The sequence below is a fragment of the Eretmochelys imbricata genome, chromosome 9, assembly GCF_965152235.1.
Source record: "Eretmochelys imbricata isolate rEreImb1 chromosome 9, rEreImb1.hap1, whole genome shotgun sequence".
Lineage (NCBI taxonomy): Eukaryota > Metazoa > Chordata > Testudines > Cheloniidae > Eretmochelys > Eretmochelys imbricata.
This window is the reverse complement of record NC_135580.1, coordinates 75,571,265-75,859,622: the sequence shown is the minus strand read 5'-3', so window position 1 is coordinate 75,859,622 and position 288,358 is coordinate 75,571,265. Positions and strand designations below refer to the sequence as shown.

The following is a 288,358-nucleotide window of genomic DNA, read 5'->3' as shown; positions in this document are numbered from 1 at the left end:
ATAGAGCAACTACTTCAGCTTCATGTCAATGTGGAGCCCCATACACAACAGGTATTCTCTGCACCCTTCCCTCCCCCTTCCCCCTTATCTGTGAAGCAAAAGAGAGAAGCATTAGTACTACAGAGATCCAGGCCCTCTGAATCCCTCTCACAGAGAAAAGCTTGCTGTAGAATTGCTAAATACCTCACTCATGAAATCTGGATTTAATACTTCAATTGCAACACTTATGGTTAAGCATTATTCCCATATTAACTTGTTAACAGGCTTATGTGTAGTAATCTAAGCAGAGATATTAATTATCAGGAAATAATTACAGTGTGCTTCCTTTAAAGTAAAAATGATAAGACATGATAACTCCTCTTTTGCTAAGAGACCAAAAAAATCACAATCTCACTCCAGGGGAGTTCATCTGAATCCTGAATGGACCCTTTGTGAGCTGTGAGAAGCTACTTGGTAAACATAGCTAGTCGAGAGCTATTGCTGTAAATCAGAGGTTCTCAAACTGTGGTCCATGGACCACCAGTGGTCCATGAGCTCCGTTTAGGTGGTCCGGGGATAGTTCCCTCTAAGGTGCGCGCCTGGGCGGCCACACACAAGAGAATGAAGGGCCAGCCACCTAATTCGTGGAGCCGCGCAGGCCTGGCTCCACTAATTAGGTGCCTGGACGCTGGAGAAGACGCACATGTAAGGTTAGGTGGTGGCCTTGGGGGGAACAGGAGGTAGGTGGCAGTGGGATGAGAAGAGGTGGTGGTGGGAATTTGGGATGTGCAGGGCTGCAGCAGCCAGAGAAAGAGATGACTTTCTCCAGCTCCAGGGCTGCGGCTGCCAGGGAGATACAGCCCTCCTTCCCAGCCCCAGCTCTGTGGCTGCTGTGGCGGGGGAGAAAGGACACATCCATCGCATTAGAAAAGTAAAATTACTGACATGAAAATATGAGTTGTGTGCTCTTATTTGTAGAACAAAAAAAGTTTATTACGTTTTTTTTATACAGCACTTTTATCCAAAGCACTTTACAATAGTTAGCTTATGGTGCAAACACCATTTGGAAAGATCATTAAGTGGTCCACTGAGACCCTCAGCAATTTTCAAGTGATCCACGGGAAAAAAAAGTTTGAGAACCACTGCTGTAAATGATTGGGAATATATTGTTCAAGTGTTTAAAGGATGAGTCAAAATAAAGTGGCAGAGTTACTCAGGCGCAGGGCAAGTTTTCCCTGATACGCATTGTCCTAGGAAATAATCAGTGTGAGTCAATTCTGGTTTCAAAGATGAAAAAAATCTTGGATTTACTGAACCAGATTGTTGGAAAAATCAACACGAAGGGGCAAAATCTTCTGCAGTATGGTTGAAGCTCCAAGAATCATGCTGTAAATGCCACAAGGAACTCTGCATCCTTCCCTCCCACATGACAGGGTGCAGAAGTTGTGGGCAGAAAGTTCAGTGAAGAAACCAAGTAGGGTCTGAGGCTTGACCAAAAACAACCACCAATTAAACAACTTCTATTCTTGCAGCTACAGGGCCCCTTCTCCTCAGGGACCATGGCTCTCCCAGGAGCTGTGCAGCCATCGGCTGTTCACTCCCTAAGGGGGGCAGAAGGCATGGAAGAGAAATGAATACCTCTTCGAGCACCACCAATTCCAATTGGATTTCCACAATGAAGTCTGCCTGGCCTCTGGCTCTCCCTTCCTGTCCAAGACCTAGAATAGCCTACCCTAATTACACACACGCTTCATTAGATTTTGCCCATGTGAAGGGTGGAAAGCAAGATACATATTAAAAATTATTGGCAATGAACTGATAATGGATTCAGCGAAGCCATCTCATGCAAGAGTTTTTCTTGCGCTTACCCTTGAAATTTGATATTTTTGTTACTGAGTTATAAGATCTCTTGTATGTTTTCAGCAATTGTTATCCTACCAGAAGCAAGCCTGTCAAATAGAACATTAACAGGCTATTCCTATGTGTGGCATAAATACTGTATTGACACTCCAACTTCTCTCTCCAGTTTTTATGTATTTGGAAAGTACCCACAGGGAGAAAGTGGAAGTCATTAATTGAATCCCGTTCCTGGCCCATTTCTTATCTATATATTTCCCTGGAATAACTACGAGCCCAGCCTCATGTGGAAGCAATGCTGTGCATTGCTGTAACACTAGATATTATAACACCCATCTCAGGTTTTTCAAAGCATTAAAATCAATGGCAAAACTTCCATTAACTTCCATAGAGCAGGATTTCACCACTGGGGCAGATCCTCAGTTGATGTAAATGCCCAAAGCCCCAGATCAAAAATTTAAAAGCTGAAAACTTGTCCTGTAATTTTTAATGTCAGTTTCCATTGTCAAAGGCTGGAGCTGAGAACATCATACATTTTAAACCCATATAAATGCCACATAAATATTTGGCAGTAGCTAAAATAAGATACTCAGGAAGTATAGATAAAGATAAGTAGAATTTATGATAATACTAGCCCAGTTAGGCAGCAGTTATTACTGTTCACTATCATTAGGCTAAATCACTTTCCTCGGAGACATTCAAATAAAGTAACCATCATGATTCAGCAATTAGGCAGAGTACACTGTAATAACATTTACATGTAGATGGCACCTGCCATGCCAAAGCACTTTACACGTTATTAGAGATGACAAATATCACAAAAATAGGCTAGTGACTAGTCACATTAATTTAAAAATGAATTGCCGTGGCTGAGATCACACACCATACATTACAGTTGTGAATGCTAGTTGAAAACAAAGTTTTAAAGTTGCATGTTTGAGGATTCATTCTAGAACTGGCATACTTTATATGGTAGGATGCTGCTTGACACAGCTAGGGGACAAGGTTCCCTTACACATTCTGCTGGTCTTCAGCTATATAATAACTCCATTTGAAATATATACTTATTGCATTCTAACAGTGTGTGTTTCCTCCTCCTTGAGAGCCCCTGGACCTGACATGCATGTGAATCATCAGAATATCTGCACTAGCTAGGACAAAAATATATAAAATATAAACTCTCATCCTCAGGGTAGAAAAGAACCACTAACTGCCTGAGATTAGGAAGAAACAATTGCATAATTTCCCATTATGGGGCTTGCATCTTCCACTGAGGCATCTGATACAAGGCATTGGGAAGCCCACCAGTGGATATGTGGATAATGTTCTGACAGATCACAAGTAATTTGGTCACTGCAACCTGGAAGTGGTTATTGATATTCCTTGTGAATCAGGAAACCAGACACTCGATCTGCCATGGGGATATATTTGAACTAAGGTCCCAAAGTAGATACACCTAAACCTACTTTCTACTTGAAAAAAAGATTCCTCACCTCCCTTCTCCCAACCCCTGGAGCTAAGATACTCTCCGGTATAGTTTATTGGAATACATCATTTAATTTGTGATTATGCACACTTCAGTCATAACTTGTGATCCAAAGGTCCTTTGTGGCAATGGGAGTTTTTTCACTAATTTCATTGGCCAGTGGATCAGGCCCTTAATAAGACAAACACAAAAAATACTGTTTTCTGTTTTGTGATCATCTATGACCTAGTAATGGAATGTGTTAATTTTAAGACTCAGAAAGGCACTTCCATTGAAAGTACTGGGCCTGTTACAACTCCATTGACTTGAATAGACTTACAACAGGGATGAATTTAGCCTTGGGATATAGGTTGTGGCAAAATGTTGATTAATGTCCTATCTCAGGACAATGGTAATAGTGGATAGAGCAGTGGATGGGGACTCAGGAGACCTGTATTCTATTCCTGGGTCAGTCCCTGGTCTGCTGAGTCACCTTGGGCGAGTCAAGTCACCTTGAGCAAGCCTCAGTTTCCTCATCTGTAAAATGGGGATAATGAAGCTTACATAATTTGTTAAATGCTTTGACAAACACTATACAAGAGCTAGGTGGTATTATTATACTGTCACTATAAATCTATTACAGGCATTCATATGGGATGCATGATCTTCCACATCTCACCATTTTCTGTTTCCCTGAAAGTATATATTTCTCTGAATTCATTGCTGGTTGCCTCTCAGGATTTAAGCTAGTTAAATTAAAATCATGAAACTGAATCCGTGGATAGTAGTGAAAATATATGGTTATGGGAAACGGACTTGGCCCCTTCCTCAAAAACCTATTCAAATCCACCCAAATGACAAAAACATCAAGTTTGACATTGCTGTCTATGAATCAACTATAGCAAAGGAGAATAGTTAAAAAGTAACTCTGGCAACATGACTACTAGGTCTTTACTGTCACACACGTGGACTTTACCCCAAACAGGTTTGATGAATGTAGATCTGCCCACCAGCCAGCTGGCTGATAACTAAGGATAAGCTTATAAAAGAGGGTGAGTATTACAAACTTCATGCCTTATTTGCATCTCTCAAAAGAGCACATGTGGACTCTTACTTTCCACCTGGGCCTGGTTTCTCTGAGCTGATGTCTATATTTTCCAGACACCAAATTATTATTATTACAAGACTCCGTACCTCTTAGTTGTTGTAGTTTTTTATGTAAAACACTCCAGCCGTCTGATACTACAATTTCATTACTTTCATTACTAGTGAAAATGCTGAAAAGCCTTTGAATATAATGGAAAAGCCATAACTAAGATAATTGTATTGGACTTGAACTGATTCATAACTACAGGGATGAAAGGCAGTACTCAGTACGTACTGAGCTCTCCACCGTCAGGGTACCACTGGCATTGTTTTATGCAACGCAACTTCCCACATGTGCTGGTGACCTTTGCTTTGACTAGGTGCAGACTCTAGTATAAAAATATCCATTGTGGTCCTGAGGTCAAATATTAAGTTACAAACAGATTGGCAGATCAGGAGAAGAGATTTGCTTCTGTGGAATAAGTTGGGAAGGCGTTTACCAATATGTTCTCCTTGGAGAATTAACTTGCTAACTCAGGTAGCAAAGTCTAAATCTTGTATCTCTCTGCACACACAAAGTATCTGAGAGGATATTTAAGGGGTCTTTGGTTTTGAACAATGGCTCCTATGATCTGCACTATAGCCTGATGACACACCTCCTACTCTGCTCTAGCTTTCCATGGAGACTGTAGGAACATAGGCCCCCATTAGGCCTGAGTGAGCTATAGGTTTAAATTAAGTTGGGATTTTAGCATGAGTGATAGGCCCAAAACATATGTTTAAAAAGAATGAACTCAAGAGAAAGGAAAGTTGTTTGTGTTAAATTTGAAATGACTCTAGAAATACCAGTGATATCTTATTTAAGGTTTGGGCGAGCAATAAAGAAAACATGGTTAACTGGGCATCAGTTGTAGTTTATAATTGGTTAGAAATCCTTAGCCCAGTAGTTGGGAAAAAATGGCAAAGGAATATAGAGAAAAAATCTTGGAGAGCCGAGTGCAGCCCTAAACTGCTTCAGTCAACGTTAGCTAACGTCCAATAACTAGCAAGGATATCACTTGTTCGTTATAGTATAAAAAGCCAGGCTTTCTAGGGGTTGTCAGAATTTTTTCTTACCCCTCTGGAGCCATGTCATGATGGGAAGGTGTCTCCTGGGCCTGCTCCGGTTCTCAGTATTCAGCCAATGCTTGTAACTGTATAGTTGCAAGAATATATGGGTGTATATGCTTATAATGATATTTTGGATGTAACCAACACTAAGTGTCTAACAAAGAAATGCTTGTGTGGAAGTTTAGTCACGATAAAACCTTAATCAACTTATTAGGGAAATTATTTCCAACAGAGACTAAATACAGGACATAAGCAGAAATGTGCATTATGGAAATCTAAGTGGGAGAGAATACCCAGTTAATTCATTCTGTAGTTCTCATGGCTATAATGATAGCAGTTTTTCTTGCAGGGGAGTGGTTGTCATTCTGACCACCAAGGTGAATTATTTATATTATCATAGCAGCTAGGAGCCGGAGGACCCCTGGTGCTAGGCGCTGTACAAACACAGAACAACAAGGCAGTCCCTGCCCCAAATATGTTATAACATTTTAATAAGAGGCAGACTACAGACATATTTCTTTGGTCAACCAAATGTGCTATCACAGACCCCCAGAACCATACTGGTCTCCAAGATTCAGCCTAAATTTTTTTTTTTTTTTACTAAATAAGATATTGACTAGACCAGTCTGTCACTTCATTGTATCCAGCAGAAAAAGCATTTAAGGCCCTGATCCTGCAAACATTTATACTTAGGCTTAATTTAAACCATGCAAGTAGTCCCACTGGCTTCAAACATATACTTCAAGGACAGAGCTTTCAAGGCATTTAGGAACCTAAAGATACAAATAGGTGACACACAGAATTTTCAGAAGCACCTAAGTGCCTAACTCCCACTGATATCAACTGAATAGTCCGTGTGAGCTAACATAACCTGATGAGCAGACCTGATCACAGTAAAATGAATATAAAGGGCCCAAATCTCATTTACAGTCTCTTTACACCTTTTTAGCAGTGTAAAGTGGCCTTAATGTGGGCGTAAGTGTGAATTATATAGACTATAAGCAGCTAAGCGGTATAAAGGAGCTTTAGTGTACCTGAGAATCAGATCCTAACACTACAGTTCTTTTTTATTCTGTTTTTAAAATTTTGTACAAGCCATGAACATTACTGGTAGATGCAATGTCTAAATCTAAAGACAGAAATTGAACAAAATCCTTTATTACTCTTTCCAGACATAATTAACTAGAAAGAAGATGCAAAGCCAGACGAGCAATAATGCAACATGCTAGCACAAGGGGGCTCCTACTTTTAGAGTTTAGGTCTGTCCCTTACTCTTAGGCTGGCAGAAGCTGAACATACTCTGGAGGCAAAGTGATCCAGAGTGGGGAAGGAGGAGCAACTAATTCTCTATTAACCTCAAGTCAACAGATGGCATTGATGAGCTACAGCAGGAAGGATGGTCCAGTTCAGGATTTATGTTAATAATATGAGGGGAGGAGAAAAGGAACTAAGCAACAGGACCATGAAAGAAGCCTTCTCCACGTGGATGAGAACAGGAGACTGTGAAAAGGAGGAGTAAGTCCTGGATCTTTTACACTCTCTGTCAGGGCAGCTTCAACTGCTATTTCTCAGAAGATAACCTTAATGAGACCACAGTAAACAAAAACTAACAGTCCCTTTGGTCCCACTTTCTAACCATTCATCTAGGGATTAGGGGAAAAGACTAGACTAGAAAGTAACTGCCTTTAGCTTCTGTCAAAGCCCTATTCATAGATCCCAGGGCCAGAAGGGACCATTGTGATCATCTAGTCTATATCGCACTGTATAGCACAGGCCATAGAATTTCCCCAAAATAATTCCTGCAACAGATCTTTTAGAGAAACCATCCAATCTTAATTTTAAAATTGCCAGGGATGGAGAATACACCACAACTCTTGGTAAATTGTTCCAGTAGTTAACTATCCTCACTGTTAACAATGTACACCTTATTTCCAGTCTGAATTTGTCCAGCATCAACTTCCAGCCATTGGGTCGTGTTATATCTTTCTCTGCTAGGCTGAGGATCCCATTATTAAATACTTTTTCCCCCGTAGATACTTTTAGGCTCTAATCAAGTCACCCCTTAACCTTCTCTTTGCTAAGCTAAGGCTACGCCTACACTACAGTTTATCAGGTTTCAGAGTAGCAGCCGTGTTAGTCCGTATTCGCAAAAAGAAAAGGAGTACTTTTGGCACCTTAGAGACTAACCAATTCATTTGAGCATAAGCTTTCATGAGCTACAGCTCACTTCATCGGATGCATGCAGTGGAAAATACAGTGGGGAGATTTATATACACAGAGAACATGAAATAATGGGTGTTATCATACACACTATAAGGAGAGTGATCACTTAAGATGAGCTAATACCAGCAGGAGAGTGGGGGCGGGGGAAGGGAGGGGGAAGAAAACCTTTTGTAGTGATAATCAAGGTGGGCCATTTGCAGCAGTTGACAAGAATGTCTGAGGAACGGGGGGCGGGGGGGGGGAATAAACATGGGGAAATAGTTTATATCTACAGTTTATGTCGACATAACTTACGTTGCTCAGGGGTACAAATAAATCACCCCCGAGTGACATAAGTTACACTGACATAAGCACCGGTGTGGACCTTGTTACATTGGCAGGAGAGCTTCTCCCACCAACATAGCTAGCGTTACTCGCAGGGGCTGGAGTAGTTAAGCTGATGGGAGACAGCACTCCTGTTGCCTTAAAGAAGCTACATTAGCGAGCTTGCAGCTGCGCCACTGTAAACTCTGTAGTGTAGCCGTGCCCTGAATAGACTGAGCTCCTAAGACATGTTTTCTAATCCTTTAATCATTCTCATGGCTCTTCTCTGAACCCTCTCCAGTTTATCAACATATTTCTTGAATTACAAGCACCAGAACTGGACACAGTATTCCAGCAACAGTCACACCAGTGTCAAATGCAGAGGTGAAATAACCTCTCTACTCCTACTCAAGAGTCCCCTGTTTATGCTTCCCAGGACTGTATTAGCTCTTTTCACCACAGCGTCACAATGGGAGCTCACGTTCAGCTGATTATCCACCATGATCCCCAAATTTTTTCAGAGTCATTACTTCCCAGGATGGTACCCCTCTACATTCTTTGATCCTGGATGTATATGTTTAGCCACATTAAAAACAGATTGATTACTTACACCCTACTTACCAAGCAATCCAGATCACTCTGTATCAGTTACCTGTCCTCTTCATTATATACCACCTCCCCCAAATTCTGTCTCATCTACAAACTTCCTTGGTGATGATTTCATGTTTCTTGCAGATTAGTGCCTTCTCTCATAGATCAGGAAGGATCTCAGGGAATATCTCTTGGACATTCTTCTTCATCACACTACTGAGTTCCCTGAAGTCATCTGTTATCTGTGAGATATCCCATGATGCAATGTCACTAGTGTTGATAAGAACCATCACTAATGGTCCTTGCCGGGCATCTTCAGAAGCATATCTAATCTTAGAGTGACGTCTCAAGTCTAGGTTCTGGAAAGACAGCACTCCATCGTGTTTTCTACTTGTCCCTTGAAGAATGTTCATTCAGTTCTCCCGAGTATTGAATCCACAACAAAAATCATGTCTCCCTGGACAATTGTAGATCTTTGTAGACAAGATTGATTTTCTTACAGATTGGACCAAGCTGCCATCCACAGGTGTGTTACATATATGTCTCTGTTCCCTTGGACAATCTGGATCTTGACAAGTATCTTCCATAGTTTCCATATTGAAAACCTGGTATCAATTGGAAGGTTCTTTGAACTTTTTCAATCCTGAGGCAACATTACCACTTTGGAGACAAAAGAATGGCTTTTTCTGTCATGTCTTGTCTCCCTTACTTCCCATATGAAAAGTATTCTTGTGGAACACAATCACGTACCGTGTTGGTGTTATCTTCCAGAGTGGAGACAGGATTTTCACCCACAAGAGTAAACATTTGAATGAAAGAACAACTTAACTGGATGCAAACTCACTGCCAGGGCTCTGTCTACACTTCAAATGCTACAACAGCACAGCTGCAACACCGCAGCTGCACTGCTTCAGTGTAGACACTCACTACAGCAGTGGGAGGGGTTCTTCTGTCACTGTACATAATCAACCTCCCCAAGAGGCAGTAGCGAGGTTGATGAAGAATTGACGAATTCTTCAATCGACCTAACACTGTTTTCATAGATCAGCATAGATGTGTCTCCAGAGATGTGGGTATTTCATGCTCCCAAGAGTTGTAGCCATGCCAGTGTGACTTTTCAGTGTACACCAGCCCAAATGACAGTTTATCCCACAAGCTATGCAATCGTTCATTACCATTCATTGGAATGTACAGGTGTTACCGTAAGAAAGACTCCCTAACTTTTTCTTGAGTGCAATAGAAACGTGATGAGAATTCCAAGTTAAACTAAACAATCAAATACTGTATAAGCTCTGGAAACAAACAAGCCCTGTTTCCTATCTCTAGTTTACGCAAAGTCCAATCAGAAGAAAATTCCAATGCTTGGCATTTTCATGGCAATATCCCAGACTCTTGCTCTAGTTTGGGTCTATAGCCATACAGATATCAGCAGTGCCCCCTACTCTTAGGCCTCACAATTTACACAATACATCACAATTACAATAGGACAGTTGTTGCTCTAAGATATCTTGATATTCTTATTTCCAGTCTCCAGTATACTGTACTTTTTATTGTAGGCTTTCCAGCAGTCTGCATATGTTCTCTTACTTAAATAGAGTCCAAAAAGCCACACATGGGATAGATATGTCAAATTTTTAAAAGATTTAACCTTGTTTAATCATTGTGGGAACACAACTCACATTCAGTGTGTTAAACTGCCACTTTGAGGACACAAAACCATTTTTTTCAGAGATCTGTAAATTCACCCCAATGCTTAGATTCAGATTCTGGTGTGCCTAGTGCAAGTAAGACTGTTGAGAGGAGAAAGAATACTAAAGATCCAGCTACAGTTTTATGATGACTCACTAGAAGGCAGTAGAGGAGCAAATTTCACCATGTGACTTGTTCAGAAAGCCCCAGGTGGAAAGCCAAAGTAACAAGTTTTGTGAGTTAAGGAACTTCTTAATAAACCCAGTTCCCCTCCTGCTTCATCCTGATAATAAGGGCAAAACCTTCAAAAACTAACAGTACAAAAATATGTAGAGGGTAAACCCTTGTCTGCATCAGAAGAGGCGAACAGGGATATTTCTAAGCATAGGTATTTTCTTTGCTCCTTTAAGGTAACATTCTTCAAAAGGATCCACAAAGGAGAAGTGAACATGGACAGGTGGTCACACAGCTGACAAGTGGCCAGACAGAAAGGCTTCTTGTTCCAAAGGTCAATGTCTTTCTTTTCTTTTTGTATGTCTTTTTTATTTTATTTATTTATTTATTTCCATCTTGGATCTGTTTGCCAAGGCAACAGCCAGAAACAGCTTATCATGTTGCTAAGGCAACTTTTCATCGTTCCTGTGCTGAGCAGGAATAAGTCTCATCTTCAGAGTTGCTTGAAACAGCCTTTTGGATCAAACAGAATGAAGCACACACACACCCCTCTCTTTGGCCTTTGATTAACAATTCTCAATCCCCCAAGGCTCTTATAATATAAACAATTTATACCATCTGTAGAATGAAATTTCCATTATGGCCACGCTCAGTCAGGATACTCGTGAGAAAGGGAACATGTATCACTTAATATTTATACAGATATTTGTGAACACCAACATCTTTATAGAAAGGAAATTCATTCAAGCAACTACAGTGCCCCAAAACTTAGCCATCTGGAGTATCAGTTATGGATAAGAATCAAGCTGGAAAGTCTCTACTCATTTATATTAGTTTATTTTGGGAAAGTGTGATGGAAGCAATGGGAGCCAAGTGTACCTTGAAGTAAAGAAAATGAAGTAGAATGCAAATATTCTGATGGAGAATACATGGAGCTATGACAAAAAATTTTTTATTAATATGGTGCATATAAAGTGTGTTTTTAAGGTTTTATTCATAGAACATACTTGGATCTAGAATGAATTCACAAAATAACAACATCAATCCTAATCAGTGCTCAGAGTATAAGGTAAATACAGGAAATTTTAGGCATGTTGTATACCATTGCTATGGAGACCATAAAGAGGCCATTGTGGACCACAGTCTTGGAATTTCCAGAAAACACCTTAGAAAATCAAAACACTTGTGAACCTCAATGTGTCTCCAGAGTGATGGATCTAGTCTCTGAGGTGACAAGTTCTTAAGAATGGTATTGTCCAGTGCTCAGATCTGTCTTACGAGACACTCTTGGGGGGCTCTGGCCTAAGTCTAAGAGTCGCTAATGGTTCCAGGTGTCTCAATTTTTGCCCATCTTGAGATACTTTAAAGGGACAGGATTTTCAGAAACTTATGGGTGTCAGAAAGTGATGCCATCTGAAAAAAAATCAAGACCCTTTAAGGTGTCTCAGGTTGGACACCCAGAAACTGTGGAACCCAAAATTGTTAGTCACTTTGAAAGTGTGGTTCTCTCTACCCTCTAAGGAAGACTTAGAAAGGTAGAGGTGTTTGCCTTTCTCTGGAGAAGACAGTGTGTAAGAAAGCAACCTCCTAAGATCCTCAAACATATAGACTCATCTGAGAAACTCAGAAAGACTGCTCAGCTTGCTCAGTCAAGATTATTTTCTATATTTGCATGTAAATGTTTGATTTCAAGATTATTTTCTTTATTTGCATGTAAATATTTGGATTTCTCTCCGAGAAGTTTAAACACAAATGTCCAAAACAAGCCTCATTTTGTCATCTGATTTGATTTGCATAGAGTACTCAGCTTAGTACGTCGGTATTAAGGGCATGATCCAAAGCCCACGGCAGTCTCTCCCCTGACTGAGTTGATCCGGTCCTAAATGTGTTTTTAGAAGTGTCAAAAAAAAAAAAATCTCTTCTCCATTACAAAACTTTGCTAAGACAATGTCACTTATTTTACAGAACTAAAGCTATTATTATTAAATAGCAGTCAGTATGGATGCAAGAAACATACCTTTTTCCATGACTAGATGACCCTTGCAGTTCCTTCTCACCCTGATTCTATGTTGCTTCTACACTGCATTATACATACTACATTAGGTGTGCATGGCATGAAGGAGAAAGAAGAGGAGATACAGTTAGGGTGAGAGATTGAAGTTCAGATAGCCAGAGAGGGGATCTCTCTTCTATTTGTGGGGGGAAACTACCAAGTTTGTTAAACTATTCCTACACAGTATTTAGTTAAAAACCCCTATATGCTGGTTTCAGTGCTCAGCATAAACTATTACTTCCCCCTGTATTCTTGACTTTTCTTTCTACCATCCATAGGAACATCTACTGGTAGTACAATTTGATTGCTTCCTTTATAACAGATCAGTGAACATGACACCCAGTGATCCATGGTGCACAGTGGTTTAATGTTTTCTAGGTGATCACTCTCCTCTTCTTTAGTAGCATTTCTCACTAGTATTTAATTAAGATTTTGTATCCACAATTTGATTGGAGATTGAGCATATTTCTCTGAATATAGGACAATTTAAAGCTTTTTAGGGTCTATTTCCAAGGAATATAGGGAATTTTAGTGCTTAGAAAGTGACAACACTGTCTGGAGTCGTGCATTGTACATGCAAGTGCTATTCAAGCTTCCCCACGTTACTTGGCAAATGCCTGTTTGTCCTGAGCTGCAGCGCCATGTCACTTTCAGTTCTGGGTCTCTCTTGAACATACCTTTCTAGCCCTAATTAATGGTGCCAGATGTGATGGTTTTGCTATATAGACAGTGAGAACTGTGCAAAACAATTGCAGCAAACCCTCAGCACATTTGAAATTAACCTGTGTTTGAAGCTTGGTGTGTCCCTGCAACCAAGGAAGAATTCTCACACAGCTACAGAAAGTATGGACCTCCTGAAAGCAGGGAAGTGGCCACCCAGCCTTAGGAGAAAGACATGAAGGGTAGGCCACCAAGCTTCCTAAAGACAACTATGATAAGTAGGAGGTGCTGGGGCTTGTTTAAAGAGGGGGCAACTGGAGAGGAATAGAAAGGGGCCCCTGTGGTGGAAGACTGATGGGAGCTTCCACTGCAGATTGGTCAAACTCAAACCTCCAAGCAAACCAGAGCCCCAATTCAGGAAAGTTTTGAAGCACATGCTTCAGTCCTTCCTGTTCAGATAAACACTCAGGCACATACTGAATGCACTCAGCTTGCACTGAGTTCCATGGCAGTTGGCATCATTCAGCACATTGCAGGATTGGCCCCTTAAAGATGACCAGAGTGGCACATTTATTTTCAACAGACAGACATTCTACATTGTCAGAATTAAAATACCCAGGAACTTCAGTTTCCTCAGCATTTGAAAGAGTAAAAAATACCCTTGAAGATGTTTACAATAAATCAGTTTAGGAAAGATTTATAATCATACAAAAGAACAACATAGAAAGGGATAAAGATTTAGTGTTCAAATTATGTTATGCAAATTTTCATATAGAGTCTCTGAAAAGAAACTATATTAACTGTTTAGCTGCAGTAAGTTATTTAGAAGAATTTATTTTCCCATGAAGATTTTCCCTATCTGATGATTACACTGCACTGGAATTATTTGCTTCTCTAAACGTCAAGACAAGATTTTTATAATCTCGGAAAATAAATTTCCTATTGCGTTTCTGCAGCCAAAAGGCTGTGTAAATGAAGCACAGTTCACGCTGTCACAAGTTTATGTACCGCTTAATCAAACCCTTTTAATGAGTTTTTCTAAAGGTTCACTAGAGGAGCCCATATTGTGTGTGTCCATTTTCTAAATAGGTTAATTTATATATAAAAGCATTTTTACAGCAATAAGCTGTGGAAAGTATTCAATAGTCTTACTCATCCATGGCTACTATTTCCCTTCTGATAGGTAGCATACAATATTTGGTATATTTTATTTATTACTATGAACGGTGCCTGAACATTCAGGTTGAGCTGAGGAATTGTTCATTTTCTTCACATAAAAGTTAATATCACAATTTTTAAAATATTTGTGAAGCCTTCATGTTCTATGGGGTTTTGAGTGACTTGTCAGCATAGCCCGCAGTCACTATTATTCAGTCAAGTGGCTGAACAAACACACATTTTGCAAACCTTTTTATTAAAATTAGCAGAGAGCTCATGTAATCACGTTCTCAGCTCTAATACCAACACCAGATGAACACCCAAGAACATTTTCCAGGCCTTACACTTGAGCAAATACTATTTCTAGAGGACCAAACAGTTATTGTGTTCTCCTTTTAACCATTTATTGTTGTGCTGTCTGGAGTTTACCTCTTGGGGTAAGCCAATATTTCACACTTGGTAAGGCTTCTCCCTTGATGACTGTGGGGAATTTACGATCTTAAATTTTTTTATAGTTATAGAGCAAACATTACCTTATAACATGGGACACAGATATTATAAGTAGAATTAATACATGATGCAAGCCTACAAGCCTTCCATAAAATCTAAACATATTGTTATAACTAATATCTATTTTGATAATGCTAACACACAGGACTGGTTTCCAGCTATGTATTTGTAAGTGTTCAGTGAGGCCCAGGGACCTCAGCATGAGCTGGTCTGCCAGCGTTACAGGTATGACCTTAGTGTTTATGGTATATGTTTAAAACCATAACAGCAGAGAAACTCCCAGTACTTCAGACTTCTTAGCAGGATCACAGAAAAAACACTCCATTGAAAGTATTCTCAGAGCGTGTGTAAATGTAACATACAAAACGTATTGGTCAATGTACAAAAGTGGTATGTTCAATGGTGGGACTTGACTTGACAGATCTTGTTCTGCTCCACTGACTTCACTTGGAGCAGAATTGGCCCCAAGGTATGCAATAGGCTCAGGATAAAAAGTCAACAGTTATAGGACTTTAATAATCTAGCATTTGCTGGCTTGTGGCAAATAAAAGTAGAATCTTTGGTTTAATTCCTGTTAGGTGTCCAAATCACAACCCCTTCATGATGCTTGGCACAAGCTGACACTTTACTGGCAGTCTCAGCAGAAAGGCCAAGATCTACACGGGCATGAACACAGAAATACCCTGTCACATTCATTGTGTAGTCCCTGCAGGTCAGAGCCAGTGTTCCTTGGTAGGGCAGTGTGGGAATGTTTGCACAGCCAGTTTCTTTGAGCTACCCCTTCTGTGGATAAAGAATTTCAGCTTCCAGGTCTGAAAATCTAGCACTTTTCCAGAGCACAAGAGGGCTGCCTCAGAGCCCAATGTAGCCAATGGGAATCCTCCATGGACTTTGGATCAGGCCCTAAATTCATATGAAATATTTTTTAAAAAATAATTTACAAAATTAATCAAGTTAAAGAAGTAAAAACATTTTTGCCCCATGAGACAAGTGCAGGCCCCAAGGCCCTACAGGGGTTATGGGTTTTTAGAAAGCCGAACACTGCTGAGCTGAGGTCAAGATGACACCTTGTAATGTCAGAGCTAGTAGTTTTGAAACTGTTTGTAGGGCAGAACGACTAACTTCTGGGTAAAAAGAACAGTGCCCTATAGTGAAAGGTTGGTGTTCGTATGAGAGAGAGGTCTATTAAAGCCGCCTCATCTAGGGTGTAAATTTGGGAGGTAAGAGAGTACAAATTTGCCTAAACCCCTGGAAGGGACATTTTATTGGAAAAGATATAACATTAAGGCCCGAGATCCATTGACTTCAAATGAAAATACTCAATTAAGCGTATGCTCAAGGGCTTTGCGAGACTGGAATAGTCAATATGTGCTGCATACAGTGTCCAAGGTTATGATGCATTATCTTGCTGTCGTGTCCTTAGTGCAACAAATGCAGAGATAACAACAAAACCAGAATAGGAGAGCAACAGACAGCACTGACTGCTGTGATGGTCAATGCTACACACACTTCACTTCCTGCTAAGGATCCAGATTCTCTCTTTCAAGCTTGTGGTTTGTCTAGATCTGAGTGGTCATTTGGATTGTCAGCTCTGTGGCAGGGACTGCCTTCCCTTCTGTACGTGCAGTGTCTAGCGCACCCCGCCCTGATCGGGCACTGCCAGAACACAAATAAATGAGGCACAGCACACTACACTAGCATTTGCTTTTCAAATTCTTTCGAACTCCATCACATTAAACACAGATTGCCCTTGATTTTAAGAAGATTAACAATGCATTTCTTTGACTATGTCTACACTGCAGCTTATGTCCACATCGCCTTTCCTCTTACGCCCCTGCTCCTGGCGTAGTTCTGGACACATTTTCAAACCTCAGTCGAATTGGGACAAATGCTTGTGTAACACTCACAGACCCTGGTTGTCGGCAGGCAGGATTGAACCTGGGACCTCTCGAGCTTAGTGCATGAGCCCTCTACTGCATGAACGAAAAGCCATAGGCCCTTAGCTAAGGCTGTAGAGCAGACTCATTAATCTCTCTTTAAGTGGTCGGTGCCACTAGGTGGGACAGAGCATCACACTCCAGCGGTGTGGGTTACGCTTGCGTCACCTATGAACTGTCTTTGACAGAAATGGACTAAATTTGTGAATGAACACATTTCCCCCTCCCCCGCACAGTTTCCTGTTTTGAGGCAGCTCATTACATTGCTGAGTGGTTCCAGAGGGGCATATGTGCAGGTATAGCAGTGTAGAGATTATTTTTAAGGAACAGGAATGCCCCAGCAAAAATCTGTCCTTTTCTAGTAAAAATCCACTTTCAAGGAGGTTTTTCCATTTGCATTTCCTGGTTGCCGTTTTGAATTCCATATGGTGGGGGGAGCCAGGCTGCTGGTATACAAACTGCCATTAGTGGATACATGTTGCTACCCAAGGTATCTAATTACTTCCACATTGGTTCATAGAATGGAAATCACTTCCATTCCTATATTAATGAACTTAATGGAGCCAGAAAGTTATGAGGCTCTGGGGCAGTTCCTGTCCCTTCCCTATCGGTGGCAGGCTGTTCTTCAGGGAGAGCATCAAACAGCTCCTCCACGTCCAGCCCCAGGATATGCTGTGGCTGTTCCTGCAGCAGAGACTCCTGTGGGACCAGTTTCAGTAACAGAGTCATTTCACTGGCTTCAGTCTGCACTTACTGCTGGCTCCCATCACTGGATTCTGGGGCCACCAGGGTGCCATCCCAGCTGACCAGGTCATCAAGCAGCACCATTGGCTCCATGCTGGGCAGCATCCAGCAACCAACCAAATGTCTCATAAAACAGGCATGATGTTGGTGAGTTTCTCAAGATGTGGTTCTGGTCCCTGGTTTTCCTGTAATCCCTTAACCCCCTCCATCCACTGGTCAAGTATATTTGCAATACCACCAGCTTCTTTGCTATCTGATGGTATGTGCGATCATTCCTGGTACTCTTACTGAAGTCCGCTGTTTTTCTGCCCTTGGACCACAGACTTACCAAAGTCTGGCTGTGCTCCTGTGACGAGGAAGTAGTGTGCTTTGCAAAAGGCTTGTGCTGATCAGTCTCTATTACACATCACAGAAGGCTCCCTGAGGAGGTATTTGTAGCTCAGTGGTCAGAAGACAATGGGAGGGTTAACACTGACTCACTAAGCTGCTGCAATATCCCAAGGGGGGCAGGGGGAGGTTGCTTCTGTTTTCACTTGAGATGACTGGATAACTCTCCAGACAGAGAGAGAGGACAAAGGAAGTTGGCCCAGGGGCTTGTGGGATACTTTTGTCAGATTCCCAGAACCGGAGCTTGGGGACTGTGGCTACACTGCAAAGCAATAGAGCTGAAACCTGGCTTGACTTGGGCTCAGACCCTCCATACTCACAGGGTCCTAGGACCCTGGGTCCAAGCCCAAGTCTCAGAGATATGCGACATTGAAGTGGGGTTTGGGCTCAAGCCCAAGTCTGAGCCCAGGCTCACATTGCAGTGCAGACGTACCCAGCAAGGTGTCGCTCACCCTACCTTGCTCCAGACTGCCTCATTTGTAGACTGCTCATATGCTTCCCTCAGAGTCCCCTGACCTGCTTGCAGGTTTTAACAGTTTTCAGTACACCACTGGCTCGGTGGCATGGGGACGTTTCCATTGCTACTGATTCAAGAAGGCACTTAGACATGAGTTTGAACCAACTTCCCAACAATCCCAGGTTTCATGGGACTGTCCTGCTTTGACTCCAAAAACCTCCTGCCCCAGTTGAAGTGACCATTTTGCACATTCAGGGCCACTGGGGAGGTGGGGGGAGGGGCCAATTTGCCCTAGGCCTCCTATTTGAGAGCTCCCCCACCCTCCCCCTAACCAAATTGCATTGCAACCTGGAGCACAGGGTTGCAATGCCACTCAGGTTTGGCCCATCCATTTCCAGAAGGGCAGCTGGCCCAGATTTGAGTGGTGTTGCAACCCATTTGAAACATTGGAGACACGTTAACATACACGTGCGCTTCCTGAATAGGGGTGCTTTCCTGAACTGGGGTTATAGATCTGTTCTATTCTAGAAGAGTAATTCAATCTGCTGCCACCGAATGAAGAAATTTACTGATATTGTTTACTTTGAGGGAAATGTCACATTAGAGATGTATATTTGTTGCAGTTATAGTGGTAAAATCACTGGCTGTGGATGATCATGTCTAAATGTTATGTTTTTTTAGGGTTTGCTAGATTTTTAAAAAGAGCCCTTTAATTCCCTAACTGTTCGTTTGCCTGTAGTGGGCTTTTGCCGAAGTTCTGACAGCTTGCTTTTTCAAGATAATCTGTTCAGATGGATTATCACCAGGAAGGCCAGATAATAATATAAGACTACAGATGTAAACACAGAATCCAGGTGGTGCTGCTATCTAACGTCAGGAGCGGTAGCTTAGAGGGATCAGTTTGCAGCAGAATGATGGATCTAACAAGGAATTCAGGAGGTTGCTTAGCTTCCCCCTCCCCCTTCCTTAGCTAAGGCTGATGGTGCAGAGACAGAGGTGCGGTGATAAGACGCATCTACAATTTCCTCTCTACATAAGACAGTGCCCTTTATGTTTTCAAGAAGAGACAAAAGGAAGTGCTTAGGCTCAAACAATCATTTCCAAAAGCTTTTCAATGGAAAACAAATTCATTCTGAGTAAGGTATCAATTACAACTCTGTAAATACAGTAGGGGCATTGGGCTAAGAGGTAGAGATTCTCTTCCCCCAGGCTTTGGAGCAGACAGAGGCGAACACATTGGCAGGGCAGAGGGAGGAAGATGCATGACAGCTGGCTGTCTAGTACCTGTTTATGGCTAGAGGACTTCAGAACCCCGGCCCCCCCATAAACATTTACATTCACTTGAAACACTTAAAAGAAACAGGAGAGAACAGATTTCCCTCCTCCGGCACCATTCGCCTTCTAACAGAACATTGCGGCTTTGACATGCATGGTGAATTGTGAGTTCATCTGGAAGGCTCAGAATAACTCAGCAGCATTTTCAGATGGTGAAGATCTATCCATGGCTTTTAGAAATGTACAAGGTACCAAATCGCTACTTTGAGGGGAAGAAATATTTTGCAGCGGTGTCATGTCACTTCTCCCCTCTTATTTCACTGAGACCAGTTTTGTTAAACCCATTGGAGGGCAAGCAGTGATCCCTTGCTGCAATGCCTTGGTGATCTTTCATCCCTCCTTCAATTCCCCAAAATGAATAGGGTTCAACCACCTGAACCCAGCTGTTTGTACTGATTTGCTAACAACAGAGACTGGGCAAGGCATATATCAGCACAGGCACAATTAGAGAAGAAAAGGGTACATCTGTAGAGGAAGAAAATTCTTATACTAAATTAACCGTGGGGGAGCTCCACTATTACCATTACTGCCTGACAACTAGCATTCTGCTTGGCAAAGTCTACACCATGCAGGAGATATAGCACCTACCTCCAGGAAATGACAAATTAATCCATAAACACCAACACACAATTCAGACACACAAAGCACCAGAACTCAGGCTAGAAAGTGGCTTCACTGCACAGAGTGCAGCAGCATTTAAAAACAATTGGCAGGCTGCAGGGAAGTCTTCACAATGCTCCTAGCCGATGGCAGCGAGAGGAGAGATTTGAAATCTAAGGAAGACGCTTCCTTGCGCCAGGACAGTCAGGGCATTGCGATCATAGTGGGCCACACTGCAGAAGAACAGATTTCAGAGTAACAGCCGTGTTAGTCTGTATTCGCAAAAAGAAAAGGAGTACTTGTGGCACCTTAGAGACTAACCAATTTATCTGAGCATAAGCTTTCGTGAGCTACAGCTCACTTCATCGGATGCATACTGTGGAAACTGCAGAAGACATTATATACACAGAGACCATGAAACAATACCTCCTCTCACCCCACTCTCCTGCTGGTAATAGCTTATCTAAAGTGACCACTCTCCTTACAATGTGTATGATAATCAAGGTGGGCCATTTCCAGCACAAATCCAAGTTTAACCAGAACATCGGGGGGGGGGGGGGGGAGATAGGAAAAAACAAGGGGAAATAGGCTACCTTGCATAATGACTTAGCCACTCCCAGTCTCTATTTAAGCCTAAATTAATAGTATCCAATTTGCAAATGAATTCCAATTCAGCAGTTTCTCGCTGGAGTCTGGATTTGAAGTTTTTTTGTTTTAAGATAGCGACCTTCATGTCTGTAATTGCGTGACCAGAGAGATTGAAGTGTTCTCCGACTGGTTTACGAATGTTATAATTCTTGACATCTGATTTGTGTCCATTTATTCTTTTACGTAGAGACTGTCCAGTTTGACCAATGTATATGGCAGAGGGGCATTGCTGGCACATGATGGCATATATCACATTGGTGGATGTGCAGGTGAACGAGCCTCTGATAGTGTGGCTGATGTTATTAGGCCCTGTGATGGTGTCCCTTGAATAGATATGTGGGCACAGTTGGTAACGGGCTTTGTTGCAAGGATAGGTTCCTGGGTTAGTGGTTCTGTTGTGTGGTATGTGGTTGTTGGTGAGTATTTGCTTCAGGTTGGGGGGCTGTCTGTAGGCAAGGACTGGCCTGTCTCCCAAGATTTGTGAGAGTGTTGGGTCATCCTTCAGGATAGGTTGTAGATCCTTAATAATGCGTTGGAGGGGTTTTAGTTGGGGGCTGAAGGTGACGGCTAGTGGCGTTCTGTTATTTTCTTTGTTAGGCCTGTCCTGTAGTAGGTGACTTCTGGGAACTCTTCTGGCTCTATCAATCTGTTTCTTCCCTTCCGCAGGTGGGTATTGTAGTTGTAAGAATGCTTGGATAAGCTATTACCAGCAGGACAGTGAGTTTGTGTGTGTGGTTTTTGGAAAAAAAAAAAAAAGGGAGGGGGGGGTGAGAAAACCTGGATTTGTGCTGGAAATGGCCCACCTTGATTATCATACACATTGTAAGGAGAGTGGTCACTTTAGATAAGCTATTACCAGCAGGAGAGTGGGGTGAGAGGAGGTATTGTTTCATGGTCTCTGTGTATATAATGTCTTCATCGGATGCATACTGTGGAAACTGCAGAAGTGAGCTGTAGCTCACAAAAGCTTATGCTCAAATAAATTGGTTAGTCTCTAAGGTGCCACAAGTACTGCAGAAGAAAGCACACATGCCTTTAGGAGCTCTTGCTTCTTTACCTGCTACAAAAATTTTACAATTTTATAGCTCTTTGCACCAACACCAATGGCCCAAAATGCTTCAGAGAAGCTGCACTTGAAGATAAAAGGAGGCAGGGACATTATGCCTTCAGAGAAGATTCTAGAAATTCAAAAGCTGACAGTCATCCTCCTGTCCCACCACTCATCTCACTGGACTTTGCCACACCTGAAGAGCCACACCTCTCTGGTCTATCTTTTATTCCACGTTTCATGGAAACATTACTCTGCCCACCTTCAAGGCTCTACAGAATTCTACTACTGCTTCTACCCAACTCTTTTTCTGCCTACTGTCCCGCAGTACATACCTGCCATGCTGTGCACCCTTTTTAAGCCATTTGGAGCAATTTTTGCCCCGTCTCTTTTTAGTGCCTTCTGTAAAGCCTGCTTCTTTAAGGAAACCTGCCTAAATTGATCTCCAATGTGTTTGATTTGTTAGCACCATATGATGTATAATACCTGTGTTTTGTAAAGGGGTTCCACTCACCACAGATGCACCCTCCTAGTGGCTGGGTCTGGGAATTAACTGTTACCCCATCTGGCACCCTCTTCTGTCAGTCACTCATGCTATAGCCCTTCTCTCACGCCGTGACTCACAGGGCTCCCTCGTTGGGTCTCAGGTCATTAAATAGTCACTTTGCCTTCCAGAGTAACAAAATCCTATCAGACAAGCAGTCCATATGCCATCTGAGGCAGTCTTCTCCTGCAGGTCCTGTGCTGCTTTCCCAGTGGCTAGTAAGGAAACCTGGGCCCACTCACTACTCTGGGTTTCAGCCCAGGGACACTATGACTAATCTACGAGGCCTGCTCAGTTGCAGACCCGAGAGCTATTTCCCTGGGCTCCTTCCTATTCCACCTCTCTATCTCCTTGCATATCTCTGCCTTCACTCCCAGAGCTTTGACTTCCTCTTGTAAAACTCTCCCCCTAGGTCATCTCCTTGCCCCCTGGCCTTTCAGGAGCAACTACAACCCTTCAGTCTAGAAACCCCTGCTTCCTGCTCTCACTTTCTGGCTTTATAATACTAGTCCAGGTCCTCCCACAGCTGGGCTTCGTCAGCAATTAATGTTTATCAAGCCCTGGCTTCCCTCCAGGTGTAGCATATAAGATTAGCTGGCTCCTTCTGGCCCACAATAACCCATTCAGGGCTTGTGGGGGTGAGCACACCACCATGTTTCTGATTTAGGTTAGGGCCTCCTCAGGAAAGGCCCTTTGGTTTATAGTGCTCTATAGACACCTCCAAAACCTTATGGTGTTCCATATACATTAAATACTCTAATTGTATCATGAGGGAATCCAGGCAGCCCCAGTTCAGCAGAGAAGTGGTTATTTCATGCACATACAAAAAGTGTGCAGTCCCAAAAATCAAATGCCCTTTCAAAACTCATGAAAACTATACCACAAATAAATAAATTCCTCTCGTAAGGAAAACCCATCCAAGCAAGGCCACTCAAGACTTGCCCCCTACACAGGCAAATGCTTCTAGCAACCGCCTACCTATAAAATCCCTGCTACCTCTGATTCTCCCTCAGCTTTCCAAGTGATGCTTTTATAGTTAACAAGCAGAACCCAGACAACCTGCAGATGAATCAAGCCCTTTTATTACTTTATCCACTTGGGCCTAACAAGACCCTTTATGAAAGCTGACCTAGCTGCTCTTACTCACAGGTGGCTACTCTGCCACTTTAATATACTGGAGAAGAGAGCATTGGAATTGATAGGCACAGGAGCTAAAAACAAAACAAGCCTATGTTTATAGAACCAAAGGAACAAACCAGGCATTCTAATTCATGTTAATATGGAAACATCCACCACTATTGCTTGCAATATTGCCACTATGTGTTACAAATTCATGGCCCAATATGGCTCGCAGTGGAGTTTGCCAGTGACTTCAATGGGAACAAGATCAGGCCTTTGCTACTTAAAAATAACCCTGTTTATCCCTGAATAAACACTGAGGTGGGCTAAATATGAACCAGCTTCTAGCACCCACCACACAGGAAAACATACTGGGCCTGAGGGCTTGACGATACATAAACTTGCACCAGTTCAGCTACAAGAGTTGTTTTTAAACCAATTTAGTTAGATTAGTGTAAGTTTGTGTGTCGTCAAGGCTGGGATCTCCATTGCCTTGCACCTTGTGTAATCCTTTACTCCTGTGAAAAGTGGCCATTAAACATGACCAATTTAGAATGGTAGCCTTTTAATTCAGATATAAATGACTATGCAAGGTGCAACACAGTGGAGAATCAGGGTCATTGTCTAAGCTATTGATCTAAACAGTATCCTACTAGCGAGCCCTCCTATAGCATGTACACTGCATTTGTAATAAATATAAAGCTATATGTGGTGTATACATTACATTGAGTCTAATATAACGATCAAATTGCATTCATACCTGTTATTCCACAGGTTATCTATCCAGGCCAATGTTGCATATCCTAGTAAAATACCTATTCAGAAATCATGGTTCTCTTCAGAGTCCCTTAATAATTAGCCTGTTTCAGTTAAAAGTGTTCAGTTCATGCAATGGACTTACTTGATTTCTTACTTATAAATACTTACTTATTTGACCCTAAACTAAAAAAGGGACTTTGCCTGTGTGGGGCTGATTCCATAGCCCACACAGTTGGAGATAGCATACTGTTCTCAGTCCCATTTGACTCAGTTTCACTAATCCCTACCTTCCAGATTTAATATAGAAATAGCAAGCCACATTTTGCAATTTTTTGCAGTCCATCAAGTTGATGATCTTTCCTTGGACACTGAGCAACCCATGATGCTTCAGAGGAAGATCAAAGTACCTAGAATGCTCTTCGCCAGTTGTGCAATGCTGTATTGCATAATAAAAATATTACTGGTCATAAAAGATTTCAGCCATAGTATAAGGCTCCATGTGAATGGCACAGTGCACCCTACAGGCTGACTGCAGAGTTAGGAAGGCTTTCTTTTTATTTGCATAAAATGTATTTTCCATGAGTTTTATGGAGTGATCCCTTGTTCTCTGATTATGGGGAAATAGGAAGGTAAAAGTGTTAAACGAAATCATCATTTTTTCACTGTACCCTGCATAATCTTAGATATCTCAACCAAGCAGTCCTGAGCCTCTCCCCTTTAAAATCAACAACAAAAAACCCACTGACTTCAATATGTAGGGCCTGGCCCTACATCATAGGCTTTCTTCAAGCTCCAAATTCAAGTCATTCTAGTATGTATGTATGACCTCAGCCAAAAAGCTACATTCGTTTGAAATGTGACAGCCTTTAAAATGGCTCCACCATGGTACTTCATCTGCTCATCCTTCTACTCTCCTACATCTCTTATCTGCAGCAATGGAACAAGAAAACCTGGGAAATTTTACAACACTTTTCCAAGCTCTTTTAGGGTATTAGGAACCACATGGAGAGATTAGAGCTCTTGTGTTTACAGGATGAAGTACGAGCTCAAACAGAATTAATCATTTTGACTTTTCGTGTTTATTGCTGCTTCCCTTATTGCTCCCCATTCCTTACCGCGACAGTTACTTACCTGGTCCCAAGACTATAATACATAAGGGGTGATAGGAAGCATTGATTAAGATCTCATTCACCTTTTAAAATTCTTATTTCTGTGGAGCATAGATGAAGGCTCCAGCCGTTGCAGCTCTGCCAGCATATGCTTATTACTGATCTTTCCATTATATTTCAATAAGTAGCGTCCCCACTTGTTCAACCAACAGAATCAAGCCAACAGACAGATTTTGCCCTCAGGGGCACATACACAATTTCCACTTAACTCAATGGCATATCTGAAGAAAAAACATACCCCCATGTGTTTTCTGAATTTTCACCCTGTAGTATTGGCTCTATAATTATGTTCAGTTAATGGAATAAAGTAGTCCTTTAGCTTCCTCCACCCCCGTCTGGGTTCCCTCCCCACTCTGTACTCTGGGGTACAGATGTGGGGACCCGCATGAAAGACCCTCTAAGCTTATTTCTACCAGCTTAGATTAAAAACTTCCCCAAGGACTTCCTTGTCCTTGGATGGTACTGCTGCCACCACCAAGTGAGTTAGACAAAGATTCAGCAAAAGGACCACTTGGAGTTCCTGTTTCCCCAAAATATCCCCCCAAACCCCTACACCTCCTTTCCTGGGGAGGCTTGAGAATCATATACGAACCGAATAGGTACACGAGGTGAGCACAGACCAGACCCTTGGGTTTTTAGGACACTAAAAACCAATCAGGTTCTTAAAAGCAGAACTTTATTATAAAGAAAAAAGTAAAAGAAGCACCTCTGTAAAATCAGGATGGAAGGTAGTTTTAGAGGGTAATATTTAAAATACAGAGGATTCCCCTGTAGGCAAAACTTCAAAGTTACAAAAAACAAGAATAAACCTCCATCTCAGCATAGGGAAAATTCACAAGCTAAAACAAAAGACAATCTAACGTATTTCCTTACTATTACTTACAATTTGTAATCTTAGATGCTTATTTCAGGTAGGGTTCTAGGATATGTGTTTTTCCTGCCCTGGTCTCTCTCTGTCCCAGAGAGAGCAACAAAGAGAGCACAAAACAAAACCTCCCCCCACAAATTTGAAAGGATCTTCTTCCCTTATTGGTCCTTTTGGTCAGATGCCAACCAGGTTATTTGAGCTTCTTAACCCCTTACAGGTAAAGGAGGGATTTTATGCTACCCTTGCCTGTATGTTTATGACAACCCCCATGAATATGGATAACAGGTTAGAAATAGAACTTGGTCTGAAGTTAAATGGTCATTTTGTTTGTGTGTGTGTGGGTGTGTGTGGTAGAAGCTTGACATCACTAAAAATCCTCTTCTGTTTTTCAAAATTCCAGGCTATCCTGAAAGAAATTTACAGAGTTCAGTCATTTATATGAACCAAGCTGTTGAATGCGTGTTGCTTCCCTAGGAGCCAGGCTTTGATTTGAGAAGGCTAGGTTTGTTTATAAATTTGAATTGTGTATTTTTAAATACCTGTTAAAGCACCTTGGGGAAGGCTCTCTTTAAAAATAAATGCCATTAAAGTGAATACATAGTTTAGCATTCATGGTCAGCTATCGAGCCATCTGTAAGAACAAGCAGATACTGGGATGTCAAAGCAGGCTTGTGAAAGAGTGAACTCCCCCCTAGAGTGCCTCCTCATGGCTGGGCATGGCATAACTACTCTCTCCTATCTAGTGCCCCTCCCCCTCATAAACGGTTGTTCCGGTCCTGCAGCTGCTCATCTGTTCTTGTGACTCAGCCCTCTGGCCAGGTCATGTTTAAGTCCACTCCTTCCAGGGTAACAAAGGCCAGGAGAAAACAGCCCAACATCCTCACAAAAGGTCTTTGGGCCACATGATCCTCACACCCTTCTCTCAGAGCTTCCAGTTGTTCCTGGTGGCTTGTAGGGGAATCCAGGCCAACCCTCTACTCCTGGGTTCCACTCCAGGGACATGAAGATAGACCAGTCACTGTTCCCTGCACCAAATTCCTTGCTGCCACCTGGATGTCTTCCTATCCAGACTTTCTCAGGTCTTCTCCTCTAGAATGATCCTTCTTTCATGGCCAGGGTCCTCCCCTGGAATCCCCTAACAGATTTCCAAATCATAAACCACTTCCCCCCTCCTTGGACTTGACCTTACTTCCCTCTCAACCTTCCCCTTCTCTGCTCCACAACTGAAGGTCTGCCAGGGGACTCTTCCTGAGGTCCATTTCCTCCCCTATGTCAGAGCTTCCCACTAGAGCCTGCTCTACTCCAGGGGCTACTCTGTGTCTCCCCAAGCCACACTTCTCCAGTCAGGCAAGGATCCCAGGGCTTACTCTCCCCCTTGGGCTTCTTCCTTGATGACCCTCCCGGTTTCCCTATTCTGTAATCCCAGAGAGTGTCTGCAGATTCCCTCTCCCTGAGAGGCTAGGAGAGTTTTTTTAATGTTATGATACTCTCACTAAGGATGTACTATGAGACGTTTAAAGTATCTAACTTCTTCATAAAGGACCTGTTCTTTCCTGGGAACAGTGCCTGCATTTCCATATCAGGTGATCAACTGTTTCTTTCACCTTACCTGTGTAACATGACCCATCTTTGTGCCTATTCAGGAAATATAAATTATTATTCAAACCACAATGATCACTTAGTATAAATAGGAGTATTTCACTGATCTTTTCATAACTTTGGAGTAGCGCATTATCCTCCATTTTGGGGCATACTTCAAAGACTTTTCTTCCTCTATTCTCCTTGGTCCATAATTCTTGCCCTTCCTTTTTTAATCCTTTCTAACTGAACTTTTAAATTCCTGCTTATTCAAAGGAGTCTTTATATCATTTTCTCAATTTTTAAAGCATTTTTTGCTTCCTCATCCACCATTTCTTTGCCAGGTATCCCAACATGTGTCCATGCTAGTAATATGTTCACACTTGAGCATATTAACTCTGTAGTCAAAAACAATATTTCATTCATTAAATCATGCCTGCATTCTGAGGTACCCCTTTTTATTGCCAGTATACCTGCTAATGAATCCAAAAATATAACAGCTGCAGTAGGATGTACATCCCTTATCCAATTTAATGCTAACATTAGTCCCACCAATTCAGCTGTCATAATGGCTACAAAATTAGATATTTTTTTAGATTTCTTAACTCCAATCTCAGGGATTCAAAATGCTGCTCCCACTCTACATGGTTTTTCCATCTTTAGACCCATCGCTATATATTTGCCTATGACGACTCCAGTTACCATATACAAACTCATAACCTTTATCTACCATACAGGATGACTTTTCTTTATTATATAATTCTAAATCTACACCTGGAAAAACATTGTTCCAGGTGTAATTTACTGCCCCATAACTATAAATTGTCACATCTTCTAGCACTTCCTTTTCACTTAACTCTTTTGCCCCCATTTTAACTATAAGATCACAAAGAAGTTTATTTTGTCGGGCTATGTTTCAACTTAATTCCCAGCCTTCCTCATACATTTCTCCAGTATTCTTAGCTGTACTCTTTGCCTTCCGTTTGATATCTTGGGCTAAAGTTAACATTTTCATTCTTAAATGGATAGGCATTCCTGCAGTAGCTACTCACCTTACACACAGTGGCATTGTAAGAAATGCACCCCACCCAGGCAATTTGTAATGACTGAGTTTGAACTGACTAATTGTTGAAACTCCACTAGGCACACAGAACTAAAGTCTTGCCACCTAGAATCTTATTAACACTTTATATAGCATCATCAGCACTTTCTTCTCAGCTCCCCGCAATTAATCCCACCAATGCTTTGAAGTATAGCCCCTTTCCTCTCTGGACTTCCTCTGTTTATAGTGCTCTCTTAACCCTCTCCAGTTGAGCTTCATCCTCATTTAAGCCTGGCTCACCTTCCAGCTGCAGCCTGACATGTTAACTAGCCTCTCAGGCCCACATTAACCCTTTCAGAGCCTTTGTGTGGGGTACATGCTCCATCACAAAGGTGAATGAACACTACAACTGTGGGAAGTTTATGAACAGTAGCAATGGGTGGGATCAAACTCAATACTTTTACATGGGATTTATACTTTGGCCAGGGTGATGATTTTACATCAGTAAGTACCAGTTCAAATCCAGTCAAAGTCAATGAAAAGGGTTCCTCTGACTTCAATAGCAGTTTGACAGGCCCTGAGGACAGGAGAGATAAGAAGGATATATATAGATTCATAGATTCATAGATATTTAGGTCAGAAGGGACCATTATGATCATCTAGTCTGACCTCCTGCACAACGCAGGCCACAGAATTTCACCCACCACTCCTACAAAAAACCCTCACACCTATATCTGTGCTATTGAAGTCCTCAAATTGTAGTTTAAAGACCTCAAGGAGCAGAGAATCCTCCAGCAAGTGACCCGTGGCCCATGCTACAGAGGAAGGCGAAAAACCTCCAGGGCCTCTTCCAATCTGCCCTGGAGGAAAATTCCTTCCCGACCCCAAATATGGCGATCAGCTAAACCCTGAGCATATGGGCAAGATTCATCAGCCAGATACTACAGATATATGAACATGTAGAGGGTGATTTGATCAATTCATCCTAAATGAAGGGGTTATTGACAGCAAAAGAAATTACTAACACTGTTTTGACATTCATGGGCTTCTTGGAAGGACCCTGGAAGGCCAGGCACCAGGACATGGCCTACAGCACAGCCTACATCTCATGGGCGTTGTGAGACTGCATTGGTTAATGTTTGCAAAGTGCTATGAGGACAAAACGCTCCCTGTAAGCGTTCAGGGTGATTTTGTGACAGTGAAAAGGAAAAGGTGCAGTGCTGAGTGGAGACAGAGTCCCTGCCTAGCTGAAGTGTGAGGGGGTTGGTGTGAGGGCTGGAAATGAGGAAACAGATAGAGGGAAGATGTCACATGGCGATAGGCTTGTTCACATAACACAGCTTAACAGGAAAGGCTGGGGGGTTTATCATTATAGGAAGAGACAGATGACTGTTCATCTCAGTGCAGTCTGACCATTGCAACTCAATGCAAGTCATCTCCCTAGTTAAAGCTAAGAATTATTTTCATAACAAGTCTAGGAGTCTGACGATTTTACAAGAGATCTGTATTGTGCTCACGGAACACTTTGAGCTGAGCTCTGACAATATTATACAATCCTAGGGACTAAAGATAAAGCACTGTAAAAGTTTTAATATTGAAAAGGTCTCTGGTCTAATCTCCATATGAATGACATTTAATATGAATGGCAATTGGACTCAGAGTGCATGATGTTTTTCATCTTGTACAGATGGGTCTATCCTTTATCATTGCCTGGTGTTTAATACAATAAAATTATAAAGTTAAATACAATCAGTTTTTCATTTATCTCATTTGATTTTTATACAACGCATTTTTATAATGTTGGTGTTATTGTTATGCTGCCTTATGTAATGTTTATTTGATTTCTGTAGCAGTTTTTTATCACTGACATTTGCACTTCTTTGAGAGCAGTCATAAATATTATTTGACTGAACTGTCTGTGCTTTGTGCTAATCATAAGACAGCTGAACAAAGTTGCAGTGGAATGTGGAAGTTCAGAGGACAGCACTGCTAAAAACAACTCACAGGAAAAATACAAGGACTTGATTTAAAAAAAAATTCTCAGTATACAAAAGGAAATGGGTTTACACAGTGGAAATTAGGACTATGGTTTTGGAAAAGGTTATTACTTCAATGAGAAGCAGTGTGATCCAGCAGGTAGGGCACTGGGCTAGGAATCAGGCAAACCTGGGTTTTAGTCCCAGCTGTTGTGTGAACTTGAGTAGATCACTTCACCTATTTCCCCTCCATCCCTTTGTATGCCTTGCCTAAAAGGAAAAACAAATCAGTTTAATCTAATGTAGAACACAAATACTAAAATGCCTTAAACATAAGTATGGTGACAGCATTAAGGTTTTTTGGGTGCCCTTCCTGTGCATTTTTATATCTGAATATATTTGGATTTCTTTTAAGTTTAACCTAATGCTGAATCCTGGGTTTATGATAAGTATTTTGGGAATAATTAAAATTTCAGTGTAATGTATTTCATCCTAAATTAGTGATGTATACTCTCGACCTTAACCCCATCATGCCTGGACTATTCATAAAAGCAAACAAATTCCATATGCAATTCCAACCTTCACTCAGAAGGAGAAAGGCAAAATCCCTACTCTGCCAAAGCTGACTGCCCACAATTCAAGTTTATTTACTTTTTTAAAATTAATTTGCAGCACAAAGCGATCAGTATTGGTCTGAAGTAAATATTTCATAAAAGGCAAGAAAGCATCAGGGAGATCTGCTTAGTACAACACCATTTTGCAAGCAGCTGAACTGAATGACAGGGATAGCCACTCTGATATGGACGGCTTCTCATCACTTTTCTGTTTCCTTAATATTATCCTTTTAACATAAATCAGAGCCTTCTTAGGCATTGTTAACGATGGTGCTGTCCTGTATAGACAAAATATCAGATTGCCAGTCACAGTCTATCAAATACACAAAATCTTCTTTGTTACTACTGATATTGTCCTACAATATTTATGGGTAATTTCGCATTCATAAAACATATGAAAAGCCTAGTGCATCCAACCTTTTTTGTCACCATCTTATGTGTTTGTGCCTCAGCTTTATGGGATGTATTTAAAAGCTACTCCTACCCATTTTGAGGTTGCTTGTGAAATTTCTTTTCCTTTTCTAACTCATTTTACCAAAAAGGAATTATTCTTTTGTGTCTCAAGAATGGAACCAGCTGTGTGTTTGTTCAATCTCCTCTACTATTACAGCAGCTTTTAGCCTTAGTATGATGTAATACATTGTCTTCATAAATTAAAGAGCTTAGAAGTAACTGGAGGACTGTTGCATCAGATTTGTCTTGAACTGATCAGCTTTGTATTAAAAAAAGCTAAGCTTGAATTTTTAGAGCTTCAGAGATTCCCAGGCCAGAAGGAACCATAGTGATCACCTAGTCTGACCTCTATAACACAGGCCAAAGAACTTCCCCAAAATAATTCCTAGAGCATAGCTTTAAGAAAAATGTCTAGTCTTCATTTAAAAGTGGTCAGTGATGGAGAATCGAACATGACCCTTGTTCAATTTTTCCCATGGCTAATTACTCACCATTAAAAATTTATGCCTTATTTTTAGTCTGAATTTGTCTAGCTTCAACTTCCAGCCATTGGACTGTGTTATACCTTCTGCTGCTAGATTGAAGAGCCCATGATTAAATATTTGTTCCCCATATAGATGTTTGTAGTCCATGACCAAATCACCCTTTAACCTTCTGTCTGTTAAACTAACTAGATCGAGCTCCTTGAGTCTAACATTTTAAGGCATTTTTTCTAACCCTTTAATCATGCTCACGGCTCTTCACTGAACCCTCTCCAACGTATCCACATCCTTCTTGAACTGTGGACATCAAAACCAGACACAGGATTCCTACACAGGTCAATACCAGTGCCAAATATAGAGGTAAACTACCTCACTACTCCCACTCAAGAGTCCCCCATTTATTCATCCCAGGATCACATTAGCTTCTTTGGCCACAGCAGTATTCTGGGAGTTCATATTCAGCTGATTATCCACCACAAACCCCAAACCTTTTTCAGTCAATGCTTCCCAAATTAGAGTCCTACATCCTGTAAGTATGGTCTATAGTCTTTGTTCCTAGGTGTATACTTTTACAGTTAGCTATGTTAAAAATGCATATTGGTTGTCTGCACCCAGTTTATCAAGTGATCCCGATTGCTCTGAACCACTGACTTTTCTTCATGAGTTACCACGCCCCCCCCCCCCCCCAATTTTTGTCATTGGCAGACTTCATCAGTGATGATTTTATGTTTTCTTCCAGGTCTTTGATATGGTTTTGATGCACCTTGGTCTGTGAACTCTTCACATGCTGCTTATTGACCACTTCCTGCTCCACCCTCAGAGCAAACGCCCTCAGTGTGCCCACAGCTGTACCCTCTTTACTGATTTCTTTTCATTTCACTTACATTTTTAGTTGTATGAATTACAGGCTCCAGGGGTCTAGATGCTTTTTCATCTAACTTTTCGGTTGGGCATAGTTGGTTGCAGGATTTTTTAAATCATTTTTTGGGTAGCGGATTCAAAAAGCTGACAACTGCTGCTCTAGACATGTTGCCCCCCAATACTACACAGCTGATCTTCCTTGTGGCCAGAGGTCATGTGGGCTCCTCAGTAGAGGGAGCTGGTTCAGCCCATGGTTCCAACTGGTAGGGAGTTTGTGGTGACGCTCATGTCACCAGCACCAGTCCTGGGAGCAGCTCCTCCACAGCTGTGAACTGGTTTGAAGGGGTCTTCTTGATAACCCAAAGAGCATTGGCTATGGTTTCCCAGAATGCAAAGCCCTGGGGACTGGGGCAAACTGTAAATAACCTGTGGTGTTTAGGAAAACTTTCCCCTCTCAGTGACCAGTGTTCAGCTCTAATGGTTAGTTTGCACAGGCTTGTATTTTCAAGATTATCTTTGCAAGGAAAAGGACTAGAAACCTCCTTTGTCTTAGAAATGAAAGCTGAGGTTCTAGGCCTCCCAATTTAGTAGGGGGACACACCGTTGGGTTCTGAGGCTTTGCAAAGGCCAGTTCTGCTCAGGAATTTCTGTCATAATTAGCTTTATATCCTTTGTCCCTAACCTTTTCCTGGTTCTGTCTGAATGCCTGTCTGCTATTCGTGGATAAATAACAATTCTCTACAGCTGAACTTGCTAATGGAAAAGGCCTTCTTTATTGTCCTGGACAGCTTTGGTTAAGCTGACTCAACAATTTCCACTGTTTGATCAGTTTCTTTAATATAGAGTAAGTCTACTCATCTGTTAAATCTTCTGAGCCCTTTTGATCTATAACCTGAGTTCTGACTTATATGTGCATTCTACCACTAATGCACCTTCCTTCTCTCCCATTAATATCACCTTAATTATGCTTTTGGAATGTTGCTATCACCTTGAGCCATGCCTTTGTTAAAGCTAGACTAGATTCCTATTGAAAACAGCTGGGCAGACATCTATATGTTTTACTGACCTATAGCTGGCTGAAAGTAGATGGTAGGGAAAGGGAGGTTGCTGAACCACACAGGAACATCAGTGCTTTTGTGATTTAAAAAAATTAATTAATTAACACTTTATTCTTCCCTGAAATGACGTGATTATGAACCCTAATAATAGAGCCCTAGCCTGGGACTCAGGAAACCTGGAGCTTATTCCCAGTTGTGCCACTGGCCTGCTAGAGAATTTACTTCACATCTCTGATTCTGATGTCCTTTGGAAAGTGCTTTGCTAGCTGCAGGTGAAAAGTGCTATACAAGAACTGAGTGCTATTTTGATTGACTTTATGCTACTGAATGAAAACCAGAAATAAAAACTTACTGGAAACAATAATGAAACTGCCCAGATTAGTTTCATTGTCTAAGCTGAATGAAATACAAAAAGTGAACAAAGAGCAGGAAGGTCATGGTTGAACAAAGCATTTGAGCATGTGTTAAAAGTTAAGTGCTTTGCTAGATTGGGGCCTAAATTAGATTTTACATAGCCCATCTAGGCAATGTACACTCACTGTACTTATTCTGTTGGTGTGAGGTATGACCCTTATTACTAGTTTCCATTGTTGTGTGGCATTGGTCTGTGCTCTGAAATTCCATTTCCCGGCACATTGAATAGATTACTTTCTTTAGCCAATTTGAATTCAGAAATATTTAAAACAGGGCACTGCCGATAGATGCTATTTCCTTGCTGTCAACAGCTTTGAAATTATAAAGCGTCCGGAGACATTAGCCATTAGAACAGGAGCATTGTATAAATAGACCTGCTGTTGTAAGGCAGAAAGGGATGAAATGATCAACTATAACATCCCTTAATGTTGTTCTATGACATTTTAAATGTAAATAAACATTTGATTTCTGTTTGTTACTTTTTGTTTGATTTCTTCTACGGGAAATCCCCTCGGAGCAGGTTGGACAAATAGAAAAGGAAATGAAAAGGGAAAGAGAGAACATTTCTTCATAAAGGTTATTGACAAACCCCAACTGTTATTCCCATCTTCATCTGATCATGCAGACATGGAACTGAAATGAAATGCTTCACATTACTCCAAGTCTCATTTCATGGCCAGAGAATATCTGCAGGATAGAAAAAAAATAGAAAAAAGGAAAACCGGTGCAACACAGAGAGCAAAAGCAAAAGCCATCTTAAAGACTCACAGGGCTAGAGTCTGTTCTGTGCCTCCTGAGAGAGGTAGCACAGGAAAGGGAAGGGTGGGGCATACACCGTCTATGCGTTACCTGGATTTTGGGTTGCAGCAGGAGCCAAAATGGCTCCTGGTGTAAGGCAGAGCAGCCCTGGGATCTGCTTTATCTTATGGCAGATTTGCCTGGGCTGCCTATGGGATGGTCTACAGCCCTATAAGATGGTCATAATGCACAATGCCCCCTTTCATCCCTGATCCACACACAACTCTGCTTCCAGCATGCCTCTTATGCTGAGAGTCTACAGAGCGGGGAAACAGCTTACGTCAGCCTCATACTGCTCTTTCACTGGAGTGGCCTACCAGGGTTGGGATAGGGACAGAAACTGACTGGCCCATGTACATTGTAGCAAGTTATCTGGCCCATGCACACTGTAGCAAGTCATTAGGCAAGAACAAAGATCTAGTAACTCACTGTTCTAACAGTCACCCTTGGAATTTACAAGACGTATTGCAGTGCACATTAACATTTTTGGAGAACAATGAGAAAGGAACTACTCAGTCACATATTGCAAAAGTCAATGGTACCAAAACTGTTCTCTGTATGGGACTACTCACAGGCTTAAAATTAAACACATGCATAAATCTTAGGAGTTAAGATTTCAGCTATACAACTGAGCAGCCTGATCTATTCCCTGCCGAAGGCCATGATCCATACAGGCACAGCCATGCAGTTGGACTCCTGCACCTACATGGAACTCTTTCAAATGAGGGCACAGTCACCAGCTTCTAGCAAAGCTCCTTATGCTTCAGGGCCTAAGTTATATTCTGACTGATGGGGGTTGGGAAAAAACTTACCCCATGGGCACATTAGTCCATAATTGTCCATTATAGAGTTTCTTGCACATTCCTCTGATGAAGCTGATTTTGGCCACTGTCAGCAATGGGATAATGTACTAGATGAGCCATTGGTCTGATACGGTATGGAAATTCCCATGTGCTGAGAGAACAGAGAATCAAAATCCACTGAAATCCCAGCCTCCCAAACAGCTCTGCACATCACGTTTGTTAAGTAGATGCAGAGCCCATCCAGCTCCTCAGGCCAGAGCATCCTCAAGACCACAGCCTGAAATGAAAATAACATACATCAGGACAAGAGGTCAATGTGATTCTTCATGCAACTTGGCCTGATGGTTTGGCCGTTGCCCATCCCCCGGCTCCTTCCTTTCTCCCCCTCCCCACAGAGTGTTAAATGAACATTATGGTTGCAAAGTCAATCATCACCACATTTACGGTTACCCGTGCAACCTTGAGCCCCGCAGCTCTATTGCACATATGTATTATGATACTGTCTTTAATTACATAATTACATACTATATTTTCCACAGGACCCCATCCTCATTCAGTGCACAGAATGGATGGTGCTCACTTAGTTAGTAGCTATTCAGTATTTTGTTTTCCCCTCACTGTTCAATGTGTGGCCCCCAGACCTTATTTACTACATTAAACCTGCTCGGAAGACAGAATTATTAATTTCGTCATGGGCTTTTCTATAGTACTCAGCAGTAAACTGAATGCAGCACCAATGTTATTTAATTTATCTTGAACATCCCTGTGAGATGAGGGGGATGTTGTTATACCCATTATGCAGATGAGGAACTGAGGCGCTAAGAGATTAAAGTCAAAAGTATCCACTAATTTTGGGCGCCAACTTTGAGACACCTAAGACCTGTTTTTGTTGTAGTTGTGAGAGCTCAGGACTTCTGCAAATCAGATCCCTGATCTCAAGGTGGGCACTCAGAAAATGAGGAACATACACTTATGGGCCAATTTTGACCAATAATATGAGCAGTTTGGTTTAAGTGACTGGCCAGCATCACATGAGAACTCTGTCGCAGAGACAGGGTTGGAATCCGTTTCTCCAGGGTGACATTCAACTGCCTCAACCATGAAACCATCCTTTCTCTTCCTGCAATCCCCTGCCTCATTCACTACACGCCTCCCAACTTCTGCAACAAATGAGCCAAGGGTCCTACAGACCACAGCCTCTTTCACTACACAGGTCCCTCCCTGGGTACTGAACGAAGCGGAGTCCTATGGAAAAAAATAGTATGTGATCATGTAATTCAAAATAGTATCATTATACATATGCACAAGGAGGCCACAGACGACAAGGTTGCACAGGCAAGCCTTAATTCTGTTATTTCCTAAATTTGGACTCCTTGACTTTTCAAACTTAATAATGTTCTTTTATAATTTTTTGTATGTAATTCCCTAGGTTTTTAAAAAAAGGAAACTGAAAATGCAGAATTCTATCATGTGGCATCATATTAGCACCCATGTGGTTCATTAGCAAGGTTAGATCCACAACACCGATCTCCGTGAATTGAACTAAAGGAGCAACTGATAGAAGTAGTAGATTGTCATCCTCTATGTACTCTAGTGGACACAAACTTTTCTGCTCATTCTACCAAGTTTAACCCCTTATGCCCTATCATCTCAAACCTGTCCCGCACCCAATCCCAATCCTGTCTCATTCCCATCACTGGCTCCTCATCCCAATCCCATTCTCCTCAATTAGCCAGTCCCAGTCTCCACTCCTCTGGTTTCTCATCCACTCCCAGTCTCCTTACCCAGCTATTTCTAGTGTCTTTAACACAATCGCCCTGGCTGCTTGGCCAGACATTTCCGGTCCCTCCCTCCTCCAGCACCAACAGTTCCTTATCTGGACTTTCTTTCTCCTCTGAAGGCTAGTTCAGTGCTAGAGCTTCTCACAGCAAAGGATGCCAGACTTTTTTAAGGTGGGCAAAATAAATTATCTTTCCCTAGTCTTGTTTTCAGAAATGGCTGAACCATTTGGGCAGAAATTTTACAAAATAAATAATAAGCCTGAGACAAACAACTGACATGTAGAATTTCAGCTCATATGGGTAAAGTCTGGCAAAGTTACATTACATATAAATAAAACTCCCACCTCTCTAAATCCTCTACATCTTCGAGTCAGTTTGTAGGGTTTTAGCTGTGTGAATCTCGTTAAAGTAACTGAGAGCAGCACCGCTAAATCCATGTGCAACCCTTTGAAAAATGATCCCTGTGTTTGCAAGATAACAGTTCTGTTTGACCTGTATTTTATACCAATTCATTAAAAGAGAGTACAGCATTTAATTGGTGACATCTTATTTACCACAAAACTGCCTCTGTGCTCATCACCTCAAATTTCCTTTAAAGTCACCATGTAATTATCTGGAAAAAAAATCCTGTTAAATTAAGAGTTTTGTTTAAAAAAATAAACCTGAAATTGAAATAAAAATATCACCCGCATTACTGCAAATCAGGAATTAAAGGTTAATATTCATTTAGCTCTCACAAGCAGAGTTTGGAAGTTTTATACACAGAACAGTTCTGAAATAAAAATAATTTAAAGACCTGTTATGTTATGTATTGAAATCAACCAAACTATAAATTCCAATCAGTAATTACCTTGAGATAATATAATAAAGCAAGTGAAGTTTTGAATCAATCATAAAGCAAATTACTTTTAGACCAATGGCACAGGAAACAATGATGTTGTTTTACTAACAAATAGATGCAAAAAAATTCTGTACAGGAAAGTTACCCATATTAATAAATGAACTAAAAAAATAAGGCCCAGTCCTTCACTGACATAAATGGGCATAGTGCAAGTAAACCCAGTGGGTCTATGCCAGTTTATGCTAGTTGAAGATCCTGCCCCGAGAAGCTGATTGAAGAGGTTAAAAGTATATCGGTGCAGGAAATGGTTTCCTGGCCCAGGAAAATTTTGTGTATCCCAAATCAGGCCAAAAAGTAAAAAGCTCAACTTTTTTCCAATCAAATGTATGAAAAAAAAATTAACTGGGGTCAATTGAAATTTTCCTTTCCGTTACTTTAAAAGGTTTTGTTTCAGTGCTGACCGTTTTTATTTGTTTTCTACTATAATTAGCTTCAATTTTTACACACGACATTGTTTTGAACCAGAAAACAGGAAATTTTCACTTAGAAAATGCCAAAGTGGAATGTTTTCACAATTACGACATTTTCAGGACTTTTTATCCAAAAAATGTGTTGAAACCGACCCTTTCCTGCAAAAAGGTTTTGTTTCAGTGAATCGTCATTTCCAACAACAAAAATTTCATCAAAAATGTCCCAACCAACTCTGGTTAGGAGGCTCACAGCTGTAATCAAACTGAACTAAGTTCTCTTCCTCCATTGCAGTAGCCTTCAAGTCATCGCAAGATAAGCTGTTCAATGTGCAATCAGCTGATGAATTTGGACTTTCACCAACTGGAAGTACTGTTGAATGTCTGTATATGTGTTACAGACAAGCCTGATCATATCCAGCTGGATTGGAAATCAATTTACCCAGTTCTTTGGTGGAGGAAGCTTGAGGAGACTGAGTTTCTTGCACTGCTTGAAGATTTCATTTTTTAAGTTCTTCTCTAGCTGAATAGTATTCTACTGTATTGGTCTTTCTTGGTTGGAGTCCATTTTGCAGTGGCCTGTGTGGCCCATCTCCATTTACACTTTGCACACGGGAGGCTGCTTTAACTCATTTCTCCCCTCCCCATCATTACTAGAGCACAGCAACTGAAAAACAATCAGGGGTCTGGGGAGAAGATGAGAGAGAGAACAAACCACGTGACAGATGTTGGTCATGTCACTTATAATGCCATGCTGGAAGGAGCTCAGACGCAATGGTGATGAGGGTGGGGTAAGAACCTATAAAAAATGAATAGACTAGAAAAAGCTAAATATTACCTATACAAAAGACTCACATATGCATGTGTATGTACATACACAAAGAAATTCACCAACTCTCCTGGAGATTATTCATGATAAAAATGTTTGATCACAGTGTGTATGGGCCGGTTCAATAATTAAGACAAAACAGTAACATTGTCCAAAAATGGAGACCAAATTAATTCTACTTTCCATTATTCTTCACTCTCCAACAGAACAAATAAAACACACATCTCACAATGAAAAGAACAGAAATGAAAGGCATGTCCACACTTCGAGCTGTGATTCTCAGCTCCTATGCTAGCTCTGATCAAGCTAGAGTGCTAAAAATAGAATGTAGCAGTGATGGCATGAGCAGCAGGAGGGGCTAGCCACCCTCAGTATGACAGGAGGCATTAGCTGCCCTGAATATGTACCCATCAGAAACAGTAGGCACGTATTCGGGACAGCTGGCCTCTCCCACCTCTTGCACTGCTGTGACTACGCTCTATTTTTAGTGCACTAACTTGATCAGAGCTAGCACAGGTATGTCCACTCCAGGTGGAAATTACACTCCCTAAGCTCAAAGTGTACAACTACCCTCAGTCTTTCACTAAAATCCATGAGGGCAAATCTCACTGCAGGACTAAGAAAGAGAAACCCAATCAAGAAAAAGACTGACCAAAGTAAATGTGTCTTACCCTGAAAATGGCAAGAGATCACTCGTGATAGCCGGCCAATAGGAATAAATTCCATAGTAGAGCCTCCCATCCAAAGAGTGCTCTAGTACTAGCCCTCACAATTTCCATGCTGGGGATCAACTGCTGAACTATTCCTACTGATCCCAGCTATTGCAATGCAGGAGGGACTTCCTCTAAGATTGCCAGGATCTTGACCCTTTAAGTATTTATAAATTATTTAATGCCACCTTATATGGCACCCAGAAGGGAATTGGGAACAAGTGCAAAGAGTACAGAGCAGTGATAGAATGTGCTTTTGGCAGTGTGGCCTAGCAGACAGAGCACTAGACTGGGACTCAGAAGATCTCTGATCTATTCCCAGCTCTGCCCCTGACCTGTTGGGTGACCTTGGGCAAGACACTGTAACTTCTTTGTGGTTCAGTTTCCCCATCTGTAAAATGGGGATAAGGATACTGACATCCTTCATTGGAGAGCATTGAGATCTACTGATAACTAGCTGTAATACAGTGCTTTTCATTATTATTATCCTACTTGCAAGCTAATTAGTGCAAAAGTGGCTATATGCCTTCTGAGCAGTTTATGATGATATATGCTGTAGAGCCATTTGCAGTAGCCTAACCTGGATTTGACAAAGGTTTGGAAAACTATGTCTAGGGCTGTGTCTGAGATGAAATGTCACCAACTCTCAGTTGGCCAAAGAAGGAAAACCCACTTTTCAACCATCTCTGCTACAAAGGGACCCAAAAGCAGAAATCAATTCAATGAGATACCACTTTGGCCGCAGTTGGAGAGTACAGGCACAACTCCTGGCAACAAACAGCATCAACTCAGACTTATCTGGACTGAGCCTATGCTAGCTGGATTTCATCCAGGTTCCTATCTTGGCCAGATACCAGCAAATCAAAGAAACAGCAATACCTTCTTTCAGCATGAAATACTGAGGCATAGAGCAATATCCTTAGTATATTGATGGCCCTGTCAAACTGTCTCCCAATCCTCTTTAGCAGCCTCATATGCACATTCAATAAGAGGAGTGATAGTGGAATGCTGTGGGAACTCACAGCAGAGACCTTCTTGGGAAGATGAGCAATCGCCCATCATAGCCCACTGGTATCGTTCCAAAAGGGAGGAAAAACAAACACTATAATGGGACCCCATCCACCCCACCCACCACATTCTCAATAACCTTCTGCTAAAAAAGGAAGAACAGAGACTGAGGGAGGGAGCAGAAATAAGTGGTGAAGTCATTAGAATGTTTTTTCTTCAGCAAGGTCAGGTCCACAGTATGCCCAAAGTGTGGTTATAGTCAGAAGAGTGATTGTGTAAAAATGGCAGCTTCGTAATCCAAATATCTGCACCATGTGTACATTTACAGTTCTCTTGGTGACAAAGAGAAGTTTTGTTGGGTGTTGCTGGGTTTTGTTCGTTTGACTGTGGGTTTCTCTCTCTTAACTCCTGGGATGCTACAGAGACAACACAGCTGTGAGAGAACAATTTAGATTCTATTTGGACTCACATCAGCAACAGAACTGTTTTCTCACATTCTAACTGTGGAATATCTATTACTGGTGAGGATTCACAAGCCAGAAAGAACACAGCTTGACTACAAGTCCCAGGGTGAGTCTGCTGGGCGGAAAATTAAAAAAAAAAAAAAATCTGTGTGGTTGTAAATTGAACAGATTTGTTCTGGAGTCACCAACAGACAACAGTCATGGAATCCCATTTTAAAAGTCACTCTTCAGATTACAACTGTAAAGGCATCATCTTACAACTTGCCTTCAGTACCAGATCCCATTGAAAATGGCCCCGAGCACTCCACACTAACTTCCAGCTTGGATCCATATGCCAGGTAGTTCAATGGACCCTCCCCACTAACACATTAAAAAACCTCCATTTGTGACACTAGATGAAACTCATCCAGAAAAGTCAACATATTGTCTCCTTCCTGGTCTGACGCACAACAGTGGAACTAGAAAGTCTGCCCTGGGTCCAGCTGATCCCTCTGTGAAATGGTTGAAAAACTTCTAACAATGAGAAATATTTGAAGATGGAATGGGGTGGAGAGGTATTAATCTGATGGCTAGACACTCAGAACAATCTAAACAGAGCCATGCAGCAGGAGATAGAGAGAAGATTCATAAAGTCTTCCACCCACACTGAGCGATATCAGATAACCTCTTTTCTCCCACCTCACATTCCCCCATCATAAACAGACCTAATATAGGGCTAATCATATTTTGACTTATAAAAGCAACCAACTTAATTACCTCCTGGGTTCAATAACTAGATTCAAAATTTGATAGGAACCCAATGTAAGATGGAAGTTGAAATGCATTTGTTGAATGTATTTCCAATACTGTTAAGAAGTCAGTGGGAGCTGAAAGCACTAATCGGGCATGCAAAGCAGCTTGTCCACAGTTCTCTCAACTGAATTTCTTCTCATAAGACCAAATAAAATGGGGGTTGTTGTTTAGCTCACTATAACAAATAGCTGTAGAGAGATAAAAGTTACACAATTTCTCACTTGTTTAGAAGCCAAATGTTCTATGAATAGATTCAGAAAAATCTAATACCAGGGAATACACCATAAATCCAAACCTCAATCAAATTAATTTCAACTCTTCATAAATTTTGAAGTAACTGCTTTCCAAGAAATAATTTATCCATCCACAAGAATATCACAACAATGTTTTTATTAGGGCTAATACAAGAGAATATCATCTCAAAGATGGGAGAGTTAGTCTAGACACAACACAAGAAAATGCCCAATACATAAATGGATGTTCCTCCAAAAATTCCTGAGAATCTTAACGTGGCCCCTATTTTACTGAAATGTCACTATTTAGACAGTCCATCAAAAATCCCCATTATACTATTTACATATGCAGTGTTTATGGAAAACTATTGTTAGAGTTTCAGATACATGTGCTGTTCACTTCAACTTTGCCTATGTGGCTTCTAACATGTATTTTCAATTAAGACACCACCACATAATTCAGTTATTCCTTTGAAAACTGATTTATTGCATATAAACTCCCCTTAGAATGTTATAACAGACTGTAAGCAGTGTTGTTGTGGCCATGTTGGTCCCAGGATATGAGAAAGGCATGGTAGGTGAGGTAATATCTATCTATCTCTCCTTCTGTTGGTAAGAGAGAAGTTTTTGAGCTCACAAAGAGCTCTCTTGCAGGTCTGGGAAAGAGTGTCACAGCTACATAGGTTTCAGAGTAGCAGCCGTGTTAGTCTGTATCCGCAAAAAGAACAGGAGTCCTTGTGGCACCTTAGAGACTAACCAATTTATTTGAGCATAAGTTTTCGTGAGCTACAGCTCACTTCATCAGATGCATTCAGTGGAAAACAGCTACATAGAAAGTGGAACAGCTTGTTTAGCATAAGTAGTTAACACATATTTCAAGGGACCATTCAAGGTGAAATAGCCCATTAATACCCCTCCAGTCATGGGGGGAGAAGGGCAGAAAAAAACAACTACTTATACTAAACAATCTGTTCCACCGTCTCTTTAGCTGTGACACTCTGAGTACCTTTCCCAGAGCTGAAGAAGAGCTCTGTGTAAGCTCAAAAGCTGGTCTCTCTCACCCACAGAAGTTGATCCAATAAAAGATATTAGCTCACCCGCCTTGGCCTTGTCTACACTACCACTTTACAGTGCTGAAACTTTCTCGCTTAGGGGTGTGAAAAAACACACCCCTGAGCGATGCAAAAACACACCCCTGAGCGATGCAAATTTCAGCACTCTAAAATGGCAGTGTAGATAGTGCACCAGTGCTGGGAGCTACTCCCCTCGGGGGGGGGGGGGGGTTTACAGCACTGAGAGAGCTCTCTCCCACCGCTGGTGCAGTGACTACACCCGCATCAGTGCTTTAAAGTTGGTAGTGAAGACATACCTCTTGTCTCTCTCTAACAACATTAGACTGCATTCTTATGAAGATGACTAGATTAGATTAGATCAGATCCTTAGGAAAATAGCCTTGAGAGTTTTTGCCAATGCGCTCACATGCATTACTTTTGCACTATACTGAATCAATAGGTACATAAAACTTGAATTTTGAGCTGTAATATTGGTAGCCTGAATGGTCACTGAGCACTAAATGGACAATTGCAAAATTACTGGTAACGTAATAACAGCTGGTTTTGGTTCTTTTAATCTTGAAAGTTTCATGGAAACAGAAAGTGAATCAAATGAAAGAACCAAATCTGAAATTGTGCCTGATGGCAGCTCCACCAGAAAACTATAAAAACGGAATTGCAAAGGATTAAAAACCATTGTTGCATTTAATCCTTTCCCCTCATTTCAAACCCCACACACATACATGTGAAGGAAAGCACAGCCCTGTAACAGGAGTTTGAAAGAAAAACTACTTACGTAAACATCAACACACTTCATTCATACTGTAGGTATTTCCAGCCACTGGGAGAGCGATGGCACCAGGACTGGAAGCATTTTGCAATTCTAAACACTTGTTTGTTTTACAACGAAACACGACAAACACTGAGTCAATCCCATATTAAAATCCAAGTAATAAAAACTTGACAAAGTGCAGAGATTAAGGTTTTAAACCTGGGTGGAGGAGCATTATAATCAACCTGGGAAACAGCTGTTGTGTTTCTTTGTGTGCTTTATAATGACCGATGATACAATGCAAGTTTTAGCAGGGGCTTTTTCATGCAAACTTGTATTTAAAAAAAAAGTTATATTTGATCAGAAACTCAAATATGCCTTTCTTATTAACATATATTAAATGTTTTAAGGACACTGTTGAAGATAGAACATGACATCAGCAAAGAACAGTGGAAACATGAGCTTGATTGCCAGTGTCCTAACAAAACACTCAGTAAAATCCTTCCTCATATGAAAGACACAATAAAACCTGCCTTCAAATCCATTCAAATCATGGGAGACTCCCTTCCAATGAGTCTGTGGGGCTAATCCACACTCACTGCCCTCAAAGAGCCCTGCTGCTGCCAAGCTCCATGTAAGTAGCCATCCCCTTCCCTTGCAGAGTCCATGTCCATCTCACTTCACTGTGCTGGCTACGCATGATAAGCACGTGCAACAGGCCCAGAGGCCCAGCACCGCTGACAGTGCTGCCGAGATCCGCGACTGGCGCTCGTACTTCAGGGCTTTCTTCACCTCCTCGTTGGACTGGGACACGTAATCAAGCGTATGCAGGACGTTGTACTCAATGTTGTTGATGACCTCGTGCTGCTCAGAAACCAGCACCTCCAAGTGCAGGAAAAGCGAGTGCAGCTCACTGATCTGGACCTCTAGGTCCAACAGTTGTTGGTGGCGTACTTGGGCCATGGCCAAGTGCTGCTTGGCCTTGAGCACTTCCAGGTCCTGGCCCACAATCTGAGGAGCAACAGGGCTTTCCACTAGGTGATTGATGTCCTCTTCACATAAGCTCAAGCCCGCCAGCTCGGTTTGCCTCATGATCTGCTCCTTCAGCTTCTCCACGTACTCCATCTCCTTGGCATAATGGTGAGTGATGATGTCTCGGTACCGGCTGATTAGGACAGAGAGCTGGCTCTGGTGGATGCGGTATCCTGCCAGCCACTGTTTGCTGTCTCGGGCCAGTGTGTCTTGAATCCCATAGAGCTGAGGCTGGATGACTTTAGCCTGACTAGTGAAGGAGGCTTTAATGTTACTTAGCTCTTTCTTTTCTTCATAAACGCTCTCCTCGGTGGTGCAGCACAGCACCCGCTGCTGCTTCTTGTGGATGCTCTCCGATAACTCCTCCAGTTTACTCAGGCCCAGTGAGAGATCCGACACTTCCTGGAATATCTTGCTTATGGGATTGGTCTCATCCTCCTTGAAAACCGGGTTATCAAATGAGAGAGTATCATCAATATCCAAAGAGTCCTCATCTTCATTAACTCGGATCCTCAATTCCTCCAGCCTGTCCTTCATCTTCAGCTCCAGCTGCTGGCAACATCTGTGGCAGAGGGACACAAAATGCACACATCAACTCTGTAAAGAAGTCAGAGAGAGTTAGGATCTTTTGCGTCAGTGAAGCTGTTAAAATCTTCCCTCCCAGAGCTAGAGCAAATATTGACCAAGGCAATAGGCTTACCCAGAGTTTACTCTGCATCACATGGCTAACTAATACCGGCTAGGTTAGATTGCATGCCAACAGTGGGCGGCACACTTCACTGCTATACAGAAACTGCAGGAACCAACTTTGTAAGAACAATCAAAGGGAAACGTTAAGGAAAGAGAAGAGTGTATGGTCAGCTAACCTGATAACAAGGTGACAGAATGCTAGTTCTGAAAAAAACACAGGGCTCTGATCAGATACCAGAAAAACCAGAATTCACATAAATGCCATCATACAAAACTCTTTGACTTTCAAAGTATAGGATCAAATAATGATGTGGCTGCTGGGATTGTCTGGAATCTGATTGTTCTGGAATTAGCAATCCGAATATGTTTGTCAAGAAAAAATCATCACTAAAAGTCTGATTCCCTCCAGTCATAAATAACTGTATTATGCCATGGGGTCATGTTTAAGAGAAGCAAGAAAAAGCAGTGGAGAAGCATACCAATCTATTGAGGGATAGGGAGACACCCCTCAGAGACAGCTATACTAACTAGCACTAGGTCAAGGGAGGAATTCTTCCATCAGCCTAACTACAGCCTCTCTGGGAGGTTAATTACCTACACCGATGGGAGAACACCTCCTGTTGGCATAGGTAATGTCTACACTGAAGAACTACAGGGGCGCAGCTGCAGCTGCACCCCTGTAAGGTTTTAAATGTAGACATACCCTAAGGTTGCACTTCCTCTATAAAGCCTACCCTGGAGGACTTCATTCAGTCTTGATGCACTAAGAGTTAAGACTAGTGCAGAGAGTTAGTTAGATGCCTCTTTTGCTTTTCCACAGAGTACATTCTATCCATGTCATTTTAGCAAAGTTCACCTGACATCATTGCCTATTGACTTCTCCTGTTACATTTTCTTGTGCCATAAAGTCATGTGACAGGAGTTAATTCCCTCTTTCTGTAAATATTCTTTAAACGGTGTGTTACTTATCGCAGTTAAAGTACTTAAGAGTACCCAGAACAACAACAATGAACAGTTGTGCGTTTCAGAGATCACCAAGTCCCAGGCCAGAACTTTGGCAGCACTCCAGACTCTAAGAGCGCTAACTCAAACTTAGAGCATCAGTTTTTTCTTTAGTGCATGGATAATTTTCTGTGTTTCATTCTATGGGTTATGGTAAAGCTCAGAGTTTATGATTGTTGGTTTCAGTGACACCAGTGAACTGGTTTCAGAGTAGCAGCCGTGTTAGTCTGTATTCGCAAAAAGAAAAGGAGTACTTGTGGCACCTTAGAGACTAAAAAATTTATTTGAGCATAAGCTTTCGTTAGCTACAGCTCACTTCATTGGATGGTATCAGTTTAACTGTCATTTAACAGGCTCATAGTAAGTCACAAAATGAAATCATAACTTTGCATTTCTATATTGCCTGTCATCAGAGGATGTTAGGGCAGTTTACAAATATTAATTAATTAAAGTCCTGATCCAAAGCCCACTGATGTCAACTACTATTCAAAACACCCCTGGAAAAATATGCAAATGGTATTAGACTTACTTAAAAGATGGATAAACTGAGACGCAGCAAAGTTAAATGACTTACCCAGCGAGTACTGCAGATCAAGAGTCCTGGCTCTCATTCACCTCTCTAACCACCTACAATCTCTCTCTCTCTCTCTGCCAAATCCTTGACTTTCTGCTGAGCTAGAATGCTATGGGCCACAGTCTGATCTCATTTACACCTGTGCAAACCTGAATTAGCTCCATTGCAATCAGTTACATCTATTTTACACTAGTGTGGCTGAGAGCAGAATTTGGCCCTGTAAATCTAGCAACCCAATGAGAAAAATAAAACCCTTTATCACCAGTCTTGGCAACTCTAGTTCAACTCTACTTGAACGCTATTTTTTGCGTCATTGTGGTACTTGTGCTGATATTTCCTGTTTTCTATGAAGGATAAATACATATTTAATATATGCTGAAAGGGGCAATTTAAACTTTTGGTAAGATGCACCATTACTCCTGATAGCAATAGCAAAAAAAATATATATATTTTTAATCACAATAAAAATTAAGGTTAGGACTATTTAACTTTTGACAGGTATCCTAATATTTCTATATGGCTATGATTGACCAGAGATGACTGTTAAAAAAGATAAAGGCATGAATGCACTGAAATGAAGAACCTGACCCCTTCAAACTAACTGTAATGAGTAATAAAAGTCCATTTATAAACCACATTCATATAATAACCCATCTGAGAGCTATCAATGTGCCTTGAAAAACAGCTCTCAATAATGATATAATTGGAGGGAGGGAAATGACCATATTTCATGACAAACTTTTATTGAAAAGATCAGATTTAGGAAAAATCGCTTGTTTCCTCTACCATTGAAAAAGACTGAAAGCATTTTAAAAAAGGAGAAATGTTGATGGGATGATAACTGGTAATTATCGGAAATTTCAGAGGATAAGCGCAGAGATTCCAGGTGAAATGGAAGCCCCAGCTCTTTTTAATTCCATGTGTAAATCATTGTGTCTGATCATACAGATTTTATGTGACTAGTTCATTTCTGCTGTAATATCACTGAAGTAACAATAACAAGTATGATTTTGCATATTGCAGGTGTGCTCACAATGTGCTAGCACTTTCCAGACATAGGAACACATATTTCCTACCCCTTATATAACACTTTTCATCCACAGGTCTCAAAGCACCTTGCAAAATATTAGTATACCAATTGCTGAAATAAGGAAACTGAGTCACAGAGCGATTAAGGTCTCAATCCTGCAAGGTACTAAGCATTTTAGTCCCAACCCAGCAAAGTATTTATGCATGTGCTTAACATTAAGCACATGACTAGTCCTTCAGTGGTTTGCTTTGTTGGATTGGAGCCAAAGTACTAGGCAGGCACCTTGCAGAATCAAGCCCTCATTGACTTGCCCACATTCACATAGATACAGAGCCAGCAAAGCACTTTAAGCACATGATTAATTTTAAACACAACTAGTCCCACTAACTTCAACTGGATGACTCACATGCTTAAAGTTAAGCATGTGCTGAAGTATTTTGCTAGATTGGACCACAGTGAGCCATAAACAGATCTGAGAGTAGAAACCAACACGGTCCATCCATCCCCAATCAATGTCTCATCCACTGGACCTCTCTGCCTTCCTAGACTAACTGGGTTACACCTGGGATGAACTTGAGTCCTTGTGTTATGTGCACTAAGTTTCTTACTGTCCACATTCATTGCCCACTTCACCCATTCCTGTGGGACTTAGAAGAACCACTGCCCATTTCCTGGCAGGGGTAAATTTTGCAAGTTTCCTTGCAGTTTTTGTTTAGAGAAAAGACTTCTCCACTCTCCTAGCCATTAGGAGCAGTACCAGGATTGCAACTAGGGTTCATTTTTTGAATCATTCCTTTAAATATATGTCAGTGTATTCTTAATATCACAGACACAGCAAAACACACAGATCAAAAAACAGCAACATGCATCCACACATATTTTAGTCATCTATGAGTGCTGGAGGGGAGCTCGAGTTGTCCACTCCAGAAATGGAATCAGCTCCAAGCTACCCCCAGAGTTAGTTAGCAGGTGGTTCGGACACTAGATTCCTGGCTGGGTCCATCTGTAATTAACATATGTAAGTGAGCACATTTAGTTACAGTTTTACTTGCTTGTAGCGGGTCATGTTAAAAACCAAAAATAACATTCATGGAAATCTAGGGGCACTGGTATCTCTGACTATGCATGTCGGAGCTCAGGTGGCACAGCCCAGACAAATCACCTTTGCGTCTTCCAAATCCCTAATCAGCCCCCAGCACAATTTAGAGCAACCTCAGGAATGGCTGTCAGTTATGATGGCCTGAATGGCTGCAGGCCAGAGTGCTCCAGCAATGTACATTCCCACCATTGGGCAAGATTCTATATCAGAAATTGTGAGGGGTTCCTTTGTTTGCCCTATACAACCACCTCTTCTCCCCACATACACACACTTCAGAGAGATCTGTCTGGATTTGGGCTTCTGTATGGTCTGGGGCAGTATAAGTAGGAAGGGTCTGGAATGCAACTTAGAATCAGGACCACCCATTCATATTCTGCTTTCGATTACAATGGTGAAAATCCAGAACAAATCCATATGCTCTCCATTCCAGTGGAGTCATTCAGATTTAACAGGGTGCCGAACTTGACCCATAAACTACATTCTTAGAGGCATCCTATATATTTATATTAAAGCAAGCAAACAAAATAATATATTTTACTTTTACACACACACACACACCTACCTGCTTTCAAGACTCCGATCAGCTGTGCAAGTGACTTGATCCTCTCTCTTTGTTGTACTTTAGAGCAACCTGACTCTAGTGAATGCAAATGCTTTGCCCAGACTGATTTGCATTGCTCTCTTCTTTCCCTTTCACTTTTGTTAAAACTTTATTTTCTGCTCCCTCCAATCCCATGCTTTTCCTTCTCCTTTCCCCCAACTCTTCCCAGGGCTGATACTGACATTTTGTTAGTAAGCTAATCATTCCCTGTGCACAGCATCTATCACCCATCTAGATGTATATATCTCAGCTCCTTATGCTTTAACTTTAAAAGACGGATAAGCCCTGTTTTATTAATGCTACTGAGGCTTTGTGCTCAGCTTCCAACACTTTCTGATTGGCCAAGCACTTGGAAATGTAAGAGACTTTTAGTGTAAAGGTCACAGTGTGTTTATTTTAAAGATGGAAAGGTTCTTTTTGGAATAGATGTTTTCCTTTTTACCTCAAGAGCTCCTTTTGTTGCAGACCAGCCAGCTTTCTGGTCTTGTAACAAAATCTGTAATAGTTACCTTTTTAAGTTTCCCCAATATGCATTTAATATAGACCTCAGTTTAATATATCAAATACCAAACAATTATTAAAAGGGCTGCTTGCCATCTTTTTGACTAAGGTTCATATTTAGTGCCCATTTAATCTCTGACAAGTCCTCTATTCTGCTGGTAGAGAAATGGATGCAGCAATCTACGAAGTCTTTTCCTTCCCTAGTTACTCTGACCCTGCATGCTGTGCCATCCATTGAAAAGTAACACGGATTTGTAAAAATGAGTGATGGGATGTACTCGGCCTTTGTGGCCCGCTGCTAGAGGCCCCGCAGTCCTACCACGTCATGCCCCAGGAAAGCAGAAGCGAAGGTGGGTCCTCCAGGCCTGCTTAGAGAGGCTGCATAGACACAGCCAATCAGGGCCCAGCAGGTTCAGATAAAAGGAGCTAAACGATCTGAGCAGGGCAGTTCCTGGCTGGACAAGAGGAGCAAGGAAGGGTGTTTGTTGCTGATTGTGGGAGTGCCAGACGAGAATCAGAAGATAGGTTCTGATCATACTTATGCTCAGTGAGGAGAAAGAGAATTTGAGAGCTTCAGTACTGAGGTCAGAGTGAAGAAAAATGGGGCTACATGGGAAAAGGCCCAGGGAATAGCAGCAGCAAACTGAAGGAAGCAGTATGTGGCTGCTGTGTGCAAGGTTGCTGGGCTGGAACCCAAAGTAGTGGGTGGACCTGGGTCCCCCACCTACCTACCAGCCAAGTGGCCTGAACCCATAGAAGGACTAGGCTCTGTTTGGAAACCCAAGTGAAGAGCAGGAATTAAAGGGGTCTGGAGACAGGGTTGAAGATCCTGGTGAAGGCAGACAGTGTGTTGAATTCTTTGCTACCCCAGGAGGGGTTCAGCCATTTTTGACTGAATGACTTGGCTGGAGTGCTGAGCCACTGACAGGGCCAGCTCTACAGTTTTTGCCGCCCCAAGCAGTGAAAAAAAAACCTGCTGCCGCGGATGGCAAAAGGAAGAAGCCGCCGCCGATTTGCCGCCGTGGCGGGCGGCACAGAGAAGCTGCCGCCGAATTGCCGCCACAGCCAGAGGAACTGCCGCCCCTTCGAAGTGCTGCCCCAAGCAGCTGCTTGGAACGCTGGTGCCTGGAGCCGGCCCTGGCCATTGAAAACCCACCTAGTAAAGTCAACAAGCTACAAGGTGTGCCTGGAGCAGGTGAGCTTGCAGCATCACACCCAGCCAACAGGAGGCACTCATGAGCGAGTGTCCCCATCACAGAACACTTAAGGGCTTTTGTGACACACTCGTTTATTTTCAGTGGGGATTCCCATAAACACTCCTGAATTTTCCTTTGAATCTCTGCTATTCCAATAACTCAAACTCCCATCTTTGACTCTCCCCTTTCCTTCCCTCCTCACATCCAAGCTCTTGCCAAAACTATTTGTTTCTCCCTCAGTAATACCTTTCTAAAAGACTCCCCTTTCCCCCCATCTCTGCTACCAAAACCTTGGTTCATACCATGATTCTAGCTTGCCTATGCTACTGTAATCTCCTCCATTCCAGTTCCCCGCTTCACCCTTCAACCTCCAGCAGCTAAAATCCTACCCTGCTGCTCTGATCATGCTTAAATTCCTTTGTGGACACTCTCTCTTTTCACATATATTTTGAACTCCATGAGTGAAGTCCTGACCCCAATGAAGGCCCTGGCAAAATTCCCCCTGACTTCAATAAGGACGGGTTTACACCTCATTTTGAAACACTGCACCACTCTATCCCTGTTTGTAGCTCATCTCATCTCTCCCCTGCATTCTGCCTACTTTTCTCATCTAGTTTCTTCCTTTGTCTTCTCTTCCCATTCTCCCTTCTGTGCTTGTATGTACTGAACGCTATATACATGATGCATTACAACCACCAGCTTTCCAGATACAACTGAGATCAGATGATTCCAAAATATTTCCTTACCTACAGATGGTCTGAACTAGTGAGATAAGCCATTTCAGTATCTCATTTGTGGTATTAATATATGATGTCATATCATGACCGGGGCTTGGGCAGCCAGGCAGAGTGGTCAGAGCAATGGTATAAGAATGGCCATACTGGTCAGACCAATGGTCCATCTAAACCCAGTGTCCTGCCACATGCTTCAGAGGAAATGAACAAAACAGGGCAATTATTGAGCGATCCATCCTCTGTTGTCCAGTCCCAGCTTCTGGCAATCAGAGGTTTAGGGACACCCAGAGCATGAGGTTGCATCCCTAACTATCTTGACTCTGGCAATGATGGACCTATCCCCTATTAACTTAACTAATTCTTTTTTGAACCTAGTTATACTTTTGTCTTTCAAAACATCCCCTGACAATGAGTTCCACAGGTTGACTGTGCATTGTATGAAGAAGTAAGTCCTTATGTAATACTTCATTATTCATTTTCTCCATATCATCCATGATTTTATACACCTCCATCATAACCCTCCAGAGTCATCTCTCATCTAAATTGAACAGTCCAAGTCTTTTTAATCTCTTATATGAAAGCTGTTCCATTTCCCTAGTCATCTTTGTTGCCTTTTCTGTGATTATTTTCTAATTCTAGTATCTCTCTTTTGACATGAGGTGACCAGAACTGCATGCAGTATTCAAAGTGTGGATGTACCATGGCTTTATATAGTGACATGCTTATATTTTCTGTCTTATTTTCTATCCCTGTCCTAATAACTCCTAACATTGTTAGCCTTTTTTGACTGGCACTGTACACTGAGCAGATGTTTTCAGAAAACAACCCATGATGACTCTAAGGTGGTCAGGCCTAATGGCCAGAGCAGTGGTGTCAGAAGCCTGCACCAAAGGTCAGAGCTGGAGTCAGGAACCAGGAATCAGTGCCAAGGGTTGGAGCTGGGGCCAGGAGTCCAAGAAGTAGATCCATCATTATGGCTGATGGAGGAGTCCATTTTGTTGCACAGACACTTCCTGGAACACCTCCTTAAGTAGAGTGCCTGGACCAATCAGGGGCCATGAGCGAAGCTGTCATTCATCTTCCAAGGCAGTACTTCCTGGGGTATCTATCTCCACAGGGTCTATGTGGTAATTACATGCAGCCCTACCTTGGCTGCCAGGAAGTGGCGCGGAGGCATCAGCCATCCTTACCCTACAGATCCAGCTTCCAGTCCCATCACCACAGAACCTAACATCATGAAAGATTCACTTCAGACTATAGTATCAGAGCACCATTCAGTCAGAATTGCCACATCATACTCTTTGTGAAGGATGTATGTGGGAAAGGTATCATCACATTGCTTTGGAAGTAGTTTGGAGGTTTAGCACCATCAGCACTGGGCTAAATGTCAGCCCATTCGCACTGAAGCCGCTTGTGTATCACTCATCTAGATGTCCTACGCACTGTGGCCTTATGAATTAAACACAGGCTTAGGAACCAGCATACCTAGGCTCCAACCTTGGTTTGGACAGTGCTTTTACTTGTGATATTGGGCAAGTTACTTAACTTCTCTGTATTTTAAGCATACACCCTTAGTAAAATGGAGGATAATGCTTACCCACCTGTGTAAAGAGCTTTGAGATCTACAAATGAAAAAGCTCTCTATAAAGTATAAACTATTAAGTTAGCTCTCAAACAATTGCCCTTGAGTCAGTTCTGACGACCTCAAATAGTGCTACAGGGAAAGGTGAGAAGGCTTAAATAAAGGGAAAATGCATTTTTTGAGCCATTTCTGTCTAAGGTCCTATCACTTTGCTTTTCCTATTTGTCTCTGGCCTTCCTTACTGCCTTCCCACAAATTATCCTTACTGGTGTTTTCCCTTTAAGTGACTTTCACAGCTGATCACTGGAGGCATACGCCCCTTGACTGGCATCCTCATCTGCATAAATTATGGGGTTAACATAAATAAATCAGCAGTGCTACTCACTTGATTGATGTGGTTTTCCATCTCGGACATGGTCACAGCAGTAAATGCTGGAGGACACTGGCACTCCCTGAATGTTTTCTTTTAGCTATCCTCACTTCATTGGCAGGTTTTACAACATCTCTTCCTTCTTTGACACTTAACTAAAATTTTGTTAAAAAATTTTAAAAAAAATAATCAGGAGAGGCAGATTGTAGCAAGCTCTTAACTATTAATCCAAAAAGTAACTCCCAGAGCTCCAAATAATTAAAGTTGAAATGAGTCATCTGCTCTGGGAAAGGCAGAGAACAAATCATTTACAGATGCAGCGCTGCTCTGTTGGAGACATGCTGACATGATTGAGATCACTGGAAAACCTGATGGGCTGGAAAAATATTGCTCCCTGGAACCTTGGGAATCCAGAAAGGGGTTAAAATCCAAGAAAAAGAAGTAGGGACTGGGTAAGACAGGCACTGCCTAAAAGTATTGAGAACAATTCCCAGTAAATGCACCAAAACTTTTGTATGGAGTTTTCTTAAAGTTTACATGGATTTTACATTTAGTGTCTATGGGAGAGTATAAATGACTGCAGGCTGGCTCCTGAAGGCAAGCTTTGAATGCCTTGTAATCTACAGGGCATGCTCATTTTGACATGCCTGTGTACTGTATGCATATGCATGTCAGATATGCTGAAAGGTTGCAGGGAGGCACTACCTGAAATGAAGACTCTCTCTCTTGCTATAGAGAGAGACATTTTAGCTATCTCCATCTGTAGTTGGGTAGGGGGGGGCAATGCATGATGATATAATGTGATATAAAGGTTTGATTAGCACAAGTTTGGAATAGCAGCATCATTCACGAATTGTGAAGCTGCAAATGAGCAATACATGTCATCCCAAATGACTGACAAAAAACGTGAGGCAGATCTCTCACTGTGGGGAGGGTAAGAGCATAGACCTCGGCACAGGAATGACTTTCACCCCCAATGAAATGGAGTGGGAGTAGAAGCAGCGGTCATAATCCACTGGCAAAGAGGGGAGAGAAGTCTTCAGAAAAGGCAATAGAGCAGGTTTGCATCACCAGCACAGCTTTGTCATCACTGGGCACTTCTCAGTCTGGGAGCTTTGGATGCAGCCGGTCACAGAGAACTGCCACAAAGAAATTTATGGCTAATTTGTGAATGGAACAACCACTCAACCCGAGCATTTTTTAAGGCTACAGGATGCAGTGTCTGCACAGAGGTGGATTCTGATGACGCAGCTGTTGGGAAAGGTCTGGGCAGGAAACCTCATTAGGTGGTTATTGCAAATACACGAAAAGGCTGCCATGGAGCCCATTCCTCCTGAGAAGATGAGGGAGGAGCTGGAAATGCTTATGGGAAATGCTGGTGGCTAAAATTAAGTGGTTTAGAAGGATAAGATTCACAGCAAGCATTTAGATTTTTTCATCCTTATGTTACAGTAGCAACTACAGGCCTCAGTCAGGTTACCAAAGACAATGCTCAGATGTCTTCTGGTGGGAAAGGGAAAGAAGTTGTTTCTGCAAGGACAGAGGCCATGCAGGCATTTGTAAGGTTGGGGAAATTCCCATGTGTTATCCTCCTATTGCTCACCAAGAACAAGCATCAGCAACAGTAAATACACCACCTACAAGAAGACTGTCATCGTTGAGATGTCTCTTCTAGCTATGGCAGATATGGTAATTTCCTGCAATACCTTGTGAGATCTTACCTTGTTAAGTTTCATTGTATCATTGTGGGCCAGGTATTTATGTAATTCCTCAGGGGAGGATGACTACAACCCACCAAGAAGTAAGAACAGCTTGTGGGGGGGGAGAGGGGGGGGAATTAGGCAGATTTCCTCAGGCTGTCACAGCTCTAGAGAGGGTCTACCATTTGGCTACACTCGTATATACTTCTTCAATCTAGAGTCTCCAGAAACCAACAAACACAAGAAAGGACTTTTGGATAAACAGCCTGAGTTTCAACTAACTCAGGGCCTTCTTTCTGATCCACCAAACAGACAGGGGGCCCCCTAATCCCTCCTGATAAGAGTTGGAAAGACTTTGGTCTACAGGAGCCCCATAAAACTGATGAGTGACTGTTGCTAAGCTTTTAGCATGTATATGGGAACTCATTGTTCTCTCTGTAATGCTTTCACCTTAAGACTAAATATGCTTGCTTAGAAAGAGCTGTGTGGTATAACTGAGGGGGGCAATTAGTAGGGATGTAAAATGTTAAACAGTTAAATGGTTAACCGATAAGTATTAGTCTTATTGTTAATATATTGCAGTTAGCTTTTAAAACAAATTGGCAGCAGCCCTGACCCCACTATGTAGGGCCAGACGGCAGCCCTGACCTGGGGTCAGACGGCAGCCCTGACCTGGACCCAACTTTGTAGAGCCAGGCAGCAGCTCCAGATCCTGACCCATGCCCTGAGAGACCAGGGGGCAGCAGCCCGGACCCTGACCCCCCGCTGTGTGGGGCTGGGTGGCAGCCCCTGACCTCTGCCGGGCAGGGCTGGGCAGCAGCCCCCGACCCCAACACCTGCTGGGCGGGGCCACGCGGCAGCCCCTGACTCAGACCTTTGTGTGGGGCCAGGCAGCAGCCCAGACCCCAACCCCCACTCATAAGACTGTCTGTTTTTTATTGTTAGTAAAGACACTTGACAAAGATATATATATGTGGACTAGATTGTGAACTTGTTAACAAACAAACAGTTAATGAATATGATTAATAGTTTAAACTGGTACTTTTAAAAATGATATTTACACCCCTAGTTCATAGCCTGTGAGGAGAAACAAAAGTGCAGATGCTGGCCTGTCTAGGCAGTCTCAGCCCTGGTCTACACTGGTGGGGGGGATTGATCTAAGTTACGCAACTTCAGCTATGTGAATAATGTAGCTGAAGTCGACGTACTTAGATCGACTTACCGGGGTGTCTCCACTGCGGTGAGTCGACTGCTGCCGCTCCCCCATCGACTCTGCCTACGCCTCTCACGGCGCTGGAGTACAGGAGTGGACGGGAGAGCACTCGGGATTTGATTTATCTCGTCCAGACTATCTATCCCCGCTGGATCAATCGCTGCCCGCCGATCTGGCGGGTAGTGAAGACATACCCTGTTTTGTGGGGAATAATAGAGTGTATGCAGGGAACTGTGCAGCCTGAAAAACCCCCAGTCAGGAGGAGATAGATGTGGATCTCCTCCAAGATAGGTGATGGCTGAGGAGCCAGGGCCTAGAGTAGGTACCTTGGCTGGACCGTGGAGGGGGAAAACAGGTGCAGTTGCCCTGAGCTGTAACACCAGCAATCCCACATGGGTCACTTGCTTGCAACATCATATGAGGGCTAAGCAGCAAATGGCTGATGCATTGGCTCTCGTCACCCATGGTAAAAGGGTGAGGTACAACATAATTATAAAACTTAAAGGGCAATTTCATCATAGGATACCTTATATATTTTTAAATGTTACGTTTAGTGATCCCCCAATATGGGGTTTAAAATTTAGTTTAGTTTAACGTTTGTTTATTTATATTCTAATTTCCTTCCTCAGTGTCCCCCTTCCCAGCTCTGATGCCATTGAGCCTTGCCTTGTGTCCCTGTTCCCATTCCCGCCCTTAGCAAAACATAATTTAAATTCCACCACCCCCATTCCCTGTTCCCATTCCCCCCTTACTTCCTGATTGACTGCAAACTATATTGTAAAACTTGAGTTTTGCTAAGCCATACCGTAACCAATTATTTTACTGAAATGTAACGAACCAATGCTAACATATTGTAACATGATTATTTAACCAATTATATCCCACCACCTTAATTAGTTTACACCCAGCAAAATTAATTATACAGCAGACAGAAACAATCACAGAACCAGACAGAGATTACACAGACAAACAATAGGGAAATGGGGACTACAGTAATAAAACAACAAAAAAAATAAGGATTTTACATTTCAGTTATCAATAAGTGAATTCTTGCCAGACAGGATGCTATCAAACTATGTTTCCTTTACATCTTCTAGGCTCTTCCCTTTCTCTGGAGGTGATGGGCATTATTAGTACAGGATTGTATTTCTAACAGCCCAATAGCGCCTTATTTCAATGTAACTAGTTTGAAATGTAAGGATGTAACCATACACTTCCCAGTTTATGGCTGCCTCTGCTGCTTACCCAATGCCTTAGCCTAAGAACAGGGCCTCAGACTGTCACAGTGAGAGAAGGCCCTTATACCAACTGACAGTGATTTTGATTCTTTCTTTTATACCTCTATAACTAGCTAAGTGATAAGAATACACCTACATTCTTAAAGTATAGGCCTTTGCAGACAGGCCTGGATATATGTATCCTAACAAGCATAAAATAGATGTAATATCAAAATAAAAAACACAGGGGGCTACTGTCAGGGTTGTATTAGTCACAGACATGTTGCATTCATAATAAACCTCAATTTCTATCTTCAATGGAGCTGCAAAGAATTTTTATTCTTTTCACCAGAGTGCTACAGAATCTAGGGACCTGGTGAACTTGGGTGCAGTTTGCAACAGAGTATACAGGGCTTTAACGACTGTAAATAAATAGCTGTACAGGAGTGTCCACATTTTCATACTGGTGTAGCTAAAGGGTAGGCTTTTGAATCAAAGTGGTCTGCACCCACTGAACTCACCTCTGGAAGGGAAAAATATCAGGCGACTTTGGTTAGCCAGTAGGTGGCTAAATATTGAATTAGGCTCTTGACTTTTCGGAAGCTTTATTTGAAAATGGTGGACTTAGCTTTTAACACATTATTTTTCCCCCTTTTCCTCCCTTTGCCAAAATGGGGGAAGTCCATTGGTTTCAGTTGCAGAGCGTGCTATGCAGTTTTCCATGGCCATGGTATATAGTGCAGAAGCTGCCTTTTCAGAATACTATTGGAGGGAGCAGGATTAAAGCCTTAATTGTGAGAGAGGAGAGATTTTAACAACGTACAAGCTATGGATAAATTATATGAAGTCTGTTTCATAGATTTCAAAGCCAGAAGGCACCATGATGATCATCTAGTCGCCTTTGGGCACTGGATTTCAGACTGTAACTCCCACATCATACCCACGGATTCAACTGAAATGTGCTCAAATAAAATAAAATAAAAACCCAAACAAATTAACGCCATGGATCAAAGTTATTTCTGCAAAACCTTAAGATTTTCCAAGCACCTGAGAATCCTAATCAAATCCTTTCACCACTGATAATTTACAGCAACGTAAATGAGTATGACAGCTGGTGTGGGTTGACTAAGAGAGGATTGGCTCTAAAAGGAGCACTATTTCTTCCTATTATGGCTATTTGACAGATATGCTAGTTATTTTTCAGTACATGTGAAATACGGGTTTAATCTTGCTCTCTGTGACCCACAAGAAAAAAGCATCTCTGGTTTTGGAACCTGGAGTACAGACGTTGCAAATGAAGAGACGCACAAAAGAAGGGAATTTTCATTTGACTGGGAGTTCTTGTCTGACAAGTGTCAAATAAATCATGAGACTAAACACAGAAAAAGCCTGAATGTACTTCCAATGATCTATTGCAGAAATATCACAGGATATATTTATTTTGAAAGGCAGCTGAATGGTAAGTGTGAGGTTATCACAGACATTCAGTTAATGAAGGATATCTTTAATAAGTATTTTCGAGAATTAAACCATCCACCTATGACTGATAGAATCGAAGGACTGGTAAGCTTTCATTCAATATGTGCCTAAAATAAGCCATGTGACCGGTTCTCTAATTTGTCCTATTCATATTTGATAGAAAGTGGAATTAATGTTAAAATGAATTATATGAGTCATGTACTCGAATAGCCAGAGTCTGACAATTAACACCCCCATTCAGGAAAATTAACCCGAAAAAACATTGTGGTTGGCAGGGTACAAAGGGTACATTCGGCCCTTGCAGGGTGCTGGGGGTAATAAGATGCAAACATGGAACAAGAAAACCAGGAACTGAACTCTATTCCAAAGCAGTGAGCCCAATCCTGAATGGATCTGGGATCCAGCCAATGGGCATGGCTTGAGAGACATGAGGGGACACCACTTTGGGGGCACTGGGCTTGTCTGGCATGACAATTGTCACAGCCCTGGGGTTAACTGCACCTCTGCCCACAGGCGTCGACTCCATGGGAAAAAAATGGTGGGTACTTAGCACCCACTGGCATCCCCCCTATCGGGGCCTTCCCCACCCCTTAGTGGTTCCCACCCATCTGCGTCCCTGCCGATCAGCGCCTCCCCCACTCCCCAGCGCCCACCATGATCAGCTGTTCGGTGGCATGCAGGAGGCGCTGGGGTGCAGGGAGTAAGAACGAGGGTGGGACACTCTGGGGGGGGTGCAGAATGGGGCAGGAAGAGATGGGGCAGGGACAGAGTGGGAAGAGTCAGGGCAGGGGTGGGGACTTGGGAGAAGGGGTGGAGTGGGGGCAGGGCCTGGGGCAGAGCCAGGGGAAGCATCCCTGGCACATTAGAAAGTCGGCACCTATGCCTCTGCCTCCTTCATGGCCTCTTCGAAGGCACCTCCCTTAGAACTCAGGTGTCTAGCTGCCACCTTTCTCAGGCAGGAACCCACATTCCTCTCCCTCCAGCTGAGAATTTTAGGGCTGCTATCCCCCTGCAGTTCACTGTATTATTTATCCCTGAAGGTCTGACTTTCATTCAGTATCCTCACTTCTGCTCTCTCTCATGGACAATGACAGAGTTAACCAGAGCACAGCCAACTTTCATAAAGCACAGTACATTTGTTTAGGATAAAAGCATCACAGGGAAAACATTTATAACCCAACAAACCATCTTTATGCATGCTAAACTTATCAGGTATTAGCCATCATCAGCATGGGCTCCTAGGAGGCATGCACACAAGTTTCTCAGTTCCAGAGTGAGTCTGTTCATAAGCCAGATCAGGCTGACTCTTTCTACAGTTTGGAGGGTTTTATTTCCCAGGCCTCATAAACCAAGATCAGTCAATGCTACTTCCCACAGTGGGCAGGCCATTCATTCGGTTATAAGCAATACCGTCCTCTTTTCCTAATGTTTGTCCCCTCTCCAGTACGAGACAAAACTGGATGTGGTTTTGTCCGGTATCACAAATAGGGGATGCTGTTTTGAAGAGTCTTCTGACCCGACCCCACTGAAGTGCACGGTGCCTGCAAGGTCACACCAGCAGGGGCAGGATCACAACATTCCCAAAAGTAACGGAATCTCTGGTATTCCGGGTTGCGGCAGCGGCCACCCTATTCCCCTGGTGGCAAAGCTACAGAGAGCTGGATATCTGCATAACCAGCACTGGAGATTTGTATTAATTACCCACCCCACAGTGATTCTAGATTGCACAGAAAACCCACTCAGTGAGTCAGGAACTTAAAGGTACATGTAACACCTACGGATACAGGATACAGATATTGACAATTCCACGTACCCGTCATGTCTGGCACATCTCAATATAACAGTGTGACCAAACTCACCATCTTGGAGCACCCCAAACAGGAAGACCTGGCATTGCAGCACTCTGCCTCAGTTTCCCCACAACGGTCTTTTACCTACTCCAGTCATATAGTCCGAGCCACTTTACAGAATTCCAAGCCTCTCAGGATAACAAGTCCAACAAAAGCACAAAACAAAAGAATCTTCAGCTCAGCTGGCCTCAGTATCCAGGACTCTTCTTCAGAGGTGGACCCTAGCTGGGATAGCCTGTCTCAATGTCCAACAACAGGTACCTGGCCTCTGGTCCACTCAACAATCCAGCCCCACCCTCCTGAAAAGGGCTCTGGCAGGCCACCATCATCATACAATCCTTGCTCCCTTGCCCCCCCCCCCCCCCCCCGGTAGGAGCAGTCTGTGCATTCTCCTCCCCCCAGCTGCTGGGCTTCCCTCTTCTTAACTCCACTAACCAGCACAGGTGTAGCAGTGTGGGGCTAACTGAACAAGGCTGACTAGCCCCAGGCATCTGGGCCTTTAAAGAGGCAGGCCACCATTTTACAAAAGCCTCTGAAGTGCCCATTCCTCCTCACATTTGTCACAACAACCAGGAACACCAAAGGAGTATAAAGAATATAACGGGGCTGAGAGACAAGAAAAGGAGAGAAGGGGAGAAACCAAACACTGCCTTGCTGACAGGCTGACCTGCCCCTAGGGTAAGGGAAGAGAACAGCAGCATTTTATAAAAGCATGTGGATTTTTTTTTTAATTCATTGTAACTAAACTTAACTCTGACCCCTAGCCTGTCTAGAGGACAGGGGCGTTCAGACTAGATGTCTTACATGGCCCATTCGTTTGGTTTTAATCTGATCTTCTCCATCTGTGGTGAATAAGAATGGTTTTTAATTCAGCATTTGGATCAGAGTGTTGTTTAGGAATGTTACTCAAGCCACCTCAGAAAGGTGGAATAACCCTCAAAAGTTGGAGGAGATGAAGCTGGGAGAGTATCTGGAGCCCAGCTCACTGGAGATTCCTGATCAAAAGGCCATGGAGAATGGAGTCCTTTCCCCATAAGGGGTTTTGTTTGGGGGACTGTAACCTGAAAGATGCTGGGGAAATACCCAGTGATGAGTTGAAGGAGTATGAGGTGACAAGCAAGATAGTCAAGTGCCCAAAATATGAATATCGTGTGAACCTTTCTCCAAGTAAATGACACCAGTAGGCAGGTGTCTACATCACAAAGCAGTCACCAGCCCAAGAGTGCCAGTGAATCAATGCATACAGAAACTGTCAGATACTGACCTCTTGGTCAGACCTGAGGCACAGTGATGGAAGACAATGGAAGAAGATGGCCTACTGCTGCCAGTGCCTGCTCTGTGGATAAGAAAGGTCAGACATATAGCAACACACTCAACCCTAAAGAGGAATCATATTTAACATTACAAAGGATTAAAAGTAGTTTGATATTCTGGCAAGAGCAAAATATTTAGACAAGCTAATTTAATGAGCCAGAGTACAGGGTACCAGAATATGAAACCAATGTGCCCCTAAATCAGCTTTTTGGTAGCTTAAAATGGCCTGCCTTAGATACCACTATACTGGATTGTTTTCCAATTGCTTATTCTTTTATCAAACAATGTGTGTTTTACTTTACAATCATTTAACGGGAGCAGGCTTGATGCACCATGACATGAACTTCAAATTTAAGAAAGATCACATGTAGTGTTACATGCTCACGCTGAGTAGTACTTTACTCAACAAGTATTAACATTGAAATCAATGGGGACAACTCCTGGAGAAAGTTACTACTCAGTGTGAGTAAGGGTGGCAGGATCTGGCCCTCAGAGATTTGGGTATGTACAAGAGGGCTTTCCCCTCCACACCGTACTATGTAACACAAGTAAGTCACTGTCTGAACATCTGCAGATGTGATTGCAATGCAGAAACAATATAAAAAAAATGAAAATTGCTACAAAAATATATTATACAAAGGATGGAAATAAACATAAGAAACCATGAAAATGAGATGGGAATGACAAGCTGGGAAATGAAGAGAGTCGATTAGAAGTACATTTTACAAAGTGCAGGCTAGTATGTTTCAATGCATTAGCAGATTCATGCGGGAGTTTTTCTTGTACTATGAGTCAGCTTTATTATCTACTTCCTCAGTACTGGCAAGACAGAATCCAAGAGACAATGACTCCATTCTGATGTAGTTCTCTAGAGCAAGGCTTCCGACACAGGCCATTGTGGTATTCAATGAATGTGAACAGCTGGTGCTCTCTCTTTTAGATTCAGAACATATTGTGGAATTAGGAAGGTCTCTTTTAGAGTAGAAAGTATATTAGGCACAAAAGTTTGTTAAAATTACCCTTGTAGCTTGATATTTTAACTGAAGGGCGCAGAGAGCTTCTGAAGAGCTCTATGTAAGCTCTAAAGCCTGTCTCTCTCACCAACAGAAGTTGGTCCAATAAAAGATATTACCTCACCCACCTTGTGTCTTTAATATCCTGGGACCAACATGGCTACAACACCTCATACATGGATGCAGAGATGTCATTTTTAGTGCACATCATTCTGTTTATGTTGTACAGGTAGGACTTTCAGAACAGGCAGTAAAGTTGTTACATGTTTAGATTCTTACATTGTCCCCTGTATGTTGACAGGACTTCAATGATCTCAACACAAACAGGAATATGCTTAAGTTAGGTATATGAGGTCTGTTTGTTAGGTATAGCGAAAGGGGAGGACCCTAGGGGGAGGATCAAAGATGGCAGTTATTGATGGTCACCTTGGAGAGAGAAAAATCAAGAACTTCAAGAGAGGCAGTGCCAGGAATAATTAACAGCTTCAGTACAAAGGTCTCTAAGTCATGGAGAAGGTTGCAGTCTCCCTCCCCAAACAGTGCCACAGAAGAGCAGGCAAGGATCATCATGCACACAGACAACCTGAATATTCCAAAACCCTCTTAAAGGTTTAGGGCTAGATTGTTCCTTTAGGTGCAGTGTTGAGACTCAGGCAGCTGTAACTGGTGGTCTGATACCATCCCAATCTCCTGCACTGAGCAGAGCTCTGGCCAGAGAGAGAATCTGGCCCAAAGTTTTCAAAAGTTATTTAATATTTGAACATCACAGTATTCGCCTTTCAGTCCTCAAACTATCTAGTCCTAGTGATCTTGAGTACTGAAATTGGACAGTATAGATGGCACACCCAACCAAAAGCCGTATTTGATCTCAGTATTTGACAAGAGGACATCACTGAGCATTGCAAAGATGCAGCAACTTGCTTGGCAACTTACAGTGGCTGCCATTAACAGTCACTGTTGATAAGCTGTTAACAAATAGTGCTCACTAATAAACAGTAGTTCTTTCCTGTTTTTACGTGTATGGAGAAGCTTGGTATCTCAGATACTGCTGTTTACTTTTTAGTAGTGACTACTGTACGAGCACAATTAAAACTTTTCAAACATTAATTAAGGCAGTCAAGTATTTTTCAGGGATATCAATGTCCAGAAAGCCCCTCTCTCCCACCACTGCATTGTTTGTGATTCTAAAGTATTCCATTGTATAATCTCTCAGGACTTATTGAGATTTACAGCTTAAAATATTGGGCCTGATAAATATGAACTGATTTAAGAGGGGCCTCAAACAAATCTCTTTGGATTGAAGTGGGGGAATACAGTACATTTTGGAAGTAAGTTTTAAATAAGTACAAAGAGGGCAAAAATCTGACTTTGAAAACAACGGAAAGCATGAGCCAATACATTGTTATTGTTACTCCTTTTGACCCAAATATCCAATAATCAGGGTCTTGCAGATTGTTTCTGTTAGGAGGTGAAATTGATGATCTAGTCTGATGCAATCCTGTTTATTTATAAAGAATGGACATAAAATCCTATTTCCTTGTACATAGGGGGAATCAAACAACAGAAGGCAGTTTCTTTGCTCACAGTTCCAAGCCTCTTTCCAAACAGTACTCCACCCAAAAGCTCTGTCTCTCTCAGCTATTTCTCAGGGTCACTTATAAATGCTTCTCTGGCTGCATCTGAGGCTTCCTTGCTGTCTTGTCTGTCTGTTTTGGTGTTATTTTTGCTGCTTCTTTCTCACACACACACACAGAGGTCCCCCAGTTTTTTATTCAGCCAGCTGTCAAACCTTTCCATGCACATAGCTCAACTCCTACTCCAGCCTTTCATGTGGTCTGTGTTCTGGGCAGTGGCTTCTATTCCATTAAGGAGCTTTATTGATTTTTACATTTACCCTGAGAGGAAGGTAACTGTTATACGCACTATCTTCAACAAGATTTCACTAAACCCCCTACATAACGTCATTCTAATAGTACAGATATAACACTAAAAGTCAAAACTACCAATTCATTCATTTGTAGCAGTTGACTTTCTCCCCCACATGACAAGCATCTTCAGGCAAAAATTAAACATCCTTCCAAAGGCTAGCCTGGTGGCAGAGCCTGTCTACCTCATGGCTGGGTCCTGTAACTTCTTTGTTTAAACTTTGGTAGCATTCTGGAACTTACCACACTCTCGAGTGACACTGAGAAGACAAAGAGCATAGCAGATTCCTTCCCTCCCTTCCTCCCATGACAACAATGGCTCTTGTGGGGCACAAGGGAGAAATATTGCACACCCTGGCATGCATCTCAGCAGAAAGCCATAGAGCTTGTGTTCCAGAAGCACTGGGACACAAGAGAGAGGCTTCTGGACCTGTAATGTCCCAGGAAGGAGCAGTGCGCACTACGTAAGTGTGAGGAAAAGGCCACAGACATTGCAAAACAAATCACTGATCCGTTCCCACTGCTGTTTTGATTATAAAAAACAGCACTTTTTTATTATCTCATCATAAAATCATAACTGCAGCCTCTTCCTTAGAGGAAAAAAGGCACAATTGTCTCTTGATCATTTGGGTTAGTCTCCAGGAATCAGGGAACCAGATATAGTATATTTCAAACACAAAAAAATTTGTTTTAAAAACTGTTAAGTTTTATAAGTGACAGCAATGCATTCAACTGTCCCATCACATACAAACCCAAGCCCTTCACAGCAAGGTAATGAATAGTTAAGGATATCGTAAGTCTCACGCATATCCATATAAGCATTCTCCTCAATTATAAAGAAATGTTTATTTAATCTCAACAGAACCCTCTTACCAGACACCACCCCAAAATACTATTTTTTATCAGTAATTTCAAAATATCAAACTCAATAAAAAACTTTCCTGACAAAGAAACATCAACATTATATATGCACACAATGATTAGCCTCAAAAACAAGTCCCCAGGCATAATTTTACCATAAATCAACTGTTATACACTTTCCCATTAAACTACATATGCATTGTTCCCCTTCAACAGCCATTATAAATATTTAATCAAAAACCACTATAGTCAGTTGATAAATATAGCCACTGGTGTTTCCCACTTAACCATCTTCAAAAGAAAATGTTTAAATGTGGAAATCAAGAGAACAGAACTATTACATCAAAAGGCAACATAGTGAGATGCAGCTACTAAGCAAGACCAATGATGATATATCTGCTTATCCAGTATGCTGGAAGAGTTCAATGGATGATGGCTTTGAGCCTGAACTTATGTGCCCTGCTTACCCACTGCTGTCATTTCCTCTTCCAAGTACAGCCACAGTTCTTCTGTTCTGTCTCGGGGCTGAAAGGCTTTGAGACTGACATGATTCCACTGCAGTCTGTCCGACTGACCACCATCAAATAATCCATTTCTTGTCTTTTTACTTTAATTATACAGGAGTGAGCAGTAATTGAAAGAAAAAATCCTGCACTTTTAACGCTCATTACTCTAGCATGTCTGCATGCATCTGAAGAAGTGAGTTTTTTACCCATGAAAGCTTATGCTCAAATAAATCTGTTAGTCTTTAAGGTGCCACCGGACTTCTCATTGTTTTTGTGGATACAGACTAACACGGCTACCCCCTGATACTGGATTACTCTAGCTGTGGCCCTATGCAGAAATGAATGGCTGCTGGGATGTGAACATCCTTTGCACACAGCTCTTCAACAAAAATGATTAAAGCAATGATTAAAGCCACAAAACTGGCTGATGAAAACTGGTGAAAGGTCTAGAAAACATAATCTATACAAAAAAATTGAAAAAAAATGGGTTTGTTTAGTCTGGAGTAGAGGAGACTGAGTAGGGACATGACAACAGTTTTCAAGTACATAAAAGGTGGTTATACAAGGAGGAGGGTGAAAAATTGTTCTTATTAACCTCTCAGGATAGGACAAGAAGCAACGAGTTTAAATTGCAGCAAGGGAGGTTTAGGATGGACATTAGGAAAAACTTCCTAACTGTCAAGATAGTAAAGCAGAAACTCCATTTACCAGATAGGGCAACTAGAGACCTCTCAGGTTGGCCAAGGGCTGAATGTAGCAGCTTTAGGAGCAGGAGTTGTTCCTGCCCTGCTATTGTCCAAAGCAGAAATGAGTGGGCAGGCTCTCTGCACCCCAGAAAACCTTGTTATTTAGGAAGCAGGGAGCCTATTTGCCTCCCTCCAAGGAGTCGGATGAAGGAGTGGTCAATGAGCTTCCAGCTAAGCCAGCTCTCTACACTATATCTGAGTACTTTGAAAATATTACTTAAAGATGAAAAACACAAAGATGGATGCAGCACCATGTAACTGATAGTCACAGACAATTAAAAGCTTGAGTTAACTTAGCACTGGCATCGTACGAAGGGTACTTCAACAAAAACAGTCCAAAAATATCTGAGCATTTATCATCAATTTATTTAATGGATCATTTTGCTTCACAAATTGTAGCTTCTGTAGAGTGCCAGAAGAATCTCCCCTCTGCTCCTTCTTGCCTGAACCAGGCTGTTCCTTTTAATTTGTTCTTTTGAAAGCATCGTCTTCCGTAAAAGCTTCACTAAACACAAACCACCTGTGCAAAAATCAAGAGGAACACAAGTTAATATCTGTTTCCCACTTCCTCCATCTATTAAATCAGGATAATAGTATGTACCCGTCTCACTGGTGCTGTGGAAGGATTAATTAATTAAAGTTTGCAAAGCCCAGACAGATGTTAACAGCTGTGCTGTGTTAATAAGAGCTAGTTTTCTTACTTTCTCCACAAAGTGCCTCTGGAGATACTGGATATATTACTTAGTTTTACGCAAGAGGATCTGATTGTTAACAGGAGGGAACAGGTACAGCCATGTGATCATTTAAATAGCTTACACACAAAAGTAATTATTCCCTACTGCAGTTCACATTGATTGACAGTCTAGTGGATGTGCTACCATTGCTATTTTTAAAGTGAGTGCTTGTGAATGAGAGAGCCCTCGCACGTGGCCAAGCTATTACTAAAAAGCACTGCGCGGGTGACTGCACATCACACTGACTGATTTCTTAGGACATGCCCTGGCACTGAGTCATCCCACAGAGTCAGTTTTGCAACATGGCAACATTCAAGATTGATTTAATCAAAATGACTCTCATAGAATCATAGAATATCAGGGTTGGAAGGGACCTCAGGAGGTCATCTAGTCCAACCCCCTGCTCAAAGCAGGACCAATCCCCAACTAAATCATCCCAGCCAGGGCTTTGTCAAGCCTGACCTTAAAAACCCCTGAGAAAGGAGATTCCACCACCTCCCTAGGTAACCCATTCCAGTGCTTCACCACCCTTCTAGTGAATTTTTTTTTCCTAATATCCAACCAAAACCTCCCCCACTGCAACTTGAGACCATTACTCCTTGTTCTGTCATCTGGTACCACTGAGAACAGTCTAGATCCATCCTCTTTGGAACCCCCTTTCAGGTAGTTGAAAGCAGCTATCAAATCCCCCCTCATTCTTCTCTTCTGAAGACTAAATAATCCCAGTTCCCTCAGCCTCTCCTCATAAATCATGTACTCCTGCCCCCAAATCATTTTTGTTGCCCTCCGCTGGACTCTTTCCAATTTTTCCACATCCTTCTTGTAGTGTGGGGCCCAAAACTGGTCACAGTACTCCAGATGAGGCCTCACCAATGCCGAATAGAGGGGAACGATCACGTCCCTCGATCTGCTGGCTATGCCCCTACTTATACAGCCCAAAATGCCATTAGCCTTCTTGGCAACAAGGGCACACTGTTGACTCATATCCAGCTTCTTGTCCACCATAACCCCTGGGTCCTTTTCTGCAGAACTACTGCCTAGCCACTCAGTCCCTAATCTGTAGCAGTGCATGGGATTCTTCCGTCCTAAGTGCAGGACTCTGCACTTGTCCTTGTTGAACCTCATCAGATTTCTTTTGGCCCAATCCTCTACTTTGTCTAGGTCCCTCTGTATCCTATCCCTACCCTCCGGTGTATCTACCTCTCCTCCCAGTTTAGTGTAATTTGAAAACTGGCTGAGGGTGCAACCCACGCCATCCTCCAGATCATTAATAAAGATACTGAACAAAACCAGCCCCAGGACCAACTCTTGGGGCACTCTGCTTGATATCAGCTGCCAATTATACATGGAGCCATTGATCACTACCCGTTGAGCCCAACAATCTAGGCAGCTTTCTATCCACCTTATAGTCCATTCATCCAGCCCATACTTCTTTAACTTGCTGGCAAGAATACTGTGGAGACCGCATCAAACGCTTTGCTAAAGTCAAGGAATAACATGTCCACTGCTTTCCCCTCATCCACAGAGCCAGTTATCTCATCCTGGAAGGCAATTAGATTAGACAGGCATGACTTGCCCTTGGTGAATCCATGCTGACTGTTCCTGATCACTTTTCTCTCCTCAAAGTGCTTCAAAATTGATTCCTTGAGGACATGCTCCATGATTTTTCCAGGGACTGAGGTGAGGTGGACTGGCCTGTGTGGGATTCTCATCCCCTGTGTGAGATTAGCGATCAGTTTCCTAGAGAAAAGCATTACCCAACAAGATGGGAAAGCTCTCAGCAATGGAGCTCCCAATACATATAGATACACGCATCAGGCCGCACCAATTGTACCAAGGCCTAGCTCTCCTCCTGATCTTTAAGCTTTCCCAGTGTTCTCCCTGCACCATTGAAACTCCTTTTGGGGAGCAGACCTGCAGTTGCCCCCAAGGTGACCATGCCACTATCCTTATTCCTTGCTCTCTCCAGGTTACACGATGGACTTTAGGTTTCTTTAGGGCAGAGGTCATGAATTCATTCATTCTGAGAAGTATCTAATGCAACATTGGGCACAGTTAAAAATAAATAGTAATAATTAAGAGCCTTTCTTGAAAATCCAGCCATTTATTTCAGTGCCTAAATGGGAGAGTACTTGTGGCACCTTAGAGACTAACAAATTTATTTGAGCATAAGCTTTTGTGAGCTACAGCTCACTTCATCGGATGCATGCAGTGGAAAATACAGTGGGGAGATTTATGTACACAGAGAACATGAAACAATGGGTGTTACCATACACACTGTAACAAGAGTGATCAGGTATTACCAACTATTACCAGCTATTGCCAACAGGAGAGCGGGGGGGGAACCTTTTATAGTGATAACCAAGGTGGCCATTTCCAGCAGTTGACAAGAATGTGTGAGGAACGGGGGGGGGGGGGGGGAAAGGAGGGGGGAAGAGGAATAAACATGGGGAAATAGTTTTACTTTGTGTAATGACACATCCACTCCCAGTCTTTTTTTAAGCCTAAATTAATTGTATCCAGTTTGCAAATTAATTCCAATTCAGCAGTCTCTCATTGGAGTCCATTTTTGAAGTTTTTTTGTTGAAGTATTGCCACTTTTAGGTGTGTAATCGAGTGTCCAAAGAGACTGAAGTGTTCTCCGACTGGTTTTTGAATGTTATAATTCTTGACGTCTGATTTATGTCCATTTATTCTTTTACGTAGAGACCGTCCGGTTTGGCCAATGTACATGGCAGAGGGGCATTGCTGGCACATGATGGCATATATCACATTGGTAGATGTGCAGGTGAACGAGCCTCTGATAGTGTGGCTGATGTGATTAGGCCCTATGATATAGGCTCTGTGTCCCCTGAATAGATATGTGGACAGAGTTGGTAACGGGCTTTGTTGCAAGGATAGGTTCCTGGGTTAGTGGTTTTGTTGTGTGATGTGTAGCTGCTGGTGAGTATTTGCTTCAGGTTGGGGGGCTGTCTGTAAGCAAGGACTGGCCTGTCTCCCAAGATCTGTGAGAGTGATGAGTCGTCCTTCAGGATAGGTTGTAAATCCTTGATGATGCATCGGAGAGGTTTTAGTTGGGGGCTGAAGGTGATGGCTAGTGGCGTTCTTTTATTTTCTTTGTTGGGCCTGTCCTGTAGTAGGTAACTTCTGGGTACTCTTCTGGCTCTGTCAATCTGTTTCTTCACTTCAGCAGGTGGGTATTGTAGTTGTAAGAACGCTTGATAGAGATCTTGTCTCTGTCTGAGGGGTTGGAGCAAATGCAATTGTATCTTAGAGCTTGGCTGTAGACAATGGATCATGTGGTGTGGTCTAGATGAAAGCTGGAGGCATGTAGGTAAGCATAGTGGTCAGTAGGTTTCCGGTATAGGGTGCTGTTTATGTGACCATCGCTTATTAGAACCGTAGTGTCCAGGAAGTGGATTTCTCGTGTGGACTGGTCCAGGCTGAGGTTGATGTTGGGATGGAAATTGTTGAAATCATGGTGGAATTCCTCAAGGGCTTCTTTTCCATGGGTCCAGATGTTGAAGATGTCATCAATGTAGCACAAATAGAGTAGGGGCATTAGGGGACGAGAGCTGAGGAAGCATTGTTCTAAGTCAGCCATAAAAATGTTGGCACACTGTGGGGCTATGCAGGTACCCATAGCAGCGCCGCTGATTTGAAGGTATACATTGTCCCCAAATGTGAAATAGTTATGGATGAGGACAAAGTCACAAAGTTCAGCCACCAGGTTTGCCATGACATTATTGGGGATACTGTTCCTGACAGCTTGTAGTCCATCTTTGTGTGGAATAGGAGAGGAGCTCTTTTGAAAACCTGGTGCTTTATCTCTGGCAGGTGCCCAATAGCAACTGCCCCATAACATATCAATCACCAATTCCAATTGCTTTACAGTATGAATGTGTTTTGCAGCAAATGAAAGTTGAGGAGAGTGTAATCATAACAAGGCCCAGACTACACTGGAAGCATAGCTAGACTGGATCTCATAATTACAAGGTATTGGCTAAAGCAAGATGGCACCTTGGCAGGAAGGTTTGTATCTCTACAGCTACTGGCCATTTCCCTCAGACCTGGTCTACAATAGGGTTTCTTGACAAAAATATTCCTGCCATTGCAAACACAGATTCAGCTTAACTAGTGATAACAGCGATGAAAGCCCTAATGTAGATGAGGCTAGTAGAGAGGAAGGATAGTGCAGTGGTTAGAGCACTAGCCTGAGACTCTGGAGACCTGGGCTCATTTCTCAGCTGAACTACGGACCTTCCTGTGTCACCTTGGGCAAGTCATTAGTCTCTCTCTCTCTCTGTCTGTCTCCATTCACCATCTGTAAAATGGGGACAATAGCACAGGGGTGTGGTGAGGATAAATACTAAAGACTGGGAGGAACTTAGGTGCTACAGAGATGAGATCAATATAAATATCTGAGATAGACAGACAGACATCTCCCCTCATCCACCAGTGTACATTACTGTTATTGTTTATTTGCATTGCAGTAGTGCCTAAGAGCCCTAGTCATGGACCAGAACTCCACTGTACTAAGCACTGTACAAAGAGAACAAAAAGATGGTCCATGACCCAGACAGTCTAAGTAAAAAACTTTAACATTAGACCTGCTGTTAGCAGGGCTAGACACTGTGGGGTTAAATGCTACCACGGCCTATTTTGACACTAATTCTTTGGCAAAATTCTAATGATATGGACACAGCCACAGTCCCAGAATCTCTCCGGTCTCCATGTCAGCCCTTTTGATATTTTCAGTGGATCCCCCTGTAGCTGTAAAACATTTCATTTATATTCCCTCTGGGGCATTTTGTTTGAGTGTGAGGTTACAGGTCATTGTTGCCCTTTTTAGTCTGAGTGGTTAGACAGTCTGGGTTGCTTGCATTAGGAGGAGAAATTGGTGATGGAGTCAGGTATTTCTCTGGTCCAATCCCGTTTATTTACAGAGAATCTACACAAAGTCCTGTTTCCCTGAACACAGTTGGAACAAACAACCAGCAGGCAGTTTCCTTGCTCAGAAATCAAAGTCTGCCTTTCCAGCAAATCCTGTGCCCAAAAGAAACTCAGCCTCTTGACTTCCTCCCAAGACCATGCTCACAGCTGCTTTCTCCTAGCTTTCTGCTTCTCCCAGGCACAGACACGCATGAGTGTAATCAATCAGTCCCGCAGCACCTGCAATTAGTCCCCAAGAAAGCCCATTAACCCACACAGCATGGCTTCTGCTCAGGCCTTGCCTTGCTGCTCATTGTCTTGGGTGGTGGCTTTCTATTGTTTCAGCTACCACTGCACAAAGAGTCATTCAGTTTTCTTCCATTTAGCCTGAATTAAAGGTGGTTGACTTCAACTAAGTTTGCAATTGCTCTATAAATCAAAGGCATGCTTGATGACAGCCATTAACACCTTCCAGCGTAACATGTAGTTCATTAAGTTCATGCACCACAAAAAGGTGTAGCCTACTCCTATTTTGCACCAAAATACATCAAAATAATTTTGGGCCTTTTCAATGGACTCTTGACAGAGTCAAAATTTTTCAGTTGAAAATTTCAACAAAAAATTATTTTTTCATTTTCATAATTTGTGGGGCAGGGGAGGGAGGAGGAATTCTGCCCAGCTCTAATAAAAAGATTTCCAACTATCTTGTTACTTAGGGATTTTCTTTTCCCTAAATAACACAAACTCTTTCTGCACAAAGAATATGGCCCGAAGTGTTTACATATAAAACAAAATATCTGTCATCTTTAGTAAGTCCCTGTGATGGATTAGTGTATCATTGCATCTCTGTCATCAAACTACCAACTCCATTTTGTTCTGTGAATGCCATTTTGACTGTAGACGGCACTGTACCTTCACTGTTGTCTTTTAACCTCTGCCTTGAGCTGAAAACACCAGGAGGTGTCAGGAGAAATCTCTGCACCCATCAAACAGAAGATCAATAAGACATGAGGTGGTCACCATCCAGAGGATCCCATTCTACCAGGTATAACCAAGCAATGGGTCACATGAAAGGTACTTGAATCAGCTCAGGGTGATGAACACCTGACAGAGGGAACTGTAATTTATAAAAAGGACTCACTCTAGGAAGGCATGGGGAGTAGACCAGGCCCTGAACAGACAAGGTAGGGCAGGAGGAGACAAGGAATCTTGGACCTCCTGAAGAGACAGTAACCAAATCCCAAAAGGCTCTTGGAAAGGTCAGGAAACTGAGGCAGGGGCTTGCATGCAGGTTTTGTTTTTCTGCAGATCTCTATATCTCTTTTGCTATTCATAAATCATGTGTGTTTAGAAATTCCTTTGCAGAGTCTTTGTTACTTGTTTTCATTATCACATAGTCCCCATGAGGGAAACAGTAAACCAGAGGTAACCATTGTTACTGAGGAGGTTTGGGAGAGCAGGCCACAGTGTTTTCAAGTAGGCAAGTCATTCATCCAGTTTTAACCCAAATAGTCCTCTTTTTGGGTGGTTTGTCCCCTGTCCGATACTGAGGCAAAACCAGAGGTGACTTTGTCCTATATCAGGCATGGGACGCCATTTTGAAAAGCACCCCATGCTGTGCTGCTCTGCTTCCACTGGTGTGACCTCACATTCACCATGCATAAGAAATCACGCTCTTCAAAATAGCATCCTTCATGTGGCGTACCTCGTACACACAAGGTCATGCAGGCGGGGGCAAGGACATGCCAGCAGGGATGAGCCCTCGCCATTCCCAAAAGTACCGGCACATCCAATATTCTGGGAACGCGTGGGTGGCCACCCTACCCAACTGCCACTTAATGAAAGTCGCTGGATGAGCCTTAAAAAGTCATTAGAATAGCACAAAAAAAACCACCACAACTCCAGAGAGCCTGTACAAATAATCATGCACTGAGTCTCTGTCTGTTCAGTGGCAGAAGCAGCCACCAGGTGCTTCTCTGCCTTCCAGTTTAATGCATGCCACAGCGAGAGGGAATGGAGCAGCAATGGTCAGTTACCTGCAGCTCACCACCCCCACAACACAGCTTGGGGTCTATTCTCCTTGCACCATTCCCAAAGAGAAAGAGGAAATCCACAACTGGAGTGATCACATAACAGTTCCTGCCAAATGCCCCCCTCTTCCTCTCCCGACCCCACCCCCTCCTGCCAAAGTCTAAGCTGCTTTCATCACGCTATAAAGCTTGCTCAGGCTCTGACATGTGCAGAGCACTGTGTGCATTAAAAATAAAAAGCCTTGTTGGACATAATTATAAAACAAGAGGTGAGCGGGGCAGAGCTGGAGTCATTAAAATAAAGGATCTTCAATTGCAAACAGAGGTTTTTCCCTCCCCATCACCTCCTTTTACACAGCCTGTCAGCCACCCACCTCCACAAAGAATGAATTAAATGGAAATTAACTTCCTGCGGCCACTAAAGCAGGCTGACTTTTTTTGCCTTACATCTGCCATATGTTCAGCATCTCCAGCGCAGGAGATCACGCTGCAGCTCAGCACCAATCACTGAAGGCAACAAGTTGAAGTGGAAATCCTGTGCCCATTGGCATTATTTTTTTAATTTTTAGCCATGTATGCAAAGCACAGCCCAGGCAAGATTTCTGTCTCTGAGCAACTTGCAAAATGTATTGCAAGCTGCAATCTTCCCATCTTGAGAGGAGTTGGAAGGGGGAAGGAGGAGGCGAGAGGTCAAGAGATAGGGAGGAGCTGCTAATCCGCTATTCATTTGATCTTGCACAAGGGGGAGTTTTTGAGATTTCCCTCTCCCCTTCCCCGTGTACAGTCTGACAGGCATGAAGAGGTTCTGGCAAACCACTCTTAACTCTCAGCAAGAAAAAATCTCTGCATACATGGGCTATTAAACAAACACACACACACACATACATGCGCGCACTTTCATGCTGCAAAGAATTCACCTGTACCTGGGTCTCGGGATCATCCTGGGACTAGCCACTGGGGGAGGAAGGGGAGTCCTGTGCTGGCTGAAGTGCTATGCTTTCTTGCTGCTTAAAAGTACTCAACTGCCACACAATGAAGTTTTCAGGAGCAGCAAACAGGTTGAGATTAAAGAGGAAATTCAGTAAACAGAGTAGCCATCAAAGGGCTTTTTGAACACTCCACCTCGCACCCAATCTGGTGCCCTGCAGTGTACAAGTGCCTTCAACAACAAGACTGTTCTAGAAAAGTCCAAACTCAACCCCTCCCCGAGCCCTGGCAGGCATGTCTCTGACTCTTTTCATTCCATATTTAAGATTATAGAAAGTTACCAGAATGTCACCAGACTAGATTACAAGTCACAGTTTAGTGACTTGGGTCAGAGTTCAAGGCCAGAAGTCACCACAAGATCATCTAGTCTGGCCTCCTGTATATCCCAGGCCACCACCCAGCACCCACATACTAAACCCCACAACCGAAATGAGACCAAAGCGTTACAGCCCACAGGAGACTACGCTATTGTGTCCCACAGGGGGAGAATAGGAGGGACCGAGGTGCTTGAGGCCCCTGCAATGGCAGGGAAATGATTAAGGTACAGCCAGATAATCTTGGCAAGTGACCCACACCCACATGCTGGGGAGGAAGGCGAAAAATCCCCACAATCACTGCCAATCTGACCCGGAGAAAAATTCTTTTGCAACACCGCACATGACGATCAGTTAGACCCTGAGCATGTGAGTGAGAACCAGCCAGCCAAGCACTTCAGAGACAGAATGCTCGGTGCCACCTCAAAGCCCTGGCCCACCCTACCCCAGTGTCCCATCTCCAGCTGTGGCCTTCTCTAATACTTCAGAGGAAGGAGATCTTAAAAAACTTCCCAGAATACATTACATGGGGAATCCTTTCCTGAATCCCAGTCAATGACCTCCTGAAACCCTGAAGCATGTGCTTTAGGAATATGAGTCATAAAACGGAAGTGAACCCTGAGGCTGTTGAGCCCTGCTCCCTACCACCACAAGCAAAGCTTGAAATATCTCCAGCAGACCTAAAAAGTTTCTAGATCTTCTTTGCCTTGTTCTGTCAGAGTTGGCAGCTTTTGTTCTTTGTCTCCAAGTGTTCTTGTCAAGTGTGTCTTCCAAGCTGACATACCAACCTCCTTCATGTGCTCCTTCAGCATTTCAAACCACTTTTTTCAGGTCTTCCTCATGTTCTTTGTCCCATGACTAATAGCTCTTGTACTATCTAGCCAATATATCCCACTTCTCATTGTCGCATCACCCTGCCAGCTCAGTCAATACTCCCTCAAGCTTTTTGATGATGGGTCTACCTATAACCTGGTTTGTACTGTTTCATTGCGTAGCCCATCAGTTCTCATCTCACCCAGCATCCACCTGAGTATTCTCATTTCAGCAGTGTGAAGTAGTAGCACTCCTGTCTTATGGTCTTATACACTTTGCTCTTGCTTGACATATTCTTATCGCAGAGAATATGCAACTCCCTCCACTTACACTAGGCACTCTTCAAGTGGCTCCTAACATCCACTCTACATTCCCTTCATGGCTCAGCACTGAACTAAGGTATTCAAACAGTTACATGGACTTTAACTCTCTTCCAGCTAATTTTACTGTCTTCTCATTGTCCCTCTCAGTGAAGCATTGCGTGTACTTTGTCTTTTGTCGACTGATTTATAAACCATTTTGGGGGGAAATCTGGGACTGGGAGTCTGTTGGGGTCACCTGGCAGAAGTAACCAAGGCTGATAAAAGACTGAGTGTAACTCAACTGTGGCTGGCAGGCTGCAGTTACACACAGACACTCAGGGTGTGGCTTGCATGCTGGAAGGCTGTCTGTGAGTGGCCCAGGTGGGAGCTACTGCAGCACGGCATTGTAAGGCACCCAAGGTTGCAGGATAGGGATGATCCAGACCCTCACTGGTCTGGATTGCACCCTGGTATGTCTCAGTCAGTAAACTACTACATTCGTGCACATCTCCTTTACACCTGAAGATGGGGCCAATGTTCTCTTCCTCCACTCATTGGCCATTTTTCCAGTAAGGAGAATTAAGTTGAAAAATTTGTCATCACCCTTCCCTTATGGCCTAATGCTTTACATGCCTCAATTGGTTACCCACTCCAGTCTCACCACCCTCCCCCATTCCATCAGATTTAGTGCTCCTTACGTTTCCACCATGGTGATAAGTCTTGTGAAGTTGTTGCTTGCACATACTCCCCTCAATGGCTTCTTCACATTCTCTTCATTGAACAGTGTCTCATAGAACAGCTGTCACCCAATGATTTCATTGTCTTCCACCCGTACTCTTCTGTTTTCATCTTTGACACACTTCAGCACTCCCAAGTCCTTTGAGCTTCGTTGCCTACTCCTGGCTAACCTATATAATTCTTTTTTTCCCATCTTTCATCAGTAGTCCTGTGTACAAGGCTTAAAATGCCTGACCTTCAGCTTCCGCAACCACTCTTTTCTTTACCCACTTCCCCAGCTTGTAATCCTTATAACTTTCCACCATTCTTACTTCTGCCATTGCTTAAACCTTTCCTCCTCCACCGCTTCCTGCAAATCACTGGACCTGTTGGCACCCCCTCGTGTATGCAATCAAGTGCTCCTCCCTCTTTACAAAGTATGTATTGTCAACAATCAGGCCATTGTCACTGGCTAATTCCAAGGCATCTCTCCCCATTCATTTCTTGTTTCCAAGCCTCATCCTCTGTGACAGTCATCGTAGCCTTCATTGTGTTCTCCCACACATTCATTGAGATCAGCTCCAACAATCAAGTACTCATCTTGTAGTAATTCACTTTATCATTTGGTCCAGTGCTATCTGGAATTCCTCCTTCTCCTCACTCATACAACCAGCCTACAGCATGCATCTGCATCCAACATTAAATATTTGTTCTCTGCTCTATGCTATTCTGACTTTCATCAGCTCATCACTCTTTCTTTGGATTTCCACTACCTTATCTTGTATTATTTCTTCTACCACTAAACCTATTCCATTGCTCCTTGCTAATGAACCATGATACATTATCTTCTAACCCTCCCTGTTCATGGATTTTGACCACTTCCATTTTGTCTCTTGTATACAGACAATGTACCCTCTCTTTTTTAACGTCTTGGCTACATCTCTTGGTTTCCCAGTCACTGTTCACACAGATCAGGGAAGACAAACGTATTTCCTGGACTCAGCCATGTGTCCAAAATTCAGTAGCCTTTTCCCATGTTCCACAGCCATCCAGCGAAGTGGTCGTGCGTCACTTCCGGGGAATGTCCTAGCATTGTACTAATATATTCCCTGAAGACGAAGACCCTTAGAGTACATGTAACTTTTACAAAAAAGTTGGCCAGGCTTGACATTCTTAATTTGAAGTTGGAGTCCCTTCTTCAAGGCAAACTGCCTACAATAGCTAACAAGCCCTGGAGCAATCTAGAGTACCAGACACCCACATTTCACCCCATCACACACACTTTCAGTTAAGAACACGTCTACCACAAAAAGGGAAGTGGCAGATATTTAGCTGTCAGAGGCTACATATTGCATGAGGCATTTTCTAGGGAGTGAGAGCTCGTCCTCAAACCTACCTCAACCATGACAGCTCTTTAGGAGGCACCTAAAAGTTACTAGATCTAGCAGCAAAAATAGCTAAATTGGCAACACTGCAAGAGCTGCATATTATATGGATTGTATTTTTCAGGTAGTGGTTGTATTACCCAGAATCAATATTTCTTCCCTCATATATATATCTATTTCTGGTACCATTGACCCAAAGGCTACTATTATACTATGTTAGGGTGTAGCTGCTATATGTAAGTTAGGACTTCCAGGGGTGGCAACTTTACTTAGATCTTAAAACAGGTTACAAGCACTTGCAAGCATTTTGGAGGACAGGATTAGAATTCAAAATGACCTTGACAAATTGGAGAACTGGTCTGAAATGAAGAAGAAGATATCCAGTAAAGACAAGTGCAAAGTACTACAGTGAGGAAGGAAAAGTCAAACACACAACTTCAAAATGGGGAATAACTGGCTAGGTGGTAGTACTGCTGAAAAGGATCTGAGGGATCCAGTAGATCACAAATTGAATATGAGCCAACAATGTGATGGAGTTGCTAAAAAGACTATCATCATTCCAGAGTGTATTAACAGGAATGTTGTATATAAGACACAGGAGGTAACTGTCCTGCTCTACCTGGCACTGGTGAGGCCTCAGCTGATGTACTGTGTCCAATTCTGGACGCCACCCTTAAGGAAAGATGAGGATATATTGGAGAGAGTCCAGAGGAGAGAACAAAAATGATCCAAGGTTTAGAAAACCTGACCTATGGGAAAAGGTTTTAAAAACTGAGCATGCTTAATCTTGAGAAAAGAAGACTGAGAGGAGACCTGATAACAGTCTTCAAATATGTTAAAGGCTGTTATAAAGAGGATGGTGATCCATGGTTCTCCGTGTCCACACAAAGTAATGGGCTTAATCTGCAGCAAGGGAGATTTAGGTCAGATATTTGGAACAAATTTCCAACTGTAAGAGTAGTTAAGCTCTGGAATGGGCTGCCAAGAGAGGTTGTGGAATCCCTGCATTTGGATGTTTTTAAGATCAGGTTCAACAAACATTCACCAGGAATGGTCTAGGTCTATCAGGTGCAGGGGGTTGGACCTGATGATGTGTCAAGGTCCCTTCCATCCCTACATTTCTATGAAAGGAGGGATCATTCTTCTCATTTTACAGATGGGGAAACTGAGGCACAGTGCAATGACTTGACCTGCCCAAGGTCAACCAGCATGCTAGTAGCAGAACTGGTAGTAGAACTCCATTCTCCTGAGCCTTTGTCCAGTGCTCTACCCACTAAACCACACTGCCTCCCTAGATTAAAAAAAAATCAAATATTGTGTGAAATAATTAATCAGAATGAAAAACAAACAACCTGATCACTTTCCTTTGTTACTCTAGCTGGGAAAAAAAAACCTTCTGGAAAAAAAACAATATTCTAACGATTGAAGAGGTTTTTGATTGTGCCTAAGAGGAAATTGTATTTTATGGTCACAACTAAGACCGGTTGTTTGTAACTGCAAACTATAGGAAAAGCCAGGGCAAAAAAGGCCACCACCAGAAAGGGTACAGGAAAAAAAAAAATCATGAGGGCACATTCTTTTTGAGAAAAATATACAGCACTTTGCGGGGGAGAAATGGATTTATAATTGAAACCTATAACTTTCCCCTGGACTCCTCTTTGCTGGTCAGGTATAGAGAAGAGTTTGCAGCTCATGTAAACATCTTGCTCAGCCGCAGGCAGACATGGTCATGGCAAACATGAAGCTTCAAATACTAGAAGCCTAATTAATTTGACTTATTAAAAATAGAATGAAAATGAGTGACAAAACTGGTAGCAAACATGAGGGCTGAGCTCTGTTAAAAGTGTTTTTTATGAGATGCATCTAAAAAAAGACCCTGTTTGTTTTACCTCAGGTACACAATGAGTTTCCCTGAATCATTATGATCAACCAGTTACATAAATGAAAGCAAGGAGCCTGGCAAAGCTCTGTTGTTGCTGACAACATACTGAATGTAACGGAAGTAGGACAAGCTGGTTGTAATATTCTTGATTAATAGAAACAGCAACATCAGTGAAGAGTGAGGGATAGATTTCGAAAACACAGGTTTAATATTTGCAGTAGGTACGTACACAATGATAAGTGCAAAGAGAGGTGGATCCTATAAAGGAGGGTTGCTAGCCTAGGAGTCTCCACTCCCTGATCTGTAAAGGCAGCACTGAAGCTCTGGAGTGGGATGACCATCAGGAAACCTGGAGTTCAGAAAACAAGAGGAAAAGCACTTCACAGGACTCAGTCAGCTCAGGAAGCCCTCCATAGTTCATTTGGGGATTGATCCTGCTGTCCTCATGCACATAAAGCTGACTTCAGGAGGTATTTATGGTGCATGAGAAACGCAGGGTTGGGGCCACAGGAAGCTCCTCAAACAAAGTGGCAGCCTGGTAATGGCATATTATCAAGTAATACGCTTCCCCAGCGATGCTCTAGACTTGGGCAGAGAATTACTAGTTCAGATTTTGGGGAGGATGTTAGATAGTGACCACACAGGCAAATTGATTCCTGGTTCAACTCCATTGGATTCCCCATGAGGCTGCTCAAATGGGTAAAAGTTATTCACTTGCTCAAGTATTTTCAGGATCAGGGCCTATATCAAGACTAGAACAGCAGGAGGAAAGTGCAATAGGAAGAGGGTAAGTGAGAAAAATATAATTGCCTGGTCACTTGAAAGGTTAAGGCAAAAATATCTTGAGACTAACAAAGAAGGGCTATTTACCTCCCTCCCCTCTCAGCCCTTATTGGATCCAACTGAATGAAGGTGCTGTTCTAAATGTACAATATCATGGGAAGAGAGAAAGTTAACAAAGAAAACAGCATCTTGTTATGGAATTTCTTTTTAAACCTGTCCCAAGGTGCCCCCCGGTTGGTTACTGCAGCATACCCTGGAGGACCAGGGTTTGGGCTATGAGTTAACCCCTCCAAGGGTTCCGGAATATAACCCTGTCTAATATCTAAACTGTTTATAATAGCATGCTTTGTCCCACCAGTTACTTCCATAACCGAAGGGCAAGAGATCTGTGCAGTGGCTCTGCAGGTTCAAATTCTGCTGATGACCCTCATGGGAATGAAAAAATATACACACACCTATATATAAAGTTAGTATAAGGGTCATGGAGTAATTGTTGGGGTGATTTTGTATTGCAGAACATTATATTTAGTAATGAATTTGGATACCATTATTGTTTGGTGACAGGTTTGGTCACAGAGACCCCCTTGGGACTGTCACCTGATGTGCTGAAATTACCTCTCAGCCAGTTTTCCCTGATGGCTTGGGAATCCAGAACCCTGCCTTGTTGAGCCAGACATGCTAGTCTGCTGCAACACAGACCCAGGTCTGAACCACGCCCTCAAAGCTGCAGGCTTTAACTGAAAACCACTCAGCAGGTTACCTATCTTCAGCATCCAGTCACGGAGCTCCCAATGGGATCCAAACCCCGCAAAAATCCATTTTACTCTGTATAAAGCTTATACAGGGTAAACTCATAAATTGTCTGCCCTCTATAAACTGATAGAGAGATATCCACAGCTGTTTGCTCCCCCAGGTATTAATCACTTACTCTGGGTTTAATAATAAACAAAAGTGATTTTATTAAGTAGAAAAAATAGGATTTAAATGGTTTCAAGTAATAACAGACAGAACAAAGTTAGTTACCAAGCAAAATAAAACAAAACACGCAAGTCTAAGCCTAATACATTAAGAGACTGAATACAGGTAAATCTCACCCTCAGAGATGTTCAAATAAGCTTCTTTCACAGACTAGACTCCTTCTTAGTCTGAGCCCAATCCTTTCCCCTGGTACAGTTCTTGTTAGTTCCCGCTCAGGTGGTAACTAGGGGACTTCTCATGACTGGCAGCCTCCTTTGTTCTGTTTCACCCCCTTTTATAGCTTTGGCACAAGGCAGGAATCTTTTGTCTCTCTGGATCCCCACCCCTCCTTCTAAATGGAAAAGCACCAGGTTTTAGATGGATTCCAGTACCAGGTGACATGGTCACATGTCCTCGGAAACCCCAAGCCTCCATTCTTTCTGGCCTGACTCACATGAACACTGGAAGGCTTACGAGTAAACAGAGCCATTTACAACCGATTGTCCTGGTTAATGGGAGCCATCAAGATTCTAAACAACCATTAATGGCCCACACTTTGCATAGTTACAATAGGACTTCAGAGTAATACTTCATATTTCTAGCTTCAGCTACAAGAATGAGACATTCAAACAAATAGGATGAACACACTCAGTAGATTGTAAGCTTTGTAATGATACCGTACAAGAGACCTTTTGCATGAAGCATATTCCAGTTACATTATATTTACACTCAAGCATATTTCCATAAACATATGGAGTGCCACGTCCCAGTTTGTTTTATTGTTTCATTTGTACTGTTCACACTTTGAGCTATGGAGCCTTTCATCCTTACAGTTGTCCGTTTGAATCCAGTCCAACTCAGCAGAGACTCAAAGTTGCTCCAACCTAGAGGATGCCCAGTGGTCCCTATCCAAGAGGAGGTTAATGGGTCCCAATTCCAGCTGGCATGTTGCAAATCCTCACTATACGTAGCCCTAGGTTGTAAGTTCCCACTGTGCAGGTTTGTACAGTGCCTGGCACAATACAGACCCCATCTCCATTGGGTGCTCTGTCTATAAGAGCTCCTGCAATGAGGACCAAAATTGCCTTACTCACTATACGTTTGTGAGGGTTGGCAACTCTGCAATTGTCACACAAATATTGGGAGTAAGCGGGGGAGCTAAAAAAATCAGAAGACATCCAACCGCCCCGCCCCCTCCCCCAGATTTAATTGTTCTTGATTTCTTTTTCTGGGGGTGGGTGCGGGGGTTGGACTTCTGATTTTTCAACTTTTGTGGTTGTTTATTCGGTGTTACTGGATGGGCTAAAGCTGATGGTTCTTTAAAGCGTCCTAGGATGGTGCTAGGCCACATTGCAATAATTATTTTACCCTGATAGTGCCCAGTAGCTTTGTCTGAAAATCCCATGTATACCACTCTTCCACTTGTAAAAATAAGTGTTACATGAGGATTGGCACATGCACAAGCATTGAAAATGTGGCCCTTAATATTAATCTGTCTTGTGTGCTCATGTACTACTAGAATCAGGGCTTAAATTCAGCTGGAGCTATCCAGAGCGGAGAGCTCCAGGAAATATTTTCAACCCCTCTAGAGTTTTCATAGCATGTTGGGGCAGGGAGGGGTGTGGGGGCCTCTGGGAAATACTCTGAGAATTTTAAGCCCTGACTAGAATAATCTCATTAGAATTTGCTACATCACTGAAATCATGCAGCAAATAAGTGTAGATTTCTCTAGTCCTTTTCTATTATCTAAATGATGCCATTCCACAGCATATGTCCATTGCCAAATTTAATTTCTTTGCACATCAAACAGTGATCTCAACCGTTTTTAGCTTGGCTCATGGTCAATATACATGGAAAGGATATTTTACAGTAGGAATTTTAATTTTGCCTCTTTAGCAGACTTAAGAATCTTAATATTGCATTTCTGAAAATATTGGCCCAAGTTAATCCCTTGAGTTGAGCTGTACCAGTAATGAAACTTATCCATATATATCTTCCTGCCATTTCAATTTTAAATTATTCAAGCAGACTCTGAATCTAGCTAATACTGGTGGGTTGTTAAAGGAGACACTCAGGCTGTGCACAACTTTAAAGTATATTGCACTTAAAATACAAAATCATTCCTCTGTCATTAGTTTTCCTTGCCCTCTTACTAAATATTAGAAATATATTACTGTTTAAATAAGAGCTTTCTCCTGTGCAGCTAGGATTCTCCTCCTTGCAAGTCTTGATTGTGGTATCACAAATTCAGTACTGTGACTTCTCTGCAGGATAATTTCCTTGGTGACACACTAAAAACATAGGATTTTACAGCTTCAGTGTGGAAGCTGGGTCATTAGGGAGAATGATCTTAAGTCAGAAAAGTGCCATTGTCAAAGTCTTATGGGAAATGCACGCTGGAGTGTGGGGCTAAGTACCCAGACAGAAATAATCAATCGCTCTGTATGGCAGGGACAGGGCCCATCTTTTTGCTCTGTGTGTGTGTGTGTGTGTGTACGTACAACATGGAGCACAGTAGAGCCTTGGTCCATGATTGCCGTTCTTAGACGCTACAGTAATATAAATAAATGTAAGCAGTGTCAGGATGAGCTCCACCCTGACATCTGGTGGTGAGGTGTGGCAAGTTGTGGAAAAGAACTTCAGGAGCTGATCTCATTTACATAGGCACACCCACCCTGCCTAGAATGAGGCCATAGCTGCCCAAATGGTCACTTTGGCTGCTGTGGGATCCCCGGTGTCTCTGTTATTGGGGCAGGAAGAATAAATTATTACCCTGATTATGGGAACTGTGCTTGGAACTGTACTTGGCCTTTTGTTATGATGGAGAGATTCACCATCAACTAAGTAGCACTCGCTAGGCAAGGGTCATGGGTTCCAAAACTCTGTGAATTGAGAGAAGTGGGGGACAAGTATTAATACTTGGTGGCATGGGCCCCTTGGTGAGGGCCTTACATGCTAATTGCACTTCCTTCTCTCTCCCCTGTGGAATATCAGAGCTAATTTTGATTCCATTAGGAGTCTAGTTACAGGCTGCTGAGCTCACTTTGGGCTAATGGTGCACCAGCACTGAGGCTCCCCTACTACGAGCTGAACTGACTAAGAGCTGAAATCACTGGGCGTTGTGTTAAGTAGTGGGGGAGCCTGAAGATATATTGTGGATCAATTTGCGGGATGGCTGGAGTGCCTTGTGGACAGGCTGGTGGAGCAGTTCATAGGACGGCAGGAGCTGCTGGTGGGATGCGGAGGAGTTCGTGGGATGGCGGGAGCTGCTTGTGGGCCGCAGCTGAGCGAAGCAGTTCTTGGGGCGGCAAGTGGAGTGGAGCGGAGCGAAGTGGCAGTCAGTTTCAGACCATGTAAGGTGCCTCTTACCTTCACCCCCATCTCCACCCAGGTTGGGAGGTAAAGCTCTGTAGATAAACTTTTGAACTCTGGGGCTGCCCTGACCAGGGACAGAGACTTTTGGGTCATTGGACTTTTGGGATTTTGAGTGATTTGGGGTTGCTGGACTCAAGAACCAAAGGGAAAGGGCATGCCCCAATTTGCTTGGGGTGGATTTTTTGCTCATGGGTTGTGTTATGAATCCTGTTGGTGGTGTTTCCCCAACATAATGCCACATTGTTTCACTCTGTTATTAAAAGGCTTTTGCTACACTCAGACTATGTGCTTGCGAGAGGGGAAGTATTGCCTCTTGGAGGCACCCAGCGGGGGTGGTATATATTTGTCCCAGGTCACTGGGTGGGGGCTCGAGCCGGTTTGCATTGTGTTATTGGAATGGATCCCCTAGATATTGAACCCGGCTCTTGTTGCTGCCAACTCTGACGGGCAGAAGGGTTACATTAAGAAGGTGTAAGTAAGGCAGGGCTGGGCAAGGGAACTCTTCTCTATGTTCTAGAACTCATGCCCCCTTCAGCTCCTTCCAATGCCAGTACCACAGGCTCATGGCTCTGCGGGCAGGGCCCCAGGAAGGAGAGAGATAGAGCTTGTTTTCCGCTCTACCTTGGAATCTACAGCTTTTCAAGTTTACCTAAGGATCACCCTCTCAGGGCATCGTTACCTCTCAATGGCAGACCAGAACATGGGGCCACATGCTGCAGACTGCAAAATGGCCTGGTATTTGGTATCTAGTATTTGAAAGTTGCACTCTGCTAAGAGCAGCTATGAGCATTTCCCTTGAAGATTTGTTTAAATATCAAGGGTATTTATGTACATACAGGAACCACATTAGAGTCTAGAGAGTAGAGTAACTAGCCTTGCCTGGGAATAAACTTCAGCATTCACATATCTACTGCTAGGTCAAGATCCTTAAGGGGCAGGAGTTGCATCCAGCTTTGGTCCTTAGAACAGCCCCAGGCAGTTACTGATGTCTTTAGGATTCAGTCTCTTCACCACAGTCAAGCTACACATAAGTGGTGAAGAATGCTGCTGTGACAATTTCATGTCTGCTACTAATTGTCATCTTTGCCTTTGATGCAACCTTTTCACATGAAACCTTTACATTCCCCACTCATTCTCTCCAGGAAAAGTGTGTTGTCAGGCATCTTTAACTTTTATAGGCATATAATCAAAAGCTTATAATCATCTCGGAATGTGACTCAGAGTTGTGCATATAATTTGTTGCCAACTCTTTACAGTAGCAACAAAGGGAGGCTATTATATGATAACTTAATAACAGGCATCTTTATGCTCTCTCTGAAATACAAACAGCAATTACATTTGCACTGCACAATAGGATTTGTTGTACTAGCGTCTTGGGAGAAAATACGGAAATACCCTATTGCCCTAACCTTCAGGGCTCATCATAATCCAGTATATTCACAGCAAGAAATACTGATATTTTCTGTATAAGAGTGGAGTCCAAATAGGACCTCTCTCTGGGCCAAATCTGGCAACATGTGACTGTATGAAAAAAGTCTCTAGAAAACATGTGCCACCACCTTATTCCGAGTACATAAATGGGCACTTTCTTAGCAAACTATAATAATCAAAACAACACATTCAAGAGTCATCTCTTTTCTTAATGTTTTCCTCGGTAGATTTTCCTTCATCTTTTTATAAAAAGAAGGGAAGTGGGAAAAACAAACTTGCGATAGGTTATTGGGATTCTCTGACTTTTCCCCATTTTAGTTTCATTCCATCAGACCTTTTCAATTTTCATTCTTTTTCCTTTATGCTTATAATATTTTCATCCCTTCTGTCCTTCCCTCTTATTCTCTGAGTTGCCAAACTCCAAACAAAACAAATTAAGGGTTGAAGTTCTTTCTCTTTTACCACTTTCCTTTCTGCTCACTCCACGGTTTCTTCATCACATCACTTCTTCCCTATTATAAAGTTCCCCTCTGTCTCTCTCTCTCTCTCTTTTCTTCCCTTCATCCCTCTGTCATGGGGTGCAGCACTCACTGCTGGCCTGGAGTCTCCTCCTGGTCACTCTGGCGATTAATTCTTGAGGTTGACGGCTCTGTCTGCAGTTTGCACACTAACACACTCTCCCCCCCTCTAGTCTGCAGCCCTTCTCTCAGCCCCAGGAACTGCAGTGTCTTCTTTGTGAGTCAGCCCTCTAGCCAGATCACTCAGCGTTCGCCCTTCCGGGGTAGCAAAATCGCTTCTCCCTAGCAGTTCTAGGAAGTCTTCCCTTCCCTGCCTTGGTGCCACTCCCTCAGTGGCTGGTAGGAGAACCCAACCCCACCCTCTACTCTGGGTTCCAGTCCAGGGACCCACAGCTCAGCAATTCTGGGCTTTGCCCTCTCAACCCTTACTGCTCCTTCCCTGGACTGCTTCCTAGCACACCTCCTTCCCTTTCTCTCTCTGGGTGTACCAGCCCCAAACCCTCCTCCTTCTCCCTAGGGAGTGACTGCTGCCTGCTTTCCTGAAGCCTTCCCCAGAAGCCCCCGTCTGTTGCCAGCTACCTGTCTTTATACATGCCCCACCTGTTCCTGCACAGCTGAACCTGTTTTTAATTAGTTCCCTGCTCTCTAGTTCTTCCTACAGGTGCAGCCTGTGGAGTTGATAGGACTGAAAGGGGTTAAGGTGGCCGGGCAGGCCAGTGTGGTCACCCCATCCCACAACTCTTCCCATCACTCCAGTAATTTTGCCCTCAACTTTCCATTCCCCTTACAGCACAGAAAGCCAGCTGCTCATTCCTTATTTTGGGTCTTGGGAACTTCCGTGGTCCTCCAGCACCATAAAAATGTGCTAACGCAAGCTATACAGATGTTGGTGCTCTGAAGTTAGCTTGTCTGAGCTGGCCCTTTGATTCCAGACACCCACACAATCCCTGCAGAGCCAAAGAGAATAGTCTTTAAAATCGTTTTGCAATTCCATTACTCCCATGTAAGGAAGAGAATCCCACACAGGTATCCATGTTCATGAATAGTGTACAACAGTCAGGAGGTCAGAGCAGGTGGTTTGTGGGAGATGCTTAGAAGGTGGATAAGAACTTTATACAAAACCTGTAACAAAATTACAGGTGAGAGACTAAGAATGAGGACACCATCTGCTCCTCCCATTGGTATAGTTCTTGGAGAAGGGCTTCAACGTGCCAGATAATCTTGGATTTATTAGTCTATTGGCCATCCTGCAGAAATCCAAGACCAGCTGGAGGAGTCAAATGGAGTCCATCAGCATTTCCATTAGAATCAGTTTTTACCCTCATAATTCCATGCCCCTTGGAAAGACCATGTGCTCTGCCAACTAGGTAATTCACAGTATTTTGCTTTAAATTGTTACTGGTACAATGCTAAAAATCTTCTTCTTCCAAAAGCACTTGGGCAAACTAAAACCACTGTCGGAAACTCTGCTCACTTTGTTCCTCAAAATAACATCACCCTAAAATGTGAAATTCACCCTGTGGCTGGCAGCCAACACAAAGCTATCTTCATCATATAACACCATGTTGTGGCTGCATGAGAGGGTAGGGGAAGTTGGGAGCCCTGCCTTCCTGCTCTCTGAGATTGAAATAACTGTCCCAGGGTGTGGTCTATAATGTAGCCTCCCGACCTATTTGTGCTTTGTAGTTGTGGGTGAATTTAATCTCCCCAAGTCCTTTCATGCTTCCCCTCCGGAAGCCAAGTAACTCAAGCTTTACACCACAAATGTCATTCTAAATAAGCAATTTGCAAATTAATGGTATTAGAAAGTGCTAGATTGTCCCCTCCATTCCCATAAACAAGAGGTGACCCAGACCTAACGTTTCTGAGCGGGGTCAGCTCCACAGCATTGTTTCCTTTCTCTGACCTGACAGATGCCACTAGCGAAATGCTCCACAGGGAACAAGCTGTTCAGCATTACTCTCCACTCCTAAAAGAGGGAGAAATGCTGGTTAAGGTTGTAAGCTGCTAAGGGAGGAGGGGGGTCCAGTACCATGAGACCTGCCACTGTGGAAAACTTCCACAGCGGTGACTTGGAGGAAGCAGTTGCCATTAATACCTGGGCAGAAAATGCTGCTAGGAAGCATGGATGTCCATGGTATTCTGTGCCAGGGTCTGCTCCTCTCCTGCTGACAAAAATTCAAAGGGCACTCCAGGCATGGGAACTGATTGTATTTCCTTTCCCCCCCTCCTGGCTTATCTGGTATGGCCCAAAGATCTTAAATAAGGAATGTGGGAGCTTTCCATCAACCAGTCAACTGATGTTCCAATGATTACTATAGTATAAAAAGCATAATTTTCCCTAACTTCAGTGTAGAATTATCCAGAACTAAATCAAAAGGTGAATTTTCGGTATGCTTAGTTAAAGCTCTAACTAGTTCACTTGTCTTTATAATGTCTAAACTGTTTAATAAGTAATGCAAAATCAAAGTAAGATTTATGGTTTTTTATTAAGACAATCCCACAGCTGGAAAAATGAAACATCCTAAATTACATAAGTGACTTCAAAAAAACGCTAGAAAAAAATCTTTACAAATTTACATTTTTACAATACAAAAACTAACAGCTCGTTGCATATAAATATTACATTTGGTCTGCCATCAAGTGGCATTAAAAATCCCTGAAGTATTCATTTAAAGGGACCTGAGATAGCGGATGTGAAGATATGGGCATAAATATCCCCTTGAAAAAATCAATACAGGAACTAGACATATCAGTTCAAATCAGTTTTGTGCATTTTTGGTGGAGTATTTTAAACTGTCAAGAACACCGAAATGTGCGAGGCTAGACAGCACCATTTCATTGTTCCAAGCCCCTCAACTGTAAAAACTGATATTTCTAAATGAAGTCTGCTGTAATGATTCTTATGTAAAGAATGAATAACTTATATTAATATTCCTAGGGAAAATTTAAAAAATCAGCCTTAGATATAGGAGTATGTTGGGTGAATGCCACTTACTGAGAAAGCATTTTGAAAACCTAAGTGGGGTATCTGTCGGTCAAAAAAAAACCTGTAAAACCACTATGAATGGTAACACCATATAGCACAGAAACACCAAATTTATCTTCCATTCAAACAGACCCTTTCGCTCTCTAACACTTCAAGCGCTCTCCCTCTTGCACTACCCTTACCTTCACAAATGTTTAATGCACCCAGAAACTGGGAAGGTATGCACTATCTTCTTATTTATAAGAGACTCGGAAATTGTTCTAATATGCCTGGAAGTTTAAATATTTTATGATGAAATCACAAAGCATAACTGTCCTTATCTATCTAGGAGCATTAGTTTGTTTGCATTTTCAGCATCAAATGCTGAACTTAAAAGTTCCCATTTAAACACTCTTATCAGATTTGAGGTACCCACATCCATGCATATATATGTAATAGCACCATTTTCGTACTAGAGTTAAGGCTGTGACAGCAATTCCACTGGAAATCTAATTTTTCAGGGATTCATAGCAGTTGCAGAAATTTGCTGTGGCCTGAAACATAACATAGTAAAAACGTACAAGCTTCCAACAGGTCTTTGTGTTTCTATCACTAAAAACCAAAATTTTGCAGGCTATTACTTACTTACATAAAAGAGGTTTTTTAAAAAAAAATGTGTAAACATTCGATATACTAATATTTGAAAATTAACTACCGCACATGTGCAGTAATTTTCTAGAATACATACTTGTAAGAACACGACAGCTTCCTACATTACTAAATATAAATTTATCCATAGATTGTTAACTGCTCCTTCAGTCTATCAAGTAAATAATTAGCATTTTATAAAACTTGCCATGACAGTTTAAAAAAAAAACAAAACAAAACCAAACACACCAAGAAATGTAAACACAAAAATACACTTTAAAAACATTAAAGTAGTGATACAGACCAACAATAGGAGGATACACTGAGTTAAGGCTGATAACATCCTTAACCTAAAACTGGTTTGTTTACTCTGTCATCCTCTGCACAGGTTAAGGGTGAATTATTAGTCTTGAGTGAGTCATTAAATGCATTTTCTCATTTTAATACTGCATGATTTGGAATGTTCATCGAACACATTATATAGACATCTAGGAGCCATATTTTCAAATATTTACCAATATTCATCTCACTTTTAGTAGTCAGCTCCTCAAAAACATTGTCAGAAGCAATACATTTTAATTTTTCTTTCCTTAATTTTTAATTACTGTACATGGATATTTTACCCATCACACACCTGACTTCAATTATATTCAGTATTTATATACTATACAGTTTTCATATTTATGTGCAGAAGAAATAGCTAGGTCTACATTTATTTTTTAATCATAAGGGAAGTTGATTAAAACAAACAGTATAAAGAACTCAAACTCAAATCACTCACAAGTTGGTTTCCTAACTGTAAAAATTTTTGCCTCCTCTTACTTTTACATATCACAATTCTTGTATTATAAATATGACAGATAATTTTCCGACATGGCTTGTTTTTCAGGTGAATTACTCCTCTCATACTTTAAGAAAACATACCATCGTCTCTCTCCTTTTTAATCTTTGCTTTGCAGTTTGTGAAGTTGTTAGGTTTGAAAGTGAGGGATTATTGCAGACTTGAAGCAGATATAAATACAGATAGGTCTGAGTTAACTTCCCCACCCAGTTCAGTTAATAAACTTTACTTTTGTCCTAGCAAGACCTTGCTATTGTAGGGCTCAAGCCTGCACAGACTATAGCTATGAGCAATTTTACTTGCATAAGAAGGCCCATTGCTTTCTTCTTGAATAAGTCTTCGCAGAATTGAGCCCTTGGCCCTGAACATCTACTAGTGGAAATGGTCCATTCAGCATATTGCTGCATTTTATAGGGTTTGTTTGTTTTTAAAAAGAGTACAAGTGGGCACAAGTATGACACCAGAAAGGATGTGATATTGAGACAGAAGAGGGATACTTCACTGGGAAGCTTGAGTACACCTCATGCTCTGTAAGTATGACAACAGCTAAAAAGGCATGAATCCTCTTGACACTGACACAAAACGAAAAAAGGGAGTGAAACGTAAATCAGATACTACAATGATGCATGCTGTGTAAGAACCTGAATCAAGTAGTATAGGTTTCTTTCAGCTGAAAGCACTCATGACAACCCAAGATTTACTCCCTTTTCAAAAACACACACACACTAAAGGCAATAGAGAAAACACTTTTCAGATTAATTGCCTCATGCTATTCAGCTATTTTCAGCATTTCAGAATACTTCATGTACCATAAGAGATCTCCCCTACCCCGCGCCCCCAAACTAAACAGATAGATAAGCTAAACCTTCAAAATATACCATGCTGATTGGTGTTTGTGATGCTGAGTTGTAACTGAATATTCCAAAATGCAGGTGAAATTGTATGCTAATCCCACTATCTCAGACACTGGAAAAGAAATACATGAGCTTTACAGGTGTTACATTAACTCACGTTCAGATAAAGAAAACGTGATAATTCAGATAATAGCATGAAACAATTTATATGGGAGGTCAGGTGAGACCTACATTTTTAATTCAAATGGTCAGAACTGGCCTGTACCTTTACCTCAGAGTGTGCAAACAGTACTTGCTCTGATTTGAGTGTTTACACTGGTGTAAATGAAGACCTAAAGTGCAGGACAATGGAGAATCAGGCCCAAGAACTTTCTACATTTCTATTCATTTACTACTAACACTTCTGGAAGGTTTCTTAATAAGCAAAATTTGGCAAGAAAAAAAGCTTGACTTGAATTTACAGGCAAGTGACTTTAGGTGGACAGGTGAGAAAGAACCTACCGTATTCCTAATAGCCCAGCAAGAGTGTCAGAGTTTAAGGGTCAGCTGTTCCTGCCGACACAATTCAGGGAAATACTATGGAGTGCAGGAGCAGCAGCATAGGCTGGCTCTTAGGAGAGGACAGAGAAACAAAGAACGGAAGGAAAAAGGGAGGAAACAAAGCCACAAAACCAGAAGGGGATGGAGCAGAGACACGCAAAATAAGGGGAGGCAAAATGGAAGTCTGGGACTGGGTTGAAGGCCTCGTGACAACATAGCAGTGTTCAGGGCGAAGCTTGGGCCTGTGTGCCCTGTGCCTGCAGGAGCTGGGCATGCTGCAGAGGTAGTAAGTTGGTATTCAAAACACACAATAATCAAGCACACTCTCAAACATTGAGGCCCCTCCTGTTGAAAGTGTGTGTGGGGGTGAGGGGGGAATCAAAGGAACCCTCCAACACGCACAAATCAAATGTAGCTGCTGGCTGGTGGCTCTATTTGCAGTCCTGTTTCCTAAGGCTGGTAATGGGATGCCCTCAAACTGCAGACACTAGGGAGTGAGACCATTCCAAACTTCTATAAACATTCATACCCATTTCTGGAGAAAGCCTGGTACTTGAATATTACCTAAATATCAGCAATCTACAGCCTGACTAGGGACTTGGTTAACCATTAGTATCTTAAATATATGATCAAAACACCTTCATAAACAAGTATTAAAGAGTGGACCCAAACAGAAGTTACTTTTGGTTAAAACTGTATGAATAAAGACATTGCTGACTATTCTGCAATGAAGTCGGAGTGGACAGAGCTCTGTGCCTGCATGGAACCCCATTGACTTCAATGAGGCATTAAATGGGCACAGAAGTTTTGGATTGAGGTCTGAAGGACTGGGTTGCAACCCTTTTGGTGCAAGGGCTATTCTTGTTTCATTGCTCCTGCTGCAGCTATCAGGGTAAAATCAAGTGTCATGCAGCTTTAATTAAGTGGCTTCTAATTGAATTTAACACCCGAGTAAAAGAAAAACTGTCCAACTTACTACAGTTATAATTAATCCACAGAATGAGGCTGAGAAAGAAATCAAATGTCTAAATTGGAAAAAAAAAAAATCCAGATACAAAATCAAGTAAAAATAACATTCAAAATATAAGTTATTTCTTTCATGCTTATAAAAAGGTTTTCATGCACAAAATAAAATAAAATTAAAAAAATTCTCAGATTCTTTACAAAAAGCAATAGCTCTGTTGTTCTAGCACACCCTGCTGTCTGGCTCTTAATCAAACAACACATTTTAGATTAATACTTACACCACAGCAAAGTGCTGTTTTACTGTTATCTTCACAGTACTTCATTACATATAAAAGATACATTTAAGAACATATTTAATCTTATTCTAATTGTTGCTAAAAATACATTTAAACTTAGGAAATCATGATTTTTTTCAGGAATCCATGTTTTTCCTCCTCCTCCCCTCCCCCCCCAAATAAATTAATAATTACAGTTTTAGCCAGCCAGAAATATATGAATAGCATTTCTTCAGAATCTCAGGACTTTAGCATAGGAATCTTAGTATTCATATTGGTTAAAAAGAACTTTGATCTAAAATGTGTATGATTATGTCTAAGAACTTACATATCCATGCTTTTCCTGGTTACATGGACATGAGGACCAATAACTCTAGGGAAGAATACAGAATGTATTCAGAAGAAAATGTAAGATGATAGGACAGGCATTTGTATTTTAAAGCCCAACACAGAGCTAGGAGATCCTCTGTATCCATTTCTTTGTTAAATGGAGCATCTGAGTCATGCCCAGAAATTAGTTTTGGCATAATCAGGACGACGACTGTAACAAAAAGTTTGAGAGATTTTTACTGTACCATAAATTCAGATCATTACTATATACTACTTAGACTGCTTTCTTCTCCCCACTCCCAAGCCTGATGACCCGCAAAGCATTTGTTCCAGTTACCTTGCACGTGACTAGAACTGTTGCAAAGAGAGATCAGCCTGATAATATTTGTCATAAAAAAAGGCCAGAAACAAATCTATATATGCGTGAGAATATACACTTCACTGTCCCCCCCGCGTACCCCCCCCCCCCCGCAGGTTTTCCAGAATTATTGACCAACTTTTAAAAGATGCACACTGAGGAAGAAATTTCAGAATTTCATCCCTCACTTATTTCGATTTCCAAACCTCCTCTCTCATCCCTTTTTCTCGTGTAATCAATGATTCACTATCTCAACTCAGCTAGAGATGTCAGCTAGGTGTCTCTTCCTTGCTCTAACATGACAGAGTCCCACAAATCTTTTAACTGGACCCTACAAAGTAGAAGGCTGCAACTCTCATTCTCACTCCACAAGAACAAGCATGTTCCAATTAATTAAACACAGTCAGTCATTCAGCCTGAGGAGCAAGATACAGAGTAATCTCCTAACCCTACATTTCCCTCATAGCATTGCATACTGTATTATTACTGCCAGAATGAGTGCAAGTTATTATTTTTCAATGCAACATTTACAAGGCAAGAGTACAGTACAATGTGAATTCTCTTCTGGAAGCTTGAGCTACAAGGACTCTTGTCAATGATATGAATGGAAACTTATCAGTAATGATACAAAAATATGAGTAGCCACTAGAGACACGATAGCTCAATTTAGGTTTCTTTGAAAGTTTCAATAATCAAATTAAAAACAGAAACAGACTTTCATTGAATAAGTGACACCAGAAATATGTGAGAGCCCACTGGCTGTTTGCCCAACAAATTACCATCTGCTAAAAGCATATTAGGCTTGTGAAAGCTTTGATAGCTACACTAAGGTTTGTTTCAGAGCGTCAATATGATAAAGAAATGGTTTCTTCACAATTTGAGCAATTCCATCCCTGCTGTACTCATTCTTGCCTCTTCTTCTATAAGCACTGCAGAATAACATCTATTTTCTTTTAAGTTTCCAGTAGTTGTAAACAGAGGTAGCTGAGCTACTATTAAGACATGTAATGCTGTGAAGAGGAGAAACCTTTCAAATGTTGAAATTAACCCTTTGCTGCACAATCTCTATTAATGCTATAAAAATATGAGAGGACAAAAAGAAAATAGATGCAAGTAACTTTTGCATTTGGCACCTTCTGTCTAGATATTCATACTTCTCAAGTATTCTCTTTTTAATAAAGTTAATGCACACATTAGGACACACCACATCAAAGGTTTGCTACATATTTACAAGGCACCAACCCTTTTCTCACTTTTTACATGAATTACGAACCAACAGAACGCATTTCAACCCCCCCTAAACTGTAGTATAAACATACTTCAGTTCAGCACAATTCATGAAAGTTTGGCCTGGGAAGATTAAAATAATCCAGATCCTTCTTACAATATAGAAATGGTAAACATTTTATAGCTGCCTTTAGGATTGGTGTATTGTGCAAAAGTTATAATTATTACTGTGTATAAGGATTTATGACAAACCATATAAAAACTCTGTAAGAAGGTGCTATTTCTATAATACAAAAAAACAAAACAAGGGAGAGATTTCATAATCATGATTCAAAATGTCATGCTATTATTGAGAAGCTGGAAGCTCCTTGAAACAAAATGAACTTGTAGTGCGTGGGGAAGAATTTCTGTAATTTAAGGACTAATAAGTAAGGCTTTTTTTGACCAATGAAGTGTGGCAATCTGAAGTCTTAAAACAAATGTATACTGGCATAATGGAAAAGCACCACTGTAGAAAGTGAGTGGAGTCCCCCCACAACTTGCTTGGTAGATTTTCTGGTAAAATCCCTGCAGTAGAAGGCCATTGAAGTTCATTTGAAATTTTTCCAAGATTTTTATCTGTCAATAATTCCATCCCATGAGATGGCTGACCCTGGCTTTTTCTGTCATTTTCCGCACCCTGCCCGATCTGGAAGTACCAAGATTCAGAGGATCCTCGGTGTGCACAAAGTTGTCATTATCTGAATCATCATTATATAAAACAGTTCTCCTGCCCTCGTTCCTTGTTTTAATTCGTGGTGGCCTACTGAATCGTCCTCCAAACATATTCTCACCAAATCGGCCTCCAAACAGATTCTCAAATTCATCCTCTGCCATTCGTGCACGTTTGGCTCTGGTTGCTCCTCGTGAAGCTCCTCTACCTCCTCTGCCTCTTCTTCCTCCCCTGCCTCCTCTTCTTCCTCTGCTGCAGCCTCCTCTTCCTCCTCTGCTACCTCTTCCCCCTCTGCTCCATCTACCCCATCTGCCCCATCTACCTCTCCTCCCTGTCCCTCTGCCCTGCCAATTTCTTTTCCCACTAGAAATTTTCCTTTTAATTTTTCTTTTGGGTTTAGTTTGCACAACTTTACTGTAGTCATGATCTCCATCAATGTAATCCTGATCTGTTCTAGAGGTTGATTCAGAATCTGAATCAGAGCCACATCTGCTTTCAGAGCTTGAACTGGATCCTGACTCCCCACTTTCTGATGAAGATAAACCAGGTTTTTCTTTTAATTCTCTCTTTTTCTCCTCTTCCTCTAGGTGTTCCTCCTCTTCTGAGGCACTTACTAACTTTCGCTTGACTGCTATCCGAGGCTCTCTGCTATCTCCATTTGTAAGTGGTCCATCAAGAGACTGATCTAAACAAACACAAAAAAACAATCACTTGTTAACAGTGTGATAACAAAGTTAAATCTGAACTGCAGCAGTTCAAGGGAAAAATTCTTTTCAAATATAAAAAGGATTTTCTATCAAAATTTACATTTCTCTCAAATAGTTTGTGCTATCAGCCCTCATCAAACATCTGTTCTCTAAGGCCCCAATCAGCATTTCAATACATACTTACTATTACGCATGTGCGGAGTCCAAATGAAATCAATGGGATTACTAAGTACTGAAAGCTCAGCACATGCTTTAGTGCCTTTGCTGTGTTCGGGCTTAAAATATTTCTCCTTTCACAGTTAACATATACTGCTTGTGAAAGTTGAAAAATCACATTCATCCTGGAAAAGTGAAGCCCTACCCCATAACAAACACCACATTTTTGTAAGTGCACCTTAACATGATAGCAATTTGATTTACAAAAATATTCATATGTTGAGAAAGGTGTGTGTACCCTTTGACAGTTTCACAAGAGTGAAACACTTATACCTGTTCTATCACAGCTTTGTGAACCACTGTGTAACTCCAGATAAAAAACAAAAGCCATGAGCTAGTCAGGACATTTCTGTTCAACTTTTAAAATATTTTCCCCCTTCTCTTCAGCTTTAATATGCCAAATAAAATGTTAGCGGTTTCCTAAAAGTCTTTGGGAAACTCCTAACTTTCTTTGAGAACTATCAACTTTTCCCATCTTGGTAACATTTTAGGGGCATTGGTTGAATCTTTGGAGAATATTTATCCCATAGTTTAGATAACAGATTTCAGAATTGTAAAAAATGTGTCCAGAAACATGACAAAGCATTAGGGAAATAAGCTCAATTTAATATAGCACTCAGGTGGAGAGATCACAAGTACATTTAAGCTGTTTGAAACAGCAGGGCTTAAGCTTAAGTAACTGTTTCAGCAGCAGGGTTCACTCTAGGGTTGCCAGATGTCCAGTTTTTTACCGGAAAGTCCAGTCAAAAAGGGGACCTGGCAGTGTCTAGTCAGCATAGCTGACTGGACACTAAAAGTCCGGTTACCAGAGTAATCGTGATCAGCCTCCACACCAAGATGGCAGGAAGAGCAGCAACTGCTCAGCTGCTAATGGGGAGAACTGGCTGACTCCTGGACCCAGGTACTGGCCCCATCGCTGCTCGAGGGGAGATCCAGTCTGCCCCCCTCACCCGTACTGCTGTGCCCTCATTTTCTTGCCCTGGACCCTCGCTCTGGGGACAGACCCCACCCCACTGTGCCCCGAGTTCCCCACCCCCATCACACACACACACACCCCGCCCCGCCGCTGCCAGTTAATGGTTCCCCCAATTCCACCGCCCCCTCTCTGCCAGTTAGTGCCCCCACCCACAGCATGCTCCATCAATTCCAGTTAGTCATCCCCCCATGCCTCCTCAATGCCACTTACTGCTCCATCCACACCCCCAGAACCCCCTCAATAACACTTACTGCTCTCCCTAAAATTCAGCATTCCCCCTCAATGCCAGTTAGTGCTCCTACAGTACCAGCACCCCGCAATGCCAATTACTGCACACCCACATACTTGGGAAGTAGGGCAAGGCTACTTTTCTGTGAGTTATCAAGAGTGTCGATTAATACATTTCTATTCAAACAATATTCGGAGATGGCTATTCTAGCGACAGTTTTTAAAATAAGTTTGATTTAAAATACAATACTTTCTTAAACAGCCGAAAATCACTTCCCAGCTTTTCAAAGAACTATTTAGACACCTAAAAAGACTTAATTTCTACAAAAACAAATCTTAGTGTGCATAATACACCAGAAGCCATAAAATTTGTAACAAATTTAGAGATTCTAAAACAGAAAAAAAGATGATTATGAGTATGGAAAATGGGCCGAGTAGTTAGCAGCATCTGGCAAATGGTTTGCTGCATTTTATAGTAGAATTACATATGCTGCCAGGTTTGTTTGGCATGATCTTGAGATATTATGTTTTAGCAAGGCATTCTTGTCTGGATAGCTGAAACTTGCCTTTTCTAAGTTTGTGGAACTTCTCATTCACCCTCGCCCTTAGAAAAAACTCAAATTCCTGTAACGTTTGGTATCTAACAACACATAGAAAAGAGGTGGGATAGGCTTTTAACCAAGTTATAGGAAAATTTTTAAACATTTTTTTGGATGTTAATGGCGGTGGTACATCTCTCTTAATGTAGATGCACTTAAATGTGTTTAACCCTCATTTAAATGAGTTTAATTTAATTTAGTAGTTTACTAGTACGTGCTAAACAAGGATTAAATGGGTTGAAGTGCATCTACATTAGGGGGTATCATCTATTTAACTACACAGACTTCCACATTAATTTAGTTAAGATTATATTAGAAAAGTTGTATAGACAAGCCCTAAGTATTAGGCCACAATTCCAAATACATGCACACTGGGTAAATGTCAATATGTATTTGTATAATACCACACTGAATCAGTTCATTAAGTTTGCTTCATTTGAGTTTGCAATCAGGTTTCTCTTTTAAAAATAAAAAAAGTCCCTGAAAAAGCGTGTGGGGAAAGCCTACCTACAGAATAGGTGACATATTTAATGAATGCTCCTAAGGATAGAGGTTTTTTCTACATGATTTTTCTGTGGAGAACTTTGTTGTAGAAAGACATCCAGTATAAGAAAAAGGTTTTCCAAAAGGCAAAGAACAAACACTTCTTCTAAACCTGTCAAGCTGTTCTAAGTCTCAAAAATCAGCACCATCTTGCTCAATCACACCAGCTTCCTGGGAGAGGAGAGCGAGCAGGGGAGGAGGGGTGCCCTGGGGGAAGAGGCAGGGCAGGGGTGTCTGGTTTTCAGCAATTAGAAAGTTGGTGAACATAGTCCTCATGGAGATTGAGGAGCACACTGGAGAACTGTAGATTTATACCACATATTGCAACGCAATAAGTGTTTGTCTACAGTAGTCCATAGATACCAGAAGCAGATTTCTTTTATAGTAAAACTAGTCATCCAAAGAAAGTATATAATTTCCAACCTTGTTTAACTGGTGTGGATTTACTCCTGACTAGTCTATTTTTCCCTGGATCAATGTTATTTCCACTTCGGTTCTGTGTATTTAACCCGGATGAGGATGGTTGGCCCTCTGTTTCTTCACCAATGGCTGAACCCAGAGCCTCCTCGGTAGTATCTGAAACTTAAAACAGGACATAATAAACTCAGATGATTTCCTTAATCTCTCCTTATACCGACGTGCTAGGGCACTGTGCAAACAATCAGATTTCACAGGTCCAAAATGGCTCAGTCTTTTCTTTAATTAATGCAGAGGAAACAAATTTTTGATACATCCCTCAAGTTTTTGTAAGTTACTAGTGTATCTAGTTTGCATGTAACCTATGCCAAACATACTTATATAACCAAAATCTTTAATTATACAGCAATTAGATACTAGCCTTTGATAGATTAATACAACGAGCTTGTTTAAGATCAGCAATAAATACCCCTCAGCTTTTCTTCGTACTGCGGTTATTAGGAAGCAGCAGTGGAAATACTTCAGTCACTCCTGTTTTCAGACTTTGGCTTGGCCATGTACACCATTTTTTATTCTACTTACCATGAGATGAAACTGAAGAGCTAGTCCTAGTCAAAGGCAGTGAGGTATTCTGGTTGATTTTAGGTTGCATCTTCACTTGTTTCTGTTTCCCTTTAGGGCTGAAGATATGAAACACCCCAAAAATAGACAAATGTTAACACAAAAGGATTTGAAAAGCAAAAAAAACACACGACACTGTTACCAGATCATCAGTGTAATTCTGATGTTTAAATGTAACAGGGAGCATCTGATCTTTTGTCTCAAAGGTTACATAGCTGTAATAATCAAATACATAACAAAGCAAAAATATTGGTGAATTTATTAAAGGAATACAACTGTTCAAGAACAAGATTTTTATCTGTGTTATAGAAATTAATATGGCTTTTATACAGCTCCTTTCACACTTTTATACAGCACCCCTCCCCTTGTTAGGATTACGTATGAGCCTCAACATTTAAACTCACAATCTGGTCACCCACAGGAGAGACTGTACTATAAAATAAGCCATATTGTTACTTCCTTCTCATCCGAACATTAATTTCCCCCAAAAACAGAGAATTTCAAAATAAGCAGATAGTGAGTTTCATTATTAAGTTACCTGGATGCTCTGCTACTAGATGGTGAACTACTACTGCTCCTTAGTCGTTTTCGGTATCGTGGTTTATTTCTCTTTTGACACTGCATGGCCAACTTGTATTCAGAGATGATGTTTTTAATATGATTTTCAAATAAGGCAGATAGTCTAAGCGTCATGCTGTAGATCTGGAGAAAGAAGTTATGGCCAGATTTACTGATTGCTCTAACTGTGGAGATCAATTCCATGCAAAACTTCACAGAAATATATCAACCTCCAATATTCCAAAAGCAAAATCCATACCGACAGACAACTGCGAAAATCATAACACGTGTCCTAGTATAAAGAAGTCATCTGTATTCTAGCTATAGAAATCAATAATGAAGTACTTCAGAGTTTATGGTCTTAAAATATAATTAATTTTATTTATTGTACAAACCAAATAGATGACAAACTAGACAAACAAGGAATGAGGTACCCCTAATAAGAAAGGATTAAAACAATTCATTAAACCCCCTGAAGTCTCACGTGAAGTTAAACATCACCCCCTCCCCCCCCCCCTTTTTTTTTTTTGCATGAAGTCAAGTTTAGCCTATTTAACTAAAGGCTAGATTTTTGATTAGCCCCAATATAGCTGAGAGAAAAGCCTGGTAAGTTCAGTGTAAGTACAGCCAAGGCATCTCACCCTCTGCACATCCAAATTAGTGCTGCCTGGCTCATGCCTCTGGCACGAAAAGGGAAGGGCAGGGACTGCACATCTGATGCTCCCCTACTGTGAGTGAGCGGACAGGAAGGGGATGAGAGTGGGAGGAGCCACAGCTTTACCTCCATATACAGTAGCTAGCAGATTGTATCCAGGTGTATGGAAGTGGTGGGAAGCTTTACCCCAAAAAAGGGTGAGGTAATTTCCTCCACACCAGAACAAGAGGAGAACACTTTAACACTCTGAGGGTTTGTCTACATTGGGAAGTTAGTGCACGTTAAGGTAGAGTATGAATTCAAAGTGCACTAGATATTCCATACTACTCCCCGTGTAGACACTTACACTGCAATCCAAGTGTGCCCTTGGGAGGTTTAGCTTAATGCTTTTTCAAAGTGCATTAAGCTAATGCACACAAGGGCACTATACTTATAGCACTAGCTACTGTAGGCTTTTTCTCTGTGTAGACCACCCTGAGTCACAGCCCATTCCACATGCTCAGTGCGGGACAGTGCACCTATCTGCCACCCAATACTCAGAGCTCAGCCTAACAGCCCAGTCTAGCTCCAAACAGGTTTCATTCTTAATACCTGATGCACATTCCATTTCCTGCATGGCAGTGGTACCTGAAATGGTAACCAGCATTCTTTCAAAATATGTTAAATGGTGGCATTAAATGAGTGTGCTAGGACAAGGGCATTACTTTTTAATATGCATTATTTTCCTGCATTACTAAAGATCATGCCTACATTGGTTTTGCTTGGCTTCTGGAATCACAGTAGCATTATTGAGTTTCAGCTCTCGCATATATTACCAGAATAAAAACAGCTCCAACTTTAGACAATGTCAACAGATGAATTAAAAGTAGTTTTAGTAACTACACCCGCCAGTCTGGGTGACTTTACAACAACGACATTCCAAATAGAAATAGCATAAACACTATTATTTTTAGCCCTGCAGTGCGAGCCCAAGTCAGTTGATACAGGTTCTCCAACTCACTGACATGGGTTTTTCCTGCAGTGTAGATATACCTATAGTATCTAGGCCAGTAGTTCTCAACGCATGGCCCACTTGCGGCCCAATCAGCATGCCGCTGCAGCCCATGTGACATCCTAAGAGCCATACAGGTAGTATATATAGGGTGTGGATGCGGCCCACATACCACAGAGAGCTGCATATGCGGCCCACAATGGTAAACAGGTTGAGAACCACTGATCTAGACTATAACTACAGTATTTCTGAATGTTGTGCCTGAAAGTTCTCAAGAAACTGAGACAGTCACCTGCATGTTCTGGGAGGGCTTTGCAAAGGGAATTTATTATCCTAGGTCCTTAAAATGATAAAGACTGTTCATTTATATTTAAAAATATCATGTTACGATCTCCATCTGCACATTCCAAGTGCCATTCATTCCTTATATGAAAGTGTGATTGAAGATCTTAGAAGAAATGGCCTGAGATGTCACGTATCCATGTTTTTATTGCTTACCCGTGACTTTTTATTAGGTGTGTAAGCTTTAGAGTTGCAGAATATTAAGCGAACATCCTTGTAAAATTCCAGAGGATTGGTGTAATTTCCTGCTTCCAAAGTTTCTTTCACAGTGCTGAAATCCATTGGAGTGTCTACAATATCTCGATAGTCCTACAGAAATAATGTATGTAATATTAACAACTAGGTAAAGTTATCACTAGCTGCCATGAACTGGTTAAGCAAACATTACATGTGCTTTGCTTCATGTCCCTGTACAGTCCAATCTCTCTCAAATTTATCCTAACCCACAAAATAATCAAACTGTTCCACAAACTCTGTTTTAGGCTAAATCTTCTAGCTACAAGACTCATATTTACAGATTCCAAGGGGCTTTGCTGGCACTCAAGGGTTCACATTTCATCAGAGGTGAAAATGAGTTTAAATGGGCTAATTTATGTTCCTCTATTCAATCACACTAACAGAATGTGTCTGGCAGTCTCTGCTCAAGAGATCGTGAGATGTAGGAACAACAGGAGGGTTTGAGGTGCACTGACTGAGCTCTCTGAAGACGGTGGCTATTTCCTGCCAGCCCTATTCCTGCTCAATCCAGGGCTACAGGTCCCTCATTTTCTCAGAGGGAATTAATTTAGCACTCATGAAAGAAGACAGACTGTGACTGACAAAGAGGAGCTCAGTAATGTATCCAGCAGCATGAAGAATATATGAATTCTTAAAAGACTGAAATATTATAAGAATGGTTTTTTTTTAAATTACAGAAAGTAGAAATATATTTACAGGATAGGAGAAGAGATCAACTGGCTGTCTAAAAGGCTCGGAGTCCTCACGTTCATATATTAGGCTTAACAACTGCTTGCACTGTTCTTTCCAAGCACCAGGGCTTGCTTTGAAGGGCTGCCTTTTTATTGGTCGTCTTACCTGAAGATTTTAAGGGAACAAAATAAAAGCTGTATTTTAAGAACTTTTAAAGTATACAGGTTTTTGTATCTACTGGTCTTGGCTTTAAAATTACTATCAATGTGCTCAGACAATGGTTCAAAATTGAAGTCCATAACTAAAAACATGCAACAAAAGTTGAGTGGTATAACAATACGGACTATGCAATTTACTGAAGAATGCATTTTCTCTTTTAATAATATAAAAATATCCAACTCAATATCCATACAACATTTTAGATGCAAGAGTTGTGGTTCAGAGCTTTATATATTTCGGAAAGGCCGCAATGCCTTATTGGATTAAGGAAAAGTTGCTCATTAATTACCATGGAAAAATAATTGCTTGTTGAACGCTAAACTTAGCTATTACATGTAATATATGCAGCCTTCCTTGGCCATTAATTTAGTAATAGTATGTATTTATAAAGTAAACAAATTCAATATTTTTCTGTCTGAAGGAGCACAAGCAGCTTGTATATTGTTGGTTAATGCTCTTGTACAGATATCCAAAGCATCGGGACAGTAACAGCCACTAAGCAATCAACAAATTATTTCTATAGTAATATAAGGTCCTGATCCTGCCAACACTTACACATGTGCTTAAACTTAATATGTACAAGCAGTCTTACTGCTGTGTAAAGTTAAGTCTTTGCAGGATCAGGCCGTAAGTGAGGGACTTTAATTCTGTGGACCAACCCAAAGCCTAGAGCATAAACTGGACGCAGATAAGTTATTTACTCACTCTTCTTTTCCCACATGAAGTTCCAGGCCCATCTGAATCTACATCTACTTCTGCTACCTAAAGGAAATGGTAATGATTACGCTCAAACAAGTGTTAGCATGAAAACACAGAACAAAACCAAACTATTACTGTGAGAATAAATGTGTTGGGTAAAATTACTGCAATAAAAAAAAAAGATTTAAGCAAAACTAGAGTTTTTTTTTTTACTAGAACTTCCACCTTTTATATTTTAGTATCTTTAAACAGAAAAGCTGCTTCAACTCCCTGAGTTTGTTTCTGATGTGTGTGCACATATATAAATATACCTACACAGAGATATATAAAAAAATTAAAATGGATGGATGAGGTAGAGTCCTGTAAGACCCCAAAGAGAATATACAATGTATGTTCAGTGCTCTTTGATAAACACCCATTTTTTAATGGTCTGTGTGTATAAAAACATCTTCTGTATTTTCCACAGTATGCATCCGATGAAGTGAGCTGTGGCTCACGAAAGCTTATGCTCAAATAAATTGGTTAGTCTCTAAGGTGCCACAAGTACTCTTTTTCTATTCATTTAGTTATATACAGGTTAATTTTAAAACAGAACAAGAAATAGCACAGGACCACAAAGAAGAAAAACACCTTACTTGACAGGTAAAATGCAAGAGCTATTGTACTACAAAAATATGCAACAAAACATATTTTATTAAAATTATTTATCCCACATTTGTGAGGAAGGAGAAAATGCAGAGATGTTTTGTGCTTTTTACATTACTAATATCAACGAACATGTCTAGCACAATACACTTACGCTGGGCTTTTTCAATGAAGCTAAACATTTAAACACTAAGGTCCTGATTGCCAGTCCCCTTCTTTCCACCAAAAAACCTATGGGAGGAAGCTCACAGGGTGGAAAACTCCATGATGATCCCTTGTGGAGATTCTCACATTGTTCTGCTGGGGAGAGGTAGGGTTTGCTGCCCTGAGCAATAAGCCACAATGTTTGCCAAGTAAATGTGGATCCCAGGGTATCTGCAGGAGGCCAGCAGCATCCGTGTAGACAAGTGGCTCTGGCACCGGTCCCAGTGATTCCACTGAGCAGCATTACTGTCAGGGACTCACCCTAATTGCAGCACCAGGGACCCCCCTCAAAGGAAAATCCTCATTGCAGAGAGGGCTTCATGGAAAGCTAATACAGGCCTATGCTGCGTTATCTTTTCTGGATGAACTGTGTGGTGCCAGAGGGTGGGGTAAACTGCATTTCCCCGAACATGCTCACGCTTAGAGGGGTCTGGAAAAAGGGAAGAGGATATGGCAACAATGCCAGACACTGCTGATCACAAAACCACATGGGAAGTACGATTCACACAGACCTAGGAGGTACAGTCCTCCCACATGAGTCAAGTGGATTTGTGAAGGGAAGCTTCAGGATTTTAAGTTACAGGAGCCCTTCATTTTATTTAAAAAACAAACAAACATGCATTTATTCAGAGAGACAAAGTGGGAGTGGTAATATCTTTTGTTGGAACAACTTCCGTTGGTGAGAGAGAGAAATTTTCAAGCTTACACAGAGCTCTTCTTTAAGTCTGGGCTATAACACCACTGCATGTATTTATTTATACAGCCTACAAAGGGTTAAACTACCTTCAACACGTTTATAAAATAGCAGCATTTTACAATATTAAAATCTTAGTGATGTCACACAATAGTGCTCAATGAACACCAGAATCAAGGGGGAGGGAATCTTTCTGGTTAGGAGTTTCTCTCAAACCCATTGAGGACAGGGTAGGAAACTGCAGGGTTTGTCTTACACATTTTCATGTGTGCAAGAATGGCCGAGAGAGCCAGTTAGCCCTCTTCCAGCCTCCGCCTATGCCAGTTTCTCTAGTTTCTCTTTATAAGGACTTGGCTTGTTTAATGGCAGTCTCAGCCATCCCCCTCCTTCATCATTTTCCTTCAGGAAGCTGCAGTATTTCTACTTCTTGGTGGAGTAGTGGGACCATTTGCTGGTCGCGTGGCCTGAGGTCACTGACAGGTGAAAGAGACACCAAAGCTTAAAGGGCATTAAGTGCTACTGCAAGGTCACACTACTATAGGTGTTCATGAAATCATGAAAATTAGAAGGGAAATAAAGACCCCTAAAAGCCAGTCTTGGCATCTAATTAAAGGAGGAACTGATTTTCATATTTTGGTATCAATTCTGAATGGCACAGACCCTGAACCTGCAAGGTACACTGCCGACTTAAGTCAATGTCGCATTGTGCGGACACTGTGGTGCTCCCACACAGAGCCCTTTGCAGGATCAGATCTTTATTACAGTAATTACTTGGATCAAGGGGCCCACAGATGTCAACTAGGGAGACTTTCCATTGGCTTCAATGAGGTTTGGAGCAGATGCTTAAACAGCGTGATTTTATTTTTTTTCTGGGGTGGGGGGGAGGGGGAAGATTTGTTAAAGGAAAAAAAGATTTGCCACAACAGTGATTAGGACAAAAGTAACAACCACTCCTTTCTTACCCTCCAACACAATCGTTCCACTGTATTCTATGAATGATGTGTAATGTTTATTCATTTGGTACAGATGTTCATCCAGCAATCAGTTTTCATTCAAAGATTTGAATAATAGATATATTGGGGAGAGGGGGTTGGAGAGGGTAGATGCAAATGATCATCATAAATGTGTCCCACTGTCAATGGCTCATACACCAGAGCCTGAAAGAACTAAAGGCAAAACTAGGAAGTTGTAGCTATTGGCAGTCACCACATCACAATGGAAAATGCTACACTGTAATATTCTTGAAAACTGCATTTTTTAAATAGATAAAAAAGGACAACAGTGTTACAACTTTGCAGCAGTTTCTGTTTATCAGTCATCTTTAAAAGGCAAAACCAAGAAATGAAAAAAAACTAAAGTCTCAATACACAAAATCCACTATGGTGCCACTTGGAAGGTGGACAGATTGCAGAGAGATGACTGTCCACATGGTTTCTTTGGAGTGAATAATATAATATTGTTACCTCATGCATTTCCCCCCCCACTCTCAGCATTTCCTCTCCATATGAGAGTGAAACTCAGTCACTCAGGGAAGACTCAGATGGCTAGCCAGCCTCAAAGAATCAATCTTACTAAATGCGGAGAGTTTATCGTCCAAGACCATGCCACACTAGTTACATAACAACTATTCTTCTATCAAACCCCAAAGCGATTACACGTAAAAAAAAACCCATAAAAATCTTTAAACTCTGTCCATCTACTGAATAAAAAAAGAGCTAAGTATGCTTCTGATGATCATGCTTACTGCTCTTACCTCCTCCTCTTCATCAGTACTGCTTAGATCTTCTGCTTTCACTTTATTATATACATCCAATATATCAGTACAACTCTGATCCCTGCAGAGCAACAGGACAAGTCAAAATACATTTCAGAACTGGTTTAGAAACCCAGAAATGCTGGCATAAGGAAATACAAAGTACTCACCCAATATAGCGAAGTAAGACATCCGTTACAATTTTGGCTGCTTTAACTATAGGACTTTCCGGCTCATTGAAAGTCCTAGCATTATGCTCAATGTATCGAACCTCCCACATCAATGCTGAGATTCTCCTGAGTGAAGGGTGGGGAACAGGAAAGAAAAATGTTACTTTCCTTTGGTGCCATAAAACTTAGTTAGAAAAGAGGTAGTCCTTGCAAGCCCAGCACCAAGACACAAAGCTTCTGTTCAGATGGCCTGGATGTCTGGCATTTGCCAGGTTGGCGGTGGCAGGCTCCATAGCCTATTACCTGGTAAGGGAACTCACATGCCAATCAACAATGAAAGGAATTGCCCCAGCTAGAAACAAATGCAGTGAAGGAACTTGGCTGAGTGGTCCCAATGGTAAACGTTGGGCCTCCAAGGGAAAGGAGATGGGGCTAATAAAGGTATTATTTGCTGCTGCCCCAAAATCAGCTCAAAAAGTTGAGATGCTACTAGATGAAGGCGAGATTATTGAACTCCCCCTAAGTTTGCTGCACTGGAAAGAAAATCTCAGGCGCAAGAGCGAGAAGAGGCGTGATCAAGCAAATCTGAACGGCTGCCGATATTTGCAGGATGGAAGACACAAGGCAGATGTCTCAGATCAGGAAAGAGAGCAAGGTCCAGAAATCTGGTTTTGTTTTTGCAACATGACCAAAAAAAAATAAAAAAAAAATCAAGACCTATTCTTTGAAGATGGGGTATGGAGTCTAAATCTTATGCTGTAGACCTGCTGAGGACACGGATTATAGGAAGTGGCAATATTCACTGAAGTTATTTGTTAAGTTGCAATACATTCAGCTCACCAGATGATTCTAGTGCAGCGGTTCTCAAACTATGGGTCAGGACCCCAAAGTGGGTCATGACCGCATTTTAATGGGGTCACCAGGGCTGGCTCAGATTTACTGTGACCCAGGACCAAAGCCTGAGGGCTTCAGCTCTGGGCATCAGGACTCAGTTTACAGGCCCCCTGCCTGGGGCTGAAGTCCTTGGGCTTCAACTTTGGCACCCCCCACTCAGGCTTCAGTCCCCCCTTCCTGGGGTCGCGTAGTAATTTTTATTGTCCGAAGGGGGTCACAATGCAATTAAGCTTGAGAACCCCTGTTCTAGTTGGATACATGATAAAATACACAGGAATTTAAACATTAGATACAAATCAAACTGACCTATAAAATCTGTTTTCAAGTCTCCTCCTGATTGTGGTGAGGTCAGTTGGGTAAGCAACTACAGTGCAATACATGGGATAGGCACTAAGGTCCACTGGAACAGCAAAGGGGTTAGAAATATCTAGAAACAAAAAGATCAGAATCAGTTAGACTCCACAGATGACAACCCTGGCCGTATGGTAATAACAGAATTAGATCCCTTATAAAAAGAAAAATCCAGCAATCGTTGGCCCAACAGTAAATATGTCTACAGTCATTTTGCTCAGTGAGCCATTCTGAATGCCCACGGGATGCAAATGAATTTCCCCTTGCATGAACTACTATATTTAAAAATGCATTTTTTGTTAAAAGCTGCATTTGAGATTTCCATGCCGGTAGCTGTTGCTGAAAACTGCCATCTCATATAAACCTTGAAGTATGGATGTCCAACATCAGAAATTGTAAATAGGATTCCTTCCTTGTTTAACAGCATTTAAATAAAATAGTTTCATACCAACACTAGTTAAAACTAATTATATTTTGTTCATTAGGCACTGAGTTTAGCTCCCTTGCTATCATTAGACATGAATGGGAGCAGGATCAAGCCCTACAATGATGAAAGTGTACCTGCAAAGGGTACCTAGAGGAATAAGAGGCTATATCCAAAGTTTTTTGTTAAGTAAATTTCCCCCCGCAAAGAGTCATTTGACATCATGCTGATTTTCTTGATGCTCCTGTAATTTATTTCATGCCAACATACCAAGGGTCAGAAGATAATCAATTCCCTTAATAACTCGTTCACATTCTTCATCTCTGGAATGGGCCCCCCATTCTCCTTCTTGGGGTTTATACAGCAGAGATGTCAGTTCCTCTGGGGACACGGGAACTCCAGCACCAACCTCGTCTGGATAAGCAGCTAAAAGAAATGGGAAGGATTCAGAAACAGTAAGCCATTAATGCCATGCTGGTATAATTGTACTGACATGGAAATAATAATTAATTCAAAAGCATATTTACTTCCTTCTGGAACTGGTTCCATGTCCCATGGACTCATCTTTTCTCTTTCGTTGTTGTCCCAGCTATTTAAAACAAATGAAAACCATATTACATACATGCAAATATTTAATTTTTACCTATTTTCATTGATGCATGTAGGGTGTAAAATTTCTTCCAAAAGAGACTTGAAATAAAATGGCAGTGTGATCTTCCCAGAAGTATATTATAGATTGGCCAGAGTCACAAGTGGATCTCAGCTTCCCTTATGATTGGGGTATTTCGATCCAGGGTTTTTCTTCAAGCCCATCTCTAATACATAGAGTACTGGTCAAATCTCAGCAATGTATCTGCCTTAGCAATGACAACAATTAATAAAACCTAATGTTTGGGAAGATTGTTTTTACAGCAGTCAATAACTATTACCACTAGGGAAAAAAGTCAAAACATTTTTGTAACCACTAACCACAGATTATTTTTGTAACCAGTGACTGATAAATTAGTATTTTTAACAAATGCTTTTGTCAGATGATATCTACCAGAAAAGGCTGTAATATAATAGCTACAGATCACTTTTGAGAATCCCAGTAGTGCTCCAGAACACCACAATATTTTGGTTACTACTACTAAATGAACAATGATACACAAGGAAGAAATCTGCACAGCCTCTGTAACAGAAAATGGTGCTTCTCCAATTTGGTAGCACACTTTGAGCAAGTCAACAAGAGAGTGGATAATGGAAAAATGGTTGATTTTATTTACTTGGACTTTTAAACAAATCCTTTGACTAAACAGGAGGCTATTAAGAAACTATTTTGTCATGGGATAAGGCACAGTCCTGCCATACACTAGCAACTGGCTACCACCACAAAAACAACACTCCCCCCCCCGACATTCCAAAAAAGCCACCATAGGGACAAATCCTTGTTTTTCAACGTGACAAAATGTTAACAGTAGGATGGCCCAAAGAACCACACTAGGATGGCTATTTTACACATATATTTAGCAATGATCTGAAAAAGCGGGGAAACAATGAGGTTACACAAATTGCAGATGACTCAAAATGATGTTAGTTAAAACTAAAGAAGACTGAGAAACACTAGAAGGATCCAACAGAACCAGGCCAATGGATAGCACAAGGTTAAATGAAATTCAGTGTTGACAAATGCAAGGTAATGCACATTGAAGGACAAATCTGAACTATTCACACACATTGCTGGGTTTCAAATTAACTGTAACTATTCAGGTTAAAAGCCTGAGTTGTCACAGAATTCAACAATGTGCATGTGCAGCAAACAAAACGTTTCGCATAAATGAATGGAATAGACAATAATACTGTCAGTATTATCATGCCATAATACAAATCAATAGAATGCCCTCACCTGGAATATTGGCTCAGTTCTGGTCACCCCATCTCAAAAGAGATGACAGAAAAAGAAGGGGTCCAGAGACAGGTGATGAAAATTATTAGATGCAAGGAAAGACTTCCATATAAGAAGCAATTACAAAGACTGGGACTTGTTAGAAAGGAGACTAATAAAAAGGAGACATAGATGTATGCAAAATAACAAATAGTATACAGAGGGAATCTAATAAAAACTAATAAAAAGAAACTTTTTAAAAGACAACACATAATTCAACTGTGGAACTCACTGTCACATTATTCAGAAAGGGAATTCTACACTTTTGTAGACAATGAGAATGTCACGGTTACATTAGATAGGATTAATTTTTTTAAAACATTTAAAGCCTCATGCTCCAGCACATAAAAGACAACCATTGGCCAGAATAAAAATGAAACCTCCCCTATGAGCAGGTTATTTCATTACTCCCACTACATGGTTACTTGCACCTTCTTCTAAAGTATTTGGTGCCACTGTCAGAAATAGGATACTGGACGAGAAAGATCTGGTAAGGCAATTCCAATGTAACAAGAACCAGGAACACAGTGGTAGTTGTCTGGGGCTCTAATTCACATCAAATTGCACTAAAATCCCAAAATTATAGTTTTGGGAGTCGGTAGGTCACAAAGAAAGGGGATCTGTTTGTTCATCTGAATTTTTTTCCCTTGATGCACACATGTAAGTTACATATAAATATGCAGAGGAGAAGAGACACATAACTGCTTAGATATATCAAATATACTGCAACTACAGTAATCCTTACTGAACGCTGTAGCACTGGAAGGAACTATCAGGATATTCTGCCTGGAAAGGCTGCTGACTCTCCACCGTTCCAAACCACCAAGCATCATCTATTATACTGCGAAACCTATCCCCTGTAATTAAATTTTTTTTTAAAAAAAGTTAAATTTAGCAATGGAGTAATGCACATAATAATTTATCTATTTCTTACGTAACAGCTAAAACACCTTACTTATATAATAAAGTAAATAATTTATAGGATTCTGTATGTCTACCGCATTCACCACAGCAGCATACAGAGGCCAAAAAAGACCAAAGAAGGGCATCTTTACATTTCTGGAGATTGACAGCAGATTTCCCCTAGCTTATCTGAGCATTCTAGCTTTATAATATAACAGTCATGATCAGAAATCATTAATATGCAAATTGTAGAAGTGACAGACTATGATTTTTTTAAGTTTAAATGCTAGAAAATAAAACATAAGGTGTTTACATCAAGAGTGTGTTAGAATGCTCTCAAAGAGAGGACTGCACTTGAAAAATAATCAGTACATTTAAAAGTGAACAACCAATGACTTACAAGTGCCTCTTTCATTAAAACTGGGCAAATATTTACATTTTAGATTTAGAATAAAGACAATGAATTGCATCCTGTCCAATACTGGTATTCAGCATGCCAAACACACGGATGTGGTAAAATGGTACTTACCAATCTGCCAGTTCCTTTCTTTGGCTTCATTATAAAACTGATGCAGCACAAGGAAATCAATAACATCTGGCATATCATGGTACCTATAAAATAGCAGAAAACAATATTACTTCTAAACAAGACACTGCTCTCACAGCCATTGTTCTCATGTAATCCCATAGGCAATCTTTTTAGTCTTCAACTACCATTTCTTGTTCATTGCAGGAATGACAACTGCTTACACGAAGCCTTCAGCTGCAAGGAGATCAGAAAAAGGGGATTCTAGACGATTTGTAAGAATATTTGTTTTTTTGGAGAAATGATTCAGTCAGCTACTCACTTAATGGAAAAAGATTCTCCTGTCATTTTGCCTGAGATTGGATCTAGAAATGCAAGCTTCAAGCAGCAGAGTGTAGGAGGTCCGACTTCATATTTAATTCCTACAGTCTTCACAAGTTCTTGTTCCTAATTATCAAAACACAGTGTGGGTCAATATTTATATTATTATTTTATCTCATTAAAAGCAGCATATTCACTCAGATATATGCACAAAGAAAGGTATGTATTTATAAGATTACTTCCTCCTTCCAGCCTAGATACGTCTATCAATCATATGCTTCATTCCTAAAAATCCAAGAGCATAGCGGTCTCTCTAGCAAAGAAGGATGAGAGGGTACATGATACTCCTCCCCTCTAACATATTCCAGTAGGCTGGCCATAATTTGGTTAACTGCACTGGAAAGTGTATTGGGGATGGTGCATTTGTTCTTCCAGAAGCAGTAGTGGCCCCAGGGGGGCATCTCTGGCCAACGCCACAACCTCAAAACCTTTGCACATCAGGAGGCAGCACTAGGGGAAGCAAAGTATGGTCTTTTTAAAAAGAAGATTTAGCATGAGCTAAATGAATGCCTCTGGAAGTGCTAGGACTTGAGGGGCAATACCTGTAGGCATTATGCCTCTATAAGGCTACGTCTGCACCTGGGATTAGGGGTGTGAGTCCCACCTCACGCAGACATGCTTATGCTAGCTCTCATCCAATGGGCATGTCAAAACCAGAAGTAGTGTTGTGGTGGCACAGGCTAACTGCTCCCGCGCGTAAACCCACCTGGATCCCATGGGTATGTTCTTGGGGCTGCTAGCTCATACCACCATGGGTACAATATTATTGTTAGTGCACTAGCTCAATGATAACCAGAACAAGTATGCCTATTTGAGCTAGGAATCACACCCTAGTCCCAAGTGTGGATGTAACTTAAGGGGAGTAGTTCTTTCCCATCCCTTTCAAATTGAAGAGGCCTTGGAAGACGCATAGTTGGCCCTAAACAGCCACCACTAATACAAATTTATATATATAGTTGGGATCCCTATTTGTTACTCTCAGGTTCTGAAACAATGAGCAGTATCTGTATGTTCATTCATTCTAAGAATGCTGAAGTGATTGTATTAACGACTTGAGAGTTGCTAGTTCTGTATGAGTTAGAATGCAAGAAAAGGTAATATTTCAAATTAGAGTTGTCTAACTTTTGTTAGTGAAGAATACCATTCTACGTAAACATCTTCCTTCAACTTGAATCTCCTACTGAGTTCCTACCATCAGTGATTGATTGATTGATTGATTGATGTAGGTCATAAAAAAAATCTGTAAAGTTTGGTTTGCAAAGCAAAACTTTTTAAACAGCATTTTTCTTTTATTTGTTCACATTTGACTTTAATGCAGAAGTTAATAACATGATTCACAGATCGTGGAAGTTTTTTGTTTTGTTTTTTTAAGTTGACTTACCCTGAGTTCTATTTTGTTCCATGGTTGTTTTTGCATGTTAACATTGTAAATTTTTGCCTTCCTTACTGCCCGTACATAAGCTTCATGGCCTTGCCTAAAATATATAATCTTAAAGAAAAGAAAAGAGAATGTGTAGATTTCATTTTAGTCATACAGCTGATCCATGGGGTTATTTTTTTTTTTTTTTTTTTTTTACAAAAAAATATATCTACAAACAAGGATCATCCTAAATTCTATAGGATATTTCCATAAGGATTATTTTGTTGGAAAACACTCTTATTCTTCCTTCTGAGCAGCATGTTATTTATGTGTAGGCATCTGAAGCATCTTTATTGGCCTAGTTGAGGCAATTTCATCTGCTGTCAATGGGAACACGCACAACATTACCTCATCTCCCATTTGTGGGACAAAGGGTGAACGACGTGGTATGGTATCCAAGATCCACTGGGGTGCAAACCATTCTTCACTGGGTTCACCTTCCATCGAAAGTAATCCACTTGGTTTCTTAAACAAATTACATTACTTTTAGGGAACAAGCTGTAATTACTATTGGCAAGGCATGTGAGCAACTCATTATATAGAACAAAGCTGATTAAATATTATGAGCAAAGAAAATCGTGATATGCCAAGTCTCCAAGAAGATCAAGTGATCACCCATTATCATCAGTATAATGGCAGACTAAGGAAAGAATTAATTTCTTAAGATATATATAACAGGCCTAACAGCATGTTAAACAGCTGCTTCGACAAAAACCAAACGTTCTTCAAGAGAAGCATATAATACAAAAATTAAAAATATGGAACTAACATAACTCCTTTAATGTCACAGTCCTTCCACTAACCCTTTGTAGTTCTATTTGGAACATAATTCAAAGTCAATAGGCTCACTTCAGGTGTGAATCTGACCCTTTACATTTGCCCTTTGAGATGAAGTTATACAAAAGGAAAGACGTAAGGGGTGCTAATCACTTGTTTTTTTCTTTTCCATCCTCTTCACCCCAAGATATACATAAAAGTAAAATAGACAGCTGAAAAATTTGACACCTTAAGGACTAAATCCCTCAGCTGTTCCAGAACATCCCTTGGCACAGCTGAGGTGAAACAAAAAGTGGCTCCAAGTCACCTTTGTGGCAAAGATCCTCAGGCTGGCTGGGAGTTGAACTGGCCCCTGGTGCAAGTTAAAGCATATTAATGGCTGCTCTGACTTACTTCTCATTTGTGGTGACTCCAAGTGACATCACACCAGTGGGGACTGCTGGAGCACAGTGAGTTCTGGCCCTACCTCTCCAATCCTCAAAACACTACATCCCTCCTCCTACGCATAGAGCATACTATGTTGGCTTTGCACTAGCCAGGGAAATCCTCAGACGAAAAAGGACCTTCATGTGGCCCTGGTTCTGGCCACACTTATTCAGAAAACACAAAATAACTTGGTCTGTAGTGAGTAAATATAAAGGTCTCTCTCACTAACCTACCTCTTTTATAAAAGTCTGTTCTTTTCATCATCCTAATTATAAATCACTAAAATATCAAAATTACCACTACACAACAATAGCATAACAAAGTTACATATCCAGAATCCTATTCTGTTTTATTTTAAAGTGAATTGTGACTACTGTGTTATCAGTCGTCTTTCATGTATTCTTGTTTATGAAAAAATTTAACTTGAAGACAACCATTGATGAAAGATTTATAGCCGTAAAGCCAAAAAGCCATTAAAAAAGAAAAGCTAACCTTTTTTCTAGTCTGTTTGGGTTTCCTTCGTTTCTCTTCCAATCCTTTAGCTTCCTTTAGATTTTCATCTTCAGAGCTGCTACAGATCTTCCGAGTCGCCTGTCTGGTTTGTCTCTTTGGAGGCTGGAGATTAATTCCAGCATCTGCTGTCCAGTCAGAATATTCACTTGAAGAATCACTGTAAATATTACAAAGTAAAAAGCTAAGAAACAAGATGTCAAGAAAACCATAACTCTGACTTTCACACAATACAGTCCTCGCCCTCATCCTGCAAGCTGCTCCATGTAGATGGGTTCCTGTGACTGTGAGGACAGCTAGCAGGATTAGAACTATATTCACATGAAGTCTATAGAAAGCCTAAATGGTGCATAATTTAGACATTCAGCATACTATTTCAGTTGAAAATTCATATACAAGCCAGAATTATATTTAATATTTGCATCATAGTAATGATTCCACTCATTCACAGAAGGCTGTAGGGACATATTTTATTGCCCTCGTGTTTTCACAACAATTCTTAATGGATTTATTCCTGGAATTTGTCAAAGTTTTAGTCTATATTAGTGGAGTCTTTAAATGTATACTGCTGACTTCCATAACATCACAGTAACGGACATACACTTTCTGATTTAATATGACCTTTCGTCCCTCCAAACACAGAAGGACAGTATTTTTTAAAAAATTCTAAAAATTATGCACAAAGGTATTTTGACAAATTCATTACAAAGAGCAGAACAGATCTGGCCACTTTAGCACAAAGCAGTCATTCTGTGTCAATGCTATTACTTCACTACTCAAATAATCAACTAACATTTGTGTTTTAGGTAACTGACTCACAAATATGAAAACGCTTCATTTTGCTGATCTACTTCATACTAGCTCCTAATCTTGCGCAGAAAACACAAAAAAACTGTATAGCGGATAAGAAAAAAAGAAGAAAGTCTTCAGACTAAAAAACATTTGGAAGTATAGGTCTTTCACATTGCTTTAACAGAAGGTAAGTGGTTTTGTAAACACTTTTATAATTACTTGGTCAATTTCACTATTATACTTCCTAATTAAAGAGACAAATATTCTGTCCAGAGTGCTGGAGCCTGTAAACTTCAATGGTGAGCAGTGCAGAGCACAAACATCTACTAAACAAGGTGAGAGTCTCCTCCTTACCTTAATCTCTCACAGAAGTAACAGATTTACTTATTTTATAGTGAAATATTTACTTATTTTATGGTGAAATAAGTCCTAGATACTTATTTCCATATTGTAGTCATGGCTCCAGAAATACCAACCGTCACGGTACGGCTTTCTAAGACTACATAAATCACAAGACAAAGAAGAAATATTTAGGAGGGTAGGAAAAGCTACCTGGAACTGCTTTCACTTTGCCATACAGCCACAGCGTCGTCTACAGAGGCATCACTTGTACCAACTGTTTCATCTTCCTGCATTAAAAACAAAAGAATCATGTTGTTATTCCTGCTGCCACATTTTCACCAAATATTTTCTCTTTCATATTATATATGCAGTAGTATCTCAGAGTTACAAACACCAGAGTTATGAACTGACCAGTCAACCACACACCTCATTTGGAACCAGAAATATGCAATCAGGCAGCAGCAGAGACAAAGAAAATAAAAACACCACAAATACAGTACTATGTTAAACAGAAACTACTAAAAAAAGAGAAAGTATAAAAAAAGATTTGACAGTAAGGAAACGGTTTCTGTGTTTGTTTAATTTAAATTAAGATGGTTAAAAGCAGCATTCTTCTTCTGCATAGTAAAGTTTCAAAGCTGTATTAAATCAATGTTCAGTTGTAAACTTTTGAAAGAACAACCCATAATGTGTTGTTCAGAGTTAAGAATGTTTCAGAGTTATGAATAACCTCCACTCCCGAAGTTCTCCTGTATTTGCCTGAAAATATCACGATGCAAACACCCGGATGACACGAGTTACACAACATGCCTCTCCTCACAAACCACTGCACCTTTGATAGTAGCATGAGCTACTAAGGCGTGGGACAACACCCGCCCTCGAGGCATTCTAGAACCAAAATTTTATATATATAAATAAATTTTATATATTTTTTATATATATATAAAAAATTCCACACCCCCTATAAAAATGTCCTTTAGGTCCTTTCAACCTCAGAAAACCTGACCCAAAATCCACAGGAAAGGGAAAGGCTGGATGTGGTCAGTGCACATCTGCTGACCCCAAATATATTCAGAGAATTCCAGTTACTGGTACATGACCATCATTTCTCCCTCACAAAGTTGCCTCTGCAGAACAGGTGGAAGAAGAAAAGCCTGATTTTGGGGGAGGTGATGCACATAGTCTTTAATGGTTCTTGCTGCTACTGAAGGTTTTTCGTCTGCAGGGCAAAGAGCTCCTCCAGTGGAGAGCTGCAAAGGCAGATGCATGAGGAAGAACTTCGCATCATCAAATGTTAAAACAATAAAAAAGTACTTAAAATGTTTCTTAAAAGCTTAAAAGGTATTAATTTCTAATATCTGAAACATATATCCATTAATACACAAGTATGGCCTTAATCAATCTAATAGTAAGCTTTTTCTTCTTGTCAGAATTCTGATAACTATGGTGAGCTTTTAACTGAGCATTTAATTCACATGTATTTTAGTGTTAAGTTACAGAGCAGGAGAAAGCAGTGAATATATACAATATGTATAATGTGTCTTATTTTACATGCTCCCCTTTCCTTGCTGAGAGGAAAAGTTACATTTAATCTGTGAAACTTCCAATCCTTACTCTCGCCAATATCAACCACTAACACCAATACAGGATCTTTAAAAGTTGCTGTACAGATGTACACAAAACCAACCTACTTAGTGACATCTACAGTACATGTGCAATTTGAAGTCTACTATTTGCATGAAACACCAGAATAGCAAATGTTAGAAAGCAATGTCCTGGCCAGTTAAATTAACCTAACAACATTTCAAGACTTCCTAGCAGATGATGTCCATAAAACAATCCATTTTAACTAGATTTGAATACTTTTATATTTATATTTCTGCCAATTTAGGCACTGAAATAAAATGGTACATCTCCTTCCCAGACTGATTTAATAAAATAATGGCATGAATCCTAAAAACAACTGAATCAAATCCTTCTTCATAAAGGAAGAGGAAATCCTGAGTCTTAATGATAACACCTTTTTGAGAACATCTGTCATCAAACCACACAACCAAGGAACATATTGAAACAATTACTTGAGGTGTCATACCTCGGAGGAGCTTTCAGATTCTTCCTTTGTACGTGCATTTTGACTTGCTCCCTGCTGATTGTGTTCAATGGTGGAGCGTGTTTGGTAGGCATGCTGGCGTTTACGTTGGTTTCTTCTCAAAGATCGTCCACTGCCAGGTTGATAATCACTCTTTTGTTACGGGAGAAAAAAGACAAAGATTAGATTTTTTAACAGTTAAATATATCTATATACACTACAAAAACATGCCATATTAAAAGGACTGGATGCTGTCCAACTCTCAACAGAAAACCAGAAAATATGGAGTTCGGGCTGAAATGCCATCCCTAACTTACTCTGGCTTGGCTATATTGCTCATATTGCCCATTGTTTTAAGAAGCGATTTGATCCTGAAAAATTGGTTATGCAAAAATACCACTTTCTTGCTGAACAGCTGTTCCCTGTGGTCTTGACTACAAAAAAGAAATGTACTATTCTAAGGACTGTGTGATTCCTCTAGCACACTTGTAAAATACATGTATAAAAATGCCACAAATCAAACTGTGAGATTAGACTCGCTTTCAACAAGTCTCTAAATACTGTTTCAGTCAACACCATTTCAGTACTAGTGTGGATGTAGCTTGCTAGCATAAAAGCACAAAAGGTTCACATAACCTTCCCACTACTGTTCAAGAAGAGAAAGCCTGCCCTCTATTACACCTGTCTAGTTCCAAAGTAAAACACAGGATTGGACATATGATTTTATTGATTACTCAGCAGCAGCAACAAAGCCAGCTTGATTTTCAGATCTCCGGTTGAGTTTTCAGAACTGGCACTTGGAAAAAGAACCTCATCTCTTTTACTTGTAACAAACATGAACAATGTGTGTTTTTTAACAAAGTAAAAGGTCTCCATCACTGAAAGCCCTTTTGGGCAGGAACAGTCTTTTTATTCTGTATTTGTACAGCGACTAGCACAGTGAACTTCTAGGCACTATGCTAATCCAAATAATAAATAATAATAATAATAATGGAGAGGAGGAAGACGAAGACTGAAGTTCCCTGAAAAGGGATCTTATCAGTTGCAATACTTACATACAATGGGTGAAATCCATGCCCACTGAAACCAATGGGAGTTTTTTCAATGACTTCAGTGGGGACAGGATTTATGCAATACAGACGTATTAAAAATGGTGTTTTGTATTTTAATTAATGGCACTTTTTAAAAAGCCCTTACAGCAGCGTGTGTGAATCAGTCTTTGAACGATATCAGTATCATCTGGTGGGTGTACAAAACAGATCTTTGATGTGGTATCTTAAACTGGCTGTGTAATATGAACTGATAGAACAGTGCTGTTGCAATTTAGGGGCCTCTGTGCCTGAACACGGGGACTTCACATAGACCCCGGGGTTCATGACAGCAGTTGCAGAACAGAGAGACGTTATATGAACCCTTTTTAAAAAATGAGTAAAGTAGTTACACATATACAGCACTTAATTTGTCAAGCAGTCAGACATTTAAACTATTTTTCAATTTAAAATCTAACATTTGGTCCTCAAATAAAGTCTGTGCATAACAAAAAATGTATTGCATTCCTGAGAGTCCGAAAATATGTTAGGCCCTCATCCTGCAAAAAGAACCATGCGGGAACAGAGCTCCACTAAAGAATAGAAGGCTCCATGTGGATGCAGCATTTGCACATATATTGCAAGCTGTAGGATCAAGATCTTGGTACCAACATTTTTTTAAATTTAAGATGAACCTTTACTCACTTAAAGGTACTTCACGGTTTCTCTCCCCCGCCCCCGACAATGGTTTACACCTAACAGCAAATTGTTCTGCAGCACAGAATAACTTCAAAATGGAGCTACATATAGGAAAATTAGAAAGATTAAGTAGCAAGGATATTAAAACATCTAGAAAAATTTCTGTTGGACTTTTTTTTTTTTTGCACAATGCTTAAAATGGTCTCCATTCTTATTTTCCCTTTTCTTCTAATGAAAACTACTCACCCTTTGCAAGGTGTGGGATGGTTTTCTCCTCTTTTCAACAGTGTAAAGATTAACTTCCATATCACCTTTGGCAGCTCGGCATTCTTCCTGAACCCTAAAAACATACGGCAGACATTCATCTTATTCACTAAATCATTAAACAGACTGACAATCTAGTTACTAAATGTGTTTAAAACAGTATTTGCTTCCTTGCTACCAGCTAAGTTGGCATAAGTCCTGCTAGCAACCAGAGATTGTTTTATGTTTGTTTTTAAACAAAGCAAAAAACTCTTTTGATATCATTAGTCATTTCCCTATAAAAGGGGAGCTTGCTGGACGTTTGATAATAGCTCAAGAAATATTTCACTGAGCATGATGATCTATTAAAATTTTAAAAAGCTGCACTAGGAAAAAAAAACCTTTCAAGAAAGAGAACAGTCAAAATAAAACTGGCCCCAAAAAGGTAAGAATAGGATATCTGAACCAGCAAAGGAGGAGTTAAATAACCATAAAGGTAAGAAATTACCATTCTCCAAATTCCCAAGCAGAATATAACCCTAATTATTAACTCTAAGTCTGAAGAAAATACAGTACTGAAAAATCAATTTCTTAAAAAAAAAAAATTGTAAATAATCTCTCTTATTTTTGAAAGAGGTATCATTGAAACAGTACATGACTTATTCTTCCTCCCCCAAGCATGCTTTGGAACATTATACATGCACACCCAGGAAACAATAGACTCCCAAAAGTTATAATATGATCTTTAGTAGTATACGCAGTTCATAATGTTTGTACAATTGATTTCATATGGACAGCACATATTGGATTCATAAAGAAATACAAACATACTAACTCAATATATTTTAGTATTCTTGTACTGCAAAGGAATGGAGATGATTCCAACAGAAATTCAGTATCAATGGCTTCATCTTACCTGCTAACCCCTGGATGCAGCTCATTCACCACTACTCTTCTGCTCCAGGCCATGAGATCTCTCTCTGTGGCCATCTGACTGCGAGGAGCATTGAGATGCATTTGCCGGACCCCCTCAATCTGACCGCTACGTCTGAGACCAACATTTGGTGGGGAGTCCAAACCTGGACTTCTAAGAGCTAAAATACAAAAATGAAGATCTCTTTCCCTTTCATTTCCACAACTATTTTAATAAAAATTTATGCATAAAAATTTAGACCTAGACAGAGAGTTTCTTCTCAGCCCTCTGCAAGTGGCGGAGCATAATTGCACTGGTTCAGGGGAGGGCAGTTTTATCACAGTTACTGATCAACTGAAAATCAGTTACTAACATGAGGTGAGGGGTTTTGACACTTTCGATGAATACCTAGGAATACCTACTTCTATATGTTGCTGGACTGTTACCAACCACTTTGCACACTCATAAAAAAAGTGATCAGTCTGTGCTGTGACTTCCTATGGTACCTGGAGTTTTCAAGGAGATTTCTCAACAAAGTAATGACTAGGTCAACATAAGATGCGTAAGTAAAGTTTTAATAAGTACGAGGGGCCAAAGTCCCATTGATTTTCAACAGGACTTTTACTTAGGAGCTTTTGAAAATGTCATGCTACAAAAGCAGATGAGATTACTGTAGGCTCCAACACATTCACTTGCACTGTTTCTGTAACCTACCCTGTTGTGCCTTTTTTGGGTTCAAAAAAGAACTAGATAAATTCATGGACAATAGTTCCATCAATGGCTATTAGCCAGGATGGGCAGGCATGGTGTCCCTAGCCTCTGTTTGCCAGAAGCTGGGAATGGGCGACCGGGAATGGAGCACTTGATGATTACCTGTTCTGTTAATCCCCTCTGAAGCACCTGGCATTGGCCACTGTCGAAAGACAGGATACCGGGCTATATGGACTTTTGGTCTGACCCAGTATGGCCATTCTTATATTCTTAGACACAACTCTGTCCCTGAGCTGCTCTCAAGGCAGCACAGCTACATACTGTCCTTTACCCAGAGCCAGACGAAGTCTGAATCTTTCCTTTAGTCAGTCAAGTGGGGATAAAAAGATCCTGGGCAGTACTAGTACCACAGCTATTCCTGTCTTTGGTTTACGTGGCCATTTAGAATTGAAATTATCTAATTTCCATATGCACAAATATGGTGCACATGCAAAGTAGACTCATAATTATGCAAAGCTGTATGAAAATCTGGTTCTTAAAAGTGTCAATTAGGCTTAAATGTAAACACCTCACTGATGTGAATACAGGCAGTTCATGTGTCCCACAGCTAGTGTTTAAAGTAGGCTGCAAACTCTGGAAGACAATGGGGCATCAGTTTACACTCCGTTCATGTTTGGAAGGTTATCTTAACCATATGGTCTAGACTTTTTTTTTTTTTTTTTTTTAAATGAAAGCTTGCACTGTGCAAAATTTAAAAATCGGTCACAAGGGACAGATAAGAACCTCAAGCAGGCTGGACTGAACCGGGTGTTTGGAACCACTGTATTAGATCAAAATGAAATTAGGTGTTCTGTTGATAATCCTTTCCTATCACTACTTTGGTTTAAGGAAAGGCAGTTCTAAGCATACTGCTCCCATGGATCTGTATCAGTAGCAGGTAGTTTAAACATAAGCAAGTCACTCACTCATTTAAAACCTAAAACCAGATTACTAGCAAATATACAGTAAACTTTTTAAGAGCTTTGGATACTATGAATAAACTGATTTATGACTAGCTGACTCACAGCACAAGTCCACAGCATCTGTTACAACAGACAGTAAGCTGCTTTGTGATCAGCTGGTCAGATCTGATTGGGTTTGATTGTAGCTTTTAATCATGGTCTCTAACAGAACAATGGGACAGGAGAACAAATTCAAGCTTTAAAATGAAACAGTGGGACAAAGCAGGTATGTTTAATTTATGAACACTGATGCATATAGGCAGCAGCAAGAGAGCATTAGCCTTTCGCAGCACTGTGCTCTAATAACTTCGTCTTCTTACTAATTATACGCTGTTATGGTGACATTAAGATAGGAAAAGTTAGAAAGGATCATCCCTGCAGCGAATAAATGATAATAAGGTAAGATAGTGAAAGTTTATTTTTAGAAAAAGTTTGTAAGAGAATTATGGTCTAATTGTCTTAAGCAATCAGGCACTACCCAGCTAGAACATCAAGTGCTCTCAGTTGCACCTCACACTCAATTCTTCTACTAAGTCATCACCTGCCCTCCAAAGACCTCCAGATGAGTTACTAATGCTTAAATCAGCGATTCTCAAACTGGGTCTCATGTTAATGGGGTCACCTGGGCTGGCGTTATACTTGCTGGGGCCCAACGCCAAAGCCCGACCCCCATCACCTGGGGCCAAAGCCAAGGGTTTCAGGCCAGGGCAGTGGGGCTTGGGCTTCGGCCCTCCCGCCTGGGGTCGTGTAGTAATTTTTGTTGTCAGAAGGGGCATCACGGTGCAATTAAGTTTGAAAACCCCTGGCTTACATGAATGGGGAAAGACAGGGAAAGAAAGCACATACAAGACATAATCATGATAGAACTGGGAGAATAATTGATATTTTGGTTCAAGTCAGCAAACTGAAAAATCAGAGAAAATATTTTGTAAAGGTTAGGCATTTGTCAAAAAACCAAAAAAGTCCATTTTCAGGGGGAGAGGAGGAACAGATTGTGAGGAACTGTGTGTGGTGTCCCTTGATAACCTTTAGCCAGTAGTTAATGCACTTGTCTAGGATTGGGAGACTCACGTTTGAATCCCCAGTCTGAAGCAGGGATCTGAATTCATGTCTCTCCCCTTCCTTGTAACAATCCTAACCACCAAGCTATAGGCTATTCTGCTCTGAATCTCTCTGGTTGAAGCTGTTCCACTTTGCATAAATATTCACTCAGCCAGAGAGAGAATGCCTCCATAGCCTGGTGATTAAGGCACTCATCTGTGAGGTAGGAGATGTGGATTCAATCAATTCTCTGAATCAGACAGAGAGAAGATCTGAATCTGGATGGACACAGGCAAACATACATGCTTTTCAGAAGTTGGCCCTGAAAAGCATTTCCCCAGCTGAAACTACTGGGTCAAATCTGCAAAAACATTGGCATTCTCAGTGCAGCCAGTCCAGGCACCTGGTCACAGTAGTTCAGAGTGCTTTCCTAGCAATCTGACTAAATGACTAATCAAGACATGGGGGGAATACTTACCACCATTAATAGAGTGCGATCTACTGTATGGAGGGTTTGGGATAGCTTCTCCTTCATTCATTCGCCTCAGATCTTGTTCTCTCTGCAGCTCCCTAATCATTCCATCCAGAATACTCTCATCCTGGTCATTGGTTTGCTGCCCAATCACCTGTTCAATCACTTCACCGTCACCTTAGTGAGAGCAAAGCACCAGTTTTACTAACAACCCAAACACACTCAAACTCCGCACCAAGTGCTTTCCTGCCTTCAATTCACATACATCATATAATTTTGCATTTTATTTGTATTGAGCCAAGTTGACTCTTCTATTGTAAGATACATTGCTTGCCACCTATTTCAACAAGGTGGTAGACTACAACAAAGATTTCCATGAGATACCTAGCTCCTCCTCTGAATACTTTCTCATTAAGTTCAGTTCTAGTGGTTTCTCATTCCACTCATGCTACAGATTTTAAAAACTATTTTATCATTCATATGGATTGCAGCAAGAGCCAAAGACTACCAGTTTGTATGAAAGCATATACTCATAAAAGAACCAAGAGAAGTCTTCTTGCTATCTGGTTTTTATACCTCGTTATTCTGCTACCCAAATTTCTCTTGCCATATAGGGAACTACCTATCTATGCAGAGTCCAAAAAGATTCTCCCCACCAGTTGCAAGTATTAAGCTGAAAGCCACATCTAGCAGTAGAGAAAACAAATACTGTACTAATGTTTCATTTGGTGTTAACGGTCAGATTTTTTACAGAGATCCTCCTGTAGCAAAGTTTATATTACAAAGAACAAAAAATTGATTCCAAAACCAAAACCCCTCTTCCTTTTCAAAGATTAATTTACTTTATAACTACTGTATTAACAAAATACAGGGCCCTATTCTGCCAGTCTTGTATACAGCTCCACTGAAATTAATGGATTTGCTGACTATACAGAATAAGGCTCACTACTGTTTGAGTGCTACAGATTCTCTGCAATAACCCAAATCCTGTCTCTGGTTTTAAGACAGGCCAATCAGTACACTTCCATTGCTTCATTCATGTTGTAATTCATCCCTCACATATTAACACTGGACTGAAGATCACAGTCTAGCTGAAGAAGAGTGATAATAGATCATTCCCTCTGGTGTTGCCCTAGTTAATTAGCATCCATATACTTTTCAGTAAGTTTGTTAAACAAGAACTTTAGAAACATACCATTAGCCACATATCCCAGTTGAGGAATAAGTTGTTCATCCTTACAATTTTCCCGTCCTGGTACAAGACGCTGGTATCTTGTGGGATGTGGATTTCCATCCACATCCACCAGGAATGGGGGAGGCATGAGATGTGGAGCCTGTTGGGTCTGTTCATCCAGCACATAGTTATTAGCATCACGGATCAGTGGCCGATAATCCGTATGGAAGAACATCTGATCTGGAATCTATATGAAGGACAATTTAATAAAAGGTGAGCGTTCACTAACAGCAGTCTGCTTTGGAATGGTTTCTGCACCCACAGAACACAACTCCTATGCAGGGGATCTGCAGAGCCAAATACATGATGAAGAACACAAATGCGTTCTATACCCAAGGCTTGAAAATTCTGATGCCATGCATCAAACTTCAGCAGCAGGATATGCCAAGCAAGGCAGAAAGAGAATAGGAGAAAGTGCCTTGTACCCCTTTCTAATGATTCTCCTTGGACAGCTTAAAGAATGACATTGCTGGATTCTGGAAGTAAATGTGCAGTCCTCCGCTCGCCATAATGAAAAACAGATGGAGAAATAAAAAAAAATTAACCATGTAAGTAGATAGGGAAGAGAGTGAGAATGGAGGTAGTCAGGTGCCAACAAGGCGCTCAGAAGACCAAGTTTTACATTTCCTGTAAACTAAACATAATTCTATTATAGGCTAAAAAAAACACCCCAAAGCCACTACTGGTCCCACCACTACTCATATCCCAGAAGGTATCTGAAAAGGCCTCATTTCATTTTTATTATGGCAGAGCAGCAGTTCTGCTCTATTTAAGGTTCAGAGTCACTGTTTGAAAGGCGACTATTTTAAGTGCACTAAAATCCACATGCTGACTCAGAATGTCTTGAAATCCACTTGCTGTGGACCCTCATGAGTGTGGGGTCCAAATTCAGACTCATGTGTGCAAAGGGTTCCTGAGATACAGCCCCCCAAAAATGGTGTTTACAAAAATCACTTGGTGGTTCTAACTCTTTTTGCCCACATATGGGTCTCAAACTATAGCTCTGATCCTCCCCAAACTGGTATCACGCTTAGGAATTTATCTAGTGCTTCGACCCACTGCCTCTTTGAAGAAGCACATTTCAAAAGCTATTAAGGATAAAGTTTAAAACTCCAGGTCAGCATGAGTGAAACTGACATACCAAAGAGAACAAAATGCAGCCAGACCAAGGCACTGGTGAAGCCAGGGGGCTTGCAGACAGTTATTACAGATGCTGGGAGGAGACATGCTGTGGTCACGGAACCTGAGCTACACTCATGTACTGCAAGGGCAAACCCTACCCTTGACAGCTTCCAAGTTCCTTGCTCTCAGCCTGCATTCTGCAAAGGCTCCTTTTGGAACTTTGGCACTGAGACCAACATGTCTAGTTTACAGAGCTCTAAAATCCACAAGGAGACACTGATTCTACTGTAGAAGCATTGTCAAGGAAATTAGTGTTAATTAAACACAGGAAAGATGAAAGACTCTAGTAAGCAGTTAGGATAATGCACTCATGCCTGAACCTTCTGAACAATGGGACAAAGTGGGATCAAAGAAAAGTTGCTCATAACATTTTCTGATTCTTATAACTATTTTGGTGCACAGCTAAGGAATACAGGGGGGATCAGAGCCAAATGGGGGAATGCAGGGCTGTGTTAGAGCAGTGCACAAGGTGCGGGGAATGGGAGGTGGTGTGGGGAATGCCCCTTTGCCAATCTTCATCCTTTCGTGCTGTGCTCTTCCACACCTACTGAGGAGCCAGCACACCTTGATAACAACCTTTATTAGCATAAGGGAACATCCTAACACTATGTTTTTGAAAATCAGGTTCAGTGGTTAGAGCTTTGACTAAGAACTAGGGTTCCAAAAAAGTAGTTTTTCTACGATCCCTCAAGGAATAAAAGGATCATCCTCAATAGGACCTTTCCTTTCTGAGAGCTCAGAGCAATAAGGACATACTTCGGAGGAAGGGAACTGGAGCCATCTGTGCCCTCCCTCCCCAGCTCCCTGTGACTGCTCAACTAGGTGAAAGGAGGGGGCTCCAAGGCTAACCAATAAGGGGGAAGGAATCCAGAACTCACCACCTTCCAGATGCTGCCTCCAGCAGTGGAAGGGGCTCCTCCTGTCCCTTCCTGCCTCCAACTTGCACGTCACTCCTCGCAGCCATGCCCACATCCCTCCCCACAGCCTTTCCTAGCTTACCAGGACCATGGACTGAGCGGCAAGGCAGAGGGAGGAGCAGGTGGATATGTGGAGAGGCCTTGGAGGAGCAGGTGCGGGGGGTGGTCAGAGATGGGTATGATGAAGAGAATGTTAGAGGAGTTGGAGCAGCGTAAGAGCAGCAGAGAGGAATCTGAGCAGTGATGGAAAATATGGGGGTGCTGGACTCGTGTAGGGAAGAATGGGGTGCAAAGGAAGGCGTGTCAGACGTCTGAGCAGTGGGGGATGTTGAGGGCTTCAGCTCTGTGCCACCAAAATCCCCCACATACATGCCCCCATATTTGTCCCCTTACTTCAAAAAAGTCCCCAATGACTTCATGCTAGTCCCTGAACTTGCCTGCATCCTCTCCCCAGCTCTTCGGTCTCTGGGTCCCATGCCAAAATCTGCCTCATCACAGGGATGGACTGAGGAGGGAGAACAGGGTTGTGCTGGACAAGCAGAGAGGCCAGAGACAAGGTTATGATGGGGGAGCGAAGGGACTAACATGAAGCCAATGCATTCTGCGGTCAGAGTAATCATTGCCAAGAAGCCAGAGGCAATGGAAGGGGAGTGCTGGGCTGTGGCACATGGGGAAGCAGAAAAATTATTTTTAGAAAACCAAGAACATTAAATGTCCAAGAATTTCGTTCCCTCAGAGTTAAGGTTATGCAGTGGTGCTTCATGCCCTTCCAGGATGGAGAGAATGGCTACACTGAAACTTCCGAAAATCAGGACATACAGAGTTAAGATACATGCTCAATTCACAATGCAAGCTTAACTCTGCCCACTTTGAATGGCTGTCCAATGTGCTGATAGCTAAGGATATGATTTAGTCATGGATATTCTTAGTATAAATCATGGACAGGTCACAGACAAACAAAAATTCACTGCCGGTTACCTGTCCATGACTTACATTATAAATACCCTTGACTAAATCGGGGGGGGGGGGGGGGGGGGGGGGGGGAGAGAGACCGGTGACATCACCACTTCCACCAGCTTCATCCCAGACATCACCTGGGATGTGAGAACAGATGCGTGCACACTCACTCTCCGTGGAAGAGCACGTCCTTCTCCTTCCCTTTCCTGTCCCTTTCCTTTTGCCTTCGGAGTCTACCAAGACTGTATATTTTGCAACACACCTGTAAGCCTGTGATCAGAAAGACAGCTAACTGTAATTCCCTAAACACCTGATCCTGGTACAAGTTTGCCAGGTCTCAGATTGGCTGATATCACGTACTGTGCTTATGTTTCTTCAGCAGTGAGGTTACAAGTGAGTCTCAACACTAGAGACAGAAGCATTTTCTAATTTTTGCTGTTCTTCTCCCCCCTGCCTTGTGTGAGCTTTTCTTGTTTTGTCTTCTAGGAAATGGGATTAGATTTTAAGAATAAAAACAATAATGAGACCTCCAGCCCATCTCAACTAAAAATTCTCTTTTCCCCAATAGGACAGTTATCACCATCTTTAATATCATCTAAAAAACTGTCATGCTTTGTGTGTATAAAAAGATCTTCTACACTTCCACAGTATGCATCTGATGAAGGGAGCTGTAGCTCACAAAAGCTTATGCTCAAATAAATTGGTTAGTCTCTAAGGTGCCACAAGTACTCCTTTTCTTTTTGCGAATACAGACTAACATGGCTGTTACTCTGAAACCTGTCAAGACAAGGGAATTTCCCTCTTAAAACTCTCTCTCCAGCTAAAGAGAAAAAGATTATCATTAAAATGAAAGCCTTACCTAATACTTAGGGCCCTTCCAAATTCACGGCCATGAAAAACGCATCGCAGACTGTGAAATCTGGTCTCCCCCTGGTCTTTTGTGTGCTTTTACACTATACTATACAATACAGATTTCACAGGGGAGACCAGCGTTTCTCAAATTGGGGTCCTAACCCAAAAGGGAGTTGCAGGGGTGTCAAGGTTATATAGGGGGGTCACAGTCAGTGTTCCCTCTAGTTTTTCCAGCCCATGTGCAGAATGATTTTTGTAGACACATCACCTTCATATTGGTGCACATAACAAAATTTATGGGGTGGGGCCGACAGGTTCAGAGTGTGGGATGGGCCTCAGGGCTGGGGCAGAGAGTTAGGGTGCAGGGGGTGAGGGCTCCGGCTGGGAGCGTGGGCTCTGGGGTGGGGGCGGGGATGAGCGGTTTGGGGTGCAGGAGGATGCTCCAGGGCTACGGTGGGGAGAGATTACCCCCCCTCCCCCGCTCTCTCTCCCCGCAGCAGCTCCTGGGCTGGGCGGGGGGAGAGGCACATCTCCCCACCACAGCAGCTCCAGGCCTGGGGCCGCAGGATAGGTGCCCCTCCCACAGCAGGTCAGGCAGGAGCTGGGTTTGAGCCAGGGGAGGGGAGTCCTGGCCACTGCAGTTCTGGGCCACTCCAACTGGATTTGGGGCAGGGTAGGGATGCCCCGGCCACCCTGGGCTGCAGCAGAATTGGGGCCTGGGGAGGGACACTCATGTTGGACAGCTTCATGGCCACATTAATACCTTTGTCTCTTGGGGTCCATTTATTCCATATAAATTAATACAAAACCACCGTAGGACGAAGTCTAACATCTTCTCTTTGCTTAGGCTAAACTCGAGTTTAGGCTGGGTTTAGCAAAGAGGAGTTACCTACACCTGACCTATACTCAAACACTGAGCCTAACGCCACACAGTCCACCCCAGACTACTTTAGCCTTGCCCTGAGGATTACATCTGAGACATTGCCTTCAGGTATCCCTCACTAAGCTGTGGAGACCAAAAATCACATATGCCACCAAATGGCAGACAATCCCCCTGGCAAGAAGAGTCCTGTGCACTGCTATGGACACAAACTACAGAACTCAGCAATGAAATCAGCCATACTTGATTTCTCAAGGTACACGTGAACCTTTCCTCCTACCACAGGGAGAGCTTTTCCAACCTGCTCCAATTGATCCCTGTTCCATTCAATACAGGTACATAAAATAGTGAATGCAGCTGAAGTGCATGCAGATAAATGCCGCAATATCTACTTGGAACACAGCACAAACAATGGTACATTCTTGTAGTCGTTTTTCATGTCTACTTATGGGGCCACCCTACTGAACCATTCCCAGTAGCAACTACCAGCTCCAGAGGGCAGAATTAAGATTAAATTTCAGGAGTGCCTGTACTTTACACCTCCGTATTTCCTAATTTTCAGAGGTCTAAGAAAAGAAATCTGGAGCATTTACTATATATGAGTTAATCTCATCACTTTCTTTGATACAGAAAGGGGCAGCACTGAACAATAATTATATAGTTAATTTTCTGTTCAGTTTGCACTTGGAAGAAAGGATTTTATTGGGTCTCACGGAACATAACACCAACTGACCTCCTATGTTGGCAAAAAGAACTTGTGTAAAATTTGAAAGAATAGCAGTGACACATTTTGATCAAATAAAACCCTTCTCTCTTCCTTAAGAGGCCTACAGACCTTCCTTGGTGTTTTTATTGCTTTTTCACAAAGTGACACTTTTCCTTGCCACATTAAGTTAACATGTAGTGCAGGCTTGCATATATTTTCTTTTTTCAAGTCACATTCTCTCCAGGTTTGCCAAACATCCTCTATTCCCACTACCAAAAGATTTACTGTGGGATATTTAAACATATGCAGCTTTTGCTTTAGATAACCAGTGACTGCCACGTAATTCAAGCACCATTTAGAGCTCATCATGAGAGAAATACCATAAACAACACTTCCCAAACAAAACCAGCCCAAAAAGCAGAAAAAAGTCTAAGATTCAGTCAACCCACCTTTTCATAATATTTATTGCATCCAAAACCAAATAATAGCAGATGCCCATGTGAGTCTGTGCAGGCAAAATGCTGTCCATCTGGTGAGAATTTGCAATCAAAAACAGCACCATGGCCTTGGCCTTCAATCTGTAACGTACAAACACAGCATACCCATTTTAAATCATTTATTTTCTACACTAGCTTCAATATGATGATTTAACCTGCCCTACTTCAGATTCTTCAAATATCATTATATAACTGCATACACATTCTGTTTATAGGTCCCAGTTTAATATAAGATCCATCTCACACTAATGAAATGGAATTTCACTAATTCCCCCTCCCCATTTAGCTATTTTTTAACATTTACAATTCTCAGTTAAGTTTTAAATTAGTGTCCCATCTTTCCTAAACCTTAATGCCAACACCCTTAAGCTCCATTGTGAAAAAGTTGGTCAAAAACATTCCACTGATTTTCAGAGATGTAAACATGATAGTTTACCAAATGGCTTGGTATTATTCTTAAAATAATTCTTCCTTCCTAAAGCCTAGTTTCATACAAGTGTGAAAATATTCCCTGACAATTCTTACCATGTTAAAGTAATTGCGAATTTTTGTTCCTTTATCAAGGTCCCAAATGAAAATGTTCCCATCATGACCTGCAGAAAGCATGATCCTTTGGTCAAATGGATGTGCTTCTAAAACAAAAACTTCATCATCATGGCCCTGTGATGAAAGCAAAGTAGGAAAGGAAAGTAATGTTTCTGTATAACAGCTCAATGCGCAACTAAATATTTATTTTGAGGTCAGTGATATGTAATGTTATCAGATTAGAACTGTATCACTCTTCAGTCACTGTTCTAAGGACTTTTAGCTCCGTTTAATATCTTCCACGATCTCATAGCCCAGATTCCTAGCTGGGAAAAGGTGAGGTGGAGGCCAACAAAGAGGACTGCTGCAGCTCCCTGATTTTGGAACTACTTTAATACAAGCTGGCTATGGCCCTAAGAGGCCCTTATGTCAGCCAACAATTGCTGGAGAGCAACAGCACCATGATAATTTACTCTTTCCCCATAACACACACTCCTTAAACCAGGACTCAGGAGAAGCATACAGCTGACCTACTTCAGGAGTAAGGCATTACTTAGTGCATGGAAGGATGGCAGACTCTAGCCCTTAATCTTGTTCTAGTCGCAGAAGTACAGAATTTTGCAATACACACTGGAATTTTACTCACAGATAAACTATGAAGAAGCTGTCCCGTGGTCGAGTTCCATACTTTCAAAAGGAAGTTGTTGACCGCAGTGATGACAGTGGAATCATATCGATCCCAAGCCACCATAGTAACCTTCAGTTTAGTTACTTTGTCCTCTCCAGATACCAAGTTGTTACTGTGGAAATTCATAATTGAAAAGTACATCATACCTCAGTAACAATACAGCAAAACCTCTCGGTAGCAATTCAATTGGAAATTAGTGGGAGATTGGCTGTCACCACTATACTGTATACTATTGGGTATAACAGGATAGTGAAATTTGATTGAATCTGAAAATAAATAATGGTTCATGCAATTCAAGAATATATTTTGTTGTGGTGGAAGCAGGATACAGGAAATATTAAATACATTTGACATTAACCTTAATCCTTCACTTCTCTATGTGAGTAAACCAGCTCTATTATTAAACATTTACATTGCAGCAGCACTTACAGGCTGCGACCAGGTTCAGCTCCATTGTGTTAGGTACTGTACAAACATATTATGAATGACAGACCTTGCCCCAAGGAAGGAGGTAGGAAGAATTTCTCTCTCTTTAGTCCTAAAATAAATTTTTGTTTTGAAACTGTGGAAATTTGTGAGATGCATGCACATCCAAGCAATTTATAAACACTTGGAATTCATAATCATATTTACAAAACTATGGAAAATTTGGTTTATATTGAAAGATTTTCCACTCTCTTTGAAACACAGTAGTTTCAGCTCCTGTTCTATGTAACAGATCATTCTTTTGCCTAGAAAATTAATCATTTCCCCTTTTTTCCAGTAGGCACTTTTTCTTTTCTTTTCTTTTCTTTTTTTTTAAACATCCACCACTGTTATGTGCTATAGTAAAATCCATCACAAGTACCTACTGGTTAAATAAATCTAAATTACAGTTAGATGGCCACCTTAGAGATGTTTAGTGCTACACATGTAACTTTTGAGAGAGACACATATTTTCTGCAACAGCACATGGAAATGAACGGAATTGTCCAGCAGGTCTTTCCCATCTCTATTTTCTATGCCTGTGTTTGTTCTAATACTGGGCCACTTACTGAAGTCATTTGAACAACATGCCAAAACAAACAAACAAACAAAAAAAACACCCAGAAAACAAAACAAAACAAAAAGCACCCTAAAAAATTAAAAACCCAACCAGCATATCAAATCTTACATCATGTTGCATCTCCAACAGGAAAAAAAATAATGTTAAAAAACACTATGAAAACATTCAGATAAAAGTCTTATAACCATATTCAAAGAAGCAAAAAAGAAATCCCAAAATATATTTTAAAAGGGACATAATATGGAAAAAAATAAAAGAACAAAGTTCAGACCTTTTCAGCATTTTTCTGCTCACTGCCATTTGTTTTCAACTAGATAAGACTATTTCCAGAATGACCTCACACCCTTTTACCGAAAACATTAATTCACTAGCATTCTAACTGTAATTGCAGAAAATCTTCACTGTACATTAATGACGGGGTGATCCATGGAAAATTACTGAATTCATATGATTCAACACCGAAATGAATCACAACATGTACTTTGTTTATATTTATCAATTCTTAGTTTAGTTTTAATTTTTATTATAATACTTCATAGTATATAATAAATATAATATGGCATCTTTTGTAAAAAATAAAGAAATCCTTGGAATTTAAGGCCACACTACAGCAACTACAATTGAATCTTCACTGATAGGTGGGAGAGACCACACTTTTTTTGTGCATATTATAAAATGTGGAGCTCAAACTGCACACAAGTGAGGTTCCACTACAGCTTCTTTCCACGAGAGAGACTATTCAACATTCTAGTTTCTTATGTAAAATAGGAAGAATGTGCCATCCATGGGAGTGATGAAACTGCTGAGTAGATATGTTAACATAGATTAATTTCAAGGTTAATTAAAATGTTCAAAAGAACTGTGTCATTTAATGGACAAGGACACAGCACTTTTAATACACACCAAACTACGTGCATTGAGATTAATTCAGAATATAAGAGAATACATTTTTCAAATTAGTTGATGGAAAGGTTTTGTTCTTACACATAGATGATGGCACAGTATAAATTAGTGTTTTGTTTTCTTTTACCCTGTCATTTTAGTAGCCATATCCAGGACTATACTCTTCCATTCCTGCTGCTGGTATTGCCATATTCTTGCTGTTCCATCTCTGCTCCCACTGACAAATCTTAAACTGTAGACAAATGTGGAAAAAATAAGTCATGTAATTTGTCAGCATCAAAGCCAGAGAATATTTAATCTTTCTTTCTATTTTGTTTGCACATCTCTGTTCCAGAGTGTAATGAGAAAACAATGAGTTTATATTTTTTCTATTAGATATTGTACACAAGATTAATTACAGTTACAACGAGCAGATGGACTTGGAGTGAATTCAATGTTGTATTTCATATAAGCTGCACTCTCTCTTTTTAATGACATCAGCAAATCTCTTGAAACAGTTTGAAACGGCAGCAGAAAAGAAAATATACGGCCAGGTTCTACTATAAATTACACTGTATTAACATTTGTACAGATTATCCCCAAATCTGCAAATTAATCGTCCTGTTTGTGAAGATGAATGTACATAGCTTTATTTTTCAAACTATGTTAGGTTAAAAAGTTAAATATTTAATAAAAATCACACACACCTACATAAAAGTGTCATGGCCAGGAATGGAACAATATTTAGGGCTTTTTTAATCATAGAGGAATTCCCCAAGTATTGTACATTTAATTCAAGGGTGCCCAGCAACATTTTTTACTCTTAAAAAAAAAAAAAAAATCACCTGAAGCTTTCAATGTAAAAACCCAAGCCTGCACAATTCTACTCTAATAAGTGATGGTTTCTTTTTTTTTTTTAAATTTCATTCTTACTGTAATGGAAAAAGAGGGGGGGGAACCCTATAAATACACTTATGCTAGGTTCTTGCTTTATTTTGACTTTATTTTCTTTCAAGGACTTATTTCATTACTCCTGTAATCTAAATAGGGGGTTGTGGATTTTATATTAAAAGCATCAATATAACAGGCTGAGTGGGGAATTTTCAAGTGTCTGAGTGACTTAGGACTTTCAATGTGACTTGTACGCCTACATCACTTAGGCCAGATCTGCATTAGGAGCACTTTGCTAATATAACTATAGCAGCTCACTACACAGGCAAAGCACTTCTACCGTCTACACAGCTTATACTGGCAAAAAGAGCACACTATAAACTATAGGAGGAGCTTTTTGCTGACACAGCTACCTTGGTCAGAAATCACACCTTTTCATACCCCTGGCTGACAGAGCTATGCCAGCAAAGATTTGTAGTGCAGAGCTGGCCTTAGGAACTTTTGAAAATTCTACCATGGGCCTTTTGGTTTTATTCTCTAATTCTAACCCTAACAGGTAGGGACAACGTATATATTAGTTTTCTGCAGAGTGCCAGCCACATTGTCAGAGGACAGCAAACAAATGTGAATAAGACACACCAAAGGAATGATAGCCAAGACATTAAGGCTTTAGATCCTGGTCCTGCAAAAGTGGAACCAGTAAAAGGCTGGGGGTTTAGAGAGCAGATGCTGCATATGTACATTAACTACTTTACTTATTGTAATATGGATCCACAATAGAGTACACAGGGTAATATTCTTACTAAAAATCAGTACGGTCATTCATAATAATTCATGCCAGACCCCCAAGAAGTATTTCAGTTTAGGAAATATTAAGACTGCTCCACAATATTAAACTCTATTAATATAGTTCCTCCACACAATGACACTTGGGGAAAAAAGCGTACATAAACCACCAAAAAAAACGCGGAGAGAATACTAAGCAATACATGGAGAATCTGTATTCTTGTGAAAAGAATTGGACTGTAGTACTCTCTGCTGCTGATTACAAGGAGAACAATTAACTGAAAGCTTATTTTAGGCAAGTTTCTGAAATGGGAGGAATGAAATATGCTTTTGTTTTAAATGAATTGTTATCTATTTTATAAACAGATGTAATCTGACATTTGTACATGAAGATAAACTGCGTCTCCCACTCCTCTTGAGGAGTGGTCCTCTGCTTTATCCTTTACATACAAACCAACACAAATCACAGAGCCAAAAACATGGGGGACGGGGAGTTTCCTGGCTACTCCTACACAGTATTCAGAGTGCTAGCCGTGTTAGTCTGTAGCAGCAAAAACAATGAGGAGTCCTTGTGGCACCTTAGAGACTAACAAATTTATTTGGGCAAAAGCTTTCATGGGCTAGAACCCACTTCATCAGATGCATGGAGTGGAAAATACAGTCGCAGGTATAAATACACAGCACCTAAACACGTAGGAGTTGCCTTACCAAGTGGGTCAGTCTAACGAGACAATTCAATTAACAGTAGGATACCAAGGGAGAAAAAATTACTTTAGAAGTGGTAATGAGAGTGGCCCATTTCAAACAGTTGACAACAAGGTGTGAGTAACCATCATGCCATCATGTGCCAGCAATGCCCCTTTGCCATGCACATTGGCCAAACCGGACAGTCTCTACGCAAAACAATAAATGGACACAAATCTGACATCAGGAATTACAACATTCAAAAACCGGTAGGAGACCGCTTCAGTCTCCTTGGTCACTCAATAACAGACCTAAAAGTGGCAATTCTTCAATAAAAAAAAACTTCAAAAACAGATTCCAAAGTGAAACTGCAGAACTGGAATTAATTTGCAAACTGGACACCATTAAATTAGGCCTGAATAAAGACTGGGAGTGGTTGGGTCATTACAAAACCTAATTTCCTGTGTACTAATTTCCCCCTACTGTTACTCACACCTTCTTGTCAACTGTTTGAAATTGGCCACTCTCATTACCACTTCAAAAGTAATTTTTTCTCCCTTGGTATCCTACTGTTAATTGAATTGTCTCATTAGAACGACCTCTTACTTGGTAAGGCAACTCCCATCTGTTTATGTGCTGTGTATTTATACCTGTGACTGTATTTTCCACTCCATGCATCTGATGAAGTGGGTTCTAGCCCACGAAAGCTTATGCCCAAATAAATGTGTTAGTCTCTAAAGTGCCACAAGGACTCCTCACTGTTTTTCCCTACACAGTATGTCTGTCCCTACAGAACCTCCCAAAAGTTGAGATCAGCTAAGGTGAACAGCACATACATCTGAATACATGGAGACAGGAGGCAACATGTTTGTAACTAAAAACGTGCTTCTCTTGCATGATTTTCAGAACTCTGTTTTGCTGAACCTCAGGGCACGGGAAAGGACTATTTGCTTACTCAAGCCATTGCCCAAGATAGGCCTGACAGAAGAAATCAAATGTCAAAGAATTAGGTCAGATAGTTAGTAGGAGTTGCTGTTCTTGTCTTGCAGTAGTTTTATGCTGTTTGGAAAGCGTTTTAAAATATGCCAACTATTTGCTTTAAAAAAAAAAAAAACTAATGGAAATACCCCCAGAAGCCTATGTAATCGGGGGATATTTTTCTATTAAATCAGATATAAAAATAAAATAGCTCTCTTAATCCCAATATCTCTCTTACAGAAGTGAAATCAGTACATGATGGGGACAGGACAAAAAGGGAGCCTTAGTTCTTAATGTCCTTGCTTTTGTTAAATATGAAATGCTAAATTAAGAAAAAATTAGAGTCTAAATTAAATTAATTGCCTTCCACACCACCTTTAAAAAACAAAGGGAAGAAAGGGGAAATAAAACTGCCTTTTCATTCAGTATCACATTGGGTTCGTGCGTCTTTTTGGCCAGCTGCACTGTTGATTGCATCACTACGATGTTGATCCAAGCACATTTCTTTTGAAATCAAAGAATTTTGCATTGTGCCTAAATGCAAAGAAAGGATTGTGCAAGGGGGGAGGGGGGGTGTAGGGGGAGGGAGGGAGAGGACACAAGTAGTCTCCTCTTTTGTGTCTCAGTGTAGGAAATGGGAAAAATACAGCTCGTCTGAATTCAGGGACTACACTAACAAAGTACTACTGCCAGTGGTAGCTTCTCCAAATAGGGGCTGTGGTCATGGCCTCACCTCTTCTGAAACTAGCCATCAAAGCTGGCTGACTGTTGCAAGGGTGGTACAGTAACCACTCTCCCTGTGCTCTCTGGAGTTCCAGGAAGCATTGAGCCTGCTTTCTGTAAGAAACATGGTTGCTCTAAGGGTATTAGTTTGCACTAAAGCAAACAAAACCCCCACAACTTGCATATTTTTTAAAACTCGCTCTAATGTGACTAAAGCCACAGAGCTGACTTGATGCTATGTTTTAACCTGATGCAATTTCCAGCTGAAAAGTTATTAATGTTAGGAGAGATACAGAAACCTAGGCTTACTGGCACAGTTGATCCTACTAGAATTAAAAAATACAGATATGTCACTCAATGTGAACTTAATCCCACAAGGCATGGAACATCTCCCATGAGATGCTTAGAACCCTCAATTCCTGTTAAACTCAATGAAGACTGAGGGTGCTAAGCACTTTGCAGCATCACAGCCCTCTAAAGCATGACATTAAGTTTACTTGCTGGGTAACCTGTGTATCCATAATAATTCTACCATTTTTGTTAATCTTTCATTTAGGGCCAGATTCCAATACCCTTAGTCGTGTGGAACAGTACCACAGTCCATGAGTATGATGTTCATCTTAGAAAAGAGATGACTAAGGGGGGTGGGGGGCAATGTGATAGAGATTTATAAAATCATGCATGATGTGGAGAAAGTGAACAGGGAAGTGTTATTTACCCCTTCACAAAATACAAGAACCAGGCGTCACCCAATGAAATTAACAGGCAGCAGGTTTAAAACAAACAAATCTTCACACAACGCACAATCAACCTGTGGAATTATTTGCCAGGGGATGTGGTGAAGGCCAAAAGTTCAACTGGGTTTAAAAAAAAAAAGAGAGAGAGAGAGAAATGGATAAGTTTATGAAGGATAGGTCCATTAATGGCTATTAGCCAAGCTGGTCAGGGGCACAATCCCTTCTTCTGGGTATCCCTAAACTTCAGACTGCCAAAAGCTGGAACTGGACAACAGGGGATGGATCATTTGATAATTGCCCTGTTCTATTCATTCCTTCTGAAGCATCTAGCACTGGCCGCTGTCAGAAGACAGGATACTGCACTAGATGGTCTGTTGTTCTGACCCAGCACGCGCATCCTTATTGTCTTATGTAATCCCACTGTACTCAATAACGCTACTTGCGGAGTACAAGTCTACTAAACAGAAATAAGGATACCGAATTTAGCACCTGATTCGTTTTTTCAAAAAGAACATACTATTTTTAGTGGTTTACTCCTGGGGGAATTCTGTGCCACCACACAAAGCAGAATTTTCACAGAAATAATGTTCTGTGCAGAATTTCATTTTCCCCCGCAGAATCGGTGATGCATAACTGCTGGCCACTACTAGGGGCCACTGGACCCAGAAGAGCCAGGCTCTCCAGGTTGCAGTGAGCGGAGCACCCGGCCTAGCAGGAATGAAGGCCCTGCGGCTCTGGCTGCCGGGCTTGATCCTCATATGCCTGGGGACAGGAGAGGGCCTCGGAGACCCAGCTCTGGCAAAGGGTGAGGAAGGGCAGGGCTGCACCATGTCCCCTGGCAGGACAATAATGAAGCTGTGCAGAGCGGAGCCTGCAGCTGGGCTCAGGAGGGGGAGGGGTGCGTGTGCAGGCCTCTGGGCTGGGGAGCCCCACGCAGCCCCCTCCAGCATCCCCCAAATACCCTCTCCCAGTACACAGACCCCTCCCACACCCCCAACTACACCCTCCAGCATCCCCCAGCCATACCCCCCGCTCCCAACTCCCCATCCCCCAGGAAGCTTCCTTTATTTGGGAACTTGAAATACAGTAACCCTATAAGAGCAGGGTAAAAAAATGAGAATTGACTAAAAGACTGAAGTTTTCCCCCAAGATGTGCCCCGCTGGCATGTGACACAGCCAGACAGAGGCTCCAAACAAAAGAATAAAGAGAAACAGGACTTGGGCAGCCGTAGAGATTTCTTTAATTCTCTACTCCTGGGGGAATCTTTTTTGTTGTCTATATTGTTGCAGACATACTTGCTGACAGGTATTTTGAAACAAATTACCAAAATAACTGAAACTGACATTATTATATTGTGTTATGACAAAATATGCAGAATTTTAAAATACTGTGTGCAGAATTTTTAATTTTTTGATGCAGAATTCCCCAGGAGTAGTGGTTACACTTAGAGACATGGAATCCAGACTCAGCTCTGCCACTGGTTCACTATATATCATTGGATGAGTCAATTAAAATGAGAGGACCCTGTGTAAAGTATTACTACTGTTTTAAAACAAAAGACTCTCACAAAAAGTTGTTTGGAAAATTAAATACAACATGTCTTACAGGAAAAAGCCCAGAATACATGCTTACCTGTCACCATTGTTACAGAACTGAACTGCAACTACTTTGTCCTAAAAACAAACAAACAAACAGAGCAGAAAGCATTTTATAAATCTGGAATTCTTTTTAGATTTTTTAAACTAGTCAAATTTGATCTTTCCACACACTTCTTATAGAATTTCAGAATACAGAAGTAAAAATATTTGGAGTTAAATTTCCAGAAACAAATATTACTAGACATTATGATCTATACCACAAGTAAGTAGTAGTTAGTTATTGTACTGCCCTTGGAGCAGCCTGGGAAGAAAACTGGCTTAGGAAATCACAATCTCACTACTAGACTCCCCCACCTCTTCTTGTGAGGGGGTGTGCTGCAACAGATGTATATTTGTCACAGCAAACACTCCCAGATGTGTTGATATAGCTATACTGCCATGAGCATGAGCTGGAATCAAGGCTGGGAGCCGGTATGTTTTATGAACTCAGCATAACTGGGGAATTCCTAGGACCAAAGAGCCTTTCTCAGCTACAGAGGCCCAGTGAGTACCAACTCCCATGGAAGTTGGGGAAGGCTGTATTTGAGTTCAAAACCATCATGGTTGCTGGTGTTTTTGGACCAATTTTTTCAGGATCTGAGATCAATTTATTCGTCAAATTTCAACCATATTCCCATTTTTGAATTGTTCAGATATAGACATATTACTACAAATTTCTTCACTATTCATATTTTTGATTAATATTTCATGCAAACAAGTGTCAGCTCATGGATTGCTCACATAGCATGCTGGCCATGTGCCTTTCTTATTCACTATTCCTGACTGCTTATTTTAGTCAGGAATGGTTTTGATTCTGGTCCCTGACTGGATTACTATAATTAAAAGAAAAATAATAATGAAGATTTATCCTGAACAAGTCCCTGATGTTTCATCCTTTCAGGAACATGCTGACAGCAGTTTGTAGAGTTAGCAGGAGCAAGGTTGAGGCTTTAAAGCAGCCAGCAGTAACCATATAGAGAACATGTGACATTAACATGTGCTGTCCAACCACTAAGCACACTACCAGTGCTCAATATCAAACAGGTATTGAGAAATGTTCTAATGCTGGGTTTAGCAATTTCCATTTTTCCTATCAGTCTTCATCAAAATTAATTTGAGAAATTCATTAGTTATAAACAAAAGCCACTAAGACTCATAACTTCGTTAAAGACAGACTGATATATAAAAAACATTTTTCAAAAAATGCTGTTTGTTAAAACATGAAATAAAAAAGGATTCTCATTAACCTTCTTTTTCTTTCAAAATGAAACCACACTTGTATGCTCTGTTGGATTTCACACCCTAAAACCAGAACACTTGTTCTCTCTCATTACAGGTGTTTCTGATCTATATCAATATTAAAGTCAGATACTTAAAAGTAAAATGTAGGGGTGGGGGTGGGGGTGTAGTCAGGTAGTTGAGGCACAAGCGTAGGGGGTCCAGGTTTGGTTTTCTGCTTTGCCACTGACCTCCCGTGTGAACTTGGACAGGTCACTTTGCCTTTCTGTGCCTCAGTTCCCCATCTGTAAGATGGGAATTATAGAATCATAGAACAGAATCGCAGGACCAGAACAGACCTCGACAGATCTTCTAATCCAGTCCCCGGCAGGACTAAGTATTATCATCCCTGGCTGCGGTTTGTCCAATAGCACTTCCCTACCTCATAAATTTGTTGTAAAGATAAATACATTAAAGACTGTCAGATGCTCAGATACTAAGGTACTTATATGGCCCCACATCACCAAAGATGGACAGAAAATTAGTCCAACAGAATATACAAGACAAAACCTAAATACCCAGGGTGAGTTAAAAATGGAAAGAGATTTAATTTCTCTTTCAGCTCTTACCGTATGGGACTCTAACTCAGCAATTTTCTCTGGCGATTCCGAGCCCAAATAATATATTCTTATCACATGGTCAGTGCTACCTGTTGCAATGAACATGCCACCTGAGAAAGACAGTATTTTCTGTGAGAAGAAAAGCCACTAAAGGAACTAAAAACTTTGTGAGCACGGTGTTACTGCTAGAGGAGCATAATTCACAGTTTTAAATTGAAGATTTTCAGTGGAATTAAACTTGTTCATAAACATTTAATCTTGGTTTAAATGTTTCCCTGATCTGCACCTTCTGAGACGATTACGCTTCAACCTATCTCCTTACTGCTAAAGAAGGGTTGAAATTACTGGAACTGTTACTGAACAAACAAGGGTAACGTTTCAAAATACGGCATTCAGTTACTGCGAGTTTACCGCAGTTCTATCAGCCAGATCAATACACAGAAATAAAAGGCAAAGAATGGCTTGCAAATCTCTAGGCCCAAATTCAGCAAAGCACTTAGGACTTAGGCAAATTCTTACTGAAGTGACTTCACATTCTTTGTTGACAGCATGAACTATTTTCCTGTAATAATTGTTCTCGGATGACAATATCACAGAGTCATTATTCAGTACGGGATGCCTGACTTGTGACAGTGAAAGTGCTTTAGTGATTTTGAAATCCTAACTTTCATGGGGGGAAATGGCATGGTTAGTGTGGACCTGAAACAGGCTAGCAATTTCAGATGAAGATAATTACAGGTAAATGATTTCGTTTCACTCTGTAGGTAAGTACCACAGTAAGATATCCTCTCTCTTGCAGATTACAAGGCTGGAACAAAACAGGGAAACAGACTATATCTCTTCAAAGACAGTGTAACACAAAAACATACATTACCACAAAAAATGGCCCTGTGACTAAAGTATTATTGAACCAAGTCCCTGACACTTTGCGATTAGTTTGGTTACTTATAATCTACAATATCATCTATGTTACATGACAAACTATTACATACAAAAAACGTCAAAAGAACATTATTCAGGATGCAAAGTCAAGGACTCAAAAGTTAGGAAATGCCCAAATTAAGGAAGCCTGTACAACTTTAATTCAGCCCTTTGTGCATCTACATGATGACACAGTCTAATTACCTAAATCATATACTTCCCCTCCCAGATTTGGCCTAATTTGGGCAGATTTTCACAGGATAGCAAAAGGAACAGCTCTGACACAGAGACCACACCTCCTGCTAAATTTCAAGTCTGTGCTCCAAAGCATGGAGGGGCAGGAGAAAGCTTTTCAACAAAAAAGGGCTAGTCTACACTAGCAGCACTTTAACGTGCCTTGTGTGGTCACGGCGCAGCGCTGGGAGAGAGCTCTCCCAGCGCTCTAGAAAAACCACCTCCATGAGGGGCGCAGCTCCCAGCGCTGGGGCACACTTAACACTGGCGCTTTACAGTGCTGAAACTTGCTGCGCTCAAGAGGGTGTTTTTTCACGCCCCTGAGCGAGAAAGTTGCAGCACTGTTACTTGCCAGTGCAGGCAAGCCCAAAGTCACCAGAATTTTTTTACATGGGCAAAATACTGTATTTTTCCCCAGTTTCATTCTCAGAAACAGATTAACTATTTTGGCTGAAATTTAAAAACACCCAAGGACAGAAAATTTAAAGTTTAGCAAAGTTATAAGAAACAGAAAAATAAAACAGGATGTTATAATGGGAAGTGTCAGACTACCATAATAGTAGGCAGTGCTCCCAGCTCTGCCTAGGATATCGATCATAGGGAACACACATGATCTTTTCAATATCAAATTGTTATCTATCCAATTTTAAGTTTATAGAATGCAACTTTAACTCTTTAAAAGTATAAAGATTTTAAAAAGGGAACGGAAGGTAAAAAAAAAATATATACAGATTTTCTTTTGAACCACAAAAAGTTGGACAAAGCCATGAACACAACAGCAGCAAGAAATATAGGCTGAGAACAACATGACTTCCCAGTTTGGAAACATATTTTATTTAAAAAAAAAAAAAATTAGAAAATCCTGGACCCTAATCCAGGAATGAGTTAGAGATTGACTCAGTTTTAAAACACTACCAATGTCACAGACAGGATCTAAATAGTAATTCCTTTACATTATACTGCAATAAAAAGTTTAATATTAAGATAAATTTAAAAGGAAATGGAGCTTCCTTTCTACCAGTCACCATGCTGAAGCAAAGTTTCCTCTGAAGTCAATAGGAGTTATGTCTAAATATGGACTTCGTGATTTGAGCATACAAAAAATTAATGCTTCCCAGTTATATATGTCCCCACTTTCCACATGAGGGCAAAACTAACCTAATCATCTTTCCTACTGAAGAATTAGCCAATTTAAATGTACAAACTGCCATTGAAAATTTAATTCAAATCACTTTGTTTCCAAAAAAAAATCTTAAATCATTAGCAAACTTTCTTCTATAGAATATCAATGTATTCCCAGATATATTGTCTTTATTATTTTTCAGTAGCTATAGAGGACCAGAGATTGTTTTAAAGCTGAACTTCTTTTTTTTTTTTATATGTACATACATACATATATACACATACAAAGTAAAACTGAAGTGCTATTTCTTGACTTCTATACATACCAGAGCTGAAAGATGAACAAGATATCTGAACTCCAGGCCTGGATCTCTCAGCAAATTTCACGGGGCGATCCCTAAATGCAAGAAAATAACATGACAATTTTAATTTTATGACCTTATCTTCATGTCCCCTAAGAAGAGCAGTATCAGAGTAACTCAGTGGTTAAAGTTAAGGTCAGTGTTTTCATTTTAAGTTCTTTTATTACAGAATTTGGAACTTGAAGTTTGCCATCAGATACATACACTTAAAATCAGTTTAATAAAAAAGTAACCCGTGCTTTCTACTTTTGAGAGTTAAAAAGATCTTTTAACCTATTTAAACTTGTTTATATTCAAAAAGCCAAACACTTAAAATAGAAACTGACAAGCCATCATCCTGAAGCACAGAGGTGGGCAAACTACAGCCCGCGGGACTGTCCTGCCAGGCCCTTAAGCTCCCAGCCGGGGAGGCTAGCCCCCCCCTTCCCCCGCAGCCTCAGCTCGCTGTGCCGCCAATGCTTTGGGTGGCGGGGCTGCGAGCTCCTGCCGGCAGCGCAGCAGCATGGCTGGCTCCGGCCGGAGCGGCACAGCTGCCAGACATGCTGCTCTGAGCGGCATGGTAAGGGGGTGGGGACCGGGGCTGTTGGATAAGAGGCAGGGGGTTCCGGGGGGCAGTCAGGGGACAGGGAGTTGGGGGCAGTTGGATGGGGCAGAGGTTAGGGGAGGGAGGAGGCGGTCAGGGGACGGTGGGGGGGTTGGATAGGCGTGAGAGTCCCGGGGGCCCTGTCAGGTTGTGGATAGGGATCGGGGCAGTCAGGAGACAGGGATCATGAGGGGTTGGACAGAGGGTGGAGTCCAGGGAGGTGGCGGTCAGGGGACAAGGAGCAGGGGGTTGGCACAGCCTTCTCTTCCTGGCCCTCCATACACTTTTGGAACCCTGATGTGGCCCTCTGGCCAAAAAGTTTCCCCACCCGTGCTGTAGCATGTCATCAAACCCACACTTTTTACGGATGAAATTCTATCTAAAGATGTTTACATCTCCAATTAAAGTTAATGGAATTTGCATTCCTGCACATTTTAGAGAAGAATTTGGGACTAAACGTACAGGTCTTGGGCCTAAAAGTGAGGAAGACATCCCACAACTATTGCTTGAAAAGCATAAAGCAAAGAACTCAGGGATCAATCCTTTGCAGCCCTGTGGAAGTCATAACACACGACGAGAAAGCACACCCCCTAAGATAGCTGCAAAGGCTTATATGGCTACCCACCACTCCACTTCTCAGACTCCACACCGTCCATTAGACCAGTATGGCAATCAGGCACTGGGGAATGACATCAAGGACCCACTTGCAGATCGAGTTCAAATTTATAACTGGAATAATTATAAACACCAAAATGAGCTTACTTAAATTTAATTGTATTGGCATGCCACTGCCAGAAACAGATTGCTCCATCAGCACCAGTAGAAGTGAGGTATCGGGTTATTCCTTTTCTTGCTGGAGAAAACTAAAAATACAGTTATGGCAGTTAAATCAGCTGACTTCCCTACCCTCTTAAATACAGGTATCTTATGAAAAGAAGCGACTTGCCACTGAAAGTATGAACTTTCTCTGAGTGAACAAAAAGACTAACATGCATTTCTTCAGAATGTAAGCTTCCATAAAAATCAAACAAAGGAAGAGGAGCATGTGTATGTTTTGAGTAGCAAAGGCACTTACTCTGCCATGCAGAAGCTAGAAGGCTGGGAGAAAGTGAGAGTAGCCTAGACCTTCCTTTCCTACAGAACAAGGTGAGAGAATGCTCCTCCTATCCAGCAGCTGAGTTTTATCTGACACATATTAGCAGAGACTGATAGAAAACTGGACACTGGATCCAGTATGATCCAGGATAGCAGCCTGGCAGGAATTTGAGCACCCTCACACTTCCCAGCAGGTCATTTTTTGGATTTTTTTTGGTTGTTGGGTTTTTTGTTTTTTTTTGGGGGGGGGGGGGGGGGGGGGGGGAAGGATGGTACTTTTTACCAGGGCGTCACCCTGTGGCTATGGGTTTGTCTTTGGTGACACAGTCTGGATAGGAAGTTTAATGCTCTTGCAACTAAGTATCTCATAAATTGCTTAAGCTCTGCTTATAAACAATAAAACCAATTTAAAACAGCGTACTTTCTTTACAGAAATTGTAAACTTGTATAAGAATGTCACAGAAAGCTATTACAACCAGTTTTTGCAGTCTGTTTGTGTATGTAAACCTCCAAAGGAGCTACATATTTTATGATTCATTATAACATGGCGAAAAAAGTCAAGCATTTTAAATGAGAACCATTAACTCAGAAGTAAAACTAACTTTCTTTGGACAGAGTTCTGAAACATCCAAGAGTTACTGAATAAAATCCTGAATGAATTCCAGTTTTCAAATTTCAGAGTAACAGCCGTGTTAGTCTGTATTCGCAAAAAGAAAAGGAGTACTTGTGGCACCTTAGAGACTAACCAATTTATTTGAGCATGAGCTTTCGTGAGTTACAGCTCACTTCATCGGATGCATACCGTGGAAACTGCAGCAGACTTTATATATACACAGAGAATATGAAACAATACCTCCTCCCACCCCACTGTCCTGCTGGTAATAGCTTATCTAAAGTGATCATCAGGTTAGGCCATTTCCAGCACAAATCCAGGTTTTCTGTGCTCATATTATGTGCTCATATTTATGTGCTCCTTTCAACATCCACCTACATGAAATTGTATCAAATTAGTTGTTTCCATTTATAACCCAGTAGCATAAGGCTCAGTCTGCACTGTGCCTCTCCCATATTAGGGAACTGTGTCTGAACTTGGTTTAAACGTGGTGCCAACTACAACAATGTAACATGATTTCACCAGCTATTACAGACTACACTGCCACTACAGAATGGAACTGCTTGTAACGTAACTGAGGATGTAACAGTGTAAGTACTACTAGAGCAGTTTGTACACAGTGGCCATGCTATTTCAGTTTTGTCCCTTATCCACACTTGCATGTTTCACACCACTGCAGTTATACTGTCCTCTGTCTACTTATGCCAGAGTTTCCAGATATTTGCAAATCAAATGCAAGTGATCTGCAATAACAAACTTTTAGCAAACAGATATTTTTTGAAAAAGTAAATAAATCTCTAGGGGCGTCCATTCAGTCACAGCCCTCTGTGCAGACTGCCAAAAGGGTAACAGTTGTGATGACAGCCTTTGAGATACCTGATCACTAGGAACTACACCAATCTATGGATTTTACACAAACCACAGAAAAGTGGTTACATAGCAACAACTTTAGGTCACTCAAGCGGAGGCAGATCTGAACTGCCGACTTAGATGTGAAAGAGGTCTGCTTCCCATTGCTACTCCATACTCTTCCCCACCATTTTAAAAGTCACTTGGGAATCTGGAGCAAGTGTTACCCCTTACCTGTATGGACGTAATGGAAGCTGAATGGCCCTGCAGCACTGCAACTGGTGCACAGGTTCGTAGACACCATACTCTGACTACCTTATCACAGCTGCCTGCAGCCAGCAATGTGTTTTCATAGTTAACAGCCATGTCAGAAATTTCAGCTGAGTGTCCTCGCAACGTTGAGAGCAGACGACCGTCATCTGTAGCCCAAATTTTCACCAAACAATCATCTGAGCCCTAATGTTACACAAACACAAAGATTAGGCAAAGATATTTCCATACATTTTAGACAGACGAGCATCCAAAACAAAAACACAACAGTCGCTGGGCCATGACTGTAAGAAATGACTACAGGAGGGCTCCAATGGGCGAAAGAGATTAGCTTGTGGATGCCTTTGCACGATCAGGACTTTAAATATTTCTTTAAAATGACAAAATTATCTGAACATAGAACACAAAGTGAAGACTACCAATGTTAATATTACCTTCTGCAATATTATCAGGTCAGCAATAACTGAGGAACATACAAGAACCTAACACATAGATTTTGAACTCATTTATTCTATGTAATAAAATCATATACACATCACATTTGTGGAAATGATCCATATCTGATAGACTAAAGACCCATGTGAAGTTTCAGAGCTATGTCATAGATACGTTTAACATGATCCTTTGTCTAAATACGTTTAACATCCATCTCTGCTCAATAATCCATCCCTACCAGGATTCTAACATTCCAGCCTTTGAGCCGTTTCATACACCTTCAGTTTTTTAAATGAAACTTCAAATGTGGAATTTCTCCAACCAAATTACACCAACCAAGATCTTGGGATAAGACTCAGCCCTGAACCTCTGATAGTTTTTCAATACACAGCAATGTCATGGGACCCCAACAGCTTACACTGACTAGCTGGAGCGAAGGTCATTCAACTCTTCTGTAAACAGGACCAACAATATTGCACACACCTCCGAACAGTAGAAAAAGAGCTTCAAACCCTTAGAAGAGGACTCACTTCTAGTTCTGATAGAAACTGTGGACTTTAAAATCATGACACTTTTATATACAGAAAAGCATTTAAGGTTGGGAGGTGGTTTTCATTTGGTTGGTTTTAAAATGGTTCTCTTGGCTCCCCCTGAACTGAGTAAGATTTAGAGATTTACCAAGATTTAGAGATGCAATGATACACACACAAAAACAGCCACAACAAGATGTTTTAAAAACTCTTTAAAAGAGTTTAATATAGGTTAGTGTTGTGTGCTACAAAAGGTTTTATGACAACACAACATGCTCATGGCCTCACCATCCAGGAATGACATGGCCATCCCAATCTCATGCCAATGAAGCCTTTATCCAAACCACATCACCCCATATGACACAATTTACATAGACACACTTTGAAATAATGGTCTAAATGCAGTTCTATCATAAGCAGGTGTAGTTCTATGAAAGCTAATGGAGAAAAAGCTGCTCACCAGGACTGAATTTGGTCTTTAAGGTAGTGTGAATAGGATTTCTCTTCTTTTTCATCCTTCTGACATGTAAGTACAGTGAATCCCAGGTATACTGAACTTGTTAAACACCTTTTTACCCAGATTAAACAAATACCATTACATATTATACTGACTGCAAGACTTGACTTTACACTCAAAAAAACCCCTGTGATAGAAACTGTAACATAACCAAACACTTAGGGCTCAGCAGAATTTATGGCCCTGTACACCACTGAGATAGCATAATCTAGACACTAATACCCATCAGAAAAGTCCCTTGGTGCAGGAGAATTCTCTGCTGGGCGTCACTGTGTTGGATCCAGGTCTGTGCCTCTGCCTCCCCAAAGCTCTGCTCAGCACAGGAGAGAATCTTGCCAGTACATTTTTAAAAGTATAACCCAATATGCTAACACAATTGAACATAATGTGAAGTGTAATGGGGATTTACATTTAATTCCACTTAAGTGAATACAATTTCAGAGATAAATGTATTACATGACTGCATGTAATTGTAGCTGGGAATACAGGCAGAGAAGAGAAAGAAGATTAATATAAAAACAGAAGAGTTTGTATTGATAATGTATATGTTTTTTCTATGGTGGGGGGAAAAAGCTGCCTTTGAACATGGAAGTACAATAAAAACCTTACAAATTCACATTAACAACTGCAAGATACACTGTGGATTATCAAATCTTGTGGATTAGCAAGTGAACACACAAAAGGCAAGGAATAACATCACAAAATATATTTTGTTCATTTATTTTAACTGTTTCAGTTTAGTTTTTTTTATACTTCACAGTATGCCAATAAATGTATGAGAGTAGGTTATTTTTTTTAAGCTAGATAACCTTAATAATGAAACTTTAGTTGTAAGAGACCTCACTACAGCCTCTGCTATCTAGTTTTTAGATAAGACATAAGGGAAAGACTGCCAGTTTTTCAAAGCGTGTAGCTTAGCAAAATGCAGGCTAGTGAGGGACTTCCGTGGACGGTTTAAAAACAAATCAAACTCACTCAAGTAAGACGCATCTGAAGTATTTCCAAACCCCAGAATATCAAAGGAATCTGGCACCAGTGAGCAAAAAGCTGGTAAATATAACGCATATTTACTGATACAAGTCACAGAGCTTTGAGCTGTAAGCAACTCTCCTATAGTTCTATGTAGGGAAGTGGATAGTTGACTAATAGTTTCAGTTGCCTGTCCACTGATGCTGTGAGCTGTTCTAAAAAATACAAAGACAAAACAAGTATGCTACACAGACTCTAAACTTGGGAAGGTGGAAATTCTGGGAGAGGTAGTGTAGAAGGAGTTTAATTTCTAAGCCTTTCATAACCTTTGTTTTTATTTCTTCCTGGATGACAAGTTCATTCTTTGTAAGCCAGGAAAAGCTGTTTAGGGCATCAAGAGAAATAAAGAATAAAAACAAACATCCAGTGATCCAAGATATTATAATTTTTAAACTCACTGTGAAAATTCGCCTCCCACTGCGGTCAAATGCTACACAATATACAGATGATAAGTGCCCCAGAATCCTCTTGTGCATCTTCATATGTTGATAGTTGGATGATGGGAACAAATGGTTGAAGCGTCCATATCCAGTTAATTGCTTGGCAGAAATTATATTTACTGGGGGGGAAAAAAACAAAAAAACCCAATCATCTCCTAAGACCTTGTTTGACCTGGGTTTCAAGTCAATTTAAATATATCATGTTAGGAAAGTATGATTCTACAGCTTTTTAAGACTGACTATCCCATTTTTTACATATATCTGTACACCATTTGTACTATGGAACCCCAATCCTGATTGAGGCCTCTGAGGGTTATTCTAATGCAAATAATAAGAACAACAGCTCACACTGGCAAAAATTAAGGCACAAAAATAAAAATAAAGTCAGCATATTTTTAATCAGACGGGGGCGGGGCGGGGGGGGAGAAAGGAAGCTGCAGACCATAATTACAATCCTTTCTGTGCTTCTCATATTCAACCATCCTTCTAAGAAACAGCTTAGTTGTGTTATTAAGCAAAAATTAATCATATGGAAATATCAAAGAGAAACAAGAATGAACAAAAAATCAGACCCAGATAAATGAAAAGTGGAGAACCAGAAAGAGAAACTTAAGATAAATTTTTAGTTGTGTCACCACCACTGGCTTTCTGAGAAGAATAAGAAAGGGTCAATGGTAAAAATGAAGCAACTGTGTTTAATGCTGTAGGCAAGTCAACATGTAATTCATCAATAAAGATGAACAACACTAAAGCAACAAACGCAGGGAGAATTTTCCCACCCTTAACTTACATTTTGTAGATAAGAGAAAAATTCCTGAAGATCAAGAAAAAGTACAAAAGGGATCTTTATACCTGTGCAGACAGGAGCACTCACAATGGCTCTCTTGCACATTTTAAGAAGCTACCACCTTAAAGCTGAATGGATGCTCCTATTTTTAATTTTTAAAATTACCACATTCCATAAATCGCTTTTAACACAAACACCAAAACAGTAGCAAGAAGCAATTTTCAAAGTGAGTGTGTTATTTAAAAATAAAGTATGATTGATGTAATTGAAGTACGTGATGGAGAATAAAAGAATATGGTGATAGAGAATACTTATGATTACCCTCTGAACGGGCTTGGGCTACTTTTCATAAGTGAAAAGAGCTACCTCCAGGACCCAATAAAATGGCTTCTCCACATACATTTCCCACAGCCTACTGAGAAGGAGCACAGGGCCATTTTCCAGATGGAATCTCTGTTACTCAGTTTCCCTAAGTGACTTGAAAAAAAAAGAAAGAAAGAAAAAAAGACACATGGGAAATCTGTGGTGCAACTGGGAACATAGCCCTGATCTAAGAGGCGTTAGCCCCACAGCTTGTCCCCTACATCAATGGTTCTCAACCAAAGGTACATGTACCCCTGAGGATACACAGAGGTCTTTCAGGGGATACATCCAACTTTCAGGGGATACATCCACTTATGTAGCCTGTTGTGAAACTAGTCATCAGGATATTTGACTAGTTTCACAACAGGCTACATAAAAAGCATTAGTAAAGTCAGTACAAACTAAAATTTCATATAGACAATGACTTGCTTATACCGTTTCATATACTATACACTGAAATGAAGGTACAATATTTATAGTCCAATTGATTTATTTTATAATTATATGGTAAAAATGAGAAAGTAAGCAATTTTTCAGTAATAGTGTGCTGTGACACTTTTGTATTTTTATGCCTGATTTTGTGAGCAAATAGTTATTTAAATAAGTTGAAACTTGAAGTACACAATACAAATCAGACACGTGAAAGGGGTACAGTAGTCTGGAAAGGTTGAGAGCCACTACCCTAGATCAGTGCCTCTCACACAAAATTACTTCAAATGTCTTTTTTTAGACCAACTAATAACACTTTGGTAGAGTACTGCAAGTTCTATTTACATAAAATACTAAATAAATAAAAAGCACTACTATTAGGCCTTTTTTTTTTTTTTTTTTAAGATGAGGTAACTAAGGAACAAGAGGGTGAGTGACTTGGCTGGGAAACACTGTGGCCTAATGGAACAGGCACTGGCTGTAGAACCAAACGGTGATCAGAGTTCCAATCCTGGGTTTGGCGCTTTATTTCCTATTGTTTTCAGTATATTTTTTAAACCAACATTCAGGACCACATACTCAATTGGTGTCTATCAGTATCGGCAAACTTACACCAGCTAAAGGTCTGGTCATCACAGCTTCGATAGGGTTTTGTTGTGCATACATGGCTAATGGCTTCGAAAAGAGCTCCCAACAGGATGCTGTGGCCAGAAAGGATGCATAAACAGGTGAATCTCGAGTAGAAGTAGAGAGTTTATTTTACCTCTGTATTTGGTAATGATGTGACTACTGCTAGAATACTATGTCCAGTTCTGGTGTTCATAATTTAAGAAGGATGTAGATAAATTGGAGAGGGTTCAGAGAACAGCCATGAAAATAATTGAAGGATTAGAAAACACGCCTTAGAGTGACAGACTCAAGGAGCTTAGGAGGTGACTTGATTATAGTCTATAAGTATCTACATGAGGAATAAATATTTGACAATGGGTTTTCCAACTAGCAGAGAAAGGCATAACACAATCCAATGGCTGGAAGTTAAAGCTAAAAAAATTCAGACTGGAAATAAGACACACACATTTTTAACAATGACTTTAATTGGAACAAATTTACCAAGGGCTGTGGTGAATTCGCCATCACTGACAATTTTGAAAATCAAGATTGTATGTTTTTCTAAAAGATATGCTCTACCAATTATTTTGGGGAAGTTTAAGGCCTATGTTATATAGGAGGTCAGACTAGATGATCACAGCAGTCCCTTCCAGCCTTGGAATCTATGGTCTACAATGCAATTAAAAACCCATGGCTGGCCTGTACCAGCTGATTCAGGCTAAGGAGCTGTTTAATTGCAATGTAGCTGTTCGGGCACAGACTAGACCCTGAGCTCTAGGACACTGCAAGGTGGGAGGATGCCAGAGCCCAAGCTCCAGCCCAAGCCCAAACGCCTACAATGCAATGAAACCTCCCCTTAACATGAGCCCTACGAGCCTGCGTCAGCTGGCACGAGCCAGCCATGAGTTTTTAATTACAGCATAGACATACCCTATGAATTTAAGATTATCTTATCAAGTGACCGTTGAAGAGCGAAGGTCTCTTCTGTAGCCACTATTAGCGCCTCTCACTCCTTTAGTTTAATTATCTGGTGAACTGTTTGTCCCATTTATAATTTGTTTTTAATTTTATCATCCTTTAGCTATGTACACAAAAGATTATGAAAGACTTTTATAAAACCTGGGGGGAAAAATACATCATTTCAGAAGCCAATTAAGGTTGCTAACTGACTAGCTAGTCCAATAAAAGATACTCCTCACCCACCTTGTCTCTTTATGCCCTTTGGGACCAACACAGCTACAACAACACTGCATACAACCGTATATATACATGCCTATCTCATCATTTACAAATCCCAAACACATAGAAGCAAGGTAATAAACAAAGGAAAACTGTCTAGACAACAAAAACGTTGTTTTCAAGTATAAAGAAATATTTATTTCATATCAGACAACTTTTTTCTAGATGAGTAGTGTTTTGACATTAGTGATAAAAAATGGTATTCATTTTACTTCAGAGTTATCTATAGTAAGTGCACATTACACACAGTGATCACCCTCAAATACAAGTCCACAATATAAGTAACATAATTTTACCATCTATCAACTTACACTCTACCTATTAAAATACATATTCAACTTTCTTCTCAGGAAACAGTTAGTACTATGCCAAAATATCAACTGATATTTTCCATTTAACTGTACCTGGGAACATTGTGTTTATTAAGTAGGCAATGTAAGAATTATGTCCTTAACTATTAGTGTATCTTTTTCCCCCCATTACGTAGTGCATAGAGGTTCTATTGTGCTAGGTGCTGTACATACATAGGAAGGGCTTGCCTACACACAGTTTTTGTACTATTTTCACTATATCAGTTTCTAAACCTATATAGTTAAAGCAGTACAACCCCCTATTGTGGGCACAGTCATACCAGTATAAAGGTGCAGTCCTTTAACCATGACCACTCTTCCTTGCTTTTCAGTGCTTGGGTTTTGTAAATGAAATGATTGATAACAACATATTTGCCTTTCAGCGATTTAAAACGGCTTTGCACCAGAGTTTTGTTTAACATAGAAGTTTTAAAAGATTTAAGAGTAGCATGAACCAGGAAGTTTCACATACGTGTCAAAATATGCTCACACACACAATATCTTTCCTGTACTATAAATTCCACAACGCTTTTCTCACCGTGCTATTAATTTTAAAATTAAATACACCAGAAGCCCTATTTTATGAAAAGTAGTACATGCTTTATTTTGTTAGGTTAAAATTTTCAAAAGCATCTGTGTGACTTATTTTGAAAATGTTAGCACCATCCCCTCCCCTCCTCCACATTTGCTATACACAACCATCAGGGAGATTTTCAAAGGCACAAACAGCAGTGAGGTGCTGAACTCCAATTGAAAGTCAGTCAATGACAGTCTGGCATCTATCTCCCCCCTTATAATCCTAGGTTTATTCTCAGGTTTGCAATTGGCTCACACCTTGACCACGTGAAAGAGCCTTTAATTTCTCTCTGCCTCCACATGTAACATGGAGATACTACTACTTCCCTACTTTAAGTGGATGATCATGAAACTTTTATATATTCATGTTTGAAGAGTTTTTGGATATCTTTGAATAGAAAGTGCTATAGAAATATCAAGTATTATTGGACCATTAAACAAAAAGACAATGGTACTGAAGTTAGCAAAGCTGAAGTGTTCAGCACACTGGATTTCCATTTTTTAAAAAAAAAGCAGCCAACATTAACACACGCATACCACAAAACACACAAAAATTAGGCTGTGAGTGGTCTTCTATATTCTTATATTTCAGTGAATTACTTCTTTCAGGTAAATTGCAAACCAAAATATGCAATTCCAGCTCTCACATCTTTCAGTGGAAGATTAAAACAAGTTTAGATATAACAAGGAATTGCACACATGCGCAAACACATACTCTCCAAAAAGCCTTTCTGAAGGCTGGTTCCTTTAGTACAATGATGTTATTGTGCTTAGAATGCCTAAAGCTTTAAAACTGGGATTCCCACACAGAGAATTAGCAACATACCAGCCCTTTTTAGCAACATATTTCACTAGTTGCTTTACTTCATGCTACATTGGGCATAACAGCAGCCAAATAGTCTACCTGACCACAATTATTTTCTCCTGGGAGGACCTTTTTAAACTGTATTTCCATGTAGCAACCCCTTCATAGGATGGGCTCTCTCTAACTGTAGATGGCATGATGGACAGAACATAAGTACATCCAGTTCACCCTTTTTAAAAAAAAAAAAAATCTTCCTTACAGTGTTCTCTTGGGCAAGAGCTTAATTTCTAGCTGCTTAAATGATTCATCACTTAGACATATAGGTGCCAGCAAATCTTCTTGTTATTCACTGCCATTGCAGCCACAATATTCATTTACACATTGGGATCCATGCTCCCAAAAATATCAACTGTTTGATGCCACAGATAACCCGAGTTATTCTCCCTTCAGGAAGGAGAGGATTCTTCTCTCAGAGAAGGAATCCAGAATACAGCTTCCCTTGTGCGTGGAGCTTGTAGATCCATGGAGAAGTTATACTCTAACTCATAGATGTTGGGACATCCCAAGGAGAAGCCAACCCCTCAGCTGAATGTTCTGGCTCTCCTCTCCCACCCAAAGGCAGCACAGCTAGCTCTGTGGCTGTGTAGACAGAATTCTCTGATCCACAGAGTATATTAACCCTCCTCACCTTACCAAGGAACAGCATTAACTTTTGATGAACTTTCCACCTGAAAAAACTGCCTGTAAACTAGAGGAGCGTACTTTAGGTGTGGCTGTTCTCTTGCTTTTCCTGACAGCTAGCTCCACCCCCTCAATGCATAGATACACACACACACTTACATTATTCCAATTCCCAGACAAAAATACTTAAACTAGGGTCCAAGCCAAGAACACACATTAGTAACTTAAGTGTAAAATTCCCTACAAGAATGTTATTTAAATAAACACAATTAAAACACACACACACACGAAATTGAGAGTTAATGGTTGAAACATAAAAATCTGAAAATACAGAAACAGTTGCTCAATTGTACAAATACTTGAACTACTTTGGATCCCTTCCTTATGGGTGGAGAACTGAAAACGTGGGCCACAGAACATTAACGCCAATGTCAGCACCATATATACGTGTCTCCAATGCTAGGCGTGGTGCTTTGTCATCACATTAATATTTGTTCTTTTCATGTAAGCACTGTAATTTCATAATCTGGGCATACGACGTTTTGTATGGAGACATGAAACCTGCATGGCTAACTTGCACAATCAGAAGGCCTGATCTAGCAAGGAGACTAGGACCACCACACATGAGGGGACTGGGCTCTTAATGAGTTGGGGAATAATTGCCTTCAGTACATTATTTGTCTAGTGAAATATTTGCAAAATACTTTTGTGGACTGTGCATATGGCCAAAAAAGGAGCTGAACTCGGCACAGCTACTGTAAGAATAGAGCATTGTAGCCTTTGTAGTCACTGATATGACAAAGTTCTTTTTTTATGGATAGGTAAAGTCTTCAGAGTGTCTGATTTTCTCAGAGCATTGTTATGTGGGCAGACTTAAGGTAGTCTGGATACCTTAACAGTGAATTTCCATACATTCAATTGAGTTTCTTGTATATTGATGTTAATCTATGAATTCTCTGGTTTAATTTTTTTGGTACTACTTACAGTGATTATGTAATAATGTTCACCCTTAAGTTACTGATCCATACGCTCAACAGTAACTTTTTTTAAGAACAGTTCTAACATGGGACAGAGAAAGGAAGCCTGCCTGCCTCCTTATGTGTGCACAAAGGATGCCTGTCTCCTGCAGGATGTAAGAGGTGCCTAGGAGTAGGTTTGTGCCACCTGAGAGGGCTGTCAGAACTCCCAACCCTCCCTCCACCATAATTCCCACAGGAGCCCTAGAAAGTTCATGGCTCCCTCTCCCAATTTTGATGGCACAAAAGGGGCCTCAATTTCCCCCTCCTGAAGGGGCAGACTAAAGAGCATTTATATCTATGTGGATGTCCTTATGGAAATTGTTAGTGGGGAGAGGACATCAGCACAGGTCTCAGAGAGTCAACAAGGAAACTCCACATCTCTGTGGTATAAGCCCCTAGCTGGAGTCTGGCAGCATGATTCCTGTAGCTGGTAGTTTCCCCAGATACATCCTCCTCCTGTACCAAAGAGTTTCCTAACACACTCTGTGTAGGAGCACACAACTCCACTACATACAGTACTTTTACTGCATTTCCTCCCCAAGTTCTCCTAGTTGTTGGTTGGTTGGTTGGTGGGGGAAAGAAATGATGATCTGTATCATTCCCAGCCTTACCTCACTCCCCACAAATCCCCTGACCTGGAGGGAAAGGATCTAGACACTGTGCAGCACACACCCTAAGGATGAGGAGATAACCATGACCAGTCCCACAGAAGTAGCATTATATCTGTTAGTAAATTTCTGCATAACTATTGACTTTAGTTAAGTTACTACTGAAGTCAATATTACTCACTGAGGGGAAAATGATACTGGACACTTTTACACCAGCTATTTCTGCCCTTTGCTTATTTATCTATCTTCAAGTGTAAATAATTTGTATGCACAACCACAACAATTTCATAAACAAACCAAACAATTATGTGCCAATGTTATTGGAAATTTGACACGTAAAGCAATATTAGGCTTCAGAATTTAACTTATTATTTAAAAGATCTGTGAAGTACCCCAGTTCACTTTGAGCTCTTTAAGCCAGGAATACATGAGTTCACATTTGGAAGGCTCTCTTCTCAAGCATACCCACTAGAATTTTTTTTTTTTAAATAAAGAGGACATGGAGGGAAAGGGGAATTTGTTAATTTTAAGATGAAATGTTTATTCTGAAGCATCTCTACCTGTCACAGCGGCAGTCAGGAGTTTAACATTTCTGGTTTAAATATTAACCTGCTTGCTTACCAGAATTCAACCCATTCTACAAAGTATCAGAGTAGCAGCCATATTAGTCTGTATTCGCAAAAAGAAAAGGAGTACTTGTGGCACCTTAGAGACTAACCAATTTATTAGAGCATAAGCTTTCGTGAGCTACAGCTCACTTCATCGGACGCACCTGACGAAGTGAGCTGTAGCTCACAAAAGCTGTAGCTCACAAAATAAATTTGTTTGTCCTAAGGTGCCACAAGTACTCCTTTTCTTTCTACAAAGTATGTAACACTGACACTTATCTTGCCTTCTGAGCAACAAGATTTTTAACTATTAAGAATGGCAGATTACTCAATGAATGCTCTGAATACAGCGCTGTAAGTTTGCTTGGTACTTAATAAACATACAATAAGACATCTTTAAAAACCTTACAACCTATCATACCCAAGACAACCCATTATATATAAGAAGAGACTTCGAACAGTTCAGAAATGGGAGGAGTGGGAATTGTTGTGAAATCATATCCCAAAGTGACCATACAGTTCAACTATAACCAAGTTTCAGGGAGTTTGTTTTTTACATATACCTTGTACACTACATTTCCTGTCTCACCTAACAGCAGTTATGTATACAAATGGAAAGCAGAAAAGACCCTTTAAGCTGTAACCATATCAATATTTATACAATAAATGAAAATGTACATAACAGCTGCTTCTACCATCACAGTTTTATCTTGGTGGGTTCAGAAGTGACAAGAGATGAAGCAGTAAAGATTCAAAGAATTATTAACCATGAAAAACAGAAAACTATTCTGCTCTTTACCACCATAAAGTCATTTTACAACTGTTATGTCACAGAGGTAACATATAGCTCTTTGACATAATAGCCATGAAGAAAGGCTCGAGTTTGACCTGTTAACTATGATTAACGAATTATAATACAAATTATCCAAAACAAGCCGTATTTTGATTACCTGAATCACCTAATTAAGGTTGTGGTCCAGCAGCCTTTACATATGTATAACTTCTATTTACGTCAATAAGAGTTGCATGGCAATGATTAAGATCAGACCCATTAACCATCCATTAACACAACTGTTGCTTTATCATTACTAGGCTAGTTTAAAAGAACAAATGCAGAGAAGTAACACAAAGCCATAATCCCTTTGTGACCTCTAACTATCAGGGTCACAAATGAGTTATTAGCCAACAGAAGAAAAATTTACAAATGTTATACTGTTGCATATTATTTGTCAGGATATTAGAGACACAAGGCAGGTGAGGTGAAATCTTTTATTGGACCAACTTCTGTTGGTGAGAGAGAGCAGCTTTCAAGTTTACACAGAGGTCTTCTTCAAGTGTAAACTCAAAAGCATCTCTCTCTCTCTCTCTCTCCCACCAAGAGAAGTTGGTCCAATAAAAGGTATCACCTCACCCACCTTGTCTCATTATTACTACTGTTCTGTCATTCTGTTACTCATATGACACACATCTTGTGCAGAGTAACACTGACTGGGTTTCAGTCACAACTATGATTTCAGGACTCCAATAGCACAGATATAGGTGTGAGGTTTTTTGCAGGAGTGGTGGGTGAAATTCTGTGGCCTGCGTTGTGCAGGAGGTCAGACTAGATGATCATAATGGTCCCTTCTGACCTAAATATCTATGAATCTATGTTGAATCAAGTAATTTGTGTTAGTTTCATTCTTAGCAAATGTTGATTTTAGGAAATGAAGGACGAAAAAGTTTGGGAGGGAGACCAGAAACACAAAAAATGGATGTGGACAGTAGGAACAAAGAATAAGCATCCTACTATACATGAAGAAGAAAATCAAAATAATCCCAGATGGGAGGGTCCTACCTTTGGGTAGAGGATAGAGAAACCACTAAGAAGGTGAAGGGGAAAATTTCCAAAAAGGCTAAGGCAGGGATAGCAGGAAGACAGACAAAAAAGAAAAAACACTCATTTTTTTGGGATATTTTAAATTAACAATAATAATTGGACTGGATGCTAAAGAAACTTAGAAAGTCTTCCCTGTTTCATTTGTCAACTTGCTCTATTTGAAAGAAGTGAGGGTGACAGCAAACAGATTCCTCAGTAGACAACAAAAGTGTGCCTGTGCTCATCTGAATAATAAAACAAAAAAATAACAAAGAAGGTGTGCGCAGAGGGCAGCTGCTTGTCCTCCAGCAAGCCATCAAGATGGTTTCTTTGCTGTAACAATGGCTAGTGTAAGTTTTAGCCCTTGTCTACAGGAGAAAGTTTTTTTCAGCACAGACTAAGGTGTGAATGTAAATCCATGTAGTTATATCACAATAAGAGTGTCCAAATTAGGGTTTGTATTGGTATGAGCATTCCTTTTAAATCACTTGGGAAGGTGTTTGTACTAAACCAACAAAAGGAATGTTTATATCATAATAAAAGAATCTTCACGGAGGGCTGGGGGGGGTTGGGGGGGAGATATACCAACATAACTATAGCTGTATACCTTATAAAGCACTCCCATGTAGAAAAGGGCTTAAACAGTTCAATACCTACATGTCTTATAGTTATGGTGGGAACCACCAGTTGATGCTATTATACATAGTCTTACAAGTTATTTTTCCTTAACGTGTGCACAGTTCAGTCTGACACAATGCTTGGATTCTTGTGATTCAGCTTCTTTTTGAGGGAGCTGTGACAAGCAGTTTGCTCCGTCTTAATCTGTCTAATCAATCCTTGAGGCAGAAGTGTTCCCCGAGAACCAGGCACTGGTGTTTTGGCTGAGATTCCTGGAAGAAGGAATTGCCTGTATGTGGTTTCTGACCAACTCTGTTCAAAGGACTGGCATATATAGGTTAAACAAACAAGAACATATCCAGATTTCATATCACTGATTTCTCCTCCAAAGGGATGCTGACAAGTCAGGCTCTGACATCCACCACCAGTTGGCAGAGGGACAACAATATAATTTATGTATATACAGGCGTGCGCACACACAGATTTAAAAATTAGGAAGCAAGAGAGCAAAGAGACTGATGGAAAGAGACTGATGGAAGAAGCAAAACACTTGTAGAATAAATTAAAAGCTTTTGGGATGAGTTCATCTTGAAACTCATCAAAAAATGTAAATGAAAACCTAAAGTAGCGTCTGGATTAATAACAAAAGTTTCAACTGAAAATGCTAATAAAGATACGAATAAAATCCAAAACACTTTATATTTTAATGGGATATTACTTACCCACATTTGGTGGCTTCCCATAATTTACAGGTAGTTCGGGAGGTCGGCCTCTGTGAAGAGCTGCAAATGCAGATCCCTTCCATAGTGTATGCCTGCAGTCTAGATCAATGAAATTAACAGTTGATCAAAAATAAAAAAATAAAAAAGAGCTGCAGAGGTGGGTTCTGTATCCAATTGACCTATTTGTCCAAATACTGGTAACACCACAAACTCATCCCCTGACTTCCTAGTATGGCCTGGCTACAGGGAATCACAGATTTCTTAAAATGCAGCTGAATCATTTTAAAGAGTCAGGTTTCAGACAAATTAATGATGATGAAACTCTGCTTTGTATTTACTACGTGATAAAGTCTGAGAAACATTTTCAAATTCTCTCTTTATTTACTTGGCTTCTCAGGTTTAGAAAGTCTAAATTTGATGGCAGGGGGAAACTGTGAGAGAGTCAGAGTAAATGTAATTACTAATGTAAAAACAACATTTCATAAACTTCACATGAGGAAGGAACACTAAAAAAGTAAATCTCAACTTTTCATCTTAATTTGCATTAAGAAAGTCCCAGTGTATTACACATTTGGAAGACAGTACACACAAATACTTTTGACTTGGAATGGGGGTGAGTAAGATTTTTGTTTTAATAAATCTGGTTTCCTTCAATTGGTGGCAATATGCTTTCCACATTCTCTCTTTTAAAACATTGTTTTTAAAATTAAGGCCATTTTCTTTTAAGGTTCTCCAGCTACTTTGCTGCCAGTTGGCCTCAAGACAGCCTTCCCTCTAATGGAAACAATAGTGCATTTTCTGAGCCTGCTCAACAAAGTGCCTCGGAAACCAGAGCTGGGCATTTTCCATTAGTGGCCATCTGGAAGGACAGAACTGAGCTTCTATGATGAGGAAGGGCTGTGGAGCAGAAGACTAATGCCCCTGACGGATGGACTCATGCATCACCATTGAATCCATGAACACGGAGTATCCAAATCCAGGCAGAACCCTGATGGAATATTTAAGTACAACCCAAATTCTATCATAGCTTTCTCTTATTGTAATAATTATATATAGAAGTGCACCTTAAGCTTTCTAGAACAAAGGTGTGAGCTCTCTATTTGCGGTCACTATCTAGACTACTCAAGTGCAACTTTAAAAGATCCATAAACTGTCATTCTGGAAAGAACTACTACTTCTTAGAACAAAGATATTGTTTACCCATCAAGTGGCACAAGGCCAATATACTTTCTCTATACAGAAAGTCAAATACATGGAAGAAATCTCCCTGTAATAAATGAATTCATCACATTGCTCTTCAAGTTATCCTGTATCTCTGACTGACTCATCTGAGCTCTGCCCAGTAATCATCTGCCCTGGGATTTATTCTAACACTGAAACTGGAACAGGGGTTTGTTTGTTTAATCATTCTTCTCCCTACAAGTATGGAATTTCTCCACCACATTACACCTGCCAAGGGCGCATATCAGGCAAGATTAAGCCCTGGTCTTGTGGCAGCTTTTTTTTTTACTGAAAAATGGCACCATTTTAAAGTGATATCCCATGGTTTAGCAGAGCTACCCTCAGGCACAACATCCGAATGAGAGAGGAGACTCCCAGCTTCCCAGTGGGACCCAGAACTCACTCGTAGCCATGAAAGGAACAGATACAGCTCTTCCAGTTTTATGACATTTTTAGATATAAAAAAAGGTATTACATGTTATTTTTACAGCTGTCTTACATTTATTCATTTTTCTCCTTCTAAGTGTTGCACAGTTACATTCAAAGTAATGACAGGTTTCAGAGTAACAGCCGTGTTAGTCTGTATTCGCAAAAAGAAAAGGAGTACTTGTGGCACCTGAGAGACGAACCAATTTATTTGAGCATAAGCTTTCGTGAGCTATAGCCACAAGTATTCAAAGTAATGTATCTAGTAATGTACATTCAACTGTCTCAATAACATCTTTTAAAATAACTGAGTATTTCTAAAATAATTTTTCTGTACCACATATGCATAGACAGAATAAAAGCTGGTGTGGTATAAAGGTTTTATGGACACTTGCTTGGGATAACCTGCGTAGTGCTGAGTGGCAACATGTATCCTCTCCTAAGAAAAGCTCTCTCACAGGTTATTGTATGTTGAACTATAGTATCTTAAATTTACAAGAGATAAGACTGCTAGTAGGGTATCCTCTATGAAAGTCCCGCAACTTTGGAGTTTTCTCCCCCTTGATCTGAAGTAGTTCAAATCTGCTGACCTTTACGGTATAATGCAAAGCTCATCTTTTTAAAAAAGACTTTGAAGGAGTAGGAAGGAGGAGGGATGGTTGGTATGATGGAAAAATAAGGGGGTGGGTGGGGAGTGGGTTGTTGTTAACAGTTTGACTGATTATTTCTAATATATGGTGGGGTTTAGAAGCTGAATTTATGGTTTTGGTTTTTTCATTTCATATTAAAGTAACCTAGAGTCTGGGATATAATTAACACATTGCTTGCAACATCTCAAGACTCCCATTCTTCAGGATGACAATAGCTGATAGCTTACAGGCAAAGCAGTGGCCCTTATGTCCAGTTTGGATGTTGCACACATCACTCTTCTACATCTCCTATCAACTTCAGGCTATGTCTACACTACAGACCCTACAATGGCACAGCTGTACTGCTGCAGCTGCACTGCTATAAGATCTCCCATATAAAAGTCGCTCTACACCAACATAGTGCTGTCTACACTGGCGCTTTTGTTGGTGAAACTTTTTTCGATCAGGAGGGTCATTTTTTCACATCCCTAACCGACAAAAGTGCTACTGTAGACATAGCCTCAGGCCAGTGCCACTTTTGCCGGTGCTGTTTAGGGGCAATGGTTTTTTTGCAATATTGTACTGGCAGAACTCCAAGTGTAAACACAGCTAAATTGGTATAAAAAGGACAGCTTTTCCCAGGACAGCTTATTTCATTTCTAGAACCAATATAAGTCTCATCAGCAACTGCACCTTTTCGCCAGTATAAGCTGCACCTATGCTTGGAGGGTTTGCCATTACAGCTATACCAGCAAACCTTTTCTAGTGTAATCCTGGCCTTAGAGAAGGCCAAACTTTCTCCTAGTGGTTGTGTTTTAGCAATTCTGTAACTAGAACGTAGAAACTGACCATAGAAAGTAGCATGAGGAATGCTCATACAAGTATGCAAATGCCTCAGACCACCAAACTTAGAAGATACTTTGCATTAAATATTAATCTTTCTTGATTATGTGGACTTCAAATCTTACCTTTTGCTGCCCTTAGCAAAGATTGCCGTCCCACGCCTAGTAAAGTCTGCACTCCAAGAACACTCTGTGGGATCTCTTTGTCTAAGAGGGGTCCAATTCTCTCACAGATTTTCAGAAGATAGTCTGGAGGGATGTGTGCATTGGCTGCCACCTAAACACATGAAACACCACACGCCATTTTTATTTTTCCTAAAATTGGAGGTAGGGGTAGAAAAAAATCTTCTCTTCATCTGAGCTTTTTTCATTTAGTATTTTATTTATTCAGTTCATATTTAAATATCTAAGTACACAGACAAGCAAGAACAATTTTTGTTAAAACTCAATATGAATTACACCCAGTATATCTAAAAGAATCCTGTAAATACCTTGGACGTTAAGAAAATTGACCAGTAAGGTCATACCACTAGCCAACTCAATAGCTTATATTATAGTTTCAAGTATTACATGTTGATTTTGAAATTCTGAAAGCCAGAGAGGAAGAAACAAAAATCCCTCAAACCTCAGTGTTTTCAATGGAGTACTTTGAGTAAGCAGAGTGCAGTTTGGGGAACCATTTTCTATTTCACCACACCAGTTTATTCTTTTCACACAAAGTATCTATTACTCAGATAAAAAACGATGGCCTTCCTCACTTGACAGACATATTAACCCCATACTGTTGTTACAAACACGTTCCATTTAAAACCTAAACAATAGGGGGTGTGGAAAAACCTGGAAACATTACAATAGCTGCAAGGTCTGTCTGCTCAGTTTTTAGCTGTTGTGAATGGGTGCCATTAAGACCTGACATTAACTGAACTTACTCCATACCCATGGGGTGTAAGATTCAAGTCTCCCATCATAAGAAAATGGTCTGCATTCTTCTTCAGTATTGCCCTTTCCTAGATAAAGATAGCCTATTTCCCAATACAAAAACAAACAAATAGCTTCTTCGTTAGCCACTATGAATAGCAAGCAAGTAGCATCTGGCCATCTGAAATTTCCAAACCAGTCTTACTTTTGCTATTTCTAATAAATGGCATTTAAAATTCAGTGTTAAGATTTTCAGTTGAAATTGTTCTTCCAACACAGAATACTCAAAAAGAAAAGGAGTACTTGTGGCACCTTAGAGACTAACCAATTTATTTGAGCATAACCTTTCGTGAGCTACAGCTCACTTCATCGGATGCATACCGTGGAAAGTGTAGAAGATCTTTTTATATACACACAAAGCATGAAAAAATACCTCCTCTCACCCCACTCTCCTGCTGGTAATAGCTTATCTAAAGTGATCGCTCTCCTTACAATGTGCATGATAATCAAGTTGGGCCATTTCCAGCACAAATCCAGGTTTTCTCACCCCCCCTCCCCCCACACACACAAACAGAATACTCAGTTGCTTCTACCTCCTTTTTATGGTCAACATCAAGAGGACAGCCATAATTACATACTACAGATCTGAAAACTAGAAAATAGCTATTAATGATACAATGTATCTTACACTCTGAGTACCCTTCCCAGGCCTGAAGAGGAGCTCTGTGTAAGCTTCTCTCTTTCACCAACAGAAGTCGGTCTAATAAAAGATATCACTTCACCCACCTCATCTCACTAATATCCTGGGACCAAATAACACTGCAAGCATATATAGGTTATATCCCACATGCTCTGATGCCATGAAGAAATTTTCATCAGCTAAAATGAGTCTACGGAAGAAGAGCTCTGTGTAACCTCGAAAGCTTGTCTCTCACACCAAAAGAAGTCAAGCCCATAAAAGGTATTACCTTACCCACCTTGTCCCACTATATTGTAATCTGTCTCTTCATTTCACCAAACAGCAGGCCTAACTACTTATTATTAAAGTAGAGCCAGACATTCTGGCATTGCATCCATTGCAAAGAAACGATATGCACACACACAGCACTCGCATTCCAACCTGGGTAGTTTGTCAGGTGGATTATTATGACATTAGGATTCCAAATGGTCAATAGCAGTGGTATTATCCTGGCACAACATGATGAGTCACATCGTCTACAATACACTTCCATGAGTAACATCAATTAGCATATAAAAAAGGAGGATTTTCTAAATACAACCCTATACTTGACAAAAAGCAACTAAAATGCTTCTCATTCAACTATGAGAGGGATCAGAGAATCAGGCCCTTCAGTGCCACCTGAGCAACCACTGCTTCTCAAAAGGGAAAGTAGCAATAATTCCAGTAATGTTGAGCTCTGCCAAAGATTCTAGAATTAATAGCAAGATGAGGCTTATGGAAGAGGTCATCAGTATAGCCACACCCAATACACTGAAGGACTTAAAGAGCAAACAGAACTGATTAAAGTGAATTGGTCACTTCATAAGCAGCCAACATAAAGAACACTGCGTGAATGTAATATGACCATGATTGCTCAAAAACTAGTCACAAACAAGTTGCTGCAAGCAATGCAGAAGAGCCGCTGGAACCAATGCTAGAAGGGAGCTTCAACTATCAAGAGTATATTGTTCTGTTAAGGATCACCATAATACAGTTAAGTCAAAAGTGACTAAATTCTTAACATTGCTCACTGTCTGTGAAAGAGGCCCCTCAATAAATGGGAAACAAAGAAAATGAGTCTTCATGACAGCTTCTATCCACAAGCAAGACTTCTTGCTTCCCAGAGATGGAGAGTAGATAGCTCCAACATATCCGTCTGGCAAACTCATTCAGATTAGCGACTGACTTTGCGGAGTTATGGTGCAGGAACTAATAACTTGCATATCATTAGCATATTGATCAGATCCCACTTTCTTCTTTGAAGTGATCTCACCAGTCTCATATGTATTTAATACAGGAGAGAGCATAGCATCTTGAGAGACCTTGCATACCAAATTCCTTGTGGATAGACAATTGTCATCAACGATAGATCTCTCCTGTCTAGATATGACTTTCGCCCAAACCCAATTTCCCTCAGCTGCTAAAGCAACAACCAACAGTCAACCGTATCAAAAAGCAACCAAGTCCAGAAGGACCAAAATAGCTACCTGACTGTTATATAAGGTAAGCAGGAAGTTACTGAAGACCCTGATGAGGGGAGTTTCAACTCAAAAGGAAGTTCAGAATCTGGAACACACCCAGGATGTCACTGGTGTCCAAATATACCTGTGGCTGTAAAGCTACCATCCACTCAACCACCTTCTCTAAAAATAAAAGGTTTGAGAATGGGTTGCAAGCTCCCTATTATCAAGCAATGTTGTTTGTTTGAGATGAGCTGACTTATGTACAAGGATTTCCAATACCCTTCTCCCTTGCTAGGATTGGCATTGACGATGTCTATCAATAATGGCCCCACAATCTCACAGCTAGTTTTAAGTAACTTAAATAGACAAGGTAAGAACTTGGGACCCAGTCCTACAATCTGTTCCATACTGGCAGAGCCTTTCATTGGTATGAAGTCCCACTGAATTAAATGCCTACGTAGATCAGATTACAGGATCAGTACCCAAAACCAGTAGGTCTCAGGGAACCCAGGAAACCATGTACACATCTTCAGCAAACAGATCAAGATAGGCCTAACCAAATAAGACAGCACATCAGAAACCAGGACACAGCCAATCCATTTTAAATGCAATGAACAAAACCTGTAAAAGTAGCCAGCTAGAGGCATTACTGATGAGGTAAGCCAGATGGGATAATTAGCCTGCACAACAACCAAGCAGGTGTATTCACTAGATCTCCCCCCCCCCCCAACCAAATTTCAAATTATTGATTGTCAATGAACTCTAATCACTTTGAGTGTTTCTGAAGGCTAGTGTGGACACAGGCTGTAACAAACACATGGAGAGCATCCACATTAGCTTTTACAAACACACCAGAGGTAGCTCAAACATTCATTGGCTATCAATAGCCCAAGGTTAAAAAAAAAAAGTCTAGTGAAGGCAAGCCTTTAGAGTGGGGTAGTCAATTATTTTTTGTCAAGGTCCAAATTTCTTGGTCAAGGCATAGTCAAGGTCCACACTCCAGAGGAAAGAAAAAAGCCCACAACACTAATTATAAGTAAATAAAAAGATTTTGGGGTTGGTTCAAAAGCGTCTGGTGGTCCAGATTTGACCCGCAGGCCGCCTATTGACTACCCCTGATAGAGTTCACTAAGTTGATCGTATTGCATATGCAAGCAGATGCACAGCATTAGTCACAGCACTTGTGTAAAAGTGTCCAAAATTGTTGTTCCCCCATCCCCCTCATCTTTTCAATGAAGAGTAATACACATACAAACGTGGCCAGAAATCTCTACAGTTTTTGTTCAGCAAGTATGTTTAAAATTCTTACTTGCCCTTAAACACATTTTAAATGACTCTTCTTATGCCCCATATTATCTGACTTTTAAGTACAAGACCAGGTCCAAACAGAATAGAAATACAGAGAAAACTTCACAGAAATTCAGAAGATTCTGGATATAACACACAAGTCTGAGCAGACTGGAGGCAAGAATTAATAGAGTTCTCTTACCCCTGTTAATTATATTCTCATTGTTAATTGTACAGAATCAGAGGGCAACTTTTTTTCTAAAATTTAATAAAGAAAACCCTGTTTTTAAAATGTACTTTTAAAAATTGCTTACGGCTACAATTAAAAACAAAATTATAAATAGAGGAAAAGTCTACAAAGCAGGTTTTTAGTTATATTCCTGGTCACTTCCCAAAAGCCAAATATTTAGTCAAACTGTATAAAACAGTGAGTTTGTTAAAACCTGTTGAATTCAAGCTCCTGACTATCATTTAGGACAAAAGCTTCTTTTGTGAAAGATTTAAAACAACCCTTCTCTATTCAAATGAGGGACAAGATCTCTAGAGAATCCTGCAGCAAGAACAGGGAAATCAAGACTTGATACTCTTTAAGATTTAGAAAAGATGTGGAAAAAGAAAGAAAAAAAATAAATGAGGCCACTCTTTATACACCATAGGAACAAGCAAAAATAAAAGTTCTTCCTTGGCAATTCACCTATCTGCCTTCTCTATGTTGTTAATATTGGCATCAGCATGAAGGAGCAGTGATGCTGCATCCTTTTAAAAAGAGATTTTTAATTCAATGTGTAAATGATTGGTAAGGAGTGATAACTGCGTCTTCAAGATCCCCAGTTATATTTCCAAGAAAGACTATTAAAATGAATTTCATCATGACCTGGGCACCTCATGATGGTGGCACTGTTCTGCACAATATCTTCAAATATCTTACTCTCCTGCAGAATACTTGAGGCCAGACAAGTAGTCCAAATATACATAGTCACATACATTCAAGAATCCAGACATCAAGTATATCAAACCCTGAATGATGAGGGCTGGAGAAAAGCCATTCCTCCAACATCCTCAGGTCAGATAAAGCTTTATTCTGGGAATTAATAGAAAAGGCTAGCAGGAAAGAAAATGAACAACATGAAGGCAGCCATAACAGAGAGCTACAAACACACAATATTTAATTTATACTCCTTTACTCTACTGTAACCCACCTTAACTAGTTACGTAATATTAACATAAAATGCAAATGAGGGAAATTTCCTGCCTGTTTTTAAGTCCGAAAGCAAAATCTTTTATCTATTAAAATATAGAAATCACAACCACTTCCAAACAATTCAGAAACCTTGTTTTTTCTCAGCTATTTTTCCCCCCACCTGATTTTTATTGTCTTCATTTTACTGGTACAAGATTAAAGTTTTAAAGAATTTTATGTGGCCTCAAATGCCATTAGATGAACAAACAAGGTAATCTAGAGGTGCCCCAAAGTACTCCAGAAAGCGTGGATGGATTTAATAATATAAAGAACAAAAGTGCAAAGATTAATGCTACTGTTGAAGCAAACGCCATATTTGCCTGAAATCAGATTCGGCCTCCCCTACTGTTAGAGTTCATCTCAGGTGACAGATATAATCACAGAGCAAACATGAAATAACCTAGCAGCCAGATATTGGGTTCCCTAGAAAAAAATATTGCACTGAAGTTTTATTCACCACAGTACTTACTCCCTTTCTTTCAGTTTAAATATCAGGCCAGGCTACCATCTGACAGAGGTTAGATGGAGCATTATAGTCTCTTTCAACTCTCCATAAGCTTAGGGAAAAGAAAAGCCACAAGGTATGGATGCTGTAAGTCCCCTCTCTAAGGCAGACTTCCCATTTTTTAGTTTAACTTAAAAGTTACTGTTCTAGGGGACACTACCACATGAAAAACTTATTATTCAGTCAATAAAAATGTAGTAAAGTTTGAGCAATACCATGTCACCCTTCCACACGATCATTATAATTTGTGGGGTTGGAAGGGAAACAGGTACTTATCTTCAGTTTCTGATAGACAGGCAGGGCAAGTCAAGATCATATACATGCCAAATATGGGTGTTGTGAAAGTTAATAATAATGATTTAACATAATTCTGAACTGCAAAGTCATATATTGGTGCTAAGCTTTATTGTATGTAACTCCTGGTAACTTTAAAAGTGCACGGGGGAGGGGCACTTGTACCCTCCAAAAACAATGAAAACCGACTCATTTCTTCCAGTCTTTGCTGCTTCCATACAGAACCACCACAACTGCATGTACCGTCCGCAGGAACTGCAGATGCCCGCAACCTCTGAAAATTAGACTTTGAGAGTCTCCAGGGGCTGAAAGCCCAAGTACTTCATCTGCAGTCAACAGGAGCTTCAGGTGCCACCCCCTCTGAAGATCAGGCCCAGAGAGTCTCCAGGGGCCTAAAGGCCACATGCAGCTTCATTGCAGAGGGGAGCCAACATCTCTAGAGGGAACGAGTCACTCGCTCTGATTTCCTTGTGTCTCTGCACATGGAATCTCTGGATTTGATAACTATAATATGAAACATTTCATATTTTTACTACATATTCCTGAAACATTTAAGTGACCTTGTAAAGGATTTATTGTTTAAATAAGGCAGTCAATTACATCAGTGTGGTGTGATGGATTGAAAATAGGCCAGAGCCAGGAACCCTTGAATCATAATACTGTCTCTGTCCAGTGACTTCCTGTGTGTCACTTAAACAACTAACCTGCCTTTTAGTTCCCCTCTTGAAAACTGCAGATGCTTTGTGTTACTTCACAGCGGACATTCTGAGGTTGTTAAAAAGCTATTGCACTATTTTATGTTGTAAACTTTCTTTACCTTACCAGTAACATTGGATTTCAGGGAAGTTCTTTCAGTTCTAATAATCTATTTTCTTGTTACTATATTTTGGTTACATTTAGCATTTCCTCTCATCTGGGACAAGAGCAATCAATGCAGAGTGTCATTTGTTTGTTGATGGTTTCACATACAAGACATTTAGTGTTGGCTGCGAAGGCTGGGTTTCCAGCACTGCAGGACAATGTTTACTTGTTTTTAATGGTGGGGGGAGGAGAAGAGGGGGAAACTATTTACATTGAATTGTTTTTTAAAAGTGGAAATATCACTGGAGTTGGTAGGTTTGCTAAAAGGTTTGTTTAGACCCCATTTAAAGGTGACAGCACCTCAGTGCTTTGAAATCCTAGAAGGCCAAAGAAGCGTTGCTGGTATTGTCACCATCAATGACAAGGGGCCCACAGCTCACAGGGTTATTACTCAGCCGCAGTAAGTAACCCTTGGACTCCAGCTGTCCCCCTGGCTGCCCCCCAGCCTCTCACTGTGCCAGGGCCATGGTGTCCTCCCCGCCCCCCAATGCAGAAACACTGGCCCTCTCCTCAGTTCCCGTATTTTGGAGCTGCAGCCAATCAGAAGGCAGCTTCCATTCCCACACACGGAACTACAGCTTGTTAAGCGTTGTGCCATTCGCCAGCCCCCCTCCCCCCGCAAGCTCCTTCTCGTGCCCTCAGATAACCCTCCACAACAGGCACCTCGCTCGCAGCCCCCCGCACACACGCGCCGGGGGCAGTAACTCCCCCCACGCTCCCCACCCCCAGCGAGGCGGCAGCTCCCCACCCCACCCCGGGGCTCAGCGCTCACCCCACGGTGGGGAGCGGCGGCCGGGTGGGGGAACTTACGGGGAAGTTGGAGCGAAACTTCACTCACCAGATCCTCGAAGCTGCGCCGGTGCTCCTTGCCCTGCCAGTCCAGGCGGCGGGGGATCAGCTGCGGCGGGGGAGGAGGCAGTCAGCGCAGGCACGGCCTCTCCCGCACCTCCCCCAGCCCCGGTCCCAGCCAGCCCGGCCCCGGTGCCCCAGCCGCTCCACGGCCCGGCCCCAGGCGGGGATGATCCTTACCCCGCTCCGAGGCCCTGCCCACCCCCGCACAGGCAGCAGCCGGAGTGGCGCCCGCCGCAGGGCAACCCCCGACCCGTCCCCGCTGCTCCCCGAAGCGTCCCCGAGAGCCGCAGGAGGCCCCGCTGCGGGGCCGGGCGACTCCCACCCGCCCGCCCGTAGCCCCTACCTGGTGCGCCTCCAGCTCCTCCACCAGCACCTGGGGAGAGACACAAAGGACGTGAGTCCGGTGTAGCGACAGGAAAACCTCCCTCTCGGCACCGCCGCCCCAGCCGCCCAACCCCGTCCCCCCGCTGGCCCTGGCGGCGGGGCCGGCCCGGCCGGAGCCCCGCGCTGGCCGCTCACCTGGGCGGATTTCCTGCAGGGTCCGGACTGCAGGAAGCGGGCGATCAGGTAGTAGAGCTCTGCGGAGAAGAAGGGGACGCGGTTACAAGGAGGACACCCGGCAGGGAGCGCCGCCCGCCTCCCCCCGCCAGCGATACCCACCGGCTTCCAGCTGGGTCGGGGCGGCCGCTGTCGCCATCCTCCTCCAGAGGCCCGAGGGGGGGACAGGGGCGGATCGTACCCGGGGGGAGCCGCTCCTACTGCGGCCGATCCCCCATGGAGCGGCTCCGGTGTGTGTCCGTCGCGCTCGTCGCTGTCTCGCTCGCTCTCGGGTTCATTGCATCTCGTTTCGCCCCATAGATATCCCGGCCCCAGGCAGCCGCCGAGCAGGGTGCAGCGCCGCCGCCCACCACTCGGGGGCGGCCGCCCAGGCAGGGGAAAGCCCAAGCGGAAGGAAGGACGGACGGACTCGGAGGACGTGCCTGGACAGAGACGCTCTGGTAAGAGTCTTCCGGAAACTCGGTGATGCCGCGGCCCTATGCGGCTTCCGGGTCTGCGTCCTGCGCGCTGTGACTCGATCCCTCCCCGGCGGTGGGCGGTGCTGAGGCCCGGCATTGTCACCCCTGGCACACAGCGCCTCCTGCGTACTGGCTGATGCATTGCCCGGGCGGCCGTCCTCGCGCCGCGCCTCCTCGACCGCGCCCAGCGGGAGCTCGGGCTGAGCCGGCCCCCGCGCAGCCTGACCGAGCCGCCAGTGAAACCCCGGTTCGGAATCCTGGGGCCGGCTGCACCCGGGGGAGGCGGAGGCCTTCAGATAGGGCAGGGCTTTAAGGCTAGAGGCGGTGCCTGCCCACTGGGGGCTCTAAGCAGGACCATCCTCCTCTAAACATAGGCTTTAAGGCCAGAAGGGGCCATCCTGTTCATCTGTCTGCCGCACGCCCATAACCTCTGGCTGATTTCAAGTTACAGAGACTCCACCATTTGTTCTAGTGCAGTCCGGCCAGTGACCTAATTGTATTATTTCCCGGGCCGCACAATCCACCCACACAGCACTTGTGTACACGTGTTAAAATGCCCACATTAACTAAGATGAATGGTATTCTGGGGAGTTGTACTAAATCGGGGGGGCCCTGAGCTGCCGGGGCCCTGAGCATCTGTTTAATCCGCTTATGCCTAATGTTATGACTGCTTCAGTTAAAGGAGCCTTCCGTTTTGATCTGCATGTCTTTCCCCATGGTTAAAATACAGTGTTTTGACAGGAAATGACCTTTACACATTCTTAAAACGTAAAAGTGTAAGTTCAGTTGTCCCTTTTTGAGCTATGTTTACACATCTATATGAATACCTGTTTATCTCTAAGCATTTTACAAAGTATGTATAATATTTTAAGCACCTCTAGGATAAGAGGCAGGTATTTCAAGCACTGGGGTACAGATGAAGTGTGATTACAGAAGTACATTACAATCCTGCTGCCCACACAAGGAAGTAGTTAGAAAGAGTGAGGCCAAGAACAGACGTGACTCAGTCCTTAACATATAAGACTGAAATTCATGAGATTCAATTATTGTTCTACTTACTACTGTGTGAATTAGAGGTGGAAAAAAGTATTAGGTCATCTAGTCTAGCCAACCTGAAAAGAGGTAAAGCTTAGCTGCAGTGGTAACAGCAGTCCAAAGTAATAGGGATTCCTTTTACGGATGTGATGCCTGTTTTTGTATGTAGCTGTATTGGTCCCAAGATATGAGAGAGACAAGATGGGTGAGGTAATAGCATTTATTGGACCAACTTCTGTTGGCAACGAGAGACAAGTTTTTGAGCTTACACACTTGTCTCTCTTGCCAACAGAAGTTGGTCCAATAAAAGATATTATCTCACCCACCTTGTCATGATTATTTTTGTTGTTTGACTGGTTACCAACTAGTTGCTACTGATAAACGGGGCTTTGAAGACAATGTCTGATCATTTGATAGCATGAATACAGCAGCCGTTTGGAAATAAGCATTAATTTAAAAAAGTAGTGTGCACTGTTCTTGATTCAGAGTTTTCTTAAACTAAGATACACAACAATGTGCATGTTAGTGTTTTCTAATGACAATATAAAGAACTTAAACAGACCTATAAATAATACCACAATATGTTTGTAGTGATATACTATCTTCTATAACTGTTAAATAAAGGTATTCAAGCCAAAATGTTCAAATTTGGAAGCCTAAAGATAGGTACCTAAATAAATGGTCTGATCGTCAAAGGTGCTGAGCACTCATTCCTCCCATTGGAGTAAATAGGACCTGGACCTGCAAGTCTTCAGCAGTTCTGAAGTTCAGACCAGGCTCAGTCCTGCAGTCGGATCAGTGTGGGCCAACCCCTGAAGTCAGTGAGATTCCATGTAGGCGCCAGGGTCCACCGACCCTCATCCAGTTCCAGAATCAGGGCCACAGTTAGGCTACCTTTAGTCACTCAAGTAAAAATAATTTGCCATCAGAGTTCAAGAAAACAGACATTACTGTTAAATTGCATTTTTTTTAAAAAAGGCTCGCAACCTTCTGAGGAAGAAGGGTACAGTAGCAACCAACTTAGAGATCCTCAAGGACAGCAGATAATTTCTCATAGGAAACATGGCTTGGCAAAGCTTCAGAAAATGACTTTGCCATACCAAAAGATGTCAAAACCTGATAGCTTTATATTTTTATGGGGTTGCCAAAATGTATCGTTCTGTCAGATAAAATGACAGCTGTTCACTACAGATCCTCTATATTTTTGTGGGAACATCTCCATAGTCCTACCTTCTCTTTACATGTTTCTTGATGAGTAAGTCAATAACCTTTTAATTCTTTATTTTGAAGTTGTATTTTGACATATTTGGCATTCTGTAGCAGTACTTGTTAAACAATGCTTTGAATGGCTGCTTTGACATTAGAGAAGTTGTCATCCAAGAAAAAATATGAAAAAATATAACAGAGCATGGATCTAGTACACAAGTAGCTGAATCCCAGTGTTCTGTTTCAGCGTGGCTGAAATATGAGAAACAATTTAATTGTTTCTGCTTTCATTAGATTTATGCATAGTTTAAAAACTTTTGTGAAGTACAGTTTCAAAGCCCTCAGTGCTGTTACTACAGAGATGCAGTCTGGTCTACATTAATTTTTTCCTGTTAAGTTTCAGATGACTTCAGTATTATCTGCCCTAGTTTCAGCAATAGTCCACTGGGAAGGAATCAGACTTATGGCATTTGGTTGCTCTGCACAGTTCACACTCCAAGCTGGTTTGTTTTCAATGAGACATTTTAACATAGTAGCTCCATGTTGTTACAGCATCTTGAATTAACTGGTTGATGGGTAGGCATAGTCTTTTTTGTATAAGTGGTAGTATAGAAATTGCTAATGCTCGGGGTTTAAAATAGCCAAGAAGCTTCCAGCCCAGTAGCTCTTGATAGCAGATATGAAATAGTGGCTGGATAAAGCATCATTACTGACAGAGATGCAAGCTGTGCACAAACAGACCAAACTGTAAATATTAGCTTTTGGTGTTAGTTTCCAACATTATCTCCTCTCTGTAACTTTTTTTTTCTTCAATATTTCCCAAAAAACTCTTGAAAGTCACTGTACCTGCGCTTGTGAGAGAGAGAGTGCAAAACTGCAGTTCTGTTAAATTAGTTATCAACATAGAAAACAGGAAAACTAATGAAGAACCATGTTGTGTTATTTTGGAGCTGTGCTTCAGTGGTGAAGAACATAGGTAATATTTCTCTCGCCCCCAGCATTAATAGTTATAGGCATATTTTTTCACAGATGTCAGGAATTTGATTGAACATAAACTCAGATGAGATATTATAATGTGGTTTGAGAATACTCTGCAATATAACAAATCCCTTGTCTTCCAAAGTTGAATATAGATCCATATCACATGCAAACATCTCACCAAGAGCATTGTATAGCACCATGTCCTTTCATGGCCCAGGCCTTCTTCTGCGTGTCAACAATCACCGAGCTTATTTCATTTTGAACATGACAGGTTTCCTTGGCAACCATTTGATTGATGTGTCAGGCTTAATATATCTCTGCATGCCTGACCTGCACTTACTTCACCATGGCAATTGTAACATACCCTGAAACTGCACCACCACAACAGAGAGTGGCTTTGCCATTTCTGTATTTAGCTTTGGCAGAATTATTTTCATAGGGGCTATTCTAAAGCCCACTGAATCTTTCCATTAACTTCAGTGGGCTTTAGACTGAAAGCCTAATACAGGTTGAAAAAATGCCCACGCCAGGCACACCTTTCTATTGCTCATATGCTTCCCACACATTCAAAATGGAGGTCTCTTGCCAAATGCTGCATGATTTCACAGGATTCCTAGTCATTGTACTCACAAACCTGCCACTCACAGACTCTATATAGTATTCCCTAATGTTCAGATTTAATAGTACATCAACAAGAAAGCGTCACCTAAATAATCACATGACCGTTTGTTAATTCATGTTCACAGAGTACAGATATTTGGAACATGGCACAATGTGTACAGATCAAATACAAATCGATCATTACTCACATCCCTACTGGCAACTGCATAGCTCCGTCCCTGGCCAGCCTCCAATCCAAGAGATTATTGTTGCGGTGACTATTTCTGGGTAGCCTCCAGCCCTTGGAATCTTTTCTTTCATGTGGCAGGTTCTAAGCCACTACATCTTCACATTGCTCCACAGTGCTGCTTTGCACATGCCCATGAATCTCATCCTAAGTGGTCTTTGCTTTCTGGTGAGTGATGCCTGCTTGCAAGTTTGTCCCTAGTTCCACTGGAGCACTGTTCCCTGCCTCCCCCATCTCCCCAGGCATACTAAAACCAATGGATCCTAACTGCAGCTCCATGACCCACTTCTTTCTGGCTCCTCCTCATCCAAGAAACAGCACATTTTGGAGGACCAGGGAGTCTCTTAGCCACAGCAAGGTGCCATGCCAGTGTCCACTTATGCAAATTGCTCCACATCAGAATTTTGTTATACAAATGGACTAATGGGAGCAGCATTATGGAAGGATAAAGAAGAACATGAACATTAATTAGCATGATAATTTTTGCTATTAAGCAAGAGAGAGCAAAATTGTCAAAGGGGAGGGGGAAATTGAAAGAAGTTACCTGAAGTTTACCTCTCCCAGTTTTCATTACATTCTCCTTTATTTTATTTTTCTTTAAAGCTTTTCAGTTGTAAAGTAGGTGTTTGGGGTACCACATTTGAAAAGAGGAGAGATGGAATGTTGGAATCAACTGATTCTTTAGGAATTGGAAAGAGATGGGGAAAATTGAAGCAGTGCAGTGATATCTGCAGGATCATTTTGATAAGGGGAGAAAAAGGTCATAGAAAGCCATGTAGCACCATGTGACCAAGTCTAGTAATTACACCCTCCCCCCAACTCCCATTGGCTGGGAACGGCGAACCGCAGCCACTGGGAGCTGCGGGCAGTCATGCCTGCGGATGGTCAATGTAAACAAACTGTCTCACGGCCTGCCAGCAAATTACCCTGATGGGCTGCAGGTTGCCCACCACTGATCTAAACTCTTGTGGAATTTATGTCCCACGTAAAGCTGTTAATTCTGCACCCTCCCCATTGTAGTTTGCAGCTGATGGGTGGGTTTAGCTGGTGGTACTTCCCCTTTCTCCTGAAATCATGCCTGCTTCCCCATACCAGTTCACGGAAAGGCATATCCTATGTGGAGCACAAGTACTTGCCTCTGGCCTCCTCCCCACCCAGCAGCCTGTCAGCAGAAGCATTTGTGCGTGGAGAAAGCACTTTCCACATGATCATGTGGTACAGAGGAAACAGTTACATTAAATTTTTCGTAAAGCATAACAGTGATTTAGGAGCCTAATTGCCACTGACTTTCAATAGGATTTGGGTTCCTAAGTCACTTAGGTCCTTTTGAAAGTTTTACTTTTAATAAAGAATGAAGATCAAATTCCATAAAGAAGGAACAAAACGATGGGAATGCTCAATCGGTAGAAACAGTCTTAAGATAGAAATCATTAGGGACAGCACCCAATACATTACACTCTGTGCGTGGCTTGGCTATACACATCCAGAGTAGCTTCACAGACTGCAGCAGAATTATACTGGATTTACAAAGGACTAAATGAGGGCAGCAGAATTTGTCCATTTGTTTTCAATTAAATAACCTCATGTGGGGTGGGAAGGCGTGGAAGGGCCTGGAATACTTAAGCATATTTCCTCAGGGGGGTTCATGTCTCTCATACGGTCCAGCCCTCTTTGTTGGAAGCATGACATCTGAAAGTGTTTTCGAACATTATCAATGAAATGTATTTGTTGAGCACTTTACTCAGAACGGACCACATTCTGTCCTCAGTTATACCCATGCAACGCTATTTGTAACATAGAGGCCAAAAGCTCTGATCTCAGCAGGATGGTCTGTCTAAATATAGTAGAATTCCACTGTAATATAGTAGAATTCCACCAACTTTTCAAGTCTAATTGACACCACCGTATATTTCAAATGAGTGTCTTTGCTCAAAACATGCCAACCAGATCAGAACTGAATTTCACTAATAGTGCTATGAGGAGAAGATGGCACAGCATTAAAGCTGAGCCATTTTTCAGTGGCCAAAACAAATTTGTTTGGGTTGAACAAAAAGTATCAAAATTTCAAAATGACATTTTTGAAACAAAATGTGGATTAAAAAATGTTGACATTTCTGAAAAAAAAAATCTTTTTTTTTTCCCAACCGAAACTGTTCACCGAATTCAACTTGAATTCACAAATAGTTTCGGTTCCTTGAAGAAATGCATTTTTTGGCAAATTTACTATTAGCCAAAATAAATTTGCCCAGCTATGCATGGCATCAACATGCATTATACTTGTCTCTAGTCAGTAACATCACTTTCTTGCCTTAATATGCTCTAAAAATAACATTCTTCCAAAAAATAGTGTTTTTGAAAGATATAAAACTTTGTTTTGTCATGTGAGTGAAGGTCTAGGGCAGGAGTGGGCAAACTTTTTGACCTGAGGGCCACATTGGGGTTGCAAAACTGTATGGAAGGCCGGGTAAGGAAGGCTGTGCCTCCTCAAATAGCCTGGCCCCCTGACCCCTATCCGCCCCCCTGACTGCCCCCCTCAGTACCCCTGACCCATCCAACCTCCCCCCACCACTCCCTTTCCCCTGACTGCCCTCCCCTGGAACCCCCTGCCCCTAACCGCCCCTCCGGGACTTCACCCCCTATCCAACCTCCCCCCCCCCCGTTCCCTGTCCCCTGACTGTCCCCTCCAGGGACCCTCTGCCCCTAACTACCCCCCCGGGACCCCACCCCCTATTTAACCCCCCCTGCTCCCCATCCCCTGACCCTCCCCCCGCCCCAGAACCTCCGCCCCATCCAACCGCTCCCTGTCCCCTGACTGCCCTCCAGGACCCTCTGCCCCTTATCCAGCCTCCCCGCCCCCTTACCATGCCACTCAGAGCGGCAGGCCTGGAAGCCACACCGCCCCGATGGAGCCAGCTGCGCCACTGGCGGCTGTGGGGGAGGGGTGACAGTGGGGGAGGGGCCGGGGGCTAGCCTCCCCAGCAAGGAGCTCAGGGGCCAGGCAGGACGGTCCCATAGGCTGGATGCGGCCCATGGGCCATAGTTTGACCATCTTTGGTCTAGGGCTATATCCTGTCCAGGTCAGCTCTGAGAGGAGAAATGAATCAAAGCTTGAACAAATCCTGTTGTCTAGAGTAGAATTGAATAGGCATGCTAGGGAGAAGATTTGCCTCCATCCTTAAATATATAAAAATGGGTGTATGTCTGGATCTGGATCTGGATTTGCCTTGACTCTTAGATATATAGTGAGGTTTTTACCCACGAAAGCTTATGCTCAAATAAATCTGTTGGTCTTTAGGGTGCCACCAAACTCCTTGTTGTTTTTACAAATAGGTATATGTGTCCATGTGAAGTTTAAAGGCTACAGAATGTATACAAAATAATAAATTTTTAATGCTTTTATACATTTACCATCCTCCTTTGTACATGTCTACCTTGCATATCACATACCTAGCAAATATAATCAAATGAGCAGGAGAAATTCCTACACAAGCATACTTACTTTTTAAAAGTGAAAAACTGATTTTATTTAATTGATGTGAATGTCAAATTTGCATATGGTTTAAGTCATAGCAAAATAAAAGCTGTTATGTTTACGGGTTATTTTTCTGAACATATGCTGAACTTAAGTGGAACTTAAGAATTTGTACTTTGTATTATACAATGGTGGTGACCAATGCCTGGATATAAAACAGTACAGGGCTTCCTTAAAGTATACATCAAACATCACAACCTCATATGAATTTTTAGCAGCATATTTAATGTATTGCAACTGATAAATACTCAGAAGGTTGTGCCTGAATTTCAGGGAAAAACAAATATAGATACTTTATGTAGACCACTATGATGCCATATACAAAAAACATTTCTCAAAACTTACGTTGTTTTATAACTTGCTGTCTTGGTGGCTATTAAGTAAATAGTTATGATATTCTGGAGCATCTTAGTTTGCATTTTTGCTATTTGTTTCAATTTGATACCATTTCATTTTACTCCTATGCCATACCAATGTTCCTCTAGATGGTGCTCCATAATCAAGAATTGCATTTAATACTATCCCATTCTAAAGACTCCCGAGAAATAGTCTTAGTCAAGAAAACAGTCTCCTTTGTCTCTAAATTCTGTATTATAATAATTCCATCTGTACTACAATTTACAGACTTCTGATTCAGTAAAATAGAAATACATTATTTATTGCTCTTGCAAATCTTAAAACCTATGCACTATAACACCGAATGCCATCTGTGTGAAATAATATCATCTGATATGCTGTAGACTGATTCATATCTGTTATGGCAGCCATTAGGGGGTGTGAGCTGTTCAGTGTCCTGTTGATTGATTTAATTGTGATAACTTTTATTTACAAAGGTCACACATACTGTAATTCTCTCTCTAAATATGTAATACACACACACGTAGGTGCAAGTGTTTAAATTGGATGTAGTGTAGAAGAAAAAAAGTAATTATAATAACAATAGTAATGTGTGTACATATATGTACACATAGATGTAGAAATATATATTAGAGACCAAGATAAATAATTTTACCATTTAATTAATATATGTATCACAACATTGCTGAGACAAAATTTATATAGGAAAATTCACAAGTTATCAAGTTCTTTTCAAACTAGGAAAAAGCAGAATAGGTCCTAACTGACAGTCTAATTTTCATTATTCTTGATATTAGAATTCTCCTTTTACACATCCGTGTTTAAGGGCCTGATCAATCCTCAGGAGTCTTTCCATTGACTGCAGTGAGCTTTGGATTGGGCCCTGAATGTTCACACATCCTCTAGTTCAGGGGTTCTCAACCTTTTTCTTGCTGAGGCCCCCCTCAACATGCTATAAAAATGCTGGGGCCCAGTTGGGGAGGGGGAACTTGGGGCTCCAGGCCGGGGGGACCCTTGGGCATAAGGCATAGTTTCACTTCTATTTGTGAGGGGGCAAGGGCTGGTAGGGCTCAACCTAGCTCGGCACAGCGGGGTCCAGGGAAGGAGTGCCAGCTCCACCCCCTGACTCACTCAGGAGGCCACCGAGCCTGTCTGGGCTGCGGGGGAACGCAATCAAAAAATATAACTCAAAGAGGAGACTCAGTTCAAAAAGTTTGAAAACCGCTCAGGGTGCAGGGAGAGGGGTAGCTAGGGGCTGTGTGCAGGCAGGGAAGTAGCTCAGGGTGCAGGGACGGAGTAGCTAGGGGCCGTGTATGGGCGTGGCGGGAGGCTCCCAGTGCGGCTTTCAGCTTCAGCGGGGGCGCACTGGGGCTCCACCCTTCAGCCCCCACACTGCTCCGGGCTTGGGGAGGGAGGTTTGCCAGCTTCAGCTGTACGCTGCTCCCGGCTTTGGGGGGTAGGAGGGATACCGCCTTCAGCCCATGCCACTCCCAGCTCCAGCATTGGGTTTCAGCCACAGGGCTCTGCAGCCCCCCTGAAAGGGCTGGTGAACCCCAGGGGGCCGTGGATGCTCGGCTGAGAACCAAGAAATTTCTTCTCATGCAAATGGCTACCATTATAGCTTTAGCTCCAATTCTAGGAAGTTGACAGTGCCCAGAAGGGCTCTCACTCCTAGAAACAGTACATGACATTTCCTTGATAAGGTACTTCAGCAACTGCAAACCTTAAAAAATGGATCCTTTTTAAAGCCTAATCCGGTGTTCAACTTCCACTGCAGTAAATAGGAGCTGAAGGCACTCAGTACCTTTCAGGATTAGACCCTTAGCGCCTGAATATGTGACTCAGAGTATCTCTGTAGCGATGTCCCTGTATTTACAAATCTTACTGTAATTTTAATAGAATTATGGATCTAGCTAATAGGTATGTTGTGCTAAATATTGCCTGTGATTTTTTTCCTTTCTTAGATTAAGTGTTGAGGATTTTTTAAAATCGTTTAGTTTTCGTGTATCATCTGTACCAGAATGATACAATCAGCTATTTTAGTTAAGGTGCCCAGGGGCCTTCATGATGGCTGTCTAAAATGGTGTTATAGTGGGTACCTAAAAATGTTACCTTTATTTACTGAAATAAAATGATGCATCTGCCATACCCTCTCCTTTTTCCCATTCACTTGTTATCTTATTGAAAAAGCCTTTAATAAGCATTGCTTTTAAATGTTCTCCTCCTCCACCTCCATGCTGGATCTCCTACAGTCTGGCTCCTGCCTGCGTCACACCGTAAACTGCTCTCACAGAGGTTTCTGACACCCTTCTCAGCTAGATCTCAGTGCCTCTTCTTCAACCTCATTCTCCTGGATGTCTCTGCTGGTTTTAACACTGTCAATCACTTCCTCTCCCTCATGGCATTGTCCTCTCCAGGTTCTACCCCTCTATCCATTCCTTCAACATCTCCTTCCACCCATTTTTGTGAGGGTTCCATAGGGCTCTGTCCTTGGGGCCTTTTTGTTTTCTCCTTCTGCAGTCTCTCTGGATGATTTCATCTGCTCACTCTAGCCCATAGGGCTAGTCAGCTAGCTTGCTGTATTGCATAAAGTGTTTTCTTCATCGGTTTGGTTGATTATATTGTTATTTTCTTGGGTTTTATTTATGCTGAATTTCAGTCTATATTATTCATAATGGTTGTAACACAAGGAACCTACAGGCCTGTATCCTGTATGATTAGCTAGAGCAAGTTAGCATAAGTGTTTGTAAACTTTGGCATAGATAAATGGCCTACCAGTTACCCCTTTTGACTTTGGGGAACTGAGTGGGGAACTGAACAAAGAACTGAATGTGTTTACCGTAAGTCTGGAACAGACTGGTAACTGCAGGGTACACCACAGAACATGGAAGTCATGATTTAGGCCAAAGATAATGGTTTCAGGGATGAGATAATCGATATTAATATGTATGAGTACATGTCATAATATGTTAACCTATGGAGTAAGTGTAGCCGAAGATTTATCTGGGTGAAGAAACAGGATTTGGGTCCTGATTAAGGCAGGGCCAGGACCCTATAAGAGGGTAAACAATCATGCAGGTGATCATTCTTTCCTATCTTCTATCAAGCTATCAGCTCAGCTTTGCAATATAGCTTAACTACTCAACACTTGAGCTTGATCCCTACCAACTTGGGAAGCCTGGACCATCGAATTCATCAGGCATGCCAGAGATGAGGCTGGTCCTGTGTCTCCCACTACCAGGTCTTCAGGGAAGGGTATAAGTATGTCAGTTTAGGTAGTCTTTTAGAATAGAAATGTTAGCACCATGGGCCCTAGAATTGTATTACTGCTTTGTGACTTTATGTTTTATATCTTTGATTATTCTTTCATTCATTTTAATAAAGATAAATCTTAACATTTTGATATTGTCCTCAGTATAAGTGTCCTTGCCACATAACCTGAGGGTCCTCTCATGACCTTGAACTCTCTGAGGTTTCTAACCCTGTAGCCTGAAATAAGACAAGAACCTAAATATCTTCTGGTCAGATCATTGGCAAGCCGTAATAAACTAGCCCATAAATTCAGGTCAACATTACACAGTTTCAGCTATCATCTCTTTGTTCTTTATTTAACTCTCACCATTCAATCCTGCATCCCAAAGTGTCTCGCATCTCAGATTGTCTCTCAGACGTTTGGCTGCCCCCGGCAAGTTAAAATTAACATGGCCAAAACTGCATTCCTGATCTGTTCTCCAAACCCCTCTCCTCTCCACCCTTTGTCACTGTTCTTCATTAATCTGACCAAGTCAGAACCACCACCCCCATCCTTACCCCCTACGTTAAGTCCGAACTTCTTGTCCTTGCCACTACTCCTATCCTGGGGTGATCCTGGAGTGGCACAGCAATGCAGCAGCATCCTGTGCTTGTGGGATACAGGCTAGCTTTAAGAGAGGCATTATCAGCTCCTTTCAATGAACCCAACCTCTTACCACAGACTTTTATTAGTAACAAGTATTTTCTAATTCATAGGTGGTTGAGTAAAATTTTGTCTGCACATCTAGAACTTCCATCCAGTAATTTGGATGAACTTCAGAGATATGGTGGGAAATGAGCAGTGCAGACAGAGAACATCAGAAGTGTGAGGATTCTGTCTGTGGAGGAGGGCTGTGGTAATATAGCATAGATTGCAGCACTGCTGATTCTTTGCTTCGTCCTGCTCTGGCACAGTGTCCATCGTATCAGACAGACTACCAAGGGTCTAGTTCAGTAGTGCCCAACCTTATTACACAGGAGTGCCACCTAAATATAAGCACAACCTTGTATGGGCCAAACAGATTCTACATATTTTAATAGGATTTAAAGTCACCTGTGTTGATTTATATTTTAAGTTCAGCTTGTTTTGTATGTATTTAGATAAACAATACTGCACATAGAAACAACCTATTTTCACACTTGTGTAAATTAAAATGATATAAACATGACAACAAAATGATGATAAATCAGCCATTAGTGTATTATGTTGAAGCAGGCCGCGGGCCTCATGAAATGCTCTGGTGGACCGTGTATCGTCCACCTGCTGTAGGTTGGGCACCCCGGTCTAGTTGATATTATCTGTCAAGTAGTTAACTAACTGAGGGATCTATTCATTTGTTTCCCCATTTAAACAAAAATGTTTCAGCATAGCCACAACCATATAAGAAGACAACACATTTTATTAAGCTGCATTTTGCTGGAAATGTTCACACCTTGCTCCTGAAAAACATACTGAGTAGGATTTTCAGAAGCATCCAAGTGATATAGGAACATACGTTTCTAAGACACTTAGGTGCTTTCAGAAATCCCACCCTCGAATCCCATTGACTTTCTACAGGACTTGTGCGCTTGAGTCACTTAAGGAGCTTTGAAAAACATACCCTGTGTTGCTAACTACACTGTGTGTATATTGATAGCATAAGACAGTATCCCACTTGTGTAATTTAAAGAGAGGGCTGTAGATCAAGTTCTTGTAGGAAGTTTCTTCTCCCTTGATTTTTTTCTTAAATATTTGTTATTTCGGCCATCGTCTATCTAAACGCAAAAAGTTTGCTTTTCAGCCACACTGTATGAGCTCCAGGGAAAAGTCCTGTCTGGCCAGGGTGGTTTCGCAGTATCCAAAAAGGCAAATGTCATTGGAGTAATGGAAATCCCCTTCACCCTCTCTTGGTTCTATGCTATTATTTTAACAACTGACTCCTGGGAGCCCCATCCATTGTATCACAGAGGAACCTCAACCAATTCCTCATTCTGAGAAATGTTCCTGTTTATAATTTATTATTATAATGACTTGCAAATAGAATATGAGCTTCCTTAATCATAAATAGTTACAGCAGCAAAGAGACCTGACCAGAAATGGGGTGGGTATTTTTTCTGTTTTGGTTTGGTTTTTGGCAATGTGAATTGTATGAAGAGGGTGCTTAGCGGAGTAAACAATGTGCCTTGAATGGAGATGATGGGACATTTTCCTGTGAAGTGCTGCAACTCCCCGAGCACCACTATGCAATTCAGACACAAGATAGAGCGACTGTATTAAGTAAGGCTTAGGAGGATTATGGAATTAAATTGGTTGCCCCCCTTTCACCCTTCCCCAATCAAAGAAATTAGAAATTTAAATACAAAAAAGAGTGTTAAAATAATACAAAGGGTTTGACTAAAACGATAAAAGCAAAGAAACTCCGTGTTAAGACTGCTGCTTTATTCTGGACTTCTAGTGTGTTTAAGCACAGTGTTTTATATTATATAGTCCTCTATCAGGGACTACATAAGAACTGTGGGTAATCTTATATACCATATAAACTGCAATGCCTGTAATGTTATTTTAATAGCTTGTGTATTTAATTCCTTCTGCTTTTTTAAAATTTTGCAACATAACTGTTTACAGACCAATACTGTTGCCTTGAGGCTTTAACCACCAAATTATACTTATTCCATATTAGTTTCCTAGTCAGTGTTACTTTATCCATCGTACTTACCTATATAATTTTACAGTGAGAGCAATGTTGCAAGCATCCTGTTCATTTCAATGAGAGTTTGGGTAATGAAAGCTATACAGTCAGACTTGATTAATCTATGCTGGATTTATCCAGATGTCTGACTATCCGAAAGGTTTAAATGGATATCCGTCTTCTGCTATATGCACGTACCCTTGATTTGTTAATCTGAAAATGTTTTACTCGGTAAAATTTTAAAAAATAGACTTTCCAAACTGATTTACATTGATCATCTCTTATTGTGCAGTGAAACAACTGGCACAAGTGTACAGTGGTCTTATCATATAATAGGACACATACACACTATCTTTCAAGATAATCTGCAACATACCTTTCATATTACACTCAGTGGCAAAAGTGCCTTAATAACTGAAATGAAGTATAGAAAAAATTTAAAAATAACACTTCTCACTTAAATCACTACAGAAGTAGTTCTAACCAGGGGCTCCCCCCCCCCCCCCGTATCTTTCTCTGTGCTATTACTGTGTCTTCCCCTTGAAATCTGTGGTGAGGTGTTTTAAAATCTTTATTTTTAGAACAATTTTCTCAATAACAAAATACATTTATAACACTGGTAGACCCAGCCAGGGCATGGGGAACAGTAGGAAGGCATCCTATTAATATTAACAGGATTTATTCAGGTTGTAAGCTCTTTGAGGGCAGTAATTGCCTTTTTTATTTTGTGTGTGTGTGTAGCACTTCCTTGCCTGGGAACTTTGATGCTGGGGGAAAGTTTGTATGTTCCACTGACCCTGTGAGCTATGCTGGCATGTGTCTTAACTCCTGGTAAGGCCACCCAAGCTGGACAGGTCAAACAGTAGGACCAGATGAAAAGTAGCCCACTGGTTCTCCAAGTGGAGGGTTGAGCCATAGGCCAACAATCTATCCTCATGAAAGAGTTAGTTGTAGAAACAACAAGGTAACCATTCCAGCAAACAACATAATAGACATGTGGAGGAGCCTTGTTTATGCCCTAAAGGACATCTGACAGTGTGACAAGGATTCAGATTAAGTGTAAAGTGCCTAGTCCAATTAGCCCTTGACTGGGAACTCTGAGCACTGCAGCAATACAAATAAATAATAATAAGTAGGGCTGTCGATTAATTGCACTTAACTGACGCGATTAACTCAAAAACAATCATGATTAATTGCAGTTTTAATTGCACTGTTAATAGAATACCAATTGAAAATTATTAAATATTTTGGATGTTTTTCTACATTATCAAATATATTGACTTCAATTACAGCACAGAATGCAAAGTGTACAGTGCTCACTTTATATTATTATTTTTATTACAAATATTTGCACTGTAAAAATGATAAATTAATTTTCAATTCACCTCATACAAGTACTGTAGAGCAATCTCTTTACCATAAAAGTGCAACTTACAAATGTAGATTTATTTTGGTTTTGTTCCATAACCACTCAAAACCAAAAACTTTAGAGCCTACAAGTCCACTCAGGCCTACTTGTTGTTGAGCCAACCTCTAAGATAAACAAGTTTGTTTACATTTGCAGGAGATAATGCTGTTCGCTTCTTATTTACAATGTCACCTGAAAGTGAGAACAGGTGTTCTCATGGCACTTTTGTAGTCGGCATTGCAAGATATTTACGTGCCAGATATTCTAAACATTCATATGCCTCTTCATGCTTTGGTCGCCATTCCAGAGGACATGATTCCATGCTGATGACACCCATTAAAAAAATAATGTGTTAATTAAATTAGTGACTGAACTCCTTGGGGGAGAATTGTACGTCCCCTGCTCTGTTTTACCTGCATTCTGCCATATATTTCATGTTATAGCAGTCTCAGATGATGACCCAGGACTTTTCGTTCATTTAAAGAACACTTTCACTGCAGATCTGACAAAATGCAAAGAAGGTACCAATATGAGATTTCTAAGGATAGATACAGCACTCGACCAAAGGATTAAGAATCTAAAGTGCCTTCCAAAATCTGAGAAGGACAAGGTGTGGAGCATGTTTTCAGATGTCTTAAAAGAGCAACACTCTGATGCGGAAACTACAGAACCCAACCACCAAAAAAGAAAATCAACCTTCTGCAGGTGGCATCTGACTCAGATAATGAAAATGAACATGCATTGGTCTGAACGGTTTTGAATCATTATCAAGCAGAACTCATCATCAGCATGGACGCATGTCCCCTGGAATAGTGGCTGAAGCATAAAGAGACATATTAATCTTTAGCGCATCTGGCATGTAAATATCTTGCAATGCCGGCTACAACAGTGCCATGTGAATGCCTGTTCTCACTTTCAGTGATATTGTAAACAAAAAGCAGGCAGCATTATCTCCTGCAAATGTAAACAAACTTGTTTGTCTGAGCAATTGGCTGAACAAGAAGTAGGACTGAGTGGACGTGTAGGCTCTAAAGTTTGACATTGTTTTATTTTTGAATGCAGGTTTTTTGTACATAATTCTACATTTGTAAGTTCAACTTTCATGATAAAGAGATTTCACTACAGTACTTGTAATGGGGGAATTGAAAAATATTACTTTTGTTTTTTTACAGTGCAAATATTTGCAATAAAAAATAAATATAAAGTGAGCACTGCACATTTTGCATTCTGTGTTATAATTGAAATCGATAAATTTGAAAATGTAGAAAACATCAAATATTTAAATGGTATTTTATTCTCATTTAACAGCGCGATTAATTGCACAATTGCGATTATTTTTTTTAATTGTTTGACAGCCCTAATAATAAGTAATAGATGTTACTGAACATATTGGGCTATATTCAATGTTGGTGTGACTTCACTGAAGTCAGCCAAATCATCTGTTGTGAAGGAAAAATTGGGGAAAGGGACAAGAAATGAAACTTGCAGAGCTATTGACAAATCATCCTTTGGGAGGATAAGGGTAACAAGGGACAGGGCTTATGGCCTCAGCACACCGCTAGGAATATAGGGGGAGCTTCAGAGAGGGACAGGACTCAAAAAACAAATCAGAGAAAGAATTTTCTGAAGTTTTTCCCCAACTTCACTCAGCCCTAGCAGCCCCATAGTTGACTGTGAATAGCTGATTTGCTTCTGCATTCTGTATTTAGCAAAGACATTTGAAGATTCATCCCCACAGATTGAAACTGAAGTTTTAAGGTGTTTGCAACACTATTTAAAACACATCTACAGGAAGTGACTTGGGATACTGACTGTTTGTGACAGGTGTAGCCTAAAAGAAAACAAATATAATAACATTTCAGGATGGGAGCATTTTACTGTGGCAACAAAGTAACGTACCTTAAAGTAAAACATACATCACAAAGCAAGGAAAAGTGCTCAGTATTCCAACTGTTAAGGGAAACAGATACTACCATTTTTTAACTGATTTCTGAATTCTTGACCTATTTACTAGAAGCTAACTCAGAAAAGAAAATATCTTCTCTATCACAAATGAAGTGTGAAATGAACACAACTGAAAGCTCCTCTGCTAGTAGAAGTCTTAAAATAATGCAACCCCTGTTCCAAAAATGATGCTCTCACAAATGAAACCAGGGAATGTGACCTTAAAGAATGAAGGATTTTCTTTCAGGATTTCTAATGTGACAGGTAGTTTGGGACTGTAATTTGGAACTGCAGTAGGGATTGAGATGAGCATCCAAACTGTCAAATAACTTTTCTAAAGGACTTGAATGTAGTGAGGACCCTAACAGGCAAGCCCCATCAGCCTCACTCTTTATGCAACTTTCGAAGTGCTGGTTTTCAGTCCTATGTCGGAGCTTCCACAACTCCCACTGACTTGTCTTGTAATGGCAGACATTTCTGAAAATCAGGCCCTAGCTGTGTCAAGCTGGGCACCTGAAAACAGACAGTTAGAATCAGTGGCCTCTTTTGAAAATAAGGGATTTAATCACACAATACCTCTCTTTTCATGGGCATAATACTACTAGCCTAATTCATAGGGGCATTGTGAGCTAACTTTATTAATGTGTTGTAATTTTTCTTTGGAGGTGTTTGGGTGTTCTTTTTTTAAAAAAAGTCTGGGGGTCAGGTCAAAATGTTTTGGGTTTTGGCAGCCAAAAAAAAAAAAAGGCTGGGGGGGAGGGGGCATTGGTTGTCAGCTAATTTTTTTCAGTTTTCAGCCACCAAAAAAATCTTCCGTTTTCAGTTTTTTCAATGAAAAACATTTTGTTGAAAATGGCTATTTCTATTTTGATGAAAAAGCCATGTTTGGGGAAAAAAATCATCCATCTGCATTATTAATAATATCAAGAGTTGTGTGTATAAATTCCAGGGCAGAGCAACAAAACTTTAGCACTAAGGGCCAGATTTTCAAAAGTATTTAGGTGCCTAAAGATGCAGATAGGCACCTACAGGGATTTCTTGAAGCACCTAAGCAGGTTAGGTGTCCATGTCCTTGAAATCATTGGGTGTTAATCACCTAACCAGCTTAGGCACTTTGAAACTAGGCACCCTTGGGGTGGCACAATTCCAGGGGCGGCATTCCAGCCATCCTTTTTTTTTTTTTTAACCTTGGGCAGTTGCGCTCTCAGAACTTGGGCAGCAAATTTTTTGCTTGGGGTGGCAAAAAACCTAGAGCCGGCCCTGTAGGCACCTATCTGCATGTTTAGTACCTTTGGAAATCTGGCCCTAAGAGATGCGTACCTGTGCCAAGACCAGGGAGAGTCTAGACTGTTAGAAGGACACATCACAGGAGAGTCAGGTTTAGACACAAAAACCTCTCTGTGTTTTTGAGTAGTTGTAGAAGATCTTCACACACTTGACAAAAGTCTGTGGGTGCTGCATTACTGCCATGGTACATTACAGCCACTAAATTCCAAACCACAGAACGCAAGTGAAGAGCTCACTCTTCAGTTTTCCCACTAGCACTTCTTGCTTCTGGTTAGCAAGAGCCTTGTTTCCCTCTCCCATGGAAGTGACCCAGTCCCTCTTTATAGCGCTGAATTTAAATACCTCTCAGCTGGAATTGCATCAGTGAGCTGATGCTGAACCTTGCTGGGATGTAGCCATCCTCCCCCCACCCCTAAAAATAAGGTCACACTGGGTAGGTCTACACTGCAATAAAAGACCCACGGCACAGCTGCAGCTGGTCCAAGTCAGCTGACTTGAGCTCGTGGCCTTGGGCTGCAGAGCTATAAAATTGCAGTATAGACATTTGGGTCAAGCAAGAGCTAGGGCCCTGAGACCCTGCAAGAGGAGAGAGTCTCAGAGCCTGGGCTCCAGCTCAAGTCCAAATGTCTACACTGCTATTTTTAGTCCCACAGCCCAAGCCAGCTGACCCAGGCTCTGAGGCTTGGTGCCCCTGTTTTTTTTATCACAATGTAGACATGCCCTCTCTGCGGCTCCTAGAGAAACTATTGGGTGGGGATGTGGCAGGGTTGCATGGTCCTCTCCAGGGGCCACTGAGGAAACTGGACACCCTGTCATGGGAGCCAATTGAGGAGCTCTGAGGAGCTAATCCTGTTGTCATTAAAAATGTAACCATACCAACTGCAAATTGCAGCATCTTTCAAATTATACAATGCAAGAGGAAGAAGACCAGCCATGCTCCTGTGTTTTTACAGGGCTGTTGTATTTTCTAATAGAACTGGGAGGGAAACGATATTCCTGTCCTGTGAAAGTCTGAGAGATTTTGAAAAAAATTGTCGTCTTAAATCAGGGCTGAAAGTCAAAATCTTGAACATTTTTCAGAAACCGAAAATCCCCCCAAAAGTTTAGTTTTGTCTTCAGCCATTTTTCTTAGTATAATTAAGTTACATTTCACATCAAAAAGTTATTTCACAGTGGAAAAAATTAAATTTGTCATTTAGAAAATGACAAAATAAAATGTTTTGACCATTTACAAAAATTCAGTCAAAAAATTCATCAAAACCAACCTCTGCAGCAGAAACCAAATTATGACTTCAGTTTGGCCCTGTGTGTATGTAAGAAGTACTGCTATATGGATCAGAAACCTAGACCTCTTCCAGGCAGACTTGGAGTGGCTAGAGGAATTCTGTATGTGCTGTCAGCGCCAAATCCTAAGCATAAAGTGGTTTGCCTTAGGGTGAAATGTCACAGTCTCACAAAGATCTGGCCTATCTTCAGTTGCTCACTGTAATCAAAAGCGTTGTTGCATGCTCTTCGACCATGTTGCCAGGATGGACAGAAGCACCCCAGCATGCCATACTCTCAAACTGTCCATCAACGCACAAATAGGTGCACGTCCTGACCCTACCTAGCATTGCCTGTGAGGCTTCCCTAGAGATTTGTGGATTCACACGGATTCACACAATGCCTGGTGTGAGGCCATCAGCCATGGTCACTGGTCCCCAGTTCACTATGAGTGTTTGCTCCTGTCTTAAAGACTGTTGCATTATGAAGAGACTTTTTTCTTAAAATCTTGTTGCAAGGTTGGTTCCTGAATCCAAAGCATACAGCTCATGGCCTCCAGTCTTTGGGAAGAACCTTGAGACCCATTAGGTATGACATGTCTTCTAGAAAACAAAATCTGAATGTGCTTCCTGGAATGGTGGGACCCAGGTGCAAACCTGACAAGACATTTTTTACAGGTCTGGCTCCATGCCAGGTTCACACTGTTCAGCGTAGGCCCTTTTTTATTTTCTACAGTATATTTCATAAATCTTCAATTCCTTCTGGACAACTTATGGTCTCAGTGACTTTTTAAACAGGGTGATGCTAAGGAAATAGTGTTCTTTCAAAGGATCTTAGCACTGTTTTTTAAGAGTATGTCTTTTGTTATAAAGTTATAATCAAAACTGGTTATCGTGCATAAAATTACAGTAAAAGTTCAACCCTCATCTGCCTCCTTTAATTGTGATTTTAACATTTTTGACTAAAATTTTAAGCTTTGTGAAACTCTTTTTCACATAGCTATTGCTAGCTATACTCTGTGGGTCTGAGTCACACCCCCTGGCTCTGCTCAAGCCAGAGTTATTGTTATTGTCTCAGCTAGAGCAGATGTACACTGTGGTTGGAGCTTATTGGTGTTCTCATCCCTAACCACACTCCAAAAGTCATTTGTTTGAATCTAAATTATAGAGCTTGGATCTGACCTCATGAGTTTTACTGTCACCAGCCGTGGCCACCACTGCTGTTGTCTGCCTTGTCTACACTGGAGTTCCTCCTGATTTACACTGAGTCCAAGAGAGCCCCTCTTATTGTAGGGAGGGTGAATCAGGCTGAGTGAGGCTTTTCCAATTTTCTCCTCCATTGTGGGGGCATTTATTTCTGAAAGGAACCTAGTTTTCAGGAGGTAGACCAGGAAAGGCTTCCTTTCTGGAATTAAAGAGTATGGAGAATAGTTTTGTGGTTTTTTTAAACTGCCCTTATTAAGAGCTGAACTGATTTAAAATCTATACCTACAGAAATCTACACACCTGGTGCAGAGATGCAGAACTGAAAGAGTGAACAACTATAATTTCTCTCTCAGACTTTATATTCTTTCTTTCTTTCTTTCTTTAATTTGAAATAAAAGCCACTGAGACGAAAGAGTGCTTCTTTTGCGTATGGGGAAGCATAATGCCTGCCATTTCTCTTCAGCAAGGGTAAAGCAACACGGCCATGGAAGACAACCCTACTTTCCGCAGTTATAGATCTGGGATGATTAAATGAGTCTTCCTCTGTATCTCAAGGGCGGGAGGCATGGTTAAGGTAGAGGAAATCTCATGTTGAGGGGTATGCACCTCCTCAGGATGTCTCCCTCTGCATCACCATAATTCTGCTCTCCATATATTGCACTGGAAAGACAACCACCAAAGCATCCCCTCAAACATCTCCTAGAACAGAGCCTGGTGGTGCAGGCCACCTGATATGTATGAACCTGTATTCCCCCATTGATGATATGCAGAAACTGTCAGGCTTAGAAGAGCATCAGAGAAAACAAACTTGCATATTGCAATAAACTATTTCAATTGGGAAGATGGCCAAAATCAAGTAAAGTTTCCATCAATTAATGTTTAATTACAATGGAGTAAATGTAGCATATGGAAGTTCATGAAGCATTCACATGACTGCCAAGTAATATTTTAATGATGGGATATGCAGGGCACTTAGGGCCCATTCTCTCTCAAGTAGGCTAAAACGCCATGAAAACCTGTCCATGTAACTTACGCAACAGTGAGGTTCAGCTATATGTGTTTTCACCAAACAATGAGACACCTGGCTCATACACAGCTGGAGAAAAAAGGGGAAGAACTGGCACCGTTCCTCTCCTCCTTTAGCCCCAGCCGAGCAAACTAAAAATTAATTAACAAAAGCACTCAGAAATGATGGATGCCTAGTTTGCCGAGCAAGGCGAGTCCTTACACTCAGCTGATTGTATTTCTCTGTCCGTCTGTCTGTTTGTAACATGGTAACTTTTGAAGGCCACGTCCAATCAATTCCAAAATTTCAAGGAGTTTTCTAGGCAATAATGGGTATAATCTTACTGATTTTGATGAAAAATTGGAAAATCAGAAAAGCCTGATTTCTATTAGTGTAAGTAAGAAAAAATCTGGCCCCCAGAATGCCCATTTGGTGCTGTAGGGAAAGGGATCACTCTGGACCCTCCCATGCTGCTGTCTACACATATCACAGCTTAATATGCTGCTCTCTCTCACTAGGAGTACAGCTCAGCTAACATAAGCAATGAAGTTTGTAACCCTCTAGTTTAGACCATCGCCTTTCTATGTTCCCATCCCTGGGCAGCACTGCCCTATTTGGTCAATACTTACAGTACATAACTCCTAATACTAATATCAATTAGCATCAATAGTAGTAATAATGCAGCCTTCTCAACCTTTCTATAGTATTTCTCCTCTTTTAAAAAATACTCTGGTTTTCTTCTGCATTTGCCATGGAGATCTTAATTTTGCTCTAGGTTTTCCTAGTTAGTTTGGCTGCCATTGCCGCACAAAGAGCCCTACATAAACTCCTTGTCAGCAAGTGCCTCTCTTTTACCAGATACTACCTGGCATGTGCTGGTCAGAGGGTATATACACATCAGAAAATAGAGAACCAGAAGGGGAGCTCCAAAAGAGGAACAGGGAAGTTCATCACACAGAAGGGTAGAGGTACTAGAAGAAATTGTAGGTACTGTAGCAACAATTCTTGTAAAGAGCAACCTGGAAAAATAGAAGAACTTTAGTGTAGTGGTTATTTTATTTGATGAATAGAAAGGGAAATGAGTAAATAATTAAAGGCATGGGTGAGAGTGGGAATCTAGCACTGAGAGGAATAGCACTTTTTACATGGTACTGGAGAAATATGCACAATGATAGCGTTGCTTAATCCCACTGCCTCACTAAATTGCCTCAAAACTGATCTGGAGGAGGCTATTTCTCTGATGAAATGGTTTAGTCTCCTTGTCCACCCAATTCTTGGTCTCTGTGCTGACACAGATAGTGCCCACAAAGCTGAGAGTTACTGCAGGTTTTGTGATGTGGACTGAACACTTGTCTGCTAGTAATGAATCAAGGCCACTAGCTCATTCCACAGAGGCCACTGAACAGCCAACATATTTAGATTTTATTACCATCAAATGACAGGATAGGTTTGGATTTATTTATTTGTAATAAATAAAAATGTCCACATTGAGAGTCTCAGCTGGTGTAAAACAGCATTGCTCCATTGAAGTCAATGGAACTATGTTGTTTTACATGTGTTGAGATCTCAATAAACAGGGGCCCATTTGATTCCCTGCCTTATATCCAGAGCACTGGTAAACTGTCTCCTGGTTTTTGTCTCTTAATACTTCAGATTAGCTTTCCTTACAAGAACTCATTTAAGTAAAGACTTGTGCCAACATACATTGTCCTACAGCACATCAGTTCCTTCAGACTTGTATATTTCATCTTTAATTACATGCACATTGAAGGACTTACCATTTTGCATGCCCTTGCTCCAAACTGCATCTTGCTTTGCTTGTGCCTAAACCCAATCCTTCCTTTATTACTGGTTTATGTATAGTTGTCGCCACACAAGGAGATACGTTGTTTTCTGACATCAGACTGCAGATGCTCAACAAAATTTAAGGAGGAAAAAGCACGGTTTGCATTCTCAAGGCAGAATTTTCATCATATGTTAATAATTCAGTAATTTTATAATGTAGGTAGCTTAGCTTAGCATGGGGTGATTTTGCTTCTATAAGGCACTGTGTATTAAACCAAGGTAGCAAAGGTACCTCGTAAGCAAGGGAATATGAAAGAGAAGATGTGTGTTTTTATTCACTGAGAATATGGCAAAAACTGAGTTCCTTAGAACAGAGGTTCTTAAACTATGGTCCATGGACCACCGGTGGTCTGTGAGCTCCATTCAGGTGGTCCACGGATAGTTCCCTCTAAGGTGCATGCCTGGGCAGCCTCACAGAAGAGAATGAAGGGTCACCACCCAATTAGTGGAGCTGCACAGGCGTGGCTCCACTAATTAGGTGCCTGGACCCTGGAGAAGACGCCACATGTAAGGGTAAATGGGAGGGTGCAGTGGGTTCAGAAGAGGGGGTGGGGGGAATTTGGGACGTGCAGGGCTGTGGTGGCCAGAGAAAGAGGCGACTTTCCCCAGCTCCAGGGCTGCGGCTGCCAGGGAGAGACCCCCCTCTTTCCCAGTCCCAGCTCGGGGGCTGCCATGGTGGGGGAGAGAGGCTCATCCATCACATTAGATAGGTAAGACTACTGATATTAAAATATGAGTTGTGTGCTTTTATTTGTAGAACAAAAATTTTTTAATTATTATTAAGGGTTTTTTTATATAGCGCTTTTATCCAAAGCGCTTTATAATAGTTAGCTAGTAGTACAAACTACATTTGGAAAGATCATTAAGTGGTCCACCAAGACCCTCCACAATTTTCAAGCTGTCCACGAAAAAAAAAGTTTGAGAACCAGTGCCCTAGAATCAAATAAAACTAGGGCCATATTTTCCATTTGCACTTTGTTCAGACAAACTCCAGAGTGAGTGTACATTTGTACACTGATGCATGCAACCTAGGGTTTGTGCATATCTATCTGAGTTTCACATACTTTTGAACATCTGGCTCTGAATCCATGGTGTGCCCATAAGAGATGTTTTGTGCCTTAAACACAGTGAGAGAGTGTTGCTTAATGAATATAACAAGACACTGGAAATGAAGACCCCTGGATTCTGATCATCAATCTGCAGCTGATTCATTGTTTGATCTTGAGCAACTCAATTCCCCTCTTTTAGATGTTGAAAACATGAGCATGTCAAACTGCACCAGGGAATTTTTCTAATTTGGACCTGTGAGAAATGATAATCAAAACAACAGCCATTATGTTTTGTGGGATGAGTGATACAGCCAAGTGCTGTGTTTATAGGGCTAGATTGTGACTGGGCCTAACTCATCCATACAGGGAGTAAGGGCCATAGTAGGGCTTCCCAGATCTGAGGGAAGTACAGGGGCTGCTGGCTCTGTGTCAAGGAAGTAAGCTTCACCCTCAAATAGGCTCTAGCAAATTACTTCTCCACACAGTGTGCAGTGCACCCCATGGTGTCTCCTGGGCCAGTGAAACAAGGTTGTGCATAAAATGCAGTTTAGCACGTAATATATATTGGGGAATTGATGCTGTGGGTCGGTCTTTCTTTTAATCCTTAAACATTCTAGGAGCAAGGAATGGAGAAATGAGGGTAATGACACTATGTCACAAAACACTGGGACCAAAATTGTGCTTCCCTGGTGTAAGATCAAGAAAGAAGAGAATAATAACAGGAAAGGCATCAGAGGCACAAGACTGTTTCAGAGCACATCAGCTTACCTGTCTTCCGAGTCTATCAACCTCTTTTCTTTCTTTATTCATGGATGTTTCAGATAATAGATTCTGCCCATGTTCACCATAAAGTACAGCTAATCTTACCTCATTGCATCCCCTGGGATAACATTGAACATGAGAGTCACATTGACAGCTCTAGCTGTACCTTAGGTTTCTTGTTCATTTGTTATAAAATAATTTTTGAAAGGTTTTTTTTAAAAAAACTATCTTTGATTTCTGATGTATTTCTCACCCATTTCTTCATGCTGTAATGATGGCACCATTTTTACAGTTTTATGTTTAGCATTAGCCTTCAATTATACTCAAAATCTTGTGTTTAATTCATTTTGTATACTAAATGGGCTTATCGCAGGGTTGGAGGTGGTGGGGGTTTGGTCCTATTCAGCTGGAAGAGAAAGAGCCTACTCATTTGACTTAACTTACTAAGATTCTCTATTTTAGCAACTGAAATAAATCAGACTATTAACATCATTAGTAGCAGAGGTATGCTGCTTTACAAATACCAAAGACTTGCCCACACGCTACCCTTCCATCTGCTGTATTAAATTCCGTTCATACAGTTATTACTAGTATAAATCTCTTTTTCTTTATTTCTTTTCTATTTTGTCTTTATTCTCTTTTAATAAGAACTTATAAATACTGGTCTGGACAGAATTTAAAACATATTAATTATGGAATGATGAGAGTACTGTACAATAGAGATATGTTACTTGTAACTAAAAATAAAATCATCATATTTCTGACATAGAAGTGAAGGGCAAACTTTAAAAAATTAAGGGAATTAGGGATGTGGACAGGATTGAAGAATTTAAGGATCTGAATGAGGAGGAGGCTTGGAATTACTTTAAGTCAAAGTTGCAGAACCTTTTTGCAGCCTGCATCCCAAGGGGAAAAAATTCATAGGAAAGTGTTGTGGACCAAGCGGGATGAGCAAGCATCTCAAACAGATTATGATGGTGTGTTCACCTCCACACTTGCCCTGAAAGAGTTAATGTAGGTGATGAAGTGGGCCAATTAATCAGACAGACCACAGCTGAAGGGAATCAGGTTGTTCCCTCATTGAATGAGGGGGCCCAACTGAGGAGGACTCAGCTGGGCTGGCTTTATAAAGGCAGGAAGCTGCTAGTAGAAGAGAGGGACTCAGTCTGCAGTCATTTGCTGGGAGATGGGTTTGGTGACCACAGGTAGCCTATGCCTACTCTCTGGGAGTTGGGATACTGGCAAACCTAGAGGTGGGGAGAAGCCAGCCAGGTAGAAAAGACATAGGAAAAGTGGCAGCAAGGTCTAGGAGGGAATAGACTTTGTCTGCTGATTAGATGATCTGTGAGCTGGAACCCGGAGTAGAGGGCAGGCCATTGCTCCACCATTTGGCTCATACTAGCTCTGATTACACTAATTGTCATGTCATAACATTAAGCACACACTTACTTGCTTTGCTGCGTCAGTGCTGAAGAGAGTATACAACACCTTGTGGATCAAATGCTCAGAGGAGAAGTTTATTTTATTCTACATAGCTGTTCTCATGTTTTTAAGGGGTATAATGTAGTTGCGGTTAACATGCATCCTGTGAACATGGTGCATGGTATGCTATAGTGGAAACCATGATTATTCTGTGGTAAGTTTCTGATCTAAATAAATCCATTCATTCATCAAGTACATTCATGCTTTAAACAAAATTTGATGGGTATTCCAGATGGAAGGGAGAGAACTGTGTGGGTTTGATTTTCTGATCATTTTGATATGCTGAAGGATACTCCAGGTTATGCTGAGGGTTATTGGATTTATGCATTGGTAAATGAGTAAGATAAAGACATGTACACAATGCACTGCAGGCATTGAGAGAGCCAGATCCATCTCTAGTTTAAGCCAAGCAACGGGACATTCGCTATTATGTAAAGCCAATCACTTGGGGTTTAGTGGCTGTAAAATGGCACATAGTAGAGGGATAAATAACTGTTGAAGGCTTGTGTTCAGAGAAGAATGTTTTTTTTTCTCATTCTTATGAGAAAGTCGAGGATGTTTATTTTATCATAAAGTGCACAATCATTCTAGCCTAATAGCTGTAATACCCAGTAGGCATTTCCAGCAGTAACAGATGCAGTTATGTAAATAATTCTAGACCTTTTTTAACATATTAAGGGGCTCCCTCAATTCCCTCAATATTTTACTACCTCAGTAAGATACTCTTGCCCCCAAGGCATCCTCTAATTTAATACTTTCCTTTCTCCCCCCCCCCCCATGCTAATTCCACTAGTTCTCCTCCCCTTAAAAATAAATCCTCCCTTGTACCCAAATCCATCAGTCCTTCTACTCTATTCAACTAACTGTATATCCCCTTTCCCATCACTCATGGAAATTCTGTGATTCCCCTGCCTGACAGCTGTTCCTCACATCTACAGCGATGGTGGTAGCAGTGTGTGGGACATGTGCTGATAATGGTGGTGTCAGGTCAGGAGCGCCGGAAGAGAGGCAGCCAAAGGGCCCCATCACTTTTAAAAGTGGGAGGGGAGCCGTAAGGGTGAGCAACTGGAAGTGGAGAGGAGCAGGGGGTGGGACCTCAGAAGAAGGGGTGGGGTGGAGGCCCTTGTTAATACTAATAAATCCTTCTAGGCAAGATCAAGTAATATCCTAAGCAGAACATATTAAAGTATGGTCCTCAGATGTTTAATTTTTTCTTGGAGCACTTCAAAATGAATTAATTAAAGGGCTGGAAGGTTTTCATTCCTCTCACCTTTAAACTATTTTAATCTTTAAGCCTCCATTTTGGTTTCCTAAAACTCCAGCAGATTACCTTTTGTATTGGGCCATGATAAGCTGTTTAATATCCTTTGACAAGGAATATTCTTGTGAAATGCTGAATCCCAGTGTTTCACCCCCCCACACACACACACACTTACTTTCAGGGAGCTTCCACCACTCCTGTGTCAAGGGGGTGTGCAACGTGGCCCATTCTCAATTTTGTTGTGCTTCTCGTGATATTTGGCATTAAAGCCCCAGCTCCTGGAGTCCATTGCTTTAGTTGAGAACTTGAACTTTCATTTTAAAAGTGTTTCTAGTCTTCATGAGATGGGAGAAAAACTGGAAAATGTGACCAGTTTGCATTCCAAGGGCTTAGAAACAGGGGGCAAACAAAAATAACCTGGCATATAATAAATCACTAAACTTTAAAAACTATATATTTTTTTAAAGCCAAAGTTATGACTTGGTGGCTGACTCATGTCTTTTGAACACCTAGGGTTGGCAATACTGGGTGTGATTCTTAGGGGTGGGGGTGTCTCTCCTAGGTGGTGTGGGGGTTCAGGTGAGGGAGTAAATCTTCCATAGAAGGTAGTGGGGAATTGGGAACAGGGGGAGAAGGGGCTCCAGATGTTCTTCTAGTACTGGCTCTTCATTCCTTCACCCCTAAAGGTGCTGGTGAAGGACACAGGAAGAGATTTCCTTTTGCAGCACTGTTGTCAGTGGCAGGCACCCCCATGGTGTGTTAGCAGTTGTTGAGTTCCAGCCTCAGAGGACTGACATCTTCAACACACAGACATAGCTTTAGCATATTTGGGGATGGGCCTATGAGCTAATTTGTTGCCATCTTTCCCCTCCCTCGGCATAAGTCCTGTCCACCATTATCATAGCAGTAGGTGCAGGCCCAGCCTCGGGACTGTAGTGAAATCAGTGATTTGGGCTGACCTTTTATATTAAAAATGTGGGACAGAGGCTCTTCAGGGTGTTCACCAGCCTTCTACTGTGGAAATATAGCCCAGCTGCTGTATCCTTTCAACCCTAGTGATTAGTTTACATTTTTCAAGCTACTTTCACAAGGCAAAGGGCTAGAAACTTACCGCCCCCTGCCTGTTGTTGTTTTTAAATGAAAACTGAGACTCTGCTGCAATGGGCCCAAAACCCAGGTTGGTTATCCCAGGTAATAGTCCCAGCCACTTGCAAAGCTTGCATTTACTCCCTCACTGAACCTGAAGGCAGGGTACCCTTGTGAGGCAACTTGCAAAAAACAGTAGTGGGAAGAGAGTGAGAAGAACTTGTGGGTGGTGTCTGCTTGGAACAGGGTTGGAGAGAATTTACTAAGTGCCAGGGATGTTACTTAGACTGGGGTAGTAGCTAGAATCCACTTTCAAGCTGCAAATATCTGAACAGGAGGGAAATCTGTAGCATGTTACCTAGTGGCAAAAACGCTAGCTGCTGGGTCTAATGCTCCCACGCTGTTGCTGGCACTGGTAGAGCAGCAGTGGTGCTCGAATAACAGTGGGAGATTTTTTTCACACACACACACACAAAAGCCAAGTACACACAGCCAATGTGTAACAAGATTCAGATAGCTTGCTTCATCTCCTCCCGCATTCATCTGATCTCTCACACATCACACAGTTCTCTCTTCTCTGCAGACACCAAACAACTGCCGTGAAGCCTGAAATTGGATCCCAGATACATATACCGTATGGGCGTTCCTATAATATAAATATTAACACTATTAATTCAGTCTTATTACATGTCTCTTCCAGTTCCAAAGGGAAAGCAAGAGCAAGATGGTTCCTCAAAGGAGCTCACAAATTTATTTGGCACAACTCTCTCCTTCATGAATCCTATCTGTTCTCCATGAGTGAAGTTTAGAATCCAGTTTAAGGCCAAAATGAACCACCAGACCATCCACACTGACCTCCTCACAAGCCACTAACACCACCCAGCTACTTGTGCACTAAACCCAAAAACTGGAACGACTCCAAAGTAGGAAAACCCTCAGAAGACTAAGCTACTGTTTTGCATAATGTAATCCAGCTGTGGTGCTGCCATATGTTGTATGACAATCTTACATTTTTTGATTAGCACTGGAATAAACTGGAAATTTCCCCAACTGGTCCCTTTTTCTTTTTAAGGTAATCATGGCAGTTCTCATGTGTCAAAACAGGACAGCCAAGGTCAAGGGTTCTTTTGCTGGGTTGATAGCCAGCCTCAAAAGGTTTCATCAGAAGGTAGCTATAAAGCTATCTAACAACTTCTGCCTAGCCCAATGATACTGACTACATACATGCAGAGTGTACAGAAGTGCCTGTGCTCATAACCAGCAGGATATGCACAATGAAGACATTTCCACAGTATAAGTGGGTAGCGAGTACATTTTAAAGCCAGCTATCTAGCTTACCTGTCAAGTGACAAAGCGCCATGCAATCAAATTTATATAGAATAGAATCAAAACAAAGCAGCAGCTATATTGTTTCAGATCAGGAGAGCTTCTGCTCTGTTATGCCCGATGGTTATCAAACTAATGTAGTTCCACTGAATACTTTAATAATGCTGCGATATTTAACCCTGTAAATAACATACTGGGAGAAGTTAGGATCAAGACAATCTACTCAGGCAAAGTTCCATGTGGGCAAAATTCTTCATGGATACCAGTGCAACCCTACTCTCTTTGCTGTGGCTTTACCTTGTCATGTAGTTGCACAGGTAGAATGGAGAGGAAAATTTACCTGAGTATGTTTTGAGTAAAGACTTGGTGTTTTGAGTAAAGACAAGATTTGGCCCATTAATTATTTGAATAAAGTAGACCCTTATACCTCCAAAGGGCACACAGCACTTTACAGAAAACCCAGTGGAATAAAACATCCCCAAATATAAAATTAATTCAAACAAGAAATTAAACCATGGATCAGAAAAGCACATTGCATTAAGTACAGGGGAACACCAGTATGATGCCACGTGATGGAATTTCTGTGATTTCAATTTGGTTTTAAAATAATCCCTAGGAAATTACACACAAAAGTACACTGAAAGAACACTATTACAGCTGCAAAGTCACACACTCAGAAGTTAGGAAATGCCAGAATTAAGTTTGCCTGTGCAACCTTAAGTCAGCCCCCTTGTATGTATGCATTATGATAGTCTTTAACTGTATGAGCGCATGCTATTTTTTCCAACGGCCCTCTCCCTCTGAGGGTGCACAGCATGGACCTGCTCTGGGGATGAATCAGGGTGGTGTGGTGCAGGAGGCTGTTGTCCATAGAAGCCCTGCGTCATTTCTTGCAGAAATTGGAAGGTGTGTAGTGAAAGAGGCAGGGGATTGAAGGAAGAGAAAAGATGGTCTTGTGGTTAAAGCAGTTGACTGCTGCCCTGGAAAACTGGATTCTATTCCTGCCTCTGCCATAGAGTTCCTATGTGATCCTTGACGGGGCATGTAAATGAGACTGTTCACAGGTGGCCACTAACTGTATGTTCCCTGTTTTAGGGGTGCCCAATTTGAGACCCTAAGGCTGAGCACTCACAGCTGCAGCTGAAGTCGCTGCTATATAAAGTGAAGTAGTCTGAAAAATCAGGTCCTACGCATCTCAAATTGGGCACCTGAAGTTAGTGGACACCTTTGACATTAATCTCTGTGTACCTCCATTCTCCATCTGTAAATTGGGAATAAAAGCCACTCACCTCACAGAGGTGTTTTGAAGATACATTTGTCGATGTTTGTGAAGCACTCATACTATAGTGAAGAGCACCATAGAAAAGCCCATAAGGAAATTAGTAATTCTGTATTCACAGCAGGGTTGGAATAGTGTGCAGTAAATAAGGCCTCGAGTGACACACTGAACAATGAGGAGAAAACAAAATTTTGAATAGCTGCCCATTAAGTGAGCACCATCCATTGTGCATTGAATGAGGCAGGGGTCCCATGGAAAAAATATCATGTGACGATGTAATTAAAGCTATCATAATGCATATGCACAAGGCAGTTAAATTAAGCGTGCACAGAGAACCTTAATTCTGGCATTTCCTTACTTCTGAGTGCTTGACTTTGCGACCTTAGCATAGTTCTTTCTATACAGTACTATATATTATATGAATTTAATTGTAATCCCTTTCTGTGTATTACACATTTTAGTGCTGAACTCATGACTTGTGAATTATGGGAGTATTTGACTAATTCATCTTATTTTGTAAAAGATATGGTTCACTTAAAAAAAAAGCCAGATGGATCCCGTCTCTGCAAGATGTTGTGCCCTGTTATGAGACTTCCAGATTCAGAAATAGAGTTGAATCACTGGCTTTGACTTGTGAGACCTTGGAGGCATTGTAGAGGGGGTAAATGTAATACTTAACATGTATTGCTTCTACCTTCCCTATCACAGAAACACCCACACTGCTCAGTCACAGGAAAGCATTGAAGATTTTTGCCTAATTTCTTTCTGTCCAAAGAAGAAAGGAAAGGTATTGCCAGATTAAACACAGTAGAGGAGCAAGGTCCTAGTCATGCTACAGGCTGCAGTGGGTTCCAGGTAGGATACAGGTCAGATAGGGTACAGCTGTAACCATCACATCAGCACTGTCTGTGAGCCTGCTGTAAGATGTTTGAGCTGAGGAATACTTTGATTTTCCTGGCAGGATTAGGTACTGTTACAACTTTTCAACCTGCTGGAGACCAAAGGTGAGGTGTATGTCTATTTAATACATGAGAAGTTCTTAGGGGCAGGGTCTATGGGGCAGATCCTCTGCTGGTGTCAATTGTCATAGCTCCACAATTCGCACTAGCCAAGGATCTGCCTCACGTCTTCATTTATGCTAGTAGAGCGCCTAGCACTGATCCTGACTGAAGCCTGTGAGGTCTAGTGTAATAATAATAATAATTAATCATAATAGACAGCTATCTCCAAATATTAAGGAATTAATTTTGTCTTAGTACTAGATGAGCATTTTTCTTTCTGTTTATAAATTTATTTGTGTGTGTGTGGTGGTCTCTAACCATTTCAGAGATAACCAAAACAATTCAGTTCAAGTCATTCAGTTTCCTATCAAAAACAGGGGGAACTGGATCCAAAAAGTGGATCTGTTCTGCATGACGGGATGATCAGAAAAGGATGGTGGGGAGAAAAGACGGTTAAAACTGAGGGTTGATTTAAGCAAATACATTAAAAAGCCAGACACCCTAGCAATGCTAAATGATTTAGAACTGCAACAAATGTTAATTTCTTAACGTGTTCTAATGTCATAACTATAGAAGCCAGACACTGCCTGTCTTCATGTCATCACAATTCTCTTGCAATAGTCGGTTATTCCCTAATATAAAGCCTGTGTTCATTTTTAAAACAACAAAATTGCCTTTTTTGGTTTGGTTGTTCCCTGAGAGGGCAGGAGTTCTTGGCTGTAATTAAAATGATATCTCAGAATTAAATATGTGGCTATATCAGCCATGTGCTATGAAAAGCATTTGGACTGCCTGGCTCACTAATAAAACCCTCTGCCTCAAGTGCAGACCATTCATGTGCACAAAGCCACGGATATTCAAGGGAAGGAAACAGGATGTGAGGTACTGGCACTCCAGTCCTCCGCGGCTTTTCTCTGGATAAACTGATAGTGCGGTGCCTCTGCTCATTGAAGAAAAGTAATAGTTTTCCTCACCTCCAGTTTAATTACTCTCTGCCACTCAACCAATTAATACCGTGGTCCATTCTGAGGTCAGAAATTGAACAAATGTTTCCGAGCTTGACCCCTCCCTACTTTCTTTGTGCCATCTGCCATTGCCATGACACTGTGCTTTGCTTTTCATGCTTCACTAGATTCACTGGATATGCAGGGTAATGGGGCTATTTCCCCCCCTAGGTCTTTTTGGAAGGGAAATAAAAAAAATGAATGAATAAAACTGCTGTGTGCTGCCCTTTTCCTTTTCACTTCTTTTTAAGCCTTTTAGCATACAGTTTTCAGCAATTTAAAGGAAAATTGCTCAGAAAGAAAGAAACCGAAATCTGTCTTATTTTTTTTAAACAAAACCCATCACACAACACAAGCAGCTGCAGAGAATTTCTGTTCCAAATGGATGATGTAATGGGTTTTGTCAGCCAATGTTGTAACAAATAAAAACTGAGACCCTAAAATCATTCCAGCTTTTGATGACACTCATAAGCTTTCTGGTGCAAGTGATCACTAAAATGAACTTTAGCTTGCAGATGTATAGTGCAGTTCTTGATTTAAGTGAAACGAAGATTAAAATACTCTAATCGGGTAACAACTAAAGCTGCTATGTCTTCCACTGTTTATCTGTTCAGCCAATCTTACCGAGTGAAAGAGAAATCATGCATGCTATGCCATTTAACCAAAAATCTGCCACTGTTAACATTATGCATAAATATATTCTCATTCCATATTCCCTGGCATTGTAGTACTTAGGCTTTTGTGTACTGTTATTACATTATTGAGGTGGGGAGAGAGAGGGATTGTGGTATGCAAATAAGCATTACAAAATATATAGACTAAAGAAGAGATAGTAAATGCATAAAATTAAAAGTCTGTTTTTGGTTAAATGGCATAGAATGCACAAGGATAGATATATACACATTCTTACAGAACAGGTGTATGAAGTAAATAGAAAATATGGATGATTTATACATAAACCCTCTACTGTGCATCTATTTTGTTTTCAAATAAATCATTAAATATACTCATGCTAGTCAGAGAAAATAACTGGTGACTAGTAAATGTGGGGGTATATATATATTTACTCGTTTTAAATGGTGTAGTTATATGATAACATTGTCAGCCTTAGGAGGTTAAGGATCCTAAAGTCTTCAGCATTTTGTGCCAGCACTTTTCTGCATTACAGACAAGGTAGTTGTTGCTGGGGGTGTATTTTATAATTAGTCAGGAGTGAAAAGCAAAACACTGGACTAGCCCAGTGGCCTGGTGCTGTAACAGTCCCCTGGGAGAAGCAGCCATTTTCCTAGTCTCAGTAGCTCAGCCAGCAGGGGTTAGTGTTACTGTGGAGGCAGCCACTCACACACTGGAGATAAGACATGTCTGTGATTGCTAAGTGGTAACCGTGCCAGCTAATTACAAACTTCAAAGGGAGCCCTCTACCTCTGGAAGGATGGTGATTGTGGACCTGAAGGATGAAGGGCTAGGAAGGGGAACAGTGGAGGCTTGAGGTGAGTGGTGAACCAGGAAACAATGAGGTTCAGGGAAGTGGAAGGTCTCTTTGTGGGCAGAAGGAACTCTTTAAACATTGAAATACATGTAAGTTTGCTTTACATATTGACCAGTGAATGTCCCGCATTAGTGAGGGAGAGAGCCAGCCACCTTGTGCCAAAAATGCTAATATATTGAAGGACATAAGCCCCTGATTTTTCATTTGGATCAGGTGTTTATTTCAGGCATCCTGCTATGAGCAGAAAGAAAACCCAGGGGCTGTTGAGATCCAGTCCCCATTTTTTGAAAATTTTGGGGGTAGATAAGTTGATCAGTGATTCTAGTTCTGCGATTAGGAGCAAGCAGACACATAGGCTGCGTGCAGCTTATTTAGTATCTCTCTCTCTCATGTTTACATCAACAACCTCATAGCTCCTCTCCTCCACTCTAAGCCAATGCCACAGTAGCTATGGCTCCCCTCACAAGTTCTGTCAGTGCAAAACTTCCCTCTGACATAGCAGTTCTACCAACATGGGGGAGATTTGCTTATTCAAGCTTCTGCTGTTTGATTTTCCCAACGTGTCCCAGCAGTACAGCTTCATCCATTTTTCATTGTAACAGCAAGGCTGAAAGACCAAAAATTCTACTTTCATAACAAAACTCCTCACAGGGACCAGAAATGTAAAGTGGCTTTCCCCACCCCCTCCCCAGCTGCACTGGTGAATTGTTTTTTGCAGTGGGAATTCACTATAAACCTTACCTAATCACTAACCAAATTATCCCCTCCCCGCTGGGTTTTTATATTTTCTGCCTTCAGAGGAGATCTGTCTATGTGGCAATATACCCCTTCCCTGATCCCACAGAAGTTCCTCCAAGAGGTGTCCATAGGCATTGACTTCCACTGTGTGGGAGACATTGAGACTGGGCGCCTTCCTCTGGCCCCACAGGAAATTAGTGCTCACTATAGAGAGAGGACACATGGTGTAGTGGTTGGAGTGCTAGCCTGGGATTTGGCAAATCCAGCTTCCTTGCTTTGTCACAAACTTTCTGTGTAACTGTTGGCAAGTCACTTAGTCTGTTTTGCCTCAGTTCTCCATCTGTAAAATGGGGGTAACAACACTTCCCTTTCTCATAGGGGTGTTGTGAGAATAATACATTAAAGATTGTGAGGCACTCGGATATGGTAATGGGGGCTATATAAGGATCTAAGATAAATAGAGAGACATCAGCATTAAGGCCTGAGTTCAGCAAGGCACTTAGACTCTCATTTAACTTTAAGCATGAATAGCCCTGTGATGGGTTGGACCCCCGTTTCGGGGTGCCACTGGATGTGCTGGGGTCCCACTGAGCCCACCTGTCCAACCAGCCTGGGTTTCCCTTACCCTGTGCTGCTCTCAAGCCCCTTTCCAGTACACACACAGGCAGGGACGCACCCAGCTGTATAATCATAGAGTCTGCGATTAGCTCTTTTGGGGCAGGTTCAGCTAGGGGAATGCCCAGCTCTCCTGTGCACACACCCTCTGGAGTGTAAACCCAACATTGTATTGTCTTGCACTGTATAGAGATCTATATAGCATAAACTCATAAAAATCATCCCTCCTTCACTGTGGAGGGAGATATGCACAGCTCTCCCACCCCACCCCAGTTATGAATTGCACAAACTAGGTTTTGGAATAAACAAAAAATAAGTTTATTAACTACAAAAGGTAAATTGTAAGTGATAAGGGATATCAAACAGAACAAAGCAGATTACTGAGCAAATAAAACAACACGCAACATAAGCTTAATTCACTAAAGAAACAGGTTACAAATAGTAATTTTTCACCCTAAATATTGTTTTAGGCAGGTTGGTAGAGTTTATGAAGCATAGAGTTCCACTTATTTCTCTTCACAAGCTAGACCCCTGTCTCAGCCTGGACTCAGCCCATGCCTTTCTCCAGCTTCGTTCCTTTGTTTCTTCCAGTGCTTTCAGAAGTCTTCCATCTTGGGCAGGGAGGCAATGGAGGAGAGCCCTCATTGACTCACTTCCCAGCCTTAAATAGGATTTACATAAACATTTGTTTCCAGTGGAAAAATACCAGCAGTGTCCAAGGTGGTACTCTATACCAGGTGACATTATCACATGACCTCGCAGTGTTAAATCCACCATGAGACAAGGTTTATTTGTAATGTCAACAAGAAGGAACTCCAGGAAGATGAGAGATCAGCATCTTCAAAGACCCATTCTATTGTCTTTCCTAATTGCCCATTCAGGCTGATTGCCTACTGTCTGGCGGGTGTTCCTCAAGTACACACACAGTTGTAATTGTTACATAGTCAATATTCCTAATACACGCATACAAATTGATACATGCACACATTCAGCAAATCATAACCTTTCCAATGATACCTCACGTGACCCATCTCTTGATTATGCCATATTCATATTACAACAATATTTTTATAAAGAATATGGGGTGCAGCGTCACAAGCCCCATTGACTTTCATGCTTAAAATTTAGCCTGTGTGTAAATGTTTTGCTGAATTGGGGCCTATATTTCCTTTGGAGATGTGAAAATTCCACTGAGAGGGATACCAAGGGGGTCGCAGCTGTTTGGGGAGCTCCTGGTGGCCAACTCCTCTAAGAGTCCTGCTACCAAGGATTGAAGAGGGAATGGGGGGAAGCTATGTAATTGGCCTCAGAAGAGTCTCTGAGATCTGTTGGTTTTGGAGGCCGACTCCTTCTCTCCCCTGTTTCTGACATGTCTGTGTAGTTTGCTCCCCATCACCTTATGAAAGAATGTGAAGGAATCTCCCCAGGTGCAAACTCACTGAGATTCCTGTCTCCCACATGGAAGGAGGCCCTACAGGGAAGGTTATGGTTCTTTACACTTATTAGAGTACAGCATATAACTAAATTCAAAATGAAAACACAATGAAAATTAGGCAGAGGGAACGTTTAACACTATTACCACTCCTCTGACTAGCTTACTATTCTCACACCAATTAGCTATACAAACCTATATAATCATCGCTCGCTTGGATAGTAAAAGGCAGGTAATAGGCACAGTCCCTTTGCCAGGCATGAACCTCACAGACAGGCAGCCTGTATCTCTGTTCCTCAGGCTGTACTGAAGAGCTATAGCTTACATTTCCATGTCTATATGGCTCTTAGGCAAATAATTATGCACCCCTTTGCTACTGACTGAATGTTTTCCCTTCTGAGCATGCCCAGAAACCTTCAGTGTGCTCTTACGTAAAAGTAACTCTAAGCTTTAACGAAGTTCAAAGCAACAGCTAACTGACTCTAGTGGCTCAACATTTCTTTGGCTTCCTTGCCCCAACGACAACAGCATCTGTTAGAGTCACATGACATCAATGATAGGGTCCGCCAAATCTCTGCATTTCTTCTCACAACAGGGTCATAAAGCACCGTACATTAAGCATGTACATTGGCCAAACTGGACAGTCTCTATGTAAAAAGAATAAATGGACACAAATCAGACGTCAAGAATTATAACATTCAAAAACCAGTCGGAGAACACTTCAATCTCTTTGGTCACTCGATTACAGACCTAAAAGTGGCAATTCTTCAACAAAAAAACTTCAAAAACAGACTCCAACGAGAGACTGCTGAATTGGAATTGATTTGCAAACTGGATACAATTAACTTAGGCTTGAATAAAGACTGGGAGTGGATGGGTCATTACACAAAGTAAAACTATTTCCCCATGTTTATTCCCCCCCTACCCCCAACTACAGTTCCTCAGACATTCTTGTCAACTGCTGGAAATGGCCCACCTTGATTATCACTACAAAAGTTCCCCCCCTGCCCCCGGCTCTCCTGCTGGTAATAGCTCACCGTACCTGATCACTCTCGTTACAGTGGGTATGGTAACACCCATTGTTTCATGTTCTCTGTGCATATAAATCTTCCCACTGTATTTTCCACTGCATGCATCCGATGAAGTGAACTGTAGCTCACGAAAGCTTATACTCAAATAAATTTGTGAGTCTCTAAGGTGCCAGAAGTACTCCTTTTTGTGGATACAGACGAACACGGCTTGCTACTCTGAAACCTGTTTTTTCTGCAACCCTAATTGATGGGGTTCAACTTGTACACTCCATTTAACCAATAAAAACTTAGCTAAGGAGCACTAGCCCCATCTCACTGCACCAAGTAGCAGCACAGCATTTTCCGCCCCCATGTAGGAAACCTCAAAAGAGTCCGACATCAAAAGCCAAAGGAAACAGAATACTGCTACCCTCACCCCCTCTTTTGTTCTCTTTTCATTACATTCCAGGCAAGCACTGAAAAGGGAGGGACTGGAGTGAGGGAGGTTAGATCACTGAATCTCAGGTGAGAAAATACAGCTTCTTCTTTTAGTGCTAAATATGAGTGTACAATTATAATTTAAAAAGAGAGAGAGAGAGAGAAAGAAAATATGCCTCTTTAGCCCTCACCTCACACGATTTATTCAATGATATCAAATCCCTTCAGGGCCTGATTCTTCACTGTCTTGTACCATGCATACTCATTGACACCTGTGCAACTTTATTTCTCATTTATACGGGGTCTGAGATGCCCACAATTCTTCACCACTCCTCCTGGTCCATGACATGGGTTCATTGGTCTTGGAGTTTGTAATGGTCCTGCTACTAGCCCTGAGAAGTTGAATTAGGACAGGCAGGCCCAATCAACCAATTAAGCAGTAAACAGGGGAGAGATGTATGCTATGAGGAGGCTGCTAATTGGAAGCAAGCTCACCTGTGAGGGAACAGGTGGGGTTTACATAAACCCAAGAGACTGGCAACAGAGAAACATTGAAGAGTGGTAGTTACTCTCTCTGAGGGATAGGAATCCCTGAGATGTAGGAGAGAGGATCTGACTAGGAAGAGTGGAAGCACACTAGGCAGTAGTCCAGTGGCAAGAGCAGTAAGGTGAAGGAAGCTGCACACCTTGACTGCTTGGTAAAGGGCAGACTAGAACCCAGAGTAGAGGGCAGGCTTGGGTTCCCCTGCCAACCAGTGCCAAGTGGTACTACCAGGGGCAGTGAACTAGCAGACTCTCTGAGTCACAGCAGGAGTCAGGGTAGTTGGATATTGCTTATCCAGAGAGACTTGGAAAGTATCCTATCTTGGAAGGGAAGAACACTTAGTGACCTGGTCAGGGGGTTGAGACACAAAGAGGAAGCAGCAACTCCTGGAGCAAGAGAGGGGGCCGCAGATAGAGAGGGACGAAGTCCAACTGCTGGAAAGGGGTGTTGGCCAGGTAGAGCTAATCCCCAGAATTGCCCAAAGGGGGCACCACCCAGGAGTAAGCAGAGCACCCTGTGACAGAGTTCTAATCCTTTTCCCTTCAAATGTCTCTTGACAGTCTTTCCATTGTATCCTCAGTCTTACACATGCTTTTTTGCTGTCCTTTTCCCCCCGATGATTTCTTTGCTGGTCATTGACAACTGTGCAAGTTGGGTGTAAAATGCTATCAGTGTATGGAAAAGCAATATAGGTTTGGAATGTGACATACAGTAGAACGTCAGAGTTATGGACACTTTGGGAATGGAGGTTGTCCATAACTCTGAAATGTTTGTAACTCTAAACAAAGTGCAGTTAGGGTTCCAGATCCAGCAGCTGACATTCCAAGCCAGGATTCAGCAGCAGCTGAGCAACCTAGTCAGCCCCTGCATGAGTTTGCAAGCTTGTCCCCCTCCAGGCAGGGGGTGGGTGGGTGTGTGTGTGTGTCCCTGTCCCTCTAGGCACAGTATGGGTGTGTGTGGGTAAAAAGCATATCTCCCCTCCTGGGGGAGGGGAGGTAAAAACAGCATTGCCCCCTCAGGGCGGGACCGAGGGGGGGTAAAAACAGTGCGCCCCCCTCCCGACCAGGGACAGGAAAGAGTGAAAGCTGTGCAGACCCCAGCATTGCTCCTGCTCTGCTGTCTCTGGCTGCCTTGGTAGGGTTGCCAGGCATCTGGTTTTCGACCGGAATGCCCAGTTGGAGCCGTCAGGGTCCCTTTTTGGTCAGCACTGCTGACTGGGCCGTTAAAAGTCCAGCCGGAGGTGCAGCGGGGATAAAGCAGACTCCCTGCCTGCCCTGGCTCTGCGTGGCTCCTGAAAGTGGCCACCAGGGGCAGCCAGGGAAGTTGCGCGCACTGCCCCCGCCTCAAGCACCGGCTCTGCAGCTCCCATTGGCCGGGAACCATGGCCAATGGGAGCTGCGGGGGTGGTGCCTATGAGCACGGACAGCACGCACCATGCAGAGCCAGCTGGTCATGCCTCTGCTTATGGGCTAGACATGCTAGCCACTTCCAGGAGCACCGCACAGCCAGGGCAGGCAGGGAGCCTGCCTTAGCCCCATGGTGCCGCTGACTGGGAGCCACCTGAGGTAAATGCCACCTGGCCGGAGCCCGCACTCTGAACCTGCTGCCCCAAGTCAGAACCTCCTCCTACATCCTAATTCCCTCCCAGACCCTGCACCGCAACCCTCTGCCTAAGCCCTGAGACCCCCCCCAGAGCCTGCAGCCCGCACTCCCTCCTGTGCTCCAAACTTCTCATCCCTGACCCCAGCCCAGAGCCCACACCCCCAGATGGAGCCCACACCCCCTCCCGCACCCTAACCCCTAGCTCTGAGCCCACTCCAGCACTCCAAACCCCTTGGCCCCAGCCCAGAGCTCCCTCATGTACCCCAAATCCCTCATTCTGAGCCCTACCCCAGAGCCTGCACCCAGCCAGAGCCCTCATCCCCTCCTGCACATGAACCCTCTGCTTCAGCCCAAAGCCTGCTCCCGCACCCTGGACCCCTCATTTCTGGCCCCACCCCAGAGCCCGCACCCCCAGCTGGAGCTCTCATCCCTTCCCACACCTAAACCCCCTGCCCCAGCCCAGTGAAAGTGAGTGAGGGTGGGGGAGAGTGAACAACAGAGGGTGGGCGGCTGGAGTGAATGGGGGTTGGGGCTTCAGAGAAGGGCTGGGGCCTCTGGGAAGGTGGTGGGGCAAGGGTGTTCGGTTTTGTGCAATTAGAAAGTTGGCAACCATATGCCTTGGCTTGGCAGCCCCAACATCTTGCTGTAAGTGGCTGGGAGTGGGGTGGGGGCAGGCAGCCCAGATGTGCCTACCTGTAAGATGCAATACAGGTACAGTACAGTACTTGCTTGCTTGTTTTATTTAATCGCTGCTGCTGCCTGATTGGTTACTTCCAGTTTCACATGGTGTCCGGTTGACCAGTCAGTCTGTAACTCTGGTATTCGTATCTTTGAGGTTCTACTGTAGTGGAAGAAATGTGACTGAAGGGCTTTTAGACATAAACCCAGGCCAGAAAGCTCAGAGATATTTGGATTATAGGTTTTGACTAAGCCCATTATAGAGAGGGGCCTAGCAGTGAAGCTCATATCTGAATCTGAACTGCCCAGCAGTCGAAGGATGTTAGGATTTGAAATTAGGTTCAGATCTATATTTAGTGCTTATAGTTGATATCAGTCCTTTTGATAATGCAAGTTTGAGAATTAGAGTATGAAATTGTAAACTTCCCTTTATATTTTTTCAGACTTTAATAAGAACTTCTCTAATGCTGTTTTTTTGTTTTTTGTCTATGTGATTAGGTGTTTTGTTTTGAGGTCACCCAATGAAATTAATAGGCAGCAGGTTTAAAACAAACACAAGGAAGTACTTCTTCACAAAATGCAGTCAACCTGTGGAACTAGTAGCCATGGGAAGTTGTGAAGGCCAAAAGTATAACTGGGTTCAAAAAAGAATTAAATACATTCATGAAGGGTAGGTCCATGAGTGGCTATTAACCAACATGGTCAGGGACAAAACTCTGTGCTCCAGGAGTCTCCAACTGCCAGAAGTGGGGACTGGACGACGGGATGTATCACACAAAATGGCCCTGTTCTGTTCATTCCCTCTAAAGTGCCTGGCACTGGCCACTGTCAGTGACAGAATACTGGGCTAGATGGACCATTGGACTGACCCAGTATGTTTGTTTGGGGGAAGAGGGGTTGTACTGGCAAGAAACTTGACTTGAGAAATCAAACAGCATATACAGAAAGTATCAATACAGATTACTGCCTGTGCCACAGACAGCTGGATGTTACAAAGGCTACCTGTTTGAAATGTGAGAATACCATGAGAAAACTAGGTACATTCCATATGGAAATGTTGTAAGGGATTTTTAGAATTTAGTGATTACTGGAAATATCTAAATTGGGACAAGTGATTACGTTATCTTTGTTATTCTGCGAGAGTGTTTTGTGAGTCAAGTCCAATGGAGGCTCCTTTCCCCTATGTGCAGTTCAGTGTAGCTCTTACTTAATGCAGTTATTGTCTGCCTTGCCTTCAGACACTTTAATTGCTATTGTTACACATAGAACATGCAGGAACACACTCATTGCTCTTGATTCTACATATGTTAGTTCCTATGAATGTCCAGTTGACACAGCAGAGGAGGTAGCATGATGTTTGAAGGTGTCTGTACATAAGTACTTATGTTTTCAAATGTAGTATCTAAGGTCAATGGTATAGCTTATACAGCTAGTTAAGAAATGAAAATGTTTGAAATAACATTTGCATTTCTTGGTTTGTTTTTTCTCCCTCCAGGGAGTGTAAGGTCATAGGCTGTACAGCTGCTTGGCTGGCTAGAGAAAGATAAGTGAATGCCTTCGACTCCACAGTGGCAAATACAGTCTTCCTAATTGTTTGAGATACTGTCTGTCCCCCTCCAGTGGAACTTCACTATCCCACACAAAAACAAGATCTGATCCCATACTGAGGTGGGTTCTCTTTACACATGTCCTTTTTTGAATGTTGCTGTTGACATTTATCATAAGGAGGTTTTATCTTGCAAAAACATCTAAAGTTCTGAGGCCTATGTATATAAACTATAAATGTCCCATTGTTATCTTATTTAGTCTTTTGTACTAGCACGTCCCCCAAATGTTGCACCACTCCATGAGCATCCACCACCAGAGTGAGAAAATAAAAGTGTGCATTATTATCCCGATCTCTAATTTAACAGGGAAGCATACTCTGCAGTGTACTTTTTTCTCATTAGACTGCAAGAGATCATGCAAAGTGCTGTAGGCTTGTGGAATTTGGAAATAAATTAGACAAATTCTCTACTCACTTCCATCAGGCAGATCTACTGAGGGCAATAGGATGGGACCAGAACTTTAAAAGTAATATCAGTACTGTAAATCCTCATGGCCAAGAATCACAACAGCAGAGTAGGAACCTGGATATGTGACTAAAAAATGATGCAAGTAGAAGATTTTTCAGTTCCTGTGGCGCTGAGATTCTCTATGAAATAGGCAATTTCAAACAAGTGGGGTTCCCTACATCTAAACAATAGGCTCACCAAAGTACTGGCTGGGAGATCGTAAATTAGAGCTGCGCACAGAATAGCGGGGGATACTTTCCCTGGAAATTTTCCACTGAACAAGCTGAATTTCTATGAGGAATGCAGACACTTCCTGAAGAAAAAAAAAAAAAAAAGAAGTTTTTAAATGAAAAACCAATTTTCTCTCAAAAAACAAGTTATGTTGGAAATTTTTCAGCCAACCCTAATGTAAATCAGTCTGTAAGAAGAAGGGACAAGCATACAGGCAATTGTACAGCACCAGCAAAAATTTTTGAAACAGCCCCGTTATATAAGCAGATGGGGGAACTGATAGGAAAAAGTATTAGTGAAAATTATAATATAGCCTGGAGTGCAGGGGCCCAAAAGGAAAAAAAATATAGGACAAGGTTTTTACTGGTCCTTATATAAGTGTTCAATTGGTGGTTGGGTAAAAAGTCTGTCTCCTCCCTCGTACATACAGGCAAAGGCAAAGTACAATGGCCATCCTTGCACTTCCTGAGCATCAGAACTGGTACAGGCTAGTATAGCTGCTATTAGCCCACCTCTCTAGTGTGTCTCACTGAGCCACAATACTTCCATGCTTAGGTAGTTTGTCTCTGCACTGCCACTTACTGTGAGCTTTCTCCGATTGGGATAATGTAGTTCACCAAAAGTAACAGAAACCCAAGTACTGAGTGCGATTAGGGTCATTATAGATTGGGATTGGGATAAAAACACTAAGAAAAGCAAAACGATAAAGGAAACATTGCACAAGATGGGATGAACTACAAAAACTATTTAAAGCACAAAATCAATGAGGCCCAGCCCAGAAAAGACAGGCCTCCAAAACTTGGCTTGGGTAATACATTGACAGGAACATTAGAGATTACTAAAATAATTAACTGAGTGTTATGCCTCAGAGGCCACCACGGCTGATGAAGAACAGATGACTAAATAAACATTTTTCCATAAGAAGGAGGAGAAATACTGGAAGAAGCCAGGAGAGAAATCAGGAAACCAGAAAGCGCTGTGATCACTGACAGAACCCAGACAGGACTCCTCCCAGAAACCAGAATGAACAGGGCAGGAGATGGAGAGAGTCAGAGAGAGAGAGCGATGTTTTATTAAAAAATCACTGGAAACTGCTCACAGATTACAAACTTGAGAAAGGCTGGTGGTTAAATAGCAAAGGAGTAAAGTGAGACTAGTTATTGGCCCAAGAATTGTCAATGAGACACATGATCTCTGTAGGTGAAGTTCTAATGTTATGAAGGGAGCACAAATGAAAGCTGGATGCACCAGTTACCCAGGTGAGGGCAGGGCACCCAGTATGCCTGGATATTGTGTGCATGTAAGTAATTCTAATGATGGTATAACTCCTGCGCATAAAAGTAAGCAATTCCTGTAGAATATGTTGCAGTCAAAGCCTGCTCTACTGTGATCCTAATCTCGCTGTCACAGTCTCACTGATAAACAGTTGTTTTCACTACTTGCTCTTTGTGTGAAAGACTGCATTGCCCCCTAGCCAGAGGCCAATTACCGTTTGGTGGGGCCCTGGGCCAGGACAAGTGGGGGCCCTTCGCCACCTCTTCTATCTGCAGTCCCCCCTCCCATTCCTCCCTGCTCCTGCCACGGAAATGGGGTCGGGGCACAGGAGCTTTCCTCACTCTGCCTGCCTGGCACTACTGCCGGGGAGCGGGGCGCAGGGGCGCCCAATTGGCCAGGAGCCCTGGGCACAGGCCCCGTTGGCCCAGTGGCTAATCCGCCTCTGCCCCCAGCCAAACATCATACTTACCCACTTACATTCCCCTGCTAACTTAGGGTGACCAGATGTCCCGATTTTATAGGGACAGTCCTGATATTTGGGGCTTTTTCTTATATAGGCACCTATTACCCCTCCCACCCCCATCCCGATTTTTCACACTTGCTATCTGGTCACCCTATGCTAACTATGTGCAGGAGAACTGGTGCTTAATATCAGTTAATAGATCTTGAAACAACAGGAACTAGGAGTTTGCCATGAGAAACGGACTTCCAAAATTATATGGTTCCACTTGCTACCATGCACTGAGCGGCAGTGCGCTGAATACCATTGGGCTCACTACCTGCAAATGACCTTGCTACAGTAACTTCTCGGTCACCTGAAAATCTTCAACATTTCCCTTACAAATCAGAGCTTGGTCCAAGTTACAAAGATCAGGTCCAGATCTGAACCTTGCCAAAGTTCAGAAGTATTTGGATGAAGATTCTGATTTGATTAGTTCTAGAGAAAGTGGCCAGTTGCAGGGTTTGGATCTGAATTCAGGCTTTCCCAAAGTTTGATGGTCCTGTGATCCAAAATACAGGAGCCTTATTTTCTACATCTGTAAAAACAGGGAGACTAAGGGCATGTCTATATGGGAATTTAGTGCATGGCAAGCTGGGTTGTAAATTCATAACCTAACCTGGCACACACAAAGTTCCATAGCAGTAGATCAAAATGCACGATAGACCCAGTGTGCAGCTGCAGGGTCCACATGGTCACTTAGTGTGCAGGAGGTTAGTGGACTGTAGATTTATACCCCAGCTTGCTATGCACTAAATTGCCATGTAGAGGAGCCCTAACACTACCCCATCTATGTAAAGCACTGAGGTTTAAGGATGAAAAGCACGATCTAAGTGACGAGTATTATTATTCATTTAAACTATATAAAAGTTTTGTACCATCAGACAAGGGATATTCAGATATGTATCATCAGTTCATTCTTAACACGAAACACTGATCTAAGACCAGAGCAGTTCAAAATGAGGCCTATTGACACTGTAGATTGTAACTGGTTAGTCTTGCAAATATACATTAATCACAGAGTTGGTAAAACATACATTATTCATTTGCTCTCCTGTAGTAGCTTTAAGATAAATTGTACTTTCTTCTGTGTAAACATTTATTTAGATAATTGTTTTAATGTACTTCCATAATTTATTCCATAGGTTGTAAAACATATATGGAGCAATTGCTGTTGGTAGTATAAAGTTTATTTGATTTTTTTTAAAGGTATCAAACACATTTTTAGATTCATCTTTTATCATCTAAATTGTAATTAAATCCCTGATCCAACCTCATTAAAATCAATGGAAAGACTCCCATTGGCTTTAGTAGGAATTCAATCAGACTCTTAGGGCTTGCCTATGCAAACATTTCATTCACTGCAAGGTGGGGTGTAAATTTACCTCACACTAGTCTGCCATGGACTAATTGTCCAGGTGCACCCTGCTGACACCCATTAACCAACTGCTAATGCATGTCAGCAAGGTACACAGACTGTTAGTCCGTGGCAGGCTAGTGCAGGGTAGATTCACACCCCAGCATGCTATGAACTAAATGTTTGCATAGACAAGCCCGTAGACAATTTTCATTGACTTCATCAGAAGCCTGGTAGTTTCCTAAATAAATATAAAGAGAGACAGCTTTTAGACATTGATATGCGTCACAAAATCCTTATAAAATGGTTACTTCTAAGTATCCCAGGTATTATAGATTGTTTTCAAAATTCCACAAAGGGTCAAATCCATTGAGCTTAGTTGCTTGACAAAAGCCAGCAGGATGTGATCCATCCAACATAAATGAAGCTAGGAACTGAATACAGGCCAAATTATATTTATGAAAAAATGTATTTTTCTAACTACCAGCACAGCAAAATTTCAAATACTTTCTGGGTTGGGTTAGAGATAGCTTTTCTCCTGGTATTTCAGGACAGTACGTCCATTTCCAGCCATGTTTTACATCCAGAAGGACCTGATGTCATGTAAAACTGAGTTTCCAGCCTTCTGTAATTACCGGTGTAAATGCTATTATTTAGATATCTGGCTACTTGACCTGCATGTACAAATCAGGTAGCTGGATGCCTATATTCTTGGATTTGTATCCACACTTAACCGGGGGCACAAAACTGGAGGTTAAGTTGAAGTTCCTTTAAAAATCAACCCTGAGAGGTCTAGCAATCAGAGTGAATCGCTGCAATTTTGCCCTTGCAATTAATTTGAAGCCAGATTGATGACCTGTAAAGTTATTTAGCCATTAATACAGAGCAAAATATCCCAGACTGTTCTAGTCTATCTGTTCTATATAGGTTCTTATACTGTGCTCCTCACCATAGTATGCGAGTGCCTTCCATTTTCACGTTGAGCAACTCAACTACATATCTGTCACATGTTGTTTGTTCACTAGAAGTATGTGCAATGGAATCCCTTGTTTTTGGAGGGTCTGGGTTGGGGAGGGAGATTAAAAACCATATATGTATGTGTTGCTATATATTTATAATTTTCACTGAGGCACAATACTTCCATGAAGAGGTGGTTTGTCTCTGCACAGCCACTTACTGTGAGTTTTCTTGTACTGGGACAATGTAGTTTGTAGACAGTAAGGGAAAAAGAAATACTGAGTGGGATTAGGATAACTGTAGATAAGGATAAAACCCTTAAGAAGAACAAGTTAACAGAAAAGGAAATGTTGGGGTGGCCTACAAAAACTACAATTGAACACCTCATCAGGCACAAAGGGGACTTGAACTTGTGGTTTTCTGCCTCCTGGGTGAGTGCACTAACCACTGGGTTAGAAGGAGGGTTGTCTCCTGTTTTGTGTGGAGTTAGGTGGCCTCTAAGAATGCCTACTAGATTGGGCCCCTACACATGAGACAGGTAGGTGAACATCTGTCTTTCCCTGGTTCGTGGATTGCTCCTTGGGGCTTAGGCAGGCGATAGGTGCCTAGAGGGAGGCAGCAGTGCTCATTCTGAGAGGCAGGAACTTAGGCACCTTGGCAACTATTACTGCAAAAATGTAGGTGCTGAGCGAGTTTAGGTGCCTGTGGTGATAGGCAGCAGCCAAGCAGCAGTTTTGTGGATTGCAGTGGCACCTAAAAACAGTGTGAGGGTTAGGTGCTTCAGTATCTTTGTGGGGCCATACCTGGAACCTTGATTTTGCTTCAAAATTTTATGGGAAGTTCATGTGGAGAGCACAGGGCAGGGGTGATGTGTTCATGGTAGCCTGTGTTGCTGAGAAGATGTGCTGCAGCATTCTGTACTAGTTGGAGTTTCCTAAGTGTTGAAAGCTTCATGCCCAGGTGTATTACATTGCTATAATCCATCTGAGAAGTGACAAAGGTGTGGATAACAGAAACCAGGTTATCATCAACCAAGACAAGACCTATAAAAGGAGCAGTGTGTGGTTTAGAGGAATGTGTGTGGCAGTGCAAACAGGACCTCCTCAGTTCTCGTCCCAGCTCTGCTAGTAATTCCCTGCACTGGGCAAGTCATTTAGAATGGGATTTTTCAAAAATGCCTAAGTGATTTAGGAGCACATGGCCCATTTCAACTTGTATAGGAAACATCAATGGGCCTTGTGCTCCAAAGACAGTTAGGCGATTTAGAAAATCCCACCCAGTCTCATATTCTACATCTGTAAATTGAGGATGATAATAATAATTATCCTCACTTAGCTCAAATGAGTCTGTCACAGGCTGACTAGCCCTTTGAGTAGGGTGACCAGATGTCCCAATTTTATAGGGACAGTCCTGTTATTTGGGGCTTTTTTTATATAGGTGTGACGTTATTGACAGGAACTGTGACTGTATAGAACATTGTTGCACTTGGTCTTGTACAGAGGAGGCCAAGTGGGGTCTCTATCGAAAGGTTGTAGTTCACTGGTTATAATTATGCTGTCTGTAGGTGTGTATCATTTTTGTATTTGAAGTTATGAATGTTGGCTATGTACTTGTTTGATTTTAAGTAGCCTCAGTGAAGCATTTGGTCAGCTTCTTGAGAAAAGACTATTCTCAATAAGTGCCCAATCAAGAAACACTTAAGCTGACAATGGACTTTGAGAGATGCCAATCCACATCTGAGCTTTCCTGGGAACGTTCAAACTAACATGTAAGTAATGGTGGCGGCCTGTAAAGAACTGAGTCATGCATGAACATGTGACTTGCCCATGTGACTCCAAAACTCCATCTTGTAGCTGTGATTCTGCATAGGAAAACACAAGGGGTTTCCACCCACAAGACAGAATATATAAGGCCCTGGGAAACCCTTCCGTTTGATCTTCAGCTGGTTCAAGAGATAGCCTCTCCACCCCAAAGAGATGCCTGAAAGAAACTGGAACAAAGGACAGTAACCACAGGGTGTGAGTGATTGCTGGACCCAGACTAGGAGGGAGTCTAGTTTGTAAAAGAAGCTTATAGTAACCTCTCTGAGGGTGAGATTTACCTGCATTTAGTTTCTTACTGTATTAGGCTTAGACTTGCGTGTTTTTGTTTTATTTTGCTTGGTAATTTACTTTGTTCTGTCTGTTATTACTTGGCACCACTTAAATCCTACATTTTATAAGTAATACAATCACTTTTTACTTAATAATTAACACAGAGTAAGCAATTAATTCCTGGGGGAACAAACAGCTGTGCATATCTCTCTATCATATCTCTCTCTAACAATTTATGAGTTTACCCTGTATAAGCTTTATCCAGAACAAAACAGATTTATTTGGGGTTTAGATCCCATTGGGAACTGGGTATTTGGGTGTTGGAGACAGGAGCACTTCTTAAGCTGTTTTCAGTGAAGCCTGCAGCTTCTGGGGGACGTGGTTCAGACCTGGGTCTGTGTTTGTAGCAGGCTAGCATGTCTGACACAACCAGGCAAGGTACTGAAGTCCAAAGCTGCCAGGGAAAACAGGCTCAGAGGTTGTCCCAGCACATCAGGTGACAGTCCCAAGGGGGTTTCTGTGACCCAGCCTGTCACAATAGGCTTCTATTAACCTCCACCTCCTGTCCTGATTTTTCACACTTGCTATCTGGTCACCCTACCTTTCAGGCAAGTTAGGCTCAGCCTGGCTTGTGATGATCAGATAACCAATCCCCAGCTGATCCTGACTGTCTGAGGATCAGATGGCTCAATTAAAATTATCAGACACCGCTGAGGAAGAGTTGGGTGACTTCCATAAAGGACTGGAAAAGCTCAGTTGTGGAGAGAAGTTGTGTCCTGTGACTTGCCTGAAGGGAAAAGGTAGTAGGCTCCTGTGTCAGGCAAGGGACAAGGCTAACCCGCAGGCAGGCAACCCGGATATAGACTAGGAATAAGGATCTAGTTTGGAGAGAACCAGACCTGGGGGAAAGACTCTGGGAAAGTAGCCCTGAAGGTCAGTGGTTTGGGTAAAAGGTGGGCCTCCAGGAAGAAACTCTGGAGGGTCAGTGCTCTACAAGTGAGTGGAGTGGAAGGGCACCTTAAGAGAGGTGGAAGATGCTTTTGTTTTATGCTGTTTGAACTAGAGGCTGCTACTAGAGAGGGCTTTCTTGTGGGACAGTAGACCTGTTGCGGGGCTATTGTTGGAACTAAGAGGGAAACAGAAATGAAGCTATGATTGCTCTTTGCCACAGTAGGCAGGGAGTGGGTGCTCTCCTAGGCTCTTAGGACTATTCATTACTTAATGCTTATACAGTACTCTGAAGATGTAAACCACAATGCTATTCACAGAAACTGAAGAAGTGTTCATCCACCCATCTATCTCATACCACCCATTTAAAAGATCAGCTCCTCATACAGGCCAATACAGAGGTCTTTTAAAAAAAACAAACAAACAAAAACACACCAAAACTGCATACCCAATATATGTATCTTATTGGCGTAGCATAAAACTAGTTCATGGCCAAAAATACGTCCTGTACAAGGTGCCCAAAAAGTTATGCTACTTCTAGCTGCCAAACAAGGGGCTTTATGTCATACAAAAGACACTGGTTGAATCTTGCAACAGAACAAATGGACAGTAAGGAAAAAACACTCTGCCGCTGTTGGAGGATTTTTCTGTTATTTCCAACCTTCTGAACCTCATTTAAAAGAGAGAGGAAGTAATCTGTGATAAAGTGTGACCATGAAACACAAATAAGTATTGCAGGAAAATTCCTATGCATACCATCTGACCGTATAGAATGAGGAAAGGAAAGTGACCCCACTCACAATCCATGCTATGGCAGCAGAAAGGCTGATTCAGTGGCTAGTACTATAAGTCTGATCAAGAGACAAATAAAACCCCGGCTCAAACTAGTAGATGCTGCTGTACCTTACGTATTTATATTGAACCATTAAATATAGCCCCTTTTTGTGGTATTTTGATGAGTGATGTGTGGGATACTAGCATTGCTGGGAAGCAAAATTCCTATTAATGAAAATGGTGAGTGAATAGAGAGCAATGTTAAAAGTAAACCCAGTGATGTAAGACTCCAAAAGCCAGTACCACACATCACCTCCTCCAGCATATGAGGTATTGGAGATTTTCTTACTGGCAGTTTTTTGGTTGTTGTGCCTGATTATTTACTACTTGTATTACAGAACTGCTTAGGGGCCCCAGCCATAGAGCAGGACTCCACAGTGCTAGATGCTGTACAAAGACAGAACAAAGAGATGGTCCCTGCCCTGATAAGGTTACAAATCAAGTATAAGAACAGAGACAAAAGGTAGGTGCAACAAACAGACGGGAAGCATAAGAACATCATGTGTCATTACTGGTCAACAAAGTAAGTAGAGGTTACAGTACACCAGCTGCCTAGCCATTGCTAAGTTTTTTGTTAGTATCATAACAGGTGTGGGTGGGTGAGGGAAGTGGGTGTAATTCCACCTGTTTTAGATAAATGGTTCCTCTTAAAGAACAGAACTTGTACCATTTAAACAGGCAAGTCTAGTTGGGAGTCTTACACTGTGTAGCTGTTAAATGTTTATTAGGTAGCAGATATTTTAAAATAATGTCTTGGAGCCTGATCCAAAGGCCATTGAAATAAATGGACAAATGGGTTTCTATTGATTTCAACGGGCACTGGTTATTCTTGTCCTTAACATTATTCCCCATCAGTGTGTTTGGTGAGCTTCAGGATATTACCTTTCCCAAGCCTTTTCTGAGGGTGATTAATTAGGGAGCTTGGTTGGGGTAATATTATTTGGAGTTGAGAAGTTGTAGGTGGCCTTTATTAAGATCTAGTGTTATAGCCCTTGTTTGGGCATCCTGCTTTCTTAATATATGAAAGAAGCCTCTTTTATATAAAACCTAGAGTATAAGTGAGGCACGGTAAATAAATGCAAATGACTAAATAAATGTTACCATGGTTACATGATTTTCAATTACTGTAATCCTTCCATGGCCATAAAACATTGACTAAAGAGGTGGTGATTGACATTACAAAAGCCTAAATGTGGATGTCTTTATGGAGATCCTACAGGATCAAGTTTTCTGCCTTGCCACTGTAGTAATTACAACTGATTATCAGAAGTGGAGGGAATGAAAGAACAAAGAAATCTATCAGCCCATTGTGTTTATAAATGAAAATTGTCTCTACATATAAGAATGCTACATTGTAGCTGGACAATATAAACGCAGTTAGACTATAATCTGAAAGGCAGCTCAGCCAAGTTAGTTCTAGATATCTGAAAATTGCAGAAGATCTGCTGCAGAAGTGGTACATATATGATCCTACACTTGCATAGCATGAAAATAGACCCTTAGCAGTACTTACAGCCAGCTAAGAATAGTCTATATGAATGCTATATGCTGTTTTCAGCACAGGTATGCCATTCAATGTAACAAAGGTGAAATCCTGGCCCCATTGAAATAATAGAAGTTTTTCCATTGACTTCAGTGGAGGCAAGGTTTCAACCAAAGTAACTGCTTTCTGTTATGTGGTGGTATGAATATGTTGTGCTATGGTGTCAACTATAATAAATTACCCTATAAAATGCACCTTTGATTTAATTCAGCAAGAGAAGGAAACTTCAAAGCAGAGGTTACCTGAGTAACGTTACTCTCAACCAAGTGCTATAGGAATCTCTGAGCAACATATTATGTTATACTAGGCTCAATGAAGAGTTAAGGACTGTCGGTTAGCCTAATTTAGGAATGTCCTTGCTCCTTTGGGTTTGATATAGAGCCTTGTCTCAATGTGGAACTACACAGGAGTGACTTTTCATGTATCAAAGTACAAATAAATCCCATAATATAATTTGAAGGTATGTACTATTTAAAATATATCATACTGGTGGGGAGGGGAATTTCTTGTTTAAAATTTTAATCTAATTTAGCTCTCCTGGAAGAGGCCAGAATGACTGACACCCCTGGAGTCCAAAGTCCTCTTTTATCCACATGTAGCAATTACTGTGTAGGCGGCAGCAGCAGTGCAAGCTTCCCCACTCCCTGCCTGTTACCACTCCCCAATCCCACCCAGCTGATGTATCTCAACCTGGACCTGGAGGACCCCCACCTCTATGTGATTGAGTATTTTAGTCTTCATGCCAATTTGTTCCTTTACCTCCCTACTAAGGCTACCAAGGGTTTTAATTAGTGTAAGTTGTGGCAGTGGTTTTTGTGATGTGGATACCTGGACTGAGACCATTAACTCATTTTACATAGGCCACTGAACAGCCATCAGATGGGAACAACTTTCAGATACCACAAGCTAAGCCAGATTCAACCAAGTGATTTGCTGGCGATAGGCTCTTGTTCAATACCATTTTTGTGAGATACCCAGTCCCCTTCCTTGTGTGTTTTTTAATGGAATTTTTGTTAAATGATGAGGTGCTCGACTATGGACTTCAGAGTTCAGGTTGGAGCAAACTGCAGCAGTTGAATTACAAACCTCTGGAAAAATGGAATGATAATGGAAGTGTTTTACTGTCCCTTAACTATAATATCAACCTGGGGTGACACTAATAATACTGTGTACTGCAGGCAGAATTATGAACTACAGTACATAGAACTTCCATACAGTACAAAGTGCACACAGGGGTTCTATGCTAAGCTAATGTTTTTAGTGAATTCCTACTAAGGCTAATAGTCTTTCAAGTAATTTGGAATATTAATTTATGATTTATTAATCATTTTCACTTATACAGCACTCTAAGTTTACATAGACACAGAGTGAAATCCTGACCATACTGTCAATAGTAAAGTCAATAGTAAAACTCCCTTTGACTTGAATGGGGCCAGGATTTCGCCTACATTATTGTTACCCCTTTTGACCTGAATAGTTAGTCAAAATTTAGGGCTTTGTGGGTTGTTTCCATTAGGAGAAGAAATTGATGATGGAGTCGGGTATTCTTTGCTACAATCCTATTCATTTACAAAGAATGAACTGATAGTTCTGTTTCCCTCAACACAGTAGGAATCAAACAGCAGGAGACAGTTTTTTTGCTCACACTCCCAAGCCTCTTTCCAGCTAGTGCTGTACTCAAAAGTTCTCTTAGCTTTTCTCAGAGTCATGCTGCAAGTGCATCTCTGGCTATGCCATTGGCTTTCTGCTGTTTCTCTGTCAGCTTCTCTGGTGTTTTTGTTGCTTCTCTCCCACACAGACACACAGCTGTAATCAAATCAATACCCTACCCCTGCGTTTATCAGACTCTTGGGAAACCCAGTGGACCAAATGGCCCAGCTACTGCCCAGGTTAGCATGCAGTCTAGTCTTTGGATGTTGGCTTTCCGTTGTTTCAACAAAGGAGCATTTAATTTTTCCTTGTTTAAGCTGAATGGAAGCTAGCTGTCATACCCAGGAGCCTCCAAGGGGTGTATGACAGCGTGTGTAACAGTATGTAGTTGGATTTTTAAAAAGTCCTTTTGCCTTAAAGCTGATGTACATTAAAATATAAACAGATCGTACAGATTAAACCAAATGACAGAACTCTCCTCGCCCTCTGTCCTCTCTGGATTTTTAAATACGACCAGCCCTTTAAAAAACCTGCAAACTCCTAGTCCACCCTTTTCTGGGAAACCTTAAAAATAGATAAAGCTTGTATGGAGCCCCGCTAGTCATGCCTCAGACTCTGTTGGATCAAGGAGGAAATCAAATTCCAGAGTTGAGGACACATCATGGAAAATGTGGCATCATGTAGCACCTTTCTGATTATACTGGCAGTAGGTGTTTAAGAACATAAGAACGGCCATACTGGGTCAGACCAAAGGTCCATCTAGCCCAGTATCCTGTCTTCCGACAGTGGCCAATGCCCGGTGTCCAAGAGGGAATGAATAGAACAGGTAATCATCAAGTGATCCATCCCCTGTCACCCATTCCCAGCTTCTGGCAAACAGAAGCTAGGGACACCATCCCTGCCCATCCTGGCTAATAGCCATCGATGGACCTATCCTCCATGAATTTATCTAGTTCTTTTTTGAACCTGTTATAGTCTTGGCCTATACAACATCCTCTGGCAAGGAGTTCGACAGTTTGACTATTTAGGGCAGACAGATCATAGATTCTATTGACAAAGGGCTTAAAATCCAAAGGCAAAGCAAAACAAGTCAAGACAGGACAAATCATACACAGAATGTGGTGTGGCCATTTTCTCCTTCTGTGCTGTTTTCTGGCACAGGTTCTCTGCAGCGGTGGAATGCAGTGGCCTGCCTTTGAAGTGTGAATATTCTACAGAAGTGCTGGCACTTCAGAATGACATCCCTCCTATGCAGGAAAGCCCCAGAGTTGTATTTCGTTTCACATTGTAGGAGCACTCAATGTCCCTCGCTATAGAGAAATCTCCATAGTTGTCCTAGCACCCATGCAACTACACTGGTTTGAGTACTGCTCTAGATAGAACATAGGTGTGTTTACCACTGTGTCATCTAAAATTGCTCAGAGGCGGGTTAGATGACATGGTGGTAAATATACCTATGCCCTGTCTACACTAGTGCTCCCACTCTGTTGCTACTACCCATGGAGTTGCACTGGTGCTAGAGTAGTAGCAGGAGACTTCTTTCTAACCTGAGAGGCAGCTAATTGTTAACTGACACCACCTGAAGATTGAATTTTTTACTCAGAATGTCCTATGTGATTACTGAGTTAAACTTACACTGCCGTTATACAAGAATACTCAGACATGAACACCACCTAGAGGCAAGATAATAAATTAAACTATAAAGATTTATAGGTGAGAGAACCAAACTCGTGTGAACCATTTTGGCCTACCTTCAGCCACTGTGGAGCTGAGACCCCCAATATAAGCTGAATATTTTTGGCTGCTTTGCTTCAAACTAATCCTTCTAGGAAAGAGACAACATCAGCCGATGTTAACTGGAGGCTAACATGTCACTCAAGAAGTATTACGTTTAGCGAGAACCTTTTGAGAGGGACAATATTTTACATATCCCGGACATTGGGAAGATATTTGTGGGGATACCCACTGGTAACTGTGTGAATCACGTAATTCAGTCCTTCCTGATCCACTTCTATTTTTTTTTTGCTTTATTTTAGTGGATATTAGATAAAATAAGAGTCAAATGTATCAAAGGGATTATTGGTTAAAGCTTTTTTGAATGTGACCTGTGAGACCTGTGCACCTCATGCCGACAGTTTGAGAAATGTGCATCGTTTGACAATTTCCAAGTTTCCAATGATCAGTTGTGACTCCTAAAATGCACTAAGACACTCCCTTTCCCTTTAACTATTATTATTATTTGTATTACCATAGCACCTAGAAGCCTTATTGTGCTAGGTGCTGTACAAACATAGAACAAAAAGATAGTCTCTGCCCCAAGAGTTTACAATCTAAGTAGTTTGCAATCTAACTTACTTTGCTTCTATGACTACAAGGGCAATGAAACATAAGAACCATGCAAACCTTGGTTTAGCTCTGCCTTTCTCTCCCCTCATGGAAATCTCTGTGGGAAGAGATTTGGGGGAGATGGACTGGTAAAACTGCACAAAAATCTTCTTGCAGAATTTTCGTTGGATTGTTTGATCTATAGAAAGCTTGAGGTTCTGTACCCAGGTTCCATTCCAAAGGGTCCCCCCACCTAAAATGTCCCAAGCTTCTGCCCTCAGAAACCATGAATCCTGGAGGGGGGCACAGGAGACCAGGACCTTCCCAGGGCAATTCATCCTTGTGTAGAGGGGGAGCACAAGGCTCATGGACCCTTAAGCTGTCTATTTCAGGGGCTTAAGGAAGATTTAAGTACTCCATAGATCTTGTGCTGGCCCCACTGCACATGGCTCCTTTGGCCACAATGTTGCACTGGGAGCTTCAGTTCAATGGATTATCCACCATGACCCCCAAATCTCTTTGAGTCAACCCTTTCCCAGCTACAGTCCCCCATACTGTAAGTATGGCCTATAGTCTTTGTTCCTAGATTTGCATTTAGCCATATTAAAATTGTTTGCTTGGTAAGCTGGGCTCAAGCAATGGTTTGTGCTTACCAAACATATTGTTTGCTTGGTAAGCTGGGCTCAAGCAATGGTTTATGCTTACCAAACATATTGTTTGCTTGGTAAGCTGGGCTCAAGCAATCCAGAGAGCTCTGTATCAGTGACCTGGCCTCTTCTTTATTTACCACTCCCCCAATTTTTGTGTCATCTGCAAACTTTATCAGTGATGATTTTGGTTTTTTCCAGGTCATTAATAAAAATGTTAAATAGTTCAGGGCCAAGAACCAATCCCTGTGGGAGCCCACTAGACACAGACCTGTTTGATTCCCTGTTTACAATTACATTTTGAGTCCTATCAGTTAGCCAGCTTTTAATCCATGTAATGTGTGCCATGTTAATTTTATATCTTTCTAGTTTTTAATTAAAATGTCATGTGGTATCAACTCAAATGTTTTATGGACATCTAAGTATATTAAATCAATACTCTTACTATTATCAACCAGACTTGCAATATCATCAAAAAGATGTCAAGTTAGTTTGACAGGATCTATTTTCCATAAACCTGCATTGATTGGCATTATTATGTTATCCTCTTTAATTCTTTATTAATTTTGTCTTGTATTATTCCTCCATTATCTTGCTGGGGATTGATGTCAGACTGACAGGCCTAAAATTACATCTTTTTTACCCTTTTTAAATACTGGCACAACATTAGCCTTCTTCCAGTCTTCTGGAAGTTCCTGATGTTCCAAAACCTATTGAAAATCAACATTAATGGTTCAGCAAGCTCCTCAGCCAGGTCTTTTAAAACTCTTGGATAAAAGTTATCTGGACCTGCTAATTTTAAAATGTCTAACTTTAATAGCTGCTGTTTAACATCTTCCTGAGATTCTAGTAGAATGGAAAGAGTGTTATATGATATAACTACATCATCTGTTTTTTTCCAACTACAGAATAGAAATATTTATTGAAAACTTCTGACTTTTCTGCATTATTATTGATAATTGTACCATTTCCATCTAGTCATGGACAAATACCACTGTTAGGATTCTTTTCTTCCTAATATACTTAAGAAAATTCCTTATTGTCCTTAACGCTCCTGGCAATAGAGTGCTCCTTGTGTTCTTTTGCTTCCCTTATCAATTTTCTACAATTTCTAGCATCTGATTTATATTCATTGCTATCAACTTCCACTTTCTTCCATTTGTGATTGTTTGTGTGTTTTACAGCTGCCTTCTCTCCCTCTCTAAACCAGGTCTTTTTTAAACCAATATTGCTTTCTTCCTCAATTGTGGCTTTTGGGGAATCTAGTAAAGTATTCATATTTATCATTCACATTTTTTTTATTACATTCAGCTGATTTGTATCATAACGGTTTTCAGCATTGTGAAATTGGCCCCTTTAAAGCGCAAAAGTATAGATAGCTCTGGTCTGTAGTCTATTCTGTTTGTATATTATAAATGTGATCAAGTTATGATCATTTTACCTAAGTTACCATAAAGATAAACTGATCACAGAACTATAAATTAATCTGTCAAAACAAGATCTAATATAGAATTCAAGAGTAAGAGAATCAACAGTAAGTGATGTGCGCTGGGGAGCTGTGGGATTTTCTGAAGTGGGGCTCCCTTGATCTCCCCTGTTGAAACTATTTCACTGTGGATAAATAATGAAAGAATGATTCTGTCCAGATAAGTGCCCTAACCACTGGACCATAGTCATTCTCGCTCGCTCTCCGTCCCCCCCCCCCCCCCCAACAGTCAGACAGAGAAAGTCATCCACTCAATATGTGCAATACTTTACTTTTTTCATTTAAGTACACATCTGAGTTTGATGCACCAAACATCCCTTTATTTGGCTATACAATCATAAAAGCCAAGAGGCAGTTTGCACCTTGCAATCTTTCAGATTTGGAGATCATTCTGAAATATAGATTAACACACCACTGCACAGTGAAAAGCTAGGAATGGTTGTTATTATAAAGGGTGTTGTTCACCCAGAGTAAAATTTCTAAGCTCTTTAGATGGTGTGTAAAACATTCAGGCTAATGGCATGACATTCTGATATTTCTGAGATATAAATGCATTCTGGGATGTATACATTATAGGAGTAGCAATAAATTGCATTTGAAGGGACAGCAACTGCATGCTTGAAAACAGGTGGTCTTAGTGCTCTGAATAGTCCTGATCCTGTATGTCAAAGTTAAGCACATTTGAGTCTGGTTGTCTTTTAGGTTTGCTGTTTCTCTGTGATTGTAATAGCTGAGAATTTACATTAATCTGTATGTGTATGTATACACATATAGATAGAGATTACACCAGGTGTGTATCTCTCATAAATCGCAGTCATGTGATAAACTGCATTTATACCCTATGATCACCTCCCCTGCACTCCACCCACACGACCTGTAGCACTCCAAACTTCTGATCAGCTTTCAGACAATTGCTACTTGAGCACATAAATCAAATCCATATGTTTCCTTCTTTCCTCACATGTGGAACTCCTCCCACTTTCCTCCGCCCCGCCCCCCAAAAAATTACATTGGCTAAAATGGGTAATATTCAATGCTGGGCAAGAAACAGGATGAAGTTTTTGATCTCTCTGAGTCCTAGGGGCTAGAAACAGGAGCTGTGTACTATTAGAAGATAAGGAATCCCCTCTTCCTTTCTGGTGGGATAAAGCTTTCATTTCTGACTGATTATGAAACACTGGAACTTAAAGCAGTGATGTTCTGATGTATGGAAAAGATAATTTAGGGGGGGAGAAGAGCTGAGCTCTGCAAAGACACGGGCCAGTCATCCCTCCCCCACCCCCGTGGCTGGAAGCAGCTCCCATCCCTTTCCTCCCGCATGGTGCACAAAGGCTGCTGCTGGCTACATTCTGGTTTGAACCCTGGCAGAAGTGTGGGAAAGGGGGACATGTGACCCTGCATGCACCCCCACATGTTGCCTCGGGAAGATGCAGCACAAGAAGCGGGTCCATCCCAGGGGCCCAGCCAGTCATGGCAGGTGGAGAGTATTGGGCAGAGAGGGGAGGGTCGGTTGGTCACCCCATGTCAGAGATGTATGGGAGTGTATGTGTATGTTGGGGAGATGGGTGTGTGTGTCACTTCTCCCCGTGTGAATCCTAAAGTCTTAAAGATAAGAAGGTAAATAAAAAGAATCCAACTACACAGTATTTCTTTTTAACAGGTCCTCAGCCAACTCAATGTTAATTTGAACGTTTGTACTGCATAGTTCTGACTGATTGCCGTTGAACTCGCTTGAATATAAGTAATTTTACCAGGTGTCCTGTATTCAGCATACAGAAATACGGTCACCCTATTTAGACCTGAATTGACAGCCTTTCATCCTCACACCACATCATCTCCACAACCTTGTACTCACAATGCAGATGTGCTATCGTACCTAGACAAAACAGAATTTGCTAAGTAGGTGGTGGCAGCCTTAAGTAGAGGTTTTCTTTAAATCTCAACCTTAATGTTTCAGAGGTTTTATGTTTATTAAATGAAAACATCAACAGCAGCTAGTTTTTATGTTTACAATGAACTGATTCTTGTCAAACAGTGCCTATTTGACACCAGTTAATATCTAAAATATTACATTCTGCCATTCTGCATTTATTGTTTCATTTTAAAATCCAAGTCCACACTCACTCTTATACACACCTTGTATAATAATTCAAGTGCTATAATGGCATTTTATCACTGTAAATTGTTGCTAACCTGACCTTAAATCTATCCTGCTGGCTAACATTAACCACAACGCTTCAGAACTGTCGCTGTCTTAGCCTCATGCATCCATTCATTACATCATATTTTTTCCTAGGATCTTTATTTTTAATAACAATAACTGAACTCCCACATATTCAATTATTCCTGGCAACTCCGTGACACTTTAACAGTTGTTAAAGAGGCAACATCAAATTCTTCATGCTCTGGGTATTGCAAAACTAAATCAATCCTTTACACCTATAGAAATAAGACTAATTTTAAAAAAACCCTACAAAAATCACAAGAAAAGGTAATGATTGTCTTCTTCTTACATTCCTGCTGAGCCTTCACACTTGAATTCATTGCCAGTAGCCTTTTCCATATAATAAAAAATGTGTATCCATCTGATTGTCAGTTTAAAGACTTTCTTCCTATTTGGACCTGATCTAGATAGACCATAAACCAGTCAAGGAAGCTCTAGATGTCAAAGTGGTGTTTGCTTTTCAAATTAGTCAACCGGTCAACCAGTGTCCAAATGACAGGATCAACTAATGATGAGGATTTGTTCGGAGAAAAGTAATCTGTTTACTTTGTGCAACTCCTCTTGAGTGCAAGTTTCTATAGCAAAGCCATGAATAACACACGGAGATTTTTCTGTAAAAATTCTCAAGCAATTTTCTTTATTTGTTGGAAACATGGAATCTGATGCTTGCAATTACTATAGAACCAAGAACAACTCTTACATTAGCACCAAAGAGGAGGAAAGGTACAATACCAAACACACACAATAGTGCTGTAACAGTCTGGATACTGAAATGCAGAAATATGTCTTGACATAATGACCGTAACTAGCACATGTACACCCTGGCATATGAACTGGCCCTAAGCTAGAATGAAAATATTATATTCTTTATGCCTACAATTTTATAGATCACAAGCCTTGAAAACACTTCACTTTAAGCAAATAGAGGTTAAATGTGAAGGGAAAAGTTTGTGTTTTGGTTTGAAGAAACATCTTATATTCCTAGCAAATCCAATCCAGCTATTTTAAGTCAATTTTAGAAGAAATAATCTTGTTTGGTATATTGCATACATGGTATTACAGTACTGTTTTTTCAGATGTGCATAAGAACATAGTACATTTTCCTCTTATGGAATTATGGGCCTGCTCCAGAGCCCAATGAAATCAATGGGACTCTTTCCATTTGGAGTGGAGTCTTTGGATCAGGTCCTACGTTACATGGGTTCATCCAAAGAATAGGCCCCCCCAGAACTGTGGTAGAACTTTACTCATTCAAAAATAGGCTCAATTCAGAAAAGTATTTTTCATTTGTAGAGTTGTAATGAATTATCTTCTGGCTGGTTATCACTTCTTAAATTTAGACACATACTTCCAGTGACCAAGATAGAATACTTTTAATTTTTATTATGTCCAGCTAAGTATCTAGTATTTGTCATGTACCCCAATACCTTTTTATGCGAGTGCCAATTATGAAATACTATTTTGCAATAACTTTGGAAAACTAGTAGCTATCACTGGAACCATTCCTTGAAATTAGAAAGACAATAATTAGTATAATTTATTTATCTTTCTCCAAATAAATATTATATCTTCTATGGTCCAGCCAAATATCTGAAGAATGAGACAGCAACATTTTAGGCAAACATTGAGGGTTTTTTTTTTAATTTAGAAAATAGTTCACAATATAGTCTGACCTCTAAAGTGCCTGGAATCTTCACCCCTCTCCCCATACCATACCGCTGCCATTTGAGATCGGGAATAATGCTGATCTGCCTTAGAATAAAAAGTGACCAGGTATTCTCTGTAAGGGTCTCTTTCCTTTGCAAAATTCTCTCCTCAACCTGTTCTAAAAAAGCCCAAATAGAGTGACAGGCACACACAAAAAGTCCATCTGTTTCAGTGGGCATTTGTGGAGGATTGAGGCAGCAGTGGGTGGGGGGGGGATTTGTCTGGTAGGGTGTTGGTGATTAAAGCCCTATTATAGGTCACATGACCGATCAGATGAGGTGTGGTAGGGTGGAGGGAAGAAGAAACACTGCTGCCTTGATTGATGTTTGGTTACTCCTGTGGTATCAGGTTTTTAAGTATATGTATGGCTTCCCAGAGCTTTTGATAGGCACCCACTGGTATGGAGTTTCTTCTGAACTAAAATCAAAATAGTTTATAAAGATCCAAAAGACAACCCACTCCCCTCTTTCACCAGCTAAATCTAGTAATATCCCTTGACTGAGCTATTGGTGATTATCCAATAATGAACAGGGGATATTCTGTCACTCACAGGAGTTCTGGCCAATCAATCAGCTTCTTCCCCTAGGCCATTACCATATACCTGAGGAGACAAAGTGGTGGACCAGCTGTGCTAGAAGAATAAAAAACACAAGTATTCTTTCTCTTGGGAGTTTTTCCTATGGGAAGGAAAGATCAGGTCCTAAAACATTTACAATCCTTCTTAGTAAAGTTGGGAAGATACCAAAATACTAGTGATTGAAGGTGATTTGGGGAAATTTCAACTATTTGTCTTGAAACTTAATGATTTGAAACTACTGGATACCATTCTTTTAAGCCACTTCTACACAACTGAACAGCATTTTGGGGCAGGGCCCGTGACTATCCTTTGGACAATACTGCAATACAAACTCAATAATAATGACATCAGATAAATGGGTTAAAAATCATGGACATTCCAGGGCTTGTACTAACATACAGGAAAAAGTTAAATTCTGTCTACAGCATTGACTTTGAAGAATGGCCTGGCAACACACATAAATTGGAGCTGTCTATATGGTTTGGTTGCTGTTGCTTCTTTATGGTTCAGAAAGAGGCCCAAGAGGTTGCATCTCTCTGACCACAACCTCACTCATTCTCTGGTCAGTTAGTCTTCCTGGGTTGACAAGAATTGAATTTATAATGCAGAAAAGACAAAACACCTTTTTTAAAAAAATTGTTCAAACCTTCTTTTAAAATAAGGAAGGAATAGCACAAGCCTCATTCCCCCTGCATATCACTTCTAACTGTTGATACTTGGGTATAGGGGTAATGTAAATGGGGACCATGACGTACAAAGAATGAGGCGGAGGAAGGAGGGAAATACTAACAAGTTCTACAATTTATATGCAATGTAGTGAAACAGACTAGTCATGTAAAGATTCTGTTTGGAGTGCTGCAACTTAGTTATTTACTGAACACACCCATCTGTTTGTATGCAGTTCTGACTTTGCACACTAAGGCCCAAATTCACAACCCTCATTTTGTCCTCCCCACCCCTTATAAAAATAAATCTAGAAGTGCAGAACATATTCTGTTCTCATAAGCTGTGTGCTTTATCTGTGTCTTTCTCTGCTGTACCTTCCTGTACCAAACCTAGCCTTTTCAAAGGCTTATACTAAAATGTATCATGTCAAGTGATTTCTTGTATTTAAAAGAAAAACCACCACTACAAGCACATAGTATTTCATGCTTCCGGTTGCTAGATTGTCTTATACAATAAAAGTTTTTAATTCTGCACTGCCAGTCATTTTGCTTCTTACCAGATATATCTGGCCAATAGTGTGAACTGAGCCTTTTGAATAAAAGGAGACTTACAGAGGAAAATTTAAAACATCCTTGATATACAGTCACATGCATAAAATTAGGTAGAAAACGTATTACTCCATACAAACCATGGCCCTGAGCCTAGTTACTGTTTTCCAATTTAATGAGGCTGACACTAATCAGGAAGAGTGTTGCATTAATGGAAAACACTTTTTTTCACCTGTAGCCTCCTACTAGAGGAGAGTAGAGGGGCTTATAAATGAATTTCATGAGTACACAACACATTTTTAAATAAGTAAATTATAAACAAGAATTGTGAAAGTTCATTATTTTATCTAGTGCTATAGAACATTCCCCTAGCACTACAGAAAGTCCTTTCTTACTATTGAGGGTTTGATTTAAACCCTTTAAGCCTCGATGCAGAAGCTTGTGCAATGGTCTTACAGCAAGAAGGACTTAGAAAACATACCAGAGGGATAGACAGGTCTAAGTTAAATAGGTTCTGCTCTTTAAATTTGGGAAGATTCATCATCCTAACTTCTAAAATGGTTATGCCATATATTTTAAAGATGCCAAGTACATCATCTTTGCTTAAACGATAGAAGTACCTCACAGGCATTACCATTTGTGAAATAAGACATAAATCTTCACTTGAAGATCTAGAACCAGATATGCTGATTTATACCAAAACGCCATAAAAACCAATGTAGCCATGCTAGCTCTACCAACTGTGGATATGGCCCATAAAGTGGTGTTTGTCTACATAGCTGGAGAAAATGGCTTAGAGGCCCAAGCATTGATCATATTGTGAATTCAAGCTCATCACCTACACGTTTTCAAGATAAAACATTGTGCTACTGATCACCTTTAGGAGACTTATTACTTTTCCAGCAATACAAGTTTACAGCACAAGCAACAAACCACAATCAACTTTCGAGGAGTCTTTTTTATTAAGATAAATCCAGCAAAATTCCTAACAGTGGGTACATACAACCAACCTGCCCTTTTAAAAGAAATGTTTGTATTTCATTTAAAAACATGATTACACTTTATTTTTTTCTCCAAAAGTGACAAAATAAAGTTACATTTGGGAAACAGATTTCCAGCTCCTAGGATTTTCATGAAAATATCTCACCTTCTTTATAAAAGCAACCCACAGAACCACTGGAATGTTTAACGCAGTTATTTGTTTTGAGACCTCCCCACTTTAAGAAACCATATAACACATACAAGGGTAAAATTAAAATCTGAAGTCTGTAAGCATGACTTACACAAAAAGGGACACACTGACAGAAGTCGAAAGCTACCACCACTTATTCTTTCCATGTACCATACAAACTATTACAATCACAAAATTTAAAAACAATGATTTTTTGTTTTGTTTTGTTAGGGATTTAATTCCCAAGTAACCGAGATGAAGATGTTCCATAATTAAATTCATGCTAAAAAAACCTGCATTTATAAAATAGTTGATAAAAATATTCCTCTCTGTTAACAATACAGCATGGAGGTATGGATACCAGATGATGGAGATATAGGGCAAGGTTAACATTACTCGGACTTGGCTTCCTTATCATCGGATGCTTCAGCAGCTGGTGCCTAAAAGTGTTTGGGAAGAACAGAAATGTTACGTTTTCACTCCAGCAGAGCCCCACTCTAACCCACCTGCTGAACAGGTTAGTTTGCAAAAAACTTACCTAACTAGAAAGGGATACAAAATTACTAAGGGAGATATAAACAGACTGGAACCTTGGTTGACAAATGTTACAAATTTTACAACAGGACTGATGCTGCAGCTAACACTGCAATATTAATGTAAATCCAAACAGGTGAAAATTTGGAATATTTTTGAGATTCACATCAAACATATGCTGGTGGCAGGATACAAAACCTCATTTCTATAGATCAGAAAGGAAATCTGAAATGTATATGTAAAACTGCAGTTATCTGCTTCCCTACTGTCCAACTTTTACAAATATAGTTCTTTCTACTGGTTTTTAAAAATGTTCTTACTACAGAACAAACTTAGCTAAAAACAGATTCCACCTGCCCCTTAAAAAAATACTCACAGCCTTTGAAAGACACTTCTGCACATACTGCTCCAATATTCACTTTTTATCATACAGGTTGTTGAGTCAAGAAGTCATTTTCTTTAAAGGTATTAAACAATACAAGGATGTTCAAGACTTGGAGAGACCTTTTTTAACTGAAAGCTTGGATACTAAAAGCAGCATGCTGGGAGAGAGGGGGAAGAGGGAGAGAGAAGAATCACCCACACATGATATCTTTTCCACATCCCTTCTTCTCCTCCACTCCCAGCCCAGAGTAAATTTCTGTATAGAAACAAACCTGACCCCACCTCTGCACATGCAATAGGCTCTACAGAGTGGAACCAGCATGACAGGATTCAGAGGCTGCACAGAGTATGCATATACCCTGCACAAAGCCCAGCACAGGGTGGGTGAGGGAACACATCAGGGGAGCTGCAGCTACCTAGGTCTTCTGGTTCTTCCCTGACCCAGTGGGAGAAAGGAAAGCATGAGGCTACAGAGCAGATGTGTGTTTGAAGGAAAAGTTCTCTCATTGCTTCCAGAAAGAGGCCCCTGTTGCTGTTATCCCTGCCAGCCCTTACCCAATAGATATCAATTAACTGAAAGGTAAGAGGAATCCTTTGTCTCTGCAGCTGCAATAAAACAAAGCTGTTTGTGACTATGCTTTTCAATATATTCACTGCAGTTAAGGTACCTCATTAGTTTTGGTATCTCCATTTTCAGAGTGGTTTTCTTCTTTAGCATCATCTTGCTTAGTTTCATCTTTGCCTTTGGCTCCCTTCTTCCCCTTTGCTGCTGCTTTTTTGTCCTCCTTTTTATCATTTGCTGCCTTCTCTTTCTGTTCGAAGTAATCACATGAACAAAAATGCATGATAGATGCACACAAAACTGGAGATTGCATTAAAGCATCAATATTTTCAAGTCTAAAGTTTGTATAACTAACTACTACTTATTGGAAATACAATTAACAAAGGTGAGGTGCACCAGATGAAAATTTCTATCAAGAAATCCTTTATTCTCTATCCTGTCCTTGATATACTACTGGGAATGAATAATCTAGAGGAACAAGGTCAAAGGTAGTTATGTCTGGGGTTAAAGAAATTCCCATTTTAAACATACATTTTATTAAGTTAGCTAAAAGTGTTGATGAGCTTGCATTTTGGCAGTTGAGCTACCTGCCAAACGACATTAAAAGAAAGACTAATCTAAGAGCATGCACGTCAATGGAAACACTAGAATTCTTCAGAGATGCTCTAAATATAAATTAGAAGAGTGAGAGAGAGGAAAGCTGAAGTCACCAAAGAATATTGCAAAAATATTCCTTGTTGTTCCAAGCAATATATATCATGTATGAGTTGTGTAAATTCAACTGTATCACTACAGATATAAAGAAAAAAAATTGAAATTAAAGTTTTAATGCATATTGCAATAATTGCAACTTTTTACACAGGAGTCACAATTAAATCAAAAGAAGGAAAAAAGCCCTCTGACACCATAACTCTGAAGTAACAGCCTTCTATACTTTTGGATCAAACCACCGCTTCACAACTCCCACCTACTTCAATTCCAGGGATTTGCACCTGAGTGCCAAAACTTCTGATTATACCAACCCTAACATCTTCTTCCACTCCAAAAGACAGAGGAACCATGAATACTTGGAAAATTACTGCTCATAAAATATCCTTTAAAAGATGATGTGGTCTCAGGGATTACAATTCATAAAAATGACCTGTTTCTTACAGAGACTAAGTGAGTGAGGTAATGTCTTTTACTGGACCAATTACCTCACCCACCTTGTCTCTCTAATATACTGGGACTGACACAGCTACACCTATACCTATTTCTTCAACACTTTTAGCCTAGTAGTGTATGGCAATTATTTTATACTAACGTGACAAAACTCACTAAATGGGACCATTTGTATAAAGCCTCAAGAGACCTTCATAAAGGTTAATGGGCTAGAACATTTGCCCAGAACTAGGGGTGTGGAGGGTCCTCTTCAGGGTCTCTCTCCCTCCCACCACTTCCCAAACAAAGAAACGGTAGTGGTGATCTACCTTCAGAGCACCTTCCTTGTGGAGTCCCTTCCATAGGATTGGGGGTTGATGGTTGAAGAAGGGAATCCATTCCTGCCTCTCTCCCACGGGAAACTAATGGAATCTTATTAACTGTTCCACAGCCTTCTCTTTACTGGGAAAGTACCATCTTAAAAGAGGTTCCAGGAGCAGCCAATGACTCGGGATTTCTTGGTAGCACAACTCTTATGGAGCCATTCTGTCAGGGACACAGGATCTCTACACAAAAAGCCATGGCCTGCCACAGATCCCAGACATCAACGTCAATCCCTGGATTCTGGGGACAAAACTACTGGCCATTCTGCAACATTGGTGTGTGATATATCTGTTCCCAGAACAGAATGATCCTGCACAAGGGAATCCTGATGGAATTTTTCGTTTCTAGGCCTTCTCCTGCAGCTCTTTCCATGGGAGGAGGGCCAATGTCATTTTAATAATTTTTCCTGAATGAATGGGAAGCCCAAAGATGGCAACATCAGTGATTAATACATCATGTGATTTTTTTCAACCCTACTTTATTTAATAAGGATATATTTAAGAGGATGAAAGCTATTCTTATAATTATAAACAAAAAGCTGTTAAAAGAATGTTAATGATGAAAATGTTAATGATGAAAAGTTAAAATTGGACAGTGCCGGAATTACAGTAGCCTCTGAAACCTACATTTCATCTCCTTGTGTGTACATATTGATAGCCTCGCCCAGCATCTCCTCAGAGTCTCTGAGAGAGCCACGAGTAGAACCCAGCTCCTCTGGGTCCAAGTCCAGAGCCTTACACACAAGAGAACATTCTCCTTTTCCTTGCAACCCACTACTTCATTCACTGTGCAATGAATGAGGCACTACTCTGGGCAAACAAATACTATGTGATCATTTAATTAGACTGCAACACGATGCTATGTACTTGGGGGGGGCCACACTACCTATGGACAGTCAACTTTAATTGTGATATTTCCTAACTGTTGAAGGATTAAGTTTGCACCTAACATTCTATTAACAGTTTTTTTATGTAGTTTCTTAAGTTTTTTAAAAAGCAAATTGAAAAAAACAAAGTGCATCACGAGGCACCACAGTGATTTCTGCATGAGTCAGCAGCAGCAGAGTCTGAACTCAGGACCTTTTGACCCACAAAACAGCTAAAAGGGAAACTCATGGTATCAGTAGGTTCTCGTCTTCTATGTAGATTCGCCACTATATGGAGCCAATACACACTTTGCTAGTGACTTGCGCATGTCTATTTGTGAGACAGGAGAAGAATGCTCAGTCTCAAGCTTCTTAAGTTCTGTTACTGGCTCTGGATTGTGGTCTACTGGCTCAACTGTAGAACTAAGTATGTAGATTTGTAACCTTTGTTCTGAAAGGCACAGTACCTAAGTGGATGAGACTTGGGTCTGCCATATTCGAGACCTATGTTCTATTCCCAGCTGTCCCTGAAGTGACTTCGTGCAACCTTTCAGTTACTTCAAGTGTAAAATGGGGAGGGAGAATAATAGTTGCCTGTCCCTTAAGGTGTATGAGGCCTTGTTTAATAAGGGCTGTTAAGAATACATTATAAACATCAGAAAGTGGAAGCAGAACTCATGATCTCCTGGCTTTTATCCTAGCACTCCTTTGTATAGGGTAAAGGATATTTTGCAGTTGCTGCTTTGCTTGGGTATCCATTCAGAGCCCCAAAGAGAGCTGTGAGTCACAGAGCATGCTCAGACTGTTGGATTTTTCAGATATTTTAACAGGAAGCCTCTAACTTGCTCTGCTGAGAATGTGCAAAAGGTGATGCTCAAAGGCCTATAATTTGGCCACATCTGGGTGAATTTTCAACAGGTCAACAAAAGACACTTCTTTGATCCCACAACTATCCCCTGCCAAATTTTGAGTTCCTGCTCTAAAGCACCAAGGAGCTTTAAAAAAAATGGTTGGAAATTTAATATTAAAAAAAAAAAATCAGGAAAAAATAGGTAGTTTTGCTAACTTCATTCTCAGAAAAGGTATTTTTTCTGAACATTAAAAAAATATATATCTAGCCTGAGGAGATAAAGCATAGAAAATTTTAATCCCAGTGGTTAAAGTCTGACAAATTAATACGCAACTGAAAACAGGGCCTTACTATGTACAGTGTAAAACACTTTCTTATAGGCATAGCTACCGGCACTGCCTACAATTATGGCTCTGTGGTCTCTATTCCACACATATTGTTAGGAGATTGATGCTTTGAATAGTATCCCATGGCAAGCAGTGAAAGAATTATCACAATTTGTTTAAAATTTCTTCAGACAAATCACTCAAGAATTTACCATAGGGAATGTTCCTGCACTGGAAGTAGTGTGAAAAAGAACACTCACTAGCTCTTTGCCATCTGTAATTTCTAAGATACTGATAGAGATTCCTCTAACTGGGCAAAATACATAATCTCATTAAAAATATTAAAAAACTAATTGACTCGCTATGCGCATCATTCCTATAAATACATTTTGAAAAAGAAAACCGCTGTATTAAAGAGGTCTTAAATATTTACCTTAGGTGCTGCCTTTTTGGGCTTTGGCTCCGGTTTAGGTGGAGCAGGTTTCTGTACAAAAAGCATATTGTAAAATAAGAAATATACCACCTGAAGAGCACTACAATGGTCTTATTAACAACCTCAACATACTTACTCCGTATGCAAATTTAAAACATATTAAAAGCATAGATGCAGGGCCATATGCTCCCCTGTGTAGTGTAAAGGACCAGAAAAGAATATGAACCATAATCATTTACAAGACTGAGATATATAAATTAGTATGTGTCATTTCACTCAGATACATGAGGAAAATGAAGTATGTGGCAGTGGTTATGACTAAAATATTTAATAAGTACATGTACTGTGTAGGGAGAGATGAGAGTCCTGCACTACTACACATGTGACAGCATCTTAAGTAAAGATCCACAGGATGTGGAAATGGACACTAAACTTTTCTGAAGTCTCTTGCTGTCTGAGATGATTTTTACCCCTATCCTTTGCAGAGGGTTCCTGGTATGCATAGGTATCTTCTGTTTTACCAAAATGAGGTGCAACTTTTCACCAGTATGGTAGCATTCATTTTCTTTGTTTCCTGTTGTAATTTCCTTGGTAGCATAAATTGATCCCAATCCTTTGAGTGTTCTGCATGTGGAAGAAGACTCCCAGGCATAGAGCACTTACAGGACTGGGCTTATATAGTACTTTGGCTTTGCCCTGAACTTTCCTGTCTCCAAACGTAATGCCCTCTTTAGAATTTGCAGATCTTCGGCCTCCAATCTGCAGTTCTTGTTCCCAAGAGTTGTGCTGCTGAAATCAATGGGACTACACATGTGAGTAAGGATTGCAGGATCCAGCCATTCCTGAATATGATGGTTTTTATGTCAAACTAGCATAGTGGATTTATCTCACATGTAAAATCTGTGAGTAGGTTCTGTAATATGTTGGTACACAAGCCATGGAAGCATGGACTATGAGTTTTATTTTTAAATGTAAGTGTGAACACATATCTACCTATACTCTTCTCATCACCATGAGATTCTTCCTACTCCAATCTTCCTGAATTGTCATCATCACGTACATCACAAATTCAATTTAAAAAAAAAGATACTCACTGCTGATAATCTAGCTGACCTTCTTTTTGGCTGCATAAAAGAAAGAGGTGTCACTAAAATTTAAAGAAAGAGCCATACATTCTCAGAATTATATCATCATCATCATAAAATAATTTGATGCAACCATTATTTAATGAAGCATTAAAACAAATACCAAGATCATTTACAGAGCTATGGATGTAATGGGTTTGCCTTTTTCCTAAAAAGCAAAATAGAAATGCCTATTTCTTTCACCATTTCCCCCCTTTTCACCAAACCCAGGTAAATAATAAGGACCCAATACTGTAAGCTCCTATGCATAGTTAGATCTCTGTGCCTAAGAGAAGCAAGACTGTGGTCTAAGGACCACATTTAACCTGAAACTGATTATCTTTGGCTGTGGAACTCCAAATTCTCCTGTACCAGGAACAGCTTTCTCTAAATCTGTGCATGTTAGTTCACCGAAGCTTCCAGTTTCAGACAGCTTAACAGCTGGGACAGGCAGTGAATTCTCCAAAATGTCTCTCAAGTTATAGTACAACGGACTGGACCCAGCGTTCCCTATCACGTGATATTTCATCCCTGACACCCAGAACCTGCATCAAAATCTGCTAGCACAGACCCATGTGACTGCTCACAGACAAGGTTCTGTGCAAACAGATACCTCTATTGGAGTGAGGGGCCTCAGTTAGTAATTTCTTTTAAACCAGTGGTCTCCAATCTTTTTACACACAAGCTCACTTTTTGAATTTACGTGTAACCCAGGATCTACCCCACCTCTTCCGAGGCCCTGCCCTGCTCACTCCATCCCCCCTCCCTCCGTTGCTCGCTTTCCCCGACCCTCACTCACTTTCTCCGGGCTGAGGCAGGGGGTTGGGGTGAGGGCTCTGGGCTGAGGGGTTCGGGGTGTTGGGGGAAGCTCCAGGCTAAGCCTGGGGGGCAGGGTGTTGGGGTGCAGGGGGGGATGAGGGGTGCAAGCTCCAGGAGGGGGCTCTGGGCTGGGGCAGAGTGTTGGGGTGCAGGAGAGGATACGGGGTGCTGGCTCCAGGAGGGGGCTCAGGGCTTGGGTGTAGGAGAAGTTCAGGGTGCAGGAGGGGGTACAGGGCGCTGGCTCTGGGAGGGGGCTCAGGGCTGGGCTCCTGCCGGGCGGCTCCTGGTCAGCAGGGCTAAGGCGGGCTCCCTGCCTGCCCTGGACCCACGCCGCTCCCAGAAGTGGCCAGCACGCCCCTGTGGCCTGCTGGTGTGTGTGCGTGTGTGCGTGTGCGTGCGGGTCTGAGTGCTGCTCCGGCCTGCAGGCACTGCCTCGCAGCTCCCATTGGCCGCAGTTCCCTGTTCCCAGGCAATGGGAGCTGCAGGGGTGGTGCTTGCAGGCAGCAGCAGCGTGCGGAGACACATTTCCCACCCGGGGCCGCAGGAGCGTGCTCGTCACCTCTGGGCGTGGCGCAGAGCGAGGGCAGGCAGGGAGCCGCTGGACCTTCAGCAGCCGGAGATCGCGATCGACTGTCAGAGGCTCCAGGATCGACAAGCCAATTGTGATCTACTGGTTGGTGACCAGTGTTTTAAACTCTTTACCACCACACAAGTTATGAGAGAAATAAGTTCATTTTATTAATATTTTATAAACCTACCTCCTCCTTCACCTCGCCTTCAGCTGCAGCCTGCATAAAAAAATTAAAAGAGCAAAATGTAAAAGGTTTGCATTCTTTACAGTCATGAAGGGGAAATTATGCCAAATGCTTGCAAACAGGCATTTGAGAATTATCATAGAGGTGACCAGAATAAGGAAGTCTGTGAAAATGGAATTAATGCTGGACCTATTTTCAGTGTGAGGTTGGAAAATACTACATGCCATTTTCTCTCAGTAAGTCTACATGCAGCATGGGGAGACCTACTAAAAAAGTAATTTCAAATATATCACAGTCAATTTTATCTTCATGTCTTAGTTCACCAGTTAAAACAGCTCTCCTTGATTTCATATCCTTGCAGTTTCTCGTATTACCAGCTCTTCTCATTGCCCTTCTACCTTGCGCACTTTTTAGTCATACTATCCCCGGCAGTAAATAATGTTTGCAAAGTGATCAAGCAAAAAATAATAATTGTGTAACTTCTGTTCCACTCCTCCCCCACATCCAACAGCTAAAAATGTGCAGCTGTGCTTTCAAGTCAGATCAGTGCAAGAGCCTAAGATCACTTCAAAGTTCCCAGATAAAAGACTACAACTCCCACAATGCCTCGGGCTCCCACTTTTGTTAAACGTCATTGCGTCAAAGCGTCCCCACATTTAAAAAGTTCCCGCCAAATTACCTGCAACAACAAGGTCGTTGTCAGCCCTATGCAAGGACAATGCTCTACTATCTATGCCCAGAGGCATCCCACTTACAGTAGGGGGAAGAGACAGCAGCAGCTGGATGGATGGGGACCTGCTTTAATGCCCTCAGGATTAGTGGGAGGAAGGGAGGCGTGTCACACATTGCAACACAGGCTACACCCAATTCCAGTACACCCGGAGAAATAAGAGCCCCCAGCAAGTGTATTTCTCAGAGGACAGGAAATGCCCGTGTCGTCACTTAATAGCAGGATGCCTTCAAAATGCAAACATGCAACACACATAAATAAAGGGGAGATGCTGAGATAACCAAGTGTTTGACCCTTAAAATGCACACACGGTCACAGCTACACTAGCGTCTGCTAGGCAGCACTATTTTAGATGTTGGAATTTTAGGGGGCAGGCTGCCCCTTTGCAAACAGCTCTGGGCTTGCTGAAAAGCAAGCTAGGAAAGACCAGCTGCTGAGCAGAGTCAAAGTTACTAATTCTGGTTGTGAATCCTTCCCAGCCCCTCTTCCCTTCAAGGACAGTTTCAAACTCTGCGCCGCCTAATGGCTCCAAATTACCATTGCACAACCATCTGGTATGACAAGAAGTGGGAGAGAAAAAAAAAGGGAGAACAAAGGCAAACGCAGGAGAAAGAGGCACCGTTTAGACTCAAATCCTCCCAGGCAATGGCCCAATCAACACTAAAATGCCCCCGGCGATTAATGGGAAGGTTCTGGCTGTCCAGCCATGCGCTTTTCGGGGCGCTTGGAGAAGCACAGCCTTCCGTGGCTAGCTCTGCCTGCCTGTATTCTCCATAGGGGCAGCAGCAGCACTATGGCTGTTTGTAATCCAGCATGGAGACACTGCTTAGCCTTCTCCTTGCAAACAAAACAGCCCAAAGTGAACTCAGACGCTCCCCTGCTCCCACAGATGAGCCCGACCGCACATTCTAATCATCGCCCTTCAGTTCCAACTCCACTTTAGGACATGCACAAAAAAATTAATATGCAAAAACTCTACATACACACGCATAAATTATAGATATTTTTGTAAACGCTCCTCTAATCTCTCTCCTTCATTCCCCATTTCTCTCGCCCCCCTATTTTTTGTACTTACCTTTCTTTTGGGCATAGTTGCACCTTAATAGTTGATTGCAAAATAGATAAGAGATCTATTAAAAAACAAATGCAATCAGAAAACAAAAAACTGTTTCAACCGTTCTGCAAAATTGCCAAAAAAATTTTATAAGGGACCAAGAGTTAATTGCAGCAGAAACTGAACAAAAAAAAAATCCCCCCCTCTTTATTGCAAACAGTAAAATACACCAACACGCAACCAAACTGCATGAATGGGGAGCGCGAGATGGGTCCAGCCTGAGAGTGACGCACCAGCTGGCCAATGGGAGACTCAGGCAAGAGCAAGGGAGGCGGGGCTGGAGCCTTAGCCCGAGAGAGACTCGCAGCGCACGCAAGGGGAAGCTGCTGGCTTTACGCTGTCTGCGCAGGGGAGCCGGCCTAAAGCGCTCGCTGAATAAGACTCCCGTCCCCAGCCCGGTGCGGGAGGTAGCGCAGTGGTGGCCTGCCTGGCTGGGTTGACGGGGGGTGCCTGGTGTCGGCAGACAGGGGCTCGCTGGGCAGCGGGAGGGGGTCTCCAAGCCGTGTGCGCCGCGCTGGGCAGCCGCTGCGGGCTCCTTCCCCCCTCCCCGCCGCCCACATCCCCCCAGAGGCTGTGACAGAAACTTCCCTGAAAGTTACCACGGGCAGCAGGATTGTGTCTGCTCGTCCCTGAGCCCAACAACATGGCTGCCTAGCCAGCTGCACCTTCCCTCCCCCAGCAGGGCCTGGAGCCCAACAAGGGGGCGGGGAGGCAGCAAGGGAGAAAGCAGCCCCCCCCGTGCCATGGGTTTGGGGCCCATGGAGGGAGGATAAATAATGGGCTGTCTCATGCCATTGGTTCTGAGGCAGGGCTCTCTCCACACCAGCTCCCATGGGGGCTTCTGCTTCCACCTTCCTGGCACGACATGGCAGGGCTCCACTGCCAATTTGCAATACCCAGCACAGCCCATTTATGACTGTTATGTGTTACTAGGATGGAGGCAGCTTGTGGCTTTGCACACGGTGCTTTATGCTGGTAGAATGAACCCTGGTGACCCTGCCCTGCCAGCCTAATAAGCCCACCTGTTGAAAAGCATTGTCACGCAGTTTCATTGCTGCGTGAATATGTATATAGTGCATGCCATATCCTTCTGCAGGTGTGCTGAATCCTTTTCAGGTCCAGGACTGGCACCAGTTACATTAGTAAGGTGTTTGGGGGGATTAATTATATTTTAAGGTGAGCTGTAGCTCACGAAAGCTCATGCTCAAATAAATTGGTTAGTCTCTAAGGTGCCACAAGTACTCCTTTTCATTTTAAGGTGTGCTTTCTAGATCACAAGAAATTGCATATTAAGTCGATAGGTGCCCATATTTGGGGTGTGGCAAGTCCCCTGCCTCTCTGACTCCTGAAAAAAGCAGTCGCTTTCTTTAAGACATGCAGAATTCTCTCATGTTGGAGTGCATGGTAGAGCAGCCGTCGTCATGAAGGATTCAAAAGCAATTCACAAACTACTGAAATTTGGCACATTGTTCCAAGCACACATCTGGAGTGGGAGGGCCAGGTATTTAGGGTGAGTCCTGCGGTGAATTCTCAGATACAGGTTGCTGCTGTGGTTAAGTTCCACTGATGATTCCACAATAGCTAACTGACACCATTCACTTCAGGATTTCTGCCCCTCCAACCTGCATTTTTCAGTGATAAAAGCACGCAGGTCCTCAAATGTATTTAGGCTCCTAAGTTCCATTGAAACCAACCTAAGATCTTCCGGGGTAGCTTGTGAACATCCTAATGACTTTAAACTGGGACCCAAAGTCATATGAGGCTTCCTGTGAACATCTTTGTGTGGTTGAGTGTTTTGGAAACTATGGGGTTAGTTCCACAATTAACTTTTACATTATGTTTACTATGATTTTCTTTTCACCTCATTGTTTTACAAAAATATTTTGATTTTTCTGAAAATATTCATGGAACAAATTGATTTTAGTAATCACTAGGAAATTACTTTTCCCTAGATACTTCTGCAGTGTACTGTTATGCTGGAACATGTTAATGGCTGTCATGAAATGGGTCTTTGGTCTATAAACAATCACAGATCTCATTAATTCTGACGGAAATGCTAAGCACCCTTCCTTCAAACTAAATAAAAAGAACAATTAAATATCCCTTGAAGATAGGATAGCTGCAAACTATCAGAAGCCACCTCCCAAGGCAATGGACAACTTAGCAAAGTAGTCAAGCAGTGTGGGCTCAGGGGTTTCTCTGGGACTAGTTGCAAGTGGACAGGTGAGGGGGTTGATTGGTAGTAGCAGTATGCATCTTTGTGTGCTAGAGACAGAAAGTGAGGCTACGCAACTCGAGCTACATGAATAATGTAGCTGGAGTGGACGTACCTTAGGTCGAGTTACCGTGGGGTCTACACCGTGGGGGGTCAATGGGAGAAAATCTTCCATCGACTTACCTTACTCTTCTGGTCGGAGGTAGAGTACAGGGGTTGACTGGAGAGCAATCTGCAGTCGATTTGGCGGGTCTTTACTAGACCCGCTAAATCGACCACCAGTGGCTCGATCTCATCTCCATCCCTGCTATAGTGTAGTCCTGCCCTGAGAGAAGCAATTGTGAGTTTTGTGACAGACACTGCAACCACATGCAATATCTTTGTGGATTGTGTTGTATTAAGTGCATGAGTGTTTTTATGTATCACTGTGGGCCAGGGATTGTATACAACTCTGGAGGGGTGGGGGGGGGGGGCGGATTGTCACAGCTTTGCTAAGAGTCAAGAAAAATGGGGGATGATTATGGTGAATCACTTAGATTATAAACACCTCCAGAGAAGTATCACCTCTGGAAAAGGCTTGCAGAAACTGGTTTCTCCAGAAACCAACAGACAAAGAAAGGGCTTTTGATATAAAAACACTGTGTTTAAGCTGACTTCAGTCTTCTCTCTGATCCAGCAAACAAATGGGACTTCCTGGCCAAAGGCCCCAAGCCTTGCTGTAGGGTTGGAAAGACTTAGGCTTACCAAGGTCCCATAAGACTGATGGGTAACCTTTGGTAAGCTTTTAGCATGTGTATTGTTTTTTATTTATTTTTGTGTTTTGTCTATAATGCTTTTACCTTAAGAATAAATAGGCTTGCTTAGAAAGAGCTGTGTGGTAATTTGTAACTGCTGGCAATACACTGGTCATAGCCTTTGGAGAGAAAGTGCTGGCCTTTAGGCAGACTGGCTTGCTGGAGATATTGCAGTATAAGACAGGGAGCAGTGCAGGTTTAAAACCTACCAGTCAGAAGGGAGTGGGACAGGGGTTCCTGCCCAGAGACAGGTGACAGCTGGAGACCTGAGACCAAACTAGAAACTCCTGGAGTGGACCATGGAGGAAAGGGATACAGGTGCAATTACCCTGAAATTGTGACAAAGCATGTCCTTGGGACGAAGATGAGACAGAGCTTCTTTTGGACACACTACTTGTGGGAAAAGCAGACTTGGGCTGCCTGCTGTTATTTATTTCTACTATGATCATGGAAACAGGACTTTGTGTACATTCTTTGTAAATAAACACATTTGCACCAAAGAGGTACCTGAGTCATATTGTCAATTTCTCCTTCCAGTGGAAGCAGCCTGGCAAGTCCCCAAATATTGCCTGACCACTTGGGCCAAAAGGGGCAACAATATGATTGTGCCATACGCAATGCATTTTGAGTCAGCCATTAGCCAAAGATGATTTCAGATTAACGAGCGCCAGGTGTAAGAATAAGTGTCCCCACACACTCAGGCCCTGATTCACAAAGGGACTTTGGTGTTGTGACTCTCATCATTGTAATGCCTAATTTTTAGGCATCCAGAAAATAACAGGAACAATTCTGTGAGCTACAAAGGCATCCTATACAATGTATGGGACGAGAGAGGTGTCTTACAATGTGATTCACAAAGCCAGCATACTAGGTGGGGAGCCAGCTAAGCTAGCTAATGGGAGATGCCAATGACAGGAGCGTGTGCTAAACCCTGCCCTTCTCTGATAGGTGCTTCCCTGCAGCCCAAATTTAGGTGCCTATCTCTGCTAACGATTCATGAACTGGGGAAAGATAGGTGCTACTCCATCTAACTCGTGTGTGGGGCCCAGTCTGGTAGGCATGCTCTCAGATCACCTAACTCCACACGCAACAGCTGGGGAATTGGTAGATCTCCGTTATCAACTTTAGTTAACCAGAATGCAGGAAACCACTGGTTTGAGTTCCCCCCTCTGATGTTGTGGATAAAGCATTTGAACAAGGATCTGCCACCACTCAGGAGAGTGCCTTAACCCCTGAGCTAAAGAATGGACTGATGTGGGGTTCCCTCAGTCTTGCCTGTTGAAGATGTTTCGCTTTAATTAAATGTTAATTGGGCCATAGAGAGTGAGATTGACTCTAATCAAGTGACAGGTTTCAGAGTAGCAGTTGTGTTAGTCTGTATCCGCAAAAAGAAAAGGAGTACTTGTGGCACCTTAGAGACTAACAAATTTAAGGTGCCACAAGTACTCCTTTTCTAATCAGGTGGTTAGAGCACTCTTCCATGAGGTGGTAGATCCCTGTTCAAATCCCTTCTTCTCATGGGGCGGAGGAGGACTTGAAGCAGTGGTCTCCCACAGACTGGCTGAGTGCACAAACCCCAGGATTAAAGGAATGACTTCTTGTGGTGAGGAGTTAGACACCTCTAATCAAGCCTACCATATCAGGCCCCATGTGTGAGTTAGATGGGCGAGTGCCTATCTTCACCTGGTTCGTGAATCACTCTGGAGCATAGGCAGGAGTGAGGTGTTTGGGCACCTACAGTGAGGGAGCAGTGTGTATGCCCAGAGGCAGAAACATGGGTGCCTAGCATAGGTGCCAAATCATGGGTGCTCTGGGGCTGTAGTACCCTTGGGGAAAAATTAGTGGGTGCTCTGCACCCACCAGCAGCCAAGCTCCTCTCCCCCCTGCCCCACCTACTCCTCCTGCCGAGCATGTTGCATCCCCGCTACTCCGCCTACCTCCCAGCGCTTCCCGCCACCAAACAGCTGTTTGGCGGCACTTAGGACTTTCCAGGAGGGAGGAGTGGGGATGCAGCGTATTCAGGGGAGGCAGAGAAGAGGCGGGGCAGGGGAGGGGACTTGGGGGTAGGGGTTGGAATGGGGGAAGGAAGGGAGCGGGGACTTTGGGGAAGGGGTGGAATGGAGGTGGGGCCAGGGGTGGGGGGCGGTCAAGCACCTACCGGGAACAGTGGAAGTCGGCGCTTATGTCTAGGAAAACTTCGCTGAAAAAATGTAGGCTCTGACCAAGTTTAGGTGTCTGCAGAGTTAGGCAGCAACTGAACAGGAGTTTTATGAATCACAGTGGTGCCCTAAGAATGAGATTTAGACACCTAATTGTAGAGATTAGTCATCTAAGTACTCCTGTGAATCTGGCCCTCAGAGATTGTTCATAGACTGTAGAGCCGGAAGGGACCATTGTGATCATAAAAGCTAATCTGTCCTCCTGTATTTTAGAAATGTTGTGCAGCCCACATCTTCTTTCTGGCAAAGGTCCCTACTAAGTCTTGTATCAAGGGGTAGCCGTGTTAGTCTGTATCCACAAAAACAACAAGGAGTCTGGTGGCACCTTAAAGACTAACAGATTTATTTGGGCATAAGCTTTCGTGGGTAAAACACCACTTCTTCAGATGCTAAGTCTAGTCATTCCCATAGACTGAGGACACACTGAGTTACATTCTGGCCCTCGATACTTTGGTCATGCCAGAATGTTTACAAGAGGTCTAAAATACTCCTGGCCCTGGGCTGTCTGCCATATAGTAACTTGAATGGGGAGAACCCCATAGAAGTCCCACTGTGGGACTTCTTGGCCTGCAGACAATAGGTACAATAGCATCTTATCCCAATTTCAGGATTCAGTAGTCACAAATGTTCATAGCATTCCTTTAAGTTCCCTGTTAAAGCGTTCTACTAGCCTGTCTGTCTGTGGGTGGTAAACAGAGGTCCTTACTAATCATATATTAAGGGGGGAACATAACTCCTGGATTAGCTGGGACATGAATGCACTCCCCATATCAATTAATATCATATATAGGATCCCTGTTCAGGAAAATACTTTAAATAGCTCATTAGCTATGGCCTGTGACGTTGCCAAGGGCACATCTTCCAGGTATCAAGTGGCGTAGTCCACAATTACTATGATAAACCCACAGGTACTAGAATTTGGATCTCTGTATCGCAACCACCCCTACCCCAATCCATTCGAATAGAGCATCCAATAGCAGAAGAGGGACTAATGGAGACTTGTGACAGGCCTATAATTACCCAGATTGTCCCATTTACCCTTTTTAAATATTGGCACAACATTAGCTTTCTTTCAGTACTCTGGAGCTTCCCCAGTGTTCCAAGACTCAAGGAAATCGACATTAACAGTCCAGAAAGCTCAACAGCCAGCTCTTTGAAAGCTCTTGGATGTAAGTTATCTGGACCTGCTGATTTTAAAAATTCTTTTTAGTCACTGCTGTTTAACATCCTTAGGTATTGTTGGAATGGAAAGTATTTCATCATAACATAATCAACATGATATGGCTGCATCACCTGGGTTTATCCCAAATACAGAACAGAAATATTTTTGAATACTTCTGTCTTTTGTGCATTTTTATTGAGAATTCTATTAATGGACCAATACCATTGTTAGAATTCCTAATCTATTTAAACTCATTATTATCCTTAACTTTACTGACCACAGATTTCCCCTTGTGTCCTTTTCCTTCCCTTATCAATTTTCTACAATCCCTAGCTTTTGATTTTATATTTATTACTATCAGATTTCCCTTTCTTACATTTGTTATATATATTTATAGCTGTTTTCACTTCCCATCTAAGCCAGGTTGTTTTTTTTTAAATCAGTATGGTCTTCTTTCTAGATTGTTTTCAGAGTAACAGCCGTGTTAGTCTCTATTCGCAAAAAGAAAAGGAGTACTTGTGGCACCTTAGAGACTAACCAATTTATTTGAGCATGAGCTTTCGTGAGCTACAGCTCACTTCATCGGATGCATACTGTGGAAACTGCAGCAGACTTTATATACACACAGAGATCATGAAACAATACCTCCTCCTGTAGCTCACGAAAGCTCATGCTCAAATAAATTGGTTAGTCTCTAAGGTGCCACAAGTACTCCTTTTCTTTTTTCTAGATTGTGGGATTTTGGCTTTTGGGCATCTACTAAAATGTTCCTAAACAGTTACTATTAGGATAAGTTTTAGGATAACTTTTAACAACAAACAAATCCCCATTAATTTAGACAGTTTGGGACTTAGGAATTCTCCTGCAGTGCTGGAAGCCTAAATAAAAAAAAACATGGGGCCAATGAACCAGAAATTAAAATTATCTGTCAGCAACAAGATAATCTGATCTGTTTTTAATTTTGTTGTCTGAGATTAAATAAATAAGCCACATAAAAGGTGAAAAATTTAAATTGAACTCTTAAAATGCTTTCAACTTATTCTAAACTGGTATTATAAAATCATGACTGGTGTGGACAAAGTAAATAAGGAAGAGTTATTTACTCCTTCTCATAATACCAGAACTAGTAGCCACCAAATGAAATTAATAGGCAGCAGGGTTAAAACAAACAAAAGGAAGTATTTTTTCACACAGTGCAGAGTCAACCTGTGAAACTCTTTGCCAGAGGATGTTATGAAGACCAAGACTGTAACAGGGTTCAAAAAAGAACTAGATAAATTTATGGAGGATAGGTCTATCAATAACTATTAGCCAGGATGAACAGGAATGGTGTCCCTAGCCTCTGTTTGCCAGAAGCTGGGAATAGGCGACGGGATGGATCACTTGATGATTACCTGTTCTATTCATTCCCTCTGGGGCATCTGGCATTGGCCACTGTTGGAAGACAGGATACTGGGCTAGATGGACCTTTGGTCTGACCCAGTATGGCAGTTCTTATGTTCTATTATCATTCACATTCTTCTGTTTAAAATTCTTTTTCCCAGCTCATTTGGCTCATAATTCTTTTCACCTTTGAGAAACTGGCTGTTTCAAAGCACCAAGTATATATATTACTATTTTGCACTTTATTCTGTTTGCACTCAACAAATGTAATCACATCATGATTATTGTATCTCATGTGAACTAGGAACATTAACTAAATTTTCTGTTGACTAATACATGCTGGTTAGCATAATATCATATTAATAATATGTATTATACACACTAATATGCATGTTAGTATGCATTAAGGACCAGTAACATTAAGCACAAATATTGTAACAGTAATATAGCCTAAACTAGCCTATACCATTACACAGACCTTTGACATAAATCATGTTCACTTATGCTATGTATCCCATAACACCTTGCATTTTTTGAAGTAAACATTTGGCATAAACAGGTAGGAAACTTGTCAAAATCAAGATATGTTCATTCTATGACTTAACACAAGTGAGGGAAGTATCTTCATGGACCAGTACCTGTAACGCTAGTATCCCAAACAAGGATAAGGAAGATTAGGGAACTGGGACAAACTGATGGGCTGGATTTTAATGATGTGTAAAGAGATGTGTAATTTGTTAAATCATCATATAAATGATACCAGCTGAAGTGTGTAACTTTGGGAGCCCACCTTCTGCATAAGGTGCATGTAACATCACTGCGTGAGATGGCTTCCCAGAGACGGGTATCACATTGAACCTTTTCCCTGCACTATATTATTAAACCTGACTGACAATGATTATTTGGCCTCTTGAATATATTTCATAACGAACCAAAGTGTGGTCAAATAGTGGATACAATTTATCAACAAACCATTGTTTGAATAAACAATGGACAGGTCACAGATTATGTCCTTTTGTGCCACATTTCAATGCATTTTCTCCTGAGCTGCTTGCTCTTTATCCAGCTCTACTTGACATCCTGGTGGTGACCCCTCGTAGACATCTACTTTGCAATGTCCACAAAAAGACCTTGATTCTTGTGGCTGGCCACAAGAGTTTCATGACCCGAGGCTTTTTCCCAAATGGTGATGAGATCCAGGGTCTCATCACTGCTCCAAGCAGCTGCACGAGGCATGTTGTGGAGCTTCTGGGATGCGGTTGTAATTGTATTGCAAGAATGATGCATTGGGATCCAGAAGCAAATCGGAAAATCTGGCTCTGTGTCAGCTTTTAAAGTGGCAAGGGTGTTATACCGGGGCATGGGAGGGCACACAGGCAAACGGACAGGTCAGTAGTAGTCTAATTGCAAAACACCATGGGATAGCTGGCAGGAGTCCTGGGGCAGCTGTTGCCTGGTGGCCCCCAGGAGCAGTCCTGGGGCAGCCCCTGGCAGCTGCTGCCTGGCGGCTCCTAGCAACTGGTGCCACTGGCCCCAGCCTTCTACCCCCAGCACCGCCCCCCCCCCCCCCAGAATTGCCCTCCTCCCAAAAATACATTTTGTCAGGCGTATTTATACTATAAGTTCTGGACAGATCACAGGCCGTGAATTTTTTGTTTATTACTCGAGACCTGCCCATGACTTTTACTAAAAATATCCATGACTAAATCATAGCCTTAGTTATTGCGCAGTGATGGGATGCATCCTGTGTACACAAGTGTTTTCAAACTGGATTAACTTGATTTGATATGGTTTAAAATCCAGGTTTAGTCAAGCCCTAACTACCACCAGATTTTAGTCCTGTGATCTGTTCCTCGTTAGCTGTCTAGATGAGATCTAATACAGAATTCCCATGTGTTAGATCCAGTACTTTTTGTATTAGGAACTTGTCATATAAAATTTTCAGAAATTAGAGTGGGCCATTCCTTCCTTGTATCATTCTCCTTGATAAAATTAAAACAAATTATAGATATCTTATCATCTTTGCTAAATAAAAAAGGACATTTAAAGGTGAATTGCAAAGAGTGTGAGAAACATACATTCCTACGTTGTGGTAGCTATATATTTTATTTTAAAATGCAACCATCATGATATTGTAACTAAATGTGGGGTAAATACTAACATGGATAAACATTTTTGGCAATTTGAAAGATGGAGAATGTTTTTAAAAGTAGTGAATTAAGTTTTAAATGTTTCATTGAAACATATGCAACAAAATCATCAAGAAAAGGGATAGCCTGGGATGGTGCTGAGGCATACAGGAACAGGACAAGGAGTTCACAGGATTCAGGGCAAAGGAAGCACAGATGATCTGTATGTAACCCCTTTGGGGTTTAGAGAGCATGGCCCCTTTAAATCTTTTTCCTAATGGGGGAGGGGGAGCAGTGAGAGAAAGGAGGGAAACTCCAGGGTGTGGGTGTGGAGCTCCAGAGAGAATCATAGAATCATAGAATATCAGGGTTGGAAGGGACCTCTGGAGGCCATCTAGTCCAACCCCCTGCCCAGAGCAGGACCAATCCCAACTAAATCATCCCAGCCAGGGCTTTGTCAAGCCTGACCTTAAAAACTTCTAAGGAAGGGGATTCCACCACCTCCCTAGGTAACGCATTCCAGTGTTTCACCACCCTCCTAGTGAAAAAGTTTTTCCTAATATCCAACCTAAACCTCCCCCACTGCAACTTGAGACCATTACTCCTTGTCCTGTCATCTGCTATCACTGAGAATAGTCTAGATCCATCCTCTTTGGATCCACCTTTCAGGTAGTTAAAAGCAGCTATCAAATCCCCCCTCATTCTTCTCTTCCGTAGACTAAACAATCCCAGTCCTCTCAGCCTCTTCTCATAACTCATGTGTTCCAGCCCCCTAATCATTTTTGTTGCCCTCCGCTGGATGCTTTCCAATTTCTCCACATCTTTCTTGTAGTGTGGGGCCCAAAACTGGACACAGTACTCCAGATGAGGCCTCACCAATGTCGAATAGAGGGGAACGATCACGTCCCTCGATCTGCTGGCAATGCCCCTACTTATACACCCCAAAATGCAATTGGCCTTCTTGGCAACAAGGGCACACTGTTGACTCATATCCAGCTTCTCGGCCACTGTCACCCGTAGGTCCTTCTCTGCAGAACTGAAGGGCTCAGCCTGCAGGCCCTCACAGAGTGAAGCAGCAAAGAACCTGCCTGAAGCCTGGGAAGGGCAGGGCGGTGGATCGGGGACACCCAAGGACAGGAGCCAGGAGGAGCACTGTGCCAGGGAGGAATCACCCGAGAAGGACAGGCTGGAACTGGACCCAGTATCACTGCTGCCCAGAGCTGCATGGGGCTGTGAGTACTGGGGCTTGTGACTCTGCACTGGGAATAAGGAGGGAGGCTGCTAGCTAGTTAAGTGGGGAGGCGGTCGCTCTGTGTGGCTTTGCAGAGAGCGGCAGAAGAGGGCACCGGAGGGGTTTGTTGGGGAAAGTTTACTGGTGCTGAAGATGACCAGGAGCACCCAAGACTCACTACTGGACTGGAACTTTGTTCAGGACTGCTGAACTCTTTGTGCAGACCCATTGCTCAGTGTCTGCCCTTTCACCCTGTGCTACCACTGGGCATGTGGGGCCTTGGTTTGGATGCAACCGTGTTTTACTGATCCTCCGATATTTCCCCTTGTTATTTTTCTCCTCTCATCCCTCTGGTAATAAATATTTCCCTTTCTTATATCCACTGTACTTTTCCTGTGGGCGTGTGTGTTCACTCTGCGGGGTTTGGAACAGATGCCCCTGGAGTGGAAGGGATTTTTCCTGCTGCATTTCTGCGCGCGCCTTCTCTTGGCCAGAGCTGCCTGTAGAGCAGACTCCATCTCGGCCACGAGGGTGCTAAAGTTACATATATTCTGCAAAGCAAACAAATATAGCCAATTCTAAACAAACCGACCTTTTCCAGTTCAGTACATATTGAAATTTACCTAAAAATGGTATGGAAACTTTTCATACTTTTCTCTTTGATGTCACTGCAGAATTAGTTTCTCCTGGTCTGAGTTCCTGTCACTTCTTTCCTATTAGCAAGGAAATGGCAGCCTCTGTGGAGTCAGAGCAAAGCCATTGAAATATCGAAACTTCCAAGGCAACTTGTATTTCTTCGGCAGTATTCATTTTCAAATTGTACTGACATGTCTAACAAAAATAACACCTGTGCCTAGTGATGTTACATAGTTCTGGTGGGATTTTCAGAAGTGCTGAGAGTTGGCCTAACTCTGCTACCATTGAAGTCAATGGTAAAACTCCCTTTGACACCAGTGAGCGCAATAGAAAATCCCACCCTATATATTTATTAGTTGACAGCAGTCTAGCTATCAGGTGGGCCTGGCTCTCAGTACTGGCACCAATGATACTCACTAGCCTTTGATCATTTTCTTGGGTAAAATCTATGAAACAGAGTTGGTGACCTCCTGGACGTTTGTACACAGGGTTCTCCCTCAACTGCCCTGAACTCAACTCCCTGCCATTGTCCAAGACAGAACTTTCTGAACCCAGCTTCCCAAACACCATTCCCCGCTTTTAATAGAGGCTGTCAAGGTTCCTTCCCAACTCTGAACTCTAGGGTACAGATGTGGGGACCTGCATGAAAACCCCCTAAGCTTATTTTTACCAGCTTAGGTTAAAACTTCCCCAAGGTACAAACTATTTTCCTTTTTCCCTTGGACTTTATTGCTGCCACCACCAAGCATCTAACAGATATATAACCAGGAAAAAGCCTGCTTGGAAACATCTTTCCCCCCCAAATCCTCCCCAAACCCTACACCTCCTTTCCTGGGGAAGGCTTGATAAAAATCCTCACCAATTTGCATAGATGAACACAGACCCAAACCCTTGGATCTTAAGAACAATGAAAAAGCAATCAGGTTCTTAAAAGAAGAATTTTAATTGAAGAAAAAAAGTAAAAGAATCATCTCTGTAAAATCAGGATGGTAAATACAGGGTAATCAGATTCAAAACATAGAGAATCCCTCTAGGCAAAACCTTAAGTTGCAAAAAGACACAAAAACAGGAATCTACATTCCATTCAGCACAGCTATTTTATCAGCCATTTAAACAAAACAGAATCTAACGCATATCTAGCTAGATTACTTACTAAGTTCTAAGACTCCATTCCTGTTCTGTTCCCGGCAAAAGCATCACACAGCCAGAGCGAACCTTTGTTTCTCCCCCCTCCAGTTTTGAAAGTATCTTGTCTCCTCATTGGTCATTTTGGTCAGGTGCCAGCGAGGTTATCCTAGCTTCTTAACCCTTTACAAGTGAAAGGGTTTTTCCTCTGGCCAGGGGGGATTTTAAAGGTGTTTACCCTTACCTTTATATTTATGACAGAGGCCATCCTGTTTTCTGCTATCCTGCTGGTTAAGCCAGGCCTGAGATGTATCAAATGTATACAGTGTTACAGTTAAAATCAATAAGACAAACTGGTGACCTTTTTATGACCTCCGATGGAAAGGCCAAATATCAAAGTTCAAATAGGGAATTTTTCCCTTTTGTCAGTAGCCCATAATGAATGAGAATTGTGATTATTATACCAAATTTCAATATTGTATCAGTGCAAACACTTGGTCACAGCAGCCGCACCATTCCCTGAATCTTACCTGTTCCAGGGGGATTGTAGTCCCCAGTATTGGGGAAGCTTCAAATAGCTGCAGCTTTTATCAACTTGTCATCAGCCTATGATAGCATCCGACACAAGGGCCTACTGCCGAAGCTACCTAGCCTGCTTCAGTGTGACCTGCCATTTTGTGTCATTAGATCAATGCTTTTGAACAGAACGTTCTGTGTCCATCTAGGAATCAGGTTAGCAAAAAACAGAGTCTGCACAATGGCCTCCCCCAGGGATCAGTACTAGTAACCTCCATTTTTAACTTATACATAAGTGATGTGCCTGAAATGATGTGCAACAAGTTCTACGCTGATGACCTGGCATGAATGACACAGGCCGCAACAGTCATGGAAGCAGAAGACACCCTACATGTTGATCTGAAGAGGATGGAAAACTACTTTCTGTACTGATGACTCAAACCCAATCCATCAAAAACAGTTTCGTCAGCTTTCCATCTGATTAGTTCTGAAGCGAAGAGGATGCAGAACGTAAACATTTGTAGCAGGGCAATCACCCACGATCCTAACCTCTGCTACCTAGAAGTCACCCTTGATTTCATAAACAACATCTGAAGCAGGTGAGCCATAAAATAAAGAGTTGCATCAATATCATCCAAAAGCTAGCAGGCTCTAGCTGGGCTCAAATGCTACGAATGGCAGCGCTGGCTTTAGTTTATTCCATGGCTAAGTTTGTACACTGTCCATTGATATCCAATTAATTCCATCTTTGAGACTTGTAACTGGCACCCTGAAGTCCACTCAGCTGCCTTGGCTTCCAATCCTCGCAAACATCCTTCCTCCAACATCCTTGCTAACCAAAACCTCCCACTCCATGAAAAACTTGTTAATCTGCCTTGTACTCACCTTAAGTTCCACTGGATCTTTCAGGACAAGGTGTTCTATCATTTAACTTCAACCCAGAAAACACTTATTGGATGCAATGGGCAGGCTCTGATGTAAGCAACAAATGCCTTATAGATGATCCCATCATCAAACTGCCTGGTTTCTTGCTCTGCTGAAGACAGCGGATGACCATAACTATATTAGGACATTACATGGAAGATGCCTGCACCGAATGCACAAATGGAGAATCAAGGATTCACCACAGTGTGAATATGGAGACCTCCAAACTATCAAACATCTTATGAAGTACCCCATCTTTTCATTTTCATGAGTATAGCAAAGCTGACCGCTGCATCCTCCTGAAGCCCACAAATGGATTTCAAACCTTTCTATGAACTTGTAAATATTGCTACTTCCATATGAAAGAAGAAGGATATTGTTTCTAATGAGACCATGGAAATTAGTTGTTTCAGTCAGAATACCATCTGTACTATATACATTGGAGTTTAACTATTTGACAATTGCTTAATGTACCAAACAAATGGGGCAAAAACATAGCTCCAGTTCTGTCCAAGACACCTCAGCAAATCCCAAGGAAATAAGGATTAGTTCCATCTCTGGTAGTGCCCCATACCAGTTATGAAACAGCCAGGCCAATGTCCACAGAAAAATTGACAAGCTGGTTTCTCACTTGAGCTGCCATTTTCACTATTATTAGGCATAGTACCTGTTTATTTACAAAGAATGTACAAACTCCTGAATACAGGAGTAATCAAACACAGGAGATAGTTTCTTAGCTTGCAGCTTCAAGCCCGCTTCAGCCAGCACATGGCCCAATAAGCTCTGTCTCTAGGCTTTCCTCAGGGCCATGTTACCTGTGTTTGTTCAGGCTGTGTTTGGTCCTTCTGTCCTAGTCTCAGTTCTTATACTGCTCTCATCACCATAGTATCTGACCACCTTCCTTGCTGCCTTGTCTCTCAGCATCTCTAGTCTTTCTACTGTTTCTCTCACAGACACACAAACCTTCACAAAACAATAGCTAGCGAAACCCGTTCTGAGATGGGGCTTTGTTTTTAGCAGTGACATGCCTGTGTTTGGGCTGGAGGCTGCTATTGTCTCAGCCCCCTGGTTCCACAAGGGAGCTTAATGGCATCTTACAACTCTCTTAAATGAAGAGTGGTGGTTACACACTGTGAAGTGGTCAGATAGGGCATAGCAATCTCCATTCTTTCCTGGTGCCCGCAATTGACAGTCATTCCAGCCCTGCAGCAGTCTGCCCTTTCCGTGTTTCAGCCCTACAGCCAGGTCACACATTGATGTCCACCCCTTTCACGTTATATAAAGAGGCCAGCAATGGGGTAGCCCTCTGGGTTGGGTGAGGGGCTCTGGGCCTCCCTATGGTCAGGGGTCTCAGGATCTTGACCCTTCTGTTTTCAGGGCTTTTTCTCATCTACATTCCCCATATCATGGGTTGACTTATGCCTTTGACAACACTTCGGTACATAGGGGGACCAGGGCCCACCCTCTCTACCAGGTTCCAATCTAAGGCCCAGCGGTAAGCAGTCAAGTTTCGCACCCCAAAGTGCAGTACTGCTGCCTCCCTGGGTCATTTCCTACCAGTAACCTCTTTTCACAATGGATAAAGTTAAGCCCTTAAATAACTGAAATCAAAGATAAACTATCAGTCCTTCCGAGAGTCACCAGTCTCTTCTCTGTGGGTTTGTGCGAAGTCACTGTAGCCAGGCCTCAAGTGGCAGGAGCTCCTGCAGTGCTCCTTGCCAGGGCTCAGAGTGTAGGTCAGCATGCGTACACTGTTTGTCCGTCAGCTACTCAGCTGTAATGCTTTCCTTTTAAGCTCCTTTTCCATTCCATACTTGCTTTGCAGGTGTGGCAGGGTGGGAGTGCCTGGGTCCAAAGTAGCTATTTAACCCCTTCCTTTCTAGTTTGGAGTTTGTACACCCCATTTTGCTCTCTTTCTTTCTCTGTCTCTCTCACACATAACCGGTTTCAAATCAGTTTAATCCAACTCATACCTGTACCAGCACTGAATGGTGCACAGTTGGCACCTCCCCCACAAGAAGAGAATCCCTCCACCTGTTGTGTTAAAAAGAATTCTGTTGATTTTGAACTATGAAGAAGGGAGTGCATGAGGCCAGCGTGGCACAACTGGCCTCAAGTTGTGGTTGGTTTTTTTTTCAAATTTAAATGACTGAGCTCCAGATTAGTAGCAACATAAGCCTCATGCCTCACAACGCACTCAAGGTATGCACCAATAGTCTATTATTGCACACCAGAAAGTGCCCAGTTAAGGTCTCCCCATATATCCCCAAAAGGAATTTTAGTGTTACAAAAACAGGTTAAGGTGATGCTTCACACACCACACAGCAACATCCAGTTCTTGGCTAATGTGCTCAAGTGTGCCAATCAGTTTAGTGAGTAATCAAGCAAATTAATTGAACAATGATGTTATAAATATGCAGATTAAAATCTGTAAATCACCTTTGTGCAAAAAGAAAGTTAAAATCTTGCAATTCTTCTAAAATGATAAAACGTTCTGACATTTTTAATGTACTTTGATAATCAGTCCTGAATCTAGGCTAACACGTAAATTCTTTAAAAAACAGCCAATGTAATATGATGACTATCAAGAGGTAATGAGCACAGAGCGTAATAATGAATTAAAATACCAAAAAGAAATTAAGTGCTGTCAGTATTTTAATTTTTTAAAAATTCAGTGACAATAACAAATTCATGGCTAGAAGATGCAAAGGTATACCTCAAAGCTGGTCAAATGTTGCACATGTGGTAAGCATGTCTATCGAAAGTCACAAAATGGTGGGTAGTCCAAGCCAGATGGCCTACTCAGAAGATTGTAGTGGTGAAGGGGAAAGAGATAATTGGAGCAGAGACTCTGTCATTGCTTTATGAAATACGAACACTTTCTCAAGGAGAGTAATTTGAAAAGGACTCTGATGAGTCAAGGACATGAGATGGTGAGGTGACAAGGCTGCCCCAGCCTCTTTACAAGTCAATTAACATTGATAACCTCTTTCCACTCATTCAGTAACCTGAACTAGCCTTAAAATATTGTAAATTATAAAAAATAATTAGTTAAGCATATCCCACAGGTATTGTATTCATACTTAGCGTTTCATACATTCATCATAATTGCATATGTAATATATATATAAATATATATATACATAAAAGTAGTCGGTCATCTGTAGAGCTGAACATATAAGAATTGTGAATTATTTATTTACGTAATTGTATCTCTTTTCCTCATCTTGGATATTCCATAATCTTATAGTTTACAAAAATGTATTTCCATTTGATCTTTTGCTCAATAATTCCTACAAATAATTCTTGTGGTCCACAGATTGTGTGTGAGCAGTTCATTATGAGTATTCAAAATTTCAGCTGTTTTGATTAGTTATTAGTTGGACATAGTGACATGGTGTGCTCCTGTTCCCAGTTGGATTAACTTAACTATGAGAATCAGGATCCTTGTGTTTATGAATTCAAGATTCACTTTTGGTGAATATTTTTTGATATTGGCTTAAAATTAATTGTTTCCCCTATCATCCCTGTAGTGTGAGGATATAAACACAAAGAAGAGCCATGCTTTAGCAACAAGTAGAGAACTCCCTAACCAGAAAGTTCCTACGTTTATTAAGCTTCCTGCTGTAACACATCCTGTTCTTTCCTTACTGATAATTGTAGAGGATCAGGAATTCTATAACCACTCCATAATTCCCTTTTTTTGTAATAAAAGATTTAAACTTAAATTATAAACCTATGTATATATGCACAACACTTCAAAATAAACTTCAAATTCCTTAGAACTATTTACAGTTCTTACACTATGTCTCCTTATCAAGTCTTGAAATTAGGTCAATTTTATAGAGTTGATTTTTAGAAATCGATTTTATTCAGTCAATTGTGTATGTCCCCACTAAGCGCATTAAGACGGTGGAGTGTGTCCTCACTACCATGGCTAGCATCGACTCACAGAGCCATGCTCTGTGAGAAGTTATCTCACAGTTCCCGCAGTCTCCACTGCCCACTGGAATTCTGGGTTAAGCTTCCAATGCCTGATGGGGCAAAAACATTGTCACGGCTGGTTTTGGGTACATGTCTTCAGTCTCCCTGCTCTCCCTCTCTCCCTTCCTCCCTCCGTGAAAGCAACTGCAGACAATCATTTCATGCCTTTTTTCCTGGGTTACCCATGCAGACACCATAGCACGGCAAGCGTGGAGCCTGCTCAGCTCACTGCTGCTGTTGTGAGCGTTGTAAACATCTCGCGCATTATACTGCAGTATGTGCAGAACCTGGCTAAGAGATGGCAGCACGAGGATGATTGTGAGGAGGACATGGACACAGACGTTCCTGAAAGCACGGGATGTGACAATTGGGACATGATGGCGGCAGTGGGGTTGGTTGATACAGTGGAACACTGATTCTGGGCCCAGCAAACAAGCACAGATGGGTGGGACCGCATAGTGTTGCGGGTATGGGATGATTCCCAGTGGCTGTGAAACTTTTGCATGCGTAAGGCCACTTTCCTGGAACTCTGTGAGCTGTTTTCTCCCACCCTGAAGTGCAGGAATACCAAGATGAGAGCTGCCCTGACAGTTGAGAAGTGAGTGGCAATAGCCCTGTGGAAGCTTGCAATGCCTGTCTGCTACCGGTCAGTCGGGAATCAATTTGGAGTGGGCAAATCATAGAATATCAGGGTTGGAAAGGACCTCAGGAGGTCATCTCGTCCAAGCCCCTGCTCAAAGCAGGACCAATCCCCAACTAAATCATCCCAGCTAGGGCTTTGTCAAGCCTGACCTTAAAACTTCCAAGGAAGGAGATTCCAACACCTCCCTAGGTAACGCATCCTAGTGCTTCACCACCCTCCTAGTGAAAAAGTTTTTCCTAATATCCAACCTAAACCTCCCCCACTGCAACTTGAGACCATTACTCCTCATTCTGTCATCTGCTACCACTGAGAACAGTCTAGATCCATCCTCTTTGGAACTCCCTTTCAGGTAGTTGAAAGCAGCTATCAAATCCCCCCTCATTCTTCTCTTCCGCAGACTAAACAATCCAGGTTCCTTCAGCCTCTTCTCATAAGAATACTGTGGGAGACGGTGTCAAAAGCTTTGCTAAAGTCAAGGAATAACTCGTCCGCTGCTTTCCCCTCATCCACAGAGCCAGGTATCTCGTCATAGAAGGCAATTAGATTAGTCAGGCAAGACTTGCCCTTGGTGAATCCATGCTGACTGTTCCTGATCACTTTCCTCTCCTCTAAGTGCTTCAGAATTGATTCCTTGAGGACCTGCTGCATGATTTTTTCCAGGGACTGAGGTGAGGCCGACTGTCCTATAGTTCTCCGGATCCTCCTCCTTCCCTTTTTTAAAGATGGGCACTATATTAGCCTTTTTCCAGTCATCCGGGACCTCCCCCGATCACCATGAATTTTCAAAGATAATGGCCAATGGCTCTGCAATCACATCTGCCAACTCCTTTAGCACTCTCGGATGCAGCGCATCTGGCCCCATGGACTTGTGCTCGTCCAGCTTTTCTAAATAGTCCCGAACTACTTCTTTCTCCACAGAGGGCTGGTCACCTCCTCCCCATGCTGTGCTGCCCAGTGCAGTAGTCAGGGAGCTGACCATGTTCGTGAAGACAGAGGCAAAAAAAGCACTAAGTACATTAGCTTTTTCCACATCCTCTGTCACTAGGCTGCCTCCCTCATTCAGTAAAGGGCCCACACTTTCCTTGACTTTCTTCTTGTTGCTCATATACCTGAAGAAACCCTTCTTGTTACTCTTAACGTCTCTTGCTAGCTGCAACTCCAAGTGTGATTTGGCCTTTCTGATTTCACTCCTGCACGCCTGAGCAATATTTTTATACTCTTCCCTGGTCATTTGTCCAATCTTCCACTTCTTGGAAGCTTCTTTTTTGAATTTAAGATCAGCAAGGATTTCACTGTTAAGCCAAGCTGGTCGCCTGCCATATTTACTATTCTTTCTACACATCGGAATGGTTTGTTCCTACAACCTCAATAAGGATTCTTTAAAATACAGCCAGCTCTCCTGGACTCCTTTCTCCCTCATGTTATTCTCCCAGGAGATCCTGCCCTTCAGTTCCCTGAGGGAGTCAAAGTCTGCTTTTCTGAAGTCCAGGGTCCATATTCTGCTGCTCTCCTTTCTTCCCTGTGTCAGGATCCTGAACTCGACCATCCCATGGTCACTGCCTCCCAGGTTCCCATCCAGTTTTGCTTCCCCTACTAATTCTTCCCTGTTTGTGAGCAGCAGGTCAAGAAGAGCTCTGCCCCTAGTTGGTTCCTCCAGCACTTGCACCAGGAAATTGTCCCCTACACTTTCCAAAAACTTTTTGGATTGTCTTGCTGTATTGCTCTCCCAACAGATATCAGAGTGATTGAAGTCTCCCATGAGAACCAGGGCCTGCGATCTAGTAACTTCCATTTGTTGCCAGGGACTGCTGTGATTCACATCTACTGTGGGGCCTGCTGTGATCCAAGTAGCCAATGGAATCACTGATGTTCTGCTATCAAGGGTAGTGACTCTGGGAAATGTGCAGGTCATAGTGGATGGCTTTGCTGCAGTGGGTTTCCCTAAATGTGGTGGGGTGATAGACGGAACGCATATCCCTATCTTGGCACTGGACAACCTTGCCAACCAGAACGTAAACCGCAAGGGGTACTTCTCAATAGTGCTGAAAGCACTGGTGGATCACAAGGGACGTTTCAACGACATCAACATGGGATGGTCGGGAAAGGTGCATGACGCTCGCATCTTTAGGAACTCCAGGCTGTTTGAGCAGCTGCAAGAAGGGACTTACTTCCCAGACCAGAAAATTACCTTTAGGGATGTTGAAATGCCAATAGTTATTCTTGGAGACCCAGCCTACCCTTTGCTCCCATGGCTCATGAAGCCGTACACAGACAGCCTGGACAGTAGTAAGGAGCAGTTCAACTATAGCCTGAGCAAGTGCAGAATGGTGGTACAATGTGCCATTGGACATTTAAAAGCTCGCTGGCACTGTTTGCTGACTAGGTTAGACCTTAGCACAACCAATAATCCCATTGTTATTACTGCTTGCTGTGTGCTCCATAATACCTGTGAGAGTAAGGGGGAGATGTTTAGGTGGGGTGGGAGGTTGAGACAAATCGCCTGGCTGCCAATTTTGAACAGCCAGGCACCAGGGCGATTAGAAGAGCACAGCTAGGCATGCTGTGCATCAGAGAGGCTTTGAAAACCAGTTTCATGACTGGCCAGGCTACAGTGTGACAGTTGTGTGTGTTTCTCCTTGATGCAAACCCGCCCCCTTTGTAGATTTTAATTCCCTGTAAGCCAACCACCCTCCCCCCCTCAATCACAGCTGGCAAAGGAAATAAAGTCACTATTGTTTTGAAACCATGCATTTTTTCTTTATTATTTAAAAAAAAAAGGGAGAGAACTGATAAGGTAGCCCGGGTGGGGTAGGATGGGGTGCGGGAGGAGGGAAGGACAAGGGCACATTGCTTATTGTAGCCACACTACAAATCAAAACTGTTTGAATGACAGCCTTCTGTTGCTTGGGCCATCCCTGGAGCCTCCCCCCTCCCAGCCCCCCCGTGTTCTTGGGCATCTGGCTGAGGAGGATATGGAACTTGGGGAGAAGGGCAGGCGGTTGTACAGTGTATGCAGCAGTGGTCTGTGCTCTTGTCGGCTTTCCTGCAGCTCCATCAGACGCCTGGGCATGTCTGTTTGCTCCCCTGTTAGCCTCAGCATTGCATCCTGCCTCTTCCATCGTGCTCACTTAATGCTTTCCTGGACTCTGCCACTGAATGCCTCCATGCATTAAGCTGTGCCCTATCAGTGTGAGAGGACTGCATGAGCTCAGAAAACATGTCATTGTGAGTGTGTTTTTTTCACCTTCTAATCTGCGATAACCTCAGGGACGGAGATGATAGGGGGAGCATAGAAACATTTGCATCTGCAGGGGGATAAAAAGGGAGAGTAAAATTTAAGATTATAAATTATAACAAAAGGGAGACTCTTTCACAGTGAATCAAGCAATTCACAGCAGACAGCACATGTGCTTTAGGTACAAGGTCACATTTTGCCGTTTATATTGAGTGCCTGCCAGTATGGTGACACATCACACATGGCTGGGCAACAGAATTCGGTTTCCAGGCAGCCATGGTAAGCCTTTTGGTACGCGTGGTTGGCTTCTTACGCCTTCATAACATGTGGGAATGTTTTCAAACTGCAGCGTCCTCCTTTTCCATAGCAAGCAATGCTGGTTGGGTTTGCCATTTAAAAGGAGGGGCTGCGGTTTTCAGGTGGATGTGCAGCACACACATCCCTCCGTATGGCTATTTGGGATGATCTTTTCACCCCTCCCACCGCTGCATGGCTATATGATGATCCCTTTTAGCCAAGCACAAACAGCCCAGCATTAACGGGGTCCTTTTACTGTTCCCTTACAAAAATTCCCCTATTTCAACCAGGTGACCATAAATGATATCACTCTCCTGAGGCTAACACAGAAAGATAAAGACCAGATGTTGCTTGAATGCGACCAAAACCCAGGACCATTCGCTGCCATGCTTTGTGCTGCAATGATTCCAGACTACTTGCTACTGGCTTGGCATGGTAAAGTGTCCTACTATGGAGGACGAAATAAGGCATCTCTCCCCCAGAAACCTTGGGCAAAGGCTTTCAGAGTACCTCCAGGGGAGCTTCATGGAGATGTCCCTCGAGGATTCCTGCTCCATCCCCAGACATGTTAACAGACTTTTCCAGTAGCTGTACTGGCCGTGAATGCATCCCAAGGCTTCAGGGCAAATCAAACATTAAACATTATTGCTTTTAAAACCTGTACAGCAGTTACAAATGTGCATTCACCAGAGATGCCTTCTCCGCCTTCAGGGTCGGGGATCCTGCCCTTAGAGGGTATTGTCTCCAGGGTGATGAAAAGGTGCTGGCTGCCGTGGAGAATGGATTCACCTCCTGCTCCGCATTCTCCTCCTCCTCCTCTTCCTCATCCACAAAATCCTCCTCAGTTTTGCGTGAGACTCCCCCGTTGCAGGTGTCCACAGACAGTGATGGGGTAGTGGTCATGCCATGCAGCTGATCATAGAAGCAGCATGTATGGAGCTCTGACCCAAAGTGACCATTTGCCTCCTTTGTCTTTTGACAGGCTTGCCTGAGCTCCTTGACTTTCACGTGGCACTGCTGTGTGTCCCTGTTGTAGCTTCTCTCCATCATGCCCTGTGCGATTTTGGCATATATATTAGCATTTCTTCTTTTTGATCAGAGTTCTGCCTGCACAGATTCTTCTCCCCACACAGCAATCAGATCCAGTGTCTCCCTTTCGGTCCATGCTGGAGCTCGTTTGCGATTCTGGGGGGACTGCACGGTCACCTGTGCTGCTGAGCTCGCCATGCTGACCAAACAGGAAATGAAATGCAGAAGTTCCTGGGGCTTTTCCTAGTACCTGGCTAGTGCATTGGAGTTGAAAGCGTGGTCCAGAGTAGTCACATTGGAGCACTCTGGGATAGCTTGCCAAATTCAGCCCTGGGGCAATTATACTGGGAAGTAATTTGGCCTGTATGGATTATGGGCCAATGCTGTCCTTCTCTTGAGCTAGTCTACCTGGAGTGAAAGTGGCCGCACTGCACAGTAATTATCAGCATGTCTGAAAATCATGAGCTCCCATTAATAATCACTAAAAAGTATGAAATTTCACCACAATGTTCAGCTATGCAGTCATTTGACGCCCATTAACATTGGAACAGCAAGGGCTAAAAACTGCTTTGCATGTCTGGTCATCCAAGGGCAAATCATGCCCACCTGTCGGCATGGAAGGGATAGGATTGGCCCATAACTGAATACAGGCCAAATTATCTCCCAGTGTGATTGCACCAAGGATGATTTAGTTGTGGATTGGTCCTGCTTTGAGCAGGGGGTTGGACTAGATGACCTCCTGAGGTCCCTTCCAACCCTGATATTCTATGATTCTATGAACTCAAGTCTTGGCAGGTAAGTGAAGGAGGAAGTGCTTTTTGAATATATTTTATAAGTCCTTGTAATTTTTACTGTGGCATGCCCATTCTGTTAGCTGTGTGGGGTTTTTTTTCTCTTTTTCTTTTCCTTTGTAAAACCTTTGCAGTTCACCTTCAGTGTCAGCTGTCTGGCTGACACTCTATGCAGCAAGTCGAAAATATTCCCATAAGAATTTGTAGGAACTCAAGATAGGCTGAAGTAGACCCATGCTAGCAAAATGATGGCTTGATACTAGTTGCAATGAAGACTCGTCAGTTTTTAAGAGTATACTACCTAGCTTTTGTATTTTGAATTAAAGTGCAGTTAAACTGATTTCCTTGCCTAGAAGTTCTTGAAGGTCTCTAACTGCTCCAGTAGGTGTCTCTGTTTAGTTGTAAAGTTATTCCTCTACTGTAATGATCAAACCCACAAATTTCTGACTTCAACTATTCAGAATTTTATTTCACTCCAAACTAGATATTGCGGCCTGATTCACTCCTTGGGCTGTGACAGGCCATTAATCTTTCCCTCTAGACTCTTTAAAAGATTTAGAATAGAGGCAGAACTTCATTCTGCTTTCCTCAACTATCAACCTGCCAGCCAAGAGTGACAGTTCAGTGATCCTTTCTGCTTCTTTGTTACAGTAAGGGGAGAGAAATTTAAATTAGTATTGGGTCATCTACTTCAAAGGAACTACTCTAGTGTACATCAGGATTTCTGGTCAGCTTCCCATATTAGCTGCTTGCACCAGTGACTCCACTTAAACCACTGTTTAATAAAATGTGAACATACTTTACAATAGCTTTAAAATTCTCCTTTATGCCAATGTGTTCTGCATTCCCTGAGTTCTGCTCTACATCATGAGATTGGGCCTCTTGCTCAGAAGGCACAGAAGTGACAGCTTCTTCTGAGAGACCATGCATATTTGTGGAGGTCTGAAACAATGACAGGGATATCTCAAAACTGATTTGAATATTAATTTGAACATATATTTATTTTTATGTAATAAATGCTTAATTATCTAATGTATTCATACTGGGTCACTGCAGTTTTCACGAGTATTTGGAATTAACCTATTTTGGGAGGAAAAACGAATTGTCACAAAAGCCACAAATAGCTATTTATCCAAGATTTTTTCTCATATGGTCTGCTTCATTTCCAGAGAGAGCACTTCCTTCTTTTTAGAGGTGTGACCGAGCTTTGCAAGGGTGTCTGATATTGGTCTCCCCCTTAAAACTCTTAGGGCAAATATCACTGCCTTCAGTGGAGTGGCATTAGAGATGAATTTGGCACAGTAAACTTGTTATATAAATTCATACTAGCTCAGGTTGTAACACAAGTAGATATTATTTAGGGTACTTTTGTTGGTTTTATGTCATATCTAAATGCACTTTTATATTCCAAAGAGTCAAATTCAGATCCACTGTAAGCAGGGCTAACTCCTTTTGTCCTATGATTGTAAAACAAATAATCAGAGGCAAGAGAACACAAAATGAAGCTAGCACTCTGTTCTATATGGTTCCCAACCTCATATAGGGACAGGCTGTGAGCTGCCTTACACAGCCACACAGGGGAATAAGGGGATATAAAGAACTTCCTTACTATCTTTGCTCCAGCTACATGAAATGCAGACAGCAGTGCAGGGGGGAGAGCCTAACCTTTTGTAGAAGATGAAGTCCACTGGTGTTCAATCAAACATTTAATCCCCAGATCTTTATACATCTGTTTTTTAGATAAAGACGCAGTTTATCTGGTCTCTGCTCAAAGACCGTCAACACTCTCAGGCTTCAGAAAAGGGAAGATTTTTTTTTCTCTCACTAGATGCAAAATTCTTCTCTGAGGCCTGCCTAGATTCACAAACCTACTTATTTCAGAGTAACAGCCGTGTTAGTCTGTATTCGCAAAAAGAAAAGGAGTACTTGTGGCACCTTAGAGACAAACCTACTTAGGCACTTAACTTTCTTTGAAATCAATGAGAGTTAAGCACGTAAGTTGCTGTGTGAATCTGGCCTTTAGATTCACAGGCAACCAGCAAACCATATAGGAAGAGCAAAAGATTTATGTCAAGATCCAAGGCACATTTAAAACCACTCCTGCTCTCACAGAAGGCAATGGGAGTGTTGCCATTGACCTTAATGGGAGTAAGATCAAGGCCTTGGTTTATGATTATAGACCTACATATATATAACATAAACTAAAATCGAATGCAACTATTTTAATTTTCCTTTATTTTGTGTCTGCAGTTTGTCGTGAAATGGACAGTAAATGATGAAGGGAGGGAAATAGCCTAACATGAAGACCCCATATGCATATATACTACATTAGCAGCACAGGGATAACTCTTAGCTCTGAGCGCTTGAAACAAATAAAATAGGTGTTGCTTTGGTGGCAGCATAAAACATTTACTTTCCCCCCTAGAATGAAAATACTGATTCCCTTGTTTTGGCTGTGGTTTTGGTTTGCTGTGAGGAGGATAATTAAGCACTTCAACAACTGATTAGTAGTGAAAACAAAAATAGCATGGATTTTAGATGAGTGACATGGGAATAGATAATATGTAATATTCTGCCAATAGTGTAGAAAATGTCTTATTATGAGTCAGGAAAACTTAGTTATTATAATAATACTCAGTGCATTTATTGCTGTTAACTTAATACATTTTCCTTCATGAAGCTAAACTGCCTGTTAAAGTGCACTTTGGAGACTGATGATTAGAATAGGTTTTTTAGCAGGCAAGGAAGAGAGGGTACAGCTTGAGTCACCAGAGTGTCAACACAGAAAAACACAGTTTTTATGAGGGAGAGAAGAGCTGATGAATAGATATTCAACTAACTCTCTCCTTATATTCCATTCAGAACTGTCCACTTCCATGTTGTCTCCACTCTGCTTCACTTCTAGCCCATTGAGAATGGTTTATTTCAGTGTTTGCTGTGAGAGCAGGTGCTAGCTGTTAGAATTGGAGCAAAAGGCCCAAAGAAAACCTGCAGGCCATAATGTGTCACAATGTAACTGCATAGTACTTAATATTTACCTTATTATTTTGATTGTTTCCACTGCAGTAGTACCCAGAGGCCTCTTCTCGTGCTAGACAAATATATAATCAAAGACAATCCCTGCCCCAAAGAGCTTATAATGTACAGCCGCTGTCCTGCAAGGTAGTCCATGTGGCTGCAGTGTTCTGTCCAAGTAGATGGAGCTCCTTGCATGATTGGTGCCTAATTTAACATCTCAGAGCAAACTGTGTTGTAGCTAAAAAGTTACCATAATGCAGACACTTTTAATGGTGACTGACTTACACAATAAATCTCCATGTTCCCAGTGAGCTAGAATCTTGACATTTGGAACATTTACTCATTATGGAACTTAAATTTGAATTTTCTATAATAGGTCAGCAAAAAGTTGTCAGACTAACCATTTAATAAATTATATGAATTTCTTCTGTGAGGTGGCCATGTTGGGTATGCGTCCTGCAGATGACAGAAATTAAAGTCATCTGAAGTCATCAGTTCCATTTATCAGATTTTAGCTAAGAAAGTTGTTGAAAGAAAGTGAGTGTGCAGCAGAAGTTGATGCTGATAGACACATTCTCCCAATGAGTGGACTGCTCCCAAGTAGTATTTTCATAGTGATGCATTATTTGATGGGATTTGTACTCATTCTGTACATTCCACTCACCTCTTTGAAAACATACACCTAACGTTATTATTTCATACATCTGGAATACATTTTGTTATTAGGTATTGCAGCAACTCCATGGTTAACGTAAGACAGTTACCATTGTAAACATTATGAGCCTCAATTTTCCTCCTCCCTCAAGTTAAAGACCATCTTTTCGGCCTGAAATTTCACATATGAGGTCTCTTGACAAAGAACTTTTTGGGAGAAAGTCTGATATGAGTTGGAGAAGTCCTGAGATATGAGAGTTTGAAACAGAGAGGTTTTTCATGTTTTAGAAAAGCGTTCCAAGGTCTTTTTGGAACACTATCAGTGATCTCAAAAACTTCTTGAACTAAAAATGCCACATTTCTTTTATTCATTTGTCCACAATAAGGTCTAGTGCACACTATTGTGTATACGGTTATGTGCTTAATTTTGGAGTTATTCACAATGATTATCTGAATCTTTTTGAGACTGCCCCAAGGTTTATGTAGCATTTACAATCTAGGGTCCCAACTAATTTATTTGGGGCTCTGCACCTCTGATTGGATGGTGGCTTTGCCCACTTGAAGGTATGTAGATTTTTAAATTTCATAAGCCAAATGTATCTTATTCAAGGTGATAAAAAATTATACAGGTACAGCCAGTAAAGCATGTAAACTCTTTTAGCCAAGAGATCTGGTTCAAGGAATTTAGAAGTTTAACAGAAACAACTGGTGTAGTTTCTACCCTCTATAAAAGTATTAGTTTTGGTTCCAGGAGATTAGGATGTAAATTTTTCAGGGAGTGTTTCTTCAGATGTGTTTGTACAGATCCGTTCACAATGGGACCCTGATTTGGATTGGGGCTTTGAGTATTCCTGCAATAATAATAATAATAATAACAATTAATAACAATGATAAATTAATAATTACAGTTTCTACAGAGTCCTAGTAAAGCACTGTGGTACTGGATGGCATTATATAAACTACTGATTATTAATAAAAATAATAATAATTAATAAGCATACAGCCCTTAGAAAGAATGTGAAAGAACAGGTGGAGAACCTGTGATATGTGTTTCCTTGAACTCTGGGATTAAGT

General features: G+C 41.6%; 3 protein-coding genes and 1 long non-coding RNA gene across 7 annotated transcripts; 1 reads left to right on the top strand and 3 right to left on the bottom strand.

The window, feature by feature from the left end:
• Positions 1-46,176: 46,176 nt before the first annotated feature.
• LOC144269763 (syntaxin-3-like) lies at positions 46,177-47,070 on the bottom strand. The gene has a single exon (XM_077825561.1). The coding sequence runs from the start codon at positions 47,068-47,070 to the stop codon at positions 46,177-46,179; it is 894 nt and encodes a 297-aa protein (XP_077681687.1).
• A 46,296-nt stretch (positions 47,071-93,366) lies between these two features.
• Positions 93,367-181,662, bottom strand: BRWD3 (bromodomain and WD repeat domain containing 3). 2 transcript variants are annotated; one of them, XM_077826924.1, is made up of 41 exons: positions 181,460-181,662; positions 181,319-181,377; positions 181,143-181,172; positions 180,786-180,845; positions 172,785-172,935; positions 169,541-169,639; positions 158,227-158,387; positions 155,282-155,503; positions 153,253-153,353; positions 151,872-151,942; positions 149,278-149,378; positions 147,426-147,466; positions 141,142-141,246; positions 139,025-139,178; positions 138,379-138,513; positions 137,806-137,934; positions 131,824-132,049; positions 130,635-130,805; positions 127,407-127,584; positions 126,494-126,587; positions 124,524-124,673; positions 122,642-122,718; positions 121,280-121,457; positions 119,933-120,049; positions 119,546-119,653; positions 118,106-118,230; positions 117,787-117,869; positions 117,100-117,211; positions 114,958-115,019; positions 114,701-114,856; positions 113,962-114,082; positions 112,762-112,887; positions 112,592-112,673; positions 109,302-109,358; positions 108,402-108,542; positions 107,625-107,777; positions 105,461-105,624; positions 104,884-104,981; positions 104,308-104,466; positions 100,938-101,300; positions 93,367-100,895 (listed from the first exon to the last, which is right to left on the bottom strand). In XM_077826924.1, exons 1-41 carry the CDS (start codon positions 181,494-181,496, stop codon positions 100,525-100,527), a joined length of 5,328 nt encoding a protein of 1,775 aa, XP_077683050.1. In that variant the 5' UTR covers positions 181,497-181,662; the 3' UTR covers positions 93,367-100,524. The 2 variants fall into 2 exon arrangements, with proteins under 2 accessions (XP_077683050.1, XP_077683049.1); XM_077826923.1 differs by having other exon boundaries at positions 93,367-101,300.
• Positions 180,852-254,677, top strand: LOC144270449 (uncharacterized). Of its 3 annotated transcripts, none has more exons than XR_013347157.1 (5): positions 180,852-181,193; positions 181,658-181,797; positions 225,983-226,155; positions 235,074-235,198; positions 252,351-254,677. It is a non-coding gene; the product is annotated as an uncharacterized LOC144270449 (long non-coding RNA). The 3 variants fall into 3 exon arrangements; XR_013347156.1 differs by having other exon boundaries at positions 251,622-254,677; XR_013347158.1 differs by lacking the exons at positions 225,983-226,155; positions 235,074-235,198; positions 252,351-254,677 and adding an exon at positions 212,032-212,381.
• Positions 249,049-259,532, bottom strand: HMGN5 (high mobility group nucleosome binding domain 5). Its single transcript, XM_077826926.1, has 6 exons — positions 259,261-259,532; positions 257,459-257,488; positions 255,852-255,881; positions 254,758-254,808; positions 250,866-251,009; positions 249,049-249,719 (listed from the first exon to the last, which is right to left on the bottom strand). The coding sequence occupies exons 1-6, from the start codon at positions 259,273-259,275 to the stop codon at positions 249,672-249,674; spliced, it is 318 nt and encodes a 105-aa protein (XP_077683052.1). The 5' UTR covers positions 259,276-259,532; the 3' UTR covers positions 249,049-249,671.
• Positions 259,533-288,358: the final 28,826 nt, after the last annotated feature.

Bases quoted from the DNA above. Each gene is read 5' to 3' on its own strand.
- LOC144269763 (XM_077825561.1), bottom strand. From the start codon at position 47,070: ATGAAGGACAGGCTGGAGGAATTGAGGATCCGAGTTAATGAAGATGAG.
- BRWD3 (XM_077826923.1), bottom strand. From the start codon at position 181,496: ATGGCGACAGCGGCCGCCCCGACCCAGCTGGAAGCCG. The intron at 120,050-121,279 runs GTTAGCTTTTCT...AATTTGTTTAAG, and splicing joins CCAAACAGACTAGAAAAAAG to AAACCAAGTGGATTACTTTC. The intron at 114,857-114,957 runs GTAAATATGCTT...CATTTCTTTTAG, and splicing joins GGAACCAGTTCCAGAAGGAA to CTGCTTATCCAGACGAGGTT.
- HMGN5 (XM_077826926.1), bottom strand. The intron at 254,809-255,851 runs GTGAGTATCTTT...CTTTTTGTACAG, and splicing joins GGTCAGCTAGATTATCAGCA to AAACCTGCTCCACCTAAACC. The intron at 251,010-254,757 runs GTAAATATTTAA...TACTTCGAACAG, and splicing joins CCAAAAAGGCAGCACCTAAG to AAAGAGAAGGCAGCAAATGA.